This window comes from Enoplosus armatus, chromosome 8, assembly GCF_043641665.1.
Source record: "Enoplosus armatus isolate fEnoArm2 chromosome 8, fEnoArm2.hap1, whole genome shotgun sequence".
NCBI classification, from domain to species: Eukaryota; Metazoa; Chordata; class Actinopteri; order Centrarchiformes; family Enoplosidae; genus Enoplosus; species Enoplosus armatus.
In genome coordinates, this window is record NC_092187.1 from 151,090 (window position 1) to 439,447 (window position 288,358).

The window sequence follows — 288,358 nt, forward strand, 5'->3', positions numbered from 1 at the left end:
TTGTGATTTGGCGCTATATAAATAAAATTGAATTGAATTGAATTGAAAAGAAATATTTCATTAAGAATATCTGTCCTAAATGATGATCTGCCAGATCTCATGCTTGTTAGTGCTGCAAAGCTGTCAGATGCAATAACAGTGTTATTTATTTCCTTCTCTTCTATCCACTGCAAGGCCAATAATATTGCCAATAGCTCTGAGGTATATACTGACAAGTGGTCTGACACTCTTTTCCTAATATATGATTCAGTCACTCGGATATAAGCTGCTGCACCTGCACACCCTGTAACAGGATCTTTGGAGCCATCTGTGAATATGAACACAGAGTCTGAAAAATGCTGATCAAACTTTGCGGCATACTGAAAGTTGCTTTGACTTGTCCTTCAATTGCTGCTGTATATTGAGGTCTATACTTGGCAAGGAGAACAACCAGGGAAGAATGGAAGAAATTGAAACTGTGGGGCTGTACTGTAATTGATGGCCTTTGCATCACCAATCCACCCAAAACTTTTGTCTCATTATGTTCCCAGCATTCTGTTAAAACACTTTTGGCAGGATGTGTCATGTCTCGTCATTTACGTTAAGTTACCGTTTTTGTCTCGTTTAGTCATGTTGTCTTGTCATTTCCTGTTTTATTTTGTAGTATTGTGTGCCCTCTCGTTTCAGAACATTTTACTTCCTGCCCTCGTGTTTCCCGCCTTTGTGATTGTCAGTCCCCCTGATTGTTTCCACCTGTGTTCACTCACCTCATGTTTAAATAGTCTGCGTCTCCCTTTGTCTTGTGGCAGTTTGTCTTGTCCTCAGTGCCATGATAACCAGCGGTAATTCCATGTCAAGATTTCCTGTTAGTCCCTGTGTGAGTTGTTTCAGTGTTCTTGTTAATTTGTTCACTTTACTGTCTTGTTTTTCCTAGTTTTGTTCCTCCACTTTTTGGGAGTGATTTTCTGTTGTTAACTTTGTAGATATCTCTTGCTTTGTCAAGCTTCATATTTTGTTATAAATAAATACTCTTTATTATATATTTGTACTTTGTTTGAGTCGTGTGTGTGGGTTCATTTTTTGCCTTGCTCAGTCGTGACAAGATGCATATCAGAATCAGAAACTGTTTATTACTAAGTAACATACATTACAAGGAATTTGCCGTGGTCTGAAGGTGCTATTGTTTTGACAACAAATATGTAGAATATAAAAGGTAAAATAAAAATAAGATAAGATAAATAACAAACAGTGTAGTGACCAAAATAAAGTGTCCAGTAGGGGGTGGGTGCGTTAATGTAACGCAGGGGGGACAGGGGTGATGTACGTTAATATAACGTATAACTTGTGTTTGTGTTCGGGGGGGGGTCAATGTAAGTTCGTCAGGTTGACTGCAGAGGGGAAGAAACTGTTTTTGTGGTGGGAGGTTTTGGTCCTGATGGACCGCAGCCTCCTGCCAGAGGGGAGGGGGTCGAACAGATGGTGTCCAGGGTGGGAGGGGTCAGCAGCGATCTTCCCTGCTCTCCTCAGGGTCCTGGAGGAGTACAGGTCCTGAAGAGATGATGTTCAGCTCCCTCAGGAGCTTGACGGAGCTTGACGGACTGGTGACTGGAGGTGCAGCTGTTGGTGTACAGGGAGAAGAGTAGAGGAGAAAGAACACAGCCTTGAGGGGAGCCGATGCTGATCGTCCGCGAGTCTGAGACGTGTTTCCCCAGCTTCACGTGCTGCTTCCTGTCAGACAGGAAATCTGTGATCCACCTGCAGGTGGGGTCAGGCACGTTCAGCTGGGAGAGCTTGTCCTGAAGAAGAGCCGGGACGATCGTGTTGAAGGCAGAGCTGAAGTCCACGAACAGGATCCTGGCATAGGATCCTGCGGAGTCCAGGTGCTGGAGGATGAAGTGTAGGGCCAAGTTGACGGCGTCGTCTACAGACCTGTTGGCTCTGTAGGCGAACTGCAGGGGGTCCAGCAGAGGGTCGGTGATGGATTTGAGGTGGGACAAAACCAGGCGTTCAAATGATTTCATGACCACAGAGGTCAGGGCGACGGGTGTGTAGTCATTTAATCCTGTGGGCCCTGGTTTTTTGGGGACGGAGATGATGGTGGAGGCCTTGAAGCAGGCTGGCACGTGGCATGTCTCCAGTGAGGTGTTGAAGAGGCTCTTGGCTTGTAGTTGGTGATCTGTCTGAGCCCCCTCCACACAGAAGCAGAGTCGTTGGAGGAGAACTGGTCTTGTAGTCTCTCTGAGTACAGTCGTTTAGCTTCCCTCACCGCCTTGCTAAACTTGTACTTGGCTTCCTTAAACTCTGCTCTGTTGCCACTCTTAAACGCCTCTTCCTTTTCCAACCTCAGCTGTCGCAGTCTTTCTGTGAACCAGGGTTTGTCGTTGTTATAACTCACCCTGGTCCGAGTTGGTACGCAGCAGTCCTCACAGAAACTGATATATGAAGTCACAACCTCTGTGTACTCATCCAGACTGTTGGTAGCAGTCCTGAAAACATCCCAGTCAGTACACTTTCCGGATCACACCTTGAAGATTTGGCAGCAAAAACAAAAAGGTTAAAAGGAGAGGGTCTGGGGAGGGAGGGGGGGGTGTCACACACACAGACACAGCTAACACATAACACATTACATATATGAACGCTAACACAGTGCTCTTTAACGAGCTCTCTCGTGGCCAACCGGTCCATCATCCTCCTACACACCAAGCCTACCGTGTGCGGCTCCGTGTATATCACCCCCTAACCTTAAAAGTATAACATCACCCCTTTGACTTAATCACCTCATGGGAAAAACAAACAGAGGGAGCTCTCAAGAGCAAGATCCTAAATAATGTAAAATATTAAAAATAGAAATAAAAGGCAATACCATAGGCAGTAGGCAACAATAGCCAAGGGGGAAAAATCAATTCTTAAACCTTGAATAAGACAAAACAATAATATGACAGGGCAACCGTAGCTCCTAGGATGGGATGAGAATTATATATCTATATACACAGAAAAAAAAAAAAAATATATATATATATATATATATATATATATATACATACACCCAGCAATATATGTGAGTGCATGTGCATATCCCCACTTAAATACACACTGAAACAAATATTTCTTTGTCAATATTGTCAAATCTAGTCAACAAAATCCTGCTTGCAGTAGTCATCCCATTTCAACAGTGTAAGCATGTGTACATTTCTACTTAGCCAAGCTGAAACCAGTCTATATGCTTCACCCAGGGTTCAGTTTCTTCTTGATGTAATCCACGGCGTCTTTTGGGCTCTCGAAGATTTTCGTTTGCCCTCCTTCTGGCGTAATCACCAGGGTTGCCGGGTAACGCAGCCCATATCTGATCCCCGTGCAGGCCCGCAGGAGGCTTCTTGCTTCTTTGAAGGCTGCTCTCTTACTGTTTACCTCCTGGGTGTAGTCCGGGAAGATGTGAATCTGTCCGCTCCGACCCTCCGGTGTTCTCTCCATTTCTCTCGCCTTCTTCATTATCTCCTCTTTCTCTGTAAAGTAGTGACATCTCACGACGAACGCTCTCGGCGCAACTCCGTTCCCGTCTCGTCTCGCGCCGAGTGTCCGGTGTGCTCGATCAAGCGTCGGTGTTACTGCTAGTCCCAACTTGTCTTTCAGCAAGCCCGCCATAAAGTCTGACGGCTTTTTGCCCGTCTCGGCCCCTTCTCTTACCCCCACGACACGTATGTTGTTGCGTCGTGATCGTGCCTCGAGGTCTTCACTCCGTCCCCTCAGCTTCAGTACCTCCTTCTCCATTTCTTTCAGTTTTGTCTCAATGTTGGTTATGCTGTCAGACTGACCATTCAATATTTCATCCACCTCTTTTTTCCGTTCGTCCATCCTATTAGCCAAACTGCTAGTATGATCGCTAATCAGCCTCACCTCCCCACGTAGCAACTCAAACTGAGCTTTAGCATTCTCTTCCACGCTCCTAGCCCATTTTTCCATCTCGGCCTTCGTCTCTTTCCTTCCTTTCTCTACTTCTTCTTTGCACCTCACGATCTCGGTCTTTGTCTCCTCCCTGTATTTCGTATTCTCAACGTTGCCGTTTTTAATCTCGGACATCATATCCTTAGCCCACTGAGGCATGTCGTCGGCACGTGTTAGGCTAATATCACCCTTGCTAGCCGAGGAGGTCAAGTTGCTAACCACCGGCGGCTTTTCTCCGCCCGTTCGAGTCGATCTGGAGGTCATTTTCGGTCGTAAACTGCACTGAGAACGCACTCGTTCACTCCCAAAACAGAATCTTATTCGTCCAGCCCCCCCAAAATGATACAAATATGGCGATATTAATATTTTTGACTACTTTTACACGGAGCCTCCGCACACACGTCTTCACACGGCAAAGCACATCCGGAAGTCTTCCTGTAATAACATTATAAAGAGTCGGTCTAGACCTGCTCTATTTGTAAAGTGTCATGAGATGACTTTTGTTGTGATTTGGCGCTATATAAATAAAATTGAATTGAATTGAATTGAAAAGAAATATTTCATTAAGAATATCTGTCCTAAATGATGATCTGCCAGATCTCATGCTTGTTAGTGCTGCAAAGCTGTCAGATGCAATAACAGTGTTATTTATTTCCTTCTCTTCTATCCACTGCAAGGCCAATAATATTGCCAATAGCTCTGAGGTATATACTGACAAGTGGTCTGACACTCTTTTCCTAATATATGATTCAGTCACTCGGATATAAGCTGCTGCACCTGCACACCCTGTAACAGGATCTTTGGAGCCATCTGTGAATATGAACACAGAGTCTGAAAAATGCTGATCAAACTTTGCGGCATACTGAAAGTTGCTTTGACTTGTCCTTCAATTGCTGCTGTATATTGAGGTCTATACTTGGCAAGGAGAACAACCAGGGAAGAATGGAAGAAATTGAAACTGTGGGGCTGTACTGTAATTGATGGCCTTTGCATCACCAATCCACCCAAAACTTTTGTCTCATTATGTTCCCAGCATTCTGTTAAAACACTTTTGGCAGGATGTGTCATGTCTCGTCATTTACGTTAAGTTACCGTTTTTGTCTCGTTTAGTCATGTTGTCTTGTCATTTCCTGTTTTATTTTGTAGTATTGTGTGCCCTCTCGTTTCAGAACATTTTACTTCCTGCCCTCGTGTTTCCCGCCTTTGTGATTGTCAGTCCCCCTGATTGTTTCCACCTGTGTTCACTCACCTCATGTTTAAATAGTCTGCGTCTCCCTTTGTCTTGTGGCAGTTTGTCTTGTCCTCAGTGCCATGATAACCAGCGGTAATTCCATGTCAAGATTTCCTGTTAGTCCCTGTGTGAGTTGTTTCAGTGTTCTTGTTAATTTGTTCACTTTACTGTCTTGTTTTTCCTAGTTTTGTTCCTCCACTTTTTGGGAGTGATTTTCTGTTGTTAACTTTGTAGATATCTCTTGCTTTGTCAAGCTTCATATTTTGTTATAAATAAATACTCTTTATTATATATTTGTACTTTGTTTGAGTCGTGTGTGTGGGTTCATTTTTTGCCTTGCTCAGTCGTGACAAGATGCATATCAGAATCAGAAACTGTTTATTACTAAGTAACATACATTACAAGGAATTTGCCGTGGTCTGAAGGTGCTATTGTTTTGACAACAAATATGTAGAATATAAAAGGTAAAATAAAAATAAGATAAGATAAATAACAAACAGTGTAGTGACCAAAATAAAGTGTCCAGTAGGGGGTGGGTGCGTTAATGTAACGCAGGGGGGACAGGGGTGATGTACGTTAATATAACGTATAACTTGTGTTTGTGTTCGGGGGGGGGTCAATGTAAGTTCGTCAGGTTGACTGCAGAGGGGAAGAAACTGTTTTTGTGGTGGGAGGTTTTGGTCCTGATGGACCGCAGCCTCCTGCCAGAGGGGAGGGGGTCGAACAGATGGTGTCCAGGGTGGGAGGGGTCAGCAGCGATCTTCCCTGCTCTCCTCAGGGTCCTGGAGGAGTACAGGTCCTGAAGAGATGATGTTCAGCTCCCTCAGGAGCTTGACGGAGCTTGACGGACTGGTGACTGGAGGTGCAGCTGTTGGTGTACAGGGAGAAGAGTAGAGGAGAAAGAACACAGCCTTGAGGGGAGCCGATGCTGATCGTCCGCGAGTCTGAGACGTGTTTCCCCAGCTTCACGTGCTGCTTCCTGTCAGACAGGAAATCTGTGATCCACCTGCAGGTGGGGTCAGGCACGTTCAGCTGGGAGAGCTTGTCCTGAAGAAGAGCCGGGACGATCGTGTTGAAGGCAGAGCTGAAGTCCACGAACAGGATCCTGGCATAGGATCCTGCGGAGTCCAGGTGCTGGAGGATGAAGTGTAGGGCCAAGTTGACGGCGTCGTCTACAGACCTGTTGGCTCTGTAGGCGAACTGCAGGGGGTCCAGCAGAGGGTCGGTGATGGATTTGAGGTGGGACAAAACCAGGCGTTCAAATGATTTCATGACCACAGAGGTCAGGGCGACGGGTGTGTAGTCATTTAATCCTGTGGGCCCTGGTTTTTTGGGGACGGAGATGATGGTGGAGGCCTTGAAGCAGGCTGGCACGTGGCATGTCTCCAGTGAGGTGTTGAAGAGGCTCTTGGCTTGTAGTTGGTGATCTGTCTGAGCCCCCTCCACACAGAAGCAGAGTCGTTGGAGGAGAACTGGTCTTGTAGTCTCTCTGAGTACAGTCGTTTAGCTTCCCTCACCGCCTTGCTAAACTTGTACTTGGCTTCCTTAAACTCTGCTCTGTTGCCACTCTTAAACGCCTCTTCCTTTTCCAACCTCAGCTGTCGCAGTCTTTCTGTGAACCAGGGTTTGTCGTTGTTATAACTCACCCTGGTCCGAGTTGGTACGCAGCAGTCCTCACAGAAACTGATATATGAAGTCACAACCTCTGTGTACTCATCCAGACTGTTGGTAGCAGTCCTGAAAACATCCCAGTCAGTACACTTTCCGGATCACACCTTGAAGATTTGGCAGCAAAAACAAAAAGGTTAAAAGGAGAGGGTCTGGGGAGGGAGGGGGGGGTGTCACACACACAGACACAGCTAACACATAACACATTACATATATGAACGCTAACACAGTGCTCTTTAACGAGCTCTCTCGTGGCCAACCGGTCCATCATCCTCCTACACACCAAGCCTACCGTGTGCGGCTCCGTGTATATCACCCCCTAACCTTAAAAGTATAACATCACCCCTTTGACTTAATCACCTCATGGGAAAAACAAACAGAGGGAGCTCTCAAGAGCAAGATCCTAAATAATGTAAAATATTAAAAATAGAAATAAAAGGCAATACCATAGGCAGTAGGCAACAATAGCCAAGGGGGAAAAATCAATTCTTAAACCTTGAATAAGACAAAACAATAATATGACAGGGCAACCGTAGCTCCTAGGATGGGATGAGAATTATATATCTATATACACAGAAAAAAAAAAAAAAAATATATATATATATATATATATATATATATACATACACCCAGCAATATATGTGAGTGCATGTGCATATCCCCACTTAAATACACACTGAAACAAATATTTCTTTGTCAATATTGTCAAATCTAGTCAACAAAATCCTGCTTGCAGTAGTCATCCCATTTCAACAGTGTAAGCATGTGTACATTTCTACTTAGCCAAGCTGAAACCAGTCTATATGCTTCACCCAGGGTTCAGTTTCTTCTTGATGTAATCCACGGCGTCTTTTGGGCTCTCGAAGATTTTCGTTTGCCCTCCTTCTGGCGTAATCACCAGGGTTGCCGGGTAACGCAGCCCATATCTGATCCCCGTGCAGGCCCGCAGGAGGCTTCTTGCTTCTTTGAAGGCTGCTCTCTTACTGTTTACCTCCTGGGTGTAGTCCGGGAAGATGTGAATCTGTCCGCTCCGACCCTCCGGTGTTCTCTCCATTTCTCTCGCCTTCTTCATTATCTCCTCTTTCTCTGTAAAGTAGTGACATCTCACGACGAACGCTCTCGGCGCAACTCCGTTCCCGTCTCGTCTCGCGCCGAGTGTCCGGTGTGCTCGATCAAGCGTCGGTGTTACTGCTAGTCCCAACTTGTCTTTCAGCAAGCCCGCCATAAAGTCTGACGGCTTTTTGCCCGTCTCGGCCCCTTCTCTTACCCCCACGACACGTATGTTGTTGCGTCGTGATCGTGCCTCGAGGTCTTCACTCCGTCCCCTCAGCTTCAGTACCTCCTTCTCCATTTCTTTCAGTTTTGTCTCAATGTTGGTTATGCTGTCAGACTGACCATTCAATATTTCATCCACCTCTTTTTTCCGTTCGTCCATCCTATTAGCCAAACTGCTAGTATGATCGCTAATCAGCCTCACCTCCCCACGTAGCAACTCAAACTGAGCTTTAGCATTCTCTTCCACGCTCCTAGCCCATTTTTCCATCTCGGCCTTCGTCTCTTTCCTTCCTTTCTCTACTTCTTCTTTGCACCTCACGATCTCGGTCTTTGTCTCCTCCCTGTATTTCGTATTCTCAACGTTGCCGTTTTTAATCTCGGACATCATATCCTTAGCCCACTGAGGCATGTCGTCGGCACGTGTTAGGCTAATATCACCCTTGCTAGCCGAGGAGGTCAAGTTGCTAACCACCGGCGGCTTTTCTCCGCCCGTTCGAGTCGATCTGGAGGTCATTTTCGGTCGTAAACTGCACTGAGAACGCACTCGTTCACTCCCAAAACAGAATCTTATTCGTCCAGCCCCCCCAAAATGATACAAATATGGCGATATTAATATTTTTGACTACTTTTACACGGAGCCTCCGCACACACGTCTTCACACGGCAAAGCACATCCGGAAGTCTTCCTGTAATAACATTATAAAGAGTCGGTCTAGACCTGCTCTATTTGTAAAGTGTCATGAGATGACTTTTGTTGTGATTTGGCGCTATATAAATAAAATTGAATTGAATTGAATTGAAAAGAAATATTTCATTAAGAATATCTGTCCTAAATGATGATCTGCCAGATCTCATGCTTGTTAGTGCTGCAAAGCTGTCAGATGCAATAACAGTGTTATTTATTTCCTTCTCTTCTATCCACTGCAAGGCCAATAATATTGCCAATAGCTCTGAGGTATATACTGACAAGTGGTCTGACACTCTTTTCCTAATATATGATTCAGTCACTCGGATATAAGCTGCTGCACCTGCACACCCTGTAACAGGATCTTTGGAGCCATCTGTGAATATGAACACAGAGTCTGAAAAATGCTGATCAAACTTTGCGGCATACTGAAAGTTGCTTTGACTTGTCCTTCAATTGCTGCTGTATATTGAGGTCTATACTTGGCAAGGAGAACAACCAGGGAAGAATGGAAGAAATTGAAACTGTGGGGCTGTACTGTAATTGATGGCCTTTGCATCACCAATCCACCCAAAACTTTTGTCTCATTATGTTCCCAGCATTCTGTTAAAACACTTTTGGCAGGATGTGTCATGTCTCGTCATTTACGTTAAGTTACCGTTTTTGTCTCGTTTAGTCATGTTGTCTTGTCATTTCCTGTTTTATTTTGTAGTATTGTGTGCCCTCTCGTTTCAGAACATTTTACTTCCTGCCCTCGTGTTTCCCGCCTTTGTGATTGTCAGTCCCCCTGATTGTTTCCACCTGTGTTCACTCACCTCATGTTTAAATAGTCTGCGTCTCCCTTTGTCTTGTGGCAGTTTGTCTTGTCCTCAGTGCCATGATAACCAGCGGTAATTCCATGTCAAGATTTCCTGTTAGTCCCTGTGTGAGTTGTTTCAGTGTTCTTGTTAATTTGTTCACTTTACTGTCTTGTTTTTCCTAGTTTTGTTCCTCCACTTTTTGGGAGTGATTTTCTGTTGTTAACTTTGTAGATATCTCTTGCTTTGTCAAGCTTCATATTTTGTTATAAATAAATACTCTTTATTATATATTTGTACTTTGTTTGAGTCGTGTGTGTGGGTTCATTTTTTGCCTTGCTCAGTCGTGACAAGATGCATATCAGAATCAGAAACTGTTTATTACTAAGTAACATACATTACAAGGAATTTGCCGTGGTCTGAAGGTGCTATTGTTTTGACAACAAATATGTAGAATATAAAAGGTAAAATAAAAATAAGATAAGATAAATAACAAACAGTGTAGTGACCAAAATAAAGTGTCCAGTAGGGGGTGGGTGCGTTAATGTAACGCAGGGGGGACAGGGGTGATGTACGTTAATATAACGTATAACTTGTGTTTGTGTTCGGGGGGGGGTCAATGTAAGTTCGTCAGGTTGACTGCAGAGGGGAAGAAACTGTTTTTGTGGTGGGAGGTTTTGGTCCTGATGGACCGCAGCCTCCTGCCAGAGGGGAGGGGGTCGAACAGATGGTGTCCAGGGTGGGAGGGGTCAGCAGCGATCTTCCCTGCTCTCCTCAGGGTCCTGGAGGAGTACAGGTCCTGAAGAGATGATGTTCAGCTCCCTCAGGAGCTTGACGGAGCTTGACGGACTGGTGACTGGAGGTGCAGCTGTTGGTGTACAGGGAGAAGAGTAGAGGAGAAAGAACACAGCCTTGAGGGGAGCCGATGCTGATCGTCCGCGAGTCTGAGACGTGTTTCCCCAGCTTCACGTGCTGCTTCCTGTCAGACAGGAAATCTGTGATCCACCTGCAGGTGGGGTCAGGCACGTTCAGCTGGGAGAGCTTGTCCTGAAGAAGAGCCGGGACGATCGTGTTGAAGGCAGAGCTGAAGTCCACGAACAGGATCCTGGCATAGGATCCTGCGGAGTCCAGGTGCTGGAGGATGAAGTGTAGGGCCAAGTTGACGGCGTCGTCTACAGACCTGTTGGCTCTGTAGGCGAACTGCAGGGGGTCCAGCAGAGGGTCGGTGATGGATTTGAGGTGGGACAAAACCAGGCGTTCAAATGATTTCATGACCACAGAGGTCAGGGCGACGGGTGTGTAGTCATTTAATCCTGTGGGCCCTGGTTTTTTGGGGACGGAGATGATGGTGGAGGCCTTGAAGCAGGCTGGCACGTGGCATGTCTCCAGTGAGGTGTTGAAGAGGCTCTTGGCTTGTAGTTGGTGATCTGTCTGAGCCCCCTCCACACAGAAGCAGAGTCGTTGGAGGAGAACTGGTCTTGTAGTCTCTCTGAGTACAGTCGTTTAGCTTCCCTCACCGCCTTGCTAAACTTGTACTTGGCTTCCTTAAACTCTGCTCTGTTGCCACTCTTAAACGCCTCTTCCTTTTCCAACCTCAGCTGTCGCAGTCTTTCTGTGAACCAGGGTTTGTCGTTGTTATAACTCACCCTGGTCCGAGTTGGTACGCAGCAGTCCTCACAGAAGCTGATATATGAAGTCACAACCTCTGTGTACTCATCCAGACTGTTGGTAGCAGTCCTGAAAACATCCCAGTCAGTACAGTCCAAACACGCCTTCAGGTCCTCTGCAGCTTCACTGGTCCACTTCTTCGAAGTTCTCGCAACAGACTTAGAAAGTTTTAATTTCTGCCTGTATGCAGGAATCAGGTGGACTATGTCATGGTCAGAGTGTCCCAATGCAGCGCGGGTGACGGCGTGAAAAGCGTTAATGACTGTGGTGTAACAGTGATCCAGAGTCCAAATATACAACTGAGCGCCACAGGAAATCATTCCTGCCTGTGGCCATCAAACTGTTCAACTCCTCCCTCAGAGTGTCAGACACTCAGAAGAAACAGACTGGAAATCTGGACCTGCTTCTACATATACTACCTCACTATTACTTATTCTTAAATGTCAGTGCAATACATATATGGTCAAACACAATAGTGCAATACATACAGTGCATCCGGAAAGTATTCACAGCGCTTCACTTTTTCCACATTTTGTTATGTTGCAGCCTTATACCAAAATGGATTAAATTCATTTTTTTCCTCAAAATTCTACACACAACACCCCATAATGACAACGTGAAAAAAGTTTATTTGAGATTTTTGCAAATTTATTAAAAATAAAAAACCTGAGAAATCACATGTACATAAGTATTCACAGCCTTTGCTCAATACTTTGTTGATGCACCTTTGGCAGCAATTACAGCCTCAAGTCTTTTTGAATATGATGCCACAAGCTTGGCACACCTATCTTTGGGCAGTTTCACCCATTCCTCTTTGCAGCACCTCTCAAGCTCCATCAGGTTGGATGGGAAGCGTCGGTGCACAGCCATTTTCAGATCTCTCCAGAGATGTTCAATCGGATTCAAGTCTGGGCTCTGGCTGGGCCACTCAAGGACATTCACAGAGTTGTCCTGAAGCCACTCCTTTGATATCTTGGCTGTGTGCTTAGGGTCGTTGTCCTGCTGAAAGATAAACCGTCGCCCCAGTCTGAGGTCAAGAGCGCTCTGGAGCAGGTTTTCATCCAGGATGTCTCTGTACTTTGCTGCATTCATCTTTCCCTCTATCCTGACTAGTCTCCCAGTTCCTGCCGCTGAAAAACATCCCCACAGCATGATGCTGCCACCACCATGCTTCACTGTAGGGATGGTATTGGCCTGGTGATGAGCGGTGCCTGGTTTCCTCCAAACGTGACGCCTGGCATTCACACCAAAGAGTTCAATCTTTGTCTCATCAGACCAGAGAATTTTGTTTCTCATGGTCTGAGAGTCCTTCAGGTGCCTTTTGGCAAACTCCAGGTGGGCTGCTATGTGCCTTTTACTAAGGAGTGGCTTCCGTCTGGCCACTCTACCATACAGGCCTGATTGGTGGATTGCTGCAGAGATGGTTGTCCTTCTGGAAGGTTCTCCTCTCTCCACAGAGGAACTCTGGAGCTCTGACAGAGTGACCATCAGGTTCTTGGTCACCTCCCTGACTAAGGCCCTTCTCCCCCGATTACTCAGTTTAGATGGCCGGCCAGCTCTAGGAAGAGTCCTGGTGGTTCCGAACTTCTTCCACTTACGGATGATGGAGGCCACTGTGCTCATTGGGACCTTCAAAGCAGCAGAAATTTTTCTGTAACCTTCCCCAGATTTGTGCCTCGAGACAATCCTGTCTCGGAGGTCTACAGACAATTCCTTTGACTTCATGCTTGGTTTGTGCTCTGACATGCACTGTCAACTGTGGGACCTTATATAGACAGGTGTGTGCCTTTCCAAATCATGTCCAATCAACTGAATTTACCACAGGTGGACTCCAATTAAGCTGCAGAAACATCTCAAGGATGATCAGTGGAAACAGGATGCACCTGAGCTCAATTTTGAGCTTCATGGCAAAGGCTGTGAATACTTATGTACATGTGATTTCTTAGTTTTTTATTTTTAATAAATTTGCAAAAATTTCAAAAAAACTTTTTTCACATTGTCATTATGGGGTGTTGTGTGTAGAATTTTGAGGAAAAAAATTAATTTAATCCATTTTGGAATAAGGGTGTAACATAACAAAATGTGGAAAAAGTGAAGCGCCGTGAATACTTTCCGGATGCACTGTACATATGTATATATATATATATATATATATATATACACATACATACATATACATTGCTATTGTATATATTTTTTACTTTTATTTTTCATATTTGAAAATATTGTAAATGTGTATATTTTTATTTTCTATTTCTCATTTTTATATTTTTTACATACTTTCATTTCTAATTTATGCTGCTTTCTACTCTTGAATGGGAGCACCGGTACTGTACAATTTCCCCCTGGGGATCAATAAAGTATTTCTGATTCTGAATCTGATTCTGATATCCAATGTTATCCACATTCCTTTCAGTCCATTCTCTTTTCTGCTCCACAAGTGGCAAGTCCACATTGGGATGAAAATTACCCCACACAATATTTAGCCCATAATCTAACCCATTTAAACCATATTCGACTGCTACTGTATCAATATTCCAACCAAGTCCTTTACGTTGTTGTGAATATTCCCAACAACCACACAGCACATTTGTTGCAGGTTGTTCCTCATCAGATCCCTTTAACTTAACCCAATATGCTTTAAACAGTCTATGGCTCACAACGATGCCTCCTCCAACCGGGTTGCCAGACCTTGTTGCTCAAGTCACTAAACTGTAATTACAATTTGAATTGTTAATTATATATACACGCGAAAGGTTCATAATTAACAAACCAATCCTTCACTTAAAAACTAAAATGGCATCTAATCAACTGTATTCAGACATGGTTGATTACCAAAATTACTCTAGACAGATAGAGGTTTTTCTGCAGCCTGGCAACCTACAGCATCGACAATACCTCCCATTCAGTCATACACAAATGTCATGAATAAGCCATATATGACATATTTGATGAGCCAAAGAAAACTTGTTTTAATCTTATTTTATTAGATGATTAGATGCATAAAAGAAAATCTAAATTTCACAAAAATACAACACAAAATGCAAGACAACTCACATTTATCCACGTCACCTTACATCAGCATAACATTACAAATGATGGGACCTATTAATCCATTCTTGAATATATGAGATATGCACATGTATACATAAACTATAAGCATGACTGTAAACATACATGTATACAATGTTCAGTATGTACTTCAAGGCAAACATTCTCAAACGATAACTTCAATAACTCGCGTATGAGATTAATTGTTTATTTATGTACAATGCTTGTATTACAAGTTTTTCATTTCATAATAACTTCACATGACACTGCAAGAAAACAAACAGAAAATGTCTTTTGTAAGACTAAGATAGCTTTTTTGACCATTACACACATTACTGGACGTTCTTTTAACAAATCCTTCCTGTACACACACACACACACACACATATACCATGTTAACACATTTTAGAGGTCAAAGTGCACTGCTGCTGCCATTGCAGCACAACTGAGGCAGAGGTGATTAGTTGGTCAATTATTTAAGGGAACCGTTAAGTTTGTGGCCATCATCAGTGTCTATCTTCAGGTAGTCTGACTCACCGGATGTAGGCTGTTGGGATAAGACTGCCATTGGCCAACTATTTCAGTCTGCGTGTTACCGTTTTGCAAGGGCACAGTCACTGCATCCTGGGCTTAGCGCTGTCCAAGACGATTGTGATTGGTTTAAAGAAATACAAACAAGCCAGAGCGTTTTTTTCTCCTGTCCCAGAATGATAATGGGTTGAGCTAGACCTTTCTCCGAAGTGTGGAGATAGGTCTGGCTATGTAAGCCAACTATTCTCCTATACTGGGCTGAGGACCACCATTAAGTTAGGGCGTATTGGATTGCTTTTTTTAGTGTTTAGTTCCCTCCCTCCACAGAGTGATACCTTTTTGCCCTCATTGCCATCCCAGCCTCGTAGATTGCTAACTGCAGAGCTGCTCCGGCTGGTGACTTAGAAAAGCCCTCCTCTGAGATGTAGTTTATCTTCAGGTAACCCCCCGGCCTATGCAGAGCCACTCCATGGAGGTGGGAGAAGAGCAGCGGTAAGTCACTTGTCAGCGTGTAGTGAGATACCAGCCTCAGCTCAGTGGGAATGTCTGTTTCCTCAGAGTACTCAAAAATGGCCGCCATGTATTTGGACATGTCCTGGCCCCTGGCTTTGGCTCGTCCCACCTCCTCTCCGACAAGTCTGATGGCTACATCAGAGCTGAAGGCGTTGGACCCAAAGTCCAGCCCTCTGTCTGCCTCATCTTTGTTGTCACCCTCTGGCTCTGGCTTAGGTCTGCGATTGAAGCCCCAAGAACAGATCACCAAGATAAAGTCGCTCTCCCGGATCTGACGGCAGTGCCAGGCCATACTGCCCTCCTCAGCCACGCTCAGAGAGTCCCACAGGTCCAAGCACACCTGGGAAGAACAAAGGAGAACACTGTCACGACAAAGTGTTCTAATAACACATTTTACACACCCCTATTTCATATTAAAGAAAAGATTGAAACACAGAAATTGTCAATATAATAATTAGCTTTGTAAGATGACAGTTATCCTTTTTTGTATTTCCGTCCTAGCCTTGTGGACAGTGGACCCTTGGGGGCTTACTGGGGTGGGGGGTGGGGTTTCCCATCCAGTCTACATGTGTTTTGTGGACTTGGAGAAGGCTTATGACCGTGTCCCCGGGGGGTCCTGTGAGGGGTACTGTGGGAGTATGGGGTCATCGGGGCCGTTGCTACAAGCCACCTGGTCCTTATATGTATATGTGTATATATATATATATATATATATACTGTATATATATATATATATAGTGCAAGCTGTATCTGTATATTCTGCACAAAAGTCAAATACGTTTTCGATGGGTGTCCCTTGTCACAGATTCTGTTTGTGATATTCATGGACAGGATCTCAAGGCACAGCCGGGAGAGGAGAGTGTTTGGTTTGGGGACTTCAGAATTGCTTCTCTGCTCTCTGCAGATGATGTGGCTCTGTTGGCTTCATCAGATTGTGACCCACAGCATGCACTGGGGCGGTTTGCAGCCGAGTGCAAAGTGGTCGTGATGAGAGTCAGCATCTCCAAGTCCGAGGACATGGTTCTCTCCTGGAAAAAGGTGGATTGCTCCCTGCCTGAGCAATCTGAGTTACTGCCTCAAGCAGGGAGTTCAAGTATCTCGGGGTCTTGTTCACGAGTGAGAGTAAAATAGAGCGTGAGATCGACCAGCGGATTGATGCGGTGTCAGCACTAATGCAGGTGTTGTATTGAACTGTTGTGGTGAAGAGGGAGCTAAGCCGGAAGGCAAAGCTTTTGATTTACCACTCGATCTACCTTCCAACCCCTAGCTATGGTCATGAGCTTTGGGTAAGGACCGAAAGAATGAGATTGGGTATACAAGCGACCGAAATGAGTTTCCTCATCAAGGTGGCTGGGGTCAGCCTTAGAGATAGGGGGAGGACCTCAAAAGGGATCCGAAGGGAGCTCGGAGTAGAGCCGCTGCTCCTTTGCATCGAAAGGAGCCAGTTGAGGTGGTTCGGGCATCTGATCAGGATGAATCCTGAGCGCCTTCCTTTGGAGGATTTCTGGACATGTCCAACTGGTAGGAGACCCCGGGTTAGACCCAGAACACGTTGGAGGGATTACATATCTCATCTGGCCTGGGAACGCCTCGAGATCTCCCTAGAAAACATTGCTAGGGAGAGGGATGTCTGGACCACCTTGGTTAGCCTGCTGCCCACCGCGTGCCCGGCCCCGGATAAGCAGTAGAAAATGAATGGATGGATGTATTCATAATTTGTTTCTGCCTGTCCGATTCCACTGAATCAGCACACCTGTAGGAAAAGGCATTAGAGCCACGACATGTCATGTCCACTACCTGAGTGGCCATGTGTTGTTGTATGAAGGCCCCTAACTGCATGACAGCTTTGACATGAGCGGGCCCATCATAACTGCTGTAGCAAATCAGAAGACGAGGAGGGGTCAGCCTGTTTCTGGGCAATGCCATCACTTCCTCCTGAGTCCCGCTTTCTTGATGCTGCTTGATAACATCTGAATGGATGAAAATAAGAAATCTGGTTGTATTTCACATCATGCCAGTAATGGAAAAGACAGAACAGAGGTACAAGAAAGGTTCTCTGTCAAATGGTGTAAAATGGATTATTATCATGACTTATTTTGATTAGCTTTCATGAAATGCAAGCAGTGATTTTACATGAAGTATTTGGTTTGTCTTCGCACCTGGTTTTATGTCAAGTTTCTTCATCTGCAGCTTGGGCCTCCTCCTGGTGAGAGCAGCCAGTAAGACTACAAGTATGGCTACCACAGCCAGGCCCAGTGGAAGCATCAAAGCCCAGGAGAGAGTGACAGAGAGTTGCAAGGCACCTTCTGAGGAGTGGGGAGTTGTGATTACATGATAATTCAGTGACAGACCTTAAAGAAGTAGTTTGACATTTTGGAAAATGCGTTACTAATTACTGCCGAGAGTTAAAATGAGATGATTGATACCACTGTCATGCCTGTGTGCTAATTATGGAGCTAGAGCTGGGAGTAGATTATTTTAGTTTAGCATAAAGACTGGAAGCATAATAAGAATATTTCCCCAAATTCCAAAGTATTACTTAAAGGGATGAAAGACTGATGGGATTGATCACACATGTATTAAATATACACAGACTGTATTCATGGTCCAACAGACACTTAAATATTATATCACTTATATCTCCACAACAAAATGAAAAGAGAGGTTTGCATAGCACCTACTATGATGCATAGTGATTGTGTGGATCAGCAGCAATAAAACAACCTCCCCCACCTTTTTGAATGTGCATGACTTGAACACTGAATGTTTTCCTCACTGCATCCACTTCGTTAGCTGCAATCTGTGAAACAAGAAATGTTGAGCATGACAGTTCATTCTTGACCTTGTAGATTGACAAAATAAACTTCTTTTGGGGGCCACTTGGGGGCAGCGCAACAAGCTGTAAACAAAACACTGACACATCACCTTATAAAGTTGATATATCGACTGTGTTGGCTAACAGCCTATTTATCCAGAAGACATGGAGCAACATTAGCATTAATTTGGGGTTGTGATGATGAATGCAAGTCCAATATTCACTCTCCTTTTATCTCTGTTTTGCTCTCCACCAGCTCTTGAGGGGAAATATCTGGCTAAATGCTAAATGCCGATGGTTGAAAATTAATGCATAAAATATATAGATAGTCCATATAATACATATTTTTTGAGACTGGTATTTCAATATAATTTATTAAACACAAAGCCCCTGAGATTAGGTTGAAAACAGTTGTAGTTTTATATATTATGCAATCAGTGTTAAGGATAGAATAGTTATAATCCACTTTTATTTTACCTCACAAGTGTAATTGGTTCCTTCTTGAAGGCCATTCAGCTGATAGCTGTGATGAGTTTTGTTGTTGGTGGAATTCTAAGGAAATTAAATACAAGTATTCAGTTCACTTAATTATCAAATAGTTCCGTAATACACATAATAGAAGCAAGGCATTGGCAAAATATAAAGCTGCAGAAGTTGAAACAACTCACAGGTGTTATGTCTGTGTATTTCATTATGCCGTTTGCGTAACACAGTGAGAAGTAGCTTCTGATGCCCAGGTTCGGGGGAGCCAGGTTAAAGGTCACTATGATGGCAGTCCCTTCATGTTGGACCTCAATATATTTGGGATACCAGTCTACAACCAGACCATAAAATATTGACATGATGTCAAGCTGATCATAAGAAGAAACGGTAACGCTTCATTTTACAGGTCCGCAAATTTCATGATAAGTAGGTGATAATTACATGCATACATACATTTCAAGGAAAGTAATACGAAGTTAACTGATATCTAGATAGTTCCTACTAGCTAAACCCTGTTCCGTTGCCATCTCATCTGTCTCCGGTTCTGGTGCCCATTCCGGCGCCACTCCCCCACTGGGTCCCCCCACCCCGGACTTGAAAACCTTCTCCTCCTGCAGGGCCAAAGCTCCTGTGCTAGCTTCCAGACCCTTGTCGGTAGCACAGGGAAGACTTTGTTTTCCTCCTGGGCAGATCGACTTCAGGGCTAACCCCCTTCACTTTTACCCAACAGCTGGGAAGCAAAACGCAGGAATTTCTTGGTTATTGAAGAGCTGCAGCATTTATTCATGGATTGATAGATTTTCAGCAAGTTTAACTTTTGTGAAAAATCGAACCGCAACTGCTTATTAGGAAAGAGCACAATATAATTCTTAAATAATTTTGCAGTAATTTTGGACACATTTAGGGGTAATTTGGGGATAATTTCAAAGAAATTTCAAATACGTAACTTGCTAATTATCACCTACTTTCCATGAAATTTGTGGACCTGTAAATTGAAGCATTACCGAAGAAGGAAAACATTTATTGTTATACCAGACTTTATTTGGGAACTATGAGAAATTCTCACCTTTTTTGCACTGCTCAAGACCGTTCTTCTCTGCACATGCTGCAAAACCAGCGCATATTACTATAAATTCACCATTGTTTTGACAATAGTCTTACTGAAAGATATATGATGAAAAGGGCAAAGTTTAGAGAGCAGAGAGCTTTCTGGGGACAGAGCAGGAGATGTCATTATATGTACAGTAAATAAGCCAAGAGAAGGAGGGATTTAGATTTTGAAGGTTACCCTGAAGCAACCACAAAGTTCACTGAAACTGTGTGTGTGTGTGTGTGTGTGCTTTATGAGATAATATCTAGTCTAGAGCTTAAAGTAGTCTTACAGCGTGTGGAAAAGATCTTGCTGTGGTAGAACCTCTCCCACTCCTCAGGCACTGGCAGAGCCATGACGGTAACAGCATACTGGGACCCAAGGGAGAGGCCGGGGAAAGGGTCTGACTTGTACACCTGCAGAATTCAGTGGCAATTATGACTTCAAACACACTGCACACTTATCTGATAAGCTGAGATAAGAGTTTTTGACATATTCTTTATTAGTGGTTAAATAGAACGGCTTTCTCATACAAAGTCTCATATATATTGCTGTTATATATTATATATATTCATCCATCTATTTGCTATACCCACTTATCCTTGAGAGTCACAGGGGGGCTACAGCCAATCCCAGCTGACATATGTTTATCAACACTTTCCCCAAAGAATTGTTGAGTCGAGTTGCCATTTTATGTGATGTGACGTTGTGTGTTTTTGATTGAATTTGAACTTTTTACTTACTTTTTTGTAGGATGATTTGATTTGAGCATATGCAGATTTGGATATGAGACTTGGACTTGGTTATGGTCAGATTTGCCTCCCAGAGTACCAGAATACTAGTACAGAGTGGTCATTGCAGCCTGTAGCTCTGGTACTAACTTGTGGTTCTTTCATGAAACATTTACCATTAAATAGATATCACGTTTTTTAAAACATGATCCCTGTCTTTCATAGGCAACAATATGGTGTTTATGCATTGCAGTTCTTAAAAGTCACTTGTTGGTTTAACACTTGCTACACTTTAACAATTTCACACTTTTCTTTATTGTATGATGACGCCTCAAGGACATGTATGGATGTGTTAATGACCTTTGGTATGGTCCAGAATACTTAAATAATCTGTTGATTTCATGAGTCTGTTCTTAAAGCTGTGTTATTATTGGTTCTGTTAGTTAAATTATAAAGCTTGTATGTAAGGTGAAGCATGCTTTAGTGAAGTAATGCTAGATTAAAGCTGCATTTCATGTGTGATTTGTGCTATTTTCCAATGCTTTATGCGAATACATATTTCATATACATATTCTATAGGTGAGTTCAAATGCTCACCTATAGGACTCCATTAGAGATTGTCATTAAGTTGAGTTAAAAGGGTTAAAAAGTGGTATTTGAGTATAAATGATAGTAATGCTAATTCATTTTCAATCTAAAGCATATAATCCAAGGAAAATTGTAAAGCTATTGTGACATATTCCATCAGGATGTTAAAGTAAATGGACTCAAATGGTCTCACATATATAGTGCTTTTCAACCTTCATGGTTCCCACAGTTTTGGAGCTACAGCACTGTGTGTCATCTATAAAGGTTTTGTGAAGAGTTAGACCATCATTCAGCCAGGGATGCTATAGGACATAGTTTTTACATGTAAAACAATTAACACAATATACGTTATATTAACGTACATCACCCCTGTCCCCACTGCGTTACATTAACGCACCCACCCCCTACTGGACACTTTATCTGGACACTTTACTTTATTCTGGTCACTGCACTGTTGTTATTTATCTTATCTTATTTTTTATTTTTATTTTTATTCTTATTCTTATTTTAGCTTTTATATTCTACTTATTTGTTATCAAAACAATAGCACCTTCAGACCACAGCAAATTCCTTGTAATGTATGTTACTTGGCAATAAACAGTTTCTGATTCTGATTCTGATTCTGATTACAGAAACCGAAATGAAGCAGGTGGATAGCAACTTGTTGCCTAGTAATGGGCAAATTGCACTAATCTGTTTCTAATATGTCAGACATAAAATGCATCGTCGTGGGACATAGTGACGCAAATATCTCTTCTTTGAAACTGGCAGATTACATATAAAATTAGACAGATGAGTTGTGTACACAGGGTTGAGCAAAAATGATTTGTTTCAAAAACAAAATCAGCCCCATACAACCTATAGTTATCAAAATAAGGGTTATTAGAAACCTCACCGTTTTCATCGTTTACCAAGTCAAACACAGTAATGTGTGTTCCTTTCATTGGATTAAGTGTTAATGTGGTTTAAATGTATGCATGTGGAGTTCCCACCGTTGTGAGCATGTCCAATGGTGTATGGTGTCATAGTCCTTCAGGACATTCTCATAACAAAAGGCTAAATAACAGACTTCCTGTGACGTTGCCTCTCGTGTGATAATTACAGCTTTTGAATGATCTTGATGAGCTTGATAAAATCATAAGGGCATATTTTCAGTTTTTCTGAAGGATGATGTCACTGTTATCCCACCCAAAATATAACATAATTTCATAAACACCAGGTCATAATGTGAGAGTATGTCCAGAAGCTAAAAGATACTGGCTGCTGGTGTGTCTTCCCAGGGGAAAGTCTTTGGTCTTTGGGGTGGGAAAGATTTAAGATCCACTCCCTGATGAAATAATCTGTAATCAAAATGTAAATGTATTTATATTCAAAGTATTGCTTAGTTGTTTGTTGTTGAGAACTGCTTTTAACAAGAATTTGCGTTAAAAGTGGCATTCTAGGCAGAAAAAGAAGCACAGACCAAAGCGAGCGGGGCCCTTCCTACCCTTTGAGCATGTGAAGCCGGGATGGAGAGGTTACGGTGGAAGAGAAAGAGCTGACAGGCAACACCAGACCCTCCCAAAGCCTGGAGGGACACCTGAAAGCCTCGCAGGAAGGCGATGCCTGCAGCAAACACAAAAGGACAGCGTGAAGTCAGTGTCACGGACTCGGCAAGCCATCATCTAAGTTGCATACAAACTCCAAAGTCAAATGCATGTGTGTGCTGCTTGTGTTACACCAGTTCAGTGCATGCTCAATTAAACTTTTAACAAGAAAGTCTGTTATACTGTCACCTGTCAAAGCCTGGAATAATTCAACGAGCTGTCTCTCATACCTGTACTTAGAAGCATTCTCATAATGCAAGGCATAATTTTCGCCTTTCAAAAATAATTCACTGTATGTCACCTGAAGTAAATCTTCTTTATGTCAAACCCTGATATGACAAATTATTTGGGGGACGTAACTCCTGCCTGACATGGTATTTTAATTTCAAAACTGGCTACAGTCTTAAAAACTGACCAAACAACTGTATGACTTTCGCCCCAATTTAAAGACATGCTATGTATCCTTATCACAACCGCATACAGAAATTGGCTTTAGAATATAGGATGAGAGTATTTCGTTGTCAATCTGTATCAACATACCATAGTAACTGGGCTTCCAGGAGACAACCATTGTGTCATATTTGGGGTTTGGCTCATGTACAAACTCAATCTTCACATCATTTGGTGCTTGGACATAGTGCTGACAGATTTTAGGGTCTCCTTCTCCTAGCAACTCAAAACATGGCCATGGAATACAACCTGAGGAGAAATAACAATGACACATAGAATATCAAAGTGTTTTGCTGCAAAAGACATTCTCAGTACATGATGATTTCTTGACAGTGCACAAGTCAGCAATCAATACATTTCTGGATATCTAATATGAAAGGAAACAGGATGTTTTAGCAAGACCGGGCTACAGTCATGCTAACGGCTATGAGGTTGTACTTGTTAGCATGCATGGATAAGCGTAAATACAGTAAGATTGTTATTCACGTCGGCGGTAATGACTCCCGGTTACGCCAATCGGAGGTCACTAAAATTAACGTGGAGTCGGTGTGTTCGTTTGCAAAAACTATGTCGGACTCCGTAGTTTTCTCTGGGCCCCTTCCCAATTTGACCAGTGATGACATGTTTAGCCGCATGTCATCATTCAACCGCTGGCTGTCGAGGTGGTGTCCAGCAAACGATGTGGGCTTCGTAGATAATTGGCGGACTTTCTGGAGGAGACCTGGTCTGATGAGGAGAGACGGCATTCATGCCACTTTGGATGGAGCGGCTCTCATATCTAGAAATCTGACCGACTTTATTAGTGAACCAAAACCGTGACAACCCAGAGTCCAGACCAGGATGCAGAGTCGCAGTCCTACACGCTTCTCTGCGCTTCCATTAGAGCAGTTACCCACCCAAAACCCCATAATGACTGTGTCTCCCCCCCGACCACTTAAATTAATTCAATCAAAATTAAACAGGAGAGCAGTCATTAATAAAAACCTAATAAAAATTAAGACCACCACTGCTATAGGACAAAACAATAGGAAAATTAAGTGTGGACTGTTAAATATCAGATCTCTGTCATCTAAAGCTGTATTAGTAAACAAGCTAATATCAGATAATCATTTTGATCTACTGTGCTATTATTACAGCTATTATTACAGCTGTAACTACTATCATCAGTCATATTTCCATTATTATTATAATTATAGCTGCTATTTCTACTGCTAGTCCGTCTGTCGGTCTGTCTATCTGTGTCTTTATGTCTATCTCTCTCTCTGTCTCTTTCTGTCTGTCTGTCTGTCTCTCCCCCTCTCTCTTTCTCCCTCCCTCTCTATGTCTCTCTCTCTCTCCCTCTCTCTCTCTTTCTCAAACCCAACCGGTCAAAGCAGATGACCGCCCACCTAGAGTCTGGTTCTGCTTGAGGTTTCTGCCTCTTAAAAGGAAGTTTTTCCTTGCCATTGTCGCCAAAGTGCTTGCTCATGGTGGGAACTGTTGGGTCTCTGTAATAACATTATATTATTATTATTATCAAAGTGTTTTTATTGAATTTTCTGTTCAAACAACAAACATCCCATTCAAAAAAAAAAAATAAATAAAATAAAAAAAATAAAATAAAATAAAATAAAAAAATAAATTAAAAAAAAGACAGCAGGACTCAAAACATACATCTCAAATACAGGTCTAAACCACAGACAAAACAGTAACAAGACATACCATACTAATATCAGACATCAGACATACCCATCACCCATGTGGGAAGGGAAGGGAAGGAGGGGGGGGGGTCAAAAGCTGCCATCTATGTTGGGGCTAATTAGAACTCATGTTCAAAGTAGGAAATAAAAGGCTGCCAGACCGTAGAGTACTTCTTAGTGTTGCCCTGCAAGGTGAATCTAATATGTTCTAATTTAAGGTGTGCCATCACCTCTTCTACCCATCGTTTATGGGATGGCGGTGTCGCCTTTATCCAGTTAAGTAGGATCAATCTCCTAGCCAGCAATGAAGAGAATGCTATTGTTTTCCTTTGAGAGATTGTTAGTGGCGCTTCCCTTGGTGTCACACCAAAGATGGCTGTCAGAGGGCCGGGCTCTATATCTTTGTTATAGATTGACGAGAAAGTTCTAAAAATTCTGGCCCAGAACTCTTTCAGCTTGGGACAGGACCAGAACATATGACCTATATTGGCTGGCAACTGTTTACATCTAGGGCAAGTCGGATCAGCCCCCTGATACATTCTTGCCAGTTTGTCCCTTGAGAAATGAAGTCTGTGTAAGACCTTAAACTGTATCAATCCATGTCTAACACATACAGAAGAAGAGTGTATTAGTTCCACTGCCCGTCTCCAGTCAACATCTGATATGTCCAATTCTAACTCTTCCTCCCACTTCCTTTGTAAGATATCAAGGGATGGGGAAGCCACCTTCTGGATGCTCACATAGAGCGTGGAAACCGTCCCTTTAAGAGTTGGATTCATGTCTAGCAGCCCATCTATCCATCCACTCCGCGGCAACTCAAGGGATGAGGCGAATGTCTTTTTCACAAAATCTCGAACCTGAAAATATCTTAAGTAATTCGTCTTTGAGGGGATTCCATATTCCTTCTCCAACTGAGCAGCAGACATGAAAACACCACCTTTAAAAAGATTTTTGACGCATTCCACCCCAGCTCTATACCATTCCCTAAATGCTGTTCCCCCAAGGGCCGGGGAGAATAAGTGATTGCCATAGACGGGAGCAGACAGGAGGGCGTTTCTATTTTTAAAATGTGTTCTGAATTGGACCCAGATTTTGATAGAGTCACATACAACAGGGTTGTTTGTGTAAAGGTGTTTGCTTAAGGGCAGAGGAGCGCAGACCAGGGAGCATAGGGACACCGGGCTAGATGCATATCTTTCCATATGTACCCACACTGGAGTTTCATCGTCATCCAACTTTGAGACCCAAAACAACACCTTATGTATATTAGCAGCCCAATAATAGTGCATATAATTTGGTAGGGCCAGGCCTCCCTCTTCCCTCTGTCTCTCAAGGAACTCCCTTCTTATCCGGGGGACTTTTTTTTCCCAGATAAAGGTGGATGTACATTTATTCAGTTCTTTAAAAAATGACTTCGGTATGAAAATTGGTACCGTCTGGAATAAATAGAGGAACCGTGGCATTATGTTCATTTTAACAGAATTTATCTTCCCTGCTAATGATAGGGGGAGGGATGACCACCTTTCCATATCTAATTTTGCCGTATCCAATGTTACTTTAAAATTATGATTAAATAAATCTTTATACCTCCTTGTTACATTGATACCTAAATAGGTAAACTTATCCTTATTTGTTGTAAAGGGATAGGCCTGGAATGAAAGTTTCCTCGCCTGTTTATTAATTGGGAAAAGGACACTTTTTCCCAGGTTAATTTTATAACCCGACACCCTCCCATAGTCTTCGATAATACCAAGAGCTACCGGGATGTTCGTGACAGGATTCGACAGGAAGAGGAGGAGGTCATCAGCGTATAAAGACAACTTATGAATTTGCGTGCCCCTGTGTATTCCCCCGAGCTCAGCAGCATGCCTCAGCATTATTGCGAGGGGCTCAATTGCCACATCAAAGAGCATGGGCGACAAGGGGCAACCCTGCCTTGTCCCCCGAAACAGAGGAAAAGGTTCAGATATTATATTGTTTGTTCTTACCATAGCCTGGGGGTTCGCATAAATTATCTCAATCCACGAGCGAAATTTAGGACCGAATCCGAATCTCTCGAGGGCCGTGAACAGATAGAAATACTCTATTCTATCAAAGGCTTTGTGGGCATCCAGGGAGATCACAATCTCAGGCTCAATGTTATCTTCAGCAGTGTATATCACATTAAACAAGCGACGGAGATTACTGGAAAGTTGTCTACCAGCAACAAACCCTGTCTGGTCAGGATGAATTATTTTACTTATAACAAGCTCAATCCTAGCCGCCAATATTTTGGCCAATATCTTATAATCACAGCCAAGTAGACTCACTGGGCGGTATGATTCACATTTAAGTGGGTCTTTATTTTTCTTAAGGAGTACAGAGATCAAAGCCTGTGACATTGTTTGAGGCAAAGCTTTTTTATCAAGGACCTCCCTATATACTCCACAAAGCAGGGGTATCAGTTTAGAAGCGAATGTTTTATAAAACTCACTTGGGAACCCATCAGGGCCCGGCGCTTTGCCTGTCTTCATATTCCGAATCGCATTCTCTATCTCCCTAGCCGTCATGGGTCCCTCTAATCTATCCCTATCTGCGTCATCTAGGGATGGTATTTCCAGATTTTCAAAAAAAATTTTCACTCGTTCCTTGTCATCTGTTTCTGAAGTATACAGATCCTTATAAAAAGATTTAAATTGGTCGTTAATACCCTTCTGATCTATAATTTTGTTTCCCAGGTTATCTCCTATCTGTACTATCCTGCCAGCAGCTGCTGATTGCTTCAACTGGTAGCTCAGGAGCTTACCCGCACGCTCACCATGCTCATAGAGATCCTGTCTTGACCTAAGATATAGATCCTCCTCACATTGACTTATCAAGACATCATATTCAGTTTGGAGCAAAATCCGCTTTCTATGTAGCTCCTCAGAGGGAGTCATAGAATTTGCCAGGTCAACTTCTTTTATTGCTTTTATTAATTCCGTGGTACGTTTCATCTTTCTCTTCCTTTCACCAGCACTGTATGAAATTATTTGTCCTCGTAAATAAGCTTTTAAGGATTCCCACAGAGTGCCATTACTTATATCAGGGGTATCATTAAGTTCTAAGAAAAAGACTATTTGCGAGTTTATGAATTTTGTAAAATCATCATCTGCCAATAGCCTGCTATTAAGGCGCCACATTCTCTGAGGTGGCGTATTCTCAGGAAAGTGAAGTTTCAACATGACCGGGCTGTGATCAGATATTACTATACCAGTGTATTCTACATCTGTTACTATAGAAGTCAGTTTATTATCTAATAAGAAATAGTCAATTCTAGTATATGTTTGATGTGGTGGGGAGTAAAAGGAGTACTGTCTGGAGGTTGGGTTTATGAATCTCCATGGATCAAACACACCATATGCTTTACAAAAAGAGTTAATGCATTGTGCTGATTTACTTAATACATTGGATGTTGGGCTAGAGCGGTCCAAGGTTGAGTCTAGGACACAGTTTAGGTCTCCCCCTAGAATCAGATTATGAGCGTCCAAATTAGGCAGTAATGAGAATAAGTCCTTAAAAAATTGAACATTATCCCAATTGGGTGCGTATATGTTTGCCAACACCACTGGCATATTGAATAATTTTCCAACCACAATAACATATCGACCATGTTTATCTTTTATAGTAGTTGTTTCTACGAATTGTACATTCCTGTGTATAAGGATGGCCACTCCTCGACTCTTACTATTGAAATTTGAGTGATAAATCTGATTGAATCCCCCCCTACAAAGCTTGAGGTGGTCCTTGTTCAACAAATGCGTCTCCTGTAAGTAAACTATCTCCGCTCCCTGGTCTCTCAAATGCGAAAATATCTTACTCCGTTTAGCCGGCTTATTGATCGCCCTTACGTTCCAGCTCATCAATTTTGTGTCCATTCTGCTCGCATCCATGTTTGGTGCCATGTCAGGAGTCCGCAGCCCGGAATCACCATTGCACCCCTATGATACCCACTTTCCGGATCACACCTTGAAGATTTGGCAGCAAAAACAAAAAGGTTAAAAGGAGAGGGTCTGGGGAGGGAGGGGGGGGTGTCACACACACAGACACAGCTAACACATAACACATTACATATATGAACGCTAACACAGTGCTCTTTAACGAGCTCTCTCGTGGCCAACCGGTCCATCATCCTCCTACACACCAAGCCTACCGTGTGCGGCTCCGTGTATATCACCCCCTAACCTTAAAAGTATAACATCACCCCTTTGACTTAATCACCTCATGGGAAAAACAAACAGAGGGAGCTCTCAAGAGCAAGATCCTAAATAATGTAAAATATTAAAAATAGAAATAAAAGGCAATACCATAGGCAGTAGGCAACAATAGCCAAGGGGGAAAAATCAATTCTTAAACCTTGAATAAGACAAAACAATAATATGACAGGGCAACCGTAGCTCCTAGGATGGGATGAGAATTATATATCTATATACAAAGAAAAAAAAAAAAAAATATATATATATATATATATATATATATATATACATACACCCAGCAATATATGTGAGTGCATGTGCATATCCCCACTTAAATACACACTGAAACAAATATTTCTTTGTCAATATTGTCAAATCTAGTCAACAAAATCCTGCTTGCAGTAGTCATCCCATTTCAACAGTGTAAGCATGTGTACATTTCTACTTAGCCAAGCTGAAACCAGTCTATATGCTTCACCCAGGGTTCAGTTTCTTCTTGATGTAATCCACGGCGTCTTTTGGGCTCTCGAAGATTTTCGTTTGCCCTCCTTCTGGCGTAATCACCAGGGTTGCCGGGTAACGCAGCCCATATCTGATCCCCGTGCAGGCCCGCAGGAGGCTTCTTGCTTCTTTGAAGGCTGCTCTCTTACTGTTTACCTCCTGGGTGTAGTCCGGGAAGATGTGAATCTGTCCGCTCCGACCCTCCGGTGTTCTCTCCATTTCTCTCGCCTTCTTCATTATCTCCTCTTTCTCTGTAAAGTAGTGACATCTCACGACGAACGCTCTCGGCGGAACTCCGTTCCCGTCTCGTCTCGCGCCGAGTGTCCGGTGTGCTCGATCAAGCGTCGGTGTTACTGCTAGTCCCAACTTGTCTTTCAGCAAGCCCGCCATAAAGTCTGACGGCTTTTTGCCCGTCTCGGCCCCTTCTCTTACCCCCACGACACGTATGTTGTTGCGTCGTGATCGTGCCTCGAGGTCTTCACTCCGTCCCCTCAGCTTCAGTACCTCCTTCTCCATTTCTTTCAGTTTTGTCTCAATGTTGGTTATGCTGTCAGACTGACCATTCAATATTTCATCCACCTCTTTTTTCCGTTCGTCCATCCTATTAGCCAAACTGCTAGTATGATCGCTAATCAGCCTCACCTCCCCACGTAGCAACTCAAACTGAGCTTTAGCATTCTCTTCCACGCTCCTAGCCCATTTTTCCATCTCGGCCTTCGTCTCTTTCCTTCCTTTCTCTACTTCTTCTTTGCACCTCACGATCTCGGTCTTTGTCTCCTCCCTGTATTTCGTATTCTCAACGTTGCCGTTTTTAATCTCGGACATCATATCCTTAGCCCACTGAGGCATGTCGTCGGCACGTGTTAGGCTAATATCACCCTTGCTAGCCGAGGAGGTCAAGTTGCTAACCACCGGCGGCTTTTCTCCGCCCGTTCGAGTCGATCTGGAGGTCATTTTCGGTCGTAAACTGCACTGAGAACGCACTCGTTCACTCCCAAAACAGAATCTTATTCGTCCAGCCCCCCCAAAATGATACAAATATGGCGATATTAATATTTTTGACTACTTTTACACGGAGCCTCCGCACACACGTCTTCACACGGCAAAGCACATCCGGAAGTCTTCCTGTAATAACATTATAAAGAGTCGGTCTAGACCTGCTCTATTTGTAAAGTGTCATGAGATGACTTTTGTTGTGATTTGGCGCTATATAAATAAAATTGAATTGAATTGAATTGAAAAGAAATATTTCATTAAGAATATCTGTCCTAAATGATGATCTGCCAGATCTCATGCTTGTTAGTGCTGCAAAGCTGTCAGATGCAATAACAGTGTTATTTATTTCCTTCTCTTCTATCCACTGCAAGGCCAATAATATTGCCAATAGCTCTGAGGTATATACTGACAAGTGGTCTGACACTCTTTTCCTAATATATGATTCAGTCACTCGGATATAAGCTGCTGCACCTGCACACCCTGTAACAGGATCTTTGGAGCCATCTGTGAATATGAACACAGAGTCTGAAAAATGCTGATCAAACTTTGCGGCATACTGAAAGTTGCTTTGACTTGTCCTTCAATTGCTGCTGTATATTGAGGTCTATACTTGGCAAGGAGAACAACCAGGGAAGAATGGAAGAAATTGAAACTGTGGGGCTGTACTGTAATTGATGGCCTTTGCATCACCAATCCACCCAAAACTTTTGTCTCATTATGTTCCCAGCATTCTGTTAAAACACTTTTGGCAGGATGTGTCATGTCTCGTCATTTACGTTAAGTTACCGTTTTTGTCTCGTTTAGTCATGTTGTCTTGTCATTTCCTGTTTTATTTTGTAGTATTGTGTGCCCTCTCGTTTCAGAACATTTTACTTCCTGCCCTCGTGTTTCCCGCCTTTGTGATTGTCAGTCCCCCTGATTGTTTCCACCTGTGTTCACTCACCTCATGTTTAAATAGTCTGCGTCTCCCTTTGTCTTGTGGCAGTTTGTCTTGTCCTCAGTGCCATGATAACCAGCGGTAATTCCATGTCAAGATTTCCTGTTAGTCCCTGTGTGAGTTGTTTCAGTGTTCTTGTTAATTTGTTCACTTTACTGTCTTGTTTTTCCTAGTTTTGTTCCTCCACTTTTTGGGAGTGATTTTCTGTTGTTAACTTTGTAGATATCTCTTGCTTTGTCAAGCTTCATATTTTGTTATAAATAAATACTCTTTATTATATATTTGTACTTTGTTTGAGTCGTGTGTGTGGGTTCATTTTTTGCCTTGCTCAGTCGTGACAAGATGCATATCAGAATCAGAAACTGTTTATTACTAAGTAACATACATTACAAGGAATTTGCCGTGGTCTGAAGGTGCTATTGTTTTGACAACAAATATGTAGAATATAAAAGGTAAAATAAAAATAAGATAAGATAAATAACAAACAGTGTAGTGACCAAAATAAAGTGTCCAGTAGGGGGTGGGTGCGTTAATGTAACGCAGGGGGGACAGGGGTGATGTACGTTAATATAACGTATAACTTGTGTTTGTGTTCGGGGGGGGGTCAATGTAAGTTCGTCAGGTTGACTGCAGAGGGGAAGAAACTGTTTTTGTGGTGGGAGGTTTTGGTCCTGATGGACCGCAGCCTCCTGCCAGAGGGGAGGGGGTCGAACAGATGGTGTCCAGGGTGGGAGGGGTCAGCAGCGATCTTCCCTGCTCTCCTCAGGGTCCTGGAGGAGTACAGGTCCTGAAGAGATGATGTTCAGCTCCCTCAGGAGCTTGACGGAGCTTGACGGACTGGTGACTGGAGGTGCAGCTGTTGGTGTACAGGGAGAAGAGTAGAGGAGAAAGAACACAGCCTTGAGGGGAGCCGATGCTGATCGTCCGCGAGTCTGAGACGTGTTTCCCCAGCTTCACGTGCTGCTTCCTGTCAGACAGGAAATCTGTGATCCACCTGCAGGTGGGGTCAGGCACGTTCAGCTGGGAGAGCTTGTCCTGAAGAAGAGCCGGGACGATCGTGTTGAAGGCAGAGCTGAAGTCCACGAACAGGATCCTGGCATAGGATCCTGCGGAGTCCAGGTGCTGGAGGATGAAGTGTAGGGCCAAGTTGACGGCGTCGTCTACAGACCTGTTGGCTCTGTAGGCGAACTGCAGGGGGTCCAGCAGAGGGTCGGTGATGGATTTGAGGTGGGACAAAACCAGGCGTTCAAATGATTTCATGACCACAGAGGTCAGGGCGACGGGTGTGTAGTCATTTAATCCTGTGGGCCCTGGTTTTTTGGGGACGGAGATGATGGTGGAGGCCTTGAAGCAGGCTGGCACGTGGCATGTCTCCAGTGAGGTGTTGAAGAGGCTCTTGGCTTGTAGTTGGTGATCTGTCTGAGCCCCCTCCACACAGAAGCAGAGTCGTTGGAGGAGAACTGGTCTTGTAGTCTCTCTGAGTACAGTCGTTTAGCTTCCCTCACCGCCTTGCTAAACTTGTACTTGGCTTCCTTAAACTCTGCTCTGTTGCCACTCTTAAACGCCTCTTCCTTTTCCAACCTCAGCTGTCGCAGTCTTTCTGTGAACCAGGGTTTGTCGTTGTTATAACTCACCCTGGTCCGAGTTGGTACGCAGCAGTCCTCACAGAAGCTGATATATGAAGTCACAACCTCTGTGTACTCATCCAGACTGTTGGTAGCAGTCCTGAAAACATCCCAGTCAGTACAGTCCAAACACGCCTTCAGGTCCTCTGCAGCTTCACTGGTCCACTTCTTCGAAGTTCTCGCAACAGACTTAGAAAGTTTTAATTTCTGCCTGTATGCAGGAATCAGGTGGACTATGTCATGGTCAGAGTGTCCCAATGCAGCGCGGGTGACGGCGTGAAAAGCGTTAATGACTGTGGTGTAACAGTGATCCAGAGTCCAAATATACAACTGAGCGCCACAGGAAATCATTCCTGCCTGTGGCCATCAAACTGTTCAACTCCTCCCTCAGAGTGTCAGACACTCAGAAGAAACAGACTGGAAATCTGGACCTGCTTCTACATATACTACCTCACTATTACTTATTCTTAAATGTCAGTGCAATACATATATGGTCAAACACAATAGTGCAATACATACAGTGCATCCGGAAAGTATTCACAGCGCTTCACTTTTTCCACATTTTGTTATGTTGCAGCCTTATACCAAAATGGATTAAATTCATTTTTTTCCTCAAAATTCTACACACAACACCCCATAATGACAACGTGAAAAAAGTTTATTTGAGATTTTTGCAAATTTATTAAAAATAAAAAACCTGAGAAATCACATGTACATAAGTATTCACAGCCTTTGCTCAATACTTTGTTGATGCACCTTTGGCAGCAATTACAGCCTCAAGTCTTTTTGAATATGATGCCACAAGCTTGGCACACCTATCTTTGGGCAGTTTCACCCATTCCTCTTTGCAGCACCTCTCAAGCTCCATCAGGTTGGATGGGAAGCGTCGGTGCACAGCCATTTTCAGATCTCTCCAGAGATGTTCAATCGGATTCAAGTCTGGGCTCTGGCTGGGCCACTCAAGGACATTCACAGAGTTGTCCTGAAGCCACTCCTTTGATATCTTGGCTGTGTGCTTAGGGTCGTTGTCCTGCTGAAAGATAAACCGTCGCCCCAGTCTGAGGTCAAGAGCGCTCTGGAGCAGGTTTTCATCCAGGATGTCTCTGTACTTTGCTGCATTCATCTTTCCCTCTATCCTGACTAGTCTCCCAGTTCCTGCCGCTGAAAAACATCCCCACAGCATGATGCTGCCACCACCATGCTTCACTGTAGGGATGGTATTGGCCTGGTGATGAGCGGTGCCTGGTTTCCTCCAAACGTGACGCCTGGCATTCACACCAAAGAGTTCAATCTTTGTCTCATCAGACCAGAGAATTTTGTTTCTCATGGTCTGAGAGTCCTTCAGGTGCCTTTTGGCAAACTCCAGGTGGGCTGCTATGTGCCTTTTACTAAGGAGTGGCTTCCGTCTGGCCACTCTACCATACAGGCCTGATTGGTGGATTGCTGCAGAGATGGTTGTCCTTCTGGAAGGTTCTCCTCTCTCCACAGAGGAACTCTGGAGCTCTGACAGAGTGACCATCAGGTTCTTGGTCACCTCCCTGACTAAGGCCCTTCTCCCCCGATTACTCAGTTTAGATGGCCGGCCAGCTCTAGGAAGAGTCCTGGTGGTTCCGAACTTCTTCCACTTACGGATGATGGAGGCCACTGTGCTCATTGGGACCTTCAAAGCAGCAGAAATTTTTCTGTAACCTTCCCCAGATTTGTGCCTCGAGACAATCCTGTCTCGGAGGTCTACAGACAATTCCTTTGACTTCATGCTTGGTTTGTGCTCTGACATGCACTGTCAACTGTGGGACCTTATATAGACAGGTGTGTGCCTTTCCAAATCATGTCCAATCAACTGAATTTACCACAGGTGGACTCCAATTAAGCTGCAGAAACATCTCAAGGATGATCAGTGGAAACAGGATGCACCTGAGCTCAATTTTGAGCTTCATGGCAAAGGCTGTGAATACTTATGTACATGTGATTTCTTAGTTTTTTATTTTTAATAAATTTGCAAAAATTTCAAAAAAACTTTTTTCACATTGTCATTATGGGGTGTTGTGTGTAGAATTTTGAGGAAAAAAATTAATTTAATCCATTTTGGAATAAGGGTGTAACATAACAAAATGTGGAAAAAGTGAAGCGCCGTGAATACTTTCCGGATGCACTGTACATATGTATATATATATATATATATATATATATACACATACATACATATACATTGCTATTGTATATATTTTTTACTTTTATTTTTCATATTTGAAAATATTGTAAATGTGTATATTTTTATTTTCTATTTCTCATTTTTATATTTTTTACATACTTTCATTTCTAATTTATGCTGCTTTCTACTCTTGAATGGGAGCACCGGTACTGTACAATTTCCCCCTGGGGATCAATAAAGTATTTCTGATTCTGAATCTGATTCTGATATCCAATGTTATCCACATTCCTTTCAGTCCATTCTCTTTTCTGCTCCACAAGTGGCAAGTCCACATTGGGATGAAAATTACCCCACACAATATTTAGCCCATAATCTAACCCATTTAAACCATATTCGACTGCTACTGTATCAATATTCCAACCAAGTCCTTTACGTTGTTGTGAATATTCCCAACAACCACACAGCACATTTGTTGCAGGTTGTTCCTCATCAGATCCCTTTAACTTAACCCAATATGCTTTAAACAGTCTATGGCTCACAACGATGCCTCCTCCAACCGGGTTGCCAGACCTTGTTGCTCAAGTCACTAAACTGTAATTACAATTTGAATTGTTAATTATATATACACGCGAAAGGTTCATAATTAACAAACCAATCCTTCACTTAAAAACTAAAATGGCATCTAATCAACTGTATTCAGACATGGTTGATTACCAAAATTACTCTAGACAGATAGAGGTTTTTCTGCAGCCTGGCAACCTACAGCATCGACAATACCTCCCATTCAGTCATACACAAATGTCATGAATAAGCCATATATGACATATTTGATGAGCCAAAGAAAACTTGTTTTAATCTTATTTTATTAGATGATTAGATGCATAAAAGAAAATCTAAATTTCACAAAAATACAACACAAAATGCAAGACAACTCACATTTATCCACGTCACCTTACATCAGCATAACATTACAAATGATGGGACCTATTAATCCATTCTTGAATATATGAGATATGCACATGTATACATAAACTATAAGCATGACTGTAAACATACATGTATACAATGTTCAGTATGTACTTCAAGGCAAACATTCTCAAACGATAACTTCAATAACTCGCGTATGAGATTAATTGTTTATTTATGTACAATGCTTGTATTACAAGTTTTTCATTTCATAATAACTTCACATGACACTGCAAGAAAACAAACAGAAAATGTCTTTTGTAAGACTAAGATAGCTTTTTTGACCATTACACACATTACTGGACGTTCTTTTAACAAATCCTTCCTGTACACACACACACACACACACATATACCATGTTAACACATTTTAGAGGTCAAAGTGCACTGCTGCTGCCATTGCAGCACAACTGAGGCAGAGGTGATTAGTTGGTCAATTATTTAAGGGAACCGTTAAGTTTGTGGCCATCATCAGTGTCTATCTTCAGGTAGTCTGACTCACCGGATGTAGGCTGTTGGGATAAGACTGCCATTGGCCAACTATTTCAGTCTGCGTGTTACCGTTTTGCAAGGGCACAGTCACTGCATCCTGGGCTTAGCGCTGTCCAAGACGATTGTGATTGGTTTAAAGAAATACAAACAAGCCAGAGCGTTTTTTTCTCCTGTCCCAGAATGATAATGGGTTGAGCTAGACCTTTCTCCGAAGTGTGGAGATAGGTCTGGCTATGTAAGCCAACTATTCTCCTATACTGGGCTGAGGACCACCATTAAGTTAGGGCGTATTGGATTGCTTTTTTTAGTGTTTAGTTCCCTCCCTCCACAGAGTGATACCTTTTTGCCCTCATTGCCATCCCAGCCTCGTAGATTGCTAACTGCAGAGCTGCTCCGGCTGGTGACTTAGAAAAGCCCTCCTCTGAGATGTAGTTTATCTTCAGGTAACCCCCCGGCCTATGCAGAGCCACTCCATGGAGGTGGGAGAAGAGCAGTGGGAATGTCTGTTTCCTCAGAGTACTCAAAAATGGCCGCCATGTATTTGGACATGTCCTGGCCCCTGGCTTTGGCTCGTCCCACCTCCTCTCCGACAAGTCTGATGGCTACATCAGAGCTGAAGGCGTTGGACCCAAAGTCCAGCCCTCTGTCTGCCTCATCTTTGTTGTCACCCTCTGGCTCTGGCTTAGGTCTGCGATTGAAGCCCCAAGAACAGATCACCAAGATAAAGTCGCTCTCCCGGATCTGACGGCAGTGCCAGGCCATACTGCCCTCCTCAGCCACGCTCAGAGAGTCCCACAGGTCCAAGCACACCTGGGAAGAACAAAGGAGAACACTGTCACGACAAAGTGTTCTAATAACACATTTTACACACCCCTATTTCATATTAAAGAAAAGATTGAAACACAGAAATTGTCAATATAATAATTAGCTTTGTAAGATGACAGTTATCCTTTTTTGTATTTCCGTCCTAGCCTTGTGGACAGTGGACCCTTGGGGGCTTACTGGGGTGGGGGGTGGGGTTTCCCATCCAGTCTACATGTGTTTTGTGGACTTGGAGAAGGCTTATGACCGTGTCCCCGGGGGGTCCTGTGAGGGGTACTGTGGGAGTATGGGGTCATCGGGGCCGTTGCTACAAGCCACCTGGTCCTTATATGTATATGTGTATATATATATATATATATATATACTGTATATATATATATATATAGTGCAAGCTGTATCTGTATATTCTGCACAAAAGTCAAATACGTTTTCGATGGGTGTCCCTTGTCACAGATTCTGTTTGTGATATTCATGGACAGGATCTCAAGGCACAGCCGGGAGAGGAGAGTGTTTGGTTTGGGGACTTCAGAATTGCTTCTCTGCTCTCTGCAGATGATGTGGCTCTGTTGGCTTCATCAGATTGTGACCCACAGCATGCACTGGGGCGGTTTGCAGCCGAGTGCAAAGTGGTCGTGATGAGAGTCAGCATCTCCAAGTCCGAGGACATGGTTCTCTCCTGGAAAAAGGTGGATTGCTCCCTGCCTGAGCAATCTGAGTTACTGCCTCAAGCAGGGAGTTCAAGTATCTCGGGGTCTTGTTCACGAGTGAGAGTAAAATAGAGCGTGAGATCGACCAGCGGATTGATGCGGTGTCAGCACTAATGCAGGTGTTGTATTGAACTGTTGTGGTGAAGAGGGAGCTAAGCCGGAAGGCAAAGCTTTTGATTTACCACTCGATCTACCTTCCAACCCCTAGCTATGGTCATGAGCTTTGGGTAAGGACCGAAAGAATGAGATTGGGTATACAAGCGACCGAAATGAGTTTCCTCATCAAGGTGGCTGGGGTCAGCCTTAGAGATAGGGGGAGGACCTCAAAAGGGATCCGAAGGGAGCTCGGAGTAGAGCCGCTGCTCCTTTGCATCGAAAGGAGCCAGTTGAGGTGGTTCGGGCATCTGATCAGGATGAATCCTGAGCGCCTTCCTTTGGAGGATTTCTGGACATGTCCAACTGGTAGGAGACCCCGGGTTAGACCCAGAACACGTTGGAGGGATTACATATCTCATCTGGCCTGGGAACGCCTCGAGATCTCCCTAGAAAACATTGCTAGGGAGAGGGATGTCTGGACCACCTTGGTTAGCCTGCTGCCCACCGCGTGCCCGGCCCCGGATAAGCAGTAGAAAATGAATGGATGGATGTATTCATAATTTGTTTCTGCCTGTCCGATTCCACTGAATCAGCACACCTGTAGGAAAAGGCATTAGAGCCACGACATGTCATGTCCACTACCTGAGTGGCCATGTGTTGTTGTATGAAGGCCCCTAACTGCATGACAGCTTTGACATGAGCGGGCCCATCATAACTGCTGTAGCAAATCAGAAGACGAGGAGGGGTCAGCCTGTTTCTGGGCAATGCCATCACTTCCTCCTGAGTCCCGCTTTCTTGATGCTGCTTGATAACATCTGAATGGATGAAAATAAGAAATCTGGTTGTATTTCACATCATGCCAGTAATGGAAAAGACAGAACAGAGGTACAAGAAAGGTTCTCTGTCAAATGGTGTAAAATGGATTATTATCATGACTTATTTTGATTAGCTTTCATGAAATGCAAGCAGTGATTTTACATGAAGTATTTGGTTTGTCTTCGCACCTGGTTTTATGTCAAGTTTCTTCATCTGCAGCTTGGGCCTCCTCCTGGTGAGAGCAGCCAGTAAGACTACAAGTATGGCTACCACAGCCAGGCCCAGTGGAAGCATCAAAGCCCAGGAGAGAGTGACAGAGAGTTGCAAGGCACCTTCTGAGGAGTGGGGAGTTGTGATTACATGATAATTCAGTGACAGACCTTAAAGAAGTAGTTTGACATTTTGGAAAATGCGTTACTAATTACTGCCGAGAGTTAAAATGAGATGATTGATACCACTGTCATGCCTGTGTGCTAATTATGGAGCTAGAGCTGGGAGTAGATTATTTTAGTTTAGCATAAAGACTGGAAGCATAATAAGAATATTTCCCCAAATTCCAAAGTATTACTTAAAGGGATGAAAGACTGATGGGATTGATCACACATGTATTAAATATACACAGACTGTATTCATGGTCCAACAGACACTTAAATATTATATCACTTATATCTCCACAACAAAATGAAAAGAGAGGTTTGCATAGCACCTACTATGATGCATAGTGATTGTGTGGATCAGCAGCAATAAAACAACCTCCCCCACCTTTTTGAATGTGCATGACTTGAACACTGAATGTTTTCCTCACTGCATCCACTTCGTTAGCTGCAATCTGTGAAACAAGAAATGTTGAGCATGACAGTTCATTCTTGACCTTGTAGATTGACAAAATAAACTTCTTTTGGGGGCCACTTGGGGGCAGCGCAACAAGCTGTAAACAAAACACTGACACATCACCTTATAAAGTTGATATATCGACTGTGTTGGCTAACAGCCTATTTATCCAGAAGACATGGAGCAACATTAGCATTAATTTGGGGTTGTGATGATGAATGCAAGTCCAATATTCACTCTCCTTTTATCTCTGTTTTGCTCTCCACCAGCTCTTGAGGGGAAATATCTGGCTAAATGCTAAATGCCGATGGTTGAAAATTAATGCATAAAATATATAGATAGTCCATATAATACATATTTTTTGAGACTGGTATTTCAATATAATTTATTAAACACAAAGCCCCTGAGATTAGGTTGAAAACAGTTGTAGTTTTATATATTATGCAATCAGTGTTAAGGATAGAATAGTTATAATCCACTTTTATTTTACCTCACAAGTGTAATTGGTTCCTTCTTGAAGGCCATTCAGCTGATAGCTGTGATGAGTTTTGTTGTTGGTGGAATTCTAAGGAAATTAAATACAAGTATTCAGTTCACTTAATTATCAAATAGTTCCGTAATACACATAATAGAAGCAAGGCATTGGCAAAATATAAAGCTGCAGAAGTTGAAACAACTCACAGGTGTTATGTCTGTGTATTTCATTATGCCGTTTGCGTAACACAGTGAGAAGTAGCTTCTGATGCCCAGGTTCGGGGGAGCCAGGTTAAAGGTCACTATGATGGCAGTCCCTTCATGTTGGACCTCAATATATTTGGGATACCAGTCTACAACCAGACCATAAAATATTGACATGATGTCAAGCTGATCATAAGAAGAAACGGTAACGCTTCATTTTACAGGTCCGCAAATTTCATGATAAGTAGGTGATAATTACATGCATACATACATTTCAAGGAAAGTAATACGAAGTTAACTGATATCTAGATAGTTCCTACTAGCTAAACCCTGTTCCGTTGCCATCTCATCTGTCTCCGGTTCTGGTGCCCATTCCGGCGCCACTCCCCCACTGGGTCCCCCCACCCCGGACTTGAAAACCTTCTCCTCCTGCAGGGCCAAAGCTCCTGTGCTAGCTTCCAGACCCTTGTCGGTAGCACAGGGAAGACTTTGTTTTCCTCCTGGGCAGATCGACTTCAGGGCTAACCCCCTTCACTTTTACCCAACAGCTGGGAAGCAAAACGCAGGAATTTCTTGGTTATTGAAGAGCTGCAGCATTTATTCATGGATTGATAGATTTTCAGCAAGTTTAACTTTTGTGAAAAATCGAACCGCAACTGCTTATTAGGAAAGAGCACAATATAATTCTTAAATAATTTTGCAGTAATTTTGGACACATTTAGGGGTAATTTGGGGATAATTTCAAAGAAATTTCAAATACGTAACTTGCTAATTATCACCTACTTTCCATGAAATTTGTGGACCTGTAAATTGAAGCATTACCGAAGAAGGAAAACATTTATTGTTATACCAGACTTTATTTGGGAACTATGAGAAATTCTCACCTTTTTTGCACTGCTCAAGACCGTTCTTCTCTGCACATGCTGCAAAACCAGCGCATATTACTATAAATTCACCATTGTTTTGACAATAGTCTTACTGAAAGATATATGATGAAAAGGGCAAAGTTTAGAGAGCAGAGAGCTTTCTGGGGACAGAGCAGGAGATGTCATTATATGTACAGTAAATAAGCCAAGAGAAGGAGGGATTTAGATTTTGAAGGTTACCCTGAAGCAACCACAAAGTTCACTGAAACTGTGTGTGTGTGTGTGTGTGCTTTATGAGATAATATCTAGTCTAGAGCTTAAAGTAGTCTTACAGCGTGTGGAAAAGATCTTGCTGTGGTAGAACCTCTCCCACTCCTCAGGCACTGGCAGAGCCATGACGGTAACAGCATACTGGGACCCAAGGGAGAGGCCGGGGAAAGGGTCTGACTTGTACACCTGCAGAATTCAGTGGCAATTATGACTTCAAACACACTGCACACTTATCTGATAAGCTGAGATAAGAGTTTTTGACATATTCTTTATTAGTGGTTAAATAGAACGGCTTTCTCATACAAAGTCTCATATATATTGCTGTTATATATTATATATATTCATCCATCTATTTGCTATACCCACTTATCCTTGAGAGTCACAGGGGGGCTACAGCCAATCCCAGCTGACATATGTTTATCAACACTTTCCCCAAAGAATTGTTGAGTCGAGTTGCCATTTTATGTGATGTGACGTTGTGTGTTTTTGATTGAATTTGAACTTTTTACTTACTTTTTTGTAGGATGATTTGATTTGAGCATATGCAGATTTGGATATGAGACTTGGACTTGGTTATGGTCAGATTTGCCTCCCAGAGTACCAGAATACTAGTACAGAGTGGTCATTGCAGCCTGTAGCTCTGGTACTAACTTGTGGTTCTTTCATGAAACATTTACCATTAAATAGATATCACGTTTTTTAAAACATGATCCCTGTCTTTCATAGGCAACAATATGGTGTTTATGCATTGCAGTTCTTAAAAGTCACTTGTTGGTTTAACACTTGCTACACTTTAACAATTTCACACTTTTCTTTATTGTATGATGACGCCTCAAGGACATGTATGGATGTGTTAATGACCTTTGGTATGGTCCAGAATACTTAAATAATCTGTTGATTTCATGAGTCTGTTCTTAAAGCTGTGTTATTATTGGTTCTGTTAGTTAAATTATAAAGCTTGTATGTAAGGTGAAGCATGCTTTAGTGAAGTAATGCTAGATTAAAGCTGCATTTCATGTGTGATTTGTGCTATTTTCCAATGCTTTATGCGAATACATATTTCATATACATATTCTATAGGTGAGTTCAAATGCTCACCTATAGGACTCCATTAGAGATTGTCATTAAGTTGAGTTAAAAGGGTTAAAAAGTGGTATTTGAGTATAAATGATAGTAATGCTAATTCATTTTCAATCTAAAGCATATAATCCAAGGAAAATTGTAAAGCTATTGTGACATATTCCATCAGGATGTTAAAGTAAATGGACTCAAATGGTCTCACATATATAGTGCTTTTCAACCTTCATGGTTCCCACAGTTTTGGAGCTACAGCACTGTGTGTCATCTATAAAGGTTTTGTGAAGAGTTAGACCATCATTCAGCCAGGGATGCTATAGGACATAGTTTTTACATGTAAAACAATTAACACAATATACGTTATATTAACGTACATCACCCCTGTCCCCACTGCGTTACATTAACGCACCCACCCCCTACTGGACACTTTATCTGGACACTTTACTTTATTCTGGTCACTGCACTGTTGTTATTTATCTTATCTTATTTTTTATTTTTATTTTTATTCTTATTCTTATTTTAGCTTTTATATTCTACTTATTTGTTATCAAAACAATAGCACCTTCAGACCACAGCAAATTCCTTGTAATGTATGTTACTTGGCAATAAACAGTTTCTGATTCTGATTCTGATTCTGATTACAGAAACCGAAATGAAGCAGGTGGATAGCAACTTGTTGCCTAGTAATGGGCAAATTGCACTAATCTGTTTCTAATATGTCAGACATAAAATGCATCGTCGTGGGACATAGTGACGCAAATATCTCTTCTTTGAAACTGGCAGATTACATATAAAATTAGACAGATGAGTTGTGTACACAGGGTTGAGCAAAAATGATTTGTTTCAAAAACAAAATCAGCCCCATACAACCTATAGTTATCAAAATAAGGGTTATTAGAAACCTCACCGTTTTCATCGTTTACCAAGTCAAACACAGTAATGTGTGTTCCTTTCATTGGATTAAGTGTTAATGTGGTTTAAATGTATGCATGTGGAGTTCCCACCGTTGTGAGCATGTCCAATGGTGTATGGTGTCATAGTCCTTCAGGACATTCTCATAACAAAAGGCTAAATAACAGACTTCCTGTGACGTTGCCTCTCGTGTGATAATTACAGCTTTTGAATGATCTTGATGAGCTTGATAAAATCATAAGGGCATATTTTCAGTTTTTCTGAAGGATGATGTCACTGTTATCCCACCCAAAATATAACATAATTTCATAAACACCAGGTCATAATGTGAGAGTATGTCCAGAAGCTAAAAGATACTGGCTGCTGGTGTGTCTTCCCAGGGGAAAGTCTTTGGTCTTTGGGGTGGGAAAGATTTAAGATCCACTCCCTGATGAAATAATCTGTAATCAAAATGTAAATGTATTTATATTCAAAGTATTGCTTAGTTGTTTGTTGTTGAGAACTGCTTTTAACAAGAATTTGCGTTAAAAGTGGCATTCTAGGCAGAAAAAGAAGCACAGACCAAAGCGAGCGGGGCCCTTCCTACCCTTTGAGCATGTGAAGCCGGGATGGAGAGGTTACGGTGGAAGAGAAAGAGCTGACAGGCAACACCAGACCCTCCCAAAGCCTGGAGGGACACCTGAAAGCCTCGCAGGAAGGCGATGCCTGCAGCAAACACAAAAGGACAGCGTGAAGTCAGTGTCACGGACTCGGCAAGCCATCATCTAAGTTGCATACAAACTCCAAAGTCAAATGCATGTGTGTGCTGCTTGTGTTACACCAGTTCAGTGCATGCTCAATTAAACTTTTAACAAGAAAGTCTGTTATACTGTCACCTGTCAAAGCCTGGAATAATTCAACGAGCTGTCTCTCATACCTGTACTTAGAAGCATTCTCATAATGCAAGGCATAATTTTCGCCTTTCAAAAATAATTCACTGTATGTCACCTGAAGTAAATCTTCTTTATGTCAAACCCTGATATGACAAATTATTTGGGGGACGTAACTCCTGCCTGACATGGTATTTTAATTTCAAAACTGGCTACAGTCTTAAAAACTGACCAAACAACTGTATGACTTTCACCCCAATTTAAAGACATGCTATGTATCCTTATCACAACCGCATACAGAAATTGGCTTTAGAATATAGGATGAGAGTATTTCGTTGTCAATCTGTATCAACATACCATAGTAACTGGGCTTCCAGGAGACAACCATTGTGTCATATTTGGGGTTTGGCTCATGTACAAACTCAATCTTCACATCATTTGGTGCTTGGACATAGTGCTGACAGATTTTAGGGTCTCCTTCTCCTAGCAACTCAAAACATGGCCATGGAATACAACCTGAGGAGAAATAACAATGACACATAGTATATCAAAGTGTTTTGCTGCAAAAGACATTCTCAGTACATGATGATTTCTTGACAGTGCACAAGTCAGCAATCAATACATTTCTGGATATCTAATATGAAAGGAAACAGGATGTTTTAGCAAGACCGGGCTACAGTCATGCTAACGGCTATGAGGTTGTACTTGTTAGCATGCATGGATAAGCGTAAATACAGTAAGATTGTTATTCACGTCGGCGGTAATGACTCCCGGTTACGCCAATCGGAGGTCACTAAAATTAACGTGGAGTCGGTGTGTTCGTTTGCAAAAACTATGTCGGACTCCGTAGTTTTCTCTGGGCCCCTTCCCAATTTGACCAGTGATGACATGTTTAGCCGCATGTCATCATTCAACCGCTGGCTGTCGAGGTGGTGTCCAGCAAACGATGTGGGCTTCGTAGATAATTGGCGGACTTTCTGGAGGAGACCTGGTCTGATGAGGAGAGACGGCATTCATGCCACTTTGGATGGAGCGGCTCTCATATCTAGAAATCTGACCGACTTTATTAGTGAACCAAAACCGTGACAACCCAGAGTCCAGACCAGGATGCAGAGTCGCAGTCCTACACGCTTCTCTGCGCTTCCATTAGAGCAGTTACCCACCCAAAACCCCATAATGACTGTGTCTCCCCCCCGACCACTTAAATTAATTCAATCAAAATTAAACAGGAGAGCAGTCATTAATAAAAACCTAATAAAAATTAAGACCACCACTGCTATAGGACAAAACAATAGGAAAATTAAGTGTGGACTGTTAAATATCAGATCTCTGTCATCTAAAGCTGTATTAGTAAACAAGCTAATATCAGATAATCATTTTGATCTACTGTGCTATTATTACAGCTATTATTACAGCTGTAACTACTATCATCAGTCATATTTCCATTATTATTATAATTATAGCTGCTATTTCTACTGCTAGTCCGTCTGTCGGTCTGTCTATCTGTGTCTTTATGTCTATCTCTCTCTCTGTCTCTTTCTGTCTGTCTGTCTGTCTCTCCCCCTCTCTCTTTCTCCCTCCCTCTCTATGTCTCTCTCTCTCTCCCTCTCTCTCTCTTTCTCAAACCCAACCGGTCAAAGCAGATGACCGCCCACCTAGAGTCTGGTTCTGCTTGAGGTTTCTGCCTCTTAAAAGGAAGTTTTTCCTTGCCATTGTCGCCAAAGTGCTTGCTCATGGTGGGAACTGTTGGGTCTCTGTAATAACATTATATTATTATTATTATCAAAGTGTTTTTATTGAATTTTCTGTTCAAACAACAAACATCCCATTCAAAAAAAAAAATAAATAAAATAAAAAAAATAAAATAAAATAAAATAAAAAAATAAATTAAAAAAAAGACAGCAGGACTCAAAACATACATCTCAAATACAGGTCTAAACCACAGACAAAACAGTAACAAGACATACCATACTAATATCAGACATCAGACATACCCATCACCCATGTGGGAAGGGAAGGGAAGGAGGGGGGGGGGGTCAAAAGCTGCCATCTATGTTGGGGCTAATTAGAACTCATGTTCAAAGTAGGAAATAAAAGGCTGCCAGACCGTAGAGTACTTCTTAGTGTTGCCCTGCAAGGTGAATCTAATATGTTCTAATTTAAGGTGTGCCATCACCTCTTCTACCCATCGTTTATGGGATGGCGGTGTCGCCTTTATCCAGTTAAGTAGGATCAATCTCCTAGCCAGCAATGAAGAGAATGCTATTGTTTTCCTTTGAGAGATTGTTAGTGGCGCTTCCCTTGGTGTCACACCAAAGATGGCTGTCAGAGGGCCGGGCTCTATATCTTTGTTATAGATTGACGAGAAAGTTCTAAAAATTCTGGCCCAGAACTCTTTCAGCTTGGGACAGGACCAGAACATATGACCTATATTGGCTGGCAACTGTTTACATCTAGGGCAAGTCGGATCAGCCCCCTGATACATTCTTGCCAGTTTGTCCCTTGAGAAATGAAGTCTGTGTAAGACCTTAAACTGTATCAATCCATGTCTAACACATACAGAAGAAGAGTGTATTAGTTCCACTGCCCGTCTCCAGTCAACATCTGATATGTCCAATTCTAACTCTTCCTCCCACTTCCTTTGTAAGATATCAAGGGATGGGGAAGCCACCTTCTGGATGCTCACATAGAGCGTGGAAACCGTCCCTTTAAGAGTTGGATTCATGTCTAGCAGCCCATCTATCCATCCACTCCGCGGCAACTCAAGGGATGAGGCGAATGTCTTTTTCACAAAATCTCGAACCTGAAAATATCTTAAGTAATTCGTCTTTGAGGGGATTCCATATTCCTTCTCCAACTGAGCAGCAGACATGAAAACACCACCTTTAAAAAGATTTTTGACGCATTCCACCCCAGCTCTATACCATTCCCTAAATGCTGTTCCCCCAAGGGCCGGGGAGAATAAGTGATTGCCATAGACGGGAGCAGACAGGAGGGCGTTTCTATTTTTAAAATGTGTTCTGAATTGGACCCAGATTTTGATAGAGTCACATACAACAGGGTTGTTTGTGTAAAGGTGTTTGCTTAAGGGCAGAGGAGCGCAGACCAGGGAGCATAGGGACACCGGGCTAGATGCATATCTTTCCATATGTACCCACACTGGAGTTTCATCGTCATCCAACTTTGAGACCCAAAACAACACCTTATGTATATTAGCAGCCCAATAATAGTGCATATAATTTGGTAGGGCCAGGCCTCCCTCTTCCCTCTGTCTCTCAAGGAACTCCCTTCTTATCCGGGGGACTTTTTTTTCCCAGATAAAGGTGGATGTACATTTATTCAGTTCTTTAAAAAATGACTTCGGTATGAAAATTGGTACCGTCTGGAATAAATAGAGGAACCGTGGCATTATGTTCATTTTAACAGAATTTATCTTCCCTGCTAATGATAGGGGGAGGGATGACCACCTTTCCATATCTAATTTTGCCGTATCCAATGTTACTTTAAAATTATGATTAAATAAATCTTTATACCTCCTTGTTACATTGATACCTAAATAGGTAAACTTATCCTTATTTGTTGTAAAGGGATAGGCCTGGAATGAAAGTTTCCTCGCCTGTTTATTAATTGGGAAAAGGACACTTTTTCCCAGGTTAATTTTATAACCCGACACCCTCCCATAGTCTTCGATAATACCAAGAGCTACCGGGATGTTCGTGACAGGATTCGACAGGAAGAGGAGGAGGTCATCAGCGTATAAAGACAACTTATGAATTTGCGTGCCCCTGTGTATTCCCCCGAGCTCAGCAGCATGCCTCAGCATTATTGCGAGGGGCTCAATTGCCACATCAAAGAGCATGGGCGACAAGGGGCAACCCTGCCTTGTCCCCCGAAACAGAGGAAAAGGTTCAGATATTATATTGTTTGTTCTTACCATAGCCTGGGGGTTCGCATAAATTATCTCAATCCACGAGCGAAATTTAGGACCGAATCCGAATCTCTCGAGGGCCGTGAACAGATAGAAATACTCTATTCTATCAAAGGCTTTGTGGGCATCCAGGGAGATCACAATCTCAGGCTCAATGTTATCTTCAGCAGTGTATATCACATTAAACAAGCGACGGAGATTACTGGAAAGTTGTCTACCAGCAACAAACCCTGTCTGGTCAGGATGAATTATTTTACTTATAACAAGCTCAATCCTAGCCGCCAATATTTTGGCCAATATCTTATAATCACAGCCAAGTAGACTCACTGGGCGGTATGATTCACATTTAAGTGGGTCTTTATTTTTCTTAAGGAGTACAGAGATCAAAGCCTGTGACATTGTTTGAGGCAAAGCTTTTTTATCAAGGACCTCCCTATATACTCCACAAAGCAGGGGTATCAGTTTAGAAGCGAATGTTTTATAAAACTCACTTGGGAACCCATCAGGGCCCGGCGCTTTGCCTGTCTTCATATTCCGAATCGCATTCTCTATCTCCCTAGCCGTCATGGGTCCCTCTAATCTATCCCTATCTGCGTCATCTAGGGATGGTATTTCCAGATTTTCAAAAAAAATTTTCACTCGTTCCTTGTCATCTGTTTCTGAAGTATACAGATCCTTATAAAAAGATTTAAATTGGTCGTTAATACCCTTCTGATCTATAATTTTGTTTCCCAGGTTATCTCCTATCTGTACTATCCTGCCAGCAGCTGCTGATTGCTTCAACTGGTAGCTCAGGAGCTTACCCGCACGCTCACCATGCTCATAGAGATCCTGTCTTGACCTAAGATATAGATCCTCCTCACATTGACTTATCAAGACATCATATTCAGTTTGGAGCAAAATCCGCTTTCTATGTAGCTCCTCAGAGGGAGTCATAGAATTTGCCAGGTCAACTTCTTTTATTGCTTTTATTAATTCCGTGGTACGTTTCATCTTTCTCTTCCTTTCACCAGCACTGTATGAAATTATTTGTCCTCGTAAATAAGCTTTTAAGGATTCCCACAGAGTGCCATTACTTATATCAGGGGTATCATTAAGTTCTAAGAAAAAGACTATTTGCGAGTTTATGAATTTTGTAAAATCATCATCTGCCAATAGCCTGCTATTAAGGCGCCACATTCTCTGAGGTGGCGTATTCTCAGGAAAGTGAAGTTCCAACATGACCGGGCTGTGATCAGATATTACTATACCAGTGTATTCTACATCTGTTACTATAGAAGTCAGTTTATTATCTAATAAGAAATAGTCAATTCTAGTATATGTTTGATGTGGTGGGGAGTAAAAGGAGTACTGTCTGGAGGTTGGGTTTATGAATCTCCATGGATCAAACACACCATATGCTTTACAAAAAGAGTTAATGCATTGTGCTGATTTACTTAATACATTGGATGTTGGGCTAGAGCGGTCCAAGGTTGAGTCTAGGACACAGTTTAGGTCTCCCCCTAGAATCAGATTATGAGCGTCCAAATTAGGCAGTAATGAGAATAAGTCCTTAAAAAATTGAACATTATCCCAATTGGGTGCGTATATGTTTGCCAACACCACTGGCATATTGAATAATTTTCCAACCACAATAACATATCGACCATGTTTATCTTTTATAGTAGTTGTTTCTACGAATTGTACATTCCTGTGTATAAGGATGGCCACTCCTCGACTCTTACTATTGAAATTTGAGTGATAAATCTGATTGAATCCCCCCCTACAAAGCTTGAGGTGGTCCTTGTTCAACAAATGCGTCTCCTGTAAGTAAACTATCTCCGCTCCCTGGTCTCTCAAATGCGAAAATATCTTACTCCGTTTAGCCGGCTTATTGATCGCCCTTACGTTCCAGCTCATCAATTTTGTGTCCATTCTGCTCGCATCCATGTTTGGTGCCATGTCAGGAGTCCGCAGCCCGGAATCACCATTGCACCCCTATGATACCCACTTTCCGGATCACACCTTGAAGATTTGGCAGCAAAAACAAAAAGGTTAAAAGGAGAGGGTCTGGGGAGGGAGGGGGGGGTGTCACACACACAGACACAGCTAACACATAACACATTACATATATGAACGCTAACACAGTGCTCTTTAACGAGCTCTCTCGTGGCCAACCGGTCCATCATCCTCCTACACACCAAGCCTACCGTGTGCGGCTCCGTGTATATCACCCCCTAACCTTAAAAGTATAACATCACCCCTTTGACTTAATCACCTCATGGGAAAAACAAACAGAGGGAGCTCTCAAGAGCAAGATCCTAAATAATGTAAAATATTAAAAATAGAAATAAAAGGCAATACCATAGGCAGTAGGCAACAATAGCCAAGGGGGAAAAATCAATTCTTAAACCTTGAATAAGACAAAACAATAATATGACAGGGCAACCGTAGCTCCTAGGATGGGATGAGAATTATATATCTATATACACAGAAAAAAAAAAAAAAATATATATATATATATATATATATATATATATATATATATATATATATACATACACCCAGCAATATATGTGAGTGCATGTGCATATCCCCACTTAAATACACACTGAAACAAATATTTCTTTGTCAATATTGTCAAATCTAGTCAACAAAATCCTGCTTGCAGTAGTCATCCCATTTCAACAGTGTAAGCATGTGTACATTTCTACTTAGCCAAGCTGAAACCAGTCTATATGCTTCACCCAGGGTTCAGTTTCTTCTTGATGTAATCCACGGCGTCTTTTGGGCTCTCGAAGATTTTCGTTTGCCCTCCTTCTGGCGTAATCACCAGGGTTGCCGGGTAACGCAGCCCATATCTGATCCCCGTGCAGGCCCGCAGGAGGCTTCTTGCTTCTTTGAAGGCTGCTCTCTTACTGTTTACCTCCTGGGTGTAGTCCGGGAAGATGTGAATCTGTCCGCTCCGACCCTCCGGTGTTCTCTCCATTTCTCTCGCCTTCTTCATTATCTCCTCTTTCTCTGTAAAGTAGTGACATCTCACGACGAACGCTCTCGGCGCAACTCCGTTCCCGTCTCGTCTCGCGCCGAGTGTCCGGTGTGCTCGATCAAGCGTCGGTGTTACTGCTAGTCCCAACTTGTCTTTCAGCAAGCCCGCCATAAAGTCTGACGGCTTTTTGCCCGTCTCGGCCCCTTCTCTTACCCCCACGACACGTATGTTGTTGCGTCGTGATCGTGCCTCGAGGTCTTCACTCCGTCCCCTCAGCTTCAGTACCTCCTTCTCCATTTCTTTCAGTTTTGTCTCAATGTTGGTTATGCTGTCAGACTGACCATTCAATATTTCATCCACCTCTTTTTTCCGTTCGTCCATCCTATTAGCCAAACTGCTAGTATGATCGCTAATCAGCCTCACCTCCCCACGTAGCAACTCAAACTGAGCTTTAGCATTCTCTTCCACGCTCCTAGCCCATTTTTCCATCTCGGCCTTCGTCTCTTTCCTTCCTTTCTCTACTTCTTCTTTGCACCTCACGATCTCGGTCTTTGTCTCCTCCCTGTATTTCGTATTCTCAACGTTGCCGTTTTTAATCTCGGACATCATATCCTTAGCCCACTGAGGCATGTCGTCGGCACGTGTTAGGCTAATATCACCCTTGCTAGCCGAGGAGGTCAAGTTGCTAACCACCGGCGGCTTTTCTCCGCCCGTTCGAGTCGATCTGGAGGTCATTTTCGGTCGTAAACTGCACTGAGAACGCACTCGTTCACTCCCAAAACAGAATCTTATTCGTCCAGCCCCCCCAAAATGATACAAATATGGCGATATTAATATTTTTGACTACTTTTACACGGAGCCTCCGCACACACGTCTTCACACGGCAAAGCACATCCGGAAGTCTTCCTGTAATAACATTATAAAGAGTCGGTCTAGACCTGCTCTATTTGTAAAGTGTCATGAGATGACTTTTGTTGTGATTTGGCGCTATATAAATAAAATTGAATTGAATTGAATTGAAAAGAAATATTTCATTAAGAATATCTGTCCTAAATGATGATCTGCCAGATCTCATGCTTGTTAGTGCTGCAAAGCTGTCAGATGCAATAACAGTGTTATTTATTTCCTTCTCTTCTATCCACTGCAAGGCCAATAATATTGCCAATAGCTCTGAGGTATATACTGACAAGTGGTCTGACACTCTTTTCCTAATATATGATTCAGTCACTCGGATATAAGCTGCTGCACCTGCACACCCTGTAACAGGATCTTTGGAGCCATCTGTGAATATGAACACAGAGTCTGAAAAATGCTGATCAAACTTTGCGGCATACTGAAAGTTGCTTTGACTTGTCCTTCAATTGCTGCTGTATATTGAGGTCTATACTTGGCAAGGAGAACAACCAGGGAAGAATGGAAGAAATTGAAACTGTGGGGCTGTACTGTAATTGATGGCCTTTGCATCACCAATCCACCCAAAACTTTTGTCTCATTATGTTCCCAGCATTCTGTTAAAACACTTTTGGCAGGATGTGTCATGTCTCGTCATTTACGTTAAGTTACCGTTTTTGTCTCGTTTAGTCATGTTGTCTTGTCATTTCCTGTTTTATTTTGTAGTATTGTGTGCCCTCTCGTTTCAGAACATTTTACTTCCTGCCCTCGTGTTTCCCGCCTTTGTGATTGTCAGTCCCCCTGATTGTTTCCACCTGTGTTCACTCACCTCATGTTTAAATAGTCTGCGTCTCCCTTTGTCTTGTGGCAGTTTGTCTTGTCCTCAGTGCCATGATAACCAGCGGTAATTCCATGTCAAGATTTCCTGTTAGTCCCTGTGTGAGTTGTTTCAGTGTTCTTGTTAATTTGTTCACTTTACTGTCTTGTTTTTCCTAGTTTTGTTCCTCCACTTTTTGGGAGTGATTTTCTGTTGTTAACTTTGTAGATATCTCTTGCTTTGTCAAGCTTCATATTTTGTTATAAATAAATACTCTTTATTATATATTTGTACTTTGTTTGAGTCGTGTGTGTGGGTTCATTTTTTGCCTTGCTCAGTCGTGACAAGATGCATATCAGAATCAGAAACTGTTTATTACTAAGTAACATACATTACAAGGAATTTGCCGTGGTCTGAAGGTGCTATTGTTTTGACAACAAATATGTAGAATATAAAAGGTAAAATAAAAATAAGATAAGATAAATAACAAACAGTGTAGTGACCAAAATAAAGTGTCCAGTAGGGGGTGGGTGCGTTAATGTAACGCAGGGGGGACAGGGGTGATGTACGTTAATATAACGTATAACTTGTGTTTGTGTTCGGGGGGGGGTCAATGTAAGTTCGTCAGGTTGACTGCAGAGGGGAAGAAACTGTTTTTGTGGTGGGAGGTTTTGGTCCTGATGGACCGCAGCCTCCTGCCAGAGGGGAGGGGGTCGAACAGATGGTGTCCAGGGTGGGAGGGGTCAGCAGCGATCTTCCCTGCTCTCCTCAGGGTCCTGGAGGAGTACAGGTCCTGAAGAGATGATGTTCAGCTCCCTCAGGAGCTTGACGGAGCTTGACGGACTGGTGACTGGAGGTGCAGCTGTTGGTGTACAGGGAGAAGAGTAGAGGAGAAAGAACACAGCCTTGAGGGGAGCCGATGCTGATCGTCCGCGAGTCTGAGACGTGTTTCCCCAGCTTCACGTGCTGCTTCCTGTCAGACAGGAAATCTGTGATCCACCTGCAGGTGGGGTCAGGCACGTTCAGCTGGGAGAGCTTGTCCTGAAGAAGAGCCGGGACGATCGTGTTGAAGGCAGAGCTGAAGTCCACGAACAGGATCCTGGCATAGGATCCTGCGGAGTCCAGGTGCTGGAGGATGAAGTGTAGGGCCAAGTTGACGGCGTCGTCTACAGACCTGTTGGCTCTGTAGGCGAACTGCAGGGGGTCCAGCAGAGGGTCGGTGATGGATTTGAGGTGGGACAAAACCAGGCGTTCAAATGATTTCATGACCACAGAGGTCAGGGCGACGGGTGTGTAGTCATTTAATCCTGTGGGCCCTGGTTTTTTGGGGACGGAGATGATGGTGGAGGCCTTGAAGCAGGCTGGCACGTGGCATGTCTCCAGTGAGGTGTTGAAGAGGCTCTTGGCTTGTAGTTGGTGATCTGTCTGAGCCCCCTCCACACAGAAGCAGAGTCGTTGGAGGAGAACTGGTCTTGTAGTCTCTCTGAGTACAGTCGTTTAGCTTCCCTCACCGCCTTGCTAAACTTGTACTTGGCTTCCTTAAACTCTGCTCTGTTGCCACTCTTAAACGCCTCTTCCTTTTCCAACCTCAGCTGTCGCAGTCTTTCTGTGAACCAGGGTTTGTCGTTGTTATAACTCACCCTGGTCCGAGTTGGTACGCAGCAGTCCTCACAGAAGCTGATATATGAAGTCACAACCTCTGTGTACTCATCCAGACTGTTGGTAGCAGTCCTGAAAACATCCCAGTCAGTACAGTCCAAACACGCCTTCAGGTCCTCTGCAGCTTCACTGGTCCACTTCTTCGAAGTTCTCGCAACAGACTTAGAAAGTTTTAATTTCTGCCTGTATGCAGGAATCAGGTGGACTATGTCATGGTCAGAGTGTCCCAATGCAGCGCGGGTGACGGCGTGAAAAGCGTTAATGACTGTGGTGTAACAGTGATCCAGAGTCCAAATATACAACTGAGCGCCACAGGAAATCATTCCTGCCTGTGGCCATCAAACTGTTCAACTCCTCCCTCAGAGTGTCAGACACTCAGAAGAAACAGACTGGAAATCTGGACCTGCTTCTACATATACTACCTCACTATTACTTATTCTTAAATGTCAGTGCAATACATATATGGTCAAACACAATAGTGCAATACATACAGTGCATCCGGAAAGTATTCACAGCGCTTCACTTTTTCCACATTTTGTTATGTTGCAGCCTTATACCAAAATGGATTAAATTCATTTTTTTCCTCAAAATTCTACACACAACACCCCATAATGACAACGTGAAAAAAGTTTATTTGAGATTTTTGCAAATTTATTAAAAATAAAAAACCTGAGAAATCACATGTACATAAGTATTCACAGCCTTTGCTCAATACTTTGTTGATGCACCTTTGGCAGCAATTACAGCCTCAAGTCTTTTTGAATATGATGCCACAAGCTTGGCACACCTATCTTTGGGCAGTTTCACCCATTCCTCTTTGCAGCACCTCTCAAGCTCCATCAGGTTGGATGGGAAGCGTCGGTGCACAGCCATTTTCAGATCTCTCCAGAGATGTTCAATCGGATTCAAGTCTGGGCTCTGGCTGGGCCACTCAAGGACATTCACAGAGTTGTCCTGAAGCCACTCCTTTGATATCTTGGCTGTGTGCTTAGGGTCGTTGTCCTGCTGAAAGATAAACCGTCGCCCCAGTCTGAGGTCAAGAGCGCTCTGGAGCAGGTTTTCATCCAGGATGTCTCTGTACTTTGCTGCATTCATCTTTCCCTCTATCCTGACTAGTCTCCCAGTTCCTGCCGCTGAAAAACATCCCCACAGCATGATGCTGCCACCACCATGCTTCACTGTAGGGATGGTATTGGCCTGGTGATGAGCGGTGCCTGGTTTCCTCCAAACGTGACGCCTGGCATTCACACCAAAGAGTTCAATCTTTGTCTCATCAGACCAGAGAATTTTGTTTCTCATGGTCTGAGAGTCCTTCAGGTGCCTTTTGGCAAACTCCAGGTGGGCTGCTATGTGCCTTTTACTAAGGAGTGGCTTCCGTCTGGCCACTCTACCATACAGGCCTGATTGGTGGATTGCTGCAGAGATGGTTGTCCTTCTGGAAGGTTCTCCTCTCTCCACAGAGGAACTCTGGAGCTCTGACAGAGTGACCATCAGGTTCTTGGTCACCTCCCTGACTAAGGCCCTTCTCCCCCGATTACTCAGTTTAGATGGCCGGCCAGCTCTAGGAAGAGTCCTGGTGGTTCCGAACTTCTTCCACTTACGGATGATGGAGGCCACTGTGCTCATTGGGACCTTCAAAGCAGCAGAAATTTTTCTGTAACCTTCCCCAGATTTGTGCCTCGAGACAATCCTGTCTCGGAGGTCTACAGACAATTCCTTTGACTTCATGCTTGGTTTGTGCTCTGACATGCACTGTCAACTGTGGGACCTTATATAGACAGGTGTGTGCCTTTCCAAATCATGTCCAATCAACTGAATTTACCACAGGTGGACTCCAATTAAGCTGCAGAAACATCTCAAGGATGATCAGTGGAAACAGGATGCACCTGAGCTCAATTTTGAGCTTCATGGCAAAGGCTGTGAATACTTATGTACATGTGATTTCTTAGTTTTTTATTTTTAATAAATTTGCAAAAATTTCAAAAAAACTTTTTTCACATTGTCATTATGGGGTGTTGTGTGTAGAATTTTGAGGAAAAAAATTAATTTAATCCATTTTGGAATAAGGGTGTAACATAACAAAATGTGGAAAAAGTGAAGCGCCGTGAATACTTTCCGGATGCACTGTACATATGTATATATATATATATATATATATATATATACACATACATACATATACATTGCTATTGTATATATTTTTTACTTTTATTTTTCATATTTGAAAATATTGTAAATGTGTATATTTTTATTTTCTATTTCTCATTTTTATATTTTTTACATACTTTCATTTCTAATTTATGCTGCTTTCTACTCTTGAATGGGAGCACCGGTACTGTACAATTTCCCCCTGGGGATCAATAAAGTATTTCTGATTCTGAATCTGATTCTGATATCCAATGTTATCCACATTCCTTTCAGTCCATTCTCTTTTCTGCTCCACAAGTGGCAAGTCCACATTGGGATGAAAATTACCCCACACAATATTTAGCCCATAATCTAACCCATTTAAACCATATTCGACTGCTACTGTATCAATATTCCAACCAAGTCCTTTACGTTGTTGTGAATATTCCCAACAACCACACAGCACATTTGTTGCAGGTTGTTCCTCATCAGATCCCTTTAACTTAACCCAATATGCTTTAAACAGTCTATGGCTCACAACGATGCCTCCTCCAACCGGGTTGCCAGACCTTGTTGCTCAAGTCACTAAACTGTAATTACAATTTGAATTGTTAATTATATATACACGCGAAAGGTTCATAATTAACAAACCAATCCTTCACTTAAAAACTAAAATGGCATCTAATCAACTGTATTCAGACATGGTTGATTACCAAAATTACTCTAGACAGATAGAGGTTTTTCTGCAGCCTGGCAACCTACAGCATCGACAATACCTCCCATTCAGTCATACACAAATGTCATGAATAAGCCATATATGACATATTTGATGAGCCAAAGAAAACTTGTTTTAATCTTATTTTATTAGATGATTAGATGCATAAAAGAAAATCTAAATTTCACAAAAATACAACACAAAATGCAAGACAACTCACATTTATCCACGTCACCTTACATCAGCATAACATTACAAATGATGGGACCTATTAATCCATTCTTGAATATATGAGATATGCACATGTATACATAAACTATAAGCATGACTGTAAACATACATGTATACAATGTTCAGTATGTACTTCAAGGCAAACATTCTCAAACGATAACTTCAATAACTCGCGTATGAGATTAATTGTTTATTTATGTACAATGCTTGTATTACAAGTTTTTCATTTCATAATAACTTCACATGACACTGCAAGAAAACAAACAGAAAATGTCTTTTGTAAGACTAAGATAGCTTTTTTGACCATTACACACATTACTGGACGTTCTTTTAACAAATCCTTCCTGTACACACACACACACACACACATATACCATGTTAACACATTTTAGAGGTCAAAGTGCACTGCTGCTGCCATTGCAGCACAACTGAGGCAGAGGTGATTAGTTGGTCAATTATTTAAGGGAACCGTTAAGTTTGTGGCCATCATCAGTGTCTATCTTCAGGTAGTCTGACTCACCGGATGTAGGCTGTTGGGATAAGACTGCCATTGGCCAACTATTTCAGTCTGCGTGTTACCGTTTTGCAAGGGCACAGTCACTGCATCCTGGGCTTAGCGCTGTCCAAGACGATTGTGATTGGTTTAAAGAAATACAAACAAGCCAGAGCGTTTTTTTCTCCTGTCCCAGAATGATAATGGGTTGAGCTAGACCTTTCTCCGAAGTGTGGAGATAGGTCTGGCTATGTAAGCCAACTATTCTCCTATACTGGGCTGAGGACCACCATTAAGTTAGGGCGTATTGGATTGCTTTTTTTAGTGTTTAGTTCCCTCCCTCCACAGAGTGATACCTTTTTGCCCTCATTGCCATCCCAGCCTCGTAGATTGCTAACTGCAGAGCTGCTCCGGCTGGTGACTTAGAAAAGCCCTCCTCTGAGATGTAGTTTATCTTCAGGTAACCCCCCGGCCTATGCAGAGCCACTCCATGGAGGTGGGAGAAGAGCAGCGGTAAGTCACTTGTCAGCGTGTAGTGAGATACCAGCCTCAGCTCAGTGGGAATGTCTGTTTCCTCAGAGTACTCAAAAATGGCCGCCATGTATTTGGACATGTCCTGGCCCCTGGCTTTGGCTCGTCCCACCTCCTCTCCGACAAGTCTGATGGCTACATCAGAGCTGAAGGCGTTGGACCCAAAGTCCAGCCCTCTGTCTGCCTCATCTTTGTTGTCACCCTCTGGCTCTGGCTTAGGTCTGCGATTGAAGCCCCAAGAACAGATCACCAAGATAAAGTCGCTCTCCCGGATCTGACGGCAGTGCCAGGCCATACTGCCCTCCTCAGCCACGCTCAGAGAGTCCCACAGGTCCAAGCACACCTGGGAAGAACAAAGGAGAACACTGTCACGACAAAGTGTTCTAATAACACATTTTACACACCCCTATTTCATATTAAAGAAAAGATTGAAACACAGAAATTGTCAATATAATAATTAGCTTTGTAAGATGACAGTTATCCTTTTTTGTATTTCCGTCCTAGCCTTGTGGACAGTGGACCCTTGGGGGCTTACTGGGGTGGGGGGTGGGGTTTCCCATCCAGTCTACATGTGTTTTGTGGACTTGGAGAAGGCTTATGACCGTGTCCCCGGGGGGTCCTGTGAGGGGTACTGTGGGAGTATGGGGTCATCGGGGCCGTTGCTACAAGCCACCTGGTCCTTATATGTATATGTGTATATATATATATATATATATATACTGTATATATATATATATATAGTGCAAGCTGTATCTGTATATTCTGCACAAAAGTCAAATACGTTTTCGATGGGTGTCCCTTGTCACAGATTCTGTTTGTGATATTCATGGACAGGATCTCAAGGCACAGCCGGGAGAGGAGAGTGTTTGGTTTGGGGACTTCAGAATTGCTTCTCTGCTCTCTGCAGATGATGTGGCTCTGTTGGCTTCATCAGATTGTGACCCACAGCATGCACTGGGGCGGTTTGCAGCCGAGTGCAAAGTGGTCGTGATGAGAGTCAGCATCTCCAAGTCCGAGGACATGGTTCTCTCCTGGAAAAAGGTGGATTGCTCCCTGCCTGAGCAATCTGAGTTACTGCCTCAAGCAGGGAGTTCAAGTATCTCGGGGTCTTGTTCACGAGTGAGAGTAAAATAGAGCGTGAGATCGACCAGCGGATTGATGCGGTGTCAGCACTAATGCAGGTGTTGTATTGAACTGTTGTGGTGAAGAGGGAGCTAAGCCGGAAGGCAAAGCTTTTGATTTACCACTCGATCTACCTTCCAACCCCTAGCTATGGTCATGAGCTTTGGGTAAGGACCGAAAGAATGAGATTGGGTATACAAGCGACCGAAATGAGTTTCCTCATCAAGGTGGCTGGGGTCAGCCTTAGAGATAGGGGGAGGACCTCAAAAGGGATCCGAAGGGAGCTCGGAGTAGAGCCGCTGCTCCTTTGCATCGAAAGGAGCCAGTTGAGGTGGTTCGGGCATCTGATCAGGATGAATCCTGAGCGCCTTCCTTTGGAGGATTTCTGGACATGTCCAACTGGTAGGAGACCCCGGGTTAGACCCAGAACACGTTGGAGGGATTACATATCTCATCTGGCCTGGGAACGCCTCGAGATCTCCCTAGAAAACATTGCTAGGGAGAGGGATGTCTGGACCACCTTGGTTAGCCTGCTGCCCACCGCGTGCCCGGCCCCGGATAAGCAGTAGAAAATGAATGGATGGATGTATTCATAATTTGTTTCTGCCTGTCCGATTCCACTGAATCAGCACACCTGTAGGAAAAGGCATTAGAGCCACGACATGTCATGTCCACTACCTGAGTGGCCATGTGTTGTTGTATGAAGGCCCCTAACTGCATGACAGCTTTGACATGAGCGGGCCCATCATAACTGCTGTAGCAAATCAGAAGACGAGGAGGGGTCAGCCTGTTTCTGGGCAATGCCATCACTTCCTCCTGAGTCCCGCTTTCTTGATGCTGCTTGATAACATCTGAATGGATGAAAATAAGAAATCTGGTTGTATTTCACATCATGCCAGTAATGGAAAAGACAGAACAGAGGTACAAGAAAGGTTCTCTGTCAAATGGTGTAAAATGGATTATTATCATGACTTATTTTGATTAGCTTTCATGAAATGCAAGCAGTGATTTTACATGAAGTATTTGGTTTGTCTTCGCACCTGGTTTTATGTCAAGTTTCTTCATCTGCAGCTTGGGCCTCCTCCTGGTGAGAGCAGCCAGTAAGACTACAAGTATGGCTACCACAGCCAGGCCCAGTGGAAGCATCAAAGCCCAGGAGAGAGTGACAGAGAGTTGCAAGGCACCTTCTGAGGAGTGGGGAGTTGTGATTACATGATAATTCAGTGACAGACCTTAAAGAAGTAGTTTGACATTTTGGAAAATGCGTTACTAATTACTGCCGAGAGTTAAAATGAGATGATTGATACCACTGTCATGCCTGTGTGCTAATTATGGAGCTAGAGCTGGGAGTAGATTATTTTAGTTTAGCATAAAGACTGGAAGCATAATAAGAATATTTCCCCAAATTCCAAAGTATTACTTAAAGGGATGAAAGACTGATGGGATTGATCACACATGTATTAAATATACACAGACTGTATTCATGGTCCAACAGACACTTAAATATTATATCACTTATATCTCCACAACAAAATGAAAAGAGAGGTTTGCATAGCACCTACTATGATGCATAGTGATTGTGTGGATCAGCAGCAATAAAACAACCTCCCCCACCTTTTTGAATGTGCATGACTTGAACACTGAATGTTTTCCTCACTGCATCCACTTCGTTAGCTGCAATCTGTGAAACAAGAAATGTTGAGCATGACAGTTCATTCTTGACCTTGTAGATTGACAAAATAAACTTCTTTTGGGGGCCACTTGGGGGCAGCGCAACAAGCTGTAAACAAAACACTGACACATCACCTTATAAAGTTGATATATCGACTGTGTTGGCTAACAGCCTATTTATCCAGAAGACATGGAGCAACATTAGCATTAATTTGGGGTTGTGATGATGAATGCAAGTCCAATATTCACTCTCCTTTTATCTCTGTTTTGCTCTCCACCAGCTCTTGAGGGGAAATATCTGGCTAAATGCTAAATGCCGATGGTTGAAAATTAATGCATAAAATATATAGATAGTCCATATAATACATATTTTTTGAGACTGGTATTTCAATATAATTTATTAAACACAAAGCCCCTGAGATTAGGTTGAAAACAGTTGTAGTTTTATATATTATGCAATCAGTGTTAAGGATAGAATAGTTATAATCCACTTTTATTTTACCTCACAAGTGTAATTGGTTCCTTCTTGAAGGCCATTCAGCTGATAGCTGTGATGAGTTTTGTTGTTGGTGGAATTCTAAGGAAATTAAATACAAGTATTCAGTTCACTTAATTATCAAATAGTTCCGTAATACACATAATAGAAGCAAGGCATTGGCAAAATATAAAGCTGCAGAAGTTGAAACAACTCACAGGTGTTATGTCTGTGTATTTCATTATGCCGTTTGCGTAACACAGTGAGAAGTAGCTTCTGATGCCCAGGTTCGGGGGAGCCAGGTTAAAGGTCACTATGATGGCAGTCCCTTCATGTTGGACCTCAATATATTTGGGATACCAGTCTACAACCAGACCATAAAATATTGACATGATGTCAAGCTGATCATAAGAAGAAACGGTAACGCTTCATTTTACAGGTCTGCAAATTTCATGATAAGTAGGTGATAATTACATGCATACATACATTTCAAGGAAAGTAATACGAAGTTAACTGATATCTAGATAGTTCCTACTAGCTAAACCCTGTTCCGTTGCCATCTCATCTGTCTCCGGTTCTGGTGCCCATTCCGGCGCCACTCCCCCACTGGGTCCCCCCACCCCGGACTTGAAAACCTTCTCCTCCTGCAGGGCCAAAGCTCCTGTGCTAGCTTCCAGACCCTTGTCGGTAGCACAGGGAAGACTTTGTTTTCCTCCTGGGCAGATCGACTTCAGGGCTAACCCCCTTCACTTTTACCCAACAGCTGGGAAGCAAAACGCAGGAATTTCTTGGTTATTGAAGAGCTGCAGCATTTATTCATGGATTGATAGATTTTCAGCAAGTTTAACTTTTGTGAAAAATCGAACCGCAACTGCTTATTAGGAAAGAGCACAATATAATTCTTAAATAATTTTGCAGTAATTTTGGACACATTTAGGGGTAATTTGGGGATAATTTCAAAGAAATTTCAAATACGTAACTTGCTAATTATCACCTACTTTCCATGAAATTTGTGGACCTGTAAATTGAAGCATTACCGAAGAAGGAAAACATTTATTGTTATACCAGACTTTATTTGGGAACTATGAGAAATTCTCACCTTTTTTGCACTGCTCAAGACCGTTCTTCTCTGCACATGCTGCAAAACCAGCGCATATTACTATAAATTCACCATTGTTTTGACAATAGTCTTACTGAAAGATATATGATGAAAAGGGCAAAGTTTAGAGAGCAGAGAGCTTTCTGGGGACAGAGCAGGAGATGTCATTATATGTACAGTAAATAAGCCAAGAGAAGGAGGGATTTAGATTTTGAAGGTTACCCTGAAGCAACCACAAAGTTCACTGAAACTGTGTGTGTGTGTGTGTGTGTGCTTTATGAGATAATATCTAGTCTAGAGCTTAAAGTAGTCTTACAGCGTGTGGAAAAGATCTTGCTGTGGTAGAACCTCTCCCACTCCTCAGGCACTGGCAGAGCCATGACGGTAACAGCATACTGGGACCCAAGGGAGAGGCCGGGGAAAGGGTCTGACTTGTACACCTGCAGAATTCAGTGGCAATTATGACTTCAAACACACTGCACACTTATCTGATAAGCTGAGATAAGAGTTTTTGACATATTCTTTATTAGTGGTTAAATAGAACGGCTTTCTCATACAAAGTCTCATATATATTGCTGTTATATATTATATATATTCATCCATCTATTTGCTATACCCACTTATCCTTGAGAGTCACAGGGGGGCTACAGCCAATCCCAGCTGACATATGTTTATCAACACTTTCCCCAAAGAATTGTTGAGTCGAGTTGCCATTTTATGTGATGTGACGTTGTGTGTTTTTGATTGAATTTGAACTTTTTACTTACTTTTTTGTAGGATGATTTGATTTGAGCATATGCAGATTTGGATATGAGACTTGGACTTGGTTATGGTCAGATTTGCCTCCCAGAGTACCAGAATACTAGTACAGAGTGGTCATTGCAGCCTGTAGCTCTGGTACTAACTTGTGGTTCTTTCATGAAACATTTACCATTAAATAGATATCACGTTTTTTAAAACATGATCCCTGTCTTTCATAGGCAACAATATGGTGTTTATGCATTGCAGTTCTTAAAAGTCACTTGTTGGTTTAACACTTGCTACACTTTAACAATTTCACACTTTTCTTTATTGTATGATGACGCCTCAAGGACATGTATGGATGTGTTAATGACCTTTGGTATGGTCCAGAATACTTAAATAATCTGTTGATTTCATGAGTCTGTTCTTAAAGCTGTGTTATTATTGGTTCTGTTAGTTAAATTATAAAGCTTGTATGTAAGGTGAAGCATGCTTTAGTGAAGTAATGCTAGATTAAAGCTGCATTTCATGTGTGATTTGTGCTATTTTCCAATGCTTTATGCGAATACATATTTCATATACATATTCTATAGGTGAGTTCAAATGCTCACCTATAGGACTCCATTAGAGATTGTCATTAAGTTGAGTTAAAAGGGTTAAAAAGTGGTATTTGAGTATAAATGATAGTAATGCTAATTCATTTTCAATCTAAAGCATATAATCCAAGGAAAATTGTAAAGCTATTGTGACATATTCCATCAGGATGTTAAAGTAAATGGACTCAAATGGTCTCACATATATAGTGCTTTTCAACCTTCATGGTTCCCACAGTTTTGGAGCTACAGCACTGTGTGTCATCTATAAAGGTTTTGTGAAGAGTTAGACCATCATTCAGCCAGGGATGCTATAGGACATAGTTTTTACATGTAAAACAATTAACACAATATACGTTATATTAACGTACATCACCCCTGTCCCCACTGCGTTACATTAACGCACCCACCCCCTACTGGACACTTTATCTGGACACTTTACTTTATTCTGGTCACTGCACTGTTGTTATTTATCTTATCTTATTTTTTATTTTTATTTTTATTCTTATTCTTATTTTAGCTTTTATATTCTACTTATTTGTTATCAAAACAATAGCACCTTCAGACCACAGCAAATTCCTTGTAATGTATGTTACTTGGCAATAAACAGTTTCTGATTCTGATTCTGATTCTGATTACAGAAACCGAAATGAAGCAGGTGGATAGCAACTTGTTGCCTAGTAATGGGCAAATTGCACTAATCTGTTTCTAATATGTCAGACATAAAATGCATCGTCGTGGGACATAGTGACGCAAATATCTCTTCTTTGAAACTGGCAGATTACATATAAAATTAGACAGATGAGTTGTGTACACAGGGTTGAGCAAAAATGATTTGTTTCAAAAACAAAATCAGCCCCATACAACCTATAGTTATCAAAATAAGGGTTATTAGAAACCTCACCGTTTTCATCGTTTACCAAGTCAAACACAGTAATGTGTGTTCCTTTCATTGGATTAAGTGTTAATGTGGTTTAAATGTATGCATGTGGAGTTCCCACCGTTGTGAGCATGTCCAATGGTGTATGGTGTCATAGTCCTTCAGGACATTCTCATAACAAAAGGCTAAATAACAGACTTCCTGTGACGTTGCCTCTCGTGTGATAATTACAGCTTTTGAATGATCTTGATGAGCTTGATAAAATCATAAGGGCATATTTTCAGTTTTTCTGAAGGATGATGTCACTGTTATCCCACCCAAAATATAACATAATTTCATAAACACCAGGTCATAATGTGAGAGTATGTCCAGAAGCTAAAAGATACTGGCTGCTGGTGTGTCTTCCCAGGGGAAAGTCTTTGGTCTTTGGGGTGGGAAAGATTTAAGATCCACTCCCTGATGAAATAATCTGTAATCAAAATGTAAATGTATTTATATTCAAAGTATTGCTTAGTTGTTTGTTGTTGAGAACTGCTTTTAACAAGAATTTGCGTTAAAAGTGGCATTCTAGGCAGAAAAAGAAGCACAGACCAAAGCGAGCGGGGCCCTTCCTACCCTTTGAGCATGTGAAGCCGGGATGGAGAGGTTACGGTGGAAGAGAAAGAGCTGACAGGCAACACCAGACCCTCCCAAAGCCTGGAGGGACACCTGAAAGCCTCGCAGGAAGGCGATGCCTGCAGCAAACACAAAAGGACAGCGTGAAGTCAGTGTCACGGACTCGGCAAGCCATCATCTAAGTTGCATACAAACTCCAAAGTCAAATGCATGTGTGTGCTGCTTGTGTTACACCAGTTCAGTGCATGCTCAATTAAACTTTTAACAAGAAAGTCTGTTATACTGTCACCTGTCAAAGCCTGGAATAATTCAACGAGCTGTCTCTCATACCTGTACTTAGAAGCATTCTCATAATGCAAGGCATAATTTTCGCCTTTCAAAAATAATTCACTGTATGTCACCTGAAGTAAATCTTCTTTATGTCAAACCCTGATATGACAAATTATTTGGGGGACGTAACTCCTGCCTGACATGGTATTTTAATTTCAAAACTGGCTACAGTCTTAAAAACTGACCAAACAACTGTATGACTTTCACCCCAATTTAAAGACATGCTATGTATCCTTATCACAACCGCATACAGAAATTGGCTTTAGAATATAGGATGAGAGTATTTCGTTGTCAATCTGTATCAACATACCATAGTAACTGGGCTTCCAGGAGACAACCATTGTGTCATATTTGGGGTTTGGCTCATGTACAAACTCAATCTTCACATCATTTGGTGCTTGGACATAGTGCTGACAGATTTTAGGGTCTCCTTCTCCTAGCAACTCAAAACATGGCCATGGAATACAACCTGAGGAGAAATAACAATGACACATAGAATATCAAAGTGTTTTGCTGCAAAAGACATTCTCAGTACATGATGATTTCTTGACAGTGCACAAGTCAGCAATCAATACATTTCTGGATATCTAATATGAAAGGAAACAGGATGTTTTAGCAAGACCGGGCTACAGTCATGCTAACGGCTATGAGGTTGTACTTGTTAGCATGCATGGATAAGCGTAAATACAGTAAGATTGTTATTCACGTCGGCGGTAATGACTCCCGGTTACGCCAATCGGAGGTCACTAAAATTAACGTGGAGTCGGTGTGTTCGTTTGCAAAAACTATGTCGGACTCCGTAGTTTTCTCTGGGCCCCTTCCCAATTTGACCAGTGATGACATGTTTAGCCGCATGTCATCATTCAACCGCTGGCTGTCGAGGTGGTGTCCAGCAAACGATGTGGGCTTCGTAGATAATTGGCGGACTTTCTGGAGGAGACCTGGTCTGATGAGGAGAGACGGCATTCATGCCACTTTGGATGGAGCGGCTCTCATATCTAGAAATCTGACCGACTTTATTAGTGAACCAAAACCGTGACAACCCAGAGTCCAGACCAGGATGCAGAGTCGCAGTCCTACACGCTTCTCTGCGCTTCCATTAGAGCAGTTACCCACCCAAAACCCCATAATGACTGTGTCTCCCCCCCGACCACTTAAATTAATTCAATCAAAATTAAACAGGAGAGCAGTCATTAATAAAAACCTAATAAAAATTAAGACCACCACTGCTATAGGACAAAACAATAGGAAAATTAAGTGTGGACTGTTAAATATCAGATCTCTGTCATCTAAAGCTGTATTAGTAAACAAGCTAATATCAGATAATCATTTTGATCTACTGTGCTATTATTACAGCTATTATTACAGCTGTAACTACTATCATCAGTCATATTTCCATTATTATTATAATTATAGCTGCTATTTCTACTGCTAGTCCGTCTGTCGGTCTGTCTATCTGTGTCTTTATGTCTATCTCTCTCTCTGTCTCTTTCTGTCTGTCTGTCTGTCTCTCCCCCTCTCTCTTTCTCCCTCCCTCTCTATGTCTCTCTCTCTCTCCCTCTCTCTCTCTTTCTCAAACCCAACCGGTCAAAGCAGATGACCGCCCACCTAGAGTCTGGTTCTGCTTGAGGTTTCTGCCTCTTAAAAGGAAGTTTTTCCTTGCCATTGTCGCCAAAGTGCTTGCTCATGGTGGGAACTGTTGGGTCTCTGTAATAACATTATATTATTATTATTATCAAAGTGTTTTTATTGAATTTTCTGTTCAAACAACAAACATCCCATTCAAAAAAAATAAATAAATAAAATAAAAAAAATAAAATAAAATAAAATAAAAAAATAAATTAAAAAAAAGACAGCAGGACTCAAAACATACATCTCAAATACAGGTCTAAACCACAGACAAAACAGTAACAAGACATACCATACTAATATCAGACATCAGACATACCCATCACCCATGTGGGAAGGGAAGGGAAGGAGGGGGGGGGTCAAAAGCTGCCATCTATGTTGGGGCTAATTAGAACTCATGTTCAAAGTAGGAAATAAAAGGCTGCCAGACCGTAGAGTACTTCTTAGTGTTGCCCTGCAAGGTGAATCTAATATGTTCTAATTTAAGGTGTGCCATCACCTCTTCTACCCATCGTTTATGGGATGGCGGTGTCGCCTTTATCCAGTTAAGTAGGATCAATCTCCTAGCCAGCAATGAAGAGAATGCTATTGTTTTCCTTTGAGAGATTGTTAGTGGCGCTTCCCTTGGTGTCACACCAAAGATGGCTGTCAGAGGGCCGGGCTCTATATCTTTGTTATAGATTGACGAGAAAGTTCTAAAAATTCTGGCCCAGAACTCTTTCAGCTTGGGACAGGACCAGAACATATGACCTATATTGGCTGGCAACTGTTTACATCTAGGGCAAGTCGGATCAGCCCCCTGATACATTCTTGCCAGTTTGTCCCTTGAGAAATGAAGTCTGTGTAAGACCTTAAACTGTATCAATCCATGTCTAACACATACAGAAGAAGAGTGTATTAGTTCCACTGCCCGTCTCCAGTCAACATCTGATATGTCCAATTCTAACTCTTCCTCCCACTTCCTTTGTAAGATATCAAGGGATGGGGAAGCCACCTTCTGGATGCTCACATAGAGCGTGGAAACCGTCCCTTTAAGAGTTGGATTCATGTCTAGCAGCCCATCTATCCATCCACTCCGCGGCAACTCAAGGGATGAGGCGAATGTCTTTTTCACAAAATCTCGAACCTGAAAATATCTTAAGTAATTCGTCTTTGAGGGGATTCCATATTCCTTCTCCAACTGAGCAGCAGACATGAAAACACCACCTTTAAAAAGATTTTTGACGCATTCCACCCCAGCTCTATACCATTCCCTAAATGCTGTTCCCCCAAGGGCCGGGGAGAATAAGTGATTGCCATAGACGGGAGCAGACAGGAGGGCGTTTCTATTTTTAAAATGTGTTCTGAATTGGACCCAGATTTTGATAGAGTCACATACAACAGGGTTGTTTGTGTAAAGGTGTTTGCTTAAGGGCAGAGGAGCGCAGACCAGGGAGCATAGGGACACCGGGCTAGATGCATATCTTTCCATATGTACCCACACTGGAGTTTCATCGTCATCCAACTTTGAGACCCAAAACAACACCTTATGTATATTAGCAGCCCAATAATAGTGCATATAATTTGGTAGGGCCAGGCCTCCCTCTTCCCTCTGTCTCTCAAGGAACTCCCTTCTTATCCGGGGGACTTTTTTTTCCCAGATAAAGGTGGATGTACATTTATTCAGTTCTTTAAAAAATGACTTCGGTATGAAAATTGGTACCGTCTGGAATAAATAGAGGAACCGTGGCATTATGTTCATTTTAACAGAATTTATCTTCCCTGCTAATGATAGGGGGAGGGATGACCACCTTTCCATATCTAATTTTGCCGTATCCAATGTTACTTTAAAATTATGATTAAATAAATCTTTATACCTCCTCGTTACATTGATACCTAAATAGGTAAACTTATCCTTATTTGTTGTAAAGGGATAGGCCTGGAATGAAAGTTTCCTCGCCTGTTTATTAATTGGGAAAAGGACACTTTTTCCCAGGTTAATTTTATAACCCGACACCCTCCCATAGTCTTCGATAATACCAAGAGCTACCGGGATGTTCGTGACAGGATTCGACAGGAAGAGGAGGAGGTCATCAGCGTATAAAGACAACTTATGAATTTGCGTGCCCCTGTGTATTCCCCCGAGCTCAGCAGCATGCCTCAGCATTATTGCGAGGGGCTCAATTGCCACATCAAAGAGCATGGGCGACAAGGGGCAACCCTGCCTTGTCCCCCGAAACAGAGGAAAAGGTTCAGATATTATATTGTTTGTTCTTACCATAGCCTGGGGGTTCGCATAAATTATCTCAATCCACGAGCGAAATTTAGGACCGAATCCGAATCTCTCGAGGGCCGTGAACAGATAGAAATACTCTATTCTATCAAAGGCTTTGTGGGCATCCAGGGAGATCACAATCTCAGGCTCAATGTTATCTTCAGCAGTGTATATCACATTAAACAAGCGACGGAGATTACTGGAAAGTTGTCTACCAGCAACAAACCCTGTCTGGTCAGGATGAATTATTTTACTTATAACAAGCTCAATCCTAGCCGCCAATATTTTGGCCAATATCTTATAATCACAGCCAAGTAGACTCACTGGGCGGTATGATTCACATTTAAGTGGGTCTTTATTTTTCTTAAGGAGTACAGAGATCAAAGCCTGTGACATTGTTTGAGGCAAAGCTTTTTTATCAAGGACCTCCCTATATACTCCACAAAGCAGGGGTATCAGTTTAGAAGCGAATGTTTTATAAAACTCACTTGGGAACCCATCAGGGCCCGGCGCTTTGCCTGTCTTCATATTCCGAATCGCATTCTCTATCTCCCTAGCCGTCATGGGTCCCTCTAATCTATCCCTATCTGCGTCATCTAGGGATGGTATTTCCAGATTTTCAAAAAAAATTTTCACTCGTTCCTTGTCATCTGTTTCTGAAGTATACAGATCCTTATAAAAAGATTTAAATTGGTCGTTAATACCCTTCTGATCTATAATTTTGTTTCCCAGGTTATCTCCTATCTGTACTATCCTGCCAGCAGCTGCTGATTGCTTCAACTGGTAGCTCAGGAGCTTACCCGCACGCTCACCATGCTCATAGAGATCCTGTCTTGACCTAAGATATAGATCCTCCTCACATTGACTTATCAAGACATCATATTCAGTTTGGAGCAAAATCCGCTTTCTATGTAGCTCCTCAGAGGGAGTCATAGAATTTGCCAGGTCAACTTCTTTTATTGCTTTTATTAATTCCGTGGTACGTTTCATCTTTCTCTTCCTTTCACCAGCACTGTATGAAATTATTTGTCCTCGTAAATAAGCTTTTAAGGATTCCCACAGAGTGCCATTACTTATATCAGGGGTATCATTAAGTTCTAAGAAAAAGACTATTTGCGAGTTTATGAATTTTGTAAAATCATCATCTGCCAATAGCCTGCTATTAAGGCGCCACATTCTCTGAGGTGGCGTATTCTCAGGAAAGTGAAGTTTCAACATGACCGGGCTGTGATCAGATATTACTATACCAGTGTATTCTACATCTGTTACTATAGAAGTCAGTTTATTATCTAATAAGAAATAGTCAATTCTAGTATATGTTTGATGTGGTGGGGAGTAAAAGGAGTACTGTCTGGAGGTTGGGTTTATGAATCTCCATGGATCAAACACACCATATGCTTTACAAAAAGAGTTAATGCATTGTGCTGATTTACTTAATACATTGGATGTTGGGCTAGAGCGGTCCAAGGTTGAGTCTAGGACACAGTTTAGGTCTCCCCCTAGAATCAGATTATGAGCGTCCAAATTAGGCAGTAATGAGAATAAGTCCTTAAAAAATTGAACATTATCCCAATTGGGTGCGTATATGTTTGCCAACACCACTGGCATATTGAATAATTTTCCAACCACAATAACATATCGACCATGTTTATCTTTTATAGTAGTTGTTTCTACGAATTGTACATTCCTGTGTATAAGGATGGCCACTCCTCGACTCTTACTATTGAAATTTGAGTGATAAATCTGATTGAATCCCCCCCTACAAAGCTTGAGGTGGTCCTTGTTCAACAAATGCGTCTCCTGTAAGTAAACTATCTCCGCTCCCTGGTCTCTCAAATGCGAAAATATCTTACTCCGTTTAGCCGGCTTATTGATCGCCCTTACGTTCCAGCTCATCAATTTTGTGTCCATTCTGCTCGCATCCATGTTTGGTGCCATGTCAGGAGTCCGCAGCCCGGAATCACCATTGCACCCCTATGATACCCACTTTCCGGATCACACCTTGAAGATTTGGCAGCAAAAACAAAAAGGTTAAAAGGAGAGGGTCTGGGGAGGGAGGGGGGGGTGTCACACACACAGACACAGCTAACACATAACACATTACATATATGAACGCTAACACAGTGCTCTTTAACGAGCTCTCTCGTGGCCAACCGGTCCATCATCCTCCTACACACCAAGCCTACCGTGTGCGGCTCCGTGTATATCACCCCCTAACCTTAAAAGTATAACATCACCCCTTTGACTTAATCACCTCATGGGAAAAACAAACAGAGGGAGCTCTCAAGAGCAAGATCCTAAATAATGTAAAATATTAAAAATAGAAATAAAAGGCAATACCATAGGCAGTAGGCAACAATAGCCAAGGGGGAAAAATCAATTCTTAAACCTTGAATAAGACAAAACAATAATATGACAGGGCAACCGTAGCTCCTAGGATGGGATGAGAATTATATATCTATATACACAGAAAAAAAAAAAAAAAAAAAATATATATATATATATATATATATATATATACATACACCCAGCAATATATGTGAGTGCATGTGCATATCCCCACTTAAATACACACTGAAACAAATATTTCTTTGTCAATATTGTCAAATCTAGTCAACAAAATCCTGCTTGCAGTAGTCATCCCATTTCAACAGTGTAAGCATGTGTACATTTCTACTTAGCCAAGCTGAAACCAGTCTATATGCTTCACCCAGGGTTCAGTTTCTTCTTGATGTAATCCACGGCGTCTTTTGGGCTCTCGAAGATTTTCGTTTGCCCTCCTTCTGGCGTAATCACCAGGGTTGCCGGGTAACGCAGCCCATATCTGATCCCCGTGCAGGCCCGCAGGAGGCTTCTTGCTTCTTTGAAGGCTGCTCTCTTACTGTTTACCTCCTGGGTGTAGTCCGGGAAGATGTGAATCTGTCCGCTCCGACCCTCCGGTGTTCTCTCCATTTCTCTCGCCTTCTTCATTATCTCCTCTTTCTCTGTAAAGTAGTGACATCTCACGACGAACGCTCTCGGCGCAACTCCGTTCCCGTCTCGTCTCGCGCCGAGTGTCCGGTGTGCTCGATCAAGCGTCGGTGTTACTGCTAGTCCCAACTTGTCTTTCAGCAAGCCCGCCATAAAGTCTGACGGCTTTTTGCCCGTCTCGGCCCCTTCTCTTACCCCCACGACACGTATGTTGTTGCGTCGTGATCGTGCCTCGAGGTCTTCACTCCGTCCCCTCAGCTTCAGTACCTCCTTCTCCATTTCTTTCAGTTTTGTCTCAATGTTGGTTATGCTGTCAGACTGACCATTCAATATTTCATCCACCTCTTTTTTCCGTTCGTCCATCCTATTAGCCAAACTGCTAGTATGATCGCTAATCAGCCTCACCTCCCCACGTAGCAACTCAAACTGAGCTTTAGCATTCTCTTCCACGCTCCTAGCCCATTTTTCCATCTCGGCCTTCGTCTCTTTCCTTCCTTTCTCTACTTCTTCTTTGCACCTCACGATCTCGGTCTTTGTCTCCTCCCTGTATTTCGTATTCTCAACGTTGCCGTTTTTAATCTCGGACATCATATCCTTAGCCCACTGAGGCATGTCGTCGGCACGTGTTAGGCTAATATCACCCTTGCTAGCCGAGGAGGTCAAGTTGCTAACCACCGGCGGCTTTTCTCCGCCCGTTCGAGTCGATCTGGAGGTCATTTTCGGTCGTAAACTGCACTGAGAACGCACTCGTTCACTCCCAAAACAGAATCTTATTCGTCCAGCCCCCCCAAAATGATACAAATATGGCGATATTAATATTTTTGACTACTTTTACACGGAGCCTCCGCACACACGTCTTCACACGGCAAAGCACATCCGGAAGTCTTCCTGTAATAACATTATAAAGAGTCGGTCTAGACCTGCTCTATTTGTAAAGTGTCATGAGATGACTTTTGTTGTGATTTGGCGCTATATAAATAAAATTGAATTGAATTGAATTGAAAAGAAATATTTCATTAAGAATATCTGTCCTAAATGATGATCTGCCAGATCTCATGCTTGTTAGTGCTGCAAAGCTGTCAGATGCAATAACAGTGTTATTTATTTCCTTCTCTTCTATCCACTGCAAGGCCAATAATATTGCCAATAGCTCTGAGGTATATACTGACAAGTGGTCTGACACTCTTTTCCTAATATATGATTCAGTCACTCGGATATAAGCTGCTGCACCTGCACACCCTGTAACAGGATCTTTGGAGCCATCTGTGAATATGAACACAGAGTCTGAAAAATGCTGATCAAACTTTGCGGCATACTGAAAGTTGCTTTGACTTGTCCTTCAATTGCTGCTGTATATTGAGGTCTATACTTGGCAAGGAGAACAACCAGGGAAGAATGGAAGAAATTGAAACTGTGGGGCTGTACTGTAATTGATGGCCTTTGCATCACCAATCCACCCAAAACTTTTGTCTCATTATGTTCCCAGCATTCTGTTAAAACACTTTTGGCAGGATGTGTCATGTCTCGTCATTTACGTTAAGTTACCGTTTTTGTCTCGTTTAGTCATGTTGTCTTGTCATTTCCTGTTTTATTTTGTAGTATTGTGTGCCCTCTCGTTTCAGAACATTTTACTTCCTGCCCTCGTGTTTCCCGCCTTTGTGATTGTCAGTCCCCCTGATTGTTTCCACCTGTGTTCACTCACCTCATGTTTAAATAGTCTGCGTCTCCCTTTGTCTTGTGGCAGTTTGTCTTGTCCTCAGTGCCATGATAACCAGCGGTAATTCCATGTCAAGATTTCCTGTTAGTCCCTGTGTGAGTTGTTTCAGTGTTCTTGTTAATTTGTTCACTTTACTGTCTTGTTTTTCCTAGTTTTGTTCCTCCACTTTTTGGGAGTGATTTTCTGTTGTTAACTTTGTAGATATCTCTTGCTTTGTCAAGCTTCATATTTTGTTATAAATAAATACTCTTTATTATATATTTGTACTTTGTTTGAGTCGTGTGTGTGGGTTCATTTTTTGCCTTGCTCAGTCGTGACAAGATGCATATCAGAATCAGAAACTGTTTATTACTAAGTAACATACATTACAAGGAATTTGCCGTGGTCTGAAGGTGCTATTGTTTTGACAACAAATATGTAGAATATAAAAGGTAAAATAAAAATAAGATAAGATAAATAACAAACAGTGTAGTGACCAAAATAAAGTGTCCAGTAGGGGGTGGGTGCGTTAATGTAACGCAGGGGGGACAGGGGTGATGTACGTTAATATAACGTATAACTTGTGTTTGTGTTCGGGGGGGGGGTCAATGTAAGTTCGTCAGGTTGACTGCAGAGGGGAAGAAACTGTTTTTGTGGTGGGAGGTTTTGGTCCTGATGGACCGCAGCCTCCTGCCAGAGGGGAGGGGGTCGAACAGATGGTGTCCAGGGTGGGAGGGGTCAGCAGCGATCTTCCCTGCTCTCCTCAGGGTCCTGGAGGAGTACAGGTCCTGAAGAGATGATGTTCAGCTCCCTCAGGAGCTTGACGGAGCTTGACGGACTGGTGACTGGAGGTGCAGCTGTTGGTGTACAGGGAGAAGAGTAGAGGAGAAAGAACACAGCCTTGAGGGGAGCCGATGCTGATCGTCCGCGAGTCTGAGACGTGTTTCCCCAGCTTCACGTGCTGCTTCCTGTCAGACAGGAAATCTGTGATCCACCTGCAGGTGGGGTCAGGCACGTTCAGCTGGGAGAGCTTGTCCTGAAGAAGAGCCGGGACGATCGTGTTGAAGGCAGAGCTGAAGTCCACGAACAGGATCCTGGCATAGGATCCTGCGGAGTCCAGGTGCTGGAGGATGAAGTGTAGGGCCAAGTTGACGGCGTCGTCTACAGACCTGTTGGCTCTGTAGGCGAACTGCAGGGGGTCCAGCAGAGGGTCGGTGATGGATTTGAGGTGGGACAAAACCAGGCGTTCAAATGATTTCATGACCACAGAGGTCAGGGCGACGGGTGTGTAGTCATTTAATCCTGTGGGCCCTGGTTTTTTGGGGACGGAGATGATGGTGGAGGCCTTGAAGCAGGCTGGCACGTGGCATGTCTCCAGTGAGGTGTTGAAGAGGCTCTTGGCTTGTAGTTGGTGATCTGTCTGAGCCCCCTCCACACAGAAGCAGAGTCGTTGGAGGAGAACTGGTCTTGTAGTCTCTCTGAGTACAGTCGTTTAGCTTCCCTCACCGCCTTGCTAAACTTGTACTTGGCTTCCTTAAACTCTGCTCTGTTGCCACTCTTAAACGCCTCTTCCTTTTCCAACCTCAGCTGTCGCAGTCTTTCTGTGAACCAGGGTTTGTCGTTGTTATAACTCACCCTGGTCCGAGTTGGTACGCAGCAGTCCTCACAGAAGCTGATATATGAAGTCACAACCTCTGTGTACTCATCCAGACTGTTGGTAGCAGTCCTGAAAACATCCCAGTCAGTACAGTCCAAACACGCCTTCAGGTCCTCTGCAGCTTCACTGGTCCACTTCTTCGAAGTTCTCGCAACAGACTTAGAAAGTTTTAATTTCTGCCTGTATGCAGGAATCAGGTGGACTATGTCATGGTCAGAGTGTCCCAATGCAGCGCGGGTGACGGCGTGAAAAGCGTTAATGACTGTGGTGTAACAGTGATCCAGAGTCCAAATATACAACTGAGCGCCACAGGAAATCATTCCTGCCTGTGGCCATCAAACTGTTCAACTCCTCCCTCAGAGTGTCAGACACTCAGAAGAAACAGACTGGAAATCTGGACCTGCTTCTACATATACTACCTCACTATTACTTATTCTTAAATGTCAGTGCAATACATATATGGTCAAACACAATAGTGCAATACATACAGTGCATCCGGAAAGTATTCACAGCGCTTCACTTTTTCCACATTTTGTTATGTTGCAGCCTTATACCAAAATGGATTAAATTCATTTTTTTCCTCAAAATTCTACACACAACACCCCATAATGACAACGTGAAAAAAGTTTATTTGAGATTTTTGCAAATTTATTAAAAATAAAAAACCTGAGAAATCACATGTACATAAGTATTCACAGCCTTTGCTCAATACTTTGTTGATGCACCTTTGGCAGCAATTACAGCCTCAAGTCTTTTTGAATATGATGCCACAAGCTTGGCACACCTATCTTTGGGCAGTTTCACCCATTCCTCTTTGCAGCACCTCTCAAGCTCCATCAGGTTGGATGGGAAGCGTCGGTGCACAGCCATTTTCAGATCTCTCCAGAGATGTTCAATCGGATTCAAGTCTGGGCTCTGGCTGGGCCACTCAAGGACATTCACAGAGTTGTCCTGAAGCCACTCCTTTGATATCTTGGCTGTGTGCTTAGGGTCGTTGTCCTGCTGAAAGATAAACCGTCGCCCCAGTCTGAGGTCAAGAGCGCTCTGGAGCAGGTTTTCATCCAGGATGTCTCTGTACTTTGCTGCATTCATCTTTCCCTCTATCCTGACTAGTCTCCCAGTTCCTGCCGCTGAAAAACATCCCCACAGCATGATGCTGCCACCACCATGCTTCACTGTAGGGATGGTATTGGCCTGGTGATGAGCGGTGCCTGGTTTCCTCCAAACGTGACGCCTGGCATTCACACCAAAGAGTTCAATCTTTGTCTCATCAGACCAGAGAATTTTGTTTCTCATGGTCTGAGAGTCCTTCAGGTGCCTTTTGGCAAACTCCAGGTGGGCTGCTATGTGCCTTTTACTAAGGAGTGGCTTTCGTCTGGCCACTCTACCATACAGGCCTGATTGGTGGATTGCTGCAGAGATGGTTGTCCTTCTGGAAGGTTCTCCTCTCTCCACAGAGGAACTCTGGAGCTCTGACAGAGTGACCATCAGGTTCTTGGTCACCTCCCTGACTAAGGCCCTTCTCCCCCGATTACTCAGTTTAGATGGTCGGCCAGCTCTAGGAAGAGTCCTGGTGGTTCCGAACTTCTTCCACTTACGGATGATGGAGGCCACTGTGCTCATTGGGACCTTCAAAGCAGCAGAAATTTTTCTGTAACCTTCCCCAGATTTGTGCCTCGAGACAATCCTGTCTCGGAGGTCTACAGACAATTCCTTTGACTTCATGCTTGGTTTGTGCTCTGACATGCACTGTCAACTGTGGGACCTTATATAGACAGGTGTGTGCCTTTCCAAATCATGTCCAATCAACTGAATTTACCACAGGTGGACTCCAATTAAGCTGCAGAAACATCTCAAGGATGATCAGTGGAAACAGGATGCACCTGAGCTCAATTTTGAGCTTCATGGCAAAGGCTGTGAATACTTATGTACATGTGATTTCTTAGTTTTTTATTTTTAATAAATTTGCAAAAATTTCAAAAAAACTTTTTTCACATTGTCATTATGGGGTGTTGTGTGTAGAATTTTGAGGAAAAAAAATAATTTAATCCATTTTGGAATAAGGGTGTAACATAACAAAATGTGGAAAAAGTGAAGCGCCGTGAATACTTTCCGGATGCACTGTACATATGTATATATATATATATATATATATATATATATACACATACATACATATACATTGCTATTATATATATTTTTTACTTTTATTTTTCATATTTGAAAATATTGTAAATGTGTATATTTTTATTTTCTATTTCTCATTTTTATATTTTTTACATACTTTCATTTCTAATTTATGCTGCTTTCTACTCTTGAATGGGAGCACCGGTACTGTACAATTTCCCCCTGGGGATCAATAAAGTATTTCTGATTCTGAATCTGATTCTGATATCCAATGTTATCCACATTCCTTTCAGTCCATTCTCTTTTCTGCTCCACAAGTGGCAAGTCCACATTGGGATGAAAATTACCCCACACAATATTTAGCCCATAATCTAACCCATTTAAACCATATTCGACTGCTACTGTATCAATATTCCAACCAAGTCCTTTACGTTGTTGTGAATATTCCCAACAACCACACAGCACATTTGTTGCAGGTTGTTCCTCATCAGATCCCTTTAACTTAACCCAATATGCTTTAAACAGTCTATGGCTCACAACGATGCCTCCTCCAACCGGGTTGCCAGACCTTGTTGCTCAAGTCACTAAACTGTAATTACAATTTGAATTGTTAATTATATATACACGCGAAAGGTTCATAATTAACAAACCAATCCTTCACTTAAAAACTAAAATGGCATCTAATCAACTGTATTCAGACATGGTTGATTACCAAAATTACTCTAGACAGATAGAGGTTTTTCTGCAGCCTGGCAACCTACAGCATCGACAATACCTCCCATTCAGTCATACACAAATGTCATGAATAAGCCATATATGACATATTTGATGAGCCAAAGAAAACTTGTTTTAATCTTATTTTATTAGATGATTAGATGCATAAAAGAAAATCTAAATTTCACAAAAATACAACACAAAATGCAAGACAACTCACATTTATCCACGTCACCTTACATCAGCATAACATTACAAATGATGGGACCTATTAATCCATTCTTGAATATATGAGATATGCACATGTATACATAAACTATAAGCATGACTGTAAACATACATGTATACAATGTTCAGTATGTACTTCAAGGCAAACATTCTCAAACGATAACTTCAATAACTCGCGTATGAGATTAATTGTTTATTTATGTACAATGCTTGTATTACAAGTTTTTCATTTCATAATAACTTCACATGACACTGCAAGAAAACAAACAGAAAATGTCTTTTGTAAGACTAAGATAGCTTTTTTGACCATTACACACATTACTGGACGTTCTTTTAACAAATCCTTCCTGTACACACACACACACACACACATATACCATGTTAACACATTTTAGAGGTCAAAGTGCACTGCTGCTGCCATTGCAGCACAACTGAGGCAGAGGTGATTAGTTGGTCAATTATTTAAGGGAACCGTTAAGTTTGTGGCCATCATCAGTGTCTATCTTCAGGTAGTCTGACTCACCGGATGTAGGCTGTTGGGATAAGACTGCCATTGGCCAACTATTTCAGTCTGCGTGTTACCGTTTTGCAAGGGCACAGTCACTGCATCCTGGGCTTAGCGCTGTCCAAGACGATTGTGATTGGTTTAAAGAAATACAAACAAGCCAGAGCGTTTTTTTCTCCTGTCCCAGAATGATAATGGGTTGAGCTAGACCTTTCTCCGAAGTGTGGAGATAGGTCTGGCTATGTAAGCCAACTATTCTCCTATACTGGGCTGAGGACCACCATTAAGTTAGGGCGTATTGGATTGCTTTTTTTAGTGTTTAGTTCCCTCCCTCCACAGAGTGATACCTTTTTGCCCTCATTGCCATCCCAGCCTCGTAGATTGCTAACTGCAGAGCTGCTCCGGCTGGTGACTTAGAAAAGCCCTCCTCTGAGATGTAGTTTATCTTCAGGTAACCCCCCGGCCTATGCAGAGCCACTCCATGGAGGTGGGAGAAGAGCAGCGGTAAGTCACTTGTCAGCGTGTAGTGAGATACCAGCCTCAGCTCAGTGGGAATGTCTGTTTCCTCAGAGTACTCAAAAATGGCCGCCATGTATTTGGACATGTCCTGGCCCCTGGCTTTGGCTCGTCCCACCTCCTCTCCGACAAGTCTGATGGCTACATCAGAGCTGAAGGCGTTGGACCCAAAGTCCAGCCCTCTGTCTGCCTCATCTTTGTTGTCACCCTCTGGCTCTGGCTTAGGTCTGCGATTGAAGCCCCAAGAACAGATCACCAAGATAAAGTCGCTCTCCCGGATCTGACGGCAGTGCCAGGCCATACTGCCCTCCTCAGCCACGCTCAGAGAGTCCCACAGGTCCAAGCACACCTGGGAAGAACAAAGGAGAACACTGTCACGACAAAGTGTTCTAATAACACATTTTACACACCCCTATTTCATATTAAAGAAAAGATTGAAACACAGAAATTGTCAATATAATAATTAGCTTTGTAAGATGACAGTTATCCTTTTTTGTATTTCCGTCCTAGCCTTGTGGACAGTGGACCCTTGGGGGCTTACTGGGGTGGGGGGTGGGGTTTCCCATCCAGTCTACATGTGTTTTGTGGACTTGGAGAAGGCTTATGACCGTGTCCCCGGGGGGTCCTGTGAGGGGTACTGTGGGAGTATGGGGTCATCGGGGCCGTTGCTACAAGCCACCTGGTCCTTATATGTATATGTGTATATATATATATATATATATACTGTATATATATATATATATATAGTGCAAGCTGTATCTGTATATTCTGCACAAAAGTCAAATACGTTTTCGATGGGTGTCCCTTGTCACAGATTCTGTTTGTGATATTCATGGACAGGATCTCAAGGCACAGCCGGGAGAGGAGAGTGTTTGGTTTGGGGACTTCAGAATTGCTTCTCTGCTCTCTGCAGATGATGTGGCTCTGTTGGCTTCATCAGATTGTGACCCACAGCATGCACTGGGGCGGTTTGCAGCCGAGTGCAAAGTGGTCGTGATGAGAGTCAGCATCTCCAAGTCCGAGGACATGGTTCTCTCCTGGAAAAAGGTGGATTGCTCCCTGCCTGAGCAATCTGAGTTACTGCCTCAAGCAGGGAGTTCAAGTATCTCGGGGTCTTGTTCACGAGTGAGAGTAAAATAGAGCGTGAGATCGACCAGCGGATTGATGCGGTGTCAGCACTAATGCAGGTGTTGTATTGAACTGTTGTGGTGAAGAGGGAGCTAAGCCGGAAGGCAAAGCTTTTGATTTACCACTCGATCTACCTTCCAACCCCTAGCTATGGTCATGAGCTTTGGGTAAGGACCGAAAGAATGAGATTGGGTATACAAGCGACCGAAATGAGTTTCCTCATCAAGGTGGCTGGGGTCAGCCTTAGAGATAGGGGGAGGACCTCAAAAGGGATCCGAAGGGAGCTCGGAGTAGAGCCGCTGCTCCTTTGCATCGAAAGGAGCCAGTTGAGGTGGTTCGGGCATCTGATCAGGATGAATCCTGAGCGCCTTCCTTTGGAGGATTTCTGGACATGTCCAACTGGTAGGAGACCCCGGGTTAGACCCAGAACACGTTGGAGGGATTACATATCTCATCTGGCCTGGGAACGCCTCGAGATCTCCCTAGAAAACATTGCTAGGGAGAGGGATGTCTGGACCACCTTGGTTAGCCTGCTGCCACCGCGTGCCCGGCCCCGGATAAGCAGTAGAAAATGAATGGATGGATGTATTCATAATTTGTTTCTGCCTGTCCGATTCCACTGAATCAGCACACCTGTAGGAAAAGGCATTAGAGCCACGACATGTCATGTCCACTACCTGAGTGGCCATGTGTTGTTGTATGAAGGCCCCTAACTGCATGACAGCTTTGACATGAGCGGGCCCATCATAACTGCTGTAGCAAATCAGAAGACGAGGAGGGGTCAGCCTGTTTCTGGGCAATGCCATCACTTCCTCCTGAGTCCCGCTTTCTTGATGCTGCTTGATAACATCTGAATGGATGAAAATAAGAAATCTGGTTGTATTTCACATCATGCCAGTAATGGAAAAGACAGAACAGAGGTACAAGAAAGGTTCTCTGTCAAATGGTGTAAAATGGATTATTATCATGACTTATTTTGATTAGCTTTCATGAAATGCAAGCAGTGATTTTACATGAAGTATTTGGTTTGTCTTCGCACCTGGTTTTATGTCAAGTTTCTTCATCTGCAGCTTGGGCCTCCTCCTGGTGAGAGCAGCCAGTAAGACTACAAGTATGGCTACCACAGCCAGGCCCAGTGGAAGCATCAAAGCCCAGGAGAGAGTGACAGAGAGTTGCAAGGCACCTTCTGAGGAGTGGGGAGTTGTGATTACATGATAATTCAGTGACAGACCTTAAAGAAGTAGTTTGACATTTTGGAAAATGCGTTACTAATTACTGCCGAGAGTTAAAATGAGATGATTGATACCACTGTCATGCCTGTGTGCTAATTATGGAGCTAGAGCTGGGAGTAGATTATTTTAGTTTAGCATAAAGACTGGAAGCATAATAAGAATATTTCCCCAAATTCCAAAGTATTACTTAAAGGGATGAAAGACTGATGGGATTGATCACACATGTATTAAATATACACAGACTGTATTCATGGTCCAACAGACACTTAAATATTATATCACTTATATCTCCACAACAAAATGAAAAGAGAGGTTTGCATAGCACCTACTATGATGCATAGTGATTGTGTGGATCAGCAGCAATAAAACAACCTCCCCCACCTTTTTGAATGTGCATGACTTGAACACTGAATGTTTTCCTCACTGCATCCACTTCGTTAGCTGCAATCTGTGAAACAAGAAATGTTGAGCATGACAGTTCATTCTTGACCTTGTAGATTGACAAAATAAACTTCTTTTGGGGGCCACTTGGGGGCAGCGCAACAAGCTGTAAACAAAACACTGACACATCACCTTATAAAGTTGATATATCGACTGTGTTGGCTAACAGCCTATTTATCCAGAAGACATGGAGCAACATTAGCATTAATTTGGGGTTGTGATGATGAATGCAAGTCCAATATTCACTCTCCTTTTATCTCTGTTTTGCTCTCCACCAGCTCTTGAGGGGAAATATCTGGCTAAATGCTAAATGCCGATGGTTGAAAATTAATGCATAAAATATATAGATAGTCCATATAATACATATTTTTTGAGACTGGTATTTCAATATAATTTATTAAACACAAAGCCCCTGAGATTAGGTTGAAAACAGTTGTAGTTTTATATATTATGCAATCAGTGTTAAGGATAGAATAGTTATAATCCACTTTTATTTTACCTCACAAGTGTAATTGGTTCCTTCTTGAAGGCCATTCAGCTGATAGCTGTGATGAGTTTTGTTGTTGGTGGAATTCTAAGGAAATTAAATACAAGTATTCAGTTCACTTAATTATCAAATAGTTCCGTAATACACATAATAGAAGCAAGGCATTGGCAAAATATAAAGCTGCAGAAGTTGAAACAACTCACAGGTGTTATGTCTGTGTATTTCATTATGCCGTTTGCGTAACACAGTGAGAAGTAGCTTCTGATGCCCAGGTTCGGGGGAGCCAGGTTAAAGGTCACTATGATGGCAGTCCCTTCATGTTGGACCTCAATATATTTGGGATACCAGTCTACAACCAGACCATAAAATATTGACATGATGTCAAGCTGATCATAAGAAGAAACGGTAACGCTTCATTTTACAGGTCCGCAAATTTCATGATAAGTAGGTGATAATTACATGCATACATACATTTCAAGGAAAGTAATACGAAGTTAACTGATATCTAGATAGTTCCTACTAGCTAAACCCTGTTCCGTTGCCATCTCATCTGTCTCCGGTTCTGGTGCCCATTCCGGCGCCACTCCCCCACTGGGTCCCCCCACCCCGGACTTGAAAACCTTCTCCTCCTGCAGGGCCAAAGCTCCTGTGCTAGCTTCCAGACCCTTGTCGGTAGCACAGGGAAGACTTTGTTTTCCTCCTGGGCAGATCGACTTCAGGGCTAACCCCCTTCACTTTTACCCAACAGCTGGGAAGCAAAACGCAGGAATTTCTTGGTTATTGAAGAGCTGCAGCATTTATTCATGGATTGATAGATTTTCAGCAAGTTTAACTTTTGTGAAAAATCGAACCGCAACTGCTTATTAGGAAAGAGCACAATATAATTCTTAAATAATTTTGCAGTAATTTTGGACACATTTAGGGGTAATTTGGGGATAATTTCAAAGAAATTTCAAATACGTAACTTGCTAATTATCACCTACTTTCCATGAAATTTGTGGACCTGTAAATTGAAGCATTACCGAAGAAGGAAAACATTTATTGTTATACCAGACTTTATTTGGGAACTATGAGAAATTCTCACCTTTTTTGCACTGCTCAAGACCGTTCTTCTCTGCACATGCTGCAAAACCAGCGCATATTACTATAAATTCACCATTGTTTTGACAATAGTCTTACTGAAAGATATATGATGAAAAGGGCAAAGTTTAGAGAGCAGAGAGCTTTCTGGGGACAGAGCAGGAGATGTCATTATATGTACAGTAAATAAGCCAAGAGAAGGAGGGATTTAGATTTTGAAGGTTACCCTGAAGCAACCACAAAGTTCACTGAAACTGTGTGTGTGTGTGTGTGTGTGCTTTATGAGATAATATCTAGTCTAGAGCTTAAAGTAGTCTTACAGCGTGTGGAAAAGATCTTGCTGTGGTAGAACCTCTCCCACTCCTCAGGCACTGGCAGAGCCATGACGGTAACAGCATACTGGGACCCAAGGGAGAGGCCGGGGAAAGGGTCTGACTTGTACACCTGCAGAATTCAGTGGCAATTATGACTTCAAACACACTGCACACTTATCTGATAAGCTGAGATAAGAGTTTTTGACATATTCTTTATTAGTGGTTAAATAGAACGGCTTTCTCATACAAAGTCTCATATATATTGCTGTTATATATTATATATATTCATCCATCTATTTGCTATACCCACTTATCCTTGAGAGTCACAGGGGGGCTACAGCCAATCCCAGCTGACATATGTTTATCAACACTTTCCCCAAAGAATTGTTGAGTCGAGTTGCCATTTTATGTGATGTGACGTTGTGTGTTTTTGATTGAATTTGAACTTTTTACTTACTTTTTTGTAGGATGATTTGATTTGAGCATATGCAGATTTGGATATGAGACTTGGACTTGGTTATGGTCAGATTTGCCTCCCAGAGTACCAGAATACTAGTACAGAGTGGTCATTGCAGCCTGTAGCTCTGGTACTAACTTGTGGTTCTTTCATGAAACATTTACCATTAAATAGATATCACGTTTTTTAAAACATGATCCCTGTCTTTCATAGGCAACAATATGGTGTTTATGCATTGCAGTTCTTAAAAGTCACTTGTTGGTTTAACACTTGCTACACTTTAACAATTTCACACTTTTCTTTATTGTATGATGACGCCTCAAGGACATGTATGGATGTGTTAATGACCTTTGGTATGGTCCAGAATACTTAAATAATCTGTTGATTTCATGAGTCTGTTCTTAAAGCTGTGTTATTATTGGTTCTGTTAGTTAAATTATAAAGCTTGTATGTAAGGTGAAGCATGCTTTAGTGAAGTAATGCTAGATTAAAGCTGCATTTCATGTGTGATTTGTGCTATTTTCCAATGCTTTATGCGAATACATATTTCATATACATATTCTATAGGTGAGTTCAAATGCTCACCTATAGGACTCCATTAGAGATTGTCATTAAGTTGAGTTAAAAGGGTTAAAAAGTGGTATTTGAGTATAAATGATAGTAATGCTAATTCATTTTCAATCTAAAGCATATAATCCAAGGAAAATTGTAAAGCTATTGTGACATATTCCATCAGGATGTTAAAGTAAATGGACTCAAATGGTCTCACATATATAGTGCTTTTCAACCTTCATGGTTCCCACAGTTTTGGAGCTACAGCACTGTGTGTCATCTATAAAGGTTTTGTGAAGAGTTAGACCATCATTCAGCCAGGGATGCTATAGGACATAGTTTTTACATGTAAAACAATTAACACAATATACGTTATATTAACGTACATCACCCCTGTCCCCACTGCGTTACATTAACGCACCCACCCCCTACTGGACACTTTATCTGGACACTTTACTTTATTCTGGTCACTGCACTGTTGTTATTTATCTTATCTTATTTTTTATTTTTATTTTTATTCTTATTCTTATTTTAGCTTTTATATTCTACTTATTTGTTATCAAAACAATAGCACCTTCAGACCACAGCAAATTCCTTGTAATGTATGTTACTTGGCAATAAACAGTTTCTGATTCTGATTCTGATTCTGATTACAGAAACCGAAATGAAGCAGGTGGATAGCAACTTGTTGCCTAGTAATGGGCAAATTGCACTAATCTGTTTCTAATATGTCAGACATAAAATGCATCGTCGTGGGACATAGTGACGCAAATATCTCTTCTTTGAAACTGGCAGATTACATATAAAATTAGACAGATGAGTTGTGTACACAGGGTTGAGCAAAAATGATTTGTTTCAAAAACAAAATCAGCCCCATACAACCTATAGTTATCAAAATAAGGGTTATTAGAAACCTCACCGTTTTCATCGTTTACCAAGTCAAACACAGTAATGTGTGTTCCTTTCATTGGATTAAGTGTTAATGTGGTTTAAATGTATGCATGTGGAGTTCCCACCGTTGTGAGCATGTCCAATGGTGTATGGTGTCATAGTCCTTCAGGACATTCTCATAACAAAAGGCTAAATAACAGACTTCCTGTGACGTTGCCTCTCGTGTGATAATTACAGCTTTTGAATGATCTTGATGAGCTTGATAAAATCATAAGGGCATATTTTCAGTTTTTCTGAAGGATGATGTCACTGTTATCCCACCCAAAATATAACATAATTTCATAAACACCAGGTCATAATGTGAGAGTATGTCCAGAAGCTAAAAGATACTGGCTGCTGGTGTGTCTTCCCAGGGGAAAGTCTTTGGTCTTTGGGGTGGGAAAGATTTAAGATCCACTCCCTGATGAAATAATCTGTAATCAAAATGTAAATGTATTTATATTCAAAGTATTGCTTAGTTGTTTGTTGTTGAGAACTGCTTTTAACAAGAATTTGCGTTAAAAGTGGCATTCTAGGCAGAAAAAGAAGCACAGACCAAAGCGAGCGGGGCCCTTCCTACCCTTTGAGCATGTGAAGCCGGGATGGAGAGGTTACGGTGGAAGAGAAAGAGCTGACAGGCAACACCAGACCCTCCCAAAGCCTGGAGGGACACCTGAAAGCCTCGCAGGAAGGCGATGCCTGCAGCAAACACAAAAGGACAGCGTGAAGTCAGTGTCACGGACTCGGCAAGCCATCATCTAAGTTGCATACAAACTCCAAAGTCAAATGCATGTGTGTGCTGCTTGTGTTACACCAGTTCAGTGCATGCTCAATTAAACTTTTAACAAGAAAGTCTGTTATACTGTCACCTGTCAAAGCCTGGAATAATTCAACGAGCTGTCTCTCATACCTGTACTTAGAAGCATTCTCATAATGCAAGGCATAATTTTCGCCTTTCAAAAATAATTCACTGTATGTCACCTGAAGTAAATCTTCTTTATGTCAAACCCTGATATGACAAATTATTTGGGGGACGTAACTCCTGCCTGACATGGTATTTTAATTTCAAAACTGGCTACAGTCTTAAAAACTGACCAAACAACTGTATGACTTTCGCCCCAATTTAAAGACATGCTATGTATCCTTATCACAACCGCATACAGAAATTGGCTTTAGAATATAGGATGAGAGTATTTCGTTGTCAATCTGTATCAACATACCATAGTAACTGGGCTTCCAGGAGACAACCATTGTGTCATATTTGGGGTTTGGCTCATGTACAAACTCAATCTTCACATCATTTGGTGCTTGGACATAGTGCTGACAGATTTTAGGGTCTCCTTCTCCTAGCAACTCAAAACATGGCCATGGAATACAACCTGAGGAGAAATAACAATGACACATAGAATATCAAAGTGTTTTGCTGCAAAAGACATTCTCAGTACATGATGATTTCTTGACAGTGCACAAGTCAGCAATCAATACATTTCTGGATATCTAATATGAAAGGAAACAGGATGTTTTAGCAAGACCGGGCTACAGTCATGCTAACGGCTATGAGGTTGTACTTGTTAGCATGCATGGATAAGCGTAAATACAGTAAGATTGTTATTCACGTCGGCGGTAATGACTCCCGGTTACGCCAATCGGAGGTCACTAAAATTAACGTGGAGTCGGTGTGTTCGTTTGCAAAAACTATGTCGGACTCCGTAGTTTTCTCTGGGCCCCTTCCCAATTTGACCAGTGATGACATGTTTAGCCGCATGTCATCATTCAACCGCTGGCTGTCGAGGTGGTGTCCAGCAAACGATGTGGGCTTCGTAGATAATTGGCGGACTTTCTGGAGGAGACCTGGTCTGATGAGGAGAGACGGCATTCATCCCACTTTGGATGGAGCGGCTCTCATATCTAGAAATCTGACCGACTTTATTAGTGAACCAAAACCGTGACAACCCAGAGTCCAGACCAGGATGCAGAGTCGCAGTCCTACACGCTTCTCTGCGCTTCCATTAGAGCAGTTACCCACCCAAAACCCCATAATGACTGTGTCTCCCCCCCGACCACTTAAATTAATTCAATCAAAATTAAACAGGAGAGCAGTCATTAATAAAAACCTAATAAAAATGAAGACCACCACTGCTATAGGACAAAACAATAGGAAAATTAAGTGTGGACTGTTAAATATCAGATCTCTGTCATCTAAAGCTGTATTAGTAAACAAGCTAATATCAGATAATCATTTTGATCTACTGTGCTATTATTACAGCTATTATTACAGCTGTAACTACTATCATCAGTCATATTTCCATTATTATTATAATTATAGCTGCTATTTCTACTGCTAGTCCGTCTGTCGGTCTGTCTATCTGTGTCTTTATGTCTATCTCTCTCTCTGTCTCTTTCTGTCTGTCTGTCTGTCTCTCCCCCTCTCTCTTTCTCCCTCCCTCTCTATGTCTCTCTCTCTCTCCCTCTCTCTCTCTTTCTCAAACCCAACCGGTCAAAGAAGATGACCGCCCACCTAGAGTCTGGTTCTGCTTGAGGTTTCTGCCTCTTAAAAGGAAGTTTTTCCTTGCCATTGTCGCCAAAGTGCTTGCTCATGGTGGGAACTGTTGGGTCTCTGTAATAACATTATATTATTATTATTATCAAAGTGTTTTTATTGAATTTTCTGTTCAAACAACAAACATCCCATTCAAAAAAAATAAATAAATAAAATAAAAAAAATAAAATAAAATAAAATAAAAAAATAAATTAAAAAAAAGACAGCAGGACTCAAAACATACATCTCAAATACAGGTCTAAACCACAGACAAAACAGTAACAAGACATACCATACTAATATCAGACATCAGACATACCCATCACCCATGTGGGAAGGGAAGGGAAGGAGGGGGGGGGGTCAAAAGCTGCCATCTATGTTGGGGCTAATTAGAACTCATGTTCAAAGTAGGAAATAAAAGGCTGCCAGACCGTAGAGTACTTCTTAGTGTTGCCCTGCAAGGTGAATCTAATATGTTCTAATTTAAGGTGTGCCATCACCTCTTCTACCCATCGTTTATGGGATGGCGGTGTCGCCTTTATCCAGTTAAGTAGGATCAATCTCCTAGCCAGCAATGAAGAGAATGCTATTGTTTTCCTTTGAGAGATTGTTAGTGGCGCTTCCCTTGGTGTCACACCAAAGATGGCTGTCAGAGGGCCGGGCTCTATATCTTTGTTATAGATTGACGAGAAAGTTCTAAAAATTCTGGCCCAGAACTCTTTCAGCTTGGGACAGGACCAGAACATATGACCTATATTGGCTGGCACCTGTTTACATCTAGGGCAAGTCGGATCAGCCCCCTGATACATTCTTGCCAGTTTGTCCCTTGAGAAATGAAGTCTGTGTAAGACCTTAAACTGTATCAATCCATGTCTAACACATACAGAAGAAGAGTGTATTAGTTCCACTGCCCGTCTCCAGTCAACATCTGATATGTCCAATTCTAACTCTTCCTCCCACTTCCTTTGTAAGATATCAAGGGATGGGGAAGCCACCTTCTGGATGCTCACATAGAGCGTGGAAACCGTCCCTTTAAGAGTTGGATTCATGTCTAGCAGCCCATCTATCCATCCACTCCGCGGCAACTCAAGGGATGAGGCGAATGTCTTTTTCACAAAATCTCGAACCTGAAAATATCTTAAGTAATTCGTCTTTGAGGGGATTCCATATTCCTTCTCCAACTGAGCAGCAGACATGAAAACACCACCTTTAAAAAGATTTTTGACGCATTCCACCCCAGCTCTATACCATTCCCTAAATGCTGTTCCCCCAAGGGCCGGGGAGAATAAGTGATTGCCATAGACGGGAGCAGACAGGAGGGCGTTTCTATTTTTAAAATGTGTTCTGAATTGGACCCAGATTTTGATAGAGTCACATACAACAGGGTTGTTTGTGTAAAGGTGTTTGCTTAAGGGCAGAGGAGCGCAGACCAGGGAGCATAGGGACACCGGGCTAGATGCATATCTTTCCATATGTACCCACACTGGAGTTTCATCGTCATCCAACTTTGAGACCCAAAACAACACCTTATGTATATTAGCAGCCCAATAATAGTGCATATAATTTGGTAGGGCCAGGGCTCCCTCTTCCCTCTGTCTCTCAAGGAACTCCCTTCTTATCCGGGGGACTTTTTTTTCCCAGATAAAGGTGGATGTACATTTATTCAGTTCTTTAAAAAATGACTTCGGTATGAAAATTGGTACCGTCTGGAATAAATAGAGGAACCGTGGCATTATGTTCATTTTAACAGAATTTATCTTCCCTGCTAATGATAGGGGGAGGGATGACCACCTTTCCATATCTAATTTTGCCGTATCCAATGTTACTTTAAAATTATGATTAAATAAATCTTTATACCTCCTTGTTACATTGATACCTAAATAGGTAAACTTATCCTTATTTGTTGTAAAGGGATAGGCCTGGAATGAAAGTTTCCTCGCCTGTTTATTAATTGGGAAAAGGACACTTTTTCCCAGGTTAATTTTATAACCCGACACCCTCCCATAGTCTTCGATAATACCAAGAGCTACCGGGATGTTCGTGACAGGATTCGACAGGAAGAGGAGGAGGTCATCAGCGTATAAAGACAACTTATGAATTTGCGTGCCCCTGTGTATTCCCCCGAGCTCAGCAGCATGCCTCAGCATTATTGCGAGGGGCTCAATTGCCACATCAAAGAGCATGGGCGACAAGGGGCAACCCTGCCTTGTCCCCCGAAACAGAGGAAAAGGTTCAGATATTATATTGTTTGTTCTTACCATAGCCTGGGGGTTCGCATAAATTATCTCAATCCACGAGCGAAATTTAGGACCGAATCCGAATCTCTCGAGGGCCGTGAACAGATAGAAATACTCTATTCTATCAAAGGCTTTGTGGGCATCCAGGGAGATCACAATCTCAGGCTCAATGTTATCTTCAGCAGTGTATATCACATTAAACAAGCGACGGAGATTACTGGAAAGTTGTCTACCAGCAACAAACCCTGTCTGGTCAGGATGAATTATTTTACTTATAACAAGCTCAATCCTAGCCGCCAATATTTTGGCCAATATCTTATAATCACAGCCAAGTAGACTCACTGGGCGGTATGATTCACATTTAAGTGGGTCTTTATTTTTCTTAAGGAGTACAGAGATCAAAGCCTGTGACATTGTTTGAGGCAAAGCTTTTTTATCAAGGACCTCCCTATATACTCCACAAAGCAGGGGTATCAGTTTAGAAGCGAATGTTTTATAAAACTCACTTGGGAACCCATCAGGGCCCGGCGCTTTGCCTGTCTTCATATTCCGAATCGCATTCTCTATCTCCCTAGCCGTCATGGGTCCCTCTAATCTATCCCTATCTGCGTCATCTAGGGATGGTATTTCCAGATTTTCAAAAAAAATTTTCACTCGTTCCTTGTCATCTGTTTCTGAAGTATACAGATCCTTATAAAAAGATTTAAATTGGTCGTTAATACCCTTCTGATCTATAATTTTGTTTCCCAGGTTATCTCCTATCTGTACTATCCTGCCAGCAGCTGCTGATTGCTTCAACTGGTAGCTCAGGAGCTTACCCGCACGCTCACCATGCTCATAGAGATCCTGTCTTGACCTAAGATATAGATCCTCCTCACATTGACTTATCAAGACATCATATTCAGTTTGGAGCAAAATCCGCTTTCTATGTAGCTCCTCAGAGGGAGTCATAGAATTTGCCAGGTCAACTTCTTTTATTGCTTTTATTAATTCCGTGGTACGTTTCATCTTTCTCTTCCTTTCACCAGCACTGTATGAAATTATTTGTCCTCGTAAATAAGCTTTTAAGGATTCCCACAGAGTGCCATTACTTATATCAGGGGTATCATTAAGTTCTAAGAAAAAGACTATTTGCGAGTTTATGAATTTTGTAAAATCATCATCTGCCAATAGCCTGCTATTAAGGCGCCACATTCTCTGAGGTGGCGTATTCTCAGGAAAGTGAAGTTTCAACATGACCGGGCTGTGATCAGATATTACTATACCAGTGTATTCTACATCTGTTACTATAGAAGTCAGTTTATTATCTAATAAGAAATAGTCAATTCTAGTATATGTTTGATGTGGTGGGGAGTAAAAGGAGTACTGTCTGGAGGTTGGGTTTATGAATCTCCATGGATCAAACACACCATATGCTTTACAAAAAGAGTTAATGCATTGTGCTGATTTACTTAATACATTGGATGTTGGGCTAGAGCGGTCCAAGGTTGAGTCTAGGACACAGTTTAGGTCTCCCCCTAGAATCAGATTATGAGCGTCCAAATTAGGCAGTAATGAGAATAAGTCCTTAAAAAATTGAACATTATCCCAATTGGGTGCGTATATGTTTGCCAACACCACTGGCATATTGAATAATTTTCCAACCACAATAACATATCGACCATGTTTATCTTTTATAGTAGTTGTTTCTACGAATTGTACATTCCTGTGTATAAGGATGGCCACTCCTCGACTCTTACTATTGAAATTTGAGTGATAAATCTGATTGAATCCCCCCCTACAAAGCTTGAGGTGGTCCTTGTTCAACAAATGCGTCTCCTGTAAGTAAACTATCTCCGCTCCCTGGTCTCTCAAATGCGAAAATATCTTACTCCGTTTAGCCGGCTTATTGATCGCCCTTACGTTCCAGCTCATCAATTTTGTGTCCATTCTGCTCGCATCCATGTTTGGTGCCATGTCAGGAGTCCGCAGCCCGGAATCACCATTGCACCCCTATGATACCCACTTTCCGGATCACACCTTGAAGATTTGGCAGCAAAAACAAAAAGGTTAAAAGGAGAGGGTCTGGGGAGGGAGGGGGGGGTGTCACACACACAGACACAGCTAACACATAACACATTACATATATGAACGCTAACACAGTGCTCTTTAACGAGCTCTCTCGTGGCCAACCGGTCCATCATCCTCCTACACACCAAGCCTACCGTGTGCGGCTCCGTGTATATCACCCCCTAACCTTAAAAGTATAACATCACCCCTTTGACTTAATCACCTCATGGGAAAAACAAACAGAGGGAGCTCTCAAGAGCAAGATCCTAAATAATGTAAAATATTAAAAATAGAAATAAAAGGCAATACCATAGGCAGTAGGCAACAATAGCCAAGGGGGAAAAATCAATTCTTAAACCTTGAATAAGACAAAACAATAATATGACAGGGCAACCGTAGCTCCTAGGATGGGATGAGAATTATATATCTATATACACAGAAAAAAAAAAAAAAATATATATATATATATATATATATATACATACACCCAGCAATATATGTGAGTGCATGTGCATATCCCCACTTAAATACACACTGAAACAAATATTTCTTTGTCAATATTGTCAAATCTAGTCAACAAAATCCTGCTTGCAGTAGTCATCCCATTTCAACAGTGTAAGCATGTGTACATTTCTACTTAGCCAAGCTGAAACCAGTCTATATGCTTCACCCAGGGTTCAGTTTCTTCTTGATGTAATCCACGGCGTCTTTTGGGCTCTCGAAGATTTTCGTTTGCCCTCCTTCTGGCGTAATCACCAGGGTTGCCGGGTAACGCAGCCCATATCTGATCCCCGTGCAGGCCCGCAGGAGGCTTCTTGCTTCTTTGAAGGCTGCTCTCTTACTGTTTACCTCCTGGGTGTAGTCCGGGAAGATGTGAATCTGTCCGCTCCGACCCTCCGGTGTTCTCTCCATTTCTCTCGCCTTCTTCATTATCTCCTCTTTCTCTGTAAAGTAGTGACATCTCACGACGAACGCTCTCGGCGGAACTCCGTTCCCGTCTCGTCTCGCGCCGAGTGTCCGGTGTGCTCGATCAAGCGTCGGTGTTACTGCTAGTCCCAACTTGTCTTTCAGCAAGCCCGCCATAAAGTCTGACGGCTTTTTGCCCGTCTCGGCCCCTTCTCTTACCCCCACGACACGTATGTTGTTGCGTCGTGATCGTGCCTCGAGGTCTTCACTCCGTCCCCTCAGCTTCAGTACCTCCTTCTCCATTTCTTTCAGTTTTGTCTCAATGTTGGTTATGCTGTCAGACTGACCATTCAATATTTCATCCACCTCTTTTTTCCGTTCGTCCATCCTATTAGCCAAACTGCTAGTATGATCGCTAATCAGCCTCACCTCCCCACGTAGCAACTCAAACTGAGCTTTAGCATTCTCTTCCACGCTCCTAGCCCATTTTTCCATCTCGGCCTTCGTCTCTTTCCTTCCTTTCTCTACTTCTTCTTTGCACCTCACGATCTCGGTCTTTGTCTCCTCCCTGTATTTCGTATTCTCAACGTTGCCGTTTTTAATCTCGGACATCATATCCTTAGCCCACTGAGGCATGTCGTCGGCACGTGTTAGGCTAATATCACCCTTGCTAGCCGAGGAGGTCAAGTTGCTAACCACCGGCGGCTTTTCTCCGCCCGTTCGAGTCGATCTGGAGGTCATTTTCGGTCGTAAACTGCACTGAGAACGCACTCGTTCACTCCCAAAACAGAATCTTATTCGTCCAGCCCCCCCAAAATGATACAAATATGGCGATATTAATATTTTTGACTACTTTTACACGGAGCCTCCGCACACACGTCTTCACACGGCAAAGCACATCCGGAAGTCTTCCTGTAATAACATTATAAAGAGTCGGTCTAGACCTGCTCTATTTGTAAAGTGTCATGAGATGACTTTTGTTGTGATTTGGCGCTATATAAATAAAATTGAATTGAATTGAATTGAAAAGAAATATTTCATTAAGAATATCTGTCCTAAATGATGATCTGCCAGATCTCATGCTTGTTAGTGCTGCAAAGCTGTCAGATGCAATAACAGTGTTATTTATTTCCTTCTCTTCTATCCACTGCAAGGCCAATAATATTGCCAATAGCTCTGAGGTATATACTGACAAGTGGTCTGACACTCTTTTCCTAATATATGATTCAGTCACTCGGATATAAGCTGCTGCACCTGCACACCCTGTAACAGGATCTTTGGAGCCATCTGTGAATATGAACACAGAGTCTGAAAAATGCTGATCAAACTTTGCGGCATACTGAAAGTTGCTTTGACTTGTCCTTCAATTGCTGCTGTATATTGAGGTCTATACTTGGCAAGGAGAACAACCAGGGAAGAATGGAAGAAATTGAAACTGTGGGGCTGTACTGTAATTGATGGCCTTTGCATCACCAATCCACCCAAAACTTTTGTCTCATTATGTTCCCAGCATTCTGTTAAAACACTTTTGGCAGGATGTGTCATGTCTCGTCATTTACGTTAAGTTACCGTTTTTGTCTCATTTAGTCATGTTGTCTTGTCATTTCCTGTTTTATTTTGTAGTATTGTGTGCCCTCTCGTTTCAGAACATTTTACTTCCTGCCCTCGTGTTTCCCGCCTTTGTGATTGTCAGTCCCCCTGATTGTTTCCACCTGTGTTCACTCACCTCATGTTTAAATAGTCTGCGTCTCCCTTTGTCTTGTGGCAGTTTGTCTTGTCCTCAGTGCCATGATAACCAGCGGTAATTCCATGTCAAGATTTCCTGTTAGTCCCTGTGTGAGTTGTTTCAGTGTTCTTGTTAATTTGTTCACTTTACTGTCTTGTTTTTCCTAGTTTTGTTCCTCCACTTTTTGGGAGTGATTTTCTGTTGTTAACTTTGTAGATATCTCTTGCTTTGTCAAGCTTCATATTTTGTTATAAATAAATACTCTTTATTATATATTTGTACTTTGTTTGAGTCGTGTGTGTGGGTTCATTTTTTGCCTTGCTCAGTCGTGACAAGATGCATATCAGAATCAGAAACTGTTTATTACTAAGTAACATACATTACAAGGAATTTGCCGTGGTCTGAAGGTGCTATTGTTTTGACAACAAATATGTAGAATATAAAAGGTAAAATAAAAATAAGATAAGATAAATAACAAACAGTGTAGTGACCAAAATAAAGTGTCCAGTAGGGGGTGGGTGCGTTAATGTAACGCAGGGGGGACAGGGGTGATGTACGTTAATATAACGTATAACTTGTGTTTGTGTTCGGGGGGGGGTCAATGTAAGTTCGTCAGGTTGACTGCAGAGGGGAAGAAACTGTTTTTGTGGTGGGAGGTTTTGGTCTTGATGGACCGCAGCCTCCTGCCAGAGGGGAGGGGGTCGAACAGATGGTGTCCAGGGTGGGAGGGGTCAGCAGCGATCTTCCCTGCTCTCCTCAGGGTCCTGGAGGAGTACAGGTCCTGAAGAGATGATGTTCAGCTCCCTCAGGAGCTTGACGGAGCTTGACGGACTGGTGACTGGAGGTGCAGCTGTTGGTGTACAGGGAGAAGAGTAGAGGAGAAAGAACACAGCCTTGAGGGGAGCCGATGCTGATCGTCCGCGAGTCTGAGACGTGTTTCCCCAGCTTCACGTGCTGCTTCCTGTCAGACAGGAAATCTGTGATCCACCTGCAGGTGGGGTCAGGCACGTTCAGCTGGGAGAGCTTGTCCTGAAGAAGAGCCGGGACGATCGTGTTGAAGGCAGAGCTGAAGTCCACGAACAGGATCCTGGCATAGGATCCTGCGGAGTCCAGGTGCTGGAGGATGAAGTGTAGGGCCAAGTTGACGGCGTCGTCTACAGACCTGTTGGCTCTGTAGGCGAACTGCAGGGGGTCCAGCAGAGGGTCGGTGATGGATTTGAGGTGGGACAAAACCAGGCGTTCAAATGATTTCATGACCACAGAGGTCAGGGCGACGGGTGTGTAGTCATTTAATCCTGTGGGCCCTGGTTTTTTGGGGACGGAGATGATGGTGGAGGCCTTGAAGCAGGCTGGCACGTGGCATGTCTCCAGTGAGGTGTTGAAGAGGCTCTTGGCTTGTAGTTGGTGATCTGTCTGAGCCCCCTCCACACAGAAGCAGAGTCGTTGGAGGAGAACTGGTCTTGTAGTCTCTCTGAGTACAGTCGTTTAGCTTCCCTCACCGCCTTGCTAAACTTGTACTTGGCTTCCTTAAACTCTGCTCTGTTGCCACTCTTAAACGCCTCTTCCTTTTCCAACCTCAGCTGTCGCAGTCTTTCTGTGAACCAGGGTTTGTCGTTGTTATAACTCACCCTGGTCCGAGTTGGTACGCAGCAGTCCTCACAGAAGCTGATATATGAAGTCACAACCTCTGTGTACTCATCCAGACTGTTGGTAGCAGTCCTGAAAACATCCCAGTCAGTACAGTCCAAACACGCCTTCAGGTCCTCTGCAGCTTCACTGGTCCACTTCTTCGAAGTTCTCGCAACAGACTTAGAAAGTTTTAATTTCTGCCTGTATGCAGGAATCAGGTGGACTATGTCATGGTCAGAGTGTCCCAATGCAGCGCGGGTGACGGCGTGAAAAGCGTTAATGACTGTGGTGTAACAGTGATCCAGAGTCCAAATATACAACTGAGCGCCACAGGAAATCATTCCTGCCTGTGGCCATCAAACTGTTCAACTCCTCCCTCAGAGTGTCAGACACTCAGAAGAAACAGACTGGAAATCTGGACCTGCTTCTACATATACTACCTCACTATTACTTATTCTTAAATGTCAGTGCAATACATATATGGTCAAACACAATAGTGCAATACATACAGTGCATCCGGAAAGTATTCACAGCGCTTCACTTTTTCCACATTTTGTTATGTTGCAGCCTTATACCAAAATGGATTAAATTCATTTTTTTCCTCAAAATTCTACACACAACACCCCATAATGACAACGTGAAAAAAGTTTATTTGAGATTTTTGCAAATTTATTAAAAATAAAAAACCTGAGAAATCACATGTACATAAGTATTCACAGCCTTTGCTCAATACTTTGTTGATGCACCTTTGGCAGCAATTACAGCCTCAAGTCTTTTTGAATATGATGCCACAAGCTTGGCACACCTATCTTTGGGCAGTTTCACCCATTCCTCTTTGCAGCACCTCTCAAGCTCCATCAGGTTGGATGGGAAGCGTCGGTGCACAGCCATTTTCAGATCTCTCCAGAGATGTTCAATCGGATTCAAGTCTGGGCTCTGGCTGGGCCACTCAAGGACATTCACAGAGTTGTCCTGAAGCCACTCCTTTGATATCTTGGCTGTGTGCTTAGGGTCGTTGTCCTGCTGAAAGATAAACCGTCGCCCCAGTCTGAGGTCAAGAGCGCTCTGGAGCAGGTTTTCATCCAGGATGTCTCTGTACTTTGCTGCATTCATCTTTCCCTCTATCCTGACTAGTCTCCCAGTTCCTGCCGCTGAAAAACATCCCCACAGCATGATGCTGCCACCACCATGCTTCACTGTAGGGATGGTATTGGCCTGGTGATGAGCGGTGCCTGGTTTCCTCCAAACGTGACGCCTGGCATTCACACCAAAGAGTTCAATCTTTGTCTCATCAGACCAGAGAATTTTGTTTCTCATGGTCTGAGAGTCCTTCAGGTGCCTTTTGGCAAACTCCAGGTGGGCTGCTATGTGCCTTTTACTAAGGAGTGGCTTCCGTCTGGCCACTCTACCATACAGGCCTGATTGGTGGATTGCTGCAGAGATGGTTGTCCTTCTGGAAGGTTCTCCTCTCTCCACAGAGGAACTCTGGAGCTCTGACAGAGTGACCATCAGGTTCTTGGTCACCTCCCTGACTAAGGCCCTTCTCCCCCGATTACTCAGTTTAGATGGCCGGCCAGCTCTAGGAAGAGTCCTGGTGGTTCCGAACTTCTTCCACTTACGGATGATGGAGGCCACTGTGCTCATTGGGACCTTCAAAGCAGCAGAAATTTTTCTGTAACCTTCCCCAGATTTGTGCCTCGAGACAATCCTGTCTCGGAGGTCTACAGACAATTCCTTTGACTTCATGCTTGGTTTGTGCTCTGACATGCACTGTCAACTGTGGGACCTTATATAGACAGGTGTGTGCCTTTCCAAATCATGTCCAATCAACTGAATTTACCACAGGTGGACTCCAATTAAGCTGCAGAAACATCTCAAGGATGATCAGTGGAAACAGGATGCACCTGAGCTCAATTTTGAGCTTCATGGCAAAGGCTGTGAATACTTATGTACATGTGATTTCTTAGTTTTTTATTTTTAATAAATTTGCAAAAATTTCAAAAAAACTTTTTTCACATTGTCATTATGGGGTGTTGTGTGTAGAATTTTGAGGAAAAAAATTAATTTAATCCATTTTGGAATAAGGGTGTAACATAACAAAATGTGGAAAAAGTGAAGCGCCGTGAATACTTTCCGGATGCACTGTACATATGTATATATATATATATATATATATATATATACACATACATACATATACATTGCTATTGTATATATTTTTTACTTTTATTTTTCATATTTGAAAATATTGTAAATGTGTATATTTTTATTTTCTATTTCTCATTTTTATATTTTTTACATACTTTCATTTCTAATTTATGCTGCTTTCTACTCTTGAATGGGAGCACCGGTACTGTACAATTTCCCCCTGGGGATCAATAAAGTATTTCTGATTCTGAATCTGATTCTGATATCCAATGTTATCCACATTCCTTTCAGTCCATTCTCTTTTCTGCTCCACAAGTGGCAAGTCCACATTGGGATGAAAATTACCCCACACAATATTTAGCCCATAATCTAACCCATTTAAACCATATTCGACTGCTACTGTATCAATATTCCAACCAAGTCCTTTACGTTGTTGTGAATATTCCCAACAACCACACAGCACATTTGTTGCAGGTTGTTCCTCATCAGATCCCTTTAACTTAACCCAATATGCTTTAAACAGTCTATGGCTCACAACGATGCCTCCTCCAACCGGGTTGCCAGACCTTGTTGCTCAAGTCACTAAACTGTAATTACAATTTGAATTGTTAATTATATATACACGCGAAAGGTTCATAATTAACAAACCAATCCTTCACTTAAAAACTAAAATGGCATCTAATCAACTGTATTCAGACATGGTTGATTACCAAAATTATTCTAGACAGATAGAGGTTTTTCTGCAGCCTGGCAACCTACAGCATCGACAATACCTCCCATTCAGTCATACACAAATGTCATGAATAAGCCATATATGACATATTTGATGAGCCAAAGAAAACTTGTTTTAATCTTATTTTATTAGATGATTAGATGCATAAAAGAAAATCTAAATTTCACAAAAATACAACACAAAATGCAAGACAACTCACATTTATCCACGTCACCTTACATCAGCATAACATTACAAATGATGGGACCTATTAATCCATTCTTGAATATATGAGATATGCACATGTATACATAAACTATAAGCATGACTGTAAACATACATGTATACAATGTTCAGTATGTACTTCAAGGCAAACATTCTCAAACGATAACTTCAATAACTCGCGTATGAGATTAATTGTTTATTTATGTACAATGCTTGTATTACAAGTTTTTCATTTCATAATAACTTCACATGACACTGCAAGAAAACAAACAGAAAATGTCTTTTGTAAGACTAAGATAGCTTTTTTGACCATTACACACATTACTGGACGTTCTTTTAACAAATCCTTCCTGTACACACACACACACACACACATATACCATGTTAACACATTTTAGAGGTCAAAGTGCACTGCTGCTGCCATTGCAGCACAACTGAGGCAGAGGTGATTAGTTGGTCAATTATTTAAGGGAACCGTTAAGTTTGTGGCCATCATCAGTGTCTATCTTCAGGTAGTCTGACTCACCGGATGTAGGCTGTTGGGATAAGACTGCCATTGGCCAACTATTTCAGTCTGCGTGTTACCGTTTTGCAAGGGCACAGTCACTGCATCCTGGGCTTAGCGCTGTCCAAGACGATTGTGATTGGTTTAAAGAAATACAAACAAGCCAGAGCGTTTTTTTCTCCTGTCCCAGAATGATAATGGGTTGAGCTAGACCTTTCTCCGAAGTGTGGAGATAGGTCTGGCTATGTAAGCCAACTATTCTCCTATACTGGGCTGAGGACCACCATTAAGTTAGGGCGTATTGGATTGCTTTTTTTAGTGTTTAGTTCCCTCCCTCCACAGAGTGATACCTTTTTGCCCTCATTGCCATCCCAGCCTCGTAGATTGCTAACTGCAGAGCTGCTCCGGCTGGTGACTTAGAAAAGCCCTCCTCTGAGATGTAGTTTATCTTCAGGTAACCCCCCGGCCTATGCAGAGCCACTCCATGGAGGTGGGAGAAGAGCAGCGGTAAGTCACTTGTCAGCGTGTAGTGAGATACCAGCCTCAGCTCAGTGGGAATGTCTGTTTCCTCAGAGTACTCAAAAATGGCCGCCATGTATTTGGACATGTCCTGGCCCCTGGCTTTGGCTCGTCCCACCTCCTCTCCGACAAGTCTGATGGCTACATCAGAGCTGAAGGCGTTGGACCCAAAGTCCAGCCCTCTGTCTGCCTCATCTTTGTTGTCACCCTCTGGCTCTGGCTTAGGTCTGCGATTGAAGCCCCAAGAACAGATCACCAAGATAAAGTCGCTCTCCCGGATCTGACGGCAGTGCCAGGCCATACTGCCCTCCTCAGCCACGCTCAGAGAGTCCCACAGGTCCAAGCACACCTGGGAAGAACAAAGGAGAACACTGTCACGACAAAGTGTTCTAATAACACATTTTACACACCCCTATTTCATATTAAAGAAAAGATTGAAACACAGAAATTGTCAATATAATAATTAGCTTTGTAAGATGACAGTTATCCTTTTTTGTATTTCCGTCCTAGCCTTGTGGACAGTGGACCCTTGGGGGCTTACTGGGGTGGGGGGTGGGGTTTCCCATCCAGTCTACATGTGTTTTGTGGACTTGGAGAAGGCTTATGACCGTGTCCCCGGGGGGTCCTGTGAGGGGTACTGTGGGAGTATGGGGTCATCGGGGCCGTTGCTACAAGCCACCTGGTCCTTATATGTATATGTGTATATATATATATATATATATACTGTATATATATATATATATAGTGCAAGCTGTATCTGTATATTCTGCACAAAAGTCAAATACGTTTTCGATGGGTGTCCCTTGTCACAGATTCTGTTTGTGATATTCATGGACAGGATCTCAAGGCACAGCCGGGAGAGGAGAGTGTTTGGTTTGGGGACTTCAGAATTGCTTCTCTGCTCTCTGCAGATGATGTGGCTCTGTTGGCTTCATCAGATTGTGACCCACAGCATGCACTGGGGCGGTTTGCAGCCGAGTGCAAAGTGGTCGTGATGAGAGTCAGCATCTCCAAGTCCGAGGACATGGTTCTCTCCTGGAAAAAGGTGGATTGCTCCCTGCCTGAGCAATCTGAGTTACTGCCTCAAGCAGGGAGTTCAAGTATCTCGGGGTCTTGTTCACGAGTGAGAGTAAAATAGAGCGTGAGATCGACCAGCGGATTGATGCGGTGTCAGCACTAATGCAGGTGTTGTATTGAACTGTTGTGGTGAAGAGGGAGCTAAGCCGGAAGGCAAAGCTTTTGATTTACCACTCGATCTACCTTCCAACCCCTAGCTATGGTCATGAGCTTTGGGTAAGGACCGAAAGAATGAGATTGGGTATACAAGCGACCGAAATGAGTTTCCTCATCAAGGTGGCTGGGGTCAGCCTTAGAGATAGGGGGAGGACCTCAAAAGGGATCCGAAGGGAGCTCGGAGTAGAGCCGCTGCTCCTTTGCATCGAAAGGAGCCAGTTGAGGTGGTTCGGGCATCTGATCAGGATGAATCCTGAGCGCCTTCCTTTGGAGGATTTCTGGACATGTCCAACTGGTAGGAGACCCCGGGTTAGACCCAGAACACGTTGGAGGGATTACATATCTCATCTGGCCTGGGAACGCCTCGAGATCTCCCTAGAAAACATTGCTAGGGAGAGGGATGTCTGGACCACCTTGGTTAGCCTGCTGCCACCGCGTGCCCGGCCCCGGATAAGCAGTAGAAAATGAATGGATGGATGTATTCATAATTTGTTTCTGCCTGTCCGATTCCACTGAATCAGCACACCTGTAGGAAAAGGCATTAGAGCCACGACATGTCATGTCCACTACCTGAGTGGCCATGTGTTGTTGTATGAAGGCCCCTAACTGCATGACAGCTTTGACATGAGCGGGCCCATCATAACTGCTGTAGCAAATCAGAAGACGAGGAGGGGTCAGCCTGTTTCTGGGCAATGCCATCACTTCCTCCTGAGTCCCGCTTTCTTGATGCTGCTTGATAACATCTGAATGGATGAAAATAAGAAATCTGGTTGTATTTCACATCATGCCAGTAATGGAAAAGACAGAACAGAGGTACAAGAAAGGTTCTCTGTCAAATGGTGTAAAATGGATTATTATCATGACTTATTTTGATTAGCTTTCATGAAATGCAAGCAGTGATTTTACATGAAGTATTTGGTTTGTCTTCGCACCTGGTTTTATGTCAAGTTTCTTCATCTGCAGCTTGGGCCTCCTCCTGGTGAGAGCAGCCAGTAAGACTACAAGTATGGCTACCACAGCCAGGCCCAGTGGAAGCATCAAAGCCCAGGAGAGAGTGACAGAGAGTTGCAAGGCACCTTCTGAGGAGTGGGGAGTTGTGATTACATGATAATTCAGTGACAGACCTTAAAGAAGTAGTTTGACATTTTGGAAAATGCGTTACTAATTACTGCCGAGAGTTAAAATGAGATGATTGATACCACTGTCATGCCTGTGTGCTAATTATGGAGCTAGAGCTGGGAGTAGATTATTTTAGTTTAGCATAAAGACTGGAAGCATAATAAGAATATTTCCCCAAATTCCAAAGTATTACTTAAAGGGATGAAAGACTGATGGGATTGATCACACATGTATTAAATATACACAGACTGTATTCATGGTCCAACAGACACTTAAATATTATATCACTTATATCTCCACAACAAAATGAAAAGAGAGGTTTGCATAGCACCTACTATGATGCATAGTGATTGTGTGGATCAGCAGCAATAAAACAACCTCCCCCACCTTTTTGAATGTGCATGACTTGAACACTGAATGTTTTCCTCACTGCATCCACTTCGTTAGCTGCAATCTGTGAAACAAGAAATGTTGAGCATGACAGTTCATTCTTGACCTTGTAGATTGACAAAATAAACTTCTTTTGGGGGCCACTTGGGGGCAGCGCAACAAGCTGTAAACAAAACACTGACACATCACCTTATAAAGTTGATATATCGACTGTGTTGGCTAACAGCCTATTTATCCAGAAGACATGGAGCAACATTAGCATTAATTTGGGGTTGTGATGATGAATGCAAGTCCAATATTCACTCTCCTTTTATCTCTGTTTTGCTCTCCACCAGCTCTTGAGGGGAAATATCTGGCTAAATGCTAAATGCCGATGGTTGAAAATTAATGCATAAAATATATAGATAGTCCATATAATACATATTTTTTGAGACTGGTATTTCAATATAATTTATTAAACACAAAGCCCCTGAGATTAGGTTGAAAACAGTTGTAGTTTTATATATTATGCAATCAGTGTTAAGGATAGAATAGTTATAATCCACTTTTATTTTACCTCACAAGTGTAATTGGTTCCTTCTTGAAGGCCATTCAGCTGATAGCTGTGATGAGTTTTGTTGTTGGTGGAATTCTAAGGAAATTAAATACAAGTATTCAGTTCACTTAATTATCAAATAGTTCCGTAATACACATAATAGAAGCAAGGCATTGGCAAAATATAAAGCTGCAGAAGTTGAAACAACTCACAGGTGTTATGTCTGTGTATTTCATTATGCCGTTTGCGTAACACAGTGAGAAGTAGCTTCTGATGCCCAGGTTCGGGGGAGCCAGGTTAAAGGTCACTATGATGGCAGTCCCTTCATGTTGGACCTCAATATATTTGGGATACCAGTCTACAACCAGACCATAAAATATTGACATGATGTCAAGCTGATCATAAGAAGAAACGGTAACGCTTCATTTTACAGGTCCGCAAATTTCATGATAAGTAGGTGATAATTACATGCATACATACATTTCAAGGAAAGTAATACGAAGTTAACTGATATCTAGATAGTTCCTACTAGCTAAACCCTGTTCCGTTGCCATCTCATCTGTCTCCGGTTCTGGTGCCCATTCCGGCGCCACTCCCCCACTGGGTCCCCCCACCCCGGACTTGAAAACCTTCTCCTCCTGCAGGGCCAAAGCTCCTGTGCTAGCTTCCAGACCCTTGTCGGTAGCACAGGGAAGACTTTGTTTTCCTCCTGGGCAGATCGACTTCAGGGCTAACCCCCTTCACTTTTACCCAACAGCTGGGAAGCAAAACGCAGGAATTTCTTGGTTATTGAAGAGCTGCAGCATTTATTCATGGATTGATAGATTTTCAGCAAGTTTAACTTTTGTGAAAAATCGAACCGCAACTGCTTATTAGGAAAGAGCACAATATAATTCTTAAATAATTTTGCAGTAATTTTGGACACATTTAGGGGTAATTTGGGGATAATTTCAAAGAAATTTCAAATACGTAACTTGCTAATTATCACCTACTTTCCATGAAATTTGTGGACCTGTAAATTGAAGCATTACCGAAGAAGGAAAACATTTATTGTTATACCAGACTTTATTTGGGAACTATGAGAAATTCTCACCTTTTTTGCACTGCTCAAGACCGTTCTTCTCTGCACATGCTGCAAAACCAGCGCATATTACTATAAATTCACCATTGTTTTGACAATAGTCTTACTGAAAGATATATGATGAAAAGGGCAAAGTTTAGAGAGCAGAGAGCTTTCTGGGGACAGAGCAGGAGATGTCATTATATGTACAGTAAATAAGCCAAGAGAAGGAGGGATTTAGATTTTGAAGGTTACCCTGAAGCAACCACAAAGTTCACTGAAACTGTGTGTGTGTGTGTGTGTGTGCTTTATGAGATAATATCTAGTCTAGAGCTTAAAGTAGTCTTACAGCGTGTGGAAAAGATCTTGCTGTGGTAGAACCTCTCCCACTCCTCAGGCACTGGCAGAGCCATGACGGTAACAGCATACTGGGACCCAAGGGAGAGGCCGGGGAAAGGGTCTGACTTGTACACCTGCAGAATTCAGTGGCAATTATGACTTCAAACACACTGCACACTTATCTGATAAGCTGAGATAAGAGTTTTTGACATATTCTTTATTAGTGGTTAAATAGAACGGCTTTCTCATACAAAGTCTCATATATATTGCTGTTATATATTATATATATTCATCCATCTATTTGCTATACCCACTTATCCTTGAGAGTCACAGGGGGGCTACAGCCAATCCCAGCTGACATATGTTTATCAACACTTTCCCCAAAGAATTGTTGAGTCGAGTTGCCATTTTATGTGATGTGACGTTGTGTGTTTTTGATTGAATTTGAACTTTTTACTTACTTTTTTGTAGGATGATTTGATTTGAGCATATGCAGATTTGGATATGAGACTTGGACTTGGTTATGGTCAGATTTGCCTCCCAGAGTACCAGAATACTAGTACAGAGTGGTCATTGCAGCCTGTAGCTCTGGTACTAACTTGTGGTTCTTTCATGAAACATTTACCATTAAATAGATATCACGTTTTTTAAAACATGATCCCTGTCTTTCATAGGCAACAATATGGTGTTTATGCATTGCAGTTCTTAAAAGTCACTTGTTGGTTTAACACTTGCTACACTTTAACAATTTCACACTTTTCTTTATTGTATGATGACGCCTCAAGGACATGTATGGATGTGTTAATGACCTTTGGTATGGTCCAGAATACTTAAATAATCTGTTGATTTCATGAGTCTGTTCTTAAAGCTGTGTTATTATTGGTTCTGTTAGTTAAATTATAAAGCTTGTATGTAAGGTGAAGCATGCTTTAGTGAAGTAATGCTAGATTAAAGCTGCATTTCATGTGTGATTTGTGCTATTTTCCAATGCTTTATGCGAATACATATTTCATATACATATTCTATAGGTGAGTTCAAATGCTCACCTATAGGACTCCATTAGAGATTGTCATTAAGTTGAGTTAAAAGGGTTAAAAAGTGGTATTTGAGTATAAATGATAGTAATGCTAATTCATTTTCAATCTAAAGCATATAATCCAAGGAAAATTGTAAAGCTATTGTGACATATTCCATCAGGATGTTAAAGTAAATGGACTCAAATGGTCTCACATATATAGTGCTTTTCAACCTTCATGGTTCCCACAGTTTTGGAGCTACAGCACTGTGTGTCATCTATAAAGGTTTTGTGAAGAGTTAGACCATCATTCAGCCAGGGATGCTATAGGACATAGTTTTTACATGTAAAACAATTAACACAATATACGTTATATTAACGTACATCACCCCTGTCCCCACTGCGTTACATTAACGCACCCACCCCCTACTGGACACTTTATCTGGACACTTTACTTTATTCTGGTCACTGCACTGTTGTTATTTATCTTATCTTATTTTTTATTTTTATTTTTATTCTTATTCTTATTTTAGCTTTTATATTCTACTTATTTGTTATCAAAACAATAGCACCTTCAGACCACAGCAAATTCCTTGTAATGTATGTTACTTGGCAATAAACAGTTTCTGATTCTGATTCTGATTCTGATTACAGAAACCGAAATGAAGCAGGTGGATAGCAACTTGTTGCCTAGTAATGGGCAAATTGCACTAATCTGTTTCTAATATGTCAGACATAAAATGCATCGTCGTGGGACATAGTGACGCAAATATCTCTTCTTTGAAACTGGCAGATTACATATAAAATTAGACAGATGAGTTGTGTACACAGGGTTGAGCAAAAATGATTTGTTTCAAAAACAAAATCAGCCCCATACAACCTATAGTTATCAAAATAAGGGTTATTAGAAACCTCACCGTTTTCATCGTTTACCAAGTCAAACACAGTAATGTGTGTTCCTTTCATTGGATTAAGTGTTAATGTGGTTTAAATGTATGCATGTGGAGTTCCCACCGTTGTGAGCATGTCCAATGGTGTATGGTGTCATAGTCCTTCAGGACATTCTCATAACAAAAGGCTAAATAACAGACTTCCTGTGACGTTGCCTCTCGTGTGATAATTACAGCTTTTGAATGATCTTGATGAGCTTGATAAAATCATAAGGGCATATTTTCAGTTTTTCTGAAGGATGATGTCACTGTTATCCCACCCAAAATATAACATAATTTCATAAACACCAGGTCATAATGTGAGAGTATGTCCAGAAGCTAAAAGATACTGGCTGCTGGTGTGTCTTCCCAGGGGAAAGTCTTTGGTCTTTGGGGTGGGAAAGATTTAAGATCCACTCCCTGATGAAATAATCTGTAATCAAAATGTAAATGTATTTATATTCAAAGTATTGCTTAGTTGTTTGTTGTTGAGAACTGCTTTTAACAAGAATTTGCGTTAAAAGTGGCATTCTAGGCAGAAAAAGAAGCACAGACCAAAGCGAGCGGGGCCCTTCCTACCCTTTGAGCATGTGAAGCCGGGATGGAGAGGTTACGGTGGAAGAGAAAGAGCTGACAGGCAACACCAGACCCTCCCAAAGCCTGGAGGGACACCTGAAAGCCTCGCAGGAAGGCGATGCCTGCAGCAAACACAAAAGGACAGCGTGAAGTCAGTGTCACGGACTCGGCAAGCCATCATCTAAGTTGCATACAAACTCCAAAGTCAAATGCATGTGTGTGCTGCTTGTGTTACACCAGTTCAGTGCATGCTCAATTAAACTTTTAACAAGAAAGTCTGTTATACTGTCACCTGTCAAAGCCTGGAATAATTCAACGAGCTGTCTCTCATACCTGTACTTAGAAGCATTCTCATAATGCAAGGCATAATTTTCGCCTTTCAAAAATAATTCACTGTATGTCACCTGAAGTAAATCTTCTTTATGTCAAACCCTGATATGACAAATTATTTGGGGGACGTAACTCCTGCCTGACATGGTATTTTAATTTCAAAACTGGCTACAGTCTTAAAAACTGACCAAACAACTGTATGACTTTCGCCCCAATTTAAAGACATGCTATGTATCCTTATCACAACCGCATACAGAAATTGGCTTTAGAATATAGGATGAGAGTATTTCGTTGTCAATCTGTATCAACATACCATAGTAACTGGGCTTCCAGGAGACAACCATTGTGTCATATTTGGGGTTTGGCTCATGTACAAACTCAATCTTCACATCATTTGGTGCTTGGACATAGTGCTGACAGATTTTAGGGTCTCCTTCTCCTAGCAACTCAAAACATGGCCATGGAATACAACCTGAGGAGAAATAACAATGACACATAGAATATCAAAGTGTTTTGCTGCAAAAGACATTCTCAGTACATGATGATTTCTTGACAGTGCACAAGTCAGCAATCAATACATTTCTGGATATCTAATATGAAAGGAAACAGGATGTTTTAGCAAGACCGGGCTACAGTCATGCTAACGGCTATGAGGTTGTACTTGTTAGCATGCATGGATAAGCGTAAATACAGTAAGATTGTTATTCACGTCGGCGGTAATGACTCCCGGTTACGCCAATCGGAGGTCACTAAAATTAACGTGGAGTCGGTGTGTTCGTTTGCAAAAACTATGTCGGACTCCGTAGTTTTCTCTGGGCCCCTTCCCAATTTGACCAGTGATGACATGTTTAGCCGCATGTCATCATTCAACCGCTGGCTGTCGAGGTGGTGTCCAGCAAACGATGTGGGCTTCGTAGATAATTGGCGGACTTTCTGGAGGAGACCTGGTCTGATGAGGAGAGACGGCATTCATCCCACTTTGGATGGAGCGGCTCTCATATCTAGAAATCTGACCGACTTTATTAGTGAACCAAAACCGTGACAACCCAGAGTCCAGACCAGGAGGCAGAGTCGCAGTCCTACACGCTTCTCTGCGCTTCCATTAGAGCAGTTACCCACCCAACACCCCATAATGACTGTGTCTGCCCCCCGACCACTTAAATTAATTCAACCAAAGTTAAACAGGAGAGGAGTCATTAATAAAAACTTAATAAAAATTAAGACCACTACTGCTATAGGCCAAAACAATAGGAAAATTAAGTGCGGACTGTTAAATATCAGATCTCTGTCATCTAAAGCTGTATTAGTAAACGAGCTAATATCAGAGAATCATATTGATCTACTGTGTCTGACAGAAACCTGGCTGTGTCATGAAGAGTATGTCAGCCTGAATGAATCCACTCCGCCCAGTCATACTAATACTCACATCCCTCGAGGCACCGGCCGAGGAGGTGGAGTTGCAGCCATCTTTGACTCAAGCCTGTTGATGAAGTCTAGACCTAAACTGGATTATAACTCATTTGAAAGCCTCGTTATGAGTCTCTCACTCCCAACCTGGAAAACACTGAAGCCAGTCTTATTCGTTATAGTCTATCGCGCTCCAGGTCCATACTCTGAATTCTTATCTGAATTCTCAGAGTTTTTATCAGGTTTAGTCCTTAAAACAGACAAAGTCATTATCGTAGGGGATTTTAATATTCATGTGGATGTTGATAAGGATAGCCTTGGTACTGCATTTACCTCTTTATTGGATTCGATTGGCTTCTGTCAGAGGGTACAGAAACCCACTCACTGTTTTAATCACACCCTCGACCTGGTTCTGACATATGGACTTGAAATTGAACATCTAACTGTCTTTCCACAGAATCCTTTGTTATCGGACCATTATTTAATAACTTTTGAATTCCTATTACTGGACTACACGCCATTAGGCAAAAAAGTCTACACCAGATATCTATCTGATAGTGCTGTAGCTAAATTTAAGGAAGTGATTCCTTCGGCATTAAATTCAATGCCATGTCTCAATACAACTGAGGACTCCTATGCTAACCTTCGTCCCTCTCAAATAGACAATGTTGTTGACAGTGCTGCAGGCTCAATGCGATTGACACTTGACTCTATTGCCCCTCTTAAAAAGAAGATAATAAAACAAAGAAAGTCAGCTCCATGGTATAACACCCAAACCCGCAAATTAAAGCAAACAGTGCAGAAACTTGAAAGGAAATGGCGCTCCACCAAACTAAAGGAATCACGTTTAATTTGGCAAGATAGTCTTAGAACTTATAGGAAGGCCCTCTGTAAAGCCAGAGCAGCCTATTACTCATCACTAATAGAAGAGAACAAGAACAACCCCAGGTTTCTCTTCAGCACTGTAGCCAGGCTGACAGAGAGTCACAGCTCTATTGAGCCATGTATTCCTATAACCCTCAGCAGTAATGACTTCATGAGCTTCTTTAATGATAAAATTCTAACTATTAGAGACAGAATTGATCACCTCCTGTCTTCAGGTGGTATCCTACCTTCAAACACAGGAATCTCAGAAATAGCTGTAAAACCTGATGTATATTTGGATTGCTTTTCTCCCATTGACCTTCACCAAATTACTAAAACTATCTCTTCATCTAAGCCATCAACTTGTCTCTTAGACCCCATCCCAACCTGGCTGCTCAAAGAGGTTTTACCTTTAGTCAGCACTTCTTTACTAGACATGATCAATCTGTCGTTATTAACCGGCTACGTACCACAGTCCTTTAAAGTTGCTGTAATTAAACCTCTTCTTAAAAAGACCACACTTGATCCAGAGGTTTTAGCCAACTATAGACCTATATCTAACCTCCCCTTTCTCTCCAAGATCCTTGAGAAAGCAGTCGCCAACCAGCTGAGTGACTTTCTACATGACAATAGGTTGCTTGAGGACTTTCAGTCAGGTTTCAGAGCTCATCATAGCACAGAGACAGCACTGGTGAAAGTTACAAATGACCTTCTCACTGCATCAGACAAAGGACTTGTCTCTATACTTGTTTTGTTAGATCTTAGTGCTGCATTCGACACCATTGACCATCATATCCTATTACAGAGACTGGAACATTTAATTGGCATCAAAGGAACCGCACTAAGCTGGTTTAAGTCGTATTTATCAGATCGATCTCAGTTTTTACATGTTAACGATGAATCCTCCATGTACGCCAAAGTCAGTCATGGAGTTCCACAAGGTTCTGTGCTTGGACCAATACTATTCACCTTATATATGCTTCCTTTAGGGGATATTATTAGAAAACACTCCATACATTTTCATTGCTATGCAGATGATACCCAGCTATATTTATCGATCAAGCCAGAAGAACCTCATCAGTTAGCCAACCTCCAAGCATGCCTTAAGGACATAAAGACCTGGATGACCTGTAATTATCTGATGTTGAACTCAGACAAGACAGAAGTTATTGTTCTTGGCCCTGAACACCTCAGAAATACAATATCTAAAGATATTGTTACCCTAGATGGCATTGCCCTGGCCTCCAGCGCCACCGTGAGGAATCTCGGAGTTGTCTTTGATCAGGACATGTCCTTTAACTCCCACGTAAAACAAACGTCACGGACTGCCTTTTTTCACCTCCGTAATATTGCAAAAATCAGGAAGATCCTGTCTCAAACAGATGCAGAAAAATTAGTCCATGCATTTGTCACGTCTAGGCTGGATTATTGCAATTCCTTATTATCAGGCTGTCCCAATAAGTCCCTGAGGACTCTCCAGCTGATCCAGAATGCTGCAGCACGTGTACTGACAGGAACCAGGAAAAGAGATCATATTTCTCCTGTATTAGCTTCTCTGCACTGGCTCCCTGTAAAATCTAGAATAGAGTTTAAAATCCTTCTCCTCACCTACAAAGCTCTTACTGGTCAGGCACCATCATATCTTAAAGAGCTCATAGTACCTTATTACCCCACTAGAGCACTCCGCTCCCAGAATGCAGGGCTGCTTGTGGTTCCTAGAGTCTCCAAAAACAGAACAGGAGCCAGAGCCTTCAGCTATCAAGCTCCTCTCCTGTGGAATCGGCTCCCAGTTTGGGTCCGGGAGGCAGACACACTCTCTACTTTTAAGAGTAGGCTTAAAACTTTGCTTTTTGATAACGCTTATAGTTAAGGGCTGGCTCAGGCCTGCCTGGACCAGCCCCCTAGTTATGCTGCTATAGGCCTACACTGCCGGGGGACTTCCCATGATGCACTGAGCTTTCCTCCTCTCCCTCTTCATCTTTGCACATTCATCACAGTCCAATGCATGTTACTAACTTTATTTCTTCCCCGGAGTTTCTTTGTGCTTTGTCGACTCGTAGGTCGCTGTGGATCGTGGTCCTGGTACGCCTGGGTGCTGCTGCTGCCATGGGCCCGCCTGACTCCCATCACTACCGTTATTATGTTTAGTCGTAGTTCTGTCACTATTAAAGCTCCTATTATTAATCTCAGCTAATATTACAGCTATTTCTACTGTTAGTGCTGCCATACATCTTTGCCTACCTATCTGTCTGTCTGTCTGTCTGTCTATCTGTGTCTCTATGTCTATCTCTCTGTCTCTGTCTGTCTCTCTCTCTTTCTCTCTCTCTCTCTCTCTCTCCCTAAAACCCAACCGGTCAAAGCAGATGACCGCCCACCTAGAGTCTGGTTCTGCTCAAGGTTTCTGCCTCTTAAAAGGAAGTTTTTCCTTGCCACTGTCGCCAAAGTGCTTGCTCATGGTGGGAACTGTTGGGTCTCTGTAATAACATTATAAAGAGTCGGTCTAGACCTGCTCTATTTTGTAAAGTGTCATGAGATGACTTTGTTGTGATTTGGCGCTATATAAATAAAATTGAATTGAATTGAATTGAATTGAATGCAAACATTTACGTCCATATTACTATGTTACTCGCAGATCTCAACCTGGTCCTGCTGACACCAAAGTATGTCCCCCTTGTCCAACTGCAGCCTGCAGCCTGCAGCCTAAAGAGCTCGTAGTACCCTATTATCCCACTAGAGCAGTGCGTTCCCAGAATGCAGGGTTATTGTGGTTCCGAGAGTCTCCAAAAGCAGAACGGGAGCCAGAGCCCCTGGGGGACTCCGGTGTTCAGCACTAGAGTGGAGGAAGTGTGCCAGCCATTCCAAACTGTCTGGGGTCTGTTTGTGAGGAAGTCAGTATACATACATACATACATACATACATACACATATATATATATATATATATATATATATATATATATACACATATACACATATATATATATACAGTGCTTAACAAATTTATTAGACCCACACCCAGTGTAAGGTGTTTGCCACCGCTGGCCTAAATTAACAGTATTGCTGATTACCAAAATATTTTCTGTAATGGTTAATCCACCAGTATGTGCAAGCCAAGCTCTTTAATCAAAATGATACCTTTAATGCTAAAATATAATTATTGTTGTTATCCATGAATTTTCAAATTTACTGTTTTACAAAAAAGCAGAAAAAAATTGTAAAGCACATTATGATTTTTTGGTTGAGATGCCAAATTACAGTTATTTACTTGCATTCCTGAACAGAAAAATGTGTTTTAGTGGTTGCAAGAATGCAAGCTGTTATCAAGGCCAAAGGAGGTCATACAAAATATTAAGATTTTTGGTTAATATATGTGAATAAGGACTATTTAGTTGTTCCAGTTTGTTATTTGCCTAATAAATAACAATACAATTTTTAGTTTGAAACAAGTTTTTGACAGATTTCTAAAATATTTGTGTTTTCTCATTTTTATGACAGGTGGTCTAATAAATTTGTTAAGCACTGTATATATATGTATATATACATATATACACATACATATATATATATAGGTATGTATATATATATGTATATATATCAGCACATCAACACATTTGCTGATGTACGATGTCACGAATAATATGGCAGTTACTGTGTCAGTCTGTGCACTCAAAACAGTCCTGTTGAGCTGCTGTAGCTTCATCTGTACACACTTTTAACGATTAACTATCCAATATTTATTCATCTTAATATATCAGTCTGGAGTGGTGAACTGACCGACCAACCGATAATGCCATCCCTAAAGCCACATCGCATAATTGTGGGGTTAGTTGCCGTTAATCCAGTTGGCCCTACCCTTTCTGTATTTGCTCTTGAGACTAGCCTGTGTTCAAATCCTAATATGAAGTGCAAACAATGTGATATCTGTTCATTACGATGGTGAAGTATAGCTTCAAGTTAAGGACATGCAGGACAGAGACCTAGGGGGAACAACATCTGCCAAAATATGTCTGTCTAATTAGTTTTAAGCTGCAGTCAATGCTTTAATGCAGTCTTAGGGTAAATAGTCCACAGTCATGCAGAATGCAAACATTTACAGGTGAGCTCCAGTGCAGCCTGTCTGAATAAGACTTACTTCCAAAGGCTCCGATAGAGTTAAAACCCAGAGCCCTCTTGACATCAGCTCTGGTTATTCTGCAGTATTCACACCCAGGTCCTCTCTGCAGAGGAGAAGGCAAAAACGAGTTTAGACTTAGTTCACGTTAGGTGAACAACCTGGACAAATGAAGGTCAGCTAATTTAAAATCAAACTGCAGCACAAAAAAAGATATATGCACACAGTTGTACACACCAACAAAAACAAAAGACATTTTTGTTAACCTGAATTTAAACATCACATTGGTTCATGTGGACTGTGTACATTCCCTGTTCAACTGCTAGGAGTAAGGGGGACTGGGTCCCAAGAATGTGAAAGAACACGAAGTGGGAAATTAGGAATTAATAGTAGAAACAAACTAAGAAAAAGATGGTACATAAAACAAACTATAATTAAGCTGTTAATAACACCATTAAAAGACATGTAAATGTTTTAGAGATGTGTTAATTCAACGTAATGGTTATTTAGCAGGCTTTAGTTTGTAGTGTTGTTGATTGGGGCTGCTGTTCTCGCCTCCCTACACGGGCTCCCTGTTAGCTATGGAGTTAAGTAAGTCCTGTCCCCATATCACAGTGCTAGAGACCTGACATCCTCTGACAAAAGAAACCTGTCTGTCCTGAGATCCATTCCCCTCATCCTGCAGCACATTTGACCATTTCTGTTGAGGCTTAAAACACACTTTTACGATTTGGCCTTTAACTGTGCCTATCCTGCACTTCTACGTTCTTCATGTATCAGAATCAGAATCAGAATCAGAAATACTTCATTGATCCCTGGGGGGAAATTGTACAGTTCTCCCATTCAAGAGTAGAAAGTAGCATAATTTAAAACTAAAAGTATGTACAAAATATAAAAATAAGAAATAGAAAATAAAAAATATACACATTTACAGTATTTAAGTGAACAATTAGGTAAAAAAATATATGCAATAACAATGTATATGTATGTATGTGTTGCACTGAAGTGTATGACTATATATGTATTGCACTTATACTACCTCACTATTTATTCTTAAATGTTTATGTGTCTGACACTCAGAGGAAGGAGTTGAACAGTCTGATGGCCACAGGCAGGAATGATTTCCTGTGTCGCTCTGTTGTGCATTTGGGAGGAATGAGTCTCCCACTGAAGGTACTCTTGTGTCCGACCAGTACGTCATGGAGAGGATGTGAAACATTGTCCAAGATGCCCCGCAGTTTAGACAGCATCCTCCTCTCTGACACCACCTCAGAGAGTCCAGCTCCACCCCCACAACGTCACTGGCCTTGCGGATCAGTTTGTTTAGTCTGTTGGAGTCCGCCACCCTCAGCCTGCTGCCCCAGCATGCAACAGCATAGAGGATAGCACCGGCCACCACAGACTCATAGAACATCCTCAGCATAGTCCGGCAGATGTTGAAGGACCTCAGCCGCCTCAGAAAATAGAGACGGCTCTGGCCCTTCTTGTAGAGGGCATTAGTGTTCTTTACCCAGTCCAGTTTATTGTCTATGTGAACTCCCAGGTACTTGTAATCCTCTACAATGTCCACACTGACCCCCTGGATGGAAACAGGGGTCATCAGCACCTTGGTTCTCCTCAGATCAACAGTCAGTTGAAGATGGCAGGTCTCTGTGCAGTAGCTGAAGTCCGTGGTGTAGACGGTGAAGAGGAAGGGAGAGAGGACAGTCCCCGGCAGGGCCCCAATGTTGCTGACCACTCTGTCTGACACACAGTGCTGTAAGCGCACATACTGTGGTCTGCCAGTCAGGTAGTTGACAATCCAGGAAACGAGGGGGGCATCCAACTGCATCTCCGTCAGCTTCTCACCCAGTAGAGCCGGACGGATGGTGTTGAACGCACTGGAGAAGTCAAAAAACATGACTCTCACAGTGCTCGCCAGCTTATCCAGGTGGGCGTAGACACAGTTGAGCAGGTAGATGATGGCATCCTCCACTCCAAGTCGGGGCTAGTAGGCGAACTGAAGGGGGTCCAAGTGTGGCTTGACCAAGGGCCTGAGCTGCTCTAGGACGAGTCTCTCCAGGGTCTTCATGATGTGGGAGGTCAGTGCCACGGGTCTGTAGTCCTTGGAGCCACTGGGTCGCAAGAGTGCCGTCAGCCTGGGGACTGGGGAACGAGGTGTGAGGAAAGCTCTCACAGGGGGGTGGGGGGCTGTGAGGAGCAGGAGGGGGGGGGGGGGGGGGGGGGGGGATAGGTGAAGGTTGGAGGCAGACAGTAGAAGAGTCATGGGGGGGTTGAGCAGGGCCCACAGAGTCAAATCTGTTGAAAAACAGATTCAGTTCGTTGGCCCGGACCACACTGCCTTCAGCTCCTCTGTTGTTGGTCAGCCTGTAACCCGTGATAGTCCTCATTCCACTCCAGACCTCTCTGGTGTTGTTCTGCTGGAGTTTCCACTCCAGCTTCCTCCTGTACTTCTCCTTGGCCTCCCTGATCTTTACCTTCAGTTCCCCCTGGATCGTTCTCACCTTGTCTCTGTTGCCAGCTCTGAAGGCCCTCTTCTTTTTCTTCAGTATGGCCTTGATGTCCTTTGTCACCCATGGCTTGTTGTTAGAATAACAATGGACAGTCCTTGCTGGGACAGTGGAGTCCACACAGAAGTTGATGTAATTCGTGATGCACTCTGTGAGCCCATCAATGTCCTCTCCATGCGGCTCACAGAGCGCCTGCCAGTCAGTCACCTCAAAACATCCCTGAAGTGTCTCATAAGCCTCCTCTGACCATCTCCTCACTGATTGTATGTATGTATGTATGTATGTATGTAATGCTCAATGTGTAAAATGTGGTTCCAATTCAGTGTCAGCTGCTACTGGTTTCTGTGTTGAATCCGTTGTTGTCACGATGTAACTGAACCAGCTGAAACAAATACATAGTAAAGGCATGAATCATCTGTTCAGAATCCTATTGCGTGACTTACACTGCTTTTATGTGGAAACCTACTTCTAACAGAGTAAACATAACAATTGAAGAGGTATTCATGTCTATATTGCCGACTTGCCCTGCAGGTTTAAAAACCATAACTAGACTAACAGGTGGAGAAAATGAGAGAGGAAGAAATACTGCGTCTCCCTCAGGCATGAGAGAAAATGTGTGTATGTGTGTGTGCGTTTGGTGGTTCACACAAAGGTAGTTAAACTGTCAAGTGAGGTAATGGCCATCAGAAAGTCTTTGTGGCCTAAATACTTACTTGCACGCAAGCTGATGACAGAACATAATTAACATGCATGGCACACATGGGAAGTCCTCCGCTGACACGCTCACAATGTAGGTAACATTTCAATACACATACAGGACACACAGTGAATCTAGTCACACATGTACAGTCTGTAGAGCTATTCTGTGATCCTCCTTTGAATCTGATTTTGAAATACTGGTTTTTAACATAAAACAACAAGACATGAAAGAAAACTGCTGTCAAAATGACACTGTGAGCCAAGTTTGCCTTAATGTTTTCTGCAGGAAATTGTCACCCCCATCACATTGCTTTTTTTTGGTGCTTTTTTTTTGAAGTAGAAACACTGAAAAAAAAACCCCTGAAAAATAAACATCATTTTGTGTAGCAGAAATGTATTTCTTCTGCTCTCCCTTCAGATGACCCCTCAGATGTATTTTGTGACCCTTTAAGGGGGACCTGACCCTCAGGCCGGGAACCACTGCTTTAGGTTATGACTGGGTCAACCAAAGAGTGACTTTCTGACACAAAAAAGGCTGGAATATCAGATTAGAAGAAAAAAAAAATGTATCTTTTAATGGTCAGCTTTATCTCGTGATGCCTTGGGGGTCCTAAATCCTCGGTTGGGAACACTGATCTAGGACAGTGCACTCAATATCACAAATATGATAGCACTTACAACTGCATCATCTGTATTTTGGTGTACTTTATATGTCAATATATACAATTTTCTTTCAGGTTTCTAGATACAATTTGTATGGCAACTATGGAGGAAACAATCTGATTATTATTGAGGTTAGTGTTTCTGGAATATTGACATGTTTAAAATAAACCCTATGTATGTTCATGATCATATGTATTCCACAGGGCACTGTAACAGTATAAATTAATCTAATGTCTGTACAGTTTCTGAAACATTTACCCCATCTAGATTAGCATGACGTCTATTAAACATCAAGTCCATGTTTGTTGTCTGAGCAGGAGTGCTTACCAGCTCCTCCGCTGTATAGCCAAAACAAACAATGTCAACAGATGCAGCTGGAGGGGAAGCAGCATGTTTACTGGCAGAGCAGACCTCTCCAGACGTATATTCCAGGTCAGCTGTAATGTTTTAGTAGTTTAAGTCTGACTACATATAAATCCTCCTGGATTAGAAATCCCAAAATGAAACGAGGAAATGAATGTTGATACAATGTCGCTGTTACAGAAGATCCAGCTCACCTGTCGCAGACAGTCCAGTGTGCAGTCCTGGGGAGTGATGGCAGCAGCTGTGAAATTATCCTGAGCTCCGAGTGGCCGACCAAGTGCCAGGAGCTGCCACAAAACAAGAGCTGCCTTCCACATGCTGCTACAGCCAGCATGACATTGTCCAACTGTAAGCACTAGACCTGAAACTCTCTCTCTCTCACATACACTCACACACACACACACACACACACACACACACACACACACACACACACACACACACACACACACACACACACACACACACACACACACACACACACGACTGAAAGGCTGTAAGAAGCCACCACTCAGTATGAAAAGAGAAATCTCATGTCAAAGTGTCCCCAAGGGTGCGTGAGAGTGAGAGCCAGGAGCCTGGGTGGAGGGAGGAAGACGATGAGGGGAGTGGTGTCTTTAGGCTACGGGTGGATGTGCTGCCAGCTAGCTCACTGTACACGTTTTAACAGTCACGCTGTCAGACTAGTTGTTTTTGTGCTGTAACAGAGGGCACATGGCAGCTTTAACTCTCAAACGCAATTTACAGTTAGTAGCCAGAGCCAAGAAAACCACGTTCAAGACGCAAACAATCCACGTGTTGTTGCCAAATGAAAATCTTCTGTCCAGTGAGTCATAGCCAGGTTTATTTTATGAAGCACAGATACTACAACATGTTTATGAGCTATATACATATGAATGTTGTTTTCAAAGAACACATTGCATTGGCAATTCAAGTACATCTGGGAAATGTATATATATTGAGAGTATATTCAAAAAACAAGTTAAATCATCAGTAGTTCAAATATTGATAAAGCATTGATGAAACATGCTATAATAAAGTAAAATAAGATGGAAATTAACAACAAAAAGTTTGCATAAAGGACTCCAGAGACTGGAGAAGATGGCTGTTTCACCGGATCTGAAAAACAAATAAAAAAACAAACAAAGTTACTTCCATGAGGATGAAAAGCACCACATCCAAACTCAATAATAAATCAAACAATTTGATTAATGTGAAATAACTTTTCCAGCTCTTAAGCTGTGGGAAACAGTCAGTATTTGCCAGCCATCTGGATGGACCGATGGTATGTCCTTGCGTGCCCATGCAAGAAAAAGTTGGCAGCTCCACCACGCAGGGGAGAATTCTCTTCCCTGAACAATCATACGGACTGTAGAGTGGCAATATGCCAAACACACAGCTGCTTATCCAGTTTCCCCAAGGGAATCATTTAACTTCATACTTAACAATACTTTTATGAAATATTTCTTTGGAGCATGAACACAGGTTATGAGCGTTGATTAAGTTTAGCGGCACACTTATAAAAGCCACATGGTTTCTCTGAACTGCGTAAAAAATAAAAGTAGTGGAAAAAATGTTCTCATAGTTATAATCCAACACTACAAAGCTTTTGAATTCTTTCCAATATCACCCTTTAAAAATTACAATACCAATTTATACCACAAGCCAGCCTGATTTTATGTGTAACATGCAACTCTACATCTTTTTAACTTGGGCCTCATGCAGGAGCCAAGTTGTTGTGTGGTACGTGCAAGGGATTTCAGAGAATGTGTGGCATTCGTGGATTTTGTCTCAGGTATGAACAACATTTACGAGTGGTCCAGACCTGTAGGCTTCCTCTCAAAAAACCACTCATTTGACCTGAAATCACAATGTTGTAATCTGACTGAATTTGGAGTTTAAATGAACTAATATAAAATATAGCTTAATGATAAATATTCTGCTCACTATATCATCATCATCATCATGGCGTGATGGAGTGTCCCTTTTACTCCTGAAGGAAATATGTGGCTCTTTAGCTGCTACATGCTCAAATATGTTCACCAGCTAACTGCTGACTGTGTCTGCCTGCTGTTTGGTGCAGAATATCAGAGCTTTTTGCTGAAAAAAGCTGTCTGCTGCTGGATAGGAAAGTATTGTCATGATACCATTTTATGAAGAGAAGGTAGATTACAAAAGTGAATTATTGCCCAGCCCTATGGTAAAGGATATCATGGCTGCCGTTTCTCCTCTCTGCATGCCCCAGCTGGATTTAACTGCTGTCTTGACAAACACTTTATCTGGGTAGTCTCAGGCTTTTAAAGCAGTTTCACCCCAAAAGAGAGGCATGACAGTGAGGTTACACAGATGTCAGAGGTTAAATTCCAGAAAACTCAGAAGAACTGCCAAAGTCAGTTGGACAAGCAAGTCCAGGTGACTTGCTACTAAATATGCACACATTGTCAATCTCTGAAAAACTGCTTGTGAAATTTTACATGTTTGAAAGATCAGATTTAAGATTAGATGAAAATTGAATGATCCCTGAGGGGAAACTGAGTAATACATGCTGATATTTAGAAAATGTATCCCCACCGTATATTTGTCCCATTTCTTTTCAGGATCGTATGGCTCCCAGCGACTAGCAGGGAAGATGTGCTTGTTCTTCTCATACCAGCTCCTCAGCACCACTTTACCTGCATGAGACTTTAGGCAAAAGAGCACAACTGGGTTAACTTTGACCTGGCTTTTAAATGCAGGCAAGCCAGACTCATCATAATGAGCTGGGCCCCAGAGGGCTGTGCCCACCCAAATGAAAATGACTATCACTATCGTTTAGCTAAGTGCACACCTTTTCATTTTTCTTTTGAAATACTTATCTGCTAATTCTACTGTCAGTCCTCCACTGACGTACTCTGTGTATGTAGGTCCTGTGCATGTGTGTATTTTGGGCCCGTGTGTATAAAAATACTAGAGAGTAAAAAAGCCTGTCTTCATACTTCTAAATATTGTATTGACTGATTTACAGACAGTCTATTGAGCATCTATTGGTCATTTCAGTTTTTTTAGCATGAAAGTTCACATTGATTAATTTCCTCTCTTGTTTTTTTATGTTAAAAAAAAAAAAAATCCTCACCTCATCTTTCTCTACCGTGGCATCGTTCACCAGTCGAATATCATCGTGGACATCAAAGCTGAAAAGTGGACCTGTGGAATAACAAGAAGTTGATTGAAAAGGAAGGAAACACAACTTCATATGTTCTATATATCGTTCACAGACAACTATTTGCGGTACATTTTATAGACCGCTAAGCGAGACACAGGAAAGATTGGTGAGGGAGGGGGGATTACAAGCAGCAGAGGGCTGTATATCAGTGGGCTGAAAGATCTTGTTGTTCACTTACCAGATTTGCCTCTGGCTTTGGTCACAATGAAGTCGTAAAAACTGTGGTGCTGAATGAAAAGAGACAATGTATTTCAAGGTCATTGAGTGTTAATCCTGAAATCCTTTTTTTTTTATCTCTAGACTGTATATCATATTTGGAATAATAAACAATGAGGTTTACACAGAGATTATCTTGAGCGACCCAAACTCTATGGAGATGTTTAATTATTGGGCTGTTAACATGTGCTCTATATTGTACTGGAGGTACTTCTACCCTCAGCCTAACCCCACAGTCTGGGTCAGCATGAAAGTTGAATCCTGTGAACCGACTTTTCTCCCTGCTTTGCTGGGAGCTGCATTTCACATCAGTTTATACTTAACCTTTTTCCAATCCCATGGTTAGCAATTCTCAAGACATTTGGGCAGGAAGAAGTCAGGAAGAAGTTTTGGTTTTCAGTCTTTCATTATTAACCCCTATAGCTTTTAACCATTTCTTCACATCATCAATGGATAATTCACAATAGGCTTAGTCTTTACACTCCTCAAAGACACATTCTTTACAGTGAGTACATTTTTTTTTGTATTTGGTGGGGACCTACACAATCAATCAACAATTTCATGACAGGAGTGGGACACAGCGGAGCGATGCATGACATGCTACCTCATCTTGGTGCATTATCAGCAAATGTAATTAAAACAGCATCTTTGCAGATTGTACCCTCTGCTACTTCGTGACTTTCTTCAGAAGACAGCAGTACAGGTGTCCCTAAGTACTAGGGGTGTAACGGTACACATAAGTCTCAGCGCAGTATGTTCCTCAGTACAGCAGGGAAAACGAAAAAGAAATGGAGAAAATAACATTTGTCATTCATTTTGAAAAACTTAAAACATTCAACAATGACTCATTGGCCATAATCAGTCAACCATCTTTGACTCATTCTTAAACTAATTTGGCAACCTGGGAAAAAGAGTGGGCCATGTGGGTGCAGCACTGTCCTCTCCTGCATTTCTTTTCTGTTTAACTGACATTCCTTTAAGTAACAAGAATCATGGCCAAAAGGTCAGATTTCCTTGAGTTGTATCCTTCCATCGAAGCATGCGTTCAGATGACACTATATATATATATATATATATATATATATACACAGTGCTTAACAAATTTATTAGACCACCACCCAGTGTAAGGTGTTTGCCACCGCTGCCCTAAATGAACAGTATTGCTGATTACAAAAATATATATTTTTATGTTTCTGTAATGGTTAATCCACCAGTATGTGCAAGCTCTTTAATCAAAATGATATCTTTAATGCTAAAATATAATTATTGTTGTTATCCATGAATTTTCAAATGTACTGTTTTACAAAAAAGCAGGAAAAAATAGTAAAGCAGGTTATTATTTTTTGATTGAGATGCCAAATTACAGTTATTTACTTGCATTCCTGAACAGAAAAATGTGTTTTGTGGTTACAAGAATGCAAGCTGTTATCAGGGCCAAAGGAGGTCATACAAAATATTAAGATTTTTGGTTAATATATGTGAATAAGGACTATTTAGTTGTTCCAGTTTGTTATTTGCCTAATAAATAAGAATACAATTTTTAGTTTGAAACAAGTTTTTGACAGATTTCTAAAATATTTGTGTTTTCTCGTTTTTATGACAGGTGGTCTAATAAATTTGTTGCCATGTTTCCACAAATGGAACCCCATACCATAATGGAATCTCCACCGTGTTTCACTGTGGGTGCAATGCATCTAGCATCAAAACGTTCTCCAGCTTTTCTGCGGACATAAACACGACGATGCTGACTGAAGAGTTCAAACTTGGACTCGTCCGTCCAGAGTGCCTTCTTCCAGTCATCTACAGTCCAGTGTTTGTGCTCCCTGGCAAATTTTAGGCATTTTTGGATGTTTGCAGGCCTCAATAATGGCTTCTTAGCAGCTATTCTTCCCTTTAAGCCTTGTTCCTTCAGTCGTCTGCTTATGGTCATTCTGGAGACTTTCTCAGATTCTGATCTAGAAGCATTAATCTCTGCCTGAAGATCAGCAGTGGTCTCCCTTCTATCTCTAGTACTTAAAATCTTGAGGTGCCTGACATCTGCTTCAGTTAGCTTTCGTTTTCGGCCTCTTCCTTGACGCATTTTGTAAGTACCAGTCTCTGCAATCGAGTCCAAGGCATACTTGACCACACTGTGAGAACACTTTATGTCTTGCCCTATTTGTCTCAAACACCATCCAGCATCATGAAGCCCTTTAATTCGGACTCTTTCTTTCTCAGTGAGTTCCCTACGCTTCACCATTTTGAACTGGAGTGAGGAATTTCAAACTGAATTCACATTTTAATACCCAAATTTCAGCCAGCACACTGGAATTATCTGAGAAGTCAGAAATTACACACAACCACTATATATATATATATATATATATATACACACACATTTAGTCTGCTGTCTGCTGACAGTTGAACTTAAATTAAGTGGAACAAACCAAATCAAAACAAAGTTGAGCTGTGGTTTTCATGGTGTGTCGGTGAGGCAAACAGTACTTACATGTGGAATTATCAGATCCTCTTTGATGTACATTAGCTGCTCTACTCCAGCAGACCTGCGCAGAGAAGAAATCCAAAAAAAATGAATCACTTCCAGGTGGTCGTGAATGTAAAAAGGAAAACTGAGAACTTTTTTCAGGTTTAAAGCCTCTTTGTGTGGGTTTTGAATATTCCTGGTAGTATCAAAGACACTGTGGCAGACAACAATGCTTAATGTTATCAGAGGGGCTGAGAAGGAAGACAAAGTGTGCGTCTGTAGCTAAGTGAGTTCTGTTATATGTGCCTGATCTTATTTGTAAAAACTCATACTTCAGAGACAGGGATTCAGAGATTTCAACTGCATCTCAGGGTCCAAAAGGTCTGTGAGATCTGAAAGCTGGTAAGTGGACATTTTAGGCGAGATTATTTTATTACACTCACTGTTCCCAAGGTTGAGAATAATCATCAATACTTGATGTATATTTCAAATTAGTCTCTTCTGTTTCATGGCAGGTGATGTTTCCTCTCCTGCAAATGCACTTGTCACCTACTCATCAGCTTCAGTTTGACACTCACTAAATCGTTTACTCTGTGTGCCGCTTAACAGGAGCAAGAATAAGAGAATAAGGGAAGAGTGTACCAAAATTGAGTATTTGACATAAGTAAATGTGAATCAACTAAGCACTGTTTTGCAGATTGTTTAGACAGATCCATTTTCAAGCTAAGCCTGATAGAGAGAGACTTCAAGGGTAAACACTGTATACACTGCCCGTCCCAAAAAAAAGTTGCACACTCTAATATTTCGTTGGACCGCCTTTAGCTTTGAGTACGGCACGCATTCGCCGTGGCATCGTTTCGATAAGCTTCTGCAATGTCACAAGAGTTATTTCCGTCCAGAGTTGCATTAATTTTCCTCCAAGATCTTGTATTGATGATGGGAGAGTCGGACCGCTGCACAAAGTCTTCTCCAGCACATCCCAAAGATTCTCAATGGGGCTGAGGTCTGGACGCTGTGGTGGCCAATCCATGTGTGAAAATTATGTCTCATGCTCCCTGAACCACTCATTCACAATGTGAGCCCGATGAATCCTGGAATTGTCATCTTGGAATATGCCGTGCCATCAGGGAAGGAAAACTCCTTTGATGGAAAGACCTGGTCATTCAGTATATTCAGGTAGACAGCTGACCTCATTCTTTGGGCACATAACGTTGCTGAACCGAGACCTGACCAACTGCAGTAACCTCAGATCATAACACTGCCCCCACAGGCTTGTGCGGTAGGCACTAGCATGATGGGTGCATCACTTCATCCGCCTCTCTTCTTACCCTGATGCGCCCATCACTCTGGAACAGGGTAAATCTGGACTCATCAGACCACGTGACCTTCTTCCATTGCTCCACAGTCCAATCTTTATGCTCCCTAGCAAATTGAAGCCTTTCTTTCCAATTAGCCTCACTGATCAGTGGTTTTCTTAGGACTACGCAGCTGTTTAGTCCCAATCCCTTGAGTTCCCTTCGCATTGTGCGTGTGGAAATGCTCTTACTTTCACTATTAAACATAGCCGTGAGTTCTACTGTTGATTTCTTACGATATGATTTCACCAAACGTTTAAGTGATCTCCGATCACGATCATCCAAGATTTGTTCCGACCACATTTCTTCCTCGAAGATGATGGTTCACCACTATCCTTCCAGGTTTTAATAATGTGTTGGATGGTTCTTAACCCGATTTTAGTAGTTTCAGCAATCTCCTTAGTTGTTTTCTTTGCTTGATGCAGGCCAATAATTTGACCCTTCTGAAACAGATTAACATCCTTTCCACGACCACAGGAAATGTCTTCCGACATGGTTGTTTAAGAAATGAGAAGCTACTCACCGCATCAGCTAGGGTTAAATAAGTTGCTGCCAGCTGAAACATATTCATCACTGCAGTAACTATCCAATGGAAGGCTCTTACCTATTTGCTTAGTTAAATCCCGGTGGCGACTTTTTTTTTGGACGGGCAGTGTATATATGTATGCAGTGAAGAATCCACAGTTTGCCATAGTCGTAGGATTCACATTTCAAATTCAAAAACTCTTAGAAAGGAGCGCCTTGGTAGCCGAATGGTTACAGCACATGGCATATAAACGGTAACGTCGCCAGTCCGACTCCAGCCAGCCTTAGTTGCCCGTAATGCCCCACTCTCAACCCCTATTTCCTGTCTCACTCTGTCCAATAAAGGCTCCCTAACATATAAGTTTGGCATTGGTAATATTGTTTTCCTGCACTCTCAAACCACAGGAGGAAACATGGGAAAAAAGAAATCCCAGGAGGAAGATGACCAATCATTATTATGGCTTTGACAAACAGTGAGAGTGATTGTACTCATTCATTAATAGTCATAGTGCATGTATGGTTGAGGCTCCATTCCTCTTCAACTTCTCACCTGAGCTCACTGAAGTCCTTTCTGAGGACCTCCAGGGCCCTTTGAAGAAAGTTCTGGATGGTATTGCCCTTCTTCATCTGCAGGTGAAATACACATTAAGACATAATGAAAGCATGGAGAGTAACCACTATGTTGAAAAGAGAACAATGGGAATCTGCACTGTTATTTTCCCATAAATATCCCGTTATCAATACTCTTCAAAGAGTTTGTGTTGAGTACTGAATACAGTAAACCAGTATCGCAGCTCATCATGCTTCACCTTGACAGTCTTACGATGTCCAGAGCCGTCCCAGTAGCTGAAGGTAATCTCAATCTCTTCACCTGAAGACAAAGACAGACAGCGTGAGTGTGCATGTGTGTATGTTTTCTATGTACAGTGCTGTGAAAAAATATTTGCCCCCTTCCTGATTTCTTATATTTTTGCACATTTGTCACGCTTAAATGTTTCAGATCATCAAACAAATTTTAATATTAGACAAAGATAACCAGAGTAAATACAAAGTGCAGTCTTTAAATGATGATTTCATTTTATTAAGGGAAAAAAGCTATCCAAACCTACCTGGCCCTACGTGAAAAAGTAATTGCACCCCCTTGTTAAATCATGAATTAACTGTGATTAACCACATTTTTCAATGAGTTCAATTTCACTAGCCACACCCAGGCCTGATTACTGCCAGACCTGTTGAATCAAGAAATCACTTAAATAGAACCTGTCTGACAAAATGAAGCAGGCTGAAAGATCTCAAAAAGCAAAACATCATGCTGAGGTCTAAAGAAATTCAAGAACAGAGAAACAAAGTCATTGACGTCTATCAGTCTGGAAAGGGTTACAAAGCCATTTCTAAGGCTTTGGGACTCCAGCGAACCACGGTGAGAGCCATTATCCACAAATGGAGAAAACTTGGAACAGTGGTGAACCTTCCCAGGGGTGGCCGGCCTACCAAAATTACTCCAAGAGCGCATCGACAACTCATCCAGGAGGTCACAAAAGAACCAAGAACAACATCTAAAGAACTGCAGGCCTCACTTGCCTCAGTTAAGGTCAGTGTCCATGATTCAACAATAAGAAAGAGACTGGGCAAAAATGGCATCTATGGGAGAGCTCCAAGGCGAAAACCACTGCTGACCAAAAAGAACACAAAGGCTCGTCTCACATTTGCCAAAAAACATCTTGATGATCCCCAACACTTTTGGGAAAATATTCTGTGGACTGACGAGGCAAAAGTTGAACTTTTTGGAAGGTGTGCGTCCCGTTACATCTGGCGTAAAACCAACACAGCATTTCATAAAAAGAACATCATACCAACAGTCAAACGTGGTGGTGGTAGTGTGATGGTCTGGGGCTGCTTTGCTGCTTCAGGACCTGGACGACTTGCCATAATTGATGGAACCATGAATTCTGCTCTCTACCAGAAAATCCTGAAGTAGAATGTCCGGCCATCAGTTCGAGACCTCAAGCTCAAGCGCACTTGGGTTATGCAGCAGGACAATGATCCAAAACACACCAGCAAGTCCACCTCTGAATGGCTTATAAAAAAACAAAATGAAGGTTTTGGAGTGGCCTAGTCAAAGTCCAGACTTAAATCCAATTGAGATGCTGTGGCATGACCTTAAACAGGCCGTTCATGCTCGAAAACCCTCCAATGTGGCTGAATTAAAACAATTCTGCAAAGAAGAGTGGGCCAAAATTCCTCCACAGTGATGTAAAAGACTCATTGCCAGTTATCGCAAACGCTTGATTGCAGTTGTTGCCGCCAAGGGTTGCACAACCAGTTATTAGGTCTAGGGGGCAATTACTTTTTCACATAGGGCCAGGTAGGTTTGGATAGCTTTTTTCCCTTAATAAAATGAAATCATCATTTAAAAACTGCATTTTGTATTTACTCGGGTTATCTTTGTCTGATATTAACATTTGTCTGATTATCTGAAACATTTAAGCATGACAAATATGCAAAGAAATCAGGAAGGGGGCAAATACTTTTTCACAGCACGGAAAAGACAAAAGTGAGGAATTCTACAAAGCTTGTAAATATGGGAATACACTACTGAAGCAATAACAAGGTGTGTGTGTGTGTGTGTGCGCAAGTAATTCTGACACTCACTCTTAATCTTCTCCTGTTTGAGCTCCCATTCCTGCCTGAGTTCCTCTCTGAGACGATTCTCCTCCTCCTGAACACAAGAAGCAGACAAAACCAATACAGTGAAAACATAAAGGTGATGTGCAGCCTGCTGGAAGATCCCTGTTTCAAGTGTACATGTCACCTCTCTGTCTCGATCAGGAAGGAAACTTGTGTCCACATCGGGATTTTTCCCCAGTTTCTTCTTCTTCACTGGAGCATCTACGAGACAAAGTCAAAATTCCTAATTAACATGTTATATCTTGTGTGGCGGCCCTCTGGCCAGTTTGGTTGTGCCTTGTTTGCCCTTCTCTTGCAGGTCAGTGTAATTGATAGGCGGGGCTTTCCACTTGGGCTGACTGTCACTATGAAAGCTGCTCTCTCTCTCTGCCCCTCGCTGATACAGAAGAGCATTGTTGTAAAAATCAAAATCAATGTGCTGGACTATTTCATGGCCAGGAGCAGTGACTTCGTAGAGTCTCCACTGGTGACAATGATGACAAGACTCCAGGTGCTGCTAGGAGGATTTTGTTACCTTTAGACAGAGCCATGCCAGCCAATTCTCTCTGTTTCCAATCTTTATGCTAAGCTAGGCTAATGCTCTCCTGGCTGCAGTCTGATATTTAGGGTACAGACACGAGAGTGCTATCAATCTTATCTAACTAGTCTGCGCAAGAAAGCACATAAGGAATTAAACTTCCTTGTAAACGTCTGAACATAAATGTCTATATTCATACAACAAATGCATGTACAACCTGTAACAAGCCCATGTTTTATTTGACTGAACTTGACTGGAGGTCCTCTGGATTTTTAACCCCTGCAAGACCCTGTTTGAATATTAGATTTTTTTAATTCACCAATGAAGCTATGACAGATTTGATCAGTCGGAATTATCTTGTTGAGCCACACAAAACAATGAAATCAAATGAAAAATTACGGAGGAGGCACAGTTTACAGCTGGAAGTGATTCTCAGCACTGTGTTAATTTGTGGTGTAACAGTCTCAACATCAAGCACTCACAATCCTGCTCTTCCTCTTCATTTTCCTCTTCATCTTCTCCTTCGTCTTCTGGATTAAACGACAAACTGGCTATTTTCCTCTTCTGTTCCTCCTTTCTCTTCTTCTCTTTCTGCTTCTCAAGCTTGCTGCAAACAGAAAAGCATAAATAATGACCAAACCAAAATTAAAAACTAGACAGTGGCCATACAATCATCATTACATAACGTACTTACTTTTTTCAACCCTATTTTAAAGTGTTTTCAATATATAGGACTTTTTCTTCTTTGCAGGACCAAAAGAAAAGTTGTAGCTGTATTATTAGCAGCAAAATTGAACAAGTGCCCAGGAAAACAAGAGTTTGCTTTTCTTGTTGGCACCTGGTGAGAGCAAGCTCTGTCATCTTGGCTCTGTTATGCTTGGTGTGACAAGTCAGGTTGGACACCACCCAGAGTTTTCATTAACTTCTCATTTTGTTTTGAGCTTCCAGGCAACAGTTCTTTAGAAGTGCAAACCCTGAAGACAAAGCTCGTTACCGTTCTGCTTGGATATAAATGTTTTCACTGGCACAAGAATACTGATCAATCCTGTTCCAACTGCAGCGGAAAAGTTTGTTTTGAAGCACTTTCTGAGCAATTACTGTAAACTGATGGTTGAAAGTTACTACAACAGCTAGAAAAACAGCCAGCTGGCATTCTGTCATTTGGTATGTTCGCAAAACAGAAGGAGAGTTTTATTAGCTGCACAGCTTTCATATGGATCATTGTTTACTGTCTTTTCATGTCACTGCTCGTTACAGTCTTAGGCTGTATTCGGAACCGCCTACCTCATACTACCGACAAATGCAGTATGAACTACATACTGCCCACTGCTGTTCATAGTAGTATGCAGTGTGAAACTGTCAAATCGTTTCATTTTGCAGTATGCCAGGCCGGCTTAGCTCTGGGCTCTGTGCAGGCCAGTCTAAAACAGTGGCTCCCAAGCTTTTTGGCTTGTGAAGTCTTAAAATGAATACTTGTGACCATTCATAACAGATTATGTTCTTGATTAGGATATGGTTGTGAGCTTCCACAGAGTATATCATTTTTAACAGGGGATATAGCTCAGTGGTAGAGCATTTGACTGCAGATCAAGAGGTCCCCGGTTCTAATCCGGATGACCCTGCAATACATATATAGTCATACATATACATTGCTGTTGTGTATATATATATTTTTTATTTTTCACTTTTATATTGTAAATGTGTAAATTTTTATTTTCTATTTCTTATTTTAATATTTTGTACATACTTTTATTTCTAAATGTATGTTGCTTTCTACTCTTGAATGGGAGCACCGGTACTGTACAATTTCCCCCTGGGGGATCAATAAAGCATTTCTGATTCTGATATATATATAAAGCATCTTTTTGTCTGATGTATTTTGAATAGCTAGAACCAGCAATAAATATTTTTTCTCTACTGAGAGAAATGTAAAATACATCAATTCATGCACCACAGGATTTGTTTTCATAAAAGGTGTTTTAGAACAGCAACTTAGCAGTGTAGAGCCATGTGCCCTATGCATCAACCACCAAAACTATTGTGTGAAAGTGAGCCAGAGGGGCCGTATTAACTCACAGCTGGAGTTCCTTGGACTGCTCCTTCTTGGCCAGCTGTTTCTCTCTCTCCTTCACCAGCGCCTCCTGTTTGGCCTTCATATCATTCAGTGTCACCAGACCTGACCGAGAGATAAAGAATAACAAGTCAAACAAGAATCATATGGATATGTTCTCACATGATGTTACCTAATATATTCAATTCACGAGTATCTTAATGCTCGATCGTTCCCTGATAGCTGGCTGTTAGTTTAGGAAGCGATTGATATGAGTTTTCTATGAGCGCAATATCGCAGTCGATCATGTTCATTTAATTGTGGGAAGCCAAAATCGTGATTGCGATGAATATTCGATTAATAGTGCAGCCCTACTCCATTCTATGGATTCCTATGTAACATTCTATAGAATTCTATGGCATTCTTTTGGGTGCAAAGTGTCAACATTCCAGCTGCCAGCTCAGCTATGATCCTTTACTCTGACATACCCATATGTGTCATATGACACACAATTTGGGTCACATTCTAGGCCAGGCATTTCTCATTCACCAAGAAAATGACCAGATGTAGTGTTGGAACGAGGGTTCGTGTGCAAACACAAAGATACTCACCAACTGTGCTGGATTTCAGCTCTGCTTCTACAGCATCATAGTGAGCTGAGAATTTCTTATCGATGTTGGACTTCACCATGTTGTCCTGCAAGAAACAGAGACACAGGAGAGACCAGCAGTCGAGATGAGTTAGGTTCTTTCTTTTTTTTGCCATTTCTTTAAAGCATTTTGAGTCACAGGGTGCCTGTAGGAGACTGTGCAGTAATATTAATGTTATAGGCTTTACTTCAAAAACAGGTTAACATTCTGCCATTATCCCCAACTACGCATGTATTGTAGCTCGCGGCAATACCGCTTGACTGTTAAACACGTCCCAATTTTAGAGTAAAAAGTTATAAACCTCTGCAATCTTCTGCTTCAACTGTTCAAGCTGCTCTCTTTCTTTCTCTCTTTTTTTCATCAGCTGCATTGCTCTCCCAGCCTCACTGGCAGCTCCTTTGTACTGCGCCATTTTCCTTTCTTTGTTTTCGACGCTCGCTTAGAAGACACAGAAAGAGAAGTTAATTTAAAAACAATATAAAGATTTTTCCAGAACTGTGAAGGATGACTAACCCCCAGCACCAGCACACAACAAGAAAAATGGAAGCGACGAAGTGCATGCTGGGTAGGTGATATATACGATGCCTTCAAGTACCTCAGGAAACCTCGGAATTACGACTTCGCACAGCAACTACCGAACAAAGACGAATGCAAAGTGTGTGTCAGTCTTTGCTCTAACCACCAATGCAATTGAACCAGAATTGTACAATATCTACTAAAAATGTCTTCACTAGCATTTATTGACTGATTGATTCAACTTTATTCTAGACTCATCTATTGGTGCCAAAGTCTGTAAAAACCATTAACATGTCTATTTGGTGAAACAAAACAAATGCTCAAGGACGTTTTTTCATTTATTTTTATTGATAGCCTGATACAATCTTTCTATGCAGGCTGTTTGTATGCAGATCAGCATATATTTAGATATATTTATTTTCTAATATTTTCTTTTTCCAAAAATAATAATTCTTGAGGCACTGACACTGTAGTTTTATGGCTATAATCCCCACAAGATCACCATAAAATATATTCCTAAATATAAGCCATCATGCTTGACATTCCCAGAGGTTCCCAACCTTTTAGGCTTATGACCCCTTAAAACAAAGCTATGTCTACTTCTGGCCTCTTGGCCTTGTCCCAGGTTGCATTGCACATCCATGAGTTGCGAGCAGTTCAACCAAAGAGTGATGTTTCTTTCTCAGATTGCTTAATTTGAATATTTTTTGAGGTATGAAGAGGGGGAATCTTCCAGTATTTTGTAATAAAGAGGAAAAGATTAGAGAAAAGTTAGACAAAAATCTTTATTTCGTTATTTTATAGATCAGGACTTAGTAAAAGGCACAGGCTGTTCCAAATCACGTCTAGTGATGAATTGAAGTTCAGGAACAAATCCACCAGCTCGGTCATAGCAGGGAACTGAACTTGTAAACTGATAATGATAATGCACATGCTCTGATTATTGAATCCAGTTTAGCACATTATATTCATTACAGACTTGGTTTTAGTTTCACTTTAAACAGAGAAGCTCTGACTTCACCTTGGCTGACTCACTAAGTGAATTTGACTGTGCTAGTTTGGCACAGAGCTGTGCCTACTATTTATTGGCTCTGGAAAACTTAGGGACACAGTGGACAAGTGCATTATGTTACAATTACAGTTTTAGGAGCTGGAAAGCTTTGGGAGCAAGCCACATAGCAGGTGTGTCAGCTGCCCCTGCATGGGCCCCTGGAATCATTTATGCAATTTAAATACACTGACAACCCCTTAAGCATTTAGCACTTTATTATCTTTATTGAATTCTTATTCTTTTTACCACATATACAATTGGACACAATAAATTTAGTGACATCATCAAACAGTGATCCAGAATAACAGGGTGTTTTAATCATAGAAGTAGAATCAGTTCAAAGAAGATGGTTTGAATACTGAAACCCGACAGAGGGGAGATGCCATATATATATAACAACATTTCAAATGCTTTCGGTGTCAAAGTAATTGTACACCTCACTGCAAAAATCACACATTTGAATGGGATGTGTACATGGTGCTAGATATAGTCGGGGGGGCCAAAATTTTTGGATGAATGAGACAAGAGTTTTGATCGTGGCTCCAAAATGTCACTGTTGCCTTCACAGTTTAAACCAGAGGAGGACCTAATCCTCTCTGATATGGGCACCATTTTGGCTCTTGAGGCTAGGGCACAGTTTTCAGTTGAAGAGCAAGTCAACCAAAGCCCTGAGTGAGAAACTCTTACTTATTCTTTCGAAGCCAAACCTGAGTTAGCCTGTCTCTAACTCTGCAAAAGCCCTGAGTTTTGGCCTGTGTGTCAGGCCATGTATCACATATGAAGGGGAATGTTTTTCCATCTGTGTGTGTGTGTGTGTGTGTGTGTGTGTGTGTGTGTGCTAACGCTGCATGCTGCTAGCTGCTAAGTACTGACATCACTGCTCACAGTTTTCCCAGCTAACATTAATCTAGCCCCAAAACGTTCAATGTTAAATAAATAATTATGAAATAAATAATCACATGAATCAATTGTGTAAAATATATACACGAAACAGTAATTTGTGAAATACTTTAGGAAATAACCAATCAGTCACTTTGTTATTATGAAATGTTATTACATCCACTTCTATTTAAAAATGCCCTTTTTCAAAAGTCTTTCTTTCGTAATGGCATTTTCCCCAATGACACTTTCATTTCATGCCCATCACATATCCCCTTACAATAGCAACCTCAACAGCTGCTACTAGATAGACCAGTAAGCACCTGAAAGCTATAGCAACAACATTGTCATTGTAATTCTGAATCAACTATTTAACTGCTACTGTAAATAAACACAGTATATAGACACAGTAACTAACATCTCCTGTTATTTACTTAGCTTAACAAGGCTGCACATGCTACCTCCCTAGCTGGCTAACTAGCTAGGCTAGCATTAGCTGGTTAATTCAATTACTTCTGCCGCATTTTGAATCTAAATATGTTCCTCAGAGAAAGAAACACAACTCTGTGAAGAACAAAAAGACAGACTTTCTCTGTTGTCGCTCAAGCCAACAGGAGCTAGCTAAAACTGCTAGCATGGACTCTTCACTTTGATGCTGAATAATAATCCGAGCTCACAAGCTGGCACAGCAGGTTAGCCAGTTAGCTAGGTAGTCTGGGTAGCTGCCTATACCTGGTTGATACAGAATAATGTTGGCATTCCTGTTGCTCTTCCTATCAGGTGCTAACTGGCTAAATTTGGTAGCAGTTGTTGAGCTTGCTAGCTTAAGGGAGGCGGGGGGTAGTGATTGGCTGAAAGGTGAGAGGGCAGTGACAACATCACTGTCATAAAAGGTGACATTATGAAATAAAAATTGACTTTTGAAAAAGGGCATTTTGAAATAAAAATGTCAATAATGACTGATATCCAATAAAATTCGGTGATTATGAAAATGAATGATATAACATTTCAAAAAAGAGTTTTAACAATTTCTTGAATTATTTCACCAGATGTTGGTTCATTTATATATTTTACACAGTTTATTCATAATGTCTGATTTAATATTGAACACTTTTGGGTTCTATAAACACCTTCTTCAATCAAATTATGGTAAACATAATATGCAGAGTTCAAACCTATCAGATCTTTTCAAGTGAAATAAATGTGAAGAGTAAAAGATGTGAAGGCACTCAGGCCCCAGATCTTTCTTTTCTTTTCGTTTTTTTAAAATAAAGCAAATATTACAAGGCTGAGCTGGTCTCAGACCTACCACGAGGGGGCATCTTAAGTCTTTTGCTGTTGTTGGAAGTATCATGGCAACCACTTTAAAAAGTCAGTCTGGTGATATATCACTGGTGATGTCACATCCCTGATTCTTCATAATTTGTAAAAGCCTGAAGAACAAAAACAGACCAGAACATAAAAAGACCAACACACTGGACGTACAGTAACACGGCACAGAGACTAGTGGCACTATGAGATGGCAGAGACGCAAATATTATACATGTGTCAAAAAAATAAATCAAGATCTTCACCAAATGTATCATCGGCATCAGCATCAAACAATAAATCAATAATTCCAGTCATCCTCTCCTGTCCCTTAGTCCACCGGTCTGAAAAGGGCCCGTCCTCTGATGCCAAATCCGACTTTCTTAGAAGCAGCTTGAGGAAGAGAGGAGGAGGAGGAGGAGGAGGAGGAGGGAGCGGGTGCAGCAGGGGCAGCGAGGGTGGACTGCTGCACAAGAGGCTGGCGAGACAGGAGCTCCTTGAACACAGAGTTCATCTGACGGCTGATCATGTCCTAAGAGAGCAAGAGGAGGAGAAGCAAATGGCAAGGGAGAGAGACAGAGACATGGAAGATAATGAAAATGAAATGTAGCCTCAGTAACCTTCTTTTCTAAAATTATTGATGTAATTTCTCGTCAATGTTCCTGGGTGATTCTTACACTATGACAGGCATTATCATATTAAAAGAACTCCTACATCTCTAGGTATCTCTGGTGTTGAGGTATGTTCTGGAATCAATGCATTGGTCGAAAGGTATTAAAGTATTTTACAATTGTTTTGGCTCAATGAACAGTTCAAGAGTTTCAATATGCATATTCAGAAAACACAGAGCTCATACTAGCACAAGTTTCAGTGCTTTTTACTAGATCACTGAATTGATGCAAAATGTGTGGCGTTAATCTCATAGAACTGGAGTTACATCCAGCAACTACTATTTTATGCGTCATATCAGATAGATTTTCCTCAATGGTGGTTGTTTAACAATGAAGACAGCAACTCCCGTGATCCCACACTACTTCCTGACGTCATCAAACTACGTTGTTTGTTATTGTTTTGGTTGAGAGTCCCCTAGTGGCAGAAATGACATACAGTGTGTTTAAGTAAAGGTTATTTTCTTCTTTTCTTCAATTTGGAACCAGAGTTATGCTTTTTGCTTCTACAGTATGATGTCTTGCGGTTGATACCTCATTGCCTAAAGATGACAAATTTAGCAAAGCTGCTGTCAGTGGGAAAAACCGGCTTCACAAATCAATCACAGAAAAAAAAGAAAGAAATTCAGTACAAGTCTGATTAGATAGATTTCCTTTCAAGCTGAGGTTACTGCATCATCAGTGTCTTTAGCCCTTGATACCAAAACACTACAGGATGTAGCTTCAGCAGTGTGATTGATTTCTGGCACTGTTAGCTAGCAGCTTAACAAGCAAGGTTAACATGAGCTGCTGGTTGAGCTAAAACAGGACTTCAGGGTTCGCTAATCAGATATTAGTTTACAAGCTGATATCATCCAAACACCAAAGCTGAATCCCAGTCCACATATTCTGCAGATTTATCTAGAAAATTAATTAAATCTGCTTTTTGGAACAAAGCCTAAATGTGTTATTAGACTACTCTAGCATCAGAAAAATTATAGACTTTGATTGAGTCTACTGAATTCCAAGTAAGTAGGCCCACATAACAATAATTCCCAAGAGCTGAGGGCCGCACAGGTGTGATACATGTCAGCCTGAGCCCTCTGTCCTTTTTAATTTGTAAAAATAGAATGACCTACTAACCTTGTCAATTGGTGTTTTCTCTGCCTGACCAAATAGTGGTCTTTCTGTGGGTCTGAAGCCACCCTGTCTCACAGTGTCCAAAGTGTGTCTTCGCTCCTGAGACCTAAAAGACAAAAGGTAATAGAGGTAAGACAAAACTATATTGTCACATTCCTTGAGCCAGTTTGTGACAATGTGTAAATAGAGATAACTGAAGGATATAGATAGATGATGATTTCTGAATGCCAAACCTTGTTTCTTGTTTTGGAAAGAAAAGCTTTTTTCCATCTTCTCAAACTATTATAAAGTTTGGGAATTTGACAATCAGATCATGGCAACTGTCCAAATTTCAGTTACAAATTAAATGCAGACTAGGCTCTCTTTACAGTAATTATTCCTCTTTCACAGCTAAAGTGGCTCTTGCCAAGACCACCACTAAAACCCTACAGGAGTGTGCCTTTAATTGGCCCTGGATGTATGGTATGCAATTACCATTAGCATGCATTAATTTTAAACCTTATAAATTTGATATGGTGAACTTGCTGGCAAGCCTTTGCCTATTTACACAGCCAATAGACATGAACCTTAGCAGTTATAATACATATATATAAAGTCCAATATTCACTCTCCTTTTAGCTCAATGTTGGTCTCCATCAACTCCTGAGATAAATTTGTGGCTCTTCAGCTGCTAAATGCCTCATTATGTTCACCAGCTAATCGCTAACTTTGTCTGTCGTTTGGTGCTGGGCAGGCAGCGTACAGTGGGTTTTTAGAGTTTTTTTTCACTGAAAATGACACTGATGAGAGTTACAACAGTATAGTAAAGTTGCGGGCAGTGAAACCAAAGCAATGAGCTGAAAGACACTAAACACCACATAAAGCTGAGCAGAACTGTAGAGTGGTAATTGTCCGTGGATTTGTCATTACTAGGAACCCTTTTCACATACACGTGGTCATATGATCCATTGTTAATATAAAAATATAGATTGTTGCAGCTTTAAAGTACTGTATGTTATTGGTAATTTTGTGTGTTGTTTCTCTGTTATTTTCCTTTATGCTGAATGTTCCTGCGTGAATAATATTTAAACCCTCTATCTGAAGAAGCTATAGACCTCTATGTATTTGAGTGATAAGTCAAGCACAGACTGTTTTCATACATTACACAGCATATGCATACTGTAGCATTGTGTCCGAGGTGTGTGTCCGTCTTACACTGGCAGGTGTCGCGTGGCGGGGGAGGTTGGAGGTTTTCGACTGGGGCTGCCCTCATTTCCTCTCTGTCTCCCAGGCAACGAAGCACTGTCGCTGTTTACCCGCATCCTGTCAAGACGCACACAGAAACATTGCAACTTTGTACTATGTGCATTCATGTGCAAGAGTTTGCACGTGTACTCGACTGTGTGCAATAACGTGAAAGAGAGTGTCTCCATGTGTTTGTTGGTGTGAATTCATATATTGCAGTGCACATTCGAGTATGTGTGTGTGTGTGTATACCGAGTTGTGCTCTCTGTCTGTGGATCTTCTGCTGTCAGGTTTCCAGTGCTGCCTCCTCCTCCTTCCTCTCTTTTCCCTCGCTCTGCCCTGAGGTGGGATAAGACAAGAGAGATATATTAAGTAATATTTTACTTAAGTACAACCAGCACAAGTTTAAATATGAGATAAAGTTTGAACGACAAACTCATTGTAGAAGGGCGGCAGAAACAGGAGTAACATTTAGTGTGACCAAATGATTTTATATGGAATCTTTTCCAAACAGGATGAGGCAGAAATATAGAGAGGATGGACAAAATAATGCAAACCTTTTTACAATATAACACAATGCAATGCAGCAGCTCAACAAAAATACTACCTTTGGGAAACTTGGTCGCGGCTTTTAGCTGTGTTATATTGTACGATATTATAATGTATTTCTGTTAATTTCTCCACCCCGTGGTTATAAAACCTGTACTTTATCTGTACAACTATTGTAATTACTATGGCTGTGGGTTGACTGTGGTATCAGAATCAGAATCAGAATCAGAAATATTTTATTGATCCCTGGGAGGAAATTATACAGTACCGGTGCTCCCATTCAAGAGTAGAAAGTAGCATAAATTTAGAAATAAGAGTATGTACAAAAATAATATATATATATATATATATATATACATTTATATATTTAAATGAAAAAAGTGAAAATATATATATATATACAATAACAATGTATATGTATGTATATATGTATCTTATAAGGCGATATGATTTAGATATGAAGATTAAACACCAATCATACCAATCTTATATACATATTATTACTGAGTCTCAGTGCGGCTTTTGATATCATTGATTGTTGTATAGTCCTAGACTCTGGCCTGGCTCTCACATGGTTTAAGTCTTACTGAAAGAACAGCAACATTTGATCTGAAATATGCAGTACCTCAGAGCTCTGTTCTTGGCCCGCTGCTTTTCTCTCCTCATATTTCACACTTTGTCCAAATTACATGCAGTCATGGATTTCTTTTGATCAGCACATCACCAAGATCGCCTTTTTTCACCTACGCAACGTAGCTAAAAAAGTGTCTTCTGTCCTTGACTGATACAGAGATCCTAATTCACGCTTTGGTTTCATCCAGACTTGATTATTATAACGTCTTGTTGTCAGGCCTGCCGTGTGCTTGTACTAAAAGTCCTGGAATGGTTCAGAATATTGCTGCTAGAATCTTAACTAAAACTAGGACATTTGATCCTATTGCGTCCCTTCAATGGCTCCCCATCCATGTCAGATCAGACTTCACGGTGCTTTAAATTGGGGCCTTTAAATCCAAACTAAGAACTCATCTTATTGCTTTAACTTTCATTTAGCTGCTTTTGACTACCTGTTACCATTATCCGTCCAGCGGGTCCGTATTTGTCCTGGTGACAAGAATACTGTAAACTTGATTGTGTGGCTCAGGTCCTATCTGTTTGGTGACACCTAAAGTTGCTCAACATCCTCCCGGATCCATTCTTCATATGTGTTTACAAACCACCCATCTATAATTTTCTCATCCTTTTGTCCGTATGACATCTATTGCATGTTTGTCCGTCCTGGGAGACATTTACACCAGGCGGTGCAGGACCAAAGCCGGTAGAGTTATAAAGAATTCTAGCCATCTGAGCAATGCCCTCTTTGAACTGTTGCAGGGCAATGAAGATGCAATCATGGAATGGAGAGGCAAAAGAGGAGCTACTTCCCTGAGGCCATCCAAATCCTAAACGAGGACACTGCCAGGGTCCTGATAGACTACACCTTTACCTCCACCCTTCCCCAGAATCCCTTAATATTTTGCACCTTTAATATTTGCACCTTATTTAATATTCCATATTTGATATTTAAATTATTTAAAGATTTTATTTTGAATATTTGATATCTTATATTGTCAAGCACAGTTCTGGAGGGGGGAAAGCAATTCACTGTACAATGTAGAGATAGAGAGTATGTGATAAATAAAACCTTGAAACTTGTACAGAGCCAGGCTAGCTGTTTCGCCCTGCCCCCAGTCAAATAAGAAAGAAAGAAATCAAAATGTCGAACTATTCTCATAATGTAAATTTAGCATTGTTAGCATACTGTGTCTAAAAAAACAAAAAAACATCAACCAACTCTGATTGTGAGGTCTGTGGTACTGTATTGTATTCAAGAAATCTGGCACCCAAGAAACAATATTTGACTCATTTGGGAGGCAAATACAGCAAATCAATAGGAGCCGAGACTCAAATTTAATTAGCTGTCTCAAACTGAGATAAAGATCTACCTCCATCATCAAGGAAAATCATCTTGGCAATGGTTCTGGATATAGTGGCAATGGTTGCCTGAATGGTCCTGAAGTATCAGTGTCACTCACCCTTCCAGCACACTGATATACTTGTGAGGGATGAGACCTTTAACCCCTCCCACTTCGCCTCTCCACCAATCACAAGAGGCCTTGCTGTGAAGGATGAGAAGCTCTCCCTGCTTGAAGGACAGCTCTGCTGGAGATCTTGCCATGTAGTCGAACATAGCCACTGCCTCCCACTCTGTACACACAGCAGTTACAATCAACTCAGCCACATTTTGTTTTTTTCCTGTATGCTTGTAAATCATAATTTGGTTATTCAATGATTTTGTTATATAAATAGTTATTCAAAATGTAAATGTGGTTTGGTTTGTGGTACAATCATATGAGGTATAGTGAGTGATGCATAGCGTATGTCTAATGGATACCTGTCTCTGGTGTGTGTGTGTGTGCATGCACTGTATGTACTCACCGTCCTCACTAGGCAGATGCTCAGTCTCTCCGTCTCCCTCCTCTGTGATTGGTTCACTGCAAGCAGAAAAACAGAAGTCTGTGGTCATGCACAGTTCTCTTCTGTTTGACGCACAGACCAACTATCATACTTTCTTTATACAATCCCTCACTTCACTTATGCAATTTCACATAAGACATCATGCTGCTCTGAGATTTCTCAAATAACGCTAAAACCAAATCATTGATAATACTCTGTCAAATGTCAAAAAGCATATTATATAAATGTTCATGAAGAAAACAGACAGTTTTATTGAATTCCCCCCGATTTTGGGGTGTTAGAGGTTTCCATGGACACTGTCGATAGGCTGGAGGCTTGTGTTCAATTTTAGTGAGCGATCAGCTTAATAGTATTAAGCAGTTTTTACACAAAGAATTGCAAACTGCTCAGAAATGCCTTTGGTATGGCATTAAATTCAGTTTCAAGAGGATGAGCCATGAAAAAGGGGCTTAGGGGGGAGTACTTGGAACTCTAACATGACAAACAAATCTCTGGAGCAATGTGAGGCAGTGGCCCAGTCATTTACAACAAGTCATCCAAGGACAGAAATAAGTGGATATAGTTTTTCAAAGCAAAGATGCCACTATGTATAAACATCAATGATGGACGCCAGTTGGATCACATACAAGTTAGATTAATCATGGTCCACCTCTGTCAGGACTGTGACCATGGCCGAGCTCACTGTCCCGTGGGAGGAGAAAATAGAGGCAGCATTTGAGAGGAAGCTGTGTGTACAGAAGCAGGGTGGAAGGCATCAGTCCACCCTGTGGAAGTGGGCTGCAGAGGCTTCACTGGGAAATCCATCCAACACTTCTGAAGGCTCTTGGAAATACCGGGTACAAGCAGAAGGTGGCTCTCAGACAACTGACTGAGGAGTCAGAGGACGGGAGCTTCTGGCTTTAACTCAGAAGAAAAGACGCAAAGTGGGAAAAACAAAGATCCTAGGGTCAGCTGCAGCTGCCCCACCACCTCGAGATGTTCTGAGATGAAAGGGGCAAGGTGGCTCCCAGCTGACTACCCTGCAGCTGGCCTGATGGAGGAGTTGCAATATAGGCAGCAATGCCTAGCTCCCTTCTTTACCCTCTAATCAGTCAAAAACAAAAAGCTTGCCACTATCAGTTGATAAAATAAATTACAACGTTAAAAACGGCTTAAGCTAGCTGACATTGTTAGCGTCAGCTTAGTAGCTAAAGCATTTTATACAGCAAGCTAATGCTAACATTTGTCACATAATCTACATCGTGTTCGTTTGGGCGCTCCATATTTTCTGACTCATATTTGCAATTATATATTGATATATAGTAAATATTATGTGTATTACATATTAACAGCATTTCATCACAACTAATAGCACATTTATATCAATGACTACTCATCTCTCACCAGTACTCCTGCTCCAGAGTCATGTGCTTCTCGTAGACGGGGCCAGGAAGTTCTGATTGGCTGGGGAAGATGATGTCATGTTGAAGGATCATGGTTTTGACAAGATCGTTGACCTGTGGCTGCTTAGCAACAGCATCATCAGAATCCATCCCCCTCAGCAGGCTTGGACCAAAGCAAACGGCCAGGTTGTAAGGCTGCATCATGTTCTCATCACTGTACTGAGACACACTGGGAATACACACACGCACTGAATTTTTAGTCCTATGACCATAAGCAGATATTTCAAGTGATAGAATATCCCACACTGGGTTACGTTGTAGCTTACTGATTGAGGAAAGCAAAAAGGTAACGCATCACGACGAGGAGAGGCCGTGGGAAGGTGGAGACAATCGCTTTAATCTCGGCAGCTTTCTCTGTCACCCCCTCGATTTCTGCTCATGACAGAAAGGAAAGAGAAAAGGGGCAAGATGAAATATCATAACAAGTTTCATTTGTTGAAATTACAGGTTTTCCATGCCTGCAGCAGTGTCAGATGCACAAATCACCCAAAATTCTGACTTAAAGAAATGTTATGAAAAGCACTTAAACTACTAAATTGAGGTGGCTGGGTTGATTTATTAGGCCACTGATGTTAAAGTATTTATGGGAAGTAAACAACCTGCAGACAGGTTCACAACATTGGTTAGCTGTGCAAATTGTGACTCAGAGTTTCTGTTTTGGAAAACAGAATTGGGTACACGCCTACAGGAATAACAAGGACACAGCAAGAGAGATAACAACAGAGAACAAACAAGACAGTGAGATGCACCAGTAGAGAGAGTAGAAGTTGCACCAACTTGCATCAACAGTACATGTATTTGTAGGGGAGAATTCCCTAAATGAGTTACTTTGTGTGTGGAGCATCAGTAATGTGGCAACCACTGTGTAAGGCTGCTACTGAATCGACTGAAGCTAAATCAAAATTAGTCATAGTCATGTGCAAAAAGGTTTACCCACATTCTACTGTACATGAGGGGGTGAATCAGTTAAACTGAGGTAGAATAAGTATCTAGAAACCAAAATAATAATAAAACCAAGTAACTGAAAGCAGACATGAAAACCTGCACAAACACTAACACACACAGACATCAAGGTTATATAAGGGGGTCTTACGGACACACTCCAGCAGCTGAGAGTAGCTGTCATATGGGAAGAGAGGTGGCTCAAGGCCCCTGAAGTAAAGCTTCAACACACCAGCCACAGAGTCCAGGTCACACTCACTGTCTGACAGAGGATCGTCTCCTACAGGGAGTAAAACAGAAAACCTTCAACACAGGCTTAAAGGGGACCTATTATGCTCATTTCCAGCTCTGTAGTTTTATTCTGGGGCACCACTAGAGTAGCTTTGCATGATTCACAGTTTAAAAAAAGAAGTCCTTATTCATCTTATTCTGGCCCTTCATGCAGCCCTTCAGTTCATCCTCTGTCTGACACAAGCTTCTGTCTCTTTCAGCCCCCCCCCCCCCGCCCCCCCTTCTTAAAAGCCCACTTTCTTCACTTTTGATATGGGGCTCTGAATTTGATGAACTTACTGTTCAGATCACAAATGAGACAAGAATCAGTTTGGGGGAAAAAAAGATGCGTGTTTCACACACTTATATTCACTGATTTTGATGAAACTCTGTCATATTTTGAGAAAATGTTTTCTGGTTTTCCCTCTGATGTCCTCCCTCTGCCCTCAGAAGCTCATTTTACCTCACTTCACTTAAATACTGTAAATGTGTATATTTTTTATTTTCTATTTCTTATTTTTATATTTTGTACATACCTTTAGTTCTAAATTATGCTATTTTCCTACTCTGGAATGGGAGCACCGGTGCTGTACAATTTCCCCCCGGGGATCAATAAAGTATTTCTGATTTCTGATTTCTGATTCTGATTACCTCTCTCAAATGCATCTCTGAGGAGGTTAACCTCCCTTTGTGATCCAGGAACTCTGAATATCCCTTCATGGTGGAGACCTGGGACACACACACATTCACATTATATTACATATTCATAGATGCGTGATGTTCCATACACAGGATTGCACGCACACACATACAAATAAGTACTTCTACCCACTCATTCTCAGTGTCCAAAATTCTCTCAGCAGGGCTCAGTGCCATATCATAAAACTGACTCACCATGAAGGTTTATGAAACGGATGCAGCTTTCAACCACCACAGGAATCTGCTGCCCAGAGCTCTGGAGAAGAAGGATGAGTCGAGAAGGAGAGACGAGAGGAGACGAGAGGAGACGATAGGAGAGCGTTAGAGACCGAAGAGTGCCGACAGAGATGCAAAGAAAGAGGAGGGAGAAAAAAAGTGATAAGGAAGATACAATGCAAGGGAAACAGTGATTAAACAGAGGGATGAATGAATGAGAGGGTTACAAGAGCTAAGGAATAACACTGAGTGAGTCATAAAATGACTTTTTATTTGTTTGGGTTGACGCCAGGTGCAGGTTAAATGCTTAATGTCACTGCCAGGGCCGTAACCAGGATTTTTGAAATACTGAGGTCATGAGTCTAAGCCCCCTCGAAATCAGTTTCTAAAAATACTTGAGTTATTCGTTTTTTTTATTTATTGAGCTTCGTGCTCAATGTCATTATATCTAGAATTGAGGAGCTCTCTCAATGATATTCTTCTGGAAAATCAAAAAACTGTTTATAAATGTATCTAAACTGTAACTAAAATAATTGTCAGAACTTTGTCTCTATTTTATTTTATTTAATTCTGGTGGAGATACTGAATCATAGCACTCCGTATCTGTCCATTAAATGTGAAAATGCATCAGCAGCCTCCTATACAGTTAGCTTGGCTCTGTCCTCTGTTTGTTTAATCCATGTGGTTTTTACGTGAAGTTAATTGCTGGAACAAAATGTTGTTACCTTTGGACAGAGCCAGGCTAGCTGTTAGCCCCACTTCCCGCCTTTGTGCTAAGCTAAGCTAACTGGCTGCTGGCGGGAGCTTCATGTTTATCATACATGACATGAGAGTGGTATCGATCTTCTCATCCAACTCTCGGCAAGAAAGCAAAGTTTCCAAAATGACCAGCTCTTCCTTTCTTACAGTTTTTTAACTGTAGATAGCTAAATCCAAAATCCAAAAGAAGGGCCATGACCTCAGTGTCCTCAACGGTAGCTACGGCCCTGCTGGAAACAGCCCACTGGCCTGCATGCAGTATAGAAGCAGTCACAGATGGGGTTTGGTACCTGTGTCCGAGACATTCTCCTTCTTCTTCTGCAGCCAAGCACAGCGGAAAAGAGAAAGCGAAAAGGCATAGATTAGAAAAAGCAGAGTAAGAAATAAGGGAAATAAAGATGTAGAAGCCATGGTAAGGGACACACATAAGCGCACACATTCTTGATAAAGGAGTCAAGAGAGGAGGCAGCAAAGACGCCAGTGCTTTTTAATCCCTTTCACAAGAGAGGAAGGGATAAAAGGGGGGAATGGATTGAAAGAAGAGAAAGCCAGCAATAAGCTATAAGTATGACCATACACATGGAGGCAGCAGCTATTTCTTCTATTCTGAATCATTTCCTTTGGAGGATTGAACAGAGTGCAGAGCAGTGCAGCAAGCAAATAAAAACGAGGCAAAAACAAGGGTGTATTTCAAAGGGATGTTCTGTTTTTATTTGTGTGTGTGTGTGTGTGTGTGTGTGTGTGTGTGTGTGTGTGTGTGTGTGAAAGAGTGTTACCTGTATGTAGGAGAGTATGTCTGTAGTGAAGAGTGTGTGGCAGAATTGGGAAACAGGTCTGGACTTCCAAACACGCACTGACCGAGCACATTGCATTCTGAGAAATATAATGAATAAAATTCTTAATGCCATTTTACATGTGGGTATTAACACTTAATGATGTTTGCTAATTGCTATTATCAGTTACACTTTTAGTATTTCTCTCCTCCAAAAAAAAGCAGCTTTTTTATACATAATAGAAAATTGCCCAAAATGGCATTTAGGTTCAAATTTCATTCGATTTGCTTTGCTTTCCTCTTCTCCTTGTCCTCTCTGTTCTCTCCATGTCTCTATGCCTCTCTCAGTCACACTCTCCTTATTCTTGGCTATGTAAATACACTGTTTACCTGGAGGGGTCACTGTCGACAGCCTCAGCTAGAAGGAAGACAGAAAACAAGTGAAAGAGTAAGAGGTTGTACAAACAATGTGCAGCATTGTTAGAGGTCTTTGGGAGTACTACTGTATATGTGAAAAAAGTTGTATGTCTTTTGTGGCCGCAGAGGGAGCTGTGTGAAGTCTGTTAAATGTCCTTAAGTGATATCGCTCGGTTCAGCGTCAGTTGAGGCCGAAGACTACAAAAAATCTGGGACCCAGACCTCCAAAGCCCGCTCCTCTTCTCTACTTGGAATAGAGGCTCATGGCTACATTAGCCATGGCTAATATACCACACCCTAATCTCAGAGAAAACTGTCGGCGGTCAGGGTGCATTGTGGGTAATATGGGCACCGGGTTTTGCAAGGAAGACGAATGATTAGAATAAAAAAGCCGATATCTCTGGTTTTGCTGAACCGATTTTGATATTGTCTACCGTTTATCCGACAATGTTCTCTTTTAAATTTCACATCCTCATCATTTGTAAAACCGCACTGATCATAAACAGATTCGAACAGTGGCAACATTAGAGGAAACTTCCCTACCCATCTTTTAACATTGTTGTGGTAGATTACCTTTCTGTATGGCATCTTGGAGAAGGTCATGTTTGGCTTGAAGTTTGGAGGTCAAAGAACTGCTGGTGAGGAACTCCTTCACTTTCTAAGACAAAAAAATAGAACCAAATTAAGTAAAGTATTACAGTTTTACAGTATTACAGTGCTTACAGTTTCTGAAACTGTTGCAATTCTCAAAATGCTTTCATCATGCAATCCTCACAACGACTTATGCAGTGCTGCACAACATTCCATTTGTCCTTCAAAAGGCCATTACTCACTACTCACAACATTTCACTCATGTGTCAGGAGTAAATAAAGGAAACAATGGCTGCATCACTGCCAACAAAATTACATTCCCCTTAATCATTTCTTAATCTACACTGAAATTGTGTGTCTGTATTTCATTTCTCATTGAGACATATATACAATTGACGATTAAGGAATTAGACTCTAAAATTGTATTTCTACAAGAAACTCATATTTTAGATGAGGACAATAAAAAGGTTAGGAGGAGGTGGCAGGGTAGTGTATTCACAGCATCATTTTCATCAAAGGCCAGAGGGGTTATGATTCCTATTCATAAAATAGTCCCATTTCAAGTGAAAAATGTAATCAAAGATAGAACTGGAAGATATTTAATAGTCCAAGGCTCTCTATTATCAGAACTTAAATTTAGTAAACTTGTATGGCCCCAATATAGATGATCTTAATTTTTTTGTAGATCTGTTCCTTACTCTCTCATCATTTGCAGGGCAATACATAACATCAGGGAATTTTAATTGTACATTAAACCCCAGTATGGATAGATCCACAGGACTAGATCAATTCATAACTACTTCCATGATGATATTGTGATCTCTGATCATGCTACATGTTGTTTAGTATATGTGGATAAAACTTCCATCTAGATGGCATTTTCAGCACAAATGGTTACAAGATGAAGAATTTGTTAAAGATATAGGAAAACAGATTTGTTTTCTTTAACTTAATGCAACACAAACATCTGTGTGTACAAAGTGTGAAGCATTCAAAGCGTTTCTCAGAGGACATGTTATTAGTTATACAGGCTCAAAATCAAAAAAGGCGTGAGAGGAGAGATTACTGTCGGAATGTAAAATAAAGACTCTCCAGGAAAACATTTATGAGAAAACTAACCCACAATTGGAAAACGAATTTACTGATTTTGAGAGCTGAATATGATAAGTTGTCTTCTTTCAGAGTTGCCTCTAGTCTTTTGAGACTAAAGCAAACATTCTATGAACAGCGATAAATCAGGAAAATTATTAGCATCACAGATTAAACAATTAGAAACTAAAACATCAATCACCACAAGTATATCCAATGTAGTTGTGGATCCTATAGAAATTAATGATGCCTTTAGATGCCACTATAAAGACTTATATGATACAAAAATGAAATGAATTTACAAAACCTAAATAGATTTTTAGATGGACTACCTGTACCAAATATCCCAAATGAACATAAAGAAGAACTGGAGAAATTAACAAAGAAGAACTTGGGCATGCCATCCATAACATGAAATCAGGAAAAAGTGCAGGACCAGATGTTTTAGAAGGATTTGGATCCGGAAATAACTTAATAAAATGGGTTCAGGTAATACATAAAAATTCTCCAGTGGAAATCTTAAACATAAGTATTTCAAAACCAATAAAAATCAATAGAGGTTGTCCTCAAGGCTGCCCACTTGCATTTATTATTTACATTAGAAATTGAACCACACAATAGCAGTACGTTCACACCCACAATTTTGTGGAATAACAGTTGGGTAGAACAGTTTAAATATTTGGGAGTGCAGATTTTGCCTAGGCTAGACAATATTGTTAATGCTAATTATGAGCCTTTAATGATAGAAATGAGTGACTTAATTGATAAATGGATATCACTACTAATATCTATAATATTTTAAAAATGAATATACCCTTCCAGTTATGGCCGCGAGCTGGAAAGTCGCGCTCAACCCGACTCCGCTTCGATTTGTTATAAACTTAAACTGACTTAAATTGCAGGCTTCATTTTTAAAAAATAAAGTGTAGACGAACGCTACAGAGCACCGTGGAAGCGAGCTCACCGGTGCTAAAGACGAATATTTAACGGCAATACACAACTTAAAAACTCAACCCGCCATGGCGGGATTTTGTCTGCTGTTGAGCAAACGAAGAAAGATGTGGTTGACTGCACCGAAAGAATAACACAGGCGGAGGTACGCTTGTCGGGCTATGTAGGGCTACTAGAGACTGTTCTGGAAAGAAGGAACAACGCCCTGGAGAGTTGTCGAGTTGTCGACATGGAGACGAGATCACGGCTGAATACCTTGAGGCTAGTGAACCTACCGGAGGGAGATGAAATACCGGATACCCGTGCATTCCTGGAGGGCTGGCTACCAGAGGTGCTGTACCTGGCCCCCTGTGAGGAACCTGATAGTGTTGGAAAGAGCGCACTGCATCGGGCCAGAGAGAAGCACTGAAGACTCACCCAGAACATTCTCTACAAGAACCGGAGAGTTCGACTCTACAGCGACTTCGCAACACGGCATAATGCCACCAGCCAAACTGGTGGTAACCTACAAGGAGAAGGCGCACACATTCAACAAGCCGGCGGAGGCACAAGAATTCATAAACGGGATTGAAGAAGAAGCTGGGCAAGCACAAACAGAGGACCGAGAGTCTGATATGAGGCAAAGACTGCAAGACTAACACCCAGGTCTACCTCATGGATGCTGTGAGACTGTTCATATGGTAAGAGTGGCTGTGCAGTAACAGGCTGTAAGACACTTGGTTAGATTATTATGTTTATAAATGGACGCAGTCGTCTATTTTATTTACATTCTACACGTGTGGGATCTCACACGTGGCTACGGTGAAGTCTGAGGCAATGTCAGCTTTAGAAAAGCTGATGTCCCATCAAGTTTATTATAATGTCTATTTTTCTTTATTAGAAAAGCTTAAGTTTACACAATGTAGGGCACAGCAGTAGACTCTGGGGAACTATTTCTCATTATTGTGTTGTTTAAACTGTAAATGACATACGTGAAGTTACCTGTATGGTAAGAAAATTTGAACAATATAAGAAACGAGGATTTACTTTTTACTACCTCAATATGGGCTTAAGTGAGCGCTGCTCTTAACTCTAACCTCTAGCTCCTTTATTTACGTTGCTACTATTATCAGTTCTACCATTTAACAATCATTTTTGGTATGTTTCCCTTATTCACATTGTAATGGTAAAGGCTGTGGAAATAATAGCATTTTGAATAACAGTAACCTATTTGATTTATATTAATGTATTATTCTGGAAGTATCTGTCTTTGAAAATCAGCCTGTAGTAACTGGATCTATTCATTTTTATTTACTTATTTTTATTTTTATTTTTTTTACTAATTTTATTTATGCTAGTGTTAAAGAGCATGATATGATTAGAATATTAGTCTTCACATGTGCACCTTACTATAATCCAGAATCTTATCTCTGCATATCCTACACGGAGCAGGAAGGGTTGATTATTTTCCATGTTTTATTTTCTCATTGTGTCAGATAAAGGGATTGAGGAAGGCAGGAAGGACTGATCCAAGGATCTGTCCATAAACATAGCTGGAAGCAACATAAGCTATGGGGGGTCCCATTAAGTTGGGAGAATGGGGTTAAGTTTTTCTTGCAGTTCACTGAGTTCAGTGGATGTTCTGATGTTTAAAAATGTTAATCTTCTCAGGCAGGACACTTCTATTAAGGAAACATTATGGTATAACATCTGGAATGTCTCAAAGGGTAGAAATCAAATGCACCTCCTGGAACTGTAGAGGTTTACTGAAAACTAGGAAGATCAAACAAGTTAAGAATAAGTTGAGAGACATGGATTCAAAAATTGTCTTTTTACAGGAGATGCACACTTTAAAGGAAGATAGTATAAAAATAAGCAGGAGATGGCAAGGGAGTGTCTACGCAGCTTCATTTACATCACAAGCTAGAGGAGTTATAATTCTCATCCACAAATCAGTGCCATTTCAAGTCTCTAACGTAATTGAATCTTTGCTTTCAGTTAACTTGAACTTGGTAAATATTTACGGTCCGAATACGGATGAACCTGTTTTATTTACAAATGTATTTCTTACACTTGCATCCCTCCCAGGAGAATATATAATTGCAGGAGACTGGAATTGTACATTAGATCCGGTCAAGGACAGATCTACAGGTATTGACCAGACTCACAATAGAAATAGAACAACTATTCACCATTTTATTAATGAGTTGAATTTGCTTGAAACCTAACAACATTGCTTACTCTTGCCAATCTAGTGCATATCAGACATATTCACATATAAATTACTATATGTATTGATTTCAGCAACACTTGTTTTGAAAACACAAGATTGTTACTATGACAGCATATTGATATTGGACCGTGGACCTTGTTGCCTGATTTATGTAGACAAAAATCTTGTGAAAGACCCTGCCAGATGGAGTTTGAATCAGAAATGGCTACTAGATGAAAATTTTGTTAAATATGTTGGGAAAGAAATAGATAATTATTTTAGAGATAACACAACACAAACAACTGCTAGTATTAAATTTTTCTTTCTTCTTTACTGAATTTTTTTTTGTTTTTTGTTGCACATGTCTCAAGGAGTGTGCTGTTTGTTGAAGCACATATTTATATGGTTGTGACAATTGTGTGCATACATGTGTATAAATGAAAATGTTTAATAAACATATTGTTAGAAAAAAAATGAATATACTACCAAAATTACTTAATCTATTTCAAAACATTCCTCTACCACCACCTTCAGATTTGTTCTCAAAAATGTAAAAAAAAAAAAATATTTGTGGGATTTATATGGAAGATTAAGAGGGCAAGACTCTTTACATTGTATTTACCATTTGATCGAGGGGGGTTAAAATGTCCAAACTTAATGTGGTACTATTGGGCCACGCAGCTGAGATCTGTTATGTTCTATTTTTCAACAATGATTCACCTCATTGGACTGAAATGGAATTTCACAGTCTAAAATGACCTCTTCCCTTATACATATACTCAAATACAGTAAGAAAAAAAAAAAACACTACGCCAAAAAAAACTAAAAATCCAATAGTAAAACATATGATAAAAATATGGTATGATGTAAAATTATATTTAAAAGAACCCCTGTCCTTATCACAATTAGTCTAATATGGGGTAATCTGTTCTTAGTACCAGGTACAGCAGATGCAACATTTAACCTATGAGACTCTAAAGGACTTAAAATGACCTTTATTTGACAGGCTCAGCTGTTATGATGTCTTGATGAGCTGAGGTCAACCTCAATAGAAAACAAAAAAAGTACCTTCAGCTTAGAAGCTTTGTTAAAGTAAGTTAAAATAATGTACTTGCCAGACCCCTACACTCATCTTTTAGGAAAAAAATTATGACTAAGGACAGTTTGAGAAAGGGTGTCATATCAGAGTTTTACAATTTGCTGACATCTTACTCATCAGAAAATTCACAGTATAAGCTGAATGCCTGGAAGGAAAACTTCGAAAGTCAAAATTTCAGATGAAGATCGGAAAGCAGCTTGCACTGATACCCATACTTAGTCTATAAATACGTGCCTTAAACTAATACAGTATAAATAGTTAATGCGGACATATGTGACACCGGTGAAATTAAATTGATATAACAAAAACATACGAGACATATGCACAAAATGTACAGAGACAACAAGAACATTATTTCATTGTATTCGGCTATGCAAAAAGATTCAAAAGTTCTGGGGAGAGGTAAGAGTTGTAATTGAAAAGATTATTTCAAAACAAATTTGACCGAACCCAAAGCTTTTTCTGTTTGGCTTATATCCAGAGAAACATAACTACAGTAAAAAATGAACAAGCATTTATAGACCTCAGCTTGCTTTATGCCAAAAATGTATTGCACTGTCATGGAAAAATATTCACAGACCAAGCACAACTCAGCGGATAAGACAGATGCTATCTTCCATTAGAAAGGATAACTTGCATATTAAAGTTTAAACAGCGTATATTTGAGAGTATGGCTCTTCATTAATTATGTTAAGGATTTAGATTTAACAGATGATCAAGTGAATTACTTATTTCTGTAGACAATGTAGCTTGTACAAATTGTCTTTTTTTCCTCTAATTACTTGTTATAGTTTGCATCTATTGCAACTGATATACTCCATTTTTGCATAGATTACCACTTGTTAAACAGGAGAAGCATTCGGGTTTTGAGTTTTTTGGTTTTATTTTTCTTGTTTTTTCTTTGTTTGTGTTGGTTTTTCTTCTTGTTTGGTTCTTTGTTTTGTGTCAATAGACCAATTTTATGTTTTGCTATATTTTATATGACTATATGTAAAAGGCTGTATTTCATGGTGTTAAATATTTTAATTAAAATGTTGTGGGGAAGAAAAAAAAAGAATCCCTGTCAGGGTGGAAATCCCACTGAAATATCTTTAACATTATACAATAATACTAAGACACTAATACTACTACTGAGTGATCCGTTATGATTAATCATAGAAAATTCTATTATAAAAACAAAATCATGTCAGAGTTTTGATTGAAGGACATTATATCTGTAATACTGGCCTGATATCTATCTTTGGAGATACTGTAACAGCAGTAAATACAGCAATAACTCACAGTGAAATAGTAGGTCTCTGTCTCCTGCTGATTGGCTCGACGCTTGGCAAGGGTAAGCTTTGGGGTGGTGTTTCCTCCAGGGGGCTCGTGTGATAGGCTGCTGGGCACGTCCGGGGAGGGGTTACAGTCGCTTTCACACATACTGTCCAGCAGGGCTGTGAGTGTGGCTTTAAGCGTTTTACTGACCTGAAAAAGGGAAAGAAAATGTAGATTTGCTAATTCAGTGAATTCATTTCATTTCTGCCGCACACTCACTCACCCATTGAGTGACTGACTGGCGGATGGGGATAGACAGACAAACAGATCATTATGGAAACAGGCAGTGAGAATAATTAGCTGACCTCCTCTGTTTCCAAGGTAACGGCAGCAAGTCGAGACTGAAGCTGCTGGAACCTGGTCTCTAGCTCGTACCTCACTTGGCTCTCCGCATTCACCTCACACACCTGAAAAACAAACAAAACATCACCTATCATTATGAGGCATCATTAAGTTCAAACCAATGGCGTGTTGTTTGGAGAAAGAAAGGCAGTTTTATTTGATGGGAGTGGCAGAGAGTGATGCTGTGATGCTTTCAGTGGTGGGAGGTCGTAGTGAAAGGACTTTTTCCTACATTCTTCATTTCAGGTTGACTTTAAAAACACAAATGAGTAGCAGGGCAATTTGTGAGCAATAAGCAACAGGGTGTCACAGTGTCATAAACATATGGTTGACACTGTAAATTTAACAGGGCAGAGTTTATAGTTGCATTAGTACAACAGAAAATAGAGATGCACTTATTCCAGTGTTTTCCCACTGATCCTGAGTAAAGCCCCTGCACAGTAATTATTGAAATGAACTGCCACTAGCAGATTTTATCAGCTGTGGCTAGCTAGCTAGCTAATAAGCGCTAACTTTGCGCACTGATTAAAAACTATCCTCTTTCCAGCTGACACGCTTTAAAAAGAGAACACTGTAAATGGGTCTTAATTAGAATTACGTAAGTATTCATTTGGTCACATTATTCACTGACCATTGCGTAATAATCCTTAAATCCAATCACATATAAAAGTTAAACATAAAAAGAATAAGAAAGAATAAACTAGACAGACGGTAACATGGCATTTGTGTTCCATGGAAACCATACACCTCTACCACAGGTACAGTGATTTCACCTGGTCTCCCTCATGAGGATGGTAATTGAATCTGAATGGAAGGCAGAAGGCAGCGTCGTGTTGCTGTAGCAACGCATCTCTGTCTCCACCCTGGTCCAGGGATGTCACGGCAGCCTCGAGCTGCTTGAGCCCGGTCTCCTCTGTCTTCTGGATGCGCCACCTACTGGCCAGGTAGCATCTCATCACCCTTTCCACAGACAGATGGAAACCCAGGTCGCAACACTGCCAGGAGGGAGGGGGGGAGTAAGGAAAAAGGGAGGAGAAAACGGTGATGAAAGGGAGGAGAGAGAGAAAGTGGTGGGAAGGCAATGATGGCACAGGGGAGGAAAAATGAGAGGAAAAGGGGAGAAAGAATAAAAAATAATGGGGTGTTTGTGGTGTGGGAGAAAGGAGGGTTTTTATTTTTTAACCAGTGTTCTTCCTCAGGAAAGAGTGGCATAAAAAGGTAACTCGAAACCACTGAATAGTCTCAGTCTCATAAGCACACACAGACAATCACACAGCACACATGTGTCTTACGTCAATGAGAGTGCTGACGTCCTGCAGGTAGTACTTGTTCATGGCTGCGTTGGCTGCTGCTAGATTCAGCAGGTAGTCATTACGAGCCTTTGTACACTTCAGCTGGGTCTCCTGCACTCTGCCATGCCTCTGTGCATGCACACACACGCACACACACACAAAATATATACAAGTCAGAGAAGATAATACACATAAGAACACAAAAACCCATGTGTTGATAAAAAGACACACTTATTAAAAACACTTATTACTCAAAACCATACGCATAAAGGAGATATGTATTTACAGGATTTCGAAGTTTACTTTAAACAACAGGAACAGGAAATGGTTCTTGTTCTCTGACACAAACTCACTTTCTCCATTAATCTCTCCATCTTCTTGACAGAACTCCGCCTCTGTCCGCCTGATTGGCCGGGGCCGAGCTCAGCTGACTTGCCGGTGTGTCTCTCTTCCAACCGCTCGGCTTCCTTCAGTTTCCCCTCGGCTATCAGACAGTCTGTGTGGTACTGGTTGTATGTCTTCAGAGCCTTTGTTACCACACACGTCACATAATGGAAACCTCACGTCAGCATTGCCAATGTCTGTGCATTATTACATTATTTTGCATTATTACATGCAAGGACAACGATGTGAAATGCTCACCGTCTGCAGTTCAGTGGTGACCTTTAGCAGCTCATCCTGCATCTGGATGCCAACTTCTTTGCTCTGCATTTCACAAAAGTAGATTGGCAAAAACGTGACACTTTTGCCTGTATAAGAGTGATTTAAAAGCAATAGTTTTGGGATATGGACTTCTTGCCGACAGTTAGATGACACTCGTGTCTGTATGCTAAATATTAAGCTAGAGCCACCAGTTTAGCCACACAAAAACTCTGGAAATGGGGGGAAACAGCCAGCCAGCACCTCTAAAGTCCACTAATTAACTTTGTTATTATCATTTCATCCGAACATTAAACATGTAAAAACAAAAAGTGGTTGTGCGAGTCACGTGCTGGACTTCTGCTATAGTTGCCTGACAACCTCAGGGTGACAACAAGACCTGCAGCATGTAATCGCAACTTGTCATTTTAACAATTACAGATTAAACAAACAAGATATAACGTGTTAATTAGGAAGCTTGAGAGGTGCTAGTATGTGGACTTTTGTACCTTTGCCCCTGTTTCCAGTCTTTATGCTAAGCTAAGCTAACTGCCTGCTGCCTCTACTTTCATAGTTTGCACACAGAAATGGGAGTGGTATCTATCTTCTCCTCTAATCTAGGTAAGAAAGTGAACAGTCCCAAAAATAAAAATGGACATACCAAAAATGAAAGTAAGTAAATAAATACATAAATAACACCACATAACAACAGTAATTCACTTTGCCATTGTGTTGTTTAGCTACTTTTCAAGAACTATATTTATAATTCTAATTCTAATTCAGGCATTATGAGTTGTTTTGTTATTTAGTACAACTGCAGAGAGCAACTTTAGTGTTGACAGTGATTTTAAAAAAGCTAAAAGGGTGGCGTTGGGTCTAACAACACCTCTTAGCTGCTCTGAAAGGACTGCAGGGACTTCATTAAATTCTGCTCACTGTTCAACTATGAGGAGGTATGAGCGTGTCCGACAGCCAGCATTTTGAGCAAGATGAGTCTGTGTACTGTTTAAGGACTGCAGGTGCCACTGTGGTACCAAGACAGATAACAGGACAAATGCATGAAAGGCGATTCATAAGAAGACAAGTTTATGCCAACTTTTAGAGTTTATTTGGTGAACCTGTTCACCTTTCAAGACTGGCAATTAACAACTGGAGGCATTTGAGTGTTATATTACAAAATGAATCTGGCAGCCCTGAAAAAAATCCCTCTTACTGAATTTATGCATTGAGTTTTGGGTTTCTTTTTCTTGAGTTGAGTGATTTCAGTTTTTATTAACTTGATATTAGTGTAGTGGTCTGCCTATTCTGCTATCCACTGAAAGTTGTGTGTCTGTCGTGTTTCTGTTTCTGCATGTATGTGACCAAACATCCACTCACCCGTTTGTGCAGACGGTGTGTGTCCTCTGTACTGTGTGTCAGCCGCTGTGTGAGTGTATTGCAGCAGGTGTCACCCAGTGCTGCATGTTCCCGGCTCTCCAGCCGAGTCTGAGTCAGCAAAACAGACCAGACCTGACACACAGACTGACCCCACTGCTCCTTCCTGGAGAAAATACAGGAATCCTTACTGAGATGCATCATAAAAAAAAGACGTGTCCACTCACATACTGTCGACACACTTACTTCTTAGTCTTATGGGTGAATCTCTCTGTGAGTTTATCGAGGGCGCGTGTATATTCAGCCTCAATGTCGCCTCGACGCCGGAGAAACTCGGAGAGGTCTGAGAGCTGCTGCTGCTTCACCTCCACCTGAGAGTCTAAAATCTTTATCTGGTCTGTCAACTGGGCCCGCAGGTCTGACACAGAGATAGAGAGAGAGAGAGAGAGAGACATGGAGAGAAGGAGGAAGATTTATTTTACATGTTTATAACCCCGGACACATACTGACATATGCAGACACAGAGCGACATCAGAACACACATACACAACCATGGATGAACACAGTAATCAGATTTATTTCTGTTAGAGATTAACTCATTACAAGTTTACCAGATTCCATGCATATGGTGTCTCACAGTTGATATAATTACCCCACCCAATCCAATACATTCAATATTTAATTAAGCAGTGGATACTCAGTCACTCTCTGTGTAGAGTAGTGGAGTAGAGTTTGGATAGGACATCTTCTACTCCTCTGAATTGATACCAAATCAAGTTATTAGCACGTCCACAAGAGGAATAATACTCCAATGGTTGTATGGTTTGGGAATGCCAAGAAGTCTCTGTGTTTTGGAAAGTGGTCAGCATGGCTATATTTACCCTAACATTATAGGTAAAAATCTTCCTTATTTCTCAACTGTCCTAATCTTCTCTGCTGAATCTATCAGCGTTACAATGAAGAGTATATCTTACAGGGCCGACAGCAACAAAAAAACCTGCTCGGTACGTTTACTTTACTTGAGTATTTCCATTTGATGCTATTTTAGACTTCTACTCCACTACATTTCAGGGGCAAATATTGTACTTTTTACTCCACTACATTTATGTCACAGCTATAGTTACTAGTTACGTTAACGATTAAGATTCTACATAAAAACACGTGATAATATTTTAAAATACAATGTATTGTTAAAGTTTAAACCAGTGATCCCCAACCTTTTTGGCTTGTGACCTCTCACAAAAAAGCCTTCTTTCAGATGTATATGAGGTGTAAGCAGTTCAACCAAAGAGAGATTTCCCTCCACCACTGGACAAACTATGTATATATAAAGTCAAAAGTAGCTCCACCTCAACCAGCTACAACAGTAAAATTAATGAATCAAAAATGGAATAATGTCATATATAATAAAATTATTCACAGATTGTGCTGCATAATTAGTACTTTTACTTAAGCTTCAAGCATTTTGCTGATAACACTTTTAAAAAAGTACTATTTTGAATGAGGACCTCGACTTGTAATGAAGTGAGTTTTACACATTCCTACTTTTACTGAAGTAAATGATGTGAGTTTCGTCACCACTGCTCATTGGGTTCACAGTTGTATTGATATTATTTATTCAGATCACGGGCAGTCAGAAAACAAGGAAATTTGGTCTGAAGTGGTGAAGTGAAGTATTATCAAAATTATATATCTTTTATGAAATGCATGGATATAATATATGGATATATTTGTATGTTTGTGTGTACGTGTATGTATTTTTATGCTTATACTGCACTGTAGAGCACCCTTATCTTGTGCATATCAAATAGGGTCGGCCCTAAGCATAGGCCGTATCGGCAGACGTCTAGGGTGCCACCATGTGGACGGGGCACGCTGAAAAAGTCAATTCAAGTCAAGATAATTTTATGTATATAGACTAGTATCACAAATAACAATTTGCCAGAAGGTCAGAGAAATGCAGTCGACATCAAATAGTTTGCAGCATGTTAGTTGAATTCTCGTCGGCAGGATAAACATGGACTTTGAGTACTGATGTTAATAGATTCATTGAGACTGAGATCGACCCACCGGAAGTAAAGTGGTAACCAGAGGTGGGTAGAGTAGCCAAATACTGTTACTGTACGCAATGTACTGTTACTTTGCAGAAGACAAGTACTCAAGTAAAAAAATAGTCATCAAAATAACTAACTGAGTTAGATTACAAAAGTATTAACTGAAAAAATTACTAGTAGTGAGCAATTTAAGAAATGGAGATCAGAGAGATGAGAAGAGACAGGCCTATTTACATTTTTGTGAACCATTTGAAGACTTTCATGTAGTGATTACAAAGGTGTGTGTCTCCCCCGGATTAACCGACACCCTGCAGGACTGATTCTTCACTTTAAGGAATTCCACAGTGGGAATTCTTTTGAGAAGAACCCTCTTAGGGGAGTCCTCTCCTGATCTGTTAGTAAAGGTGTCATTGGGACACTTTCCAGAGAAAGTACCAGGACTTTCTACCCCTGAGAAATACACATCTTGTCAAGATAACAAAGTAACAACCAGATGTGAAGACACAACATGACATGATCTTCTGATTATTATTATTATTTGCAGATTAATGCAAAGAAGAGAGACTAAAAACACCACTTTTCTTTCTTCTCTCACACACACACACACACACACACACACACACATGCAACATGTTCTCGCTGTCCCTCTTACCTCTGATCTGGTCTGAGATAAGATGACCACCAGGCCTGTCATGAAACTGAAGTGCATTCCTGAGGAAGTAACACTGATATATTCTTTTCCCAGCCTAAGCCTGAATCAAGATTAAAATAAGAGCTAAATTAAGATCAGTATATAACATTACTTAGCATATGTTCTACTGGAAAATAGTGCAACTCCGATCTCTGTACGATGTAAGACGACTGAATTGTTAATTCATGGTTTAATACATTGTGTACCATGTGGCCACAGTGCCATCTACTGACTGTAGAGAATGAGTCTCTATTTACTAAGGTTGCAATTATAAGTGTGTAAAATGGTAGTTTATTATACTGTACTGTGTAATCAAATTAAGTATTAACTTTCTGTTCACCTATTAGCAATATTGGAAATGTATGTTTTGATAGTAGTTAGGAATATCAGATAACAGCTTGAATGACGTTCTGAAATATGACTTGCTGCAAAACCATGCTCCCGGAATGATTTTGTAACTATTGTTATAATATGTCCTGAATCAAGATTACATGGGCATAGTGATGTTTGAGAGTATGTGAATTTTGCGCATACAACATGAATTCACTAGAGTCAGGAAACATGAACAGCAATATTAAAGTTTCAGACAAAGGAATAGAGTTTCAGCACAAAACGCCTTCCTCCATCCCAAACTCTGCCTATTGTGGCACAGTGTTAAAATAACCTGATCCATCTCCAATCTTTGGGCTGGTCCTCAACTTGAATACAAGCGTCATCTTGTCGTTGTCTTATCTTATCTCTGTGTGTTTTTCTTTGAAGCAGAAGACAGAAGTAAACAAAATAGATTTAATTACATTTTTTAGTAATGAAAGATAATGTGTGTTCTAAAGCAAGGTGTTTTGGTGTCATTTTTAATTCACAATGTGTGAGCGAAGGAAGGCGATGTGGGGTTATGATATATTTCAGCTAGGTGAGAGTCTGTGGTGAGCAGTTGAGGGGGGCATGCTGTACTTTTCAACCTGTGGTGGACGTTATGGTGTCTGGGGGCACCCACAGGAATAGTTAATTCACACAATAATTTAATTAATGAGGAAATTATGAATTATTATATTATAAAATATATACCGATTCCTTTTCTAATCAGGGAACAATAAAATGAGGTGTGATTGCCACTGAGAGAATTTGACAGCAACATATAGATTATTACACACAGCTTACCTGTAATAACCCAACATAACCTTGTATTATACACAAGTCTTACATGCAAACACAGCTAAGCCAGTCACACACACTGCACATTGGTTTGAAAAGGTTAATACAAACATTCTGTCCTGATAACACCTCTCTTCCTTATCTTACCTGTTCTCGGTCCTCCCTTTCTTCTTTTTCCTTGCTCACCCATGCTACCCCACCCCCCACCCCCATCCCCAGTCTACCTGCTTCTTCTTTCCCCTCTTTCCTCTTTTTCTTTGTCTCTGTGTGAGTACACAGCCCAGGGCTGACTGGATGTGAGGAGACAGCATCACTAAAACACTAACATTGGCACACTGGCTATAAATACACCCTTGTAGTACAGTACAGAGAGCCACCCAGCCACGGCATGCAGCAAAACGCAGCACATAACACACACACACACTGCTGTTGTCATGTGCAAATCTTCTGACGCCAATTTGGTCTTGTTTATGTTTTTACTTTGATTAAAGAATTATTTGCTCCTATTGGATTTAAGAGACTCTGCATGGTATTTTACATACATGAACACATATGCACAAATACGTCCAGTGAGAGTCTATGGCTGGATGACTGTGCAGAGCAACTGCACACATTCATGCATGCCTGCAGATATGCTGTATTATATGTATTCATGCATGCAGATAAGTGAACATGCACAAACAGAGGTGCAGTAAAGGGCACAGATGTACACAGACACACACACAAGCACATCCAGAGTGACCTACCTTTCATCTGCGATTCATACTCGGCCAGACTCCCCTTCTCCCTCCTAAGCTTTCCATGTGATGTCATCATCTTTGACCCCTTGACTCTCGTCTGTCACTGAGGCCTTCCTTCCTGAACCCTGATTCCTCTCGTAGCCTCAGCGTCTCCCCTCCTGAAACCTTTCGTCTGTGACCTTTCACCCCCGACCCCTTGGCTTTGTTGATCACACGTGCGTGCAGTGCATTGGGATCAGTGTTGATCGTCTGCGCTCAGCAGGGATGTCAGTCGGGTCGATGTGTTCATGGAATCCCCTGAGTTTCTGATATGAATGCCGATCCATAGGTGAATTGGCCTGAGCAGCAGACAGAGGGACAATAGAGAGAGGATAATGGTAAGAGAAGAAGTGGATACGGATGACGTGACGTGCTGATGTACTGCGGTAAGCGTATTGCGTCATTTCCGGTTTCTGTGTCACTGATGGCATTTTTGGCTGCTCTAAACTCAAACAAGTTAAATTTGTTTGTTATATATTTAATTACAGCAGCTAATCAGCCTCTAACCACTTAAACGTACACTAGTTCTGCTTAGCACTCAGAGCTCTGTCCTATTTAGCGACATTTTCACTAATCTCGCAGTTGTTTACACACTATTCTACCTGTTACATTAGCTTAGCAGCCAACTTAGCAATGGCTAAATTAATAATTCCTATTACTGGACTACACACCATTAGGCAAAAATGCCTACACTAGATATCTATTTGATAGGGCTGTAGCTAAATTTAAGGAAATGATTCCATCGGCATTGAATTCAATGCCTTGTCTCAATATAACTGAGGACTCCTCTGCTAACCTTCGTCCCTCCCAAATGGACGGTCATGTTGATAGTGCCACAAGCTCAATGCGACTGACACTTGACTCTATTGCCCCTCTAAAAAATTACATAATAAAACAAAGAAAGTCAGCTCCATGGTATAACACCCAACCCCGCAAATTAAAGCAAACGTCGCAGAAACTTGAAAGGAAATGACGCTCCACCAAACTGGAAGAATCACATTTAATTTGGCGATATAGTCTCAAAACTTATAGGAAGGCCCTCTGTAAAGCCAGGGCGGCCTATTACTCATCATTAATAGAAGAGAACAAGAACAACCCCAGGTCTCTCTTCAGCACTGTAGCCGGGCTGACAGAGAGTCACAGCTCTATTAAGCCATGTATTCCTATAGCCCTCAGCAGTAATGACTTCATGAGCTTCATTAATGATAAAATTAAAAAAAACTATTAGAGACAGAATTGATCACCTCCTGTCCTCAGGTGGTACCTCACCTTCAAACACAGGAATCTCAGAAACAGCTGTAAAACCTGATGTATATTTAGATTGCTTTTCTCCCATCGACTTTCACCAAAGAACTGAAACGATTTCTTCATCAAAACCATCAACTTGTCTCTTAGACCCCATCCTAACTAGACTGCTTAAAGAGGTTTTAGCACTTCTTTACTAGATATGATCAGTCTGTCTTTATTAACAGGCTGTGTACCACAGTCTTTTAAAGTAGCTGTAATTAAACCTCTTCTTAAAAAGCCCACTCTTGATCCAGAGGTTTTAGCCAACTATAGACCTATATCTAACCCCCCCATTCTCTCCCAGATTCTTGAGAAAGCAGTCGCCAACCAGCTGTGTGACTTTCTACATAACAATAAGTTACTTGAGGACTTTCAGTCAGGTTTCAGAGCTCATCATAGCACAGAGACAGCACTGGTGAAAGTTACAAATGGCTTTCTAATTGCATCAGACAAAGGACTTGTTTCTATACTTGTTTTGTTAGATCTTAGTGCTGCATTCGACACCATTGACCATCATATCCTATTACAGAGACTGGAACATTCAATTGGCATTAAAGGAACTGCACTCAGCTGATTTAAGTCGTATTTATCAGATCAATCTCAGTTTGTACATGTTAACGATGAATCCTCTGTGCACACCAAAGTTAGTCATGGAGTTCCACAAGGTTCTGTGCTTAGACCAATACCATTCACCTTATATATGCTTTCTTTAGGCAATATTATAAGAAAACACTTTTCATTGCTATGCGGATGATACCCAGTTAAATCTATTGATCAAGCCAGATGAAACTAATCAGTTAGCTAAGCTTCAAGCATGCCTTAAGGACATAAAGACCTGGATGGCCTGCAATTATCTGATGTTAAACTCAGACAAGACTGAAACACACAATCCAAAGATATAGTCACTCTAGCTGGCATTGCCATTTTTATTAGTCATAGTTCTGTTTTTATTAAAGCTGTTATTGCTATTAGTCATATTTCAGTCATTATTACAGCTGTAACTACTATTATTAGCCATATTTCCATTATTATTATAGTTGCTATGGCTACTACTGGTGCTGCTATACATCACTGCCTGTCTGTCTGTCTGTCTGTCTGTCTGTGTCAGTGTCTCTATGTGTGTGTGTCTCTCTCTCTCTCTCCCTCTTTCAAACCCAACTGGTCAAAGCAGATGACTCCCCTCAACCTAGAGTCTGGTTCTGCTCGAGGTTTCTGCCTCTTGAAAGGAAGTTTTTCCTTGCCACTGTCGCCATAGTGCTTGCTCATGGTGGGAACTGTTGGGTCTCTGTAATAATATTATAAAAACTCGGTCTAGACCTGCTCTATCTATAAAGTGTCATGAGATGACTTTTGTTGTGATTTGGCGCTATATAAATACAATTAAATTGAATTGAAATTGAAAATGAAAAGAGGACAACAGGGGGCAAGAGAGGGAGATTTATTGAGACCAGAACGAGAAAATGAGAGAGCCAGAGGAAGAGGACAAAAGACGCCAGGGTGACAAGACAGAAAGGGACAGTGACACCAGAGGAGGGAGATTTAATAGGAGGGACAGTGGGGGTGGGGGCAGAGTGCAGAATGGAGAGTAAGGGGGGTGGGGTGGGGGTGTTGGGGGAGGGAATGGGAGGATGGGTGAGTAATGAAAGACATTCAATGCTGTGAGGTCAGGGGTTGGGGATGTCCATGAGGTAATATTCAAATACTCAAACAAATTAAGTAATGATAATGTAATGGTCCAATAGATTTATATTATGACCACCAGTTTTAATGATTTTGACTTTGTTTCATAGTGGATGAGTTTAAATACTTCAATACCCATGAGCCTCAGTCGCTGTTGACAAAGAGAAGAAGCCAGTAAATAAAGTGTGAATCAGAGCTGTTGCGATTTTCAATACACTTTGTTGTTGCAGTTGTGTTCAAAACACATCACCATAGTTGCTGAGTTCATCCAAAATTGACCCAAAATCAACATTTTATCAATTTACACTGCAGATTGTATTTTCAATTTTCTGAGTAGCTTAATCTTTATCTAGCAATTAGTGGCCCACATTAGAAAACTTTAAAGCAATTGGATGTTTCTTTCTGAAATTACCCTTGGACTTGTAGTTATTATGTACGCAGTCTTGTACCTTTGACTATTTATCAACAAACCAGATATTTTGTAACACATTTGTTGAATTTTTAGGCATTGTAATTGCATAAAATAAATCAATGGAAATGAAATTAAACACAAATTATAAATTCTTCCTCTTACCATATGGGGGCTTTTATTTAGAAAATCCAGCCTTGTCTGTTGCCATCTGGGGCTTTAATTTTGAAAACCCATCCTTCTCAGTGGCCACCGGTAAGCTCCTGTTATCATCTGTTATCATCAGCTTTAATATTGAAAATCCAGCTACCACAAAAGCGCCCATTGTGAGCTCCTGTTACCTGATTGGGACGTGTATGTATGAGATAAGATAAAGCTTTATTTATTTAGTATGTATGTATGTATTATTTTGTTTGTATGTGTGTGTCCCCACAAAAATCTCCCAGCATAAATTTTCTTTCGAAAAATGCTTAATATTTTAAGTATGTGTAGTAAAGACTGTAGTAGTATTCAAGACTGTAGCAACAGTAGTAGTGGTAGTAGTAAAGGTTGCAATAGTAATAATAGTAAAGGCTGTAGTAGTAGTCCCAATAGAGTGTTGCAGGGATGAGCAGTTAGTTAGTTAGAGGAGTTAGCATCGCCTTGGTTCCCTTGAGAAAAAGCCAATGGGATTTTTCCAGCTCATGTATCAATATCTGAGTTTCTGTCACAGTAGTTTATGAAGTAAAATATTAGCCTAATGTGGTTGCATCTATCATCTGTTTACCTAGGTACTCATTCAACAGATGAGCAAGGTGGATCTCCAGGAGTTGTCAAGTCACCTTTTTTGCAGGGAGCCAGGGGTAGTTTTTAATGCCCTGATACACCAGAACCAGCATGCTGCCCCACCATCCGCTGTTGTACCCAGGTGTACGTGTGGGAACCGCGTACACCTATGACAATATGAGAGCTGGAAAGAAATGGCCTGGTGCCCAACCATTGCTCAGCTAGCTGCCACACTTCACCCTCTACTGTCTTGAAGATGGTTATTTGCATCTGCACCGACAGTCCAAGTATGATGTGTTGGTGATTGGTGAAGCAAGGGAGCCCTTACAAGTGGGAGTTCAGATATGCTGCCTATCGGCAGTACATGTTGTGGCATCATTGGGTCAGGGAAACTGGCTTGTCATCCCAAGCTGCTGTGTCTGGCAGATCAGGGACAAGTACCCTGATCTTCAGGGCCAGTACACTGGTTCCGTCCCTCGCCTCTCAAAAGCAAACCCTCTCCCTCTGTTGGCATTTCCATGCAAACCATCTGGAGGCAGGTGCATCATCAGAGCATCAAAAACCTTACTTCTCAGTTATACATTTATAAGAAATCTCACCCTCTATTTGATGTATTTACATTTATATACCATTCCAACTTGTGTTTAACCTGATTTATGTTTATAACGTTGTTTGGTTTTTTTAAATAAAGTTGAAAAGACAACATCATTGACGATTTTATTAAACATTTGTATACATTTCCTATTTACAGACAGTACGGGCAGAGTTACATACACACAAAAGGGATTAACAGGATGGTGTTGTAATCAAATTGAGTTGTTAAAAATGGTTGACAAACATGAGTTACAGTAGTGATAAGTGAAATATTTCCCAGAACTAACCACTGTAGATGAGTATCTGACTAAAACAACAATACTAGGAATGCTGAGATCAGTAAGAATAATAATACAAAAAGAATAATAATAAAATACAGTAATAAAGATTTAAGTACTTACTACTTATTGCTAGTATTGAGATTCAAGTAATTCTCAGTTATGTCTGTTGACGCTAGATTGCGAGGAGGTGACTGGAGAGCAGAGAAGTCTCAGTCATCTCATCAGCTCCCCAGTCCTCTTCAGGAGGAGAGACCTGAAGAGGAGACAGGAGAGCAGGGGAGAGGAGGCGAGAGGAGAACGTGAGGAGAGCAGAGGAAACACCCCTGCTGGCCACCCCACTTTACTTGTAAATATGTACATAAAAACAACAATTTCCTAACCCATGGCCACCATATCTAGACTTGTCTTCATATAGCAATGCATAGATTTCTTTCTTTTATTTTTATGGTTACGGTTGTACTTTATTCATCTCTAATATTGTCATTACGAACATTACGGAGAAAAAAAACAGCCCAAAGTAATATAATACAGGATTAGGATGTTTCAACCACAGATGGTCTTCTTCAGGTCAAAGTGAAGAAGTGAACACACCTGTATTTAACAGGTAATTACTGATGAACGTCACTTAAATCTTATTGTCGTCATGTGATTGGAGAGATCTGGATGTGGGGGTCTCACATCTGATCTGTGGCTGTCTGTGATGGGACATCTATACTGAAATTATCAACATTTAAGGACACTGTAATATGTTCGTACTCTCAATATTTACTTTTTTGACATAATTGACATGCTTTATCATGCACATTCACGTGATTTGCTGATTTATTTGCCAAACCATAATATAATATAGGAAACAACAAGCAAAGAATGTGATTGTAAAAGAAATCTTTACTTATTGGTGTAGAGTATAATATGAATGTAATATTTTGTGATCACACTTGAGAGATACAGACTGGGAATAGATGTGGCAGATTATCTAGAGATGATGACTTGACATTCCACCACAAATAAATGCAGGTGTATGTTCACTTCTTTACCTTACCTGAGGAAGGCCATCTGTGGTTGAAATAATTCCAGTTACATCCACATGAAATAAAAGTTTTTACAAAGTAACAGTACTTTTCCTTGAGTATAGTTTTTAGCTACTCTACCCACCCCTACCCAGCAAATATTGACTCCCCAATGTTGACTCAATGGCTACAGGCCTGAGAACATTAATGGGAATTTCATTCACTACATAGATTAGATCAATTATTTTGTGCAACGAGCATGTGAATAGGGCCAAAAATAATCAAACTTACTGTTTGCTTCCATCGGATTTCGTCCTGTCTTGTCGGTAGTTGCAGTCAAGGACTGCGAACAGGGTTCTGGCCTCAAATGCAGGTGGGCTAAACGCAGAGCGCTGACTGGCACACATGACTATGTGATTCTGGAAAGACTTGAAGCTAGCGAAATTTGACCCCATTCATTGATTCAGCCTCAAATTTGAATAAACTCTTCTAAAATGGGTACATGGTTTCTGTTAGATAAGATAGTTAATAGCTAATCAGGGATGGGCATGAGTAATGTAATTAACTCGATTTGGACGTCAGTTATCGTTCCACATAGAGAGTAATCACATTTGTAAATTGAGTCAATTTAGAGTCAAACTTGCAGTTTCAGTTGTATATTATTATTATTATTGTTATTATAAGGGCGGCATGGTGGCGCAGTGGTTAGGTAGAGCCGGGTGGAGCAGGTTGGTGGTTCGGTCCCCGGCTCCCACCATCCTGTTGAAGTGTTCTCGAGCAAGACAATTTCAAAGGAGAGCATACTGGCTGCATTGTTGTCAAAGAAGCCTGTATTTCACTCTTGCATGCTTGTTTAGTCTGATGACATATCAGGGTCTGTTTATGATTTAGTACAGTAAATATATTACATATTGGTCCTTTTAAAGTTTTGTTCAGCAAAATAATCTTCACAAATGAGCACCACTTTTATGATCTTTGAAGTGTAAAGAAGTAAAAAGCTAATGCTAGGATATAAACGAACTACACCACTGTCGCATTACTTCAACGTCACCACTACTAAGCTTAACTTTTAAGAGAATATAGATAGATGTAGATATATTCATAGATAGATATAGAGTACAAACACAACAAGGTTGTAAAGGCGGAGTAGAAGACTTTCTGGGTTTGGCATGGAGACATAAATGTCCGCGACAACCACTGTAGTCTCATTTAGCCACATTTAGCAACCGCTAAAGTTGCTAAATGTGGCTAAATCACATTGTCATTCATTCTAATGAAATTAGATGAGCATTACCATTAGATCCACACATAACAGTGCTGGGCTACCCCATAATCGACTACCCATACAGCTACTGTAGCTAACGTTAAATGGCAAATTCATTGACTACCCATACAGCTACTGTAGCTAACGTTACGTGGCAAATTCATCGACTACCATACAGCTACTGCGGCTGTTATGTCATAAAGTTTTTAGTATGATTGTTTTGACCACATATAACAGTGCTGGGCTACCCCACAATCGACTACCCATACAGCTACTGTAGCTAACGTTAAATGGCCAATTCATTGACTATCCGTACAGCTACTGTAGCTAACGTTATGTGCCAAATTCATTGACTACCTATACAGCTACTGTATGCCTTGCTAACATTACGTGGCGAATTCATCGACTACCTGATGAATACAGCTACTGTAGGTAACGTTACATGGCAAATTCGGCGACTACCCATATAGCTACTATATCTAACGTTAGATGGCAAATTCATCGACTACCCATACAGCTACTGTAGCTAACGTTATGTGGCAAATTGGATCATGGGTAGATTATGCCTTGTTTTAAATTACTTAAACTGTTGGATGCTGTTGAATGAAAAAGCCAACTTCAGAAGACAATGCAAATCAACTTTTGTACTGCTTGTACAGTAGAGGTTAAAGACCCAGCTAGCCTACATTTAAAAGGTTTACCAAATTAGTCCTACATGACCATGACTAAATGCTTACATTGCATTAGACACAGGCATTTGCATGGATACTTATTAGTCAGCGTAAACTGTACTGAGATGAGTTCACACACATTTTGACACTTTTTACTTTCACCCAGACAGGCAAGCACACACACACACAAACACAGAGAGAGAGACAGAGAGAGACAACTGCCCCTCCCACATCCTGTGCCATTTCTCAACAGGTTTCAGAACTCTGCAATGAGTGCCAAAGTGTGTGGCTTTCACTGGAAACGTTGTTCCTCAATCAGCCTCAAGCAATAATTTGGGTTTCGTTAAAACCCCAAACAGTAACTGAAGGAAACAGTGACTTACTCCAACACTAACCTGATTTAATGTGGCCTAACTCTGACCTGGTTTAATGTGGTCTTCTGTAATCCAAAGTACAGGAAATGTATTATATTAAATTATACATAAATATGAATTGTGGGAAATCATAATATTGTTGGTGCAGGTTTGAAAGCATGAGGGAATTCTATACTGTCTGAAAATGGAAAAGAAACGTAGACTTGGTCTGACAAGTCAAGTATATCAGTATTATCATAACTAAAGCCTATCTCTCAGAACTAAAAAACTTTGTGGTGAATGTGATCCAGACACATTTCAGTGACGGTTCCACATAGAACTAGAGAGTACAACGAGCAAACATAGAGAGATTTCTGCAAATGAGACTGTGAGGGCACTGAGACCCTGGAGTCTCCGGCGGCCTTCATCAGTATGCAACCTTAATCTGCACAGCAAACCCTGTATGGAACTAAGCAAATGTAAATGATCTGAGAAAGAGACAGGACGGTTATGAGAGATTCAGCAAAAGACCAGGGAAAAGAGACACCACAATGACTGAGGGGGGAGAATAAAAAGGGCAGTGAGGGCAGAGGTTATCAGGGAACAGTGTTTCATTCTTAAAGCCAAGTTCATTGAAAGAAGGAGGTCATGTGGTACACACACAAAGGTTTCAGCTGTAATGTAGCATGCACAGCCGTTGAAGCATCATCTTTATCAGCGCAGTATGATCATAGATAAGTACTGAAATGTTAACAGGATGCACAAGAGTATTGAACATGATCTCATGCTAATCTGTGCTGTCAGACGTGCTACAGCAGTACTTTCACTGTCAGGTAGGGTCAGGTGTGACAGACTGATTGAAGAGGCTCTTATAGACACAAACACGATTGGGAGAAGATGCATGTTAGAATTTGTACTGCAGGAGGAAGCAGGTAGATAACAGTTGGAAGATAGATAGATCTTATTGGAAAACTTTTTGTCATCATGCCGAAATGGCTTTAAACAACACAGTAAAAATCATTTAAGAATGATTCATACTGTAGCACCGATATGAAGCGTAATGGAATTAGCTCAAATAGTCAACGACAGACAGGACCTGTTACAGTTTACAGCAGCTTTTGTTCTACAGACCTCATCTTGACCTGCAGTTGTTTCAGCAGGAGATTAAAATGTGTTTCCGTTTATGGTAGAGCAACAGCTGGATGGACATACAGTGTCTGGCAATGGTGGTGCAAGTCCCTCAAGTGACAAATCTCTTAATTAAAGGGACACTCCACCTATTTTACACATCAAGGTCAGTTTACTGAGAAGTGCTGCTCCGATTGTGAAAATAGTATAAACTGGGGATATGGAGTTTGAAAAACGTGGTTGTTTAGCAGGCAGAAAGGAACTAATCAAAAACGCTATCAAGTGTTTTATGAGGAATGTAGGATCCAGTGTTCTTGGAGCTTGACCCATAGCAGAGACCAAAAGTCAAGATATCTTGCTGCATCGGTTTTGATCATTCTTTATGAACTTTATGAAAGTGCAATACTAAATCAGAGCCTGCTTGTGCAGCAGCTGCAATAGCAAACAGGAAACCACGTCAGAGTATGTCTACAGGTGTTTACTCTCGCACCATCTGTAGAGAATTACTCTGTATCTGCAAATCTCTCCAAAAGTTTTCAGCAGCAGCTTAATCCTGGTTCTCATCACTGCCAAAGCACACCCCACAGGGACGACTGGCTTCAAGGTGGCAGTGGAGGACTGCACACAGTGCATCACATAAACGAAAGTGTGGCCACCAATCACTTAAGCACTGTACATATGGTAAAAGGGTATACATTTTTAATAAAAGGGTGGAAGTTAATAGTCTTTGGCAATGTAGCTTGGTAAATATATTTTACATACAGTATAAGGTGCCTTTCAGATTCTGGCATCAGACAGGGCCGCAAAATTAAAGCCAAAGGCCACAGGAAAATGTTCACTGCTGCCTCCATTTCTCAGTCCCTCCCATGGTGGAGTTCTATGTAGAGGATCATTTACAGGTAATGTTTGTGGAATGCATACCTGTACGTCCTGGCAGAGGGCAAAAAAATGGGGGGGGGGAAATGAATGGAGTGAAATGAAAACAGTTTGGGACAGTTAGACACTGTGAGGCAGGCTGGCCCTACTGAAAGCTCTACTTCTCCACCAGCATTTTCCTTGGAACTTTCTATGACAGAGCTAATTAGAGGTCAATTTATATGTTGACCCCAGGTTCCACTATCCTACAGGTTGTATGAGTTAAATACAGTGGTGGAAAGTAACTAGTACACACACACAAAATACTGTGCAGTTTTGAGGTACTTGGACTTTACTTAATTGATTCCATTTTATGCTACTTTATACTTAAATCAGCATCTCTTCATGCACCTTATGCAAGTACAGAAAATGCACATGATATACATCATTTGTTACACGTTCCTCATAAGGAGGCCGTTTAAGCCATTTTGCTTAATATCTTAATTATATAATAACTGTCAATATTGTAGGTGATGAGCAGATGGGGAAATTAAGGCTCCACAGCTCTAACAGCAGAGGAGTGTTGAGTTCTATTTACGATGGCCGTAAATCACCCCATATGGTCATGGCACTGTAGCAGTGCTCCACACAATGGCCACATAAACACCTCAGCGTAGTCACACAAGCATGTGAACACACACAGAGCATCAACACTGAAAATGGTGCTCACATATTACATAATTGATACCCCTAACAGTCAGCAGCCTACATCCATTTTGTCTATTTAGAAAACCCCAAGTAAATAGTGTCCCTTTAAAACACTAAACTATAAATAAACACAAACATATTCACTTCAGTCACGCATGTCACAAGCATGCACACACTTTTACACACACACACACACACACACACACACATATCTTATATATGCATAGATAAACACACAGGTTATTATTGGATTCATGAGCAGCATGACAGCTGTACATACCTCACTTTGTGGTCGGTCTCTTTCTATCTGTTCCTCAGCTCTCCTCTTCTTTTCTCATCCCTCGTTCTCTCTCTCTCTCACACACACACACACACACACACACACACACACACACAGAGCAGTATGTTTGACTCTGACAGATTTCTCTGAGCTCAGTACCCTCCTCCCTCTCTCCCTTTCTCTCATTTCTGAGGCACACACTGCACACTCAAAAACAGCCCTCCCCCCTCCCTCCTTTCTTTCTTCCCTCTCCTGCCAAATAGCCTCCCCTCTCTCTCTCCCCCTTACTCGTGCGCAAGGGCTGCCTCTCTCCTCCCATTCCCTCCCTCTCTTTCTCTCTCTCCCTCTCTGCCTTGTGAAGCAGTGCGAAAGCCACAACCCAAGCCCCGCCCCCCACTCTCTCCTCTCCTCTGGGCAGCTATAAATACCGCTGCTGCTATGAATATACCGTGTTTCTCCCTCTGCATCCCTCGCTCCCGCTCTCTCTCCCTCCATCCGTCCCTCGCCTGCACTGTCCTCCCTCCATCCCTCTAAATGTTTTTCTGATGACCTTGTACTATTCGCCCTCACAACCAACCATGACATCACAGCATCCTTTCGCTTCACATTCTCATACGAGATGCAAGCTGTCCGTGCATGCACACAAATGCATCCTTCATGAAGCCACAGACACACAAAAAAAACCCCTCAGACTTGCTCAAACACATCGACAGACAACAGTTGTTTGTACTACCCGTCTCATATGCTTCCTGTCTTTTGCGCCGGATGTGGTGTGCTTTTCCTCTTGACAGCGGAGAAAAACACAATCTTACACTGTATTTCGCTCTCTCCATCACAAATGAATTATACTTGCAATCTGTATGTACTTATGATTAATGGATGTAGCTGGCATTGTAAAAATGCAATGAGTCTATAATAAATCTGTTTTACTATAAAGCTGGATAGAAGATGATTGTGCTTCTCTCAGAATCCTTCATCCCTTCACTCCATTTTTTACATACATTCTGTCTCCAATTTATCAAACACTGAGGTTGATTTATCACACTGAATGCGGTGTATCCTGCTGCACGATTAATGAATCAAAGATAAACTCAGTATTTTGTTGTATTATTTCAGCCTGTATTTCTACACTACACAGTAATATATATATAATAAATCCAACATGTCAGAATGATTCACCTGCAAAAACAACAGTGGATAGATTCACATTGTACACTTATAGTACGTGTCATGAGCAGTAGGCAGGATCACGTCTCTGCTCTACTCAATGCCAGCATTATAGTGTGGGAATGAGGTTACTAACATCTGGTGCAGGCACGATGCGCACCGAGGGCACACTTAAACGCAATCAAATCTTTGCCTGTAGGCTATATAGTATGTTACGGACGTAATTAATTCTTGGATTGCACCAGCGCTGCCACGCAATAACCTCAGAGATGAAACAAAGACAAAGAATTCTACCTGATTGAAAAGAGGGTATGATCCTGGCAGTTATAGAATACCAAAGGGTGCCTATGCATTACCATATAAGGTAGCACAGCACTGTGTGCGACGTCTCACGTTTCTGTTCACTTTTTTTTTTGTCTGTATGCACTGACACTAGCATGCTGATATGTGCCAACATTCCTCATAAAATCATTAAAATGTCATCTTCATCCTAACATTAGGTTATATGAGTGTTAAAAGGACCATATAAATTGCTTTCATATGATGAAATTATAATTTTTCTTTTAACTGTATCAAACCAACAACAGGAGTAGAATGACAGAAAAGGTTGGAATATGATGGACAGTGTAAATTATTTTATTTCCATTAATGATAAAGCAGTTGGTAATGTTTTCCCCAAACTGTTGCACATACAGTAGACAAGTATGAGCCACCAGCTCAGAATCAGTATGACATTGTGTGTATGTGTGTGTTTAGGATTAAGTGAGTGAACGAACGACTGTGTTGAATATTGCTGATGGCCAAACTGTATCTATGTTCATGTCTGAGAGGATGTGCTGATGCACGTGCAGGTGTGTTTCACAACCGCTTCCTCTTCGCCTCAGTCAGCGCGAGGGCCGCTCGCAGGTCCTCTGCAGTGTGTGTGTGTATCTTCAGAGAGTGTGTCAGGGCTTTGTGCAACTCCTCTGGAGCGATCAGGTTGAAGCGTAGCAGAGAGTTGACCAGCTGGGACCGAGCGTTACCGATAAATGAGTGCGACAGGAAGGATGCGAGGCCTTTGGTGGTGCAGAGTGGGACTCTGACCATTCCTAGAACCTGGAGACAGAGAGAGAGAGAGAGAGAGAGAGAGAGAGAGAGAGAGAGAGAGAGAGAGAGGTGATGAGGAACAGAGCATGACATCAGGTAAATGGCTGCAATCAGTCACTCAAGAAGGAACAGGACACACGTTACCTCTTGTCCATGATCTGTTGCCGTGGATGCAGCCGCTATCTCCACCTCCCTTATCTGCTCCTCCTCCATCTTCTTCACGTAGAAGTTAGTAATAAGTGGGGAAGAGGAGGAAGGGGAGGACGCAGGGGCATGGCAGGAGTCCACATGATCTTCTACCGCTATAGGAAGAGCCACGCCCAGCTCCTCCCACAATTCCCTGCTAAGTCCCGCCTCCAGCGTCTCCTCCGACAGGTTAACAAGCCTGAAGTGTGGGAGGTGGGGTCAAAAGTCAGGACCAGATGTGAAAGTAGATAAATAATGTCAGTTGCTCTCCTGAAACTCCTCAGTGCAGACGTGAAGACATCAAGCTGATTGAAAAGGTCATTGAATTTTAAAGCCCAAAACTAGTTTGTCACAAGAAAGTCGCACTTACTACTTAGACACTCATGCTAACATGCTGCATCTTAGTTTTGCACGTTAACGTACTAATATTTGCTAATTAGTACTAAACACAGAGTACAGCTGAGGCTGATGAGAATCTCATCAGTTTGGCAGGTCTTTTGTCAGGGACCAGTGGAAAAAGGACATTTTGACCTGATGATGGCTTTATAGACATAAGCTTGAATCTTTTTTTAAATATATATGTAATAAATTATAATATTATATATTTACACTGTCGCCATGAACAATATTGAACCAGGGAAAATACACAAATTGGGTAGCTGTGGCATCGTGCTAAGCCTTAGTTTAGCTGTAGCTGAGTTTCCAGTGTGGAGGAAGAGGGAGGAGATGTGGAGCAGGCAGCCGGAGGAGACCACGAGCCAGCAAGAGACCCCTCTGCTACTGTAGAGGAGGATGGGAGACTTTGTGCTGAGGTTGAGGAAAGAGGAGGAGTGGCGCCGCCGCTGTTAACCAGAGGAGAAGGGCCGGACATGTCAGACCCCAACAGTCAATGCTGTAGGTGTCTGGGGCAACAGAATAGACCAACAGGCGCGCTTTGGGGATGTAACTTTCTTACAGCTGCGGCCTCAAGGCCCTGTGTGCCTTGATTATTATTAAATAAGTTCATTTGCTAATTTGGCCAGACAAACTATAGAGACTGAAGCTAACTAAGGTGGTTTTGATCTATGTTTGGTTAAATGATGATCTTACCTGGTGATTGGATCAAATAGTTGTAAGTATCTAATGGTTCCCATTTGCTAATGCAGTTTTCCTTTCTTCTACATATGCCATCATGGTTTTTCAGACTTTTCTTGTTGCCGCATTACATAATTTTACTGTGTTGGCAAATGTTTGTTCAGTGCCGTAAAGGTTTATATCTTTTGACGGGGCTCATCTGTGAAGAAGAAGAGAGACCTGTGCACATAAAAGGATAAAACAAAAGCAGCACCAGGAGAGACTCACCCACCAGGGAAACCCAGCAGACCGTCAAAGCGCATCTGCATCTGTGGGAAGTGACAAAGGCTGTTATATACTCACACACTGATACATCCACACACACATAGGCAGAGATGCTTAACCACAAACAGGAGTGTGTCTTTTATGCAAACAGGTAGAAACACTGAAAGAAAAAGAGTACATCGCTTGTGCATGCTAGGACTCAATCATTTCTGTCCATATACTACTCCCACCACACACACACACACACACACACACACACACACACACACACACACACACACACACACACACACACACACACACACACACACACACACACACACACACACACACACACACACACACACACACACAATAGTGCTCTTCCTCACCAGTATGATATGTCTGATGGGAATTTTCCCAAACAGCTGAGTTTCCGTGTCACAGTAGAGCATCACGTGGCATGCATGCGTGCAGCCTGTGCACCCCAGGGCCTCCATCCTCGACAGCTGTACACTCGCCATCTACAAATATATACACCAATACAGTCACAGTTCAGGGCTTACTGAAAACTCTGTATGGCTGCCTCCTTGTCATGTGCTTCCAATGAGACATCATCCAACTACTCAACAGACCTGACTGAAACCTACTGTTCTGCTTGAAGGCCTGTGTTGTATGCAGAAAAGCTTGTAGAAGGCTCTGTAGTACCAGGAAGCTTAACACAAGAGCTTTGTTTCAAGAAAGCTTTAGCTCCCTCTGCTGGCGTGGAGTTTGCTGACAACTGGGGGAATCCCTGCCCTGTACTGAACTCTTCATTGTCATTTATGCAGCCTATTGAGTATATATATTTTAAAATAATTTGCTTATTTCATACTGCATACTATTTGTTTGAGTGTATTTTCATATGCTTGGCATATTTCCTTATTCTAATGTTGACTATTATCATAACTCTACTTTAACAATACTGTCATTTCTGAAATTAACCACAGTTCCCAGTGTTTTGATATTTAAAAAGAGCTGGTGGCATACAAGCTTTCTTTTAGTATCTCATTTTGAATAACGTGATAACACTACTGAAAAACAAATCTGTTTTTACCGGTTTGACAATAATGTTTTTTAGTAAGATAACCACATAATCCAAGAGTCTTTTCATGAGTTATTCTGAACTTTTGTCTGTTTTTAATATCCCTGTCACCCCCAAAAGAATGCGCTAGTATAATGGATGCCAATCCTAAGGGTGTGATGATGTTATTCAAGTATCACCGAACCACCTCTTCTTCATTGCTCTTTGCCTTTGAATGACACCAGATTACTATCTTCAACATACTTGATTAGAATTAAACCTACAAACAAAGCAACAAGCTTCTCCATCAATGCTATCCAACAAAACATCATTTTCCCAAATTACAAAGGACATTGATATGAAAAGCTCTTTCTGTAGATTTGATGGTGAAACACCTCTACGCTTGTTTTGGAGCTGTCTGGATAGTTGTCTGAACTGCTGAACCTTTTTGTGTTATGTGTATTTATTATGTTTTGTTTAGCCATTAACCCCTGGCATATTTCTACTATTATTGTTTGTTTTTGCACAGTTTTGTACAATAAAATGAAAAAAATCTAAAGACCTTGATAAAGTCGATCCGATCTATTCTCTAGGAGGATTTTGTTAAAGTATGGAGCATGGAAATGGCCAAAAACAGAAAATTGCACAGTAAATTCAAAATGGCAGACTTCCTGTTGGGTTTAGGGTATGGATGTAGGTAAAATGTTCCGCTGGGGCTGCTACATGAAAGTTTTGAGGGGGGCGCTATAGTACCATTTTGCAACAACCATGCATAAGACCCATAAAATATCAACATTTTTGCCACTTCTGACGTGTGTGTGCAAAGTTTCCTGATTTTTTTTTTTGTAGCATGCTAAAGCCCTCAAAAACGCATTTAAAGACTAGATATAAAAATAAAGCTACAAGTAGCAATGAACAGAGTGCGTGCATATACAAGTACATGCACTTTTCCTCTCACATATGAAACCAAGCTCATTCACATACTATACCGAAAAAAACCACACACACACAAGTGAAATGCTTTTACATACAACTGAAACACTCACACAAACAACTGAAAAATTATACGCTCACATACACAAATTAAAAGCTCAGCTGTGGCATACAGGTGTCACAAACACAAGCATAGGAATCCATCCACTCATAAATGACATTTTTGATGTTAACTGTTATGGCATTGATGAAGAAGGGCCATTACCTTCAAACCAATAACAATGTCAATTCCAGACTTTGACGTAACCATTAACGAGACCACAATGAACTTAATTCAACAAGTGAATCCACTTAGACTTTATTAATCCCACAGCAGGGAAATTTACAAGTCACAGCACCAGAGACAGAAAGGTGCAGAAACACACAGCAGACAAGCTTGTGTCGATAAGAATTGGAAGTATTTTTTTGAAAAGAAAAGCAATATACAAATAATAAATACAGATATAAAAAAATATGGGGGACAGAAATAAATATATACACAGAAAATATAAAGTATGTACAAATTGTGCAGATTTATGTGCAGTTAAACAGTCTTATAGCAGTCGGTGATGGGAACCATGGAATAGATGTGTTTTCTTCAGTTGTTTACTTTATTCAGTGTATTACTTGGGAGTTATGTTAAAGCTTTTGTAAAACATTGTTTTGTTAATACAATGAACATAATAAACATTTGGTCAAAACTAACAAGCATTTATTCAAAGCATATTTTCAAAAGACAGACCGAGAGACAAGCAGAGACGGAGAGGCATGGACAGACACAATTGTTAAATCGTAATTGTCTGAAGTATCAGAATCAGAAACTGTTTATTGCCAAGTAACATACATTACAAGGACTTTGCCGTGGATGGATGGTGCTACATTTTTATTTTTATTTTTTTTACATTTTATCTGAAAGACAACAAGCATGTAAAAATATAAAAGGTAAATAGATAAATAATGTACGAACATAAAATAAAGTGTCCAGTAGGGGGTGGGTGCATTAATGTAACGCAGGGGGGACGGGCGGTGTATGTTAATATAATGTATAACTTGCGTGTGTTGGGGGGGGGTCAATGTAAGTCTTTCGCCATGTTTGTTAGGTTGACTGCAGAGGGGAAGAAACTGTTTGTGGTGGGAGGTTTTGGTCCTGATGTACCACAGCTTCCTGCCAGAGGGCAGGGGGCCAAACAGAGTGTCTGGGGCGGGAGGGGTCGGCAGCAATCTTCCCTTCTTTCCTCAGGGCCCTGGAGGAGTACAGGTCCTGAAGGGATGGGAGGTTGCAGCCAATCACCCTCTCTGCAGAGCGGATGATACGCTGCAGTCTGCACCTGTCCTTGGTGGAGGCAGCAGCATACCAGACAGTGATGGAGGAGGTAAGGATGGACTCTATGATGGCAGCGTAGAAGTGAACCAGCATTGTTTGTGGCAGGTTAAACTTCCTCAGCTGCCTCAGGAAGTACATCCTCTGTTGGGCTTTCTTGATGAGGGAGCTGATGTTCAGCTCCCACCAGAGGTCCTGGCTGATGATGGACTCCACAGTGTCCACTGGAGAGTCACACAGGGTGATGGGGGCAGGTGGGGCTGCGCTCTTCCTGAAGTCTACAACCATCTCCACTGTCTTTGAAGCGTTCAGGTCACCAGATGGTCAATCTCCCACCTGTAGGCGGACTCGTCCTCACCAGAGATGAGTCCGATGAGGGCGGTGTCGTCCATGAGCTTCAGGAGCTTGACGGACTGGTGACTGGTGGTGCAGCTGTTTGTGTGCAAGGAGAAGAGTAGAGGAGAAAGAACACAGCCTTGAGGGGAGCCAGTGCTGATCGTCCGTGAGTCTGAGACATGTTTCTCCAGCTTCACGTGCTGCTTCCTGTCAGACAGGAAATCTGTGATCCACCTGCAGGTGGGGTCAGGCACATTCAGCTGGGAGAGTTTGTCCTGAAGAAGAGCCGGGACGATCGTGTTGAAGGCAGAGCTGAAGTCCACGAACAGAATCCTGGCGTAGGATCCTGCGGAGTCCAGGTGCTGGAGGATGAAGTGTAGGGCCAAGTTGACGGTGTCGTCTACAGACCTGTTGGCTCTGTAGGTGAACTGCAGGGGGTCCAGTCAGTGATGGATTTGAGGTGGGACCTACCAGTATGAATATGACACTAAAATTAAATGTAAGCATTTAAAAATAGGTTAAGTGAGTCAGTTGAATTGCGGTGGAAATACAATATAAGTCATGACTCAGTGTTCTAATGATTGCAAACTGTGTTGCAGAAGGCAATATAAGTTAGTTAACCCATATTGGCCACAGGGAACATTGGTGTAGAGGAGAAGTTGTCATCTTCTTTATGGATGAACTGAACAGAGGGAGATAGGGGAAAGCCAAGGTGGTACCACAGATGCCCCAGTTGTGAAGGCAAATATCTTCTGTAGTTTGGATGGCCCTTCTATAAAGAACAGAAAAACATAAGTCAGACTTGGTCCAGTTCACATCTATAGAGCAATTAAGATCAGCTGATACAGAATAAATTGTCCAATAAGACATACACATCAAAAAACTGAATTCATTCAATGGTCAATGTGTAAAATTCAGATCCCTATTCTGATTAACTTGACTGTAAACACTGAATACCTTTTTGAAGTGGACCTTGAACCATGTGACCTGAAACATGTCATGTACTGGGAGATCCTTGTCTCTTATTGACTGCATAGGCCTCAGACATCCTGCAGTGGGTTTTTTCTCCTTTGACTTCAAGGTCCTCAAGGGTTGTACTTTCAGATACCTAGCATCACAAGGAGCAGTAGGATGGATTGTCATGGAGGCTAGTAGAAAGAAAGAAAGAAATAAATCATTTCGTCTGAGAAATAGATATCATTAAGCAAACAAACCATGTGATCAGCTCTTTATAAATGAAATATTTATTGAAACTACCAACTATAAACACACACCTAAAACTACTAAATATACAAATACATGAATAAATGCAACCATGAATTAATACCAAGAATACAGCAATGAACACTAATGAAATCATGAAAACAACAAAAGACAATTGTTGCATGAAATGAGGACCATTTTATACCGGATGACGCAGTGAATGATTATTTTGGCAAGATGTATTGAGTCGCGTAAACCCAGGAAACCACTAAGCGGATAAAATTTTACAATTGATCAGTGAAATCACCGTTCAGCAGCTGAGAGGTTACTAGGAAGCAGAGATCACGATTGTATTGAAGGGAGATCTTATTCCATAGCTAACATTAAACTTCTTTCAGAAAGTTTTGTTTTTACTTGACATTAGGAACCTTGGTACACGAAGGAAGATCTGTTGAGTCCTTTAAATGTGGGATGAATGATAAAAATGTATTGGAGAGTGAACAGTATGAATAATAGTAAACATAATCTCATTTGCAACATATGTCTGTCTTTATATTTGCATTTCTCACAGACAGACTTACTGTCACAGACATGTCCATAGTACAAATGTCATCGGGGGAGTTTTCCAGGATAATGTCCATGGCAGGACTGTTATCTGGGGACCCTTGAAAATCTTCAGTCTGGAATTAAAAAAAAAACCCAAATAAATTAGCCAGAGGACAACAAAAATCTAATTAATGTATTCATTTAGAATCAAGAGTAAAATATTAATTGCCTGTTCACCTGGGTCTTTTCAGAGTTTCACTATCTCACAAGATAGAATAGCAGACAGAGACGAGGGTAGAGCAATCGCAAAGTCTTTACTAACTTGTTTGCAAGGTACAGACCATTCCAGGGTCAAATCCAAACCTTCGAGGAAATCAGGCAGAGGTACAAAGGGAACAGGCAGAAGCTCAAAAACCAGTAGGAAGGTACAGGTCGGAATCCAGAAGGTCACAAATGTTCAAACAGGTGGGATACGAAGCAGGCTAAACACAAACAATGATCTGGCAGAGAACAAAATAAATACTGGAGGTAATTGGGAAATGAGCTGCAGGTGAGTGTCAGGAAGAACAGGCTGGTGGGTGATTGGTAGACAGGAGAAAAAGGGGAAATGTCTGTGACCCATCCCTGCCTATAGAATGGTTAATTTGTCTGAAGTTTTCGGTGTCTTCTCCATATATTTGTTAAACTGTTCTGGAAAACACTTGACACTACGACTTCTACTGTCGCTTTGAGAGACAATGGGACAGTCCTGACACCATCACCCACCAGCTCCAGCCCAACAGCCCCAACCCCCTCATCACACCTGGGGCTGAACTCTCACACCTCTTACCACCACAGCTGCCCCCCACAGTGTGCCCCCCCTCCTCCAGCATCGACACCTCTGTCTGTCCTTGAAAGAGATGTGAACAGACTCTTCAAGAGACAAAACCCGCGTAAAGCTGCTGGACCAGACTCCATCTCCCCATCCTGCCTGAAGCGCTGCGCCGATCAGCTGTCTCCGGTGTTCACGGACATCTTCAACACCTCACTGGAGACATGCCACGTGCCAGCCTGCTTCAAGGCCTCCACCATCATCCCCGTCCCCAAAAAATCAGGGCCCACAGGATTAAATGACTACAGACCCGTCGCCCTGACCTCTGTGGTCATGAAATCATTTGAACGCCTGGTTTTGTCCCACCTCAAATCCATCACCGACCCTCTGCTGGACCCCCTGCAGTTCGCGTACAGAGCCAACAGGTCTGTAGACGACGCCGTCAACTCGGCCCTACACTTCATCCTCCAGCACCTGGACTCCGCAGGATCCTATGCCAGGATCCTGTTTGTGGACTTCAGCTCTGCCTTCAACACGATCGTCCCGACTCTTCTTCAGGACAAGCTCTCCCAGCTGAACGTGCCTGACCCCACCTGCAGGTGGATCACAGATTTCCTGTCTGACAGGAAGCAGCACGTGAAGCTCGGGAAACACGTCTCAGACTCGTGGACGATCAGCACCGGCTCCCCTCAAGGCTGCGTTCTTTCTCCTCTACTCTTCTCCCTGTACACCAACAGCTGCACCTCCAGTCACCAGTCTGTCAAGCTCCTGAAGTTCGCAGACGACACCACCCTCTGTCTGTCATCGGACTCATCTCTGGAGAGGATGAGTCTGCCTACAGGTGGGAGATTGACCACCTGGTGACCTAGTGCAACAGCAACAACCTGGAGCTTAACGCTTCAAAGACAGTGGAGATGGTTGTTGACTTTAGGAAGAGCGCAGCCCCACCCGCCCCCATCACCCTGTGTGACTCTCCAGTGGACACTGTGGAATCCTTCCGTTTCCTGGGCTCCATCATCAGCCAGGACCTTAGGTGGGAGCTGAACATCAGCTCCCTCATCAAGAAAGCCCAACAGAGGATGTACTTCCTGAGGCAGCTGAGGAAGTTTAACCTGCCACAAAAAATGCTGGTTCACTTCTACACTGCCATCATAGAGTCCATCCTCACCTCCTCCATCACCGTCTGGTACACTGCTACCTCCACCAAGGACAGACGCAGACTGCAGCGTATCATCTGCTCTGCAGAGAGGGTGATCGGCTGCAACCTTCCATCTCTTCAGGACCTGTACTCCTCCAGGACCCTGAGGAGAGCAGGGAAGATCGCTGCCGACCCCTCCCACCCCGGACACCATCTGTTCGACCCCCTCCCCTCTGGCAGGAGGCTGCGGTCCATCAGGACCAAAACCTCCCGCCACAAAAACAGTTTCTTCCCCTCTGTAGTCAACCTGACAAACTCACACTGACACCCCCCCCCCCCAGAACACAAACACAAGTTATACGTTATATTAACGTACATTACCCCTGTCCCCACTGCGTTACATTAACGGACCCACCCCCTACTGGACACTTTATCTGGACACTTTACTTTATTCTGGTCACTGCACTGTTTGTTACTTATCTTATTTTTATTTTTATTCTTATTTTACCTTTTATATTCTACTTATTTGTTATCGAAACAATAGCACCTTCAGACCACGGCAAATTCCTTTTGCAGTTTCTGATTCTGATTCTGATTCTGACAGGATTGAGTCTTCTTTTCAAGTCAGTAAAAGTAGAATGTGGTCACTTTTCCCCAGTCATTTCTCCTCAAACAGTCCTGGGAAGGATCTATAGAGGAGTAAAGTAAGAGATGAAACAGTGTACAAGAAATGCATCAAAAGGCAAACAATGTTAAGCACTACATACAAATTAAAATGTTGAAATTATCATAAAAATTAAGGAAAACAACGCTGTTGAAACTCTAAAGCCTGAATAAGACAAACCTTGCCATGTTCTGCTTTACTGTATCATTCTGCTGTGAAACTCCTTGTCCACCAGTGCCGCTGGTTTGCAGAATCTGCATCAACTCCTTATCATTTCAAACACAAGCAATACCACAAATCTGTCATTCTTACAAGGTCTACCATTTGAATAATCAAGATCATAAAATGTTGTGACATCATCGACATGTGACACTAACAGAGTAACATTAATGTATATCTCAGCCTACCATCAGCTTATCATTTTGTAACAGCGGAGCTCAAAATGAAGTAAAAGGAAAAGAACAAGATCGACTAGACCACTTGCACTTAACAAAAAAGTTAAGAGCAGGCTAATATTAATGGCTGACAGCTCTCCTTGCGCCAGTTGCTAGCACTGACCTTAACTAACTTTGTTTGTATCACAGTTTCAAACTCAGTGTCAGTGGCATCATTTTATTATGTCTTTCCAGACATCACTTCAGTCCCATTGCCGCAGTCGTATTTTGACGGTGTGGATGGCTCACACATGGTGTTGTGAATATGTTGATGGCACTAGTATGCACCAACAAGACCCATGGCAGGGAACCTGAGCTGGAAGTTCTCATCCTTCTTTATTGGCTGGCTCATGGGGGCATCCTACAGTGTGGTTTGCCGTGCCTTTGCTATCCCAAAGACTAGCATCTTTCCTGCTGTCCATATGGGGCACAGAAGATAGTGGACAAGAGGAAGCACTGCATCCAATTCCCCAAGCCCCATGAGCTGGATGTAGTTGGCCAAGGCTTTGCTACACTAGCGCAGCAAGATGCCTTCAAAAAATGTGTGCGTGCGTGTTACAAACCTGGCTCAGAATTTGGCTCCGGTATTTATAACATAACAACTCAATGAAATATGGGAATGTTATGCATCAATGGTGTAAAGTGTGTATGGATGAGTGAAGTGTGAGTGAGTGTAGTGAAGGAAAATAACACAAAACCAAACTAAAGAGATGCCATGTGTGGAGGTGTCCAGGCTGCTCAGCAGAGAGGAGGAAGGGCCGAACTCCTGGGAAATCAAGATGACATAACATATAATGTGAAATGCTTGCAAACATGTATGCAACAAATGCAATTGGGTTTAATAACAAGCAAGACATGCAACATGGCTTTATTTGGAATCATTTGGAGAAAAGACAGTAATATGTAATATAAAGTGATCCAATGATGCTTCAATTTAAAATAAAACAAAACTCACTCCCGGGCCAGTTTAGAGGCATTGTGCTTCCCATGTGATGCGGGCCGCTTTTTTTCGCCGCCTATGATAACAGGTTAGAGCGTCCATACAGGCCGCGTGAGCAGCGTATCTCAGGTGCGTCTGCAGCACGTGTCATCTAGAGAGGCTCGCCTATTTTTTACCGCGGGCCGCGCGTGTTGCTCAGCAAAAATACAGTGAAAATGATCTGATTACAGTCACACTGACACCATACCTGCAACATTACACACATTTCACTACAGTTTCGATGTCTATCTGTAGAATATATCAGACATTCGTTTTTTTTTAACTCAGCACTTACAACTGTGCACACACAACTCTTAACCTTTTTTCTGTCTAAACTAAATGAACATTAAATTTATAATGAAATATGAAACATTCTATTATTGACGACCGTCATCAAAGGCAGAGTCAATGTAGAAAGACAGGGCTGGCAGCAGTTCAGTCTGCGGGGACACCTTAGAGACACAACGGTTTAGTAAGGTAGTGCGCCGCTCGTGTGCAGGATGTTTGGCCTGGCCGTTATACCTCTATGGCTTGTCAACAGTGAGTCTTTCCTGAACGGCCTTAGTTTTAACAGCAAAGAATGAAGATAGAGGTGTATTGATAGCAGAGGTCACAATACATTTGTATGCCATGCTGGCTTACATGGAAATGGTATAAATTGGTTAAGGCTATAGCTCTGAATTGGCAAGCTTTTCCCCCAAAAATAGTTATGTGTCTCACCTTTTACAACAGTGCCCAGTTTGTTGATAACATGTATTCTACTATGCAGTTTTGTATAGAGATGTGACTTCCATAACTCAAGAGTTTTCCCCTAATATTTCTAAGTAATGTGGTCCTAACATAGGTGAGACAAACATTATCCATGTGCTTATTCAGAGGTGCACGCAGGGCCGGCTCTGGGCATAGGCGAACTAGGCGGTCGCCTAGGGCGCCACCTGCCGGTGGGGGCGCCGCTCGGCTGTTGTTATTAATGTTATAATGTTTGCCGTGTATGCGCGCGCGCGCGCGGGGGGGGGCAAAATCATAATCTCGCCTAGGGCACCAAAATGGCTAGGGCCGGCACTGGGTGCACGTTATCCATGCTCTGATCCACACGCCACCACGCACATTGAGCGCACCGCTCTTGTCGCCGTGACATCACCCGTGTTCTCATCAACACAATAACAACTGAAGGATTTTCACCAGGCGCTGGCGAACGTAGACAAGTCAGTTTTCCCCTCAGTTAGCTAAGTGATCCAGTTCTATGTCAGCTTTTTGTAGGGTGTGAAAGCTGACAACACTTTGCTACACTAAGCAGCCAATTGTGTTGAGATTTGCTTAGCGTGCGTCGTCTGCAGTAACTCAACTTGCCAGGTATCACAATTGCTTTGGTTATAGCTAGCTAGCCTCCAATAGAAATAATGTGTCTTTCACAAACGAGCTTAGTTTTAATAGTAGAGAGTGAAGATAGAATTATTATTTATTAATTATTATTATTATTAAGTTATTAATTGGTGCTTTCTTTCGTGTTAACAACAAGTAACATCATTTAGCAAAGAAACCCTGAAACCGCCTTTATATGACAAACTTTCAACAATCTGAAAAGGTGCTGTCTCACTCTTCAGTCAGCATTTTGAGCTCAGCAAGTTCAGTGCAGTGATTCGTTCGATGCTGGACCGGACTTGCCTTTTGGTGACGTTTCGAGCACTGATTGGCTGAACAAAGCGGTTCTGTCTAGCCAATAGCAGGTCCCCACCGACCAATCAGCAGTGGTTAGTGACTAGGAAGTCAGCAGATCTGATCTTTAATACATTTGCAGGCCTGTGTTCATGTTTCAACGACGGTTTTTTTGCAGCGTTACAAAAAGATAGAAGTGCGCCTCTAAAGGTAGTGTTATTCGGTTAACGCAGATCTGCACATCGTGCTTGTGAAGTCTTTCGTGCGGGACACAAAACACTGACTGGTGAAACCTGCTAACCTGAAGGTAGATAACGCTATAGCTAACTAGCTGGTAGTTAGCGTTAAGAAAGTTATGCTACAAGTGTTGTTTTGACAGTGCACGTTTTACACAGGAAGCAACTGTATGCACTGTTTAATGCTATTTTCTTAATTTACTGATGTTTTCTGATGTGTAATTCTGTTGAGTCTTTTGTTTATTTAGCAATTTCTTTACGCAAGATCACACCTGTTACATTTACATAGCCTTTTCTGTCTTTGTGTAAAGCCTGTCGGTAAACTCCTGTGCTGAAAAAGTGCTACAGAATGCTACACAACAACAACAACAACAACAGTATTGTAGTATTGGCCCTTTTAGTTTTTATGTAGTATGTTATAACACATTGACTCTGTATTCCAACAGAAAGGTAAGCTCATAAGCATAACATAACATAATACAGAATTAGAACCTGTTATGATTCCCAAATTGACCGGCAAGTGTCATAATATGACGAGTCGTGCTAAGCAACGATTGCAGTTAAGCCTCTAATGTTTTGTGATGTTTTTCACATCAGTAGTAGAATACGTGACTTCAAGGAAAAGTCTTGTTTCCTTTCTCATTGTGTGATTTCCAGTGACAGGGAGTGCGCTGTTTCAGACTCTTTCACATCTCAGGTGAGTCAGAATGGCCCAGGGTATACCAGACGAGGTGATGATGAATACTACCCTGATAGAATACTTGGCGGATGTCGCAAAAGATGCAGCGCTTCTGCAGGGTGTCCTAATGAGGATCCAAGAGACCCCCAATTCATCAGAGGTGAGAAGTGAAAACACAGGAACTTTTTGCTGACCTGCACAGACTATGATAATATTATACATAACATAATATTAAAGTAGCATTGCCATGGCATGAAACATAGTCTGCCAATTCTGAGACCTTCTCTGCATAATTCAGTACATCTTACAACAGCTGTCACTCTCATGGTGAAACCTGTGAGAAGAAAAGAGATGCAGTAGGTGCACAGTAATCTCTTGGACAGCATGACGTGAATAGGAAGAATAGCCAAACAAAGATTAGTAAGAGAGAGAAATAAGAAGTGACCAGAAGAGAGAGGATGAACAGTTGACCTGTGTCAGGATTAGAAAATGATACTACTACTTACAACTAATAGACCATGGGTGTCAAACTCTGGCCCGTGGGCCAAATTTGGCCCGCAGTGTTATTATATTTGGCCTGCGAGGCAATATAAAATTAATATTAGAGCTGGCCCGCCGGTACAGAACAGCGCATTCACCGCTAATACTACAAATCCCATAATGCTCTGCTCTTGTTTTGGCGCGTCAATCAGGACAGGACCCAGACATGCCCTCTACTCTGTGTCAGTAGCGATCTGTTCTTCGGCAGGAAAGCCCCCTCGTTCAATATTGAGGGTTTCCTCAGCTCAGAGCCTGAGCCCAGACATTGATGAACTAGCATCCAAGAAAAGATGCCAGGTATCAGAATCAGAATCAGAATCAGAAATACTTTATTGATCCCCGGGGGGAAATTGTACAGCACCGGTGCTCCCATTCCAGAGTAGGAAAATAGCATAATTTAGAACTAAAGGTATGTACAATATATAAAAATAAGAAATAGAAAATAAAAAATATACACATTTACAGCATTTAAGTGAAGTGAGGTAAAAAAAAATATATATATACAGTAACAATGTATATATATGTATGGATGTGTTGCACTGTATCTGGCTTGGGCACATCAGATTAGATCAGTGTGTTGCAAACTGAGCAGTAATTAACGTTTTCTTTATGCACTTTTTCTTGCTACTCCAAGGCTTGAATGGTTGGTTCATTCATTATTGTTATTTTATTTTCAAATTTATTAGCCTGTGGAAAAAGTTTATTTTGATATTTACCTCAGAAGGCTGCAAATAGAAAAAAAACATACAATTTCTATTTAAATTTTATTTAATATGCCATTGATATGTTTTTTTTATTTGAAATTCGATTTTGCATGTCTTCACTATTAAGTTACATAAGCGTTGCTTGTTCCATATTCAATGTTAAAGCAAAACTTGTTTGGGTCCATATTAAAGGTTCATTTATTCAACGTTGGCCCGTGGCTTTGTTTAATTTTAAATTTTGGCCCACTGTGTATTTGAGTTTGACACCCCTGTAATAGACCATTGTGAACAAGCAGAATTCTGCTGGACTGTAATTTTAAGTTTGTAACTGGTGGCAACATTCACCACATAACTAACTAACTAACATAACTAACAGTGGTTAGTTACAGTAAAAGTAAATACATCTACAAAGAAGGTATTTAATTTTCACAGACAGAGAAACATTGGTTGATTTTGGTCATGATTGCCTTCACTAATCAGCATGGAAAAGGTTGGTTTGTAGCTTCACGTGAACTTTTTGTCATTTTCAACAATAAATAATGTATATAAATATGCCATCTCAAGCCATAGCCCCTTTCAGACATGCACACCGTTATGTAAATGTGGTGGCAATTTTACATGTTGTCTGAATCACTTTAACGTAAGACTCACAATGGCAATGTTGCTAGTTAGGACCTAGTAAAATGTTCGTAGCACAAGTCCGAATTGAATGCTGTCAGATTAAAGTAAAGGCTGCAGGAGCACAAGGTTCAATACACTGAGAGAGAATAAAAATGTGCGTCTTGTTGCACCTTAAGAACACTGTAATAAATCAATCAAGTAGCATCTCTTATGCACAAAGGGAATAAGAATTGTTTGCCTAATAAGGGCAAAATAAATATTGGCACGTTCACTGTGTTTGCTGTTTTGTTAGTGACAGCTGAAGAGAGAGAGAAAGGGGAAGACATGCAGCAAAGGCGTAAGTAAGGGCTCAGCCTTACTGTATGGCACACACTCTACCAGATGAGCTATTGAGGTGCCTCTGAGTGTGCCAATTTTAGATTGTTGTGGAGATTCTTCTGATATCAGATCAGTCGACAAAATGTTTTTTCCCCTCACAATGTTTGAGCTTGTACAACCACAACAGTTATCAGACCAGCAGTCCCTCTCTATGTTTTACATTTTCATTCACGCAAACTGCAATGATGAAACAATTCAGAATCCAGCAAAACGTTTTACACGCAGCATGTGAGCAAACGGCAATCAATTATGAAATTAGGTTTAGGATTAGGGGTTTTGAAATTTTATTGGTGGATCCATTGTGAAAAGCAGTGGTGGTGCACTCACGATGGTCAATAATTAAGTCTTTGACGGCAGAATACTTTTAAAATCCATCACTAAAGCCATTCCTGTTGAAACAGGCATGTTCAATGTGAAGTCATGTTAGGAATTTGTTCTGCTTTAGGGCACAGGATTTGGGACAGATCTTTATTAAGCCTGTCTTTGCAATCACAGGGAATTTTAGCCCAAATGCATTATGCATTTCATTCCTCACATTCCATGTCCAGTGCTTGTGTTTGTTGATGAATTGGTTTTTGGTGTCAGCATTCTTTCTTTTTAACAACTTGTTTTGCAGTTGGTGACCTATGCTCCATTCACACTCTTCCCTACACCTATGCCTAAGGCTGTGTTCCTCCAGGCTCTGGCAGTGCAAACTCACTACAACACACTGGTGGATAAGATCACCCAGGATCCAGACTTTCTACAAGAGGCTCTTGCTAGGTAGCATATGAGCATCCTCAGTAGTTTAAAAATGTGGCTATACTGTGTCGTTTCAAGTAGCAGTATAGCATGCCAAGACAATACTTCTAAAGATCACATTATATTTCTGAGTGAATCTGTAGCAACGAATGTAACATTTTGAATAAGTGGTTTTCAGGATTTTAAAAGAGTGACATTCTTTGTTTTTAGCACCATTGCAGTGGATGATTTCACTGCACGGTTGTTCAGGATCCACCAACAAATCCTAAAAGAGGGGAGGTCTCAGGTATGTATAAAAAAAAAAGAGGTCAAATTACTGACCCTGGCACTTTCAAGATTATCAGTTGTTTTGGGCTCAGAGGCTGCATAAGAGTAATTTGTTTGCATTTATAATAATGCAAAAATAGTACTAAGAAATCATAAAAAAAAGATGGAGGATATTTAGAACGAATACATTTATTAGCTTAAGTCATGCTTTAGAAATGTAAACCAGCAAGTGTGGCTCAATTCATCGAAATACATAGCAACCGAAATATAATGTTGCTTGCCAGACAAGTAACATTTATGATTTATATATTAGAATTCAAGATGAATAGTTGTGTTCTCTGCCATTGCAATATAGTAGAACAAATACAAGGAAGAATGGACACAGAAAACTGGAGACAATCTTGCGATGGGGTCACACCAGTCGTGACGCTCGTCAACATGTCGACGCTCATACTCATGGGTTGGACCACACCCACATACTAACATACTGGAATACAGTGATTCTCAACTTTCAATTCAATTCAATTTGTTTATATAGCCCCAATCATAACAGAAGTTATCTCAGGGCACTTTTCATATAGAGCAGGAACATAGAGCGGCACAATACAAGTTCCACGCAGAGAAGTAATAATATATGTTTTTCCTTGTTCCCAGCCTATTGTGTTGGGTCTCAATCGGTCCGACTACATGCTGGACCAGAGAGAGGATGGGTCGTCGTCTCTGAAGCAGATAGAGATCAACACCTTTGCTGCCAGTTTTGGAGGTCTCTCATCACGCATGCCAGATGTACACCGGTAAGTCAGTCATTAGCATACCACCCATAGACTTTGCTATTTATGAAGTGTGATGAAAATGATAAGGTTAGTGGCGCAACTAAATACCATTATGCCATTTTTTATGGCTGGTGATAAAAAAAAAAGTGTCATCTGTTGGTGATCAGCATTTTTCACGCAAAACGGGTTCCCCCAGGCAGGTTCCCACCTAGAGTCTGGTTCTGCTCGAGGTTTCTGTCTCTTAAAAGGATGTTTTTCCTTGCCACTGTCACCATAGGGCTTGCTCATGGTGGGAACTGTTGGGTCTCTGTAATAACATTATAAAGAGTCGGTCTAGACCTGCTCTATTTGTAAAGTGCCATGAGATGACCTTTGTTGTGATTTGGCGCTATATAAATAAAATCTAATTGAACCATTTCATACAGTTTGATTGCCCCTTTAGGCAGCTTCTTTTCCAGTGTAGCATTAATACCACTTAATAAAGGCGGTACCAAAAAACATGTAGCGATAAGTAATAAGCCTCAAAGGAGCATTTCTTATATTGTTGTATTATTTATACCAAATAACAATTCAACTTGCTTTAAATTCACCTCGGGGCACCATCCTTAGAAAAGGGAGAACAATAGCCAATTCATTAATTCAGTCTCAGCTCTGGAGGTTGCTACTAGGTTCTACTTGTGTACAGTAACCGTAATACTTCATACACACATAATCAAGTTCTTTATAAATGTTATTAAACTACACACACACCTAATAACTGTCCTGCAGGGCCTGTTTTCTGACCCAGAGGACATGTGAACAGCAGAATCAGGAAAGGTTCACTCCTTTCTCATCACGCTACACCTGTGTTAAAAACCTGTGCTCTCTTATCGACGGCATAAAATCTTTTGCCTAGCCAAACTAAAGTGTTTTGTTGCTTTAATTAAAATGAAGAAATAACTGACTAAAATGAAGTGCAGTCAGAAAGTAATAACCGTCTTGCTCGACAGACACATCCTTAAGGTGGCTGGCCGACTGGAAGAGAGCCAGCACATCCTCGACAACAACCCTGCAGCTGGTCTGGCCAGGGCTGTTGCCAAAGCCTGGGAGCTCTATGGATCAGAGAGGTGGGAATTAAGTACATCCACTGAATTCAGCCTTATGAAACTACATGTCGTTGCCTAATGGATGTCCTTACTTTTTTCACTCACTGTTCCCTTTACTCAGCTTAATATCAAGTGCTGGATACAGTACTGACCAATTTAATTCATCTCCTTAAAAAGTGTATTTTCCTGTGAAGGTGTTACAGGAAAGCAAAAGTGATTAAGCCTTTAATCAAAATAGAACAAACACATTTTGCTCATGCCAGTTGAAAGGGAGATTCTTTGAGTTGAAATCAGTCACACCACACAACAATTCTTTAGGCTGGTTTTATTCACACGTCTGGTCAGATTCTGGGGGTACTTTGTTGACTACAGATACATACAATATAAACCTGGTCTTCCTTTGTCCTCGAGTAAACAAACTCCAAGTGACAAGGGTCCACTGCCTTCTTTGTCCAGAGTGATAACAGATGTTCTTCGTCTAGCTTTCCGCCAACTCACCCGGGGACCCTCTTAGTCCCTGTATATACCATAGGGGAGGAGTTACATAAGCTAACGAAGGATATGTAAAATACATTAAAGTTAATATGATTATTATGAGAATACAAAAGCATATTAAATGTGGTCACAAAACCATCAACTATCAAGTCAAGAGTAAAAACGTCTTGCTGGTAGAATATTCAAACTCTGCTTCTTAAATACCAGCTGCATCATACCAAAACGATAAACTAATAGTGGATGGACACCATCCAGTCTGTCCAGTAGAATAGGATCTCTGCTGATGTTGGGACACCTTTTGGCATTATGTAGTTGGAAGCATGGGCATAAAGCTACCATATGTCGCTGACGATCACATGTAACACCAGACTGACTTAACTGCAAGGCCTGATTCTGAGTTGATTTTAGAAAGCAATGTATTAAGAAATTCGGTATTATTTTCAATTGGTTGAAATTATAGTTGATCAAAACAGTTTTTCAGGAGCAGTTGTTGTCATTACAGAGCAGTCGTCATGTTCTTGGTGGAAGAGAGCCAGAGGAACATCTTTGACCAGCGATACATTGAGAACGAACTATGGAAGAGGTATGTGTGAAAAATAACCGGTTTGAAATTGTCAGATCCTTTTGGAATCATGCCTTCGAGCTTATCGATTCCTTTTATCGATTCAGGCTGTTTTCTACTCTGTTTCTAACACTGTGTTCAGACTCAGAGATAATAAAATGAGGGATGTCCCGAGCCAAGCATTTTGCTCCATATGTCAGTAAAAATTATAGTGGGTGAATGTGAGAAATTAACTGGTATGTTGTTCGGTTGCACCATCAACGTGAGAACAACAGAAACAGCTTGGAGTGAGAAAATGAGTGCAGACCGTGAGGACATTGTTAATAAGAAAGGACAGGTCACCTCGCGAGTATACTTTCTCCAGCGCTGGCAGAGGGCTAAAACGAAGTGTGGAGAGAGAGTTAAGTAAGTAAGTTAAATGATTAATGGTTAAATTGAACCTTTTTCTCCTGCTCTTTAATAAAATAGGTCATTAACATTTTTCAATATCTACTGAAATAAACACCCAGGTTGGCAGACAGATGCAGTAAGCGACTGCAACAAAGCTGTTATCTCTCCTTCGCTTCGACCAACGGCAAAAAGTAATCCGTCTTATCTTTAGCAGATCACGTCACATTCTGTCTGTTCATTTTTTATCCATATCATATCAATAATTTAAGATGATCAGCTTTATAGTTTTGATTCAGGACCTTCAGTATTTGGATCAAGTAGCTCGTGAAAAACACGGTGGGCCAAATTTAGAAGGCTACAGCTATTTCAATGTGTCAGATTCCTATTTAATCAACGTTTATGTAAATACATCCTAAGTATCAGATCGGACTTGGTATCGGCAGGTACTCAATATTAAAGGACTTGGATCGGGAACAGGGCCAAAAATACTTTATCAGGGCAACCCTAAATAAAACAGTTGCGTTGAAAACCTGTGTAAGCCTACTTTTTTCCACACAAAAAATTTATCATGAATTGATAAGGGAATCGATAAAGACTCAGATTGATAAGCTGAATCAATCATGGTATTGGTATGAATAAAATCTATCAATAAAATCAATTCCCATCCTTATGTGCTAGTACCGAGGCGCTGTTTTTAAAGAAGTAAGCCGTTCCCCTATAGCTTTAGCCAACATTATATTTGATGTGAAAATAAAAATAATAAAATATTTTATGGAAAACGTATGCCACTGTGTCCCTTTCCCTGATGCCCCCTGAACAAGTGGAATATGTTGATTCACATTTAGTTTCCATTATCTTGTAATGCCTCCTTTTGCATTTTCAATCATGTGAACAGTTAGTTCACCATGCAGTTTGAAATGGACATCCAGGTAGTTGACCTGTATTGTGTATGGTGTGAAACATTGTGCTTATTGTAACCAGCACACTGTTGTGTGTCATTGTGTTTCAGAAACATTCCCACAATAAGAAAGCGGTTTGACAACATTTGTAAAACAGGGTCCCTTGATCAGGACAAGAGGCTGTTTGTGTGAGTCTGTTGCTGTTAATACATTTGTATAAATTGTATTATTCATTCATTTAAACCACATGTTATACATAGCAGTAATATGTAGGATGAGTTGTACTTACTGTGCATTTATATTACTCTCTTTTCAGTGATGGTCAAGAGGTTGCAGTGGTGTACTTCAGGAATGGCTACATGCCTCAGAACTACGTTTCTGAACAGGTCTCGATTTAAATCTTTATTCTATTTCTAGAAAGTAGACACCACCACCTTTTAAAGGTACTATATATAGTAATGTATATGTATTATTGTGTAAACTCCTTTTATTGCCAATGTGGGAATAGATTGTAACGTAACTTAAAAATTGAGACCTTCACAACCTTTTCGGTTGACTATGATATAATGGTACAAAGCAAAGGTGTATAATAGGGTTGGGCAATTGGATGAATATATATATGTGTATGTATATATATATATATATATATATATATATATATATATATATATATATATATATAGAGAGAGAGAGAGAGAGAGAGAGAGAGAGAGAGAGAGAGAGAGAGAGAGAGAGAGAGAGAGAGAGAGAGAGAGAGAGAGAGAGAGAGAGAGAGAGAGAGAGCAGGGGAAAACAGTGTGTAACATCAGAATATTTTCACATTTAAATCTGTGGATTAATGGTTTATTTTGACCAAAACAAAATTGGTGATTGTTGGAACAGTGGAAAGACTTACCGAGACAGTTTTGGTGAGTTTTAGTTTGTTTCCGTCAAGTTTGAGTAAGTGTGTTTTTAGATGCATTAACAAGGCAATTAACCTAGTCTTAGTTCGGTGAAAGACAGAAACTTGAATTGTCTCCCACACTTTGAGAATTTACTTGTTCCTGAACAACTGCAGCTTGTGCTGGTTAATACAGGGCAGGCACAACGGACTGGCTGACATGCACACCTGAAGGCACATTGTAGTGGGGCTCAAGCACTTTAACCACATGCTTAAATGCCCTCGTAAATGTCATGTTTGAAGCGTTTCCACAGACAGACCCAACTTCAGTTGAACAATGTCGGCACAAAGTAACAGTGAAGGATTGCTACTATGGTTGCTACAGTTGAGAGACTACAACTGGTGCGCTGCCAAAACGTCCTGGTAAAATCGTGCTCTAGAATCTTTTGTTCCTGAAGGTCCGCTGGTCTGTGTGCATCATGAAATTACAATTGCACATCTTGATTGGGGAAAAAAAAAAGTTTGAATTTTATCTACCTGGGCGTCCAAGTAGTGCCTATGTAGAGGAAACACTGACTGAATTCAAAATGTATGCAGTTGTATTTTTCTGTTTAATAAGGAAAGTAGGTGTGAGAGTATTTAATTTGACATTTTGTGAGTTTTGTGGAGCGTAGCGAACTCGCCGATTGCTGAAACTTTGGGGTGTCGCCGAGCCAATGGTCCAAATAAAATAGTTTGAAGTTATAGTTTGAAGCACAATGCACACTGTTACTATTCCTCAGGCTTATTGTTATTGGTGTGCAAGTAGAAACTAAATGGTACTACTGTCATGATTCAATTGCATTGTATCATATGGCATGCTATTGCACTGCATTGTAATGTATTGAGGCAGGTCTAAATCCAGTTGTGTTGAATCATTGGCTAATTAAAATGTACTGGAACTATCAGAATTCTTGCCAGAAGGGGAGAAACACATTTGTCTTTTTTGAATTGTAGACTTGGGATGCTCGTCTTCTGATGGAGCGCTCTCTGGCCATAAAGTGTCCAGATATCAGTACTCACCTGGCTGGAACCAAGAAGGTCCAGCAGATGCTTACCAGACCTGGGGTTCTGGAGAAATTCTTCCCCGACCAGCCCCAAATAGTGGAGCAGATCAGAGCAACGTTCGCTGGCCTATACACTCTAGACATGGTGAGAAAATAACATGCACTACACAGGTGTTTCAATGTTTTTATTGTAGAGTTGTATGTAAGCCACACGACTACATCACATCATCAAATATTGACATGAGGTTAAACTAAGGTTGTACAACTTGAAAGTGTGTGCTGCTGGTGCTTCAATTTACTCATGTTCAGGGACCAGGGAAGTTTTTCTACATTCGTGAGATAGAATGACTTCATTCTTTCACCAGACTGTCCCAACTGTTAGTGCCAAGGCACCACCTTATGGTGGCCACATTGACCTACAACATATTCTTGGCTCTATTACATATTTGCTTTTGCACTGAAAATGCATACAGAAAACGTTAAAGTGAAATTGTTGCATTCTAATGCTGTTTCTAAACCTGTTTCTTTGTTGTTGTTGCATTTAGGGACCAGAGGGTGACAAAACGGTAGTAATGGCTTTGGCAGCACCAGACCGGTTTGTCCTGAAGCCTCAGCGAGAGGGAGGAGGTACAATGAGAGAAAAGTCTTTTGAAATTAATTTCAACATTCTGCAAATCCTAAATCCACTGCCACATTGGTCACCATATTTTAAACCAGGAGACTTTGAAATGTCAGTAAGTCCATGGTAGTGTATGTCGCAGTTACTACCGCGAACAGCACTGAAGGTTTTGTTTGAAAGGTCCACATGTTGAAGCTATCCTACCAAAGCAGTAAGAACTAGTATGCAGCTTTTGTTGACAGTTGATCAGAGAGCTTTTTCAAGGCAAGTTTAAATCATGTTTGAAGTATTTTGAGACAAGCTCACGTCAAGTCTTACGTTTGTCAGATCAAGTCTCGAGTCAAGTCACAAAATATATAAGCAGAGGATGGACGTTGATACTAATTGGCTGCTGAAACTGATTTATTATTGCTGAATTACCACTGTGACAGACAGAAACAGTCATATTGATCATTTAAAATCTGGAAAAAGCAGCCAGCCTCCGTCCTCCAAAGGTAATGACTTCCTGAAGTCTTGTCATCACTTTGAGGTTACCAGGCAACCAGCTGAGACTGCAGGAAGTCACTGTACCCAGCCAAGAAATAGTTCAGCGCCTAGAAGGGGTAAACCCTATTGAGTCTGTGCCGGTCTTCTTATACTGTGGCTCAAATTGCTGTGAGCTGGAATGAGCTACATGCCAAAACTGGAAATCATGTGCAAATACTTTTGGAAAGGCTACACCTCTCACACGGCAAGTTTGCAGGGAAATTGGCCATTACTCATTGACAATTTGTCCAACCATTATAAATCTTGGTAGATATCTTCAATCCGTGTTTGGGAATAGGCCTGCCAAATCATTTTGAGCCCGTTTATGGCATAAATGTCTATCTCAAATCCCGGTGGACAGAATTTCATCACTTATGTTTCACATTTTCTAGGGGCAAAATCTGAAATGCCATATTGACTGGTGCATGTGGGTGTGCTCAATTTACCAAGAGCTGAAATGAGCTAGAAACGTGAAACTTGGCCCCATAACCAGAAATTATGTGCAAATGTCTCACAAGAAATATGACCCCAATCGGCATGATTGTATATATATATATTTTTTTTTTTACCTTTGACAGAACTGTAACTTCATATGTAGCGTAGAGATAGAGATGAGAGTGGACTCCTCATCTAACTTTGGGCAAGTGAGCGAATATGTTGTTTAACTACTCCTTTAAGGAATTGGAGTTTTAAGTACATCCAGTCTCAAAGCATACAAGTCTAGATTAAGTCTCAATTCTGGTTCTTGATGGTTTTTCCATATTTCTTTATACCATTGTTTTTCTAGGTAACAACATCTATGGATCAGAGATCTGCCAGGTCCTGGAGGGAGTGAAGGAGAGTACAGAGAGGATGGCCTATATTCTGATGGATAAAATCCATCCAACCCCCTTACAGAACTACCTGCTGAGGCGAGACGCTCCTCTCAAAATCACTAACTGTCTCAGTGAGCTGGGAGTGTTTGGAGCGTATGTCAGGTATGTAATCACTATTTCATTGGTATAAAGTGTATTTTGTACATGGATTCTGTGTTATGGGAAGATGGGATCTTTCAATAGAAGTTTTTGTGCTTTCAGGAGTAGTTCATTCTTTTCAGTTTTAACTGCTGTTCAATATCTCAGAAATCCTTCACTGCCAATAAGTACAGAGAGGGTTCTTGATCCTGGTAATCCTCCATCCTCCATCCTCTCCCTCTCTACAGCATTAGCCCCTCAGCCTAGTGTAAGGAAGTGGAGACAAAATCTTTGCTCTGCATAGAGGCACATCCCAAAGTTCAACCAGATTGGGAGGGAGGCCTTTCAAATTTTTCACTTTTCTGGCTGTCAATTATAGCGCCTCTATTGGGTCGATTGAGAGCATATATTTTTTTGTGGGACATTTACACATCATTTTTAGTTCTGGTGCCAAGTTTTATGTCTCTAGCTCATTCCAGCTTACGGCAAATTAAGCAAAGGTAGAATTGTACAAAATTCCTGACTTCCTTCAGAAATGTTCTGGAATTTTTCCTTTGCAACGTCATCATCTTGCTTCGGGAAGATAGAAATATGGTCTCATATAGAACCTGACGGGTTTCTCAGTATCGGCTTATATGTTTTCCGATATGTGCAGATATGAAAACCTAAAACAACGGTCATGTCACTCATGCTTATCATATCTGTTTGCTATATTAGCTAGCTGGCTAACCACGTAGCTATTTTCATACCTTGTGAGTTGAGTGGAAGCTAATGTGTGAGCATCTTAGCCCATTCTGCCTGTACATTATACCACTAATGGGAGTTTAACAGTAACGTTACATGTCTTCACACCAAACTGTTTTGTTTGGGACTCACAGTTTGGTACGCCCTCCAGACTGAATAATTCCAGTTGTTGCATTTATAAAATGTAAAATTTAAAAGTGTGGTTTTTCCACCGGATAACATTTATAGCAGAGGCAGCAGAGAATCATGAGTTAATGTCATTTATTGTTGGCTAAAATCAACGCTGTTTGTCAGAATATATCAGGTAGTATTTTGGTAGCCATATTGTTAGCGAGCAAGCTAAGGTTAGCCAGCTAGCTGTAACTTAGCTACCCTGCATGGATCTGGCATTGGTTGCTTTGTATCGTTAGCTGATGAAGTGATTTGCAAACAGCAGGCTAGACAATTTACCTGCCAGATTAGCCCTGGGAGTCTGGATGAATTAGCTGACATTAGCTTAGCATAACTAAGCACTCGGGAGCACGCATAGCGTCACCTCCTTTGTATTTCCCCAGAAAAAACGTCCTTAACATAGTCACTCCACATGCTGTTATAGGCAACCAAGAAAGCATATAGTTACATATAGTACCTTTTAAGTGTCAGCAGTCGGTCCTGAAGAGACCATATCAACTTGGTGATAAGTCAAGGTGATATGTCAATTTTATGTTCACAAATTGTTTCTGCTATTGCAGGTTTAACTAATAAGTGCAACATAAGTTTACAATTAAGATGCAATAACATCAGTCAGGAGAGTGTACAATCCTTTCCAGTTTGTGAAAATATTTCTACATTTGTATAGTCTTATCTGTCATTTCTCTTTGTTACCTTACAGGCAAGGAAAAGAGCTAGTGATGAACGAGTGTGCGGGTCATCTGCTGAGGACCAAGAGTTCAGAACACTCAGACGGAGGCGTAGCAGCAGGAGTGGCTGTGCTGGACAATCCTCTCCTCATCTGAGAATTTACTTGGCACCTAACAAAAATAAAAATGCACAAATGGACAACAGTGAAATGAAGAAGTGCACTTTTGAGTCACAAAGTTACTTGGGCTGCTACAGCATGAAAATGATGCTGAGCTAATGTCCCACATGAGCAGTGTAGGCTCAGTCGTTGCTCACAACTGTGGAAGATGAAGCATCCACTCCTGTTGGATTCCTGCTATTAGAGGTGATGCAGTAGACAAATGTCTTTGTATTATTTCTAGTGTAGCTTGGTGTTTGTAATTAGCCTATAATACCAATATCGGTTGTTCCCAAAGGATTTGTTATCATTTTTTGATATCATGATGATTCTGCTGTGGAGTGTTGCTCTCAAACACACTCAGGGGCTCAAGTTTAAACAGTAAGTTCATCAAAACATGCCTTAAATGCCCTTATTCTCAATAAATGCTGGAGCCTTCATTTACCTCAAATAAAGAGAGGACTAGTTCTTGATTAGATGCAAACGGTGAAGCCATTAGCTCTAATTTGTCAATTTATAATGGAAATCTCTTGATATTTTTTTTTTATTTTTTTTTTTTATAAAAAAGCCTCATTGTCCTCTTTCAGGGACATAATCACTTTACTGGAACATTTTTGATACACTTTACTGTTCGTTTTGAGTTTGCATTGACAGCAGCCCAACATTGCAAACATGGTAAAATGGGGCTGTGTTGCATGCTTACGTTACTACAACATGTTAGGCTGGGTCCCGTGGACGCAGTTAAGGCATTCTGAGTTACTCACAACATATTGCAGTACAAGGCCCTGATCAGACAGGTCGCTTTTTAGCAGCTTGGGGTGGCTTTTTGTAATTGTTTTCAATGAGAGTGAAGCGTTTTACTTGTAGCTTTTTGCATGTTTTTGCAGGAGCGCCTCGAGTTGGAAAAACTTTAACTCGGATTGGATGACCATCATCAAGGCAAGGCCCGATCCAGCTGGGGGGGGGGGGGGGTGCTCTCACTAGCGGGTCCAGCTGACTTCTCCTCTTTCTGAGGGTGTTGTGTACTTATGTGTGTCTCTGTCTGATCTGGGCCTAATTCAGCACTGCAGCATCCAAACAATCCTCTGACACAGTGTAGACACATAAAGACACAAGCTTCACCGCGTAGCTGTTGTTACAATATAACCTGGCCACACTGTATGTTTTTTACTACGTATACTTGGAAAATTGAATCTTATTAGGCTCTGTAATAGTGCGTTAGCTGACTCTAACCATCTGACTCTCGGAGACCGGACCGAACTTCTGGAGAGAAGTTTGAGGTATGTACAGCTATTGACAAAAATAAATCATTACCATGGCAACAACTAAGGTAAAGCCCAGCTTGAACAGGAATAAGGCACAATCTGTTGATTGCTTGAAGTTTAGAAAAGAAGGCTTGTGTTGTTAGACAGCAATGGCTTTCATTTGAACATTTTTATCATTTGAACTGTGCTGAGTACTGCTTGGTTTTAGGGTTGAGACAAGCAACTAACAAAGTATTTGTTGTATACATACAGATACTATCACGTTTTGCTGTGTCTTAACCCTTCGAATGCTTTAGCTTAAACTATGACTGAAATGACCCCAATCATTTTCAGTAAACTTGTGTCTGGTATTCTAATTCTGTTTAATAATAATACACAAATATAAATTATTAAAATATTAATTTAATTATTCTGATATTCTGTGCGTTATTTTGTTTATTTTTAATATGTTTTTCCACAAACACATTGGCAGTAACATCCTATGAGCGCAACACTCTCCTGGACATAGACTTGTGTTTAAAACAAAGTTCTAAGTACCATTTATCCATCCATCAAGGACTACAAGCAGTTTGCATACTGGCCAAATGGATAATGCAGTCTCCCAAGTTCTGCACATCACTCTCTCTCATCTTGACTGCCAGAAGGGGGGCTATGTAAGACTGCTGTTCATCGATTACACTGGGGAACACAACTTTTGTTGAGTTAGGTCTGACAGCTGTTTTTAACTAATTTTTGGGTGCAGAATCCAAAACTGATCTCAGTTTTTCTCTATCACGTCAAGTTTTTGAACTATAGGATCCCCGTTTTCTTAAAAAATATGAAAAATACTGTACTTAACAGATATGTGTGTGATAGTACTGACCTATTGGGAGCTGCACACACCTCTCACCGCACTGTCTCAATTGTGACTGCACAAACAAGTTGCCACGTAGCTGTAGATGAGTCCAATCGTAATCAGCTGGCAAGTCTTACTACAGCTAATCAGTGGAATTTTGCTTATCTGGAGGGTAAGCTGTGGAGAAAAAACTTGACGTGCTAGAAAAAAACTGACTGCAATTTTGGAATCAGCATGCCAATTTTAGTTTTAATCAGCATAAAAATCTCAACAGAATTTTTTTTTCAAATTGTTCCCCAGTGTTACAGTTCAGCTTTCAATACCATAGTCCCCACCAGACCAGGGACCGAAAACCCATGTGCTTGGATGTTGGACTTCCTGACCGCCAGGCCCCAGGTGGTCTGGGTGGGTAGACATACCTCCAACTCCCTCACCCTGAGCACCCCCCCCCCCCAGGGTTTCCTCCTCAGTTCCCCACTGTACTGCCTGTACATACAAGACTGTGTGGCCAGGTTCAGCTCCAGTTCCAAGTTTGCTGACGACACAGTGGTAGTGGGCCTGATCTCAGACAACGATGAGAAGGACGACCTGGAGGAAGTGGCTGACCTGTCACTCTGGTGCCAGGATAACAGCCTACTCGTGAATGTCACCAACACCAAGGAAATTATTGTAATAATAATAACAATAATAATAATACATACAGCACTTTTCATGGTACTCAAAGACACTTTACATAAGTTAAGATTACACAATAATCACACATTGAAAGCAGTTTTGATTAGTAATTTGAACGTGGACAGTTCGGTGCAGTCTCAGTTGTGTCTAGGGAGAGAATCCCAGAGGGAGGGGGCAGCTATGGAGAAGGCTCTGTCGCCCCCAGGTCCGGTGCTTGGTCCTGAGAGGTGGAGACAGGAGAGGGTGGAGCAGATTGGTGAGGTAGGAGGGGGCCTGGTTATGGAGGGCTTTATGAGTGGGGAGAAAGGAGGGAGACAGAGTGGAGTTATCTATGGTAAGGCAGACGTTGTGAGTGGTTTTGGTGAGGGATTTGGGACCGGTGATGATCATGTCTTGGGACAGAGGAGCAGTAGAGGAGGTGCAGTTGTTGATGTTTATGAACTGTTGTCTGTTTGTGAAGTATGATTTTAACCAGGAGAGGGCAGCACCGGCGATGTTGAGGGAAGAGTCAAGGTGGGAGAGAAGAACAGTGAGGTTGATGGTGTCTAAGGCTGCAGTGAGGTCTGGGAGGATGAGAACGGCGAGGTGACTGGAGTCTGAGGAGAGGAGGAGGTCATTGGTGACTTTGAGGAGGGCTGTTTGTGTACTGTGCTGTGAGTGAAAACCGGATTTAAAGGATTCAAACAGGTTTTTGGAAATGAGGTGGGCTGTGAGTTGGGAGGCAACGACATGTTCCAGTATTTTTGACAGAAAGGGGAGATTGGAGATGGGCTGGGAATTCCTCATGATGTCAGGGTTGAGGCTGGGTTTTTTGAGGATGGGGGTGACAGCAGCCGATTTGAATGTTTGGGGGACTGAACCAGAGCTGAAGGAGGAGTTAATCATTTCTGTGATGGGGGAGGAGATAGCTGGGAGGCAGTCCTTAACAAGGTTGGATGATCTAGGGCACAGGTGGAGGGATTTGTTTTGGGGGTGGGGGGGTGGGGGGGGGGTTAGGGTTAGGGACAGGGACAGCGAAGTTACACTGTGGATCAGACCAGGGAGTCCTGGAGCTAGCAAGAGAGGGAACTTCTTGGCATGTAAAACGATAAGCTGATCTGGAGCCAATCCAGTGAATGTGTGTGTCTGGATTGCAGGATAATCGACACAAACTCGCAGTACCAACTTTACCGGCCAAGTTGTGGCGATAAAGGCATTGATTAAACGTCAGAATTTAGGCTCAGGACGTACACGCCACTGAGGATTAAAAGAGGTAAATAAAGAGGGCAAAAAGGCAGAGCCCAGCAGGTCAATGCCAGCGATGAGCTCCATCAGCTACAGAAAACAATCCAACTTTGATTCCATCTGTAGCAAAGGGGATGCACTCTTTAGTGCCCTCAAGGGGAATGCTGAGTCAGAAGATGCACTATCCTTCCGTAAGGCTAAACCGAAAAACTCAGATCTTCAGGATGACACCTACTCAGTCAACTCCAGGAGGATGTCCCAGGCCAGGGGTTTGATATGAATGACAGAGAATCAGTCATCTCTCAGGCCTATTCAGACGCCAACAGCCAAGCCAGGAAAGGCATGGACAGCTGCTGGGGTGACTTTAACAAAGAATCAACCATTTCAGTCAATTCAATTCAATTTTCATTATTTATATAGCACCAAATCACTACAAAAGTCATCTCATGACACTTTACAAATAGAGCAGGTCTAGACCGACTCTTTATGATGTTCTTACAGAGACCCAACAGTTCCCACCATGAGCGAGCACTTTGACGACAGTGGCAAGGAAAAACTTCCTTTTAACAGGCAGAAACCTCGAGCAGAACCAGACTCTAGGTGGGTGGTCATCTGCCTTGATGAGAGAGAGAACAATAACAACTTAAATAACAACAACAGTAACACAATAACAATAACAGCAATAACAACAATAGCAATAATATACTGACACAGACTGGAGATGTTTAATCACTGGTTTTCTGCACTGCAACAAGCCAATCCCACTTTACAGCCTGCAGCCACAGCAAGTCACACCACCATTTCAGTGAAAACAAACGTTTTTAGCCAGCCCGGCATGCCGCTACTTACCTCTCCGCCCGGGTGTGAGAGCTGTCTCTGTCCTAGCCAGAAGAACTGCAACGAAGAATATTCATCCTTTATCAGATTAATGAAGACCAACAGCTCATTGACTCCCTGGTTAGCATTTGCCCTGCTAACTGTAGGGGAACTTGACTCCACTGTGCCCTACCCGGACCCAGCTCCTTTCAAGGCTGGGGATCCCTAGGTAGCAAACTAGGTGCTAGACCGAAGGCTTCGGTTAGCTCTACCCTGGATGAACCGGATTTTCCTCCACTAAGGGGAGGCCTACATTCTCCAGCAGTCACTCCGGTTCCATGAAGGTTCCACTGCATCCTGCGCCACATCACACTCCTCCCACGCCATCCTACTTCACGACTGTGGTCAGAATGACGACGGCAAAAACAAAAAAAACTTCTTTCCTGGTGCAAGGGTCCAGGAAATAGTTAGCTGACATCCCAAATCTACAGTCGGAACTGCTCAAACTGGACTGGATCCACTTGTTAAAAGGTCCTGGAGACACAGAAATGCCACAGTTACATCTCTGGCCCAATCCCCACTCTTAGCCGAGGCGTGGGTCACTTCAGTCACCTGCTGACACACCTGGCTGTCGTCAGCTTGCAGTGAGTATGATGTGTCCCTCATTGGTAATTCTAACTTGTTTTGGGAGCGTAGCTTTACTCGAGGGATGGCCTCCACCCAAATAGATCTGGCTCTCGCATGCTCTTTGCTAATGGCAAACTTATCGAGAGACAGAGAGAGAAAGGGACACACAGAGACATCGACAGACTATATCAATAAAGTTTATTATTGTATTAATTACTCAACACAAAATAATAACAATAACAAAAATAACAACAAAACCAAAAACAACATTAATAATAACATTAACAATGACAACAATAAAAACACTCACTTCATCGTCTCAAAGTCCCGCCATTCGTGCCCCCTTCATCGGATGTGCACGAAACCCTTTTTGTGTGTTCAGGAGACAGTGCGGGAGGTCTCCAGTGAGTGTTACTTGGGATCGTTCAAAGGCATCTTGAGTTATTGGCAAATATGTGATAGGCCACGCCCCTTGCATCAATCAATACAGCACTTCAGATTTTGGTTAATACTTGCCCCCAGAGCATGTGCACAAATTTTGTTGAAATTTCGTCCACTGGGTTTTGAGGTACACGTTATGTGGCATTTGTGGCGCCCCCTAGAAAATGAAAACATTTCATTTTCAAAGACTTAACCTGCTGCACAGTGGACAACACTCAAATGCAACAAGTGAAACAGCACCCCAGACTATTGCATTTACATTTACATGTCACCATGCTCTTTTGGTGTCCGTAAAAATTAAAATGCAATCTGTCAGTCCCCTCATCAAGGCGGGTCTTCAGTTAGGACATCACTTCCTTCTATGACGCCAGCACTGTTCTTCTTGACCAACTAATCACCTCTGCCTCAGTTGTGCTGCAATGGCAGCAGCCGTGCACTTTGACCTCTAAAATGTGTTAACAGGCTATATATATGTGTGTGTACAGGAAGGATTTGTTAAAAGAATGTCCAGTAATGTGGAATGAGAGGAACAACCTGCAACAAAAGGTGCTGTGTGGTTGTTGGGAATATTCACAACAACGTGATAATAAAGGATTTGGTTGGAATATTGACACCAGCAGAATACCTGGGGTAATGTTGTAATGTCTCACCAATAAAGAATGTTTGCAACAGAAGAACATATGTTGGTGGTTTGTTGTTTGTCAATAATAAAGAATTAATAAAGAGTCTGGGTGCTCTGGCCCTGATGACATTAATCATTAGAAATACAATAAATGCTTACAGTGTGCAGACGGCAGTAAGATGGCGAAGAGGGGGGGGGGGGTCTATCACAATCACTAAATGGATCATTTTGGGGGAGTGGTTTCTGGCTGTCATACACGGTTGCTTTCCGTTGACTGACCTGTAAATAAATATCTTTAAGTAAACTGTATTCGTGCAATTGTCCCTGTCCCGTTTTATCATTAAATATGTAGCTTTGGCTTCCATGCAATGCTCCTAGTGTCCTTCTAATACCTTGCAATGGTGGCGTCAGAAAGCTGCAGAAATGAGATCTCTCTCTCTCCCTCCCTCTGTCTCTCTCTCTCTCTCCTCCAGGGCCACAGCCAGTTGTCTCGCCGGAGAGAGCGGGCAGACCGTGTCCACCACACCGCCTCTCTGCGCTCTCCCACAACTCCTCTGAGCAGGAACTGGTTAGCTAATATCACCGAGACAGATATCCTGAAGAGAAGAGGGGGGGAACAAAGGAACAAAGCGGAACCATTTACAGAATGTATTACACGCGCAGTGGAAGACGGGATTCGGCCTATATTTAGCGTTTTTGTTTTGTTGTTGCAGTTTTAGGACTCCGCTTCCTGCTTCTTCGTCTTGTTGCAAGTAACAGGAGCTCTCGTTGTGGCCGGAGTGAGGATCCCCTCCTTTTGTGTTGCTCTGCAGTTATTTATTCACACTCCCAACTTCTGCCTCCTGTTTCTCCAAATAGGAGGTTTCATTTTCAGCTGTCCTTGTTTCGGCCTAAACGGAATGAATGACTAAAACAAAGGAGGTTGATGCCCATAGCTCTCCGAGTCACCTCTTCGTCGCCTCGCCCAAGGAACGGAGACTCCATCTCCGGCAGAAGATGATAAGCGGAGGCGGGACGGAGGGCTCGGACAGCGGGCAGCCGCAGTACGCGGTGCCCGGGCAGCAGCCGCGTAACCACCGGCCTGAAGCTGCGGAGCTCTCTGCGATGCTGTCCACTCAACCTCCAGGCGAGAAGAAGATAAACCGGGCTCCGTCCCCGGCCAGACCAAAGGATGCACCCGGGTGGTCGCTCACGAAGATCCGCGGAGGGATTTGGACCCCGACCCTGAGCGTCAAACCTGGAGCCATCCACCTGGGTAGCCGCATTTCCAGGCGCAGCCCTGTGGGAAGTCTTACTGGAAAGGACGGCAAATCGGAAAAGAGCGGTGGTGGAAAACCGGCGGGCAAATCCTTGCCCAAGACCACCGGAGGGCGGAAGAAGGTGTCGGACGCCATCATAGGATCCGACGAGTTATCCAAGGACTCTGGCTGCACCACTGGGAAGCTCTCCCCGACAGACAGCAGCTCCGAGCTATCGGACTGCGCCTCAGAGGAAAACAAGCTCTCCGCGGACGCTCTGAGCAGCGACACCGAATCGAGAAGCAGCCGGGGCGGGGGGCTGGACGGAGACAAGCCGCCCAGGGATGGCGCGTTGCCGTACCGAGCTAGCCAGCAAGCCGCCGCCGCCGCCGCCACCAGCAGCTGCTCCTCCGCTGACAGGCTAAACAAGGACAGGCTGTCCCTGGGCGTGGAGACCCTGGAAGGGAGCGTATCCCCCGGCGAGGAGCGCTCGGTCACCTCGTTTGACAGCAGGGTGCCTGCCAGCACATCCCTGGCTTTCTCAGACCTAACCGAGGAATTTATGGACGGCATGCATGAGGAGTTTGTCCGGGAAATAGAAGAGCTGAGATCTGAGAATGATTACCTCAAAGTAAGTCAAATATATCTTCTTTAATTGTCAACTATGACGGCGGATACTTCAATTTCTTGGAAGTTGCTTACCTTAGTGCTTCCCAAGCTGTTATTAATCATTTTGCCTCAAATAGACAGACCAGATTCTCATGGGAATGCTTTTTTTTAATGACAGCATAAACAAAATATATATTTGAGTTCTGTTATCCTTCATTGTCATTTTGCTTTAGACCAAGATGGAAAAACAAATCCTCTCTCTGTCAGCATCATGGTGGGTTTTCTTTATAAAGTCTGACACCAGTTCAACCTGACTTGTTTCCCGGCGCATAGAGATGCCTTTGGACGCCATCCAAGGCTACTCACAAGGATGATGATGTGATGAGAAGAGAGTCTGGTCCCTCAGTAGCACATGAGCAAAACATGGGCCCTTGTAGCCTCAGAGTGGAGTATCTCAGAGTATCTGTGGGTGCAGATACACATGTAACGTGGATGGAGTATTTTTGGACAGATAGTGGCTCTTCAGCATCATTTCACAGCTCTTGTTGTCAGTTGTGTTTCCCCTAGCTCACATGACGGAGGTGAGGAGGTGATTTTACTCAACAGCCCGAAGAGTTGTCTCTCCCTAAAGCCCGCTGTGAAATCTGCCTCATTCTGCCTTGCTGCTAATTTACCAAGGTATTTGATTAGCATTGGCTTAACAGGGAGTTTAAGGATAGTGTTTATCTAGATGCTGTTTCAGTCTTTTCCATCCCGACAAGAGCGAAATACTCAGGGAAACATGGATTCTGAGCTCCTGTTTTTACATGAAATGGTCAAAATCATGTATTCTGAAAATTTGACCATTTGACCAAACAATAGTCAGACCATCACTGCATCCTGACAAGTACCTGGACTCAGAATCAGAATCAGAATCAGAATCAGAAACTGTTTATTGCCAAGTAACATACATTACAAGGAATTTGCTGTGGTCTGAAGGTGCTATTGTTTTGATAACAAATAAGTAGAATATAAAAGCTAAAAATAAGAATAAGAATAAAAATAAAAAATAAAGAAAATAAAAAAAATAAGATAAGATAAATAACAACAGTGCAGTGACCAGAATAAAGTAAAGTGTCCAGATAAAGTGTCCAGTGGGGGGGTGAGTGCGTTAATGTAACGCAGTGGGGACAGGAGTGATGTACGTTAATATAACGTATAGCTTGTGTTTGTGTTCTGGGGGGGGGTCAGTGAGAGTTTGTCAGGTTGACTGCAGAGGGGAAGAAACTGTTTTTGTGGCGGGAGGTTTTGGTCCTGATGGACCGCAGCCTCCTGCCAGAGGGGAGGGGGTCGAACAGATGGTGTCCGGGGTGGGAGGGGTCGGCAGCGATCTTCCCTGCTCTCCTCAGGGTCCTGGAGGAGTACAGGTCCTGAAGAGATGGAAGGTTGCAGCCGATCACCCTCTCTGCAGAGCGGATGATACGCTGCAGTCTGCGTCTGTCCTTGGTGGAGGCAGCAGCGTACCAGACGGTGATGGAGGAGGTGAGGATGGACTCTATGATGGCAGTGTAGAAGTGAACCAGCATTTTTTGTGGCAGGTTAAACTTCCTCAGCTGCCTCAGGAAGTACATCCTCTGTTGGGCTTTCTTGATGACGGAGCTGATGTTCAGCTCCCATCGGAGGTCCTGGCTGATGATGGAGCCCAGGAAACGGAAGGACTCCACAGTGTCCACTGCAGAGTCACACAGGGTGATGGGGGCGGGTGGGGCTGCGCTCTTCCTGAAGTCAACAACCATCTCCACTGTCTTTGAAGCGTTAAGCTCCAGGTTGTTGCTGTTACACCAGGTCACCAGATGGTCAATCTCCCACCTGTAGGCAGACTCATCCTCTCCAGAGATGAGTCCGATGAGGGTGGTGTCGTCCGCGAACTTCAGGAGCTTGACAGACTGGTGACTGGAGGTGCAGCTGTTGGTGTAGAGGGAGAAGAGTAGAGGAGAAAGAACGCAGCCTTGAGGGGAGCCGGTGCTGATCGTCCGCGAGTCAGAGACGTGTTTCCCCAGCTTCACGTGCTGCTTCCTGTCAGACAGGAAATCTGTGATCCACCTGCAGGTGGGGTCAGGCACGTTGAGCTGGGAGAGCTTGTCCTGAAGAAGAGCCGGGACGATCGTGTTGAAGGCAGAGCTGAAGTCCACAAACAGGATCCTGGCATAGGATCCTGCGGAGTCCAGGTGCTGGAGGATGTAGTGTAGAGCCAGGTTGACGGCGTCGTCTACAGACCTGTTGGCTCTGTAGGCGAACTGCAGGGGGTCCAGCAGAGAGTCTGTGATGGATTTGAGGTGGGACAAAACCAGGCGTTCAAATGATTTCATGACCACAGAGGTCAGGGCGACGGGTCTGTAGTCATTTAATCCAGTGGGCCCTGGTTTTTTGGGGACGGGGATGATGGTGGAGGCCTTGAAGCAGGCTGGCACGTGGCATGTCTCCAGTGAGGTGTTGAAGATGTCCGTGAACACCGGAGACAGCTGATCGGCGCAGCGCTTCAGGCAGGATGGGGAGATGGAGTCTGGTCCAGCAGCTTTACGCGGGTTTTGTCTCTTGAAGAGCCTGTTCACATCTCTTTCAAGGACAGACAGAGGTGTCGATGCTGGAGGAGTGGGGGGCGCTGTGGGGGGCAGCTGTGGTGGTAAGAGGTGTGAGAGTTCAGCCCCAGGTGTGATGAGGGGGTTGGGGCTGTTGGGCTGGAGCTGGTGGGTGATGGTGTGGGGGATGGTGTTAGGACTGTCCCATTGTCTTTCAAAGCGACAGTAGAAGTCGTTGAGGCTGTTGGCGAGGCGTCGGTCGTTAGCAGAGTTAACGACCGACGCCTCACAGTTGGGATTGAACGTTCTCACATAGATTTTGACACTAAAGGCATCTCTTAGCTTCCACAGGTCTGCAGGCAGTGAAATGTAATATATGTGGATGTGAGTGATTAGGGGACGGATCAATTACATCACAGAATATGTCCCTATGCACTCACAACCCATTAATTAATAACTTGTATAATTTCCCCCCGTGGATCAATGAAGTATTTCTGATTCTGATTCTGATTTGGTAGAGATTGATACGGGAGGGTGACTGATCAACAACACTATCCCAAACAGGACAACCACCGCGTCTTTTCCCAGGGAGCTCTGCAACAGTGTTGGAGAGTTTAGATTCTTGTCGGACCTTTACCCTGTAGATGGGTTCACGCAGCTGAAGTTGCTGAAGCTGAACTTATTGTTAATAAGGAAAACATTGTCTTCAATGCTCCATTGTAATCCTCTGACCTGTGTACTCTGACACTGTATACGATACTGTATGAAGTATAAAATCAATAATCCACTCTGATACTACTTCCTTTAGTTTCTCTTTCACATGGACATAAACAGGGCGAGTTTGTAGCACCAGACTTTTCAGTTCTCACTCGGGAATGATGTAGTGGGCCGTCATTGTTAAGTAGCTCTCTGTGACCCTGGACATCTGCAGCTTGTGCTGGCTTATACAGGACAGGCGCAACGGACAGACTAACATGCACACGTGGAGGCACTTTGACCACATGCTTAAATTCCATATTCTCCACGAGCAAGTATGTGCAGCGATAAACGCACCTCAGATCAAGACCAAGACAACTAACAGCTGTTGCAATGGCGGCATGGTGGCGCAGTAGTTAACGCTGTTGCATGGGAGGTATAGCAGGGTAGAATTCGATCAGGGGATTCGATCCCAGGCTCCCCTGTCATGTCGAAGTGTCCTTGAGCAAGACACTGAACCTTAAGTTGCTCTCGATGGAGACCAGCACCTTGCATGGCAGCTTGGTCGCCATCGGTGGGTGAATGAGACCTTAACTGTAAAGTGCTTTGGGAAGCATATGCAAGTGAGACCATTTGCAATCCCTCTAAGTATGAATCTATAGTTCAGTGTGTACACGTTTTGTGTTAAAACTGTTGAAGCTATGAGTGAACATGTGCTTGCCCATCAAATCGTCCCGCTACCGTACCTGCCTCCTCCACACTTTGACATGTTAAACAACATGTGGGTCTTTATTGCTGTTACAGCTGAACATGGCAGAGTCACAAAGATAGGGCTTTCTGGCTTAAGTTTTAGGTATGTCTGTTCTGTGTCTACAATGTAGGCGAATAGTTGAGCATCTGTGCTGCTTGTTTTGACAACTTTTCTTTAGCCTACTCACTGCTATTCTTCAATAGTCACCATATTTCACATTGCAAAGAATTGCTAGGTAACCTGCCCATTATCCTCTGATCAAGTGGCACATGTCACGGTGGCATTAAATGCTTGTATTGCTGGCTTCAGTTTATTCTTCTGTATTGTATCTCTGAATCTTGAAGTCATGGAACTGTTACAATACCCATTTGATAAACTTTCTGGGTTTTTTTTCACTCCTTTTCGGGGGTTTATAATTGGTGTTTCAAAATGTTCTGTATGCCTTCTAACTTCCACAACTTTCACTTCTCATACACAGTTTCAACAGCAATTGGTGGACAAACTTGTACTGGTTCAGATCATGTAACTATTTAAGCCATAGGACGTACAGCATGTTACGACCTTGTGAGCGTCTAGGGATTAGGGAAGCAACACACAGTCACTGGTGTCAGACAGGAACATCGGTTTATTGTTTAGGGTACGGAAAACAAATAGATGTATAGAGCTACAAGCTCTATACTCAACACATTTAACAAAGAGAGAGTCAGAAGATGAGGTGAGGTCATTTCACTGCTACTACACTCTTTAAATGATGGTGTCTTCTCTGAGTGGAACTTTTACTGGTTTCTCTCTCTTTGTCTCAGTGACTGAGCACTTTCAGGCATACAAAGTTACACACAGCTGATTAAACCTCCGTCAGTTTGTTCCTCTGTTCTGACAAACTGGTTTTTCTATCTTTGTTTTACTGACAGACTGCTACTACTACTACATATTCAACTTTTAAGACCCATCTCAAAGAATGGCTTAAGATAAACCAGAGCTGTGATGACTTTTAACTTGTCTTTTTCTTCTTGTGTACTATATATTTGTATTTGTAATGTTTTTGTTTTTGTTACCTGCCTAGAGACTATGGTCTGGTAACGTGCTTTGTCCCTATCAAATGAATAAATAAATAAATAAACACATTTACTACTACTACTAGCACTAGCACTACGACAGTCAGGTGCTTACTCATGGTGGTCATGTTGGGTCTCTGTAAGTAATATAAAGAGTTCGGTCTAGACCTGCTCTATATGTAAAGTGCCTTGAGATTTTGGAAAAGATTTTGTGCTATATAAATAAAATTGACTTGATTTAATATGGCTAAAGAAAGAATCTCAATGTCTTGTATATTTTGGGAAATGTGCCTTTTTGCTTTCTTGCCAAGAGTTAGATGGGACGATTGATACCACTCTCATGTCTGTACGGGAAATATGAAGCTATAGCCAGCAGCCAGTTAGCTTAGCTAAGCACAAACACTGGAAACAGCCTGTCTGGTTTTTGTATGGATTAAACAAACAAGCTGTTAATTAGTGAGATTTAGAGGCACTGGTAGGTGAATTGTGACGTTTGGACAGAGCCAGGTTAGCTGTTTGTTTCCCCCTGTTTCCCGTCTTTTGTGCTAAACTAAGATGACCAGCTGCTGCCTGAAGTTTCACATTTATTACACAGATATGAGAGTTGTATCAATCTTCTCGTCTAACGCTAAAAAAAAACACTATTTTTGTCATTGAACATCATTAGTTCTTAATCATCCTTGAGACGAGACAGGATTAAATCTTGAATTTAGAGTCAAAATAAGCAAGTTCTAGCTACAAAAAGCTACACAATGCTAACATACTGTACTGCAAAGTAAGGTTTCAAAAGGCCAACAAAGAAAGTCATTAATGAAAGTTTTCAATAGGCTAATTGCGACAATGAACACGTTTTAAAATTGGCGCCTCATTTGTTGAATTTGCTTTTTGCATGTTATCTTTCATTCATACAGTAAACACATTGATAACCACTGCTGCTACTGTAGTTAATGTCTTTATGCAACTTTGAAGCACACAGTCATGCACTGTGGATGTATTACAGGGACTTGATTGTATATGATTTGGGTGCACAGCTCTAGAAACATGGTGTCAAGATACAAACATGCTGCTATTTCACCGCAGATGTGCATGAGCTCTAATTTCATCGACCACTCTGGCTCACGGAAATCTGATTGGTTGATTCATTCTCCTGACTGGCTTGTTGCTCACATGACAGAAACCATCCACCCTGTTCTTCTGTAGTTAGCTGGGAAAAAGCAGGTCAGTGGGCCACCTCTCTCTCTCTCAGTCAGCCACATTAACTTGTGACTCCCTTGTTTCGCGTGTTCACATTCTCACTCTCTGCTGTCGTGTCTCCCTCCTTCTTCCATGCTGCATTTTTCCTATGCCTGTTTTTTCTGTCTCTTGCCCTTTCTTTTTCCCTTTTCTGTCTTTCTGTCTTTCTGTCTTTCTTTCTCTTTCCTTTCCTTCTGTTCTTTTCCTTTCTTTGTGTCTTTTCCTCTTTTTCCGTTCCTCTTTCTTTCTCTTTCATTTTCTTTTCTCTTTTTTAGGTCCTTTTATTTTAATTTATTTCTCGTTCATTTTCCTTTTCTTCTCTTTCTTACTCTTTCCTTGTTTTCTTCTCTTTCCTTCTCTTTCTTTCTCTTTCCTACTTTCCTTTTTATTTATTTCACCCCCCCCCCCCACCCGTCTGTATTGCAGATATGTAGCACAGTGGTCACTGTCGGGTAGATTGCTTCTTGCTGCAGTGTATTTTAGCTCAATCAACAAATCTCTTTCACATTACACACACACACGCACAGTGTTTTCTGCGCGCTAATCCACACGTTACCTTCATTTCTAACATGTTTACAATACATACTCTAACACATTGTTTATACTATAGGTAGTAGCAGCATAGACATACTGTACCCACTCACTCCCTTTCTCGCTGTACACACTGTTCTGCTTTACACACACACACACACACACACACACACACACACACACACAAATGCACACATCCCCAGAGCTCATTGTTACCACAGTTGGAGCTCTTCAGAGGCTGACTCACAATCTACAGTAAATTATAACAGCACTACTACTACTACCACTACAGCCGCTCATACCCTTGCTAATAACCAAGTCTAGTGAGTGTCCTCGGTTGTGTGTGGGCCCTTTTACATTTTGCAACAGATCAAAAGTTTCACAATAATTCACAAAAGTCCTTGACAGTTTTATCGCTTATAGTTAAGGGCTGGCTCAGGCCTGCCTGGACCAGCCCCCTAGTTATGCTGCTATAGGCCTACACTGCCGGGGGACTTCCCATGATGCACTGAGCTTTCCTCCTCTCCCTCTTCATCTTTGCACATTCATCACAGTCCAATGCATGTTACTAACTTTATTTCTTCCCCGGAGTTTCTTTGTGCTTTGTCGACTCGTAGGTCGCTGTGGATCGTGGTCCTGGTACGCCTGGGTGCTGCTGCCGCCATGGGCCTGCCTGACTCTCATCACTACAGTTATTATGTTTAGTCGTAGTTCTGTCACTATTAAAGCTCCTATTATTAATCTCAGCTAATATTACAGCTATTTCTACTGTTAGTGCTGCCATACATCTTTGCCTACCTATCTGTCTGTCTGTCTGTCTGTCTGTCTATCTGTGTCTCTATGTCTATCTCTCTGTCTCTGTCTCTCTCTCTCTCTCTCTCTCTCTCTCTCCCTAAAACCCAACCGGTCAAAGCAGATGACCGCCCACCTAGAGTCTGGTTCTGCTCAAGGTTTCTGCCTCTTAAAAGGAAGTTTTTCCTTGCCACTGTCGCCAAAGTGCTTGCTCATGGTGGGAACTGTTGGGTCTGTAATAACATTATAAAGAGTTGGTCTAGACCTGCTCTATTTTGTAAAGTGTCATGAGATGACTTTGTTGTGATTTGGCGCTATATAAATAAAATTGAATTGAATTGAATTGAATCTTTGGGAATTTACCAGGCTGGGGAGACAGAGGATGATTCTGTCCTAGCAGTGACCGGGTGGACTCCAGGGGGGAGAGGAGGGCAAGAGTGTGACTAGAGAGGAGGAAAAACTGGATGGGGTATGGGGGTGAAGAGTGTGAATCCTCACAGGTGTCAGTAGGCATGTCGGGTGGAGACTCTCTCTCTCTCTTGGCTCTGATGTCCTTCATGTTTTAAACTCTCTTCAGGTAGGGGGCTGAGGTGGCTCCCCTTCAAGGTTTTCGGCGTGTTGTGCTATGTCTTGTAGTTGTTTTGATTCCTCGTCTCTTGTCCTCAGCAGAGGGAGCAGATGAGTGGCGCAGGAAGTAAAATAGGTTAGAGGTGAACAATTTTACTCCTGACTTGTCTTAAGTATCTCTCATTGCTGTTTCACAGTGACATTGGCCCCTATGTGAACTATGATGTTCTTCACAGTTGGGTGTGCAGCCAGATGCTCATGCCTTTTACATACAGCGAAATCATCCACAATCAGAGTTTGAGGCCCAGTCGTTAGCTTTCTCTGTAGCCTTTTGCGTACAGAATTACTCTCTGTCCTGCTGTGTGAAGGGGAGACGTTATGCAGGTCATCAGATGGAGATCCAGGGTCCTGAAGCAGTGGCGCAACTCTGTTCTCAAGTGGCACACTTTGTTGTTCAAGGGGTTCGTTGCTCACTCTTCCTTTGGCAGTTTTCCACACCTTTGTCCCTCTGAGCATAGGGGATGACGTGGCTATCACTCGTCCTTCCATTTCCCTGGGAAATGATTTATTCTTAGTCCTTGCTGGAGCTCTCTTGGTGCAAAACCTATTACTTACAGATTTATTGCCAGACAGAAAGCCCTCCTGTTTCTTAGTCGTCTTGTTAGCGTTCTTCTGTCCACTGTTTTGAGCCCATGGTCAAGTGGTATCCTTTCCACATAGCCCATTCACCTCGGTGTATCTTAGTTTCAAGCACTGCAATTTTCTGAAGACGTTTGTGGAAGTCGTCCGTGGAGAATGGGGACATCTTGCTGCTAACTAGCTTCAGCTATTCCCAGGTTTCCACTCGCTGTAGTTCAGTACAGTGAGACAGGAAAAGGCTTGTGCTGTTTGTAGGCCATACACGTGCAGTACTGGAGAAGTAATAGAAGTGATAAAAATGGTGCTAGCCTTCTGTATCTTTCATAAATTAAGGTCCCAGTGATTTATAAGTATCCAGGATCCACATTCATTTCAGTGCAGGCACATGCTAATACAAGAGCTGCACCTTAGTCAGGCTGAAATGAATAATTCATCTCTAACATGTCTTTAAATGGTATTTCAATTCTGTCTGAAAGTTTTTGAAAATTTTTGTTGTTTTTTTACTTAATGTTTTTAAAGTGTATGAATTTCTTTTCCTTTGCTCTCAATTTCCTGCAGGGACTGTTAAGTAATCTAATAACCTGACCCTGACCTTTGACCTCCTTTGCACTACTTCCTGGGTGGGAGAGAGAGGAGAATCAATACAGTATCATATCATTTTACTTAGTACACCATTCTGCTACTTACAACATGTAGATCTCTGTTTCTGATGACCCCTTTTATCTGACTTGAATGGATATTACATAGCAGTTCATTAAGAAGATACTAATTGTTGTAGTTGTGATTCTGATAATGAGGATGATGAAGCCGACGATGTGGTAACTATTGATAGCGAGCTGTGATTAATGGAATGGATTACAATCATAACAATGTTAATGAAAGATTATTTTTTGATGATGATGATCACTGTCTTGCATTAAAGATGCTAAAAGCTATAATGATTCCTTCCCTTTATGACCCACATATGTGCACATGATGCTATTGGCACTTTGGGAGACGCTCAGTTAGAAGTCTCTACAATACATAACAGCTCTTTGTCTGCAGGGCTGAGTACCTGGCTCATAATATTTCATGTTAAAATGACACAATCTTCTTCCCTGTCTCCAGGATGAGATGGAGGAGTTGAGGTCTGAGATGCTGGAGTTGAGGGACATGTACATGGAGGAAGATGTCTACCAGCTGCAGGAACTACGGCAGCAGCTGGAGCAGGTACAACAACAACAACAAAAAAAAGAGAACAGTTTCAGTTTTTACATTTGAGACAAAGGCTTAAAAGGTATATGTAACAATTTACGTGTACGAATCGCTTTTTATTGCCAATGTGTTAATGGATTGTAACGTAACTTAAAAAATGAGACCCTCTCCAACTTTCTAGGTTGCCTATAACAGCCTGTAGACTGATTTCTATATGAAGGATTCGGGACGAATATCCAAAGGATGTGATGTTATGCGCACCCCCGAGTGCCTAAGCTTCTCCCCAGCTCAACATTCAGCTCCCTGTTCAGCTCCCCTACAGCGCAAACAGTGTGCAACCCTAGCTACCTACCTAATGTTAGTTTAGAAATGGAGTCCACTAATGTCAACAAACAACCGGCACCCACCAAAACAGCCCAACACAAAGTCTACGTAGGTTGCTTGTGCGGATGAATTGTTATCGGCGATTGGCTCCATCGACTGTCCATTGAGTCCATAGCCGGTTGTTTTTTTGGGCGATATTTGTCATTTTATTTGGCAAATGTAATGGTGTGTGTCCAAAGTATGAGTGAGAGCCACTGCTCAGCGGCAGACTCGTTTAGCCAGCTAACCCAGCAAGGCCAGCAATGGCAGAGAGAGGCAGTTTTAGTGTGTTTTACGATGAGCTAACAAGGCATTTAAGCTAGTGTTAGTTCAATGGGAGAGAGACACTTGAATTTGAATGGTTGTATTTTTCTGTTTTAATAAGGAAAGTATGTGTAAGAATATTTAATTTGACATTCTGTGAGTTTATTTATTATACTAAAAAAGCTAAGAAAACAAGTGGAACGTAGCGAACTCGCTGCTCGCACAAATCTCCCAGCTGAAACCATGTTTCGGGGTGTTGCCCCAAACACGCACACCTGCATGAATATATCTGCAATCACCGGTTGTTGGGCTGACTGTGGCCGGTTGGAAAAACGTAACATATTGCCCAACCCTACTATATGCAAGGCAGGGGTGGACAACTTGCTAACTATAACCTAAGCTAAGGTAACATTAAGGTTAGCCAGCTAGCTGTAACTTAGCTACGCGGCATGGATCTGGTGTTGGTTGCTTCATAAAATTAGCTGATGAAGTAACTTGCAAACGGTAAGCTAGTTAGTATCACAGAGCCAATGGTCCAAATAAAATATTGGAACGTTACAGATAATAATGTTATTCTAAATACGATCGTAAATCACAATAAATCAATCAGTCTGGTGTATGTCACTTCCTTTGGCTGATGCTCAGGATACTCAATTGTGCCCAGTTAGCGCAGACTCCAGTAACAGGATGCTGACTGCCGTTCACGAAAAGGCCACCGGTGTCATTAATAACAGCGACTCTCTGAACGCTCCATATAGAACCTTTAGGCTGCTCAAAATAAAAAGCAACAAATGCCTTGCCCTTCTTTTGTATGTGTTTGTGAAATGCATGTCTTCTGTTTTTGTATTTTAATGGCTGCTGCAAGGCAAAGTGAAGAAAAGTAACAAAGATGGTTTCTACAGATGGCACATAACATCTACTAACACTGCTGCTGTTTTCAGGCAAATAAGACTTGCCGCATCCTGCAGTACCGGCTGAGGAAGGCAGAGCGACGCTCTCTCCGTGTGGCCCAAACAGGGCAGGTGGATGGAGAATTGATTCGAACGCTGGAGCAAGACGTCAAAGTAAGTGTTTGTGTGTATGAGAGAGACTGACTGAAATGGCTAAATGGAACTCTGTGTCGAATATGTAGAGATTCTGAAATTGTGACAGCTTGAGGTTAGCTGGGTTCATGCAATAGATATAGTACACTATATGAGAAGCAGGATAGAGAAAGTGATATATCTGGAATAAGATGTGAAAGCAGTGTTTCCCATTAATTACATAGACAGACCATAGTCTACACCTACCAAATCTGGCCTGCCGACCATTTTCTAATTCAAAATGTAACACAGGGAATTTTTTATACCCATTAGTAAATGTTCAATAATGTCTCTAGGCTGTTACTTGGGAAGTTGCATATTATCCTATCAGTGATCTGTGCAGTGCGCACAAGTGGTGACATTAAATTTCTGCTAAAGGTTCATGGACACCTGACCTGATTGGGGCACATGGGAGAGGTTTGCCTTCAAGCCTTTCTGCCTGTTCGTGTCCCGTGTGAAACCAAAAGTCAATGTTGACTTATTATTTTTAACCCAAACCATGATCTTTTCCTAGACCCAACCAAGTAGTTTTGGTGCCTAAACCTAACCATAAGTACCTGAAACATACTTTGAAATTTTCATTCATATCGATCGATCACGCTTGGTGAAGATTGTCTGAGACCAATCCTCGTTAAATTCAGTCGAGTCATACCACACTATGTCCTAAACGTACATGCAATTTCTCTAAAGGGGGGGGACAAATGGCAAAACTTGGAATGCGTAACTATTGCTGCATACATCTTAGTGATGAAACATGGTCTTTGATCCTTCTTCAAACAGAAATAAACTGGAAGAAATGAAATCGCTCATCTATGTGAAGCCGGAAACCCGCTCGTTGCTGCTTGCAGCTCATATGGGTTATTGAACTGCTTCCTATTGTTTGCCGCAAAAGGGTTAGAAGCTGCTCATTGCCACTTGCGGCTATATTTATTATTGCTATCATTATCATTACTATTTTACTAATATTGATATCATTACCAGTACCATTACTGCTACTTTACATCTCTTTGTGGAGGCAGATGATCGCCCAACCAGAGCCTGGTTCTGCTTTAGTTTTTCCTTGCCACTGTCGCCAAGTGCTTGCTCATGGTGGGAATTGTTGGGTCTTTCTATTAAAAAGAGTTCGGTCTAGACCTGCTGGATATGAAAAGTTCCCTGAGATAACTTTTGTAACGCTTCATTTTACTGGTCTGCAAATTCCATTGTAAGTAGGTGATAATTAGATAGTAACGTTTTTGAAATTTCTTTGAAATTACACCAAAATGACCCCAACATTTACCCCAAAATGTATTGAAAAACAGCTGGTAATTTATTTAATACATTTCCAGGAAAGTATTACGAAGTTAATTGATAGCCATGAGGTAACACAAACGCTTTATTCAGTTGATGATAATTAGCAAGAAATTTCTTGGAATTACAACCAAATAATTGTGTAATTATATTCTCTTTCCCAATTGATAATTAGCTGGTAATTTCCCAGTAGAACATTTTTAAACATTTACATTCTCACCAATTTCTGTATAATTTCAACAGATCAGTCCAACTTTGTAACAAATTTCCTGAATGTCAATTTGTTTTATTGGACACCACCATAAATAGCTAATTACAGACAAATACAACTTCATAATCAAGAATCAAGTTACTAATTGCCCATTTCAAGTGTCATTCCTTGCTTGAAGCCTGATAATAATGTATTCACACCACTCAACACATGTTAAATGTCACTTTTTATATTTTGAGACAACAATACATTAACAAATAAATAAATAACAGGAAAAAAAAGTTTTTTAAATGAAAACACAGCATTTGTACTTTTATACCTTAAAAAAACTTCTGATGTCTTCAAAAAGGTGTCCAACCACTCCATCACAGTGTGAATAACCGCTAACTGCTGCTAATTGTAGGTGCTGTTAGCTAGTTAGCTCAGGTAGCTCAGTTATTCCATAAAAACAGGCTAAACGGAAGAAAAGTAAGGAAAGACCGGTGAATAGGTGAGGATGGGCTGTGAATGGGCTGAAATTTGGAAAAAAATAGAAATAGTCATTAATATCAAACATATAAAAAGTATATTAAAAATTATAGTAACTTTATATGAGTAGCCAATAAGACTATTATATTTCAGTCTCTCTCCTTATCAAATAGAACAATTCTCTTCCATGAGCTTTTTTAAACATCTGAAACTTAAACAAAACAAAACTAACTAAATACAAAAGGTAAATAAGCCTCTTTTTATACAGTCTGCTATCATTTCCATAATAAAAAAACAAAATAAAAACTAAGTACTGAACACTAAAATAGTCCTTATACCTTGGTCAAAAGAGTCTGTGTGTTGGTAACTAATTTAATGGTTTGGGTTGTTGGGTTCATACATACAGTTTCAGCGAGTGTAAGTTTTGTGAAAACCAAACTGTAACTGCTTATTAGGAAAGTAATAATTTTAAAGAAATTTCAAATACGTTACTTGCTAATTATCACCTACTTACCATGAAATTTGTGGACCTGTAAAATGAAGCGTTACCATAACTTCTGTTGTAATTTAGCACAATATGGATCAAACTGCAGTGAAAGTGAGACTGTTAAGTGACTCTCCAAGGGCTTTCCGCCCTGCTGTTGCTGTCCGTCTCTTAGCTGCTGTCTCACCATCTGGTTGTATTGGAAGACGGGAGGAAGGAGAGAAAAGGATAAGTACATCCCGTGTCTCTGAGGGTGTGTGTGTCGAGTCTGAAAGGAAAAAAAGGGGATTGGTCACAGTTTGAAAATTCAAATTAGCCAATCATAGTGTTAGGCGTGGAGGAAAAAAGAAAAAAAAGACTAAGAGAGAAACTAACAAAAATCAAAGGAAGAAACATAAATAACATTACTAATTGTGTCTTCTTGTGACTCAGACTATAGGTCACGTTACACCAAAGATACTCTATAACAGAAGATGACGGATTACAAGTTGCGCCAAAGATGTGACATAAGTGGGCGTGGTCACCTCCCAGCCGCCTTATTTTGCCTCCCCTTTTGTCTGTCTAATAATATTCTCTTTTCCCCCCCTTCCAAAAACAGTTAAATAATAACGATAATAGTGTTATTAAGCATTTAATTTCCATCATCATCATTTCCATTTAAATCCTTAATTCACCGCCAGTTCAGCACCAGCAGCGAGAAGTGATATCTGTGTTGCCAGATCTCGAGAGAGTGTGTGAGTGAAAAAGGAGACTGGTCTCGAACAAAGATAAAGTTCTCCTGATTTGTACAATTTACAATTTCCCCCCGGGGATCAATAAAGTATTTCTGATTCTGATTCTGATTTGTCCGTGTGAAAAATGCCATGTTAGTGTCAGAATGTTCGGAAGATACTGTATGTGGCTTGTGAAAAATTGGTCCAATATTTACTTTGGAGACCCACGGGCCGAAAGAATGGGTCATAATCTGTGCTCATGCTCACTTCTCCCATTGGAGTGACGAGACTCAGGACCTGCCTCTAGTCTATAAGGGGGTGGGCGAAACCCATGTAACACATATACAGGAAATGACTCGGAGTTGAGCCATCTCCTTTCCAAACATGTCTCTGGTTACACCATGTTGTGTGTGTACAGGTGTGTGTGTGTGCATGCATTAAGCCAATGCTAGGCCTCTGCTTTGCCCACCTCTCAGTCACTCCTCTGTTTATTCTGGTAGCTTCATCATTGGCCTTATAAAAACAGAGACTCATTCCTGTCTCTGTGACTCAACTGAAAATAACTTTGCAGTAAAAAAAAAGAAAAAAAAAGACAATGACTATAAACAGTAGACATTTCATTGTATTATGGTGTCACAAGCCAAAAAAGTAGGGAACCATTGGATCGGATGTGATTACCGTGATTGGCTGCAGAAAAGCTGGATGCAATGTGACCGAAGGAACTTATATTTAGAAAACATTTAATGCCCATTATTTTGAAAATAGGGATTTAAACTGATTTTCACCCAAACTTTTGCCCTCAAATACCCAGCAGTTTCCCACTGCAAGAAGACACTGATTGCCAGACTTGCAATGAGCACAAAGGGGTAGGGATACAAATTTGTGATAAAATGCAAATCAAATGAGCTGGTGATTACACTGATTACTGAGAGCCCCTCTGAGCAAGTGAAAAATAATGAATGCCCTTGTTATAGGAGACAAATGTGGTCGATGCTTTTTGGACAATTACATGTTTCACGGGTGTTGTTTCCCCCACTGTTGGAAGGCAAAGTGCCACTGTCTCACGCCCTCTTTTCCCTCACTCAAACTGTCTGTCTGTCTGTCTGTCTTTCATTCCGCTTCTCTTTCTGTCTGTCTTTCTGTTTCAGTGACATTTAGTGTTCCTCTGAGAGTGTGGGGGCTGGTGGGACACATGGAGAAGAGATAGAATGACAACTCAGGAGAAATGGATAAATTGTGGGTTTTTGTAAATGTGTTGGTCACATGAATATTTTGTGACAAAAAACATCTCCTTATGTGCATCACATGCTCTTATTTGTTGTTTTAGGCATCTTGCGTTTGTCAGCTTGCATGTGACTGTGTGTGTGTGTGTGTGTGTGTGTTTTGCAGGGGTTAAACAGGGGTATGGCTTGCCAGAATCTCTATGAGAATATCTGACATAATTTCCTGTCCTACTCACACACTGCTCTCATTCCCACAGGCTACAGACATCTGGACACACACACACACACACACACACACACACACACAGAGTAAATAGTTATTAGGATTCTCATGATGTCAGCACAGTAGTTGTATTTCACCGTATTTCCAGAGAGAATCAGCTCTGCGTTTGCCTTGAAGGGCCGACTATAAACTAAAATTAAAATTAATAATCTGACACTTGTGATCTCAACCAGGCCTTTCAAGTGAGAAAATAATAATAATAATAATAATAATTTGAGTGAACAGATCCTTTTAAAAGGCATACTCCAGCCTTTTGGAAAATATAATTGTTTTTTGTCTCACCAGATGTTTCATGAGTATAAAGAGTGGTCCAGGATGTGTTAAGCATAGGTTTGTATGATTGATAAATTGTGATGCTGAGCAAGAGCAGTGAGCGGGATCATCTTTTTTCTGACTGAAGTGATACTTTCCAACACACCTGCATCAGAGACAGTTGGATGTGCGAATACCTCCTTAAAAAAAAAAAGGGATGAGTGAACCTTTCGTGATTTCGCTGTTCACATGACCTCTGGGTTCTGCCAAGACTCAAGGCGGACGCTAAAGTCGTGTTTCCACCAAGCCAGTCCAGTCCAGTTCAGTTTAGTTTGTTACATATTGGAACGGTTATTTTTGTGAACCACTCCAGTCTGTCCAGTTTTATCATTACCCCTCTGTTCCTGTACCTAGCACACTGACCTGGGACTTAAAGATAGAGCAGAAACAATGTAGTCCGTTGATTGGTCCTGATGGCCCACTTGCCCAGAACTAAGCAGAATCCCCGAGCTGCACCAAATGTGCTGAGGGCCGGCATCCAGGCAACTCAGAGAGAAAGAACTTTGAATTCATCATACCCTGATTGCCGTCAGCGCATATATCACACCTAGCCAAGTGGGGGTCACAATCCTCTATGCTGAAGTTACAAAAACACCACAATCTTATGATTTATTTCTGTTTCCCAGTTACACCACTGAAAATGCTCTGAAAAGGATTGCTTCAATGTGATATACAGTTAACTAGAACAAGGTAATTGAGTTTGTTCATTTGGCAATAGCTATTTCTTTGAGTAACGTTGGTGCCAATGCAACTGGAACGTATGTTAGCTATCACATTGCAAACGTAAACTGTATGAGTGAGTTGCTGTTTTTAACTGACATGTACTAGGTAGCCGATGGTAATCAGAATCAGAATCAGAATCAGAAACTGTTTATTGCCAAGTAACATACATTACAAGGAATTTGCTGTGGTCTGAAGGTGCTATTGTTTTGATAACAAATAAGTAGAATATAAAAGCTAAAATAAGAATAAAAATAAAAATAAGATAAGATAAATAACAACAGTGCAGTGACCAGAATAAAGTAAAGTGTCCAGATAAAGTGTCCAGTAGGGGGTGGGTGCGTTAATGTAACGCAGTGGGGACAGGGGTGATGTACGTTAATATAACGTATAGCTTGTGTTTGTGTTCTGGGGGGGGGGGGGGTCAGTGAGAGTTTGTCAGGTTGACTGCAGAGGGGAAGAAACTGTTTTTGTGGCGGAGGTTTTGGTCCTGATGGACCGCAGCCTCCTGCCAGAGGGGAGGGGGTCGAACAGATGGTGTCCGGGGTGGGAGGGGTCGGCAGCGATCTTCCCTGCTCTCCTTAGGGTCCTGGAGGAGTACAGGTCCTGAAGAGATGGAAGGTTGCAGCCGATCACCCTCTCTGCAGAGCGGATGATACGCTGCAGTCTGCGTCTGTCCTTGGTGGAGGCAGCAGCGTACCAGACGGTGATGGAGGAGGTGAGGATGGACTCTATGATGGCAGTGTAGAAGTGAACCAGCATTTTTTGTGGCAGGTTAAACTTCCTCAGCTGCCTCAGGAAGTACATCCTCTGTTGGGCTTTCTTGATGAGGGAGCTGATGTTCAGCTCCCACCGGAGGTCCTGGCTGATGATGGAGCCCAGGAAACGGAAGGACTCCACAGTGTCCACTGGAGAGTCACACAGGGTGATGGGGGCGGGTGGGGCTGCGCTCTTCCTAAAGTCAACAACCATCTCCACTGTCTATGAAGCGTTAAGCTCCAGGTTGTTGCTGTTGCACCAGGTCACCAGGTGGTCAATCTCCCACCTGTAGGCAGACTCATCCTCTCCAGAGATGAGTCCGATGAGGGTGGTGTCGTCCGCGAACTTCAGGAGCTTGACAGACTGGTGACTGGAGGTGCAGCTGTTGGTGTACAGGGAGAAGAGTAGAGGAGAAAGAACACAGCCTTGAGGGGAGCCGGTGCTGATCGTCCGCAAATCTGAGACGTGTTTCCCCAGCTTCATGTGCTGCTTCCTGTCAGACAGGAAATCTGTGATCCACCTGCAGGTGGGGTCAGGCACGTTCAGCTGGGAGAGCTTGTCCTGAAGAAGAGCCGGGACGATCGTGTTGAAGGCAGAGCTGAAGTCCACAAACAGGATCCTGGCATAGGATCCTGCGGAGTCCAGGTGCTGGAGGATGAAGTGTAGAGCCAGGTTGATGGCGTCATCTACAGACCTGTTGGCTCTGTAGGCGAACTGCAGGGGGTCCAGCAGAGAGTCTGTGATGGATTTGAGGTGGGACAGGACCAGGCGTTCAAATGATTTCATGACCACAGAGGTCAGGGCGACGGGTCTGTAGTCATTTAATCCTGTGGGCCCTGGTTTTTTGGGGACGGGGATGATGGTGGAGGCCTTGAAGCAGGCGACGGGTCTGTAGTCATTTAATCCTGTGGGCCCTGGTTTTTTGGGGACGGGGATGATGGTGGAGGCCTTGAAGCAGGCTGGCACGTGGCATGTCTCCAGTGAGGTGTTGAAGATGTCCGTGAACACCGGAGACAGCTGATCGGCGCAGCGCTTCAGGCAGGATGGGGAGATGGAGTCTGGTCCAGCAGCTTTACGCGGGTTTTGTCTCTTGAAGAGTCTGTTCACATCTCTTTCAAGACAGAGGTGTCGATGCTGGAGGAGTGGGGGGCGCTGTGGGGGGCAGCTGTGTTGGTAGGAGGTGTGAGAGTTCAGCCCCAGGTGTGATGAGGGGGTTGGGGCTGTTGGGCTGGAGCTGGTGGGTGATGGTGTGGGGGATGGTGTCAGGACTGTCCCATTGTCTTTCAAAGCGACAGTAGAAGTCGTTGAGGCTGTTGGCGAGGCGTCGGTCGTTAGCAGAGTTGGGGGCTCTTGGCTTGTAGTTGATGATCTGCCTTAGCCCCCTCCACACAGAAGCAGAGTCGTTGGAGGAGAACTGGTCTTGTAGTCTCTCTGAGTACAGTCGTTTAGCTTCCCTCACCGCTTTGCTAAACTTGTACTTGGCTTCCTTAAACTCTGCTCTGTTGCCACTCTTAAACGCCTCTTCCTTTTCCAACCTCAGCTGTCGCAGTCTTGCTGTGAACCAGGGTTTGTCGTTGTTATAACTCACCCTGGTCCGAGATGGTACGCAGCAGTCCTCACAGAAGCTGATATATGACGTCACAGCCTCTGTGTACTCATCCAGACTGTTGGTGGCAGTCCTGAAAACATCCCAGTCAGTACAGTCCAAACACGCCTTCAGGTCCTCTGCAGCTTCACTGGTCCACTTCTTCGAAGTTCTCACAACAGGCTTAGAAAGTTTTAATTTCTGCCTGTATGTGGGAATCAGGTGGACCATGTCGTGGTCAGAGTGTCCCAGTGCAGCGCGGGTGACGGCGTGAAAAGCGTTACTGACTGTGGTGTAACAGTGATCCAGAGCGTTCCCCTCCCTGGTGGGGCATTTAATAAACTGTTTGTATTTTGGGAGTTCATGTCTGAGGTTACCTTTGTTAAAGTCACAGAGGACAATAACTAAGGAGTCCGGGTTGGTCCGCTCCGTTTCCAGTATCTGGTCGGCGAGTGCGCGCTGTGTAATAATGATGGTAGCAAGTGAACTACTTTACTGAATGGGTTAGCTTGCAAGCTAGAGCTAACTTGAATGTGATATCTAAATGTCAACAAGTTAATTTGTTGATCTGTAATTTAGCCAGCTGACTATATAACGTTATATATATGTTAGCAAGGCCTGTCATACTCTCAGTTTCAACCCACATCTACTAGCATTACATTACTACATTACTGAAGTACGTCCTGAAGCTCTTTCTGACTCTGTGTCTTGTAGAGAGGTGCAGGCTGTTGTTGTTCGAGACTTAAGATGTAATAGAACTGCGTTGGCTAAGGCCTGTGTTAATCCGTACGCGGAGTGCATAGGCGGTGTACAGTTATCAGAGTGGAATAGTCCCGGATATTGCTATTGTACAAATTCATTGTAGTCATTAGCAATGAAGTAGCCGAGTTTTTAATGGCAGGTTGCCCGTTATCACGTTAATATATATATAACATTTAATTGATTGAAACCAATAAAGGCTGTTTTGCTGTAATAAATGAAGAATATTTGTGCTCCTCATTTAACTTTTTCTTGATCTCTATAAGTAATGCTGATGGAGCTCCCTGCACTTTTTTTTTTAAGATAATGTTGAAGTGTTCTATTTTGCAGCATTTAATTAAACATATGTTTAAGGGAATTTACACAAAGTTTTGGGTTGGAGCTCGTGTTATTCTAAATTTTAACACTCGGAGCGGAGACAGGCAGGTTGTAAGTTTAAAAACTAGGGATTTATTAAACAAAGTTTAAATTGTGAGATGAGGTGATGGCACTCAGGGGCCGGTGGAGAGTGGCAGATTGGAGGTGGCTTGGAGTGACAGGCTGAATGCACGGGAAGCAATGGACCTGAGGCACAGGCAGACAAAATTTAGTCAGGGACTCCAAAAAACACACGATCAGAAACAGAGGAACAAAGTCTGTTGTTAGCGTTCTGGTGAAGACTGGAGCGAAGATCCGGGGTTTAAGTACTGCAGGTCTTGATTAGTGAATGGTAAACAGGTGTGCAGGATAAGAGATGATTGAGGCCATGCCCAAACAAACAATCACACACACACACACACACACACACACACACAGACAGACAGACAGAGAGACAGAGAGAGAGACTGATGGGGAACTGACGAGAAAACACCAGGGAGGGGAAAAGGAGGAGAGCGCAGCTGGACCATCACAAATATATTGGTTCCAAATATCAGTTATCAGTCTCTTTGATTACTAATAATATTGTATCTGCCCTGAAAAAGCCATATCGGTCATATATACTGCTATTGTTGTGAGGACCCTAATTGAGATAAATTCACCAGTGTCTACCCCTAACCATAAAATTCAAAAAGGCATTTTGAAGAAGTGGTCATTACAAGTCATTAGATTAGAGCTGGGAATCATATATTTGCTCTCATTTGAGTTTTCTGTCCAAGTGAGTAAAACTTTCATGCATAGTAACGCACACATAGGCTCTTTGGGGTTCTTGGGCAAAAACTGCACATCCAACGAACACTGCTAAAACTCTATGCAGCAGAACGATTCAGTTTCTGTCGCCATTGGAGGGCAATTTGAACAAAAGCACTACTAGTTGCTGTTTGCTCTCGGCAGCTCTGGTTGGTCCCCGCTGGCCATAACCTCCCGCACGGCTAATGCAGCTGCAGCCTCTGCCTCTCTGTGCTGCGTTTGGCCTGAATACGGCTTAAAATCCGAGTGAGCCAAAACACTGTAAAATGTATGCAGACTGTAAGATGTATTCTTGTCCATAACGTCCTATGCGCACACATTTTGGGATACCATTTTTGCTGTTGGAAACAGCTAGTTTTCAAACGAAGAGGACAAGTTCTGTTTTGACTGTCCGTGGAGGCGGGCATACAAAGCTGGCAGCGAAAGCCACATCCTCTAGCAGACTTTTGCAGGCAAATCAGTGGAGAGCTCAGGGTGCAGGCAACATGGAGGGAAGGTCAACATTGTTAATTTGCATATACTACCCACATTGTAATGATACAAAGCTGGTAGAACCCTACTGAGTTTGTGACGGTTTATTATTACGGGTAAAACCCTATTGAATTTGTACTGGTTTATTAGGGTTTAACCCCCAAAGTTGATTTGGTTTTGGGTTATTCTTCTGTAATGCAGTCAGTTTTATAATAACATTACCAGCTGTGTGGTTTCTTAAAAACTGGTCCAACAACATATTTCTCGCTCTCAAAAGGTATTGGCTATTATTATGATCAGAATGTTCACGGTATCAGTATTTTGGATGAAGAATTCAGTCGCACAGAATTCAGTCAGTTTGCTGAAATTTTTCTTAAAAAGGCTTCCATAGTGCCTAGCATGATGGATCTGATAAATGTTTTTTTCCAAAGCCTCGGGCCTACACCTGAATCTAGAGAAGTGTGAATTACCTCCAATTCATTCATGTGAAACTAATATGATTTTTGACATTCCGGTGAAAGAGGAGGTTAAATACCTTGGAGTTGAATCTAAGTTTTAGAGAAGTGAAGAAGAAATGATGACCACGTTAAATATGCCCGCATCATTCTTTATTAATTACCCCAAAGACAGGAAAATGTGCTAATTCTAAAATTTGTAATTTTATCTGGAGAAATAAAACCCACTATATTTTAAAATCCCAGCTAGTTAAAAGTTATGGAAAAGGTGGTTTAAAAGCTTTGGTTTAGGAAATGTCTTTCCCAACTCTGTAGTTTCATATACCAAAGCTTTTCTTTATTGTTATCTGTGTTCCACAAACAGTTTTTACTTTTTGCGAAAATAGTATTCTCCCATCATTTCTCTCCCCACGACACATTGTGGAACAATAGGGTAATTACAATAAACAAATAGTAAAAGCAGCCTGGTTCTCTCACAACTTAGTTTTGTAACAGATTTATTGGAGGTAGGGGGTTTGTTTTGACTACAATATTTTTTTTCTGTATATTTGGGATAAATGGTTCCAAAAAGAGTATAACAAGGTCTGTGGAGCCATCCCTCTCGCTCTTCTACATTTAATCCAGAACATTTTAAGGTAATATGCCTTACCCACCTGTAGGGGTGGAATTGCTCCACAGAAAGGTTGACAACAGACTAATTTCGGGTGTTATCAAGAAGAGCATTTTTGAGGACTATGAGTCTAGAATTCAGGCTCTCTTATGAGTTTGGTTCCTCCAGGGTTGGAAAGAGTACTAGAATTTTTCACTCAAGTAAAAGTGCTGTTACTTAATAGATCTTTTATTGAAGTACAACTAGGGCTGGGCGATATGGCTAAAAATGTCGAGTCTGAATAGTAACTGCAGCTCTGGTGTGATCACTGTGTGAGAGAGAAAATATATATATAATTGTCTGCATGTGTATCTTTTTTAAATCTAAAAAAAGGTGTGGTGTCCGTTTGTATCCACATGGTTTACACTTGCACAATTTGTTCCTCCCTGCTCATCTGCAAAATCTCTCTGAACACAATTAGTAATTGTATTGTATAACTGTGTTGCTGTATGCCAGACTATGAATGTGTGTTTGTATATCTGTGTGTCTGCATCTTTGTGTGTGTTTGAACCAGTGCCAGTGTTCAGCTGAGTCCCACAATGCCCCTCTGTGCTGCCCACTCTCTCTACCCAATGGCTCCACTACACTCCAATTCATGTTTTAATGTGTGTGTGTGTGTGTGTGTGTTCAGTAGTTCCTAATAGTTCCCCTTGTACTCTCTGGATTTCTGTTACATCTAATTGTACATTTTATTCAACTGTCACTCGTCTTGTCAAAACACATACCTTCCTAATACTAACACTATAGTAAATACAAATGCAGTGTAGTATTTTGGCAGTTAGCATAGCACAAATCAATGTACTGTATGGGCAATGATAAAAGACGTACCAATCAATGTCAATCAAACTGTAAATTTCACACTCTGTCAACTGTCAAATTTGAAAAAGCCAAAAACCTCAGCCAAGATGTTTTTCCAAGGATTTATTTATTCATTTATGGGTTTTCCAAACTGTCACAGGATCCTTCGCACCACCTTGCAAAATACAGCGTTTCACCTTTTCCCAGCTGTACAGTAAACAGCTCCAATTTACCAATTTAACAACTCTAAGTTGTGAGAACACTGTTGCTAAGCGACTGACAACTACATTTTGTTTTATTTTCCAAAAGACGTTTTTTTGATTTTGTGCCTTTTTCATTTCTGCATCACCTATGTCAATAAATTAAGAGCATGCAACAAGAACAAAAAATTGAAAGAGGTTGAAAATGTGCTCAACTATCCCGCACAGCTGGTCTGCACATGACATGAGGAGCTGACGCCATCCGGACCCGCGGCCTTCCTCACCTTTATCCTCCTGAGTTCATTCCTCACCTGGTTTGTTGTGAGGGACAGATTGGAGCAGGGGGGCTGTATGCTGGGGGTTGGCCATTGGGCAGGAAGTGCAGAGTGTGTGAAGGGTGGCTGTGAGCTGACTGTTGTGGGAAGGGGGAAGAATGTTGGGGTGGGGCAGTATGCAGGGGGTGCAGACGATTGGGGTTGCAGCAGAGTGGACTGGGCCTGGGGCTGAGCAGATGCCTGATCAAATCTATTGAAGAAAACGTTCAGATCATTCACCGACTTCCGGTCCCCCACAGGCTGGGAGTTGGGTTCCCTATAACCAGAGATGGTTTTAAGGCCCTTCCAGACTCCCCTGATGACTGTTCTGCTGCAGACGATCCTCCATCTTCCTCCTGTAGCTGTTTTTACTGTCCCTGATCCTCCACTTCAGCTCCTCCTGCACGTTCTTCAGCTCCTCCTTGTTTCCTGACTTAAAGGCCCTCTTCTTTTCCTTGAGGAGAGCCTTTATGTCCGGGGTAATCCAGGGTTTGTTGTTGGAAAAACACTGTACAGTCCTGGTGGGTACGGTGTTCTCCATGCAGAAGTTAATACAGTCTGTTACACAGTGTGTAAGACTGTCGATGTCCTCCCCATGAGGATCATAAAGTACTTCCCACTCCATTGCGTCAAAACAGTCCCTCAAAGCCTCGTCAGCTTTGTTCTGCCCGGGTCAGCGCCGCTAACTCATCCATCTTATTGGGGAGAGGTCTCACATTCCCCATGATGATCGATGGAAGGACGGGTTTAAAGTGTCTCCTCCTAGCGCTGCGCTCCCCTCCAGCACGATTTCCCGGTCTCCTCCTCCTCAGCTCACGGGGGACATTGGGTATCTCCTTGGGTAACAGCTGATCCCTGGTGTAAACACTAGGACCATGGTTGCGGTCGTAAACAGTGCAGTTTGTTAAAAAGTTAACAAACTAAAGAAAATAAGAAAGTAAAGAGGAGAAAAACTCAACGGTGAGCGAGAGCTGCTGCAACAGGCTGCCACTAGTACGGCGCCATCTTTTGGGCTGATTGCATGCGCAAGACCCATAAAACCTAACATTTCTTGCCACTTCTGATGTGTGTACAGTTTCTTGACTTTTCAAGCATGATTAGCCCCACAAAAATGCAATTAATCCTAGCGATTCCATTAGGGTCCTCGTAGACCTTTCCTGCTCGGGCCCTAATAATAATCTTCAATTAAAAATATGGCTTTCGCAACGATTCTCTCTGCTCGGGCCCTAATAATGATCATTAGAATAGCAATAGGGCCCTGGTCTTTTCCACCCTAATCGCCAGATGGTTGATACTCATGAGCTAGAAGTCTACTCAACCACCATCTCATATACACTGAATGAGAGATTTAATGAGTTGCTTGCATCTTGAAAAGAGGCAGAGAAATTTCATTCTATTTGGCAATTCCATTCCATTTATCTCCCTCTTCTCCTCTACTGACTCCTCAAGTCTGACTCACTCTCAACTATCCTCATGAACCTAAACCAAGCAACCTCACACCAGAGATACCCCCCCCCTCCCCTTTTTGTTTTTGCTTAAGTTGTCAACTGTTATCTCTTATCTTATCAAGTTCAAATAGAATAACAACGGGGCTTTTGCACATATTCTCAGTGCTTGGGCCCTAATAAATCATGTATAAATTGTATTGTAAATGTATACCACTATAAAATTATGATAACGCAATGCATGTGCAAAATTACGAGATACAAAGCCGAACAGCAACATTTCACTGATGTTACATTTGTTGCAATCAGTACACATGAATCCTAGCCTGTGCCCCTCAGTAGGCCTACACACACCTTTTATTTAATAGAGATGCTCTGATCACATTTGCATGCACATGTCAGTGTTAATAACTTGCAACACACAAGAAAGGATGATACAGCAATGCTTTATGATCAAATTATTTCATAAAAGTTTTAACTGATCATAACAATGTAAATCCAGATTCCATTTACCTCGAAACAGAAAACATTTGTGACATTCGACCCAAATACATACACTGCTGGTAGGAGATCAACCTCCAAAGATCTCCTCATTTGGCTCTCTAGCTACAAACAACATGTTGCCAGTCACAATATTTGATCAATTACAGCTTAAATGTTAAACATTTTCCAAGAGTACAAGAAGTTATCTCAGGGCACTTTTCAAGTGGTGAAAAGTGTGGAGATAGGTCTGGCTGTGCGACACTACTCGGTCAGATCAACGTAAAGGGGTGCATGTCTGAAAGGGGCTTCACACTGCAGCAAAAGAGTATGGCCATTTTAAGACATTAAACACTGCATGCAATTGAGAAGGTTAGCTTATTTAATGGAATGCTTTTGGAGAAAAATGTGTTAAACATGTTTGAAAAGTATGGTATGGAAATATTATTGTTTTTGTATCAGAGATGACACTTGTATTAGCACCACCCACCCCTATCCCCAATAATCAAGAAACAGCAAGAACACAATACAGGAAGTGTCCTATAGCAATATCAGTATAGTACACATAGATGCCTGATGTCATCAATGCATTTAAACAATGAACAACTCTCAGGCTACAAAGCAATTCTATAGTGTTTTCCCTGGTGGGGATTGTAAGACGCACTAAGCTAAACTCCTCCCCCTCCATCCCTCACTCTTCACCCTCTCAGGTGGCGAAGGATGTGTCCATCCGTCTCCACAGCCAGCTGGAGAGTGTGGAAAAGAAGAGGAGTTGTCTGGAGCAGGAGAACGAAGAGCTGAGGATCCAATTGCAGGACCTGGAGGTCGCCAAACACGTCTTGCAGCAGGAGATTGACAAGGTAGGATCAAAATATCATAACTGTGCTGTATGGAGTCAGACCAGGATATGCCATAGGGGAGATTGGCTTACAGAATGGGATAAATGCTGTTTGTTGGCATGGCTGTTAATAAATATCTGAATTTTTTCTTGTAGCTGAAAGGATAATTGACTTGATGGGTTAGGGTTAGGGTTAACCCTAGGTTTTCTATAGTTTTCTATGTGCCAGTATGAAATAAGAGCTGTAAGCTGTAATATTCCACATGATAAACAGCATATATGTGTCATCTTAGAAGAAGTTGTCATTCACTTCACTGCTGAGCTGTTTAGTAAACTCCCTTTTTTGTTGAAGGATGTTGCTGTGGTCTAAATGCAGATTAAAGTATCTATTTGATTTTGGACCATGGATTCTGTAAATTTCAGCTAGACATTGAGTTTCAGGCAGATGCTTTTATTGCCTTTAGCCTGTCCTTTTGGTCCTTTGAAGAAAACAATGTTTACTGTGCTCAGTTTGCTTGGGAGCCTCAGGGGAGCCCATCTCTGTTCTCATCGAGTGTTGATTTTTGCTACTCTGCTGCCACTCTAGGGACTTTTTTGTTATACCAAGTTTAGCCGATAAAGCACTACAATGAAAAGAAAGAATACAATTTGATGTTGGGGCCAGCTGAAGTGAAAATAAACAATACAGAGACCCAGATTCGCTCGAGATGAGCAAGATTGACCCCTCCACTCTCTCCTGAAGGTCTCCTTCTGAGGTCCCATCTTGCAAACCCATTTATTTCTCTGTTTCGTGCTTCTGCTCATTGTCTCTTTTCCTCAGTGTCTGATGGGCTGATGGTCATGGCCTAGGCCCAGGACTAGGTCCCTGATGTGAGTCAGGGTTGGACAGATGGCTGGATCACTGGCAGGGGTTCTGGGTCTGTCTGCTCTAGTCTGGCTGGATCCAATTTTATTTATACAGTGCCAAATCATAACAGAAGTTATCTCATGACAGTTTACATATAGAGCAGGTCTAGACCAACTCTTTATAATATTATTTACAGAGACCCAACAGTTCCCACCTATAAGCAAGCAGCGGCAAGGAAAAGCTTGTTTCAGTGTTTCCCGATGTTGACTTTACAGCAGTAGATAGGCAGTTCATTTTCAGCAGCTAACTGAATGAGCGGAGATGTCAAAGCAAGCACTTTGTTGCCTTTGTTGTTCACCAATGATTGTAAGATGCAGTGTTGTGCAGATCGGTGATGTGTCCATAGTGATGTGGGTCTTCATTCCGACCATCACCTATTAGGGTTTCCCCCAGAAAAGTTGTTCGGTCCGGTGGCAGGTATCTTTTGACTGGGTCTGGTGGCCCGGCAGCCCGGCAAAGGAGATTTGAAAATATGACTAAGTATTGTTGACTTTTTTGAATGTGTGTTGACCCTGCTATAGCACAACTATAGCAGGGTCTTACAAATAATCTGACAATGTACATTCTTGGAATGCTGTATTTTCAACAACAAAAGAGCTGGACTCAAAAAAACTACTACTGATTCTTACAGCCTTGGAAATTTGGGTACATTTCAACAACAACAAAATAAATGAATTAAATATACTGTCTCCAGTGACTCAGTGTTTACGTCTACTTGAAGTAACGTTGACGTTTTAGATGTTTGGCTGTTCTTGTTCTAGCGGCGTTACTGTGTATAGGGTGCTCAGCTCTACTGAGGTGGCGGCGCTTCGTCGACCTGAGGCTGGGCTAACACTGTCGACTTGGTGGAGCCGCGAATGTGAGGCAATTTTTTCAGAATGAGCTTTGGGTAATGACTGAAGAAATCTGATTGCAGATTGTAGTAGATACTTCACTTCCTCATGAAATCCTGTATTGATAGTTCTATCTCATGCTCCTTGCAAATAATGATCTTTTCATGAATGTTGAATAATCCTGCATCAGCCTCTTAAAACGATCAACAATTGTCAGTTGTTGAAATTATCCACCTATTATCGGCTAGTTAACACTGAAGTTGTTGGGATTTAAACTGCTGAATGTCAGTTTTCTACAAAGCGTAATCGTAAGCCTTTGCTTGCTGTTTTACTGGGAACTGGAGAGAGATTGGTTCCTGCAAACCTAACGGTGTTTATGACACAGAAACAGAAAGAGAAACAGTTCCAACTGGAGAATTTCTGAAAGAATTGTGAGTGTTGGCTGTTGATAGGCTGATGCTGAACTGGATCACTGGCTTTAAAAGTTAAATAATACCAAAAATGTGTGAAAAAAGTTTAAGAAAGTTAGAAAAGTGCAAAATGGTCTAAATGCAATGAATAGGATTTAGAAGTCCAAGAAACCTCATTGCCTGAAAGATGTGGAACATTTTAAGGCTTGAAGTTGGAGTTGAAATACATTGCTAGAAAAGCCAAACTCTAATATCGTCAATGTTTTTTTTTGTTGTTGAATAAACCTCATATTACATTATGCCTGAAAAAGTGTGAAGATGTCTTATTACCTGTATGTTTGTGTGTCAAACTCCACTAATCTAATCTCAATCAGCTGTGTGTCCCCAGATGCAGTCAAAGGTTGCCATGGTAATTTCATAGTAACTGGTGTTGTCTAGATTAATAAACTGTAAGAGAGAAAAGCTCCTGCTGTCGCAGCTGTGTGAGATTACTGTGTGTAGTGTCAAACGTGGGAAGGAGCGCACGTTAGAAAAGTCCCTGTTTCTGCTTTCCTGCTGAAATTTGTGCTCTAAGTTGATATGGAAGTCTATGCGGCAGCTGGTTCACACTCCTGCCACTTTGAAGCTGACTATGGTAACTGTGTGAGTCTGTTTGATTCCGCAGTTACATGTCTGCAAGCATGTTTGGATGTATAATTATGGATGTCGAGTGAAAATTGTGGGAACAAGAGCAAGTTGAAGGGAAATTTCTCAAAAGATTTTAAAGCCCCTTTCCCCTCTGACTGTTATGTTCCCCACTTGAGCTCTGATACACACTTGGACTGAAAATTGCATGCATTACATGACTGCGTAAAAAGTATGACTGAAAAGTTCAATTAATGTGAGAAAGTCCCACTGTTGTGTCCACTGAAAAGGGTTGCGAATGTTTTAAAGTCTGAATGGAGTTTACTCCTTGAATGTATGAATCAGTGGGAAGGGGTTGATGATGAGAGAGTTTGAACATTTTTCTAATTGAAAAGTTTCAATTGGATTTGAAAGTTATAATACCCAGAATGTATGAACATTTTGGTGTTCGTATTCCTTATATTAATTTGAATGTGGAACATTTCCTGGAAAACATTTTGGAAAGTATGAATGAGATGAAAAGTAACAGAAAGAATGTCCTAATTGAGCTGAATGTTTTGATGTTTCTACATTGAAAATGAATTTAATGAATTTAATCATATGTTGTGAACGCGTTCGACACGTCCCGCCAGGAGTAGACAAAACGGCCCATGTTAAAGCTTCCTGAATGTCATGGGTGTGATCAGGAGTGGTTCCTTCTTTAATCATATTAGGTTTGAGGCTGACGAGTTGAAACTATAAAGTATAGAACACACAATGTAAATTTCATGTAAATCGAACGATGGTTGTCACATATGGCTCGCCAGCAGTGCTTTTGCCAGCAGGTGGCGCTATGATTGTGACTCAACACTGACATGTAGATATCTTCAGGCCTGGACTCTTATCAAACATGTCAGGTTTGCTGCATATTGGACAATTAGCAGTCAAGTTACAACAGCTTTGTGTTTCACGGCGAAACATCCAAATGATATGCTCCGCCATGGCAACAGCATTCCATGAAAGGTTTACAACACAAACACCTAGCATAATTATTCTGTGGCCCCCTCTAGCAAGCACAGTTTGTAGGCCCTGTCTAAGAACCGCTGCCTGGAACTCCCGTCATTTTAAAGCCAAGTTGATTTTATATTTCCAAGTCTTAACCTCCACCAGTGTTTCAACATTTTGACTGAAAATGATGAGTGAAAATTGTGGGAGTTAGAGCAGGTTTAAAAGATTTTTTTAGTTCCGCTTTTGGGTCAAAGACCATAACAGCTCTCCACTAAATCACGATGTTATCAGAGAGAAAAGATTCTGCTGAGCATGTTGTAGATTTTATTTTTGTGGTGTTAAAAATGCAAATTAGAAATGTAAGGGGAGAAGCGAAAAGGGACAGATATTTTGTCTTTCGTTATAATGGGAGTCTTAAGGGAGCTTGGCTGCACTCCTGCCATTCAGGCAGGCTGGTCTTGTTTTCTTGGGCACAGGAATGATGTGGGTATGACAGGCTGAGCCAGGGACAGGTTGAATATCAATGTGAACACCGGTGCGAGTTAGTCAGCACGTAGTTTGAGGGCCCGCCCACTGATACCGTCCGGTCCTGTTGCTTTCATGGTGTTCACACGTTTGAAGGCCCTCCTGACCTCATGCTCAGAAAGGATGGTCGACTGTGTGAAAGGTGACTTTGGATGTTCAAGCAAATAATTCAATAAATACGCCAAAACATGCAATTGTTTTCATGTGACTTTTTCAGGCAGATGTCGCTTTGAAGAATATCAAACCACATTTTATGACTAAATTATGCAAAAATGCAGGGAAATCCAAGGGGTTCACTCTCTGTTTCTTGGGACTGTATAAAAGCTCCATTGTACTGCCGTCTAGCATTAGAAAATGTCACGCTGCTGCCCTCGCTGGTTACTATCTACACAGACTGAAAAACGGAGTGAAAAAAACTTAACTTAACTTCCTCTTGCTGGCAATTCAGCATTCGCTCCCGCAAATGAAACAAGGTGTGATATTCAGCATCACGAGCTCACGCTCAAGAGTCCAGCATGAATTCATTTCCGCCTTTTTCCACCGAAGCCTCTCTCTGCAACTGACCCCAGCTCAGCTGAAAGCCTGATCCAATAGTTCCAACATGGGTTGCACCTCCAGCCAGAATCAGTGGTTCCATTATCCATCATGCTTATTGATCAGTGAGGTTAGAGCCAATAATATATAAATATAAGAACTATTTGCATCCTGATAAACTGATCTTCAAGTGGGTTAGGAGACAGAGGGATGAGGGAGGGAAGGACAGAGGGAGATAAAAAATTTAAAGGTTGGGGAAAAAAGCCCCAGACTACTGAAGGGGTGAGAAGGAGGGAAGGAGGGAAGGAAGGGTTGAGAGGATGAAGGGATAGAACAAGGAGAGAGAGGGGAGGAAAAACTGACCCCTCTGTGGAAAGAAAAATCAGTCAAATAAGCAAATGCCATTCATGCTAAAGCTGTACTGCATCTTCACCTGTACATGAGAGGAATTATTTGGAACATTTCTCAATATTTTAAGGTTACAGCGTTTTAACAATTCACTTCAAATATGGTCAGTTTACATTTTGGGGAAAGATATTGAGAATTTATCTTTTTTATTTTTATTTTACCGTCTCCCTTTCTGACCTTTTCCTTCCTTCCATCCCCCCATTTCTTTCTTTTGTTTTCGGCGGTTCGTTGCAGAGAGAGTGCCTCGTTTCCATGGAAACATATTAAGCCAGATGAGCTGAGCTACTTGCACTGCAGCATCTGTGCAAGTCTGTGTGTGTGTTCAAATGTGTGTGTGTGTGTGTTTGATTGATCTTGGCTCTAAAGAGGAGGAAGGAAGGCGATGTGTGTGAGTGTAATGCACTGGGTTGACAATTAAATGAAAAGAGGACAGTGTGACCAAATCAAACGTTCTAACGAAACCGGCAGTCCTCCCACTCATTTCAATGTGGGTAATCAGTTTAGGCTGCAGCAGTGGTGACTGCAGGGGATGTCAAAAGAAAAGGGTTAGGGTTAGGGTGAAAAGTTGAAACAGATTCAACTTTTGGAGAAACGCAACCCGACATTGGAGCTCCAGAGCTCCCACACCGCCATATAACCCCACACTAATCGCCGCAACGCCTGATTTGGAATGCAGCCTATGTGTGTTAGCGGAGTAGCTACCAGCAATGCGTCCCAGTGTCATTAGGTCCTCTATCTATGCTTTTGTGTAATTTTTCCCTCTTTGTCTCTCGCTCTCTTCCTCTTTACCTCTCTGTTTCTGTTCACTTCACACACTTGTACCTCCACCTCATAGCTGTAATGCCCTGCTCTTATAAGTGCAGCTGCGGTGATCGAAATCGCTATGGGAATGATCAGCATCACCATAACAATGACATCTGGGTCTCAACATGAAAGGGAGAGGAACTGGGTGATAGGAAATGCACACCAAACAGGTTCAAATAAACTTAAACAGGGAATAGTTTGATATTTTGGGAAATTGATGAGAAGATCAATACCACTTTCACATCTATGCATATCCATTGAATATGAAGCTAGGGTGGGACGAGAGACAACAGAAATCCAGGAAGTCACTGTGCCCAGCCAAGAAGTAGTTCCAGCCCATAAATCCCCATAAAAAAATTGTTTTGAATGGATTACACAACAAGATATAACGTGTTAATTAATGAGCTTTAGAGGTGCTAGTAGGCAATTTTAGCTGTTTCCCCCTTGTTCTGAGTCTTTATGCTAAACTAAGATGACTGTCTCCTGGCAGAAGCTTCATATTTAACAAATGAGAGTTGTATCGATCTTCTCATCTAACTCTTGGCAAGAAAGCAGACTATTCCTTTGAAATGGTGTAACTGAACGGTCAAGATTCCCATTCATACTGGAAAACCTGCAATTCTTTCTTGTTGCCTTCAGCATCCTGAAAAATGACAACATTGCCTTAATTGTAAGAGAATCGTTTTTACAAAATGATGACCAGTTTGCCAAAATGGACGGTCTTAGGTGGAAAGGACCCCAAATGTGTTATTATCCAATATCTGTGCAACTGCAGGCAGTGGAGATCATGGCTCTGTTCAGGGATGAGTTGAAGGTGAAATTATATGGGTCGTAGCGAGTTATGCTTTGTATCACTTTGAACGACTTGTCATGGTGAATGCTCTTGAATGTCTCTTCAGCCAGTGTGTGACGGAGCGGCTCCCTCACTCACTGCGGGCAGCGCACACACACACACACACACACATGCACACCACACATCTCTTTGCCCACTCCCTTCCGTTCCCGCTAGTCAGTAAAACTCGCTATTATCCCCCCTTTTCCCACCGTTTCAGTAGCACAACCGGGGTTGCACTTGGTAGTTCTATTTTGATTTATGTACTCATGTGGAGATGCGGTGCATACCTGCTGTCACCCATCAACAAGTGTGGTTGGGCGGAACATTGGTTTCTGTTAAATAGGACGTGCTCGTGCAATTTCATGGTCACGTGAACGGCATGATTATGTTGCTTGTTTATACTATTAATTTTTGTTTCAAATCACTTAAATAGAAGAAAATATATATCATTCATATTTAAAATGTACTTGGGTTGAAGAAGCTGTAAATGCCTTATCTAGTAGGAAAATGTGTGAATTGTATTTTACTTCTTATTAAGCCTAGTGGGAAGGGCTACAGGTTTAAAAGGGGCTGGCTTGGCCCTGGTGGAGTCAGTCGCGACACAGTGTATGAAAACAAAAACATAAGAGCATGTTGTTTTTAAAATTCACATGAAAATAGAAAGACATGACACACTTTGGGTTTAAAAATATATTTTAGTCGCAAATGTCTGCACAGAGTTGGAACCACGAGTGTAAATTGTGATTACCCAAGTTTAAATTTCACTTTTCTCTTCCACTGCAGGTCGTCTCCTCACTGCCTCTGTTTGTTTCAGGCTGGATGCATTAATTATTTATCTTGGTGGTGCCACATTTTACTAATGAGACTTTCTGTGTCTCAGTTACAGAACTCCCAGAAGAAAAGAGGAGCACGACCCAACAACAAACCTGACAAGAAGCTTGGTCCACAGGTAACACGCACACGCTTACACGCTGCTATGTTTTTACCCAGATGGTCCGACAAATCAATAAGAGAAACAAAGTGCAATTTCAGCAACTAAACCTTTAAGACAAACCTGGAGAGAGAGAGGGTGAACACACACCAAACCATACACAAAGGGATACAGTATTTCTTGACTGGTTGGCGGAGGCTTACAACCGTGGGGTGGTAATTCTAGTTTATTAAATGAATTACCTTAAAAGATAAATCAATTATTTAAAAATTTGTCAATGAATTGACTGATCGCTTAATCCCTAGTTACAGGCCTAAAATGGCAACTGCACTTTGCATGACAACAGATCTGTTATCTGTGTGCATGTCGGCTTTCCTCTCACACAGCAGTTTTTTGTGTCAATGTCACCTCAGCGCTCTCTTCTCTTTCTGTCTCATCGCTGCAGGAGGACAGTTCAGATCTCAAGTGTCAGCTCCACTTTGCAAAAGAGGAATCAGCCCTGATGTGCAAGAAGCTGACCAAGCTGGTGAAGGACAGCAAGGCCATGAAGGAGGAGCTGGCCAAGTACAGGTCGCTTTACGGAGATGTTAACGCATCTCTCACCGTGGAGGAGGTGAGGGGAGGATGAGGAGGACTGAAAGACCTAGACATTCGCTTTAGGCCCATTTCATACACAAGCAATGCATTTTTACTTTGTCAGTGTCAGATAGTGATTCATGAGCAAACTAGCACAGACAAATTAGTGAGTAGTAAACAAGGCGATAAAACGGAGCTGGCCAAGTAGCTGGCCAAGTAGCTGGCCAAGTAGCTCGCCAAGTAGAGCTCACTTTATGGAGAATCAAAAACTACCTCACAGTGAAGGAAGTGGGAAAAGGGTGAGGATTTTGATTTCATATATATATATATATATATATATATAACTGTAACACTAATAACTGTAATCTAAACCCTGAGTTATTTTTTCTTAGCATTTAGTGCTGTCTCTCTTAATGTTTGCCTGAGAGCTGCAAAACGATGCCACTAGGTTATTATGGTGATGATGGATTGTTAAGTATCCCTTTGTACCGATATAAAACCCCTCCCTGAGCCAGAGATGAGGCACAGGAATTTTGCCTAAAGTTTCCTTAAGAAATACAGTAGTTTCTGAGCTTTCTTTACCACGTGGAGATGTGTGTGATGTCCATGACAGGTTCTATGTGATGCTGATTCCCAGGAACCTAAAACTGTTCACTTGCACCACCTCAGCTCTACTGATGTAGACAGGGGTGTGTGTTTTTGCCTCCCTTTTTCCTAAAATCAACCACCAGCTCCTTTTGCTGACATTGAGCATAGTTCAATGTGCACCACTCTGCAGGATTGATGATTTCCTCTCGATATGAAGCCTCATCGTTGTTTCTAATCTGGCTGATGATGGTAGTGTCGTCCGCAGACTTCACAACAGAGTATTCTCCATGTTGGGGATTGCAGTCATGGGTATACAGCGTGAACAGGAAGGGGCTGAGGAGGAGTGAACACCAATCTGCACTGTCTGGGGTCTGTTTGTGAAGTCCAATAGTGTAGTACTCAAGCCCAGAGACTTTGTTAATCAATTTCATGGGGGAGACTGTGTGGAATGCTGAGCTGAAATCGACAAACAGCATTTAGACTGGAGGGCAGTGGAGATGGCATCCTTTGTCGATCTATTGGTTCTGCATGCAAACTGGAGAGGGTCCAGGTTCACTGGGATGTTGGTTTTGATGTGCTGGAGAACCAGTTTCTCAAAGCGTGCCACAGGGCGGTAGTCATTTAGACTAGACACTGCAGACCTTTTTGGTACAGGGATGATGTGATATGTAAGGAATGTCAGTAATGACATCAACTGGCTGATTGGCACGTTCTTACTACATGATGTTATCAGGCCCAGCAGATTTACTCACATTCACTCTCAGCAGGACTCTTCTCACATCCGCTGTGGATACACTGGTCTTCTGGAGGCAGAGTAGACTTGACAGCTGACTCTTTTTTAGGGAGATCAAAGTGAATATAAAGTGCTCTGTGCGACGTGGCCTCACAGATGAGGGGACTTTCCTGCTTTTGCAGCCTGTGATGGTCCGGATTACTTGCCTCAAATCTTTGGTGTTGTTAGTGTTGAGGTCTCCTGATGTCTCCACTTTGCCTCCTTGATGCCAACTTTCAGTCTAACTCTAGCTGTATTGTGTGCTTCACTGTTACCTGACCATCACCAATATGTCTGCTGATGTATAATGTAACTGTTGATGTATATTCCTCAAGGTTGATGTGGTTCTCCTTCTCCCTTACAGCGTCTCCGAACATGTGCTAGTCTGTGCATCTCAAAACAGTCCTGTAGAGCTGCTGTAAATTATTTGTCCACACTCTAACCCTAACCCTTTTTTGGTGGTTTGAAAAACAAAAAGGCCCCTGGAGAAACTGGTTGTAGGGTAGCTTAAAGAGAGTGTTGCCAGGCAGAAAGAATAAACCATTGTTGATTGACTTAATTACCATCTACAACCCCATCAGGGATGCTGTCCACTGAAAAATGTGAGCATTTTTCTACATTCTTCAGTAACTCAATAGATTCTTGCAATCAGACAGAACGTTACTGCCTCAAGATCTACAAATTAACCTACCCTCCAGTTCTCCAAGAATATTACTGGCTGAGGTCATGAAGGCTGAGGTCAAAGAAGGGTGTGGAAGCTAAAAGTAGTGGGGTAGGAAGTAGGGAAGGGGCCATTGGCCCCCTACTTTATGCCCCTGGCCAACATTTGTTTTAAGTCACAGATTACTGTATCCCAGTATGTTAGTACGTGGGTGGGGTCCAACCCATGAGCACTGAGTACTTGTAATAATGTAGCATTGACTGCTGAGTAGACATGGGTTGGACCGTCAACACGTTGACAGGTGTCACGGCTGGTGTGATCCCATCGCAAGATGGTCTGTAGTTTAAAACTGTTTTTAACTTCAACTTATGCCTGTTAATCAACCCTAAACCTGAATTAAATTACAACTCATTTGAAAACCTTGTATTTAGTCTTTCATACCCAACTTGGAAAAAAACTGGACACCACTACTGCTATCAACGTCCACATGAATATTAAAATCACCTACAATAATGACATTGTCTGTTTTAAGGACTAAACCTGATAAAAACTCTGAGAATTCAGATAGAAATTCAGAGTACGGACCTGGAGCGCAGCACACTGTCATGAATAAAACTGGCTTTAGTGTTTTCCAGGTTGGGAGTGAAAGACTAGTGGATTCATTGAGGCTAACATATTCTTCATGACACAGCCAGGTTTCTGTCAGAGTAAATCAATATGATTATGTGATATTAACTTGTTTACTAATACAGCTTTAGATGACAGAGATCTGATGTTTAATTTTCCTATTGTTTCCGTCTATAGCAGTGGTGGTGTTCATTTTTATTTAGTTTTTATGACTCCTCTCCTGTTTACATTTGTTTGAATTAATTTAAGTGGTCTGGGGGCAGTCACAGTCCTCTTAGAGAAGCGTGTAGGACTGCAATGCTGCCTCCTGGTCTCAACACTCTCAATTTGGCATTATGAACTCCAGAAGTTTGACATCCAGCAAGAAATAATCTATTCTGGTGTATCCATTGTGAATTCGAGAATGAAATGAATATTCCCTACCTGTTGTATTTAAAATTCTCCATACATCAAGTAAGTTCGTATTGTTGATTTATGATTTCAGAAAATTAGAAGCATTAGATGATGCTGCTCTTTGAGTGGATGATCTGTCTAGATCTAGAAGTATTTAAGACTAAAGTAAAATCCCCCCCAATTATCAGGTTTGTAGTAGAGATATCCGGAATCAAGCTAAAGATTTTCCTAAAAAAATCCGGATCATCCCAGTTTGGCCCATAGATCTTCAGCAATGTAATTGGTGTGGACTGTATTTCACCTGTAACCCAAATATATCTCCCCTCTTTATCTGCAATTGTAGACTGGTGTAAAAACGGGACTTTTTTGCGAATTATTATAGCCACTCCTGTAGCCTTTGCTGAAAATTTGAAATGGTACACTTGACTTATCCATTTAGCTGTAATTCTACCATATGCTTAGTTTTCCAGACGTGTCACTTGTAAGAAAATCACATCAGCCTGCAGCTCTCTCAGATGAGACAATACCTTGCCACGTTTTACAGGCTTGTTAATTCCGTTCACATTCCGTGTACAAAAAGTTAAATTTCCTCCAGCTCCTATGTCTCCTCCTATTTTATCTGTCGCAGCAGCCATAACGTATAAATCCCTCTCCTGCAATGTTTCCTGATGCACTGCCATTTGTCATTAAATGAAATAATCCAAGGAGCACTCCTCCCCACCCCACCCTTACCTCCCGTCCTACCCCAAAAGACAACAACAAATAAACAAAAATACTCACCTTCTCCTGAACGCACCAGCAGTTAGACTTCTGGAAGTGGGACCGGCCCTCCTTCCCAGATGTCCAAACTCTCCACCAACTACCTAGCAACCAGTTCTTAATCACTACCATATTGTCCTAGAGGTGAAGCTCCACAGTTATATAGTAAACACAACGTCCTCATTATGGACCGGCATGAAGAGTCCCCAATCAGTCTTTAACGTTATCTGGAGGTCCGAAATGGCGCTCCGCATACCAACGAGCATCCTCCGGATCCGTAAAGAACATCTCCAACTCGTTGTGTGACACATAGTTTGGCTGGGTACAAAAGTCCAAATGTCATTTTTATTTGACTCCCCCCTAGGTTGCTGACTCCCCCCACACCCGCGAGGCAGAGATCAGAGTCCACCTGAAGCTGGTGGAGGAGGAGGCCAACCTGCTGAGTCGACGCATTGTGGAGCTGGAGGTGGAGAACAGGGGGCTCCGAGCAGAGATGGATGACATGAAGGGACCACAAGGTAGTATTTAAACTCATCTCATCAGTCAATTATACATTTCTATTATTCATTTCTCAGACATGTGATCTCCTCTGGAGGTGGAAATAATCTTAAATGAGATAAATATTTTCATGAAGATTGGACATTACATGAAGGACATAAATGTCACTTGTGTCCACTATGTCGCACTAGAGAACAATATGTAATGTAATGTATATCAAGAGTAAGCCACACCATGCACATTTTATTTAAAATGAATGATGATTGTCACACAAGGCTTACTTCCTGTTGCCAGTAGGTGGCGCAATGTCGTCAGGCCTGGACTCTTATCAATCGTGTGAATTTTATTATGTACACTTGAGTTATAACAACTCCCTGTTTCATGACAAAATACGCAAAATTCCCACCTCGCCACAGCAATCTCGTTCCATGAAAACTCCAAAATGGTTGACTTCCTATTGGGTTTAGGGTATGGTTCCAAGAAGCTTTTTTTAAAGTCTGGACATTCCTGTGTCCACTATGTGTTGTCAGAGAACACACATCAATTATGCTTTAATTTTACATAAATTGCAAATGCAGACCACACAATGTAAATATGAATACTGATTGTCACGTGTGGTTTACTTCCTGTTGCCTCCAGGTGGTGCTATAACTATGAATCATAGATATCCCATTGATGCGATCAGGAATTGTCCTTCAATAACCATTTGAAGTTTGAGGCTGACCAGTTGAAACATTCCCACTACCTGTTTGGCATGCTGTCATGCGTCTGCCATGGCAACCCTGTTTGATACATCAACAGATGTTGTATATCTATCTATATAAGTGTAGACCACACAATGTAAATTTCATGTAAATCCAATTATGTTTGTCACATATGGCTTGCTCCCTGTTGCCAGTACAGCTCCCTGTTGCCAGTAGGTGGCGCTATGACTAATATTTAAAGTTGGCATGTCTGGACTCTTATCAAGCATGTGAAATTTGGGGCGGATTGGAAAATGTACAATCAAGTTGCAACAGCTTCCTGTTTCATGTTACATGTACCTACCAAATTTTGTGGATCTAGGTGAAACGTGCTGTGAGGGCTACTCTGTTGAAATTTTGTAAGGGCCACTATCGAGCCATATTGGCACAACCAAGACTCATATCAAATAAAAACTTTGACTTCTGGTGTGTGTGCCAATTTCATGAGGTTTAGAACATCTCCAGCCCTTCAAAAAGAGCTTCCTGTTTCATTGCGAAACACGCAAATTGTCCACCTCGTCACAGCAACTGCATTCCACGGAAGCCCAAAAGCTTTGCAATTTAGCATCACACATGTCTTGAAGTTAAGCCAACCATACTTCCATCTTCTAGGAGGAGTTCGAAAAGTTCCATCCATGTAAAGTGCCTGAAATGGCGTGTTATCTCATGACCTATGACATCATTGTTTGAGATATTGAAAATTTCTTCACAATTTAGCCCGACATTAGTCCAAGGGTTATACCAACCAGAAGTCTGAAATGAATCTGATAAACCCTCTAAGGAGTTCGAAAAAGCAAAAAATACAGGAAAAATGCACAAAATGGCTGACTTCAGGTTGGGCGTAATTAATGAAATTAATGAATTAATGAAATGTGAAATATGTCTGAAATGATAAGAGCAATGTGCATACCAAATTTGGTGATTATCTCCAAATATATCCTATCTAATATATCCTAATAATCTCTACAAAAACAGTAGGTTCCTGGCACTTTCCTCCTAACAATGGGGCTTTCATACCATTTCTCAGAACTCGGCCCCTAATAATCCTTAGAATAACAAAAGGGCTTTCGCTCCGATTTTGATGCTTGGGCTCTAGTAATAGTAATGATAATGATAATAATAATCCTTAGAATAAAAATAGGGCTTTCGCACCGATTGCTCATGCCCTAATAAAAAGTAATATTAAAGCAAAATAGAAATACACCCATGTGTTCACACACCTACAAAAATTTGATAGAATAGAATACACTGAAAGTATGGTATTGACTGAAGTGCTGTAAGTGTGTTGGGATATGAAACCAGTTGTTTTCATTAGGTTATTACTTTTTTTCATTTCTGAATTGTACTACAGTGTTAAATTATCCCTAAGATTGTTAAATTCACTCCTTTTTGATGAAATTTTTTTTTCATTAGTTAAACCTACATATATTATTAGACATATTGGGAAATGTGCTTAGTCACGTTCTTGCTGAGAGTTAGATAAGAGGATTGATACCACTCTCATGTTTGTACATTAAATATGAAGTCAGCAGCTGAGAAGCTTAGTTTAGCACAAAGACAAGGGGGAACTGCTAGCCTGTGGTAGCATGGGAACCAAATTAACCCTCTCCCGTTCAGACAGATTTCCAGCCGACCATTTATCTAATATGGGTTTGATACGATGACTGACAGAGGAGCACCATTGAGGCATTTTCATAAACAATGAAAATGGCTGCCGCTGATGTGCAACGTTCTGTTGAATTCGCTATCCATCAGTATTAAATAAACTGGATGGTATGTTTTCTCTATTTTTCTCTACACCGTAACAGCTAATAACACAGCTAACAGACAAAGTTGGCAGGCTTAGCCTGTGGTTTACATAACATACATTTCTTGGTCGGGTGCAGGAACTTCCTGGAGTCCTGTCATCACAGTAAAGCCCCCAGGAAATAACAGGTAAACACAACATGTATTTTTTAGGCTTTTGCTTTTGTGCAGATTAAAAACAAGATATAACATGGTAATTGGTGAGCTTTAGCGGTGCTGGTAGGCAGATTTGGTTACCTTTGGATAAAACCAGGCTAGCATCTTCTAGCTCTCTGCAGGAAAATACTTAAGCATATTTCCCAAGATGTTGAGCTATTCCTTCAAGATCATATTTGCTTTCTCTCTTTTCAGAAATGTTTTGGCTATTTATATTTGCATGATTCATCTGCAATTCATATTTCATAACTGTAATTTTTTCCTCTGTTGCTTTCTCTACTGCTTGAACCTTCATTGTTTCTTTTACCCTAGATGGTCCTCCAGAACTTACTGGTGTTAGTGGTGGTCTAGGGGCAGGTCTTGGTCTAGGAGTAGGAGCCATGGTACTTGCGGGAGGAGCTTCATCTGAAAACATCATGGAGCTCCAGAGACACCTCCAGTTTGTGGAGGAGGAGGCGGAGCTATTGAGGAGGTCTCTAATTGAGATGGAGGAACAGAACAAACTCCTGATGAATGAGATTAACCGCTATAAATCTGAACTCCCACCGCCATCATCCACAGTGTCGTCCAATTCATTAACGTCGCTGACGGATGGGCTGCTCAACGACAGTCCGGTGCACTCTTTACAGCAAGGACTGGTGCTTATCAGTACAGACACCCTAGTCCAGGAAGAGGAGCTCAGACTGGCGAGGCTTCAGATTGGAGAACTGAGCGGGAAGGTGAAGAAGCTGCAGTATGAGAACCGAGTGCTTCTGTCCAACCTGCAGCGCTGTGATCTGGCTTCCTACCAGGCTTCCTCCTCCTCTTCCTCCTCACTACAACTGGCTTTGGAGACTGACGCAGAGGCTGGAGACTCAGCTGAGTGCCTCCCCACCAGGTAGAATTGTATTTTCCCTTACAACATTTTTGGTGGAATTGTGGTTCTGTAGTGTGGGAGGACATATATATATATATATATATATTTATTTATTTATTTATTTATATATATATATATTTTTTAATTGGGTAGAAATCAGTCATATAAGCTAATATGAAAACGTACCACGGTTACTGCATGCATGTAGTTTTGTTTTATACAGTTTCCCATTGTAAGGGGATTATGCCTATGATTAACTTTGGCTATCAGAAACAATCAATATTTATTTGAAATTGTATTTAACATACATCAAATTCATGTTCAGGGCACCACCCATAAAGGGAAATGATAGCCAATTAATTAAGTTTCGCAAGGTATACTGAACTATCAGTTTGGATTAATAATTCAATTAAAACTAAACTACAACCAAAATGATCATATCAATAGCTAGTAAAAGTTTAAGGGTTGAAGGAGTTGGGAATAGTAGAGGTTGTCAGTATTCACTTTTATATACACCAGCATGTATATTTCACAGCATTTATTTAAAGATAAATGAAAACACACAATATACAATCTAACTTAATACACTCAACTAAAGAAACAAACTGATTCTGAATGAAGTCCTTGCTGTGTTCCAATTGTCCAGGTCGGAGGAAACCGGTGCTAACTGGCTTTGTTTCTCCTGTTTCTTGTAATGTTAGGTGGCAGACTTCTGTTAATTCAATTCAATTCAATTATATGGCACCAAATCACAACAAAAGTCATCTCATGACACTGAGCAGGTCTAGACCACACTCTATAATATTATTACAGACAGTGGCACTAGGTGGGCGGCCATCTGCTTTGACTGGTTGGGTTGTTAAGCTCTTGGCACTAACTTAGCTTGCTTACGAGGATCTTAGGCAGGCTCTCGCGTCGCTGCCGTAAGAAAAGAAGTTCTGTGTGTCCGTTCCGAGCAGAGGTAAGAGAGAGAACAATAGGGGAGCTGGGGTTTTGTTGACCCCACCGGGGGTGAAGACCAGGGGATATCAGGTAACAGGAAGTGATTGGAGGAGAGATCTGACTGTTTACATTTCAAAAGTCCAGTTTAAGTCACAAAATGAACGAATGAACGGAGCTACAACGGTTCCTACACTATCCATAAAAAACTGCAAATAACCTCCATAGATCTGAGTTTGACGTGGTATGCTGTGTGTAATACAGACTTGAGAAGCAACCTAGGCTATTAGCGCTTAGGCTGCAGTGAATTACTTTGAGATTGAAAGTTAATTCTTGAAACAGAGGTTGACAAAACAATCTCACCACAAGGTCCATATAGTAGCATATCTAGTAGTGATCATACCCAGCAGATGGAGTTTACCTTGTTATCATGGATTTTTTCTGAGAACTTTAAGGTCAAGAATGAACTTTCAATCCCAACCTTTAAGCCAATATGAATGAGAAGTCCTGAACTTGCTTTCTCTGTTTTTCTATCAGCCTGCCCCACCGCAAAGAGCCAGTAGGGGGTGAGAATGATGCTCTGGAGATCAAGGAACAGAAAAAGAAGATCGAGGACAACGCTGATGCAACAACCTCACTCCCTGGATACCTGGGGCAGAAGGACCATGATGCCTTGCTGGCCATGAGGGACCAGGCTCGCCTGGTTTCCACTGCAATACAGCTCCTGACCTCCCCTGAGTCTAACTGCCTCTCCACCTCCCCATCCATCTATCTCAAGTACTGCAGCAACGAGGTAGCAGGACCATGTGACCAGGAGAAACTTCAGCCTCACAGCCAAGTACGTTTCCTGTTTAGTGTGTTCTTCCCAGATGCTGTCAGATGAAACCTTTTCATCTCAAAGATTCAGCTTTTCAGTAAAGTCCCTTTGTACAAAACCATTGATAATACTAAATGATGATTGATTATTTGATTATTTGATTCACAAAGTAATTGTTGTGTCCCAAGTTGACATCTTCTAATTGCTTGTTTTGTTTCACAAACAGTCCAAAACCCAGAGATATTCAGTTTATTCTAGTGACAGAAAATAAAGAAAAGCAGCAAATATTCGCTGAATCCAGAGAATATTTGGCTTTTTGCTCGATAAATCACTTTTAACAATTAGACAATGAATCGATAATTAAGATAATTCACTTTTTCAACAAAAATAAAAATCTCTGTTTTTCTGAATTAACAAGATAATTATCTCAGAATTCTGAGAAAAGTTTTCATGGAAAACAAATTCAGCTCTGTTTTTCTAAATTAACAAGATAATTAAATCAGAATTCTGAAAAAAAAAACACACAAGTGAAGACCACAACCTCAGTTACTAATGTTTTATCTTTTGCATTGGCACTTTTTCTTGTAGTGATTGTTCAGCCACCTGCAGTATCAGCCCCACAACTTCTCATTTATCAGCCTGAGCCATTTCCTCACAATATTCTGTTATTTTCTTTGTTCCCCAGATTCCAGAGCTGTCTGACCTGGTGGACTGGCCCCTGGTTGGCGCTCTGACCAGCAGGCTCCAGGCCCTACACATGCAGCTACAGGCCTTCGTGGAGCAGGTAGACAGCCTCTGTAAAGCCCCAGCAGGTGGGCGGGACCCTCAGGTGGAAGGAGCATCTACTATGGCCTCACCCTGCGCCTCCCTCTCCTGCTCTGGAGATGACCAGGATGGATTGAACGCTGCTGAGAAGAAGGTAAAAGACAAGAAACACCCCCTTTTCACTCGTCACTCGCTTTTACTTTTGTTGGATTTTTCTTTTGTGTTGTGTAGTTTCTTTTCTTCAGTTTTGTGCTTGGTCCAGTGCCTAACCATTAATTTGGCTGAATAACACTTCCAATCCCATCTAAACATGCTGCTTTAGTTTCTCATCACAGTGGAGAATGGATTTACACAACACGCTCAAATCTGATGTAAAAACAAATCAAAACAAAAACCACTAGATTAAATTAATGACTAATTTAGGTTTAGCAGACTAAATATTAATTGAGATTCATGCAGATCTGTTTATAGAAAAAGCTTTTCACCACTGTTGTCAAAGAACTTTTGTCTTCCCTGTTCTTATTCTAAATGAACCTAACATTCTTCAAACACTGTTGGGAATGAACAAATAGACCTTTAGTGACATCTAAAATGGGAAATTTGCTGTTTGGATGTATAAGATGAATTCAGATTTGAGCTGCCAGTGTAAACCTCTCCCCACTATGCCACCCATGTACTCTGCATGCTGTTAAATTGCCTCCTAACCTTGCTGCTTTAGGCCTGAAATGGAGCCTGTTTGTGACTTGGGTATAGTGGGATTATTTAGAGCACATAAAGCACTGTTTATTGATATATATTTTCATCAGAATATATCATATAACCAACTTCACCATACTATCCTACTATACTAGCCTGTCTATCTTATGCTCCATTTTACTCTCAGTCATGAACAAGACCCTGAGATACTTGAACTCCTTCGCTTGAGGCAATAACTCAATCCTAACCTGGAGGGAACAATCCACTGTTTTCTGGCAGAGAAACATGGCCTCAGACTTGGAGGTGCTGGCTCTAATCCCAACCTTTTCATACTCGACTGCAAATCCCAATGCGTGCTGAAGCAAACAAAATCACATCATCTGTAAAGAGTAGAGGTCACAAAATAGCTAGGCGAATCTCATCCTTACCTGGCGCCTTGCCACTGAGGAGCTTCTTGACAACCTCAGAGACCTCTGCCAGGGATATGGTTGAGGCTTCCCCCAAGTCTTCAAACTCTGCCTCATCCACAGAGGACGTGTTGGTTGCGTTCAGGAGTTCTTCAAAGTGCTCTTTCCACCACTCAACAATATCTGAACACAGCCTGCGCCAAGCCCTGCTTTCGCTTCCTAAGTCGTTGAGCGGTTTGCCAGAAGTTCCTTGAGGCCAACCGAAAGTTCTTCTCCATAGCCTCCTCAAACTCCTCCCACACCTGGGTTTTTGCTTTGGCATCCAGCAACGCTGTAGCCCTTCTGGCCTCACGATACATCTCTGCTGCTTCAGGAGACCCTTGGGCCAACCAAGCCCATAATGCCTCTTTCTTCAGCTTGACGGCCTCCTTCACAGCTGGTGTCCACCAGTGGGTTCCTAGGTTGCCGCCAAGACAGGAACTGATGGCCTTCTGACCACAATTCATAGCAGCCGCCTTCAGAAGTTCAATAACAAAGCACCATTCAGGTTCAGATCAGGCAGGCCGTTCCTTCCAATCCCCAGGCGGTATCCTTTTCAGGATGCGACCCAGAGACTCCAAGAATGTTGGGTACTCCAAACTGCCGTTCGGTGCATAAGCACACACAACAGTCAGAGCCTTCCTCTCAGCAACTCGCAGTCACATGGAGGCGACCCTCTCATTCTCCGGAGACAACTCCCACACAGTGGGGGCTTACCCTGGGCAAAAAGGAGAGAGTCTCCAAGAGTTTGGTTCCAGACCCAGCTCTGTGTGTAGAGATGAGCTCTTGTTACCGCTCCACCTCCTGCACCAGCTCTGGTTCCTTCTCCGCCAGAGTGGTGATGTTCCAGGCCCCTCGAACCAGTTTGCAATGCTAGGGGTCAGCCGGCCTAGGTCCCTGTCTTTGTTTGGCTTACATATCCATTCGGCCCCAATGCCTATCTCTGCAGATGGTGGGCCCACAGGGTGGTAGCTCAATGTAGTTCTTTCGGGCTGTGCCCCATGGGTCAAGGCCTGGCCACCAGATGCTTGCAGGTGAGCTTCCCTCCCAGGTCTAGCTCCAGGAAGGGCCCCCGGTTTCCCTGTTCTGGGCGAGGAACTGCAGCTCCTTCTTGGGTGATTCATACAGGGTCTGTGAATTGCTCCTAGTTTGGCCCCTCCCCTGGGATCAATTTGCCTTGGGAGACCCTACCAGGAGCTATTGCCCCGACAACACCCAGGGTCTCAGGAACACCCCTCTGCCACGTTAAGGTAGTGATTCTTGGAGGAGCAGAGTAGCAAATTATAAACTATGAACATACTTTAAAAGCATTATCTGACAGCAAAATCTGTATTTTTTAATCTAATTTAATGAGGAGGCTGTGGTGAAATTATATAAAGTTTTAAGAAAATAAATTATAATGTTTAGACTCCATTAGAGGCCAAGTCTGAGTCCCAACACCCCGCCAATCTCTCCTCCCTTTTCTTTTTCTCTGTCCTTCCCTTCGTCCCTTCGTCCTTCCCTCTTTCTCTCTGCATGGGCACCATAACCATCGGTTTCTGCACTTCACGTCCATCAACCCATTTCCCTCCTTAAAATTCCTTACTCCCACACCTCCTCATTTCCACCTCATTTATTTTTCTGCCTCCCTACTTTCCTCTTGACTCCTCCTTGCTCACTTCACATCCCTTTCCTTCTCTGTTCCCACTACTCCTTCCTCCTGTCCTTCATCTTGATGCTCCGTCGCTCCTTCACTCTGACCTTTCATCCTAACTGCCTTACTACTAATCTTGCTCCCATTCATCTTATTTCTCCCCACTTTCCTTCTCTCTTCCCTCCTCTATATCCTGTTGCTTTTCCTCCCCATCTCTCCTTTCCTCCCACTCTTCTATGTCCTCTTCTGTTTCCCTTTTCTCTCCTCCCCCCTCAGCCATTCATTCTACCCTCCATCCTCCTTTTCTTTCTTTTCTCCACTCTCTCCTTCTCCTCTCTGACCAAGCTCTTTTTCCTCTACATCCTTTTCTTTGTCTTGTGAAATCAATCCATCTATTTCTTTTTTGTTTTTAATTTTCCTCAATGCTGGTAATATAATTTTGGTTATATTGTTTTTTGTTCTTGTTGTTGTGTTTGTTTTCCTTTCATTTCTATCACTCCCCTCCTTTTTGTTTTTGTTCCCCAACTTCTCCTCCCCCCCGTCTCTCCCTCTCTCCTCTATGATTTACTTCATTAACTTGCCCATGCTTGCATGCATGCATGCATGCAGCAGCCTGATTATAGGGACCAATCAGAGCTGGAGGTGAAAGGTCAAACTGAAGAGAACAGCCAATCAGACAGCAATGAGATGCAAAGACAGGAAAACAGCCAGCTGGAACAGGGAGAGAAGGAGACAGATGATACACTGGTGAGTTGCTCAAAATCACAATCATTCACGTTATGACAGGCACAAACATACACACTAGAGAACTGCAGGGGGCAGCTAACACATTTTGTCAGCGAGGACCTGACCCAAGCCTGAAGCCAATGTTTTAATGTCAAATTTCTTACTATCTCTTGTACACACAGACTGACAAACAATTTGGCTGGTCAACTGCCTTCAGGAAAACAAACGAAAGGTCCGAAAGTAACGAAGGAAACTGATAGTAAATGTTAAAGGGATTATAACTGATATTTTGATTTTACTAATGGATCAAATGACTACTTGTGTTTGTAAGGGGTCACTCATAGTAGTGACAGACAATTATACTCCAACTCTGCAGTTCCCCTCAGCTCTGTTTTTTAGTGTCTTTCAACTCACTGTTTTGGTTTTCCAACCTGCAACTTTACTGTTTTGGAAATTATTAGTAAGCTGATCCGTAAATGCATTTTCAACAGAAAAGCTTTTATTCTGAATACAAATATGAATATACTATCAGGGTTATTGTTATATTTGATGACATAAAAGTAGTATTAGACTAACGTTACTTACATGTGTAGTTGTTTGGGGTTTTGTTGCTTCGCTTTGGTGTCCCCCACAAGCATGGCCAAGACAGCAGTGACAACAGCCAGAAGTGCAGTAGTTCCATTTACCTTATGAAAGTTCAGAAATAGATTTTACTGGACTGCTAAGGTGAAATAATGAAAGTTTGCATAGCCTACTTCATACAACGGGACCCTACTACTCATGTTCAAACCACTGGATTTGGCTGGAGGACTGCAGTTGGACCCTTCTCGAGAAGTCAGGAAGTGGTCAGCCCAATCAGAGGCTGCTCTATCGTCTGCACTTCTTGATGCAGTCTGGAGCACATTACAGGACCCCCCCATTATTGGCATCACCAATGACATCAATGGATTCACTGAGTTTGAGGTGAATTTAATTTGTAAAACAACAGAAGCAACTGTACCCAAAACTAAATAAATAAATAATTCCAGAAACCATGCATTACCAGAACCATCTGAGATATCATAAACACACGCACTTCAGCCTATAACTCAGGGCTGCAATCTGGAAACATGGACAATTGGAAAGCCGCAGCCTACAATGGAAGAAGAACAGTAAAGCATGTGGCAAGGTCTGAGAAATATGACAGATGACAAGATCAGTGGGTGGGCCCTCAAACTATGTGCTGACCAACTAGCGCTGGTGTTCACAAAGATACTCAACTTAGTCAAGGATTATATCTGCTCCTCACTACCTAGCACACTGGACCACTACAGTTTGCCTACCGTCCCAACCTATCAACAGAAGACGCCATAGCACGCATCCTCCAAACCCCCCTATGTCACCTAGACAAGAAGGGATTTCTGTTTATTGACTACAGTTTAGCATTTAACACCATAGTTCCCTCTAGACTGGTCACAAAGCTCAAGGACCTGGGATTGGATTAAACACCTGTGCATGTGCATGTGGAACAATGACCTCCTGACGGGCAGACCCCAGATGGTGAGGGTGGGCACACCTCTTCCACCCTCATCCTTAAAAGTCCCTGTTCATCTGGGTATGTCGGGTTATCATCAAGAACCTCTTTCATTTTGGGTTATTCCTGACTTTAGCTTCACAACCCTCACATAGACTGGTCTTCAGGTGTCATTTTACAATGGAGCCCTCATTGTCACGCTGCCTTGTAATGCTGCCTTGTCTGTCACATCTTGCAACCCCTGTTCATCCGAGTTCCCAGACCTGTCAGGGGTTCCTCCAGGTTACATGGACCTCAGGGAGGTGTTCAATAAGGCTCAGGCCTCCGCCTTACCCCCTCATCGCCCCTACGATTGTGACATAGACTTCCTGCCTGGCACATCTTCATCCAGGGGTGGTATCTTCTCCTTGTCTGCCCCAGAAACCAAGGCCATGGAAAAATACATTAATGGCTCTTTTGCTGCAGGTATCATTCGCCCATCTTTTGTCTCCTGCTTGGGCCAGATTCTTCTTTGTGGGGAAGAAGGACAAGACACTATGCCTCTGCATTGATTATCAAAGTCTGAACAATGTAATCATGAAGACCAGGTACCCCCTGCCACTCATCTCCTCAGGGACCTGCTCTATACCTGTGTCTTTGTTTATCTTGATGATATCCTCATCTTCTCTAAATCCAAATAGGATGTTCAGCATGTACAGTGTGTTCTCCGGAGGCGTTATGAGAATCAACTCTACATGAAGGCTGAGAAAAGTTTCATGTTTCGGAGGTGTCAGTCCTTGGCTGTTGTCAAGGAGGGGAGCATCCAAATGGACTCCGCCAAGGTCAGTGCTGTCCTGGACTGGCCTCCTGCTTCCTCCCATGAGGAGCAGCAGTGCTTCTTGGGCTTTGCCAATTCCTACCGGTGGTTCATCAGGAACTACAATTCCGTGGCAGCTCCCCTCTCAGCTCTCTGCTTAGATAGATCTGAGTATTGTCTGCATAAAAATGGAAACTGATATTATGATTCCCTATAAGGTGGAAACGCCTGTTTTTTTAGATCGAAGGCTGAGATCTACAGGCAACAGAACTCAAAATCACAACTCAGAAGCTCAGAACAGATCTTGGTGGAATAAAACAGTCTTTACTTGCCAAAATAGGTAGGTGGAGTAAGCAGAAGGCTGGGTCAGAAAGGCAGGCAGGGATCCAAAAAAACAGGGAAAACACATGACACAAGGAAATAATGCTGGAACACTAGACACAAAGGCACTAAGATGAACTGGCACAGAGTGAGGGGAAGACACAGGCTGTACTAGTAGTATGTACTGATTGCCAAAATGTAGCATGCAGTGTGCCAAAAACACCTGGATGTCATACTGATTTGGAAAAAATCAGACCAGTCTGTCTCGCCTACTGTGTCCTACAATGCAAAGCGCTGCCGGTGGATTGCCGTTAATGTTTCGCACACTTATTACATCACTTATTTCACCTTAGTAGTTCACCAAAATCTGCTTCTGAACAAGAAATAAGCAACCCAGTTACTGAATCTTCATTCACATTAGATCTACAAAAATTTAAAAGTTTGTTCCAACTTTCATAATAGTTGATTCTGCATGATTATCACTTCCGCTTTCCGAACCAGAAACCAGCTAAGCCTGGCCGGGCATACTGCTAAATAAATCGATTTGACAGATTTTATACTACTACTGATATGAAAAGCATACTGCAATTGTCGGTAGAATGTAGTAGGCGGTTCCGAATACAGCCACAGACTATATACTAAACAAGGGAGGGGGACACAGGTGAACTCAATTAGGGCGGAGCATCAAAACTGGTGGGAATCACACAAGGGCAGGAAGTGAAGTAGTCTGAAATGAGAAGAGAGGTAAGTAACAAAATAAAACAGGAAACATGAATGACTGAAAGAGCTAAACACATAACCTAGGAAGCTTGACACGCCGTGCCATTGGTTGACTGATTGATTGATTGATATAGTTTTGATTTTACATTTCAGTTACTGCTTCCACTCTTTTTCTTATTCATTTGTCTTTTCTTTAATCTCTGCCTACTTCTGTCCTTGTTTCCTACCTACCAATGTTTCCCTATCCACTACTCTTTTCATTCTTTCTTTCTCCCCTTTTCTTTCTTATTGTTGTATTGTTTACTCCGCCCCCTCTTTCCTTATCATTTTCCCCCACTCATCTTTTCCTCATTCTCTCCTCCAGCTCGTATCCAGTGACCCCCCGGCTCGGCTGTCCAAAGCGGAGGAGTCGGCTCTTGGAACTCAGGAGGAGTTGGACAAGGAGAGAAGGACAGAAACCACTCTCAAACTCACACAGGTCAGTTTGCAGCACTGAACACTGTGAAGACACAAATAAACAAAACACCCTCAAACTCCCACAGACACACTGAAATATCACAGAAGAAGCAACTTATTTTGCAGTGAAACTAAAATTACCCAATGATATATTTCATGTTGTTTATTCTGTTTGATTTTATTTATGTTTTTTTGAGAGTCAATGCTGTTGTACATAAATCCTAAACTTGGTTTTGGAAGTCTAAAAATATCCCTTTTGGTAAATCACCTGCGTTATGTAGACAAAGTCAATATTCTGACTGGATCTACAGTTTTTTATTTAGCAAAACCTTTTCATTGTAAAAGATTAAGAAAGATTTGAAAAAGGCACAACTGGGAAATGCCAGATGCTAAATGGGACACACCAGATAAAAGTTTTAACGTTTAGATGCATCCATGATTTGCCTGTGATTAACGATATCCATTATTGTTTTGGTTTTAGAGAATGAAAGGGCTGTTGGTGACTTGTTGCTTGAATTTCTTGCATTGTGAATACATAGGAACCTTCACACACTAATGCTCCAGTTTGATTAATTATTTGCATTAGAAGCAAACATTCAGTAAATAAACAGTTTGGGCTTTATGTCATCTCTGATTGTCTTGTCTCAAACTTTCTTTCCCTCTCAGCTGCAAGAGGAGCACCAGAAAGCTCTCCTCCGTTGGGACTTCGAGCTGCAGAGTTTGGGCCTCCAGGCTCAGCTTCAGCAGAAGTTGTGGAGCCAGGAGAGGACTCTGCTGGTCCAAGAGTCTCAGCACCTCAAACAGGCCCTTTTACTGCTCAGCCTCAAACTACGCTGCTTCCTCAAACAGTGGAGGCTGGGCTGTAAGAAGGACACAGAATGGAAAGACATCTTGGAGGTATGAAAAATGTCTCACACCATTTTCTCTTTTGTCAGAGTCGATAGCTGACAGTCCAGACTGTTGACATATGATGTATATTTATTTATTTTGCAGCTAGGCTGTGCATCTATCAATCAGTGTTCTATTTTTCAAGGAATATCTCTCTGTTTGTCCTCAGAAATGTTGGAATGATGTGATATCAGGTTTTCAACCAGCTAAAGCATTAAGAAAAAATATTTTGAGGTTGAATCTGGTGCTATGCAAAGAGATCACTCCGGTATAAGGAAAATTAATTTAACATTTAACATCAAATGTGAAATGAATTGTAATTTGTCCTATACTGTTGCTATGAGATTGCCACTGAGTGTGTGTTAGATAATATTACAGGCTGACATAAATGATTGACAGGTGGTCCTGCTCTGTGATTGGCTTTTTAGATGAACAGCCTGAAGGACCTCTACCTACTGTTGGAGGAGGAGAACCTGACAAACCCCGCCCACCAGACTGACAAGAGGGCTCCTGCAGACGAACAACCACTCAGTCCAACTATCAAGGTAGGTGGAGTGACACACACACACACACACACACACACACACATACATACACGCACACACACTCTTACATGCGTTACCTGTCTCCCTATAGTCTAGCACTGTGAGCAGCACCATGGCAGACCTGAAGGTGGCACTTCAGGATCTGAGTGGAGAGTTGCGACAGGAGAGACAAGGCTCCCAGGAACTCACCCAGCAGTTTGCAAAGGCCAAGGCATCATGGGAGGTCGAGAGGACCGAACTAAAGAGCCTCATTGCGCAAGTAAGAAGTATTATTTAAATTTCAGACAGTGTTGAAATCCTGAAAGAGCAATGGTCAGCTCATCAGTGAAGGGAGTGGTCAGGAGCCTTGCTGTCTTATGCTGGAAGTATTTATTGTAGCTTGGCCAAGGAGAATGGAGAGATTATCAATACAGTGGTTATTTCAGGTTCCCTGTGGTCAGACTTTAAACCCTCAATGAACATTCTACAAACTTTACAAGCCCAGAAATGGTCAAACTATGTGCACTAACAAGAGGCTCAGATTTAGTCTAGTCTAGATTTAGTGAGCATTAGTCCTTCAAACAAGGAAAGATGTTCACCTGTAATAGTTTATGATATGTCCCCTTATCTGAATGGCTCCTGTCTTTCCCAAACACCACAGACAACTGCTGTTGTTGTTCTCATGTGAGGCAGACACTGGCCTTTTCACTGAAATCTATCACTAACCTAATGCTGAAAGTTGCTCAAAGTTAAATTCCTACCCTAGTGACCCCTAAGTCTGACTCCTAGAGGATAGGGATGAAGATAACTCCATAACAGACAGGAAGACAGAAAAAATATTTTAAGTATGAGTAATCAGCTCCTACGTTGACAAACATTTTCCGTCAGTGTTGGAAAAGTTTAGATTATTTCACGTGAAAGATTTCTGTTTGTGCTGTTTTTGCTCCTCTCGCTGGTTTGAAACGGGCATGACTGGAAAAAGGAGATGTCTCATATTTCCGTGCACCAATCAGGATTCAGCAGTGTTTGAAGCAAAATCTGATCTGGTTGGGTTGTTTGCTCATGTTGCCGGACCACTGTCGATCAGCTCTAATCAAACTACACCCAAACAACCGTGATGAAGCAGATCAGCTGAGTTTCTGAGTATTAAACTCTTAATGAATAATAATTAACAATGTTTTTCCAAACTTTAACTTTGATTGTTGCATATTTAGTCAAGAATATTTCAGGTTATAGAGAAATACTTTAAACCATTATATTTTAAACCAAGCTTTCAGGGGCTTTAAAAAGTAGTAGTGATACAATGTACAATATTTGAAACCAATCAAAATGCTTTTTGGTGGGCCTGAAGTGTGAAGCAAAAGGCACACGGTTACTATTCCTCTGGCTTATTTGGGTCCAAGCACCGAATGGTGCAAGGAACCTATTGTATTTCAAGAAATTATTATTAGGGCCTGAGCAGGAAACCTGCGAGGACCCTTTTGTTTTTGCTCAGATTATTATTAGAACTGAAATGACTACTGAAAGGAGCTGAAGTTCATGCTCTGTACTTTTACAAAGTACTCCTAGACGGTTCATCAGAGCCACCTCAAATTCGGATAGCAAGACAATGATGAAGCTAAATTGTGAAGCTTTTCATCAAACAGTCTTGTTGTGGCAACGCTTTGAATTGGCATGCTCGCCGTAGGAAAACTTGTCAGTTACAGTGAAGTGTAACCCCACACCAGAGTGTGGACAGAGTGAAGGGGCTGCAGATAGAGGGAGAAACATAGAATGAGAGATCTCCGGCGATGGCGTTGCGGTTGCTGCTCCCCCCAAGGTGCATAAGGCTGCAAGGACCTGTTCATCTGCAATGATGACAATCATCATTCGATTTATGAGAAATTTGCACGGTGTCGTCTGCTCTTGATATACAGGAACATGGCGTACAATTAGTGCGTGTTCTCTAGCGCCACATAGTTGACGCAGGAAGTGACATTTATCTCCTTCCTGCAATATCCAACTTCGCACCGCCGCGGCTGCAGCACACCCAACATGCACAGAGGTGCAAGGGCCCGTTCATCGCTGCTTTAATTATAATTATTTTACGTCTTCAATCGCATTTTGCACATGCGTCGGGTCTGGCGAAAATAGATCTGATATGGGTCTCAGACATGGGCGTGGCAAAATGGCTCGATGCCCCCTACAAATTTTCAAAACCAAAGGCCCCCCCTTTCTGTTTCACCTTGATGTACCAAATTTGGTAGGCATGTGCATCATGTCGAGACTTAGAGCCATACCCTACCCCTAACAGGAAGTCTGCCAGTTTGAATATACTGTACAATTTTTTTGCATTTCCAGGCTCCTCCTAGAGATTTTATGCGATCAACTTCAAATTTGGTCAGTGCCTGCCTGATGAAAAGTTGTATAAAGCTTGAGTTCCTCACATGATTGATAAGAGTCCTGGCCTGGAAATGACATGTTTTATACTTTGATGTACTCCTCCTAGCAGGTTGGTCAGATCCACCTCAAAACTGTCTCAGAAAAGCCTTAAGACCTTGATGATGTTTCACATCGAAGATTGTGAGCTTTTGTTGAACGGCTGTCCCGTGCCGCCGTGGTGAATTTTGAAGCTTTGCCATAAAAAAATAACAGGAAAGAGGATTATAAGGAACTATAAGAACTACATTTACATTTTGCTGGAAAGTAAAAAAAAATTGAGTTGTTGTTTCACACCAACAGAAACAAAGAAGAGCATGGATGGAGTGAAGACTGGTGAGACTGGTCTCTGCTGTTTTAGGGGCAAAACAAATAAATCAACCGTATTGTTACTGAGAAAAATGCTTTCACTTTGTCGACAAAACAAAGAGCTCCACTTACTGGCCCTGCCATGCTTGGGGTGTAATTTTGATATTTACCATGATATCTATACCTTTCTCCTTTCTCCAGCTTGAGACCAAAGCAGCAGCAGCTTTGTCCACCACTGATACGTTGGAACCAGACCTGAAGGTGGCGCTGAAGAGGAAGCGTGAAGAACACCAGCACCTCCTGGCCGAGTCCTACGCAGCTGTGATGGACCTAACTAAACAGGTAAATGTGTGTGTAAAAGTGAGTATGGATCAAGTTGAGTTGGAAGATAACTATTTCAATTAATTAAATTTCAAGTTATAAAAAGAGAGAGAGAGAGAGTCGGCTTTTCAATTTGTGTTTTACTTGAATTCAAATATCATATTCACTCCACATCGTCTTGTGTCCTCTTCCTCTGATGTTCGCCTCTTCTTTCCTCTGTGACCGACTCTGGGACCAATCAGCTTCAGATTGGCGAGAGGAACTGGGGCAGAGAGAAGCTGGAGCTGCTGGAGAGGTTCAGCCAGGAGAGGGCTCAGTGGGAGCGGACATTGAGAAAGGCCAATGCACAACAGGGGAAGGTATGGCGGGCTGCGTGTTTGAGTGTGTGTGTGTGTGTGTGTGTGTGTGTGTGTGTGTGTATGTGAGAGAGAGAGAAATGTCAAAGTGTCTTGGGATGATGGAATGGGAGAGGATGGGATAAGAAGGACATTATATTACAATAATAATAAACAGACACAGCTAGATACCTCACAAACATTGAGATCCAGAGTTCCACTATCCAGAGTTCACTTACTATCCTGCTCTATATGTAAAGTGTCAGGAACTTTTCTTGTGATTTGGCGCTATTATAGTGCCTTCCCACGGGGGACCAAAATGATGTAGCGGATTTTATTACTACTTTAAAACTAAAGATTTGCTCGTTTGAAAAAGGGGCACCACCTTCAAATTGAAGGAAGTAAATAAACCAAATGAATCGTTAAATTGATCAGTCTCGTCAGAAGGAATTGGATTCTTTCCGATACCTTTACTTCTGTCTTCTGCCTCAAAGAAAAACACACAGACAACTTCTTGCTGCTAAATGAGTACATTTATTTATAGTTAAAAGTCTAATACCTGAACGATTAATAAGGAGTACATGATAAATACAATAAACAGATAAATCCACGATCACAACTGATGAACCTTATTCAGTGGGCAATAGTGAATTGAGAAGCATGTGATTTAATTATCAAAACAAAAAGGCGACGCTAACATAACGCTAGGGCATCAACTTCTCTAAAGGGGATTTTTTTTTATCCAACATTCATTTGCTGATACTTGCAGAGCTGTTGAGAGGGGAGACTGTTTCAGCTGACTTCCAAAGGTGGGGTGTCACAGCGTAGCAGGATTTTTTAAACCATGAATTAATAATTCAGTCGTCTTACATCGTACAGAGACTGGAGTTGCACTATTTTCCAGTAGAACATATGCTAAGCAATGTTAGCTCTAATACTGATTTCAATTTACATCTTACTTTAACCTTAGGCTGGGAAAAGAATATAACAGTGTTACTTCGTCAGGAATGCACTTACGTTTTATGACAGGCCTGGTGGTCATCTTATCTCAGACCAGATCAGAGATGACAGGGACAGAGAGAACATGTTGCATGTGTATGTGAAGGAAAGAAAGGGGGAGGAAAGTGGTGTTTTCAGTCTCTCGTCTTTGCTTTTAATCTTCAACTGACATAATCAGAAGTCATGTTATGTCTTCACATCTGGGTGTTACTTTGTTGTCTTGACAAGACGTGTATTTCTCAGGGGTAGAAAGTTCTGGTACTTGCTCTGGGAAGTGTCTCAATGACACCTTTACTATTCAAGATGTGAGAAGTCAGTTCACAGATCAGGAGCGGTCTCCCCAAAGAGTGTTCTTCACCCCCCTTTGGAATTCCTGAAAGTGAAGAATCAGTTCTGCAGGATGTCTGTGAATCTGGGGGAGACGCTCTCCTCCATTGTAGTCACTACACTTTTTACCGTTGATGTTTTTTACTGAAAATGTGTCGTCAAAACATCACAGTATCAACACTGGAAATGTAAAAATAGATCAAAAATACATGTTACCAACTGCTGTCTTTAGGGTGTCATTTTCCTCTCAGGATACTTTGTTGATGCTGACAGTAACCACACAGCCGTTAATGTCATACTGTGGGTAAGGGAGGGATTGCATCAGTGTTCAAAGGGGTCATTAGTTAGGGTTGTTTTCCCACAAATACATAAAAATAAAGATCCGGATACATAGTTAGCAGGTCAGTGTTCCTCCATCATCTCTCCTTTGTCTGTTGTGCCTGCTTCCTTTGAGGTTTTCAGTCTGAGGGCATCTTTGTCCTCCTTTTTTCACCCTTCTTCCTTTCCAGTCATTTGGTTCTTTCTCCACCATGTCCGTCTTTCTCCTCTTCCTTCTTCCTTCTACCTGTTGAGTCAGATCCTGTCTCAGTCCTTCTATTAAGTGGCTGCATTGGAAACTTGGCAGGTGACCGAAGTCTTCTGACATTTGATTATAGTGCCCCCATCAGGCCAGTTAATTCAAAGTTAGCCAGATTTTTGTTGGACAGTTAGAGCTATTATTACAAATCTAAGTTACAAATCTGATGTTTACTTATACATACATTTTATTTACGGGAATTATTTCAAAATGTGACGTATTTCCAGTTGACAGGGGATGTTAGTTAGAATGGAATGTTACCCAGGGAGGGATCATTCGAAAATGTCAACTGAAGAGATAAAAGTTAAGTTAGGGAGAAAAAGTTCATGGAAGAGACATTAGTCTTTTAAGGATTGGGGTTTTATGTGATGGTTTCATTGGTTGTGGTTATTATTTTCTCCTGAAACAAAATTTTATTTGAATTTGATTTTTTGTGAAAGTAAGTGTAGAAATGAAGAATGCTGTAGGAGTATTTTGCAGAGATGATGCAGGTAATTTAAATGCTAATAAGGTGTAAAAAAGTAGATTCAGTGATGTCATCTCCACTGACCGTCAGGGTCTTCTTTGTCCTCACAGTCAAAATTGTTTGGTGGTGAGTCCTCTGCAGACACAATCACTGCTAATGGAACGCCAAGGTAACAATTTAAAACATTATCTTACGGTACTTCAAAATTTGTCATCTTTACAGCAGAGCATGACTTCTCTTTTCTTAATAACTCCTCCCTCCTCTTTCACGGAAAATAACCAGATCCCCATCAGAGCTGGATGGCCCAGAGGTCAACGGAACAGCCAATCAGGAGGAGGAGATCCAGTTTACAGTCCCACCTCTTTTTATTTGCCCAAAGCTGGGTGACCTCACCAGGAAGAATTGGACCTACCTGACCAGTGAGGTGAATAAGTTGTGATTTTATACATTTACTGTAAATGTGCAGTTTATTGTGATTTCTTTACTTTTATATCTTCGGAAAGACAAAGACTGTTTTTTCTTAATACTAACAAAGTTTCTTGTCTAAATCCTACACTCATCTCATTAATAATGAATGTTAGTAGATATATTTGATATGTATAACAATCACCCTCATTTCTGTTTTGTTCTACCCCCTCTTACCTCTCCTCAATCGTAACACACCATGGTAATGTATACTGATAATCATTTTATATTGGTTTCTCTTGTCCCCACTTTCTCTTCTCATCTCAGACCCCAGAGGTTGGGGGCACCTGTAATACCTGGGATAGCCCCAGTGGCTCGTGCAGCAGCTTAGTGGAGTCAGAGCTAGATCTGGACTCTGTCCGGAGGAGTTGCACTGCCCCAGACCGCACCGGCATCCGGATCTACTTCAGCCCACCTGCTGTACGACGCATGGAGCACCGAAGAAGGAACCAGGAGGCCAAAGAGCCACAGCAGGCCCAGAATGGGAGCTCTTCCGTGGGACTGAGTGGCTCAGATGTAGACGTGGCTGCGGTGGAAACCCTGGAGGTTCAGCAACAACAACCTCCATCCTCCTTTTCGTCCTCGTACGAGCAGTGGCTGAGTTCTTTATCCAAGCAGCACAGGGAGCTGCTGGAGAGCAGAAGTGTTGCCGGTTCGATCCCCAGTGTCGTTAACAACAGTGTTGGTTGCTCGGTTGACAATGAGGTTGATGGGATGACGCCCTCGTCAGCTTTCCACGACCTGGAGATTTCAGCCAACTTAAGTGATGACATGAAGGAGATGACCAACTGTGTCCGCCAGGCCATACGCTCTTCCTCTCTGGAGCGGAAATCCACCAAGGAACCTGGGAGTCAGGTAGTTTCTTTTTAATAATGAAAAATAAAGAAATGTTTGATTTTATGGTCTAACAATTGTTCTTTATGTTGAACAAAAGAGAGCATAACACTTACTCTGTTAAAAAATAGAGTTATCTGATGAAGGCCCATGTCCAAAAGGTCATGCTTTTGTTTTCTCTGGATAGTTATTTTTGGTTTAAAGCTGTTTGAGTACAGACTTTTTGAATCTTTATGTTGTCATATAGTCGTGGGATAATGTCATGTATAAATAAATCATACAGTATGATTTATAAAAATCAAATTTGAATACCTCTCGTCATAATTCTCCATCCTATCACGTATTTTTTTTTTATCCTAGAAGGCTTGTTTTCTTTTTTAAAAGTAAAAAATTGCCAGTGGTGTGAGTTAATTTGAACTCTCTTATAATACAATAAAACCTTCAAGAATTTTCTAGTGTTCTGAAAAAATCTTAAAACAACCTGATTTATTCTTGAAACAGGTTACAATTATGTGACTACATTGGCAGATGTTACTTGATTTAAGAAAATAACACATTCAGGACAATTAGACGAAACTTACTTGATAAGATGGAGATTTTTGCAGTATACTAACACATGAGGTTGCCTAGTGTAGGTTAAAGGGAAAGTGTCATATTCAGAATGATATCTCCTCAGTAGCTGTTACAATTACTCTTCATTGCATTTCTCCTTCTCCAAACACACTAAACACTCCTCCACACAGACGGTTGGCATGTTCACCAGGTCCACGCAGACTGTTGCCCAGTACATAAGCATTGGGCTTCAAACCGACAACCTTCCCAGCAGTAGGGGGGCGGGGTTACACTCCAAAGCCTGGTGTCATCGTCCCTTGTCAACAACCACCTCCTCACTAGCAACAACTCGAACCCGGCAGATATCAACATCACTGGATAAAGTCCACAGCCGCATCGAGAGACCATGCTGTTCACCCAAGTATGGATCACCGAAACTACAGCGCAGAGTGTCTTCTGGTAATTAGATTAAGTTTTCTAAACATGTTTTCACATCCTTCTAATAGTTTTCTGTGATTGGTAATATTGCTCAATTGGTGTGCTTCACAGATTTTCAGAGTAAACTCAATGTTTTGGGAGAACGAGATATCCAACTGTTCTGTTTTTAGGCTCCACCTCCAGATTGGATGGGACATCCTCCTCCAGGGACCGGAGCCTGTGGAGCCTCCAGCAAAGATCCATTGGTGGAGGAGGAGGCTCGGCCTGGGCTCGCTCCACCACCACTAGGGACAGCCCCGTCCTGAGTGGCCTCACCGACGGCCTCTCCAGCCTCTTCAGTGTGGTGGAACACTCTGGAAGCACGGAGTCCCTCTGGAGGGGTGACGGAGGTAAGGTACTACATGATGGCAGGTTTAACCAGGAAGGTTTTATTGAAAATAAACCTTTTTCATGGAAGACATTTTGACATGTCACAGTAAGAAAAGCACAAGTGTCTGGGACACTTGAATAGTACGGAGACATTTTTACTGTTAGTAGTAACACCTGTTTTCCTGCAAATGTAGAAATATCTGTTGTGAAAAAGGCCCATCCAGAGCCAATATTTTTACTGGCAAATCCTCACCAATAGGAAACTGAAAACAGCAAATGTTTTGCATTTTTGCTTGATGAATGACTTAATAAATAATTAATTGTTTATCAAAAATGTTGTTTCTTAATATCCTGACTGATTGTTTCAACACTACTTCTGGCATTTAAATAAATTAGATTTTTTTAAATTTGTACTGAGGAGTTAAATTAGAAATCTTCAGTGTGTTTAATTAATGATAGTCCAAACCAGAAAGAGAGACATATTTACTCAGATGTCAGGAAACAACAGCTAAATAATACCAGGTGTGCCAAGTTTCTTACTTTCTTACTTTCTTAAGACCGTTATTCAGAGAAAGTCCGTATCTGCTAGTAAGTGGGTTTTACAGTAGTTGTTGCTTCCAGCCACTCTCCCTCCTCCCGTTGATGGTTTTAAAGTCCAACTGAAATTAAATTGCTTCCTTTTTTGTCTGTTACAGCATACAGCATATCTGCTCTGTAAATCCTGTGTTCTCCTTTGAGAAAAAACAGACACCAAAAAGGAGAAATGTATACTTCATACTTTATGGTTTCCTATTTTTGCATTAATTAGTCATAGTACCATTCGTTCTCCATCTATACGGATGGATAACTTGTTAACAAAAAGATCGCTTCATTTAAATTTGTATAAAGCAGTATTGTAATGTAATGTAATGTCAACATTCTATCATAGGCAGTCACACTGACTAATAGTCAGACAGCACATCCTACCTCTACCTGTGTGTAACGTTTACCTTGATTACCCCGAACTGCTGCGTCTTATACACATGTGGTGTCCAAACAGACAGCGTTGCAGCTGCGGCGCAACTACGCATTTTTAGTAGTAAAATGTGTGTAATGTTGCATTTGGAATGTCACAGCTGTGTGGCTGCTCTAACCTGTTAACATGGGCGCCGAAATAAAAAGCGAGGGGTCCCATGACACACACGTGCCGCTCACACAGGATGTGTGACCCGGCTATCAATACGCAAGAGCTGCAGACTTCGAACAACACATCAGTTTTCCAGCTAGTCTCCTTCTCCAAACATGAACATGTCTTGTCCTGCACCTTAACTTTGTTGAACGAGGCTCAAACACGTACACGCCCATCCAGCCGCTGAGATAAAAAGGAGCATTTCTGATATATTTTCTGCCCTTCAATAATAAAAAAACACATTGACATTATTTTTGACTGCATAAAAGGATAACTAAATGTGATTTCAGCTGGACCTGAAGTGAAACAGCAAATATGCCTCTGTCCTGTTTTGAGTAACTATTTTATTCTATCTTTATCTGTACAGTAGAGTATGGTAATACAATGTAACTGTCATGTTACATGTCATTGTGTTCATTGAAATTACTACTAGAAGGCAGAGGGTGAACTTCTACCATATGAGAATAATTCCCGATCTTGCTTTGACACCCAAAGTCTGTCCATTCCTGTTAATTACATTTTCACAGTGCAAGCACGCCTCCAGGATTCAATTAGTTAATTATCTGTCAATCACAATTTATGGAAATCATTATAATACTCGCCTTGGATCTCTGTTTGCCATTAGAAGCCGGCCAGTGTGCCAGTCCAGCACGGCAGCCTCCTGCCGCAGGGAAACCCTCAAGTACGGCAATCTGTGGATCTGACCCCGGCTCTCAGCGGTACGGAGGCCTCGTCCAAGAGTTCTTCAGGAATGCCTGCAGCAGCCGAGGCCAGGGAGGAGCCTCCCTGCCAGTGGAGAGAGCGCAAAGAGACTCCCTGGGTAGCCTCGGAGGTCTGGGTGTTCTGGGGGGGTTTGATGGCATGGATGAGCACAAACCAGAGTCCGTGTCAGCCAGCGTTGGAGGACTCGGAGCGCAGGCCGGGTTGGGTGGAGGCAATGACAATGTGACCAGGATTGCCAATAAGAGGTTTACGAGACAGACAGCTGGGGAGGAGATGGTCAGTATCATGGGAAGAGGGAAAGAAACGATGAGCAACGCTGCGGCTGCAGGATCTGGAGCAGAGGTGCAGCCATTGGACTGCGTTTTCATTTACATTAAACTTAAAAACGACCATACCAGTGATTTTGCTCGTTTTAGCCAATTAAATAACATGTAGTTTACACAGCTCAACATTTTCAAACAATTGATCTGGGTTTTAGAAATGTGAATGTTTTTTTTTTACTGTTCCTGCACAACATTGGTTATTCGAAAGCATGCTATACTGCTTTAGATTTTTAATCTATTTCCTACCATTCCAATTCGATTAGAGCTGTCATTCATTTCCTTTCATTTCTAGACGATATGAAAATCAGCATAAGTGCAGCTTGATTTAAAAAATCTGTTCTGCTTTCCTCTACCAAAACAGAATTTGGCTTGCTAATTTATACTGCAGTCTGCGAAGAAAAGGAAAAGACTCGGAGGGAGAAAAAAACGGCAAGAGCTGGAGGATAGGGAACTTCATGTCAACAGCTACTCTCTTGCTCACAGCACGTTGCACTAGTCTGCTGTTAGCTTACCATTTTCATATAGTTTCGTTTTTATTGTTATTCCCAGTCACACACCTGATGTCAATGTCCCAATTTGAATTGTAAATATCAGTAAAAACAGACCTACCACCGACGGCCGCGGGATTGCGCTGTTTGATGTAATTTTACGTTACGTTACGTTACGTTACACGCGGTGGAAAACATGGCTGATCTCCCGCGTAATATAATAGAAAATACCAATATAGACAGACCATTTCTATTGCAGAGTTCAAAGGGTTAAAAGAATCAATGAGAACGACAGGCAGCTACTGGGTCGGAAAACTAACAGCATCATTTTATTAGCTAATTGTCAATCAACTGACCCAGACTGGAAAAAACTTCAAATGCTTCAAACATCTTCTAAAATGTTCTCATTGTACAGAAATTGGTGGACAACCAATGGCTGTCTGGGATGGTAGGAAAAATGTGCACTGAATTGGAAAATAATCCACAAAATTAATTTGTTGTTAAGATGCTAAATCTTGCACTGGTATGGTCTTTTATTAGACATTTTATCTTATTTTGAAATCTCAATCAAAAATATCAAAAATATATATGTGTAATATGAAAAAACATTTAAACCTGCATGTTTGGGTAAATAAGAAATCTCTCCATTTCCCAGAATGCACCCTGTGACTGTGCTGCCCAGTCTTCCTGCTTTGCCCGACCATCAAGAGCAGCGACTCGCCATTTGCTTGGCCAGTGTAAGCACCGTCCACAAGAGTCTCCGGTGGCAAACGAGGAGAAGGGGGACACCTGCAACGAGTGACAACACTTCTACTGCCACACGCAAAGACACACAACACACAAAGCACTACTGATTTTTCACAAACACTGTACTCCACTGCCATGAAAACACACCGTTTCACAACTTTTACATCACCTAATGTTCATACACACCTATGACCTGCCACACAGGCGCACTGCCAAACATAAACCACACCGCTGGCACACTGCACAGACTGCCCCCACAAACCCACTGCCACATGCACACATTCATAAAAACACACACACAACAAAGAATCCAGGCACTTGCGTTGGACTGTACCATTCTGATGCTAACGTCAGGGAGGACTGAAACTCGTTGAAATGCGTTGAAAGGGCATGTGTTACTTTATAGGGGCGGCATGATGGTGCAGTGGTCAGCACAGTCGCCCGGGAGGTAGAGCAGGGTCGGAGGTTCGATCCTTGACTCCCCCTGTCATGTTGAAGTGTGCTTGAGCAAGACGCTGATGGAGACCAGCACCTTGCATGGCAGCTCGGTCGCCATCGGTGCGTGAACGGGTGAATGAGACTTAACTGTAAAGCACTTTGGTCACCTTGAAGGTTGAAAAGCCTTATATAAGTGAAACCATTTACCATTTACTTTGGGAGCTACAGTATAAAACTGGAGAGGAGACATCCGTCACAGCTTGATTGATTAGCACAATAACATTCCAACATGGATCTGAAAACAGCACATCTGGATAACACATCTGCTTAAGTTGCACACTAGTTTTCAATGTTTCTCCTATTACAGTAGATCCCAAACAGAAGAACTCAAGGACTAATGGTTCTATAAATGAGACCATAAAACTGATCTGAGTGGACCCTCTACCGTTAATGTTTAGTAGCTAATTTAAACAACAAAAACCTCTCCAGGCCTAGTTAGATGTTTTGTTTAGAACTGTCCCCTGTGTTCGGCCACATATACAGGGACATTTTGTGGTATTGTAGCCATGACTTAAATCTTGTAGATGCATGAAAACCTACTTCAAAAGGTGTTACCCTCCAGAGTCTGACTGGAAAATTATAGTTTTGGTTTGGTGTTACAGCAGGCAGAAAGTGCCTGTTGATTTCATATTTTTGAGATACTTCTTCACTGATGTCAAGTTTCATCCTTAAACCTTTGATGATCATTGATGATCTGAAGAAAACGTGGTTTACAGTCCTACAGCATACTGTCCTGAAATGGTTCAGTTGGGGACACTGATTGGGAACCATTTCTGATTGATTGGAAGGTTAACCCATAAACCCATCTACAGATTTCACTTGGCATTGGATAGATATGCACCGATATCACTTTTTTCACTTACTTCAAAGTGCCTCAACCATTGGGGTCATGCTACAGAAGCCCAAACCAACACATGAAACATTCCATTTAGCTCTGTTCTGTAGAAAAAGTACAGAAAATTAAGGTGTTTTTCACTGAATTTTCATGTTACATGTGACTTTTGGAATCTGACTTCCATAATTAAGAAATGTTTTAATAACAGTAATATATATTGCTGTGATACCCATCAGCTTTATCGGTGCATCCCTACCCTCTATGCTTCATGGCATCTGATATGTTGTGTGTCCAAACTCAAAATGCTCATCATTTTACTTCCTCCTTTCCCTTCACTCTTCTCTCACACACAACTTGTGACTCCAGTACGAACCCTATACACATTTTGAAAATATAACATTGTCATGTAAACAACAAGCTAACATCTGTGACTGTCCATCTGCATTTAGAGTAGTTAAAGCACTGAAAGGAAACTGAAATACATTCATTAATTTTTAAATTTACTTCATTATATATTTTCAAACTTCAACAAAGGTGTTTTACTAAAATTAAAAATGTATATCCTTTTTACCAACATGGCAGTCAGTTCCAACAAGGGCAGAAATTCTTCGGGGGCCATGGCCACCTTCATGCCCCACCCACACTTCCCCAGCTGATTTCGCCATTTTGTCCTCTTAGCCTCTTTCCTGTCAATACGGTATTTAGACACCAGTGTCTTTTGTTGAGATTCTGAATTCTTATTGGGCAACATCAAGTGAAATGCTGTGCACATAACCAGTGGTGGGCTCGAGTTTGAGCCTGGTATAAACCGCTTGAAAACTGGGCTATTTATGACAGTAGTTTGACAGTTTCTGATTCTGATTCTAATTCTGTGACACAAATCTAGTCAAAACAGTGGCATAACATACACCACTGATTTACAAACATATTTACAATAAGGTTACCATCTGTAATGCTCCTATATTTTATTTGGACCATTAGCTCCATGATACTAACTAACACCAGAAAATTACAACCATATACCTTCTGAATTCAAGTTTCTCTCTTTCACCGAAGTACAACTAGCTTAATTGCCTTGTTAACTCATCATGAAACACACTTCTAAAACTCCCCGAAACCTCTTACCACTGCTCCAACAAGGGTGGAAATAAACCCTTAATCCATCGAGTTAGATGTGAGAATATTCTGGCTCTCACATTACACACTATTTCCCCCCCATTGCCTCTCTCTGCCATTGCTGGACTCTTTGTGCTAACGCTAGCTCGCTGAAGTCTGAGTCTGTTGCTGAGTAGCGAACAACCAGCAATTGGCTGAGTCCAAATGCCCAACCCTACTATACACCTTTGCTTTGTACCATTAAATCTTTTATTGGCTCAAATCAGTTAATATCATGGATCACGTTAAGTAATTTGGACAGCTAGTCAACTAACAGATCCACTCAGATAGTATTTTGCTAGTGATAACGTCAACGAGCAAGCTAGCTAAGGTTTGCCAGTCAGCTGTAACTTACCTATACTGCGTGGATCTGGCGTTGGTTGCTTTGTAACATTAGCTCATAAAGCGATTTGCAAACAGCAAGCTAGCCAATTTACAAGCCAGATCAGCACCAGGAGTCTGGATGAATTAGCCAATGTTATCCACTCAAGACAATATTTTGCTACGTTAGCTATTCGTCCATGTTAGCAAGCAAGTTACGTGGACTTTGTGTTGGATTCTGTGTTTTGGTGGGTGCTGGCCGTTTATTGAGGTTAGCGGACTCCATTTCTAAGCTAACGTTAGCTAGTGTTGCACACTGTTGACGCTAAAGGGGGGCTGAACATTAAGCTGGAGAGAGGCTCAGGCAAGACACTTGGGAGTGTGCTTAACGTCACATCCTTAGGATTTTCCGTCCTGAATCCTTTACATAATCAATACGTGTAAATTGTTACATGTTGTACCTTTAAAAGAAATATCTGGGAAAGAACTAAAAGACTGAAATGTTACATGGGGACTGACACAAATGCTGTCAAGAGTCTTATTAGAAAACAAAAAATACTGTAAACTGAAAACAATCATATTTGTAAGGGTTTTTATTCCATTTCTTTCACTTCTCCCTTTGTTTGCCTTGTCAGTCTCTTTCCAATCAATCAACAGATATTCAAAGTGCCTGTCGGATCGCCTATGAGTCAGCTCACACCGAAACTGGACATAATTGTGACCAGGCTTTACTAAAGCTACAATAAAGTACTGTACCACAGTGGAGGAAGCACAAAATGGTGTCTCTTCCATTGTTTGTGTATGAGCATCAGTCCAGCGTTTCTCCATCTCTGCACACCATATAATGACTCAGCAGTTTAAAATAGGGCATTACAACAGTGCATGTATTTAAGTTACACAGTGCTGGTAGAAAACCAACCAGCTTGAACCAGTCACAGCTTACAGGAAGAGGCTGTCTGATTTTTGACCACAATTATTAACAACAGGTTATTTTAGTTAAGCTTGTCTGATTGGTTAAAGACAACAGAAATCATATATCCTCATTAAAATGCCCTAAACAGCTTATAAGTAGAGTACACATTCTTTCTACATTCCACGACATTTCCATATTTAAAGATTTGTAGTTACACACACAATTAGCAACTGAAGAGAATTAACCTGATGCTGATAAATATTATGCACTGAACAACAACAAAAGAAAAGTGGAAATGCCGAAAACTCACATTCATCTGGTGCTGTTGGTAATGGTGCAGATAAGGAGGACAGAGTTTGAGCTTGAGAGTCAGCTCAGTTAAACTGAACATCTCGTTCACAAGCTCACAGGTTCACTTAGCAAAGCAGCTACACTGACCTGTATGTAAACTCGTTTTTCCCCCAATTGGAAACGATTTTAAGGAGTACTCGATACACAGTACAGAGTGTAAGGCAGGCACTGCAAACTGCAGGCTGGCAGAAGTCCTCTCCACAGTAACCACAGTCCAATAATAACTCAGTCGTTCTGCAGTCTGTCCCACCACATACCAGGATGAATGGCAACACCAAAGGAACCATTCATACCCTGATATTAGGTTTGGCACAGCAAAACTACAGAGTCTGTCATAAGCCATTAATCGTTCATTCTTAAAATCTTTCCACTGCCTATGAAAGATGTAAAGCTGCAACAGATGTCAGTAACAACAACAATTTTTTTGTTTTAAAATTGTAAAAACTCTACACCTACAAAATAAAAGCACAAACCTAACAAAACAAGTATACTTTTTACAAAATAGACTCTTGAAAATGTAATAATTTACTAAAAATATTGGGACTTTGATCATTTCAAATTTGAGTATAAATATTTAAGCATTGAGAGTTTGTAATTTGAATGTAGATCGTAGATAGAAAAATCCTGATGTTGCCCAACTCGACACAGATGACGCAAAAAGTCTTCATCGTGAGAAGGTTTGCCAGATTCTGTTCTACCTCTTACACTTTTTACACCATTGCTATACTCTGAGACATGTCATTAAATAAAGAAACGTACGTATCTCTAAGGTAACCGTGCATCAATCTTCTTTACATATTGGATGCCTGTATACCAGGACCTTAGTCCTTTTGTCATTTAGTCTGTCAATGAGAAGGTCACTTTGTGCCTTTCCTCTACAAAGATGAATGGTTTAATTAAAACTTTTATTTTTCTACAAATATTTGGCTCTAACTAAGTACAAACTGTATGTCTTAATTTGTTTCCTTGTGGTAGGTGTAGACTGATTTGTGTTTACATTAATCTTCAATGGTTGCTCTACTACACGGACAATACGTGTTGCAAGCCAATAATCAGTGTCAAGACTAAAAAAGTACGATATTCTTTAGAAATTAGCTTTGCGTCCCTCTTGTGGTTGAACATTTGGACCATGGTAATGTTTGGGTTAAATGTTTTAGCCAACCTCCAGTCTTAGGCTTTCTGCTGATATTGCAGAGTCGAGGATAGGCCTGTATTTTAGTCGTTATAAACACTCCAGCACATGTTCAGGTTGTGGATAAAACTGCCACTGCTGCTTTGATGCTGGGTTCATGTCATATTAGTAGACGCAAAAAAAATACAGAATAACTAAATAATTATTTTCTTTTACCAATTTGAACACATAAAATAATTGGTTTGTATTACCTTAAAATGTAATAATTATTATTTAATAATGATTTTTCCTATAACAAACATCAAATGTGACATATCATAATCTGGAAATGTGTATCACTGCTCCTACTGGTTCTTACTACAACCATGACAAATTTTCTTGCACATTTTCTTGACTCAAATCTCTCTCTGACTCTGATGCCATTGGTCAGTTCTGTCTCTGCCTCTCCAGTCACTTGTCTGGAAGGTGTTACATTCGCACCTCCCCCTCAATACTAAGGGTCCTCCGATCGATTGGCCTCTATTAAGGTCTCTATAAAGGCTGATCAGAAGAGCCGATCACATGACAATTTCTCTATGCGCTGCTGAAACTGCTTCACCGGTCTGGCAGTTCTACCAGGTGTCTGAAAGAGACAATACATTTGCAATTTGCAAGGTGTGTTCCAAGGAAATCCCTCGCGGAGGAACGCAACCAAAAACTTTAAACACCACGAACCTCATCAGACACTTGAAGGCTGAACTTGAAGAGTTTTCAAAGCTAGCTCAGTTGTCGGTAACAGATAACAGTAAAGATTTGAGACGAGACGAGAAACTTGCAACTCCTTGCAATGCGCCGGTCTGCAACGTTCTGAAAGCTGCCAGTTTACACCAACGCGATTTAGGCGACAGGGTGTATCGTGTCCTTATCAATGACTCTCTGTACTTCCATTATAACTGCTGGCTTTTCTGGCTTTTTTGGAGCTGGATGTAATTTGTAGCGTCTTAAAATATGAACGAGGATAGTGAGACACTTGCTACAGTTTCATTTCCAGTATTGACGAAACGGTGAAAACAAAAGAATAAGAGGGTCGAGAATTTGGAGCCGTCCCATGCGTGCTTCAATGTAATACCCAGGGGTTTGTTTTTTTTAACCAGCTGACAGTTTGTAATTAACTTGACCAGCTGACTTTGCTACAAGCTGATTGGTTGTTGAAACAATTGACGTGCCTTACGGTCTAAAACTAGCCACAAGACTTGAAAAGCTGAGTTGCAAGTGAAGCCTTTTTTTTCTGAACTGTGCTTAAGAGAGAGAGTTGAATATGTTGCACATGTTGCCTGCCAATAAATAAACAGTTGTCAATTCATGATACGTTCTCATCTCTTAATTTTACTTAATATACAATGTTGTCAAGACTAGTTAAAGGCATACTATGTAGGATTTGTCAGCTTGTCAAGTAAAAACAAAGCAATGAATCAGAGAAATGAAACGTTATTTTCAGATTGTTTCACTGCGGTAACGTTCTAAATCACAAATAAACACGCCCACACCACGCACAAGCGCACACTTTATTCTGTCTGCTGTGGCCTCTCTGCTCAGCCCTGCCCTCTGTCAAACAGATACAGACTCTTGTTTGTGAGGAAAATCCTACATAGTATGCCTTTAAATAAATAAATAAATAATGCTACACGATAAATAGAAGGCTTCAAATAGGCCTCGTGATCGGTATCGGCCAATGCTGTTTCCAGCGATTGGTTATCGGCCCCAAACTTCTCGATCGAAGCACCCTTAGTAAAATCTAGGCATTGCAGCCGGTGACAGACAGTTTTTACGGGTCACACAGCATCACCAGCCAATGATGATGAGTTCTTACAGGTTGCATGTCACAAACCATTATTCTCTGTGTTTGTGCCTGTTAGAAAAGCAACATGAATTTTCCAGCCTTTTTAACCCGTTTCCATTCATGTGATTATTACATCCTGACAATATGTACATGAATTCTTAGCTGTTCATAACGTTAGCTAAACTATTACCTAGAGACTGCCTGTATATTCGCTTTATATAACCTGCTCTTGTCTTTTTTAATAATGCAACATGCGTGATTCTTGAGTAAAAGGAGAATGCAGTTAGAGTACCCAGTAAAGAAATGTGTCGCCTTGTATTGCCATTTGAAAAGAAAGGAAATGTTTGTACTCTCTGTCATTTTTTTTTCTTTGAGAAAAGCTGAATGTCAACAGCTGATCTTAACCAGGTTGCTGTGGAAATATGTAGCTCTCTCCCTTTATAAAGCACACTTGAGCAATTTTCTGTTATGAAGTTGGTGAAAAACAAAAAAAAAGAACAGAAAATCAGTAAAACGAGAAAATTAGATCCAAGAATTGAGGATTTTTGTTTTTTACGACCAATGTAGCTTGTAAAACGAGACATTATAACTGGCTCCTGTTTTCATTGAATTCACAAATAAATGTTTGTTGGAATTTAGCATGGTTTGTTTTCTCATCATTTTGTAAAATGGTCATTGTCCTCCCTGTTCATTCCCTTTTTT

General features: G+C 41.8%; 9 protein-coding genes and 1 pseudogene across 9 annotated transcripts; 2 read left to right on the plus strand and 8 right to left on the minus strand.

Annotated features, from left to right (window-relative positions):
* Positions 1-14,211: 14,211 nt before the first annotated feature.
* Positions 14,212-29,866, minus strand: LOC139288412 (interleukin-17 receptor D-like). Its single transcript, XM_070909697.1, has 11 exons — positions 29,626-29,866; positions 23,173-23,331; positions 22,533-22,651; positions 20,020-20,143; positions 19,704-19,742; positions 18,823-18,968; positions 18,632-18,706; positions 18,073-18,139; positions 17,499-17,645; positions 17,137-17,309; positions 14,212-15,679 (listed from the first exon to the last, which is right to left on the minus strand). Exons 1-11 carry the CDS (start codon positions 29,864-29,866, stop codon positions 15,134-15,136), a joined length of 1,836 nt encoding a protein of 611 aa, XP_070765798.1. The 3' UTR covers positions 14,212-15,133.
* A 6,166-nt stretch (positions 29,867-36,032) lies between these two features.
* Positions 36,033-51,654, minus strand: LOC139288413 (interleukin-17 receptor D-like; annotated as a pseudogene).
* A 6,168-nt stretch (positions 51,655-57,822) lies between these two features.
* LOC139288414 (interleukin-17 receptor D-like) lies at positions 57,823-73,479 on the minus strand. The gene is made up of 11 exons (XM_070909698.1): positions 73,239-73,479; positions 66,784-66,942; positions 66,144-66,262; positions 63,631-63,754; positions 63,315-63,353; positions 62,434-62,579; positions 62,243-62,317; positions 61,684-61,750; positions 61,110-61,256; positions 60,748-60,920; positions 57,823-59,290 (listed from the first exon to the last, which is right to left on the minus strand). The coding sequence occupies exons 1-11, from the start codon at positions 73,477-73,479 to the stop codon at positions 58,745-58,747; spliced, it is 1,836 nt and encodes a 611-aa protein (XP_070765799.1). The 3' UTR covers positions 57,823-58,744.
* Positions 73,480-79,650: 6,171 nt separating this feature from the next.
* On the minus strand, positions 79,651-95,298 carry LOC139288416 (interleukin-17 receptor D-like). Its single transcript, XM_070909700.1, has 11 exons — positions 95,058-95,298; positions 88,611-88,769; positions 87,971-88,089; positions 85,458-85,581; positions 85,142-85,180; positions 84,261-84,406; positions 84,070-84,144; positions 83,511-83,577; positions 82,937-83,083; positions 82,575-82,747; positions 79,651-81,118 (listed from the first exon to the last, which is right to left on the minus strand). The coding sequence occupies exons 1-11, from the start codon at positions 95,296-95,298 to the stop codon at positions 80,573-80,575; spliced, it is 1,836 nt and encodes a 611-aa protein (XP_070765801.1). The 3' UTR covers positions 79,651-80,572.
* Positions 95,299-101,466: 6,168 nt separating this feature from the next.
* On the minus strand, positions 101,467-121,104 carry LOC139289138 (interleukin-17 receptor D-like). Its single transcript, XM_070910661.1, has 12 exons — positions 120,923-121,104; positions 116,515-116,599; positions 110,425-110,583; positions 109,785-109,903; positions 107,272-107,395; positions 106,956-106,994; positions 106,075-106,220; positions 105,884-105,958; positions 105,325-105,391; positions 104,751-104,897; positions 104,389-104,561; positions 101,467-102,934 (listed from the first exon to the last, which is right to left on the minus strand). The coding sequence occupies exons 1-12, from the start codon at positions 121,043-121,045 to the stop codon at positions 102,389-102,391; spliced, it is 1,803 nt and encodes a 600-aa protein (XP_070766762.1). The 5' UTR covers positions 121,046-121,104; the 3' UTR covers positions 101,467-102,388.
* Positions 121,105-121,545: 441 nt separating this feature from the next.
* On the minus strand, positions 121,546-134,930 carry fam50a (family with sequence similarity 50 member A). Its single transcript, XM_070910557.1, has 13 exons — positions 134,697-134,930; positions 134,357-134,441; positions 133,772-133,871; positions 132,178-132,302; positions 131,303-131,379; positions 131,143-131,209; positions 129,300-129,361; positions 129,041-129,117; positions 126,635-126,689; positions 124,109-124,157; positions 123,841-123,911; positions 123,300-123,410; positions 121,546-121,847 (listed from the first exon to the last, which is right to left on the minus strand). Exons 1-13 carry the CDS (start codon positions 134,805-134,807, stop codon positions 121,839-121,841), a joined length of 999 nt encoding a protein of 332 aa, XP_070766658.1. The 5' UTR covers positions 134,808-134,930; the 3' UTR covers positions 121,546-121,838.
* Positions 134,931-138,480: 3,550 nt separating this feature from the next.
* Positions 138,481-176,657, minus strand: LOC139288431 (SLIT-ROBO Rho GTPase-activating protein 3-like). Its single transcript, XM_070909728.1, has 24 exons — positions 176,587-176,657; positions 165,269-165,600; positions 160,872-161,043; positions 160,629-160,791; positions 159,255-159,317; positions 158,966-159,139; positions 158,613-158,741; positions 158,094-158,315; positions 157,284-157,385; positions 156,943-157,128; positions 150,314-150,398; positions 149,714-149,741; positions 149,328-149,424; positions 147,772-147,832; positions 147,529-147,606; positions 146,759-146,887; positions 145,932-146,037; positions 145,607-145,834; positions 144,185-144,240; positions 143,782-143,953; positions 141,413-141,499; positions 141,131-141,238; positions 139,940-140,042; positions 138,481-138,681 (listed from the first exon to the last, which is right to left on the minus strand). The coding sequence occupies exons 2-24, from the start codon at positions 165,336-165,338 to the stop codon at positions 138,481-138,483; spliced, it is 2,820 nt and encodes a 939-aa protein (XP_070765829.1). The 5' UTR covers positions 165,339-165,600; positions 176,587-176,657.
* Positions 176,658-178,497: 1,840 nt separating this feature from the next.
* On the minus strand, positions 178,498-180,912 carry LOC139289484 (U8 snoRNA-decapping enzyme). Its single transcript, XM_070911096.1, has 4 exons — positions 180,735-180,912; positions 180,367-180,407; positions 178,984-179,224; positions 178,498-178,848 (listed from the first exon to the last, which is right to left on the minus strand). Exons 1-4 carry the CDS (start codon positions 180,864-180,866, stop codon positions 178,612-178,614), a joined length of 651 nt encoding a protein of 216 aa, XP_070767197.1. The 5' UTR covers positions 180,867-180,912; the 3' UTR covers positions 178,498-178,611.
* Positions 180,913-192,408: 11,496 nt separating this feature from the next.
* gss (glutathione synthetase) lies at positions 192,409-206,039 on the plus strand. Its single transcript, XM_070910635.1, has 12 exons — positions 192,409-192,540; positions 195,240-195,385; positions 195,575-195,650; positions 196,286-196,425; positions 197,394-197,510; positions 198,487-198,567; positions 199,946-200,023; positions 200,152-200,221; positions 201,712-201,906; positions 202,307-202,388; positions 203,693-203,882; positions 205,474-206,039. The coding sequence occupies exons 1-12, from the start codon at positions 192,409-192,411 to the stop codon at positions 205,595-205,597; spliced, it is 1,431 nt and encodes a 476-aa protein (XP_070766736.1). The 3' UTR covers positions 205,598-206,039.
* A 7,843-nt stretch (positions 206,040-213,882) lies between these two features.
* mtcl2 (microtubule crosslinking factor 2) lies at positions 213,883-280,687 on the plus strand. The gene is made up of 24 exons (XM_070910518.1): positions 213,883-213,973; positions 223,881-223,982; positions 225,536-225,658; positions 241,173-241,322; positions 249,054-249,116; positions 249,544-249,711; positions 253,839-253,992; positions 256,990-257,554; positions 259,010-259,310; positions 259,975-260,208; positions 263,439-263,576; positions 267,270-267,383; positions 268,028-268,258; positions 268,678-268,794; positions 268,886-269,053; positions 271,702-271,842; positions 272,064-272,180; positions 274,636-274,694; positions 274,808-274,949; positions 275,258-275,845; positions 276,568-276,835; positions 276,985-277,203; positions 278,977-279,416; positions 280,541-280,687. The coding sequence occupies exons 1-24, from the start codon at positions 213,905-213,907 to the stop codon at positions 280,685-280,687; spliced, it is 4,818 nt and encodes a 1,605-aa protein (XP_070766619.1). The 5' UTR covers positions 213,883-213,904.
* Positions 280,688-288,358: the final 7,671 nt, after the last annotated feature.

Excerpts from the sequence above, each read along its gene's own strand:
- LOC139288414 (XM_070909698.1), bottom strand. The coding sequence starts at position 73,479 with ATGGCGGGCTTGCTGAAAGACAAGTTGGGACTAGCAGTAACACCGACG. Across the intron at positions 66,943-73,238 it reads CTACACCCAGGAGGTAAACA|GTTGTATTCCATGGCCATGT; the intron begins GTAAGAGAGCAG and ends ATTTCTCCTCAG. Across the intron at positions 61,751-62,242 it reads GAACCAATTACACTTGTGAG|ATTGCAGCTAACGAAGTGGA; the intron begins GTAAAATAAAAG and ends CTTGTTTCACAG.
- LOC139288416 (XM_070909700.1), bottom strand. The coding sequence starts at position 95,298 with ATGGCGGGCTTGCTGAAAGACAAGTTGGGACTAGCAGTAACACCGACG. Across the intron at positions 84,407-85,141 it reads TCTTGAGCAGTGCAAAAAAG|ACTGGTATCCCAAATATATT; the intron begins GTGAGAATTTCT and ends GTCTGGTTGTAG. Across the intron at positions 81,119-82,574 it reads AACAACACATGGCCACTCAG|GTGTGCTTGGACCTGTGGGA; the intron begins GTAGTGGACATG and ends TGTTCTTCCCAG.
- gss (XM_070910635.1), top strand. The coding sequence starts at position 192,409 with ATGGCCCAGGGTATACCAGACGAGGTGATGATGAATACTACCCTGATA. Across the intron at positions 196,426-197,393 it reads CGCATGCCAGATGTACACCG|ACACATCCTTAAGGTGGCTG; the intron begins GTAAGTCAGTCA and ends CTTGCTCGACAG. Across the intron at positions 198,568-199,945 it reads GAGAACGAACTATGGAAGAG|AAACATTCCCACAATAAGAA; the intron begins GTATGTGTGAAA and ends ATTGTGTTTCAG.
- LOC139288431 (XM_070909728.1), bottom strand. The coding sequence starts at position 165,338 with ATGATGACATCACATGGAAAGCTTAGGAGGGAGAAGGGGAGTCTGGCC. Across the intron at positions 146,888-147,528 it reads CAGAGATGCATTTGAGAGAG|GAGACGATCCTCTGTCAGAC; the intron begins GTAATCAGAATC and ends TACTCCCTGTAG. Across the intron at positions 143,954-144,184 it reads GCATCTGCCTAGTGAGGACG|AGTGGGAGGCAGTGGCTATG; the intron begins GTGAGTACATAC and ends CTGTGTGTACAG.
- fam50a (XM_070910557.1), bottom strand. The coding sequence starts at position 134,807 with ATGGCGCAGTACAAAGGAGCTGCCAGTGAGGCTGGGAGAGCAATGCAG. Across the intron at positions 132,303-133,771 it reads CAGTCCAAGGAACTCCAGCT|CAAGCTTGAGAAGCAGAAAG; the intron begins GTGAGTTAATAC and ends TTCTGTTTGCAG. Across the intron at positions 124,158-126,634 it reads AGGATCTGATAATTCCACAT|CACCACAGTTTTTACGACTT; the intron begins GTAAGTACTGTT and ends CTTTTCATTCAG.
- LOC139289484 (XM_070911096.1), bottom strand. The coding sequence starts at position 180,866 with ATGGCGAGTGTACAGCTGTCGAGGATGGAGGCCCTGGGGTGCACAGGC. Across the intron at positions 179,225-180,366 it reads CTGCTGGGTTTCCCTGGTGG|GCTTGTTAACCTGTCGGAGG; the intron begins GTGAGTCTCTCC and ends CCCACACTTCAG. Across the intron at positions 178,849-178,983 it reads CAACAGATCATGGACAAGAG|GTTCTAGGAATGGTCAGAGT; the intron begins GTAACGTGTGTC and ends CTCTGTCTCCAG.
- LOC139289138 (XM_070910661.1), bottom strand. The coding sequence starts at position 121,045 with ATGTGGAAGGCAGCTCTTGTTTTGTGGCAGCTCCTGGCACTTGGTCGG. Across the intron at positions 116,600-120,922 it reads CACTGGACTGTCTGCGACAG|AGAGGACCTGGGTGTGAATA; the intron begins GTGAGCTGGATC and ends TCTCCTCTGCAG. Across the intron at positions 102,935-104,388 it reads AACAACACATGGCCACTCAG|GTGTGCTTGGACCTGTGGGA; the intron begins GTAGTGGACATG and ends TGTTCTTCCCAG.
- mtcl2 (XM_070910518.1), top strand. The coding sequence starts at position 213,905 with ATGGACGGCATGCATGAGGAGTTTGTCCGGGAAATAGAAGAGCTGAGA. Across the intron at positions 253,993-256,989 it reads TGACATGAAGGGACCACAAG|ATGGTCCTCCAGAACTTACT; the intron begins GTAGTATTTAAA and ends CTTTTACCCTAG. Across the intron at positions 277,204-278,976 it reads CCTCTGGAGGGGTGACGGAG|AAGCCGGCCAGTGTGCCAGT; the intron begins GTAAGGTACTAC and ends GTTTGCCATTAG.
- LOC139288412 (XM_070909697.1), bottom strand. The coding sequence starts at position 29,866 with ATGGCGGGCTTGCTGAAAGACAAGTTGGGACTAGCAGTAACACCGACG. Across the intron at positions 18,969-19,703 it reads TCTTGAGCAGTGCAAAAAAG|ACTGGTATCCCAAATATATT; the intron begins GTGAGAATTTCT and ends GTCTGGTTGTAG. Across the intron at positions 18,140-18,631 it reads GAACCAATTACACTTGTGAG|ATTGCAGCTAACGAAGTGGA; the intron begins GTAAAATAAAAG and ends CTTGTTTCACAG.